At 49.2% G+C, this 286,880-nt stretch overlaps 2 protein-coding genes, 2 long non-coding RNA genes and 1 pseudogene across 17 annotated transcripts; 2 read left to right on the plus strand and 3 right to left on the minus strand.

The window, feature by feature from the left end:
- The first annotated feature begins 3,971 nt into the window (after nt 1-3,971).
- Nucleotides 3,972-125,712, plus strand: CBFB (core-binding factor subunit beta). 13 transcript variants are annotated; one of them, XM_075940406.1, is made up of 7 exons: nt 4,034-4,327; nt 4,459-4,545; nt 11,481-11,597; nt 46,952-47,068; nt 72,503-72,598; nt 118,453-118,654; nt 125,248-125,668. In XM_075940406.1, the coding sequence occupies exons 1-7, from the start codon at nt 4,250-4,252 to the stop codon at nt 125,583-125,585; spliced, it is 1,035 nt and encodes a 344-aa protein (XP_075796521.1). In that variant the 5' UTR covers nt 4,034-4,249; the 3' UTR covers nt 125,586-125,668. The 13 variants fall into 13 exon arrangements, with proteins under 13 accessions (XP_075796522.1, XP_075796521.1, XP_075796523.1 ...); XM_075940408.1 differs by having other exon boundaries at nt 4,043-4,327; nt 125,386-125,645; XM_075940409.1 differs by lacking the exon at nt 125,248-125,668 and adding an exon at nt 118,898-118,948 and having other exon boundaries at nt 4,055-4,327.
- Nucleotides 48,485-51,601, plus strand: LOC142831100 (uncharacterized). The gene is made up of 2 exons (XR_012906768.1): nt 48,485-50,219; nt 50,620-51,601. It is a non-coding gene; the product is annotated as an uncharacterized LOC142831100 (long non-coding RNA).
- Nucleotides 125,713-133,881: 8,169 nt separating the features above from the next.
- Nucleotides 133,882-142,055, minus strand: LOC142831101 (uncharacterized). Of its 2 annotated transcripts, none has more exons than XR_012906769.1 (2): nt 141,892-142,055; nt 133,882-136,034 (listed from the first exon to the last, which is right to left on the minus strand). It is a non-coding gene; the product is annotated as an uncharacterized LOC142831101 (long non-coding RNA). The 2 variants fall into 2 exon arrangements; XR_012906770.1 differs by lacking the exon at nt 141,892-142,055 and adding an exon at nt 141,015-141,161.
- Nucleotides 142,056-166,428: 24,373 nt separating this feature from the next.
- Nucleotides 166,429-169,946, minus strand: LOC142831189 (up-regulator of cell proliferation-like; annotated as a pseudogene).
- Nucleotides 169,947-170,008: 62 nt separating this feature from the next.
- Nucleotides 170,009-190,448, minus strand: LOC142831190 (maestro heat-like repeat family member 5). Its single transcript, XM_075940724.1, has 5 exons — nt 190,335-190,448; nt 189,657-189,800; nt 189,017-189,193; nt 186,762-186,792; nt 170,009-170,130 (listed from the first exon to the last, which is right to left on the minus strand). Exons 1-5 carry the CDS (start codon nt 190,446-190,448, stop codon nt 170,009-170,011), a joined length of 588 nt encoding a protein of 195 aa, XP_075796839.1.
- Nucleotides 190,449-286,880: the final 96,432 nt, after the last annotated feature.

The following is a 286,880-nucleotide window of genomic DNA, read 5'->3' on the forward strand; positions in this document are numbered from 1 at the left end:
GGTGCAATCCATTCCCTCATCCAGCTCATTAATAAAGATATTGAACAAAACCGGTCCTAGAACCGAACCTTGGGGCACTCTGCTAGAAACCGACCGCCATCCTGACATCGAGCCATTGATCACTACCCGCTGGGCCCGGTCTTCTATCCATCTTTCTATCCATCTTACCGTCCATTTATCCAATCCACAATTCCTTAACTTGCTGGCAAGAATATTGTGGGAGACCGTATCAAAAGCCTTGCTAAAGTCAAGGTATATCACATCCACTGACTTTCCCATGTCCACCGAGCCAGTTACCTCATCATAGAAGCTAATCAGATTGGTCAGGCACGACTTGCCCTTCGTGAATCCATGCTGACTATTCCTAATCACTTTCCTCTCATCCAAGTGCCTCAATATGGATTCCTTAAGGATCCCTTCCATGATTTTTCCAGGACCCGAGGTAAGACTGACCGGCCTATAGTTCCCTGGATCGTCCTTCTTCCCTTTTTTGAAGATGGGCACTACATTTGCCTTTTTCCAGTCATCCAGGATTTCTCCCAATCTCCACGACTTTTCAAAGATAATAGCCAAAGGCTCCTCAATGACATTTGCCAACTCCCTCAGTACCCTCGGACGCACTAAGTCCGGACCCATGGATTTATGTACGTTTAGCTTTTCTAAGTAGTTCCTAACCTGTTCTTTACCCACCACAGGCTGTCCATCTTCATCCCATCTTGCGTCACTTGGCACAGAAATCCAGGAGCCGACCTTGTCCGTGAATACAGAGGCAAAGAAAGCATTGAGTACTTCAGCTTTCCCCACATCATCTGTCAGTAGGTTACCTCCTTCATCCAGTAGGGGCCGCACACCCTCTCTGATCACCTTCTTCTTCCTAACATGCCTGTAGAAACCTTTCTTGTTATCCTTCACATCCTTAGGCAGTCACAATTCCATTTGCGCTTTCGCCTTCCTGATAACCCCCCGGCATTCTCGAGCTATACCTTTAAACTCTCCCTGGTCATTTCTCCAAGTTTCCACTCTTTGTGAGCTTCCTTTTTGTGCTTAAGTTCACCAAGGATTTCCCCTGTAAGCCAGTCCGGTCTCCTACCATGTTTGCCTCTCTTGCTACGCGTCGGGATGGTTTCTTTCTGTGCCTTCTGTGGCTTCTTTAAAATACTGCCAGCTGTCCTGGACTCCTTTCCCCTTCATGTTAACATCCCAGGGGATTCTGCCCATCAGATCTCGGAGGGAGTCAAAATCTGCTTTTTTGAAGTCCAAGGTGTGTATTTTACTACTCTCTTTTCTTCCTTTGGTCAGGACCCTGAAATCTACCATCTCATGATCACTGCTTCCCAGGTTGTCACCCACCTCCACTTCCCCTATTAGTTCCTCCCTGTTTGTGAGCAGAAGGTCAAGCTGTGCACGGCCTCTGGTCGGATCCTTCAGCACCTGTGTCAAGAAGTTATCCCCAACATTCTCCAAAAACTTCCTGGATTGCCTGTGTACTGCCGTATTGGTTTCCCAACAGATGTCAGGGTTATTAAAGTCCCCCACGAGAACCAGGGCCTGCGATCTGGAAGCTTCGCTCAGTTGTCCGAAGAAAGCCTCATCTACCTCATCCACCTGATTCGGTGGCCTGTAGCAAACACCAACCACAACATCAATGCTGTTGTTTGCTCCTTTAAACTTAACCCATAGACTCACAACAGGTTTTTCTCCCTCTTTATACTGGAGTTCAGAGCAATCGTAGTGCTCTCTTACAATATAGTGCAACTCCTCCTCCTTTTTTCCCCTGCCTGTTGTTCCTGAACAGTCTATACCCTTCCATGACAGCGCTCCAGTCATGCGAGTCATCCCACCAAGTCTCTGTTATCCCAATTAAATCATATTTCTTGGTCTGGGCCAGGGCCTCCAGTTCTTCCTGTTTGTTGCCCAGGCTTCTCGCATTAGTGTACAAACACTTCAAGTAACCAGTTGATCGTTCTATCTTCTCCATTCAAATCATGGGTCCTCCTTTCTTGCCCCTTCCTCTCTGAATTTCTTCCCGGTATCCGACTTTCCCACTCCCCTCAGGGTTTTGGTCACCGTCCCCCGACGAACCTAGTTTAAAGCCCTCCCGACTAGGTTTGCAAGCCTGCCCGCGAAGATGCTCCTTCCTCTCTTCGTTAGGTGGATCCTAACAATCCTTGCACCCGGAACAGAGTCCCATGGTCGAAGAAACCAAAGCCCTCTCTGCGACACCATCTGCGCAACCACGCATTTACGTCCTCAATTCAACGATCCCTGCCCAGTGCTTTCCCTTCAACAGGGAGGATGGAGGAGAATATCACTTGCGTTCCAAATTCTTGGATCCTTCTTCCTAGCACTACATAATCCGCAGTAACACGCTCAAGATCATTCTTGGCCGTATCATTAGTTCCCACGTGGAGAAGCAGGAAGGGGTTTGATCAGCTTGATAAGCCTCTCAGTGACATCCTGAATGCGAGATCCCAGTAAGCAGGACATCTCTCGAGATTCCAGGTCCGGACGGCAGAGGGATGGCTCAGTCCCTCTTAGGAGGGAGTCCCCGACCACCACCACCCATCGTTTCCTTTTGGGGGTGGTGGCCATGGAACCCCCATCCGTAGGGCTACACATCCCATGCCTTCCAGTAGATGGAGTTCCCTTCTGGTTTCTTCCTTGTGAGGTCCCTTCCAGACCTGTCAGCACTGCAGAGCCTGTGGAGAGAGCTTGAAAGCGATTGCTTACCTCTATTGCATCGGGGGATTCCCGTGCTGGCCTTTTTCCCCTTCTAGAAGTTACATGCTGCCAGTTCTCTTCTTGGTCACGTACTGCCCTCTCTGGCTCTTCTGCCTGCCGTGCTTGAAGGATTAAATGCTGCCTTCTATCAAGGAAGTCTTCATCGTCTCTGATCAAGCGTAGGGTCGACACTTGGGTCTCCAGTCCTCAAATTTTTTCTTCCAAAATGTCGACCAGCTTGCACTTGGTGCAGATGAAATCCGTTCTTTCTTCCGGGAGGAAGACAAACATGGCACATTCTGTGCCGGTAACAACAGGAGACCCATCACCAACCATTGCTGCTGTCCTGGAAAAGGGATTTAAAAAGAAAGGCAAGAGAACCTCCCACCCTTCCCAACTCCCTCTCAAAACTCCCTGTTAGCACTCACCTGTTCTCAAGCTCCTTGGTCACTTGCCCACTACCTTATAAAGCCCCTCCCCCTACCAAGGCTCAGCCAATCAGCAGAGGCTTCTAGAATTCAAACTTTAATTAGAAGCCCACAGTTTCCACCTGCCAATCACAGCACAAACTCCATCAAGGGGAGGGGGAGGGCAGAGGGGAGGTGGGGGGAAAAAAAGCCTCACTCCCAAACACAGGGGAAAATAAATAAATAGATAAACAAAAAAGAACACACAGCAACCCTCACTCACACCAAGGTGATAGCACAGTTAGTTTATTTGCTTTGGAGCCCTGGGAAGCATGTTTGTTTCCAAGCAGATCATTTTTAAGGCCACACTCAATGTAACAACCCCTCTTTTTGATTTGTTTTAATCTGTTGCTACAAGTCACCAAAGTTTCTTCAGCCCCCGGAGCAGGAAGAGCTCTGCCAGCAGTGCCAGTGCGGGTTTGCTTCCCTTGCCTGCAGCGTGTTTCCCTCCAACACAGCAGTTCCCAGAGAGCAGGGCGGGGGGCAGGGGAGTTACTGCCCCACCCCGCAGCGCTGCAGCGGGACCCTGAGGCAGGTGCGGTAGCGGAGCCAAGCGAGCGAGGGCTGAGCATCGGCAGCCCACTCCCGCCGAGCGCTGCCCAGCCCCGGGCTGTGGGGTCGCGGGGCGGAGCGACCCCTGCCGGGCTCGGGCCGCGCCTCGGGGTCGGAGGGGGAGCCGAGGGCGCCGTTTTGCTGGGGGGGGGGGGGCTGAGCCGGAAGCAGGCGAGACGGGCTGCACGCGGGAGGGGGATGACTCGGGCCGGCTGCTCGGGAGGGGCGCCGCTCGAGCCCCCGAGGAGCCGGCGCGTCGCGCATGCGCGGCAGCATCCGCCCGGAGTTGTGAATGGTGCGGCTGTTGGGCCGGAGTTTGCGAGAGCCCGAGAGGAAGTCGGGGCGCGCGGGAGAGGGGGGGGGGCGGCGGTTCACGGCGCGCGGCGGCAGCGCGAGCTCAGGCGGTTGCTGCACTGGGCGCGAGGCAGCGGCGCGGGGGGCGGACAAAGGGCGGCGGGACGAGGCGCGGCGCTGGTTCGCGACTCCTGGCAGCCGGCGGCGGCCGCACGATGCCGCGGGTCGTCCCGGACCAGCGGAGCAAGTTCGAGAACGAGGAGTTCTTCCGGAAGCTGAGCCGCGAGTGCGAGGTGAGCGAGCCCCGGCCCGGCCCGGAGGGCAGCGCCCGCCCGGCTGCCTGTGGCGCGACCTGCGCTCCCCTTATCGCGGCGGCCCCTCCCGCCTCTGATTTGCCTCTCGTCCCCCCCCCCCCCCCCCGCAGATCAAATACACCGGCTTCCGAGACCGGCCGCACGAGGAGCGGCAGGCCCGCTTCCAGAACGCCTGCCGGGACGGCCGCTCCGAGATCGTAAGTGCCCCCCCCCCGGAACCGTGCGCCCCGCCGCGTGTGGAACAGAAGCGCCGGGCGCTGAGCACTTGAGCGGGAGCGACTTCCTGACTGTGCGCCCCGCGCCGCCGCCTAGAGCGGGCCGGGTCAGCGGCTCCTGCTGGGCACCGCCGGCTCGTGTAGCCTGAGCGCCCCATTGCAAACCTTCCCGCGCCCCAGGCTCCCGCAGGGCGGCCGAACCCCGCGTGTCAGGACCGGCAGCCCTGCTTCCACCTCGCGGCGAGTAGAAAAGGGGAAACGGAAAGCCGAGCCGCCCGAGTTAAACCCCCCACCCGCTTCTTGAAAGAAATGAATGTGTCCTCCTGTCCGGCCGCTTAACTCGAGTGTGCAGTCGTCTTTTCAAAATGCTTTAGGAAAGGGAATCAAGTCATTGATTTAAAACTGATGGCTGGGTGGGAGGAGGGTTCAGAAATGTTTGGTAGAAAGACTATTAGTTTCAGTATGGAGAGTTCATTATACATAGTCTGTGACTTGTTCACAAAGTGTTCCTTTATTTAAAAATCCGTGCGTAATATAATGTAAGTACATCTAATGATGACTCAAACCATTATTCATTTAGTCCTCCCTCCCCAGCTTTGGGAGAGGGCCTTGCATTGGAATGTACAATGGCCGTGCTTCTAAAGTGTAGTGCTCAGTTGTGGAAAGCTTTAGTTATATATACTCTAGAAAACAAGGGGAGGATAATTTTTCATTAAAATTAATAGTCTCCATATGCCAATTTTTACATCCTTAATCTTTTCGAAAATGATTTTTTCTTTTGCATAGTAATAGCTAATATTGCTGTTATTAGAGTAATAAAAATGTATTTTGCGCATTTGGATTTTAAAAGTGTTATGTGAGAGAGTACTTTTTTATACCCTATAATATTATCTTTGCGTGTATGTTGGTGGTACTTTCATAACCACTGCGTATATTGATATTATATGCTACTTGTTTCAACTTTAAATTCCCTTGTCTAGAAAGTTGTGATTTATAGTTCAGAAAAATTTCATTTTAGTCTTATTTATAACTGGAACTTATAATTTAATAAATGTATTTACAAAGTAACCTTGTTACAATTAAATTTAAAATGGGGAAAAAGCCTTTTCAAGTTCTGATCCGAATTATGCACATTTCAAACTAAATTTTAAAAATTGAGATATTTGATTTTTTTCTTAGCAACAGTACTATTAGACCACTCTGAACTGTGAAGTAAAACAGAAGACTAATATGGATCCATGTAGTCAAAAAGTGACTAAAATTTATTTTCTGCATGATTTCTGTTTTGATGTTTTTCAAAAGAGTATGTATATTGTGGTGTATTTGTTAGTGATGTGGTTATTTGCAGAAGTGCCAGAGGGATAGCCGTGTTAGTCTGTTTTGCAAAAACAATGAAATGAATAACAAGAAGTCCTGTGGCACCTTATAAACTAACAGATTATTTGAGCGTAAGCTTTCCTAGGTGGAAACCACTTTGTCAGATGCATCCAGTCACACACTTCTGACAAAGTTTTCTTTTTTTTTTTTTTTAAATGAATCTGACAAAGTGGTTTTTACCCACAAAAGCTTATGCCCAAATAAATCGGTTAGTCAATAGGGTGCCACAGGACTCCTTGTTATTCGCACAGTTCCTTAAAACATGCATATCGAAAAGTCACCAGTTCTTTTTTTAAAACAATGAAAATGGTGGCATAATTTTTCTTTTCATTTAGGGTTTATTTCAAGTGGGAAGAGGTGTTTACCATTTTTTTTAGGGCATATATTTGGCTTAATAAAACCGTTTCGTATACTTACCATATACCTACATTACTACACAGTAAAACTAGCAAATTTTTTAATGCACAGAGTACGTAGTGGAATATAACTTTACACCAATTTTACTGTATTTTAATTTGTGAATAGGAGAGGGAAGTATTCTAATAGTATTTATAGGGGGGAAAAAGTAGATATTTTTCAAACCCCTGCATGGCAAATCTGGGTTTGTTTAAATTATCATGTCACTGAACGTGATTTTCTTTATTTTTAAAAAAAAGTGCGGTTGAAGAAATTATCAATGGAGAAAAACATACATTTTTACTAGCTTTTAAGGTTCCTGGATCAGTGGCAATGCACAGGATTCGTCTGTAACTGAATACTTAACTGAAAACTTCAGATCTAGGTTTATAATTAGTTACAACTATAATGCAGTTTGTGAACAATTCTTTTGTAAAATGGGAAATTACTGTCACTTTACCGTGTCATTTTTATGACTGCCTGCTCTCCCTGCCAGAACTCTGCCCCTTAAAATATCTGGTAATGCCTGTTGCACATAGTTTTTCTATCTACTCTAATAATAGGAAATGGCTTCGTATTTTCTTGACCTAAAACATCTGGTTTGCTCCAGTAAGTCTGATTGCTTGTTACATGTCCATTTAGAAAGAGAGGGTTTAGTATGATCAAAGTTTTAAAAACCAGCCAATTAATTCAGGGGAAAAAAAAGGTATGCAGATATTTTGCTATAGATAAAGGATTTATTCTCATTTCTACTTAAGGAGGTTTGTAACTTATGAGGACAGTGTCCAGAAGTAATATAAAAATGTGGTTGGGACATAAATGCATCATGCAAAAGTCACAATTCTTTAACTTCAGACCAAAATGATCATGTTATGAAATTTATTTTTAAAATTAAACAAGTCATTGGCTGAGATGTGTTAAATTATCAGATATATATTGGTTTTGGCATTTTGAGGCGAGAGAATGCCTATTGCCACAATCTTCCAAATAACTCCCCTTCTTCTTAATGTACATAAATACACAGTTAGCATGAATGGTTCTGAACAAGTTATTCTAGTCTATTAGGTAATGAAAAGCTCTTTGGAAAAGAAAAATAAATGTAACCTTTACAGTCTATTGATCCATAAAACTACTTTTGATCTTTAAAACCTCAAAAACTCTGTATTAAGCATATTTTCTGAGGAGATTGAAATAGTCTTGGTCTCTTGCTTATACATATTTTATAATTACCCATAAATCTTTTATGGTAAATCTTTTAACTTCAAATGGAAATTTTGTGTAAAGTGGAACACTGTGACAAAAGCCAAGAGCTAAAAGGGTCAGGGCCATACCCAACCTACAACTGCTGGCTGGCTGTCTGGCCTGAAGAAAATCAGTCTATAACTTTGGCATAAAAATGCTGATCTTGTGGCCTGATTCTCTTAGTTTGTGTGCATAATATTGGTTTAGTGGTCTCCAACCTTTTTACACCCAAGATCACTTTTTAAATGACAGACCAAGCCAAGATCTACCACCCCGCCCCTTCCTTGAAGCCCCGCCCTCTCTATTCTCCTCTTTTCCAGCACTTGCTATCCCCAATCCTTATACTGCTATTTAAAAAAAAAAATTCCCACCATTCCTCGCAGCTACTCACCTGTGCTGTTGCTCGGTGAGTAGCTGCTCCTCAAATGAGGAAATCTAATGTAAATATACTGCGCATGCGCGCAGTTCAGAGAGGGCTCAAAAGCTACTGTCAGAGCCTCTGAGATCTACCGATAGATCGCAATCTACTGGTGACCACGGGTTTAGATGTTAAATGGTCATCATGCTTCCACTCGCTGTGTCATTTGTGGCAGTCAGATTCATGGGAATGACATCCTGCCAAGAATGGAAGACAGGAATTACTTCTGTGGCTGACATTTGATCAGTGTAGGAATAATTTGAAAAGCCCTGGATTGACACCTTTCTCTCCTTTCTAGAGCTCAGTCAGAAATAGGGTTTATGGCAGTGATTCCCAACCTTTTTTATACTGTGGACCAGCAAACCTATTCACAAACTTTTGGCAGACCGGTACCATTTTATTTGGACATTTGCATGTTCATTGTATTTGCCAAAAGCCCCGGCCCCTAGAGCTGCAGCTAAAGCTGTCTGTTCACAGTGGTTCTGGGGGCCCTAGCCTCCAGAGCCCCCCAATGCCCAGCCCTGACCCCAGCATCAGCCACTGACCCCGGAGTCCCCTGGACCCAACTGTCCCAGTGCCAGCCTCCTACCCTCAAGAGTCCCCCAGTGCAAACCCCCCATCCCAAATGCCTCAGTGCCAGCTCCCCACCACAAGACCCCCCCCAGTGCCAGCCTCCTGTTTTCAGAGCCACACTGCAACCAACTTCCCTGAGCCTCCCCACTGCCAGTCCCCAATATTAGCCCCGCCCTCAGAGCCTCCCAGTGCCAGCTCCCCATGCCCAGAGACCTCAAGTACTAGCCCTGCCCCCAGTGCCTGCCCTGCCCTCCATGCCTACCCTGCACTGCCTCCCAGCCACCAGCTGAGCACTGCTGCTTGGATCACAGCTGCTCTAAGGCTGTCCTGCAGCAAACTGTTCTTCTATCTCTGGTAGGAAGCCCTGCTCCTGCCTAGCGCTGGTTGGCTGAGAGGCAGGGCAGGACATGCCTCTCCCGAAGCTGTGGTAGGAGGAGAGGCGCTAGACCGTGTACCCAAGCTGTGGTCCCCATGGCCTGGCAGCCAGTGGTTTGCCACCTGGCACTGATTGGGAACTGCTGGTTTATGGGACTGTAGGCTTCTTGCTAGCTCCCTACAAAACACTATTGATTATGGATGGTCAATACATCACTGATTTATTATATACATATCAACAGTAGCCAGACATGGTTTTCTGGTGATTATGAGAGTAGGAGGGGCATCCCACACTAGAGTTGGGGGGGGGGTGTGAGAGAGAGAGAGAGGGGAGGTTGGCGAAAAGAGCCATGTTTACATGATACATTAGATGGGCTATTGAATTTTGCACATGAACTATTGCTATATTATACTTGGTTTGGGAAAAAAATATAATGCTTCTATAAATTCACATGATAAATGTATCAGTATTTTTAGATGGTCTGTGGGCCAAGCTAAGCTTGCACGGTTCCAGCGGCCTTTGGGAGCTGGCGTGAATTCATATTTTCTCTTGTCTTTTCTATTATTTCTCCCCCACTACTTCAATCTTTTCCTGTGTAAGGATGCCTTCTCTTGGTGCCTCAGACTAGATTTTTCCCTCACATAGAGTTCTATTATAAAGCTAAGCTTCCATGGGTCTTCATAAACTTGTGTAACCTGGAAAGTTGCAAAATTCAGATGTCAGTCCTTTCAGTGTTTTGTATTAGTGTGTGCATGTTTTTAATAAAAGCATTGGTCTTTAAAGGCTGAAAGTGCTGAGAGTTTGGCAGTAAAGCTGCCTGACCATGTTTGATGTTAGTGCATTGTTGATTCAGAACAGTGTTTAAATCTAGGAAACTGTTTTTCAAAATACTGTGTTTATATATGAGCCAACTATACATTTGGAAAATAATGTATTGTAAAGAAACATCAGAGTTCTGATGATGATGGCTCTAGTTCTATTCTTATGGTTTACATGTTACCAGTAGGGATGTGAAAGTTTAACCAATTAACTAGTAAGCTTGAGCTTGCTAGTTCAAGTTAACTGGTGGTGTATGGAGCAGCTCTCCACCTATGTTTAACCAGTTAACCAATTAAACGGGGTTTTACATCCCTAACTTGACCTATTGATGGAGTACATCCTTAAGTAACACTTCTGTCTAGCATTTCATGACACGTTTATTCTATTCAAAATGTTTTTCTTTGTTGCATATTCTAAACAGAGAATACACTGCTGCAATATCACTTTTATACTAATGATTCCTGTGATCAATTTTAATGACTGTCTGTTTTGGCTTAATAGGAATGCTCAAAAACTGCCTATAGGAGAAAGTCATTAGGTGAAACCTAATCACAGGATATTAGTCTCTTCTGCCACAAAAATGTCAGAGCAAAGCAGATTTCATTTTCAAAAACAAGGAGTTCTGTGGCACGTTAAAGACTAACCGATATATTTGGGTATAAACTTTTGTGGGTCAAAATCACTTTGTCAGATACATGCTTATGCCCAAATATATCGGTTAGTCTTTAAGGTGCCATAGGACTCATTGTTTTTACAGATACCTACTAACATGGCTACCCCTCTGAGACTTCATTTTCAAAGTGGGAGATGTTGATCTTTTGACTCTGTTCTACTGTAGTGACTTACACAAAATGACACAGAGTGAACAATATCTTGAGTGATGGTTTATTATCACTAACTTGCTGAATTTGGAGTTGCTTAGAGGCAAAATTTATTTTAGACTCTCTCAGAAAATCATCTCTATAAAGTCAAATTATTTTGAGCTTTATTTTATGTACTTTTTATGAATAAAGTGTTTTCTGGATTAGTAGTCTTTTACATTTAATAGAATAATGGCAGTCAGTCCAGAAATTTGACTGCAAGTTACCTTATCTGATACTAAAATTATGTTTTGGTGTATGTGAGTAATCATGTATGCATTTCAATACTCTGTACCGTATCATAACTGAAATAGTGAATCAGAATTCTACTTCTAAATACCCACTGTAATTGCTGTGATATGTGTGAGTCTAAATTTCTTATGAAAATGAAACTTATTTTCAGTGGAAATTGGAGTTTTTTTATTCAAAATCAGTGCTCCCAGAAACAAGTCTTTGCAGCTCACTTCTTAAAATTCTTATAACTAGGGAAAAATTGCTTCTTTTTACAACATGCGAGCACTTTTTAGTAGGTTTTGGTAGTGAGTTGGTGGTATGAGATTTCCTGACAGAATTCTGAAATAATAGATTCTAATGTCAGCAAAAACTGATTTGAAAGAAAGTATTGATTCCATGTTGCATTTTATATCTGAAGCAGCCAATGGCAAATGTTGTCAAAATGGAATCAGATGTTTGTAACTTAATACTGAAGAAAAATGATGAGTGCATGTTTTTGACTCTTAAGTATTCTCTATGCTGCCTGGCTTAAGACATAAACTGATGTAAAAATAAATGACTTCCTGCATAATTTATGTAATGTCTTTCTCCCTGATCCTGTTTGTATTGATTTTTCTAAAAGGCTTTTGTGGCCACAGGAACCAATCTGTCTCTCCAGTTTTTTCCGGCCAGTTGGCAGGGGGAGCAGCGACAGACACCGACCCGGGAATATGTCGACTTTGAAAGAGAGGCAGGCAAGGTAAGATGGAAATTGTTGCAATGCAAAGATTGTGCCGCATCAGTGGACTTTTGATATAAACTGTTAGTAGTATGACATTCTTAATGTTCCACAGTTCAGTTATGAAAATACTAATGAAAATTAAGATGAAGTCTGCTAAATCCTAAGGATTGTGGAAAATCATTTAATTGTAATTTATTTTAAGACCTTTGCCCAAGGAATATTAAAAAGTGTATGTGGGATAATACTTGGCTCATTCCTTCTATTAACTTTTATTATGGATTGCGGGAGCCCACTTTGTCGTAGTTTCTAATATACAGTAGACACTCCTTTAGGGTTGCATTAAAATTACAAACATTAGCTAGTAAGTTATCTTTGTGACTAATGAAAATTTCTTGGAGTACATTCTGTTGGCAGAGCTCAATTTGGCAATTCATATGAAATATAGGAGTTATTGCTTTTGCTCTTCAACTAGATTTTTTTGTGCCTGACTTTCACCACAGCAAACTATAAAGAATAAATATTACTTTAAATGAATTGCTGGATTTGTCTGTTTTGCTGATCTGAAATAGTTGATTCATAGATTAAAATTCCTTACTGGCACAGTGGTACTTTATTAGGGTACGTCTAGACTACAGGGTTCTGTCGACGGAAGTTTTGTCGACAGATACTGTTGACAACACTTCTGTCGACATAGAGCGTCGAGACACATTCAGTTCTGTCGACAAAGCAAGCTGCTTTGTTGACAAAACCCTGTAGTCTAGACGCAACCCTACAGACAATAACACCTTCTGTCAACAGAACTCTGTCGACAGAAGGTGTTATGCCTCGTAAAATGAGGTTTACCAGCGTCGACAAAACTGCTGAGTTCTGTCGACGTTATGTCGACAGAACTCAGCGGTAGTGTAGACGCTGGTATAGTTTTGTCGACAAAAGTCCACTTTTGTCGACAAAACTCAGTATTCTAGACACACCCTTAGTGTTTAATTTATATATTTTATCATAGAAAATTTGCTTGAGAGGTCACTGTGATTAAACTTACTGAATTTGCTTTTAAATGTATGGTTAACAGTGTGAACCCCCCCCCCCTTATAAACACTGCTTAATGGATATCTTTCGCTGTACTATGTAGCTATATGGGCTTGATCCAAAGCCATTATAGTTAATGGGACTTTTCTGTTGACTCTGGGCTTTTGGTGAGACAATGTATACTGTTGTACTGCTTCTGTTCTCCCCCCTGGGCTGGATAACTTTTCTGTATTCTCTCTCTCTCTCTCTCTCTCTCTTCATATACACACACAAAAAAATTCCTGTGATATGACAGAGTGACATCATCACATTGCTCTACATCACGCCACCCTCCTCCTCCCTCAGCCATGTGGCCTCTGCTTTGTGCCTCTCTGTCCCTTCTTTCCTTTCCCATTTCTCCTAAAGCCTCAGTTCATTCCCCTCTGAATCCCTGCTCTTCCCTCCAGTTCCTGGCTTCTCAACATCCCTGCATCCTTTCAGCTTAGGGCATGCACCTCTCCTAGCAGCCATTGTAGAGTAGGTGGGTTTGGTGCTAGCGGCGCTTCCTGGCTCCCCAGTGGGACCCTGCATGGAGATTTTGGGGTGGGGGCAAAGGATATGGGGGCCCAGTCCTCAGCAGCAGCTGTAGCACCACCTCTCCAGCTCGTCCAGGGGTGGCGCCACTGTCTTTTTTTGTTCTGCCAAAGATGATGGAGAGTCATGATCTTATATAAGTTTTTTTAACTCGTTATACTTTTGGCCTTCATCCCCATCTGTGAGTTCAACAGGTTGACTGTACATCACATGAAGTACTTTTTTGTACTAAACCTGCATCCTGTTAATTTCAGTAGGTGATCCCTGATTCTTGTTATTTGTAGAGGTAAATAATAGTTCTTAATTCACTTTTTCCATGCCATTTGTAATATTGTAGATCTGTCATATCCAGCCCCATAGTCATCTTTTTCAAAGAACAATCCCAGTCTTTTTTTTTAATCTGTTCTCATAGGAAGGATGATCCATATCTTTAATCACATTTGTTGCTTTTCTCGCTCTCTTTTTCCATTTCTAAAAAAATCTGTTTTTGAGATAGGACTATCAGAACTGTGCACAGTATTTTGGCTATACCATTTTTGTAAGTGAAGAAAGGGCCTAAAACCCCTGACTTATGTCCTCGGCCTGCATTTACAATTGCTCAAGATGCTTATCGTAAATGAGGGTTCGTGTTACGATGCCCCCAACTTGCGACACTTCCCCAGGAACCGATCGCGTTGCAAGCCGGGGGCCGCCTATAGATGTATTATGGATGTAGATAGTGGCATTTATTGTCGTCTTATTCCTTTCCTAATGGTTCCAGACTTGAACTTTTTTTTGTCTGCCGCTGCTTATTGAATATATATTTTCTGAATACTATCCACAGTATCTTCAAGAGCTTTCATGAATGGGAACAGTTAATTTAGATCCCATTATTTTGTGTGTATTCTTGAGATTATGATTTCCCAGAACTTTGCATTTATCAACACTGAATTTCATTTGCTATTTTGTTTCCCAGTCACCCAGTTTAGCGAGATCCCTTGGGCTATGTCTAGTCTGCAAGCCTCTTTCGAAAAAGAGCGTCTAGACTGCAAGCAGTACTTTCGAAAAAGCAAGCCGCTTTTTCTAAAGAAAGCAGCGAGTGAGTCTGGATGCTCTCTTTCTAAAAAGCCCTGTTGGCATTCAAGAACGCCTTTTTTCGAAAGAGCATTTTCGAAAAAAGGCGTTCTTCCTCGTGAAATGAGGTTTACCGCCGTCGAAAGAAAAGCCCTGTTCTTTCGATTTAGTTTCGAAAGAATGCGGCTGCAGTCTAGACTCAGGTGAAATTTTTTTCGAAAAAAGGCTATTTTTTTCGAAAAAACCCTTGAGTCTGGACACAGCCTTTGTAATCCTTCACAGTCAGCTTTGGAGTTAACTCCATCTTGAATATTTTTTTACTGTCTGCAAACTTAACCCCCCAGATTTGCAGGAACTTAGCATACTACTGCAAAGCTAAATAGAATTAATTCTGTCACTGTATGCTACTTTGTACTTTTTACATTTTAGTTTATATTTAAACTCTCAAGAATATTTGGTTAAATGTAAGTCTCCTTCCATATTTTTCAATTTAAGGTCATTTTAGAAGTAGATGATCACCCAATAAAAAATGAATAGTAGTGTCATACTTTGTATAAATCATGAATCCATGGATGTGATTTAACATTATTATCAGTCACGTATGACATCAAGCTTGTAATATACGGAATTTTCTTTAAAGTGAAGCAGCTCCCAGAGTATGTTAAGAAAAGAAGCAGCCAGGATAAAAAGATGTGCATTATGGTACAGAAAGCACCTAATAGCATTATAGTTTTGCACTTTAGTTGTAGGCCACTTATTCTGTCTATAACTTTGTAACATGGTTTTATTAAGATTTTTATTCACATATTAGGGATGCACTGAGGGCGGAGGAGGCCTCCCGTTGGGCATATCCATGTGTGTGGGTGGGTTGCTGCAGTCCAGCCAGCTCTGCCACAAGATCCCAGTTAACCGGTTAAATGTAATGTTTAACTTGTTAACTATTTAAATGGGATTTTACATCCCTACCAGGTTTCAACTGTCTCTAAAATCAAAGACATATGATTTCTCTTTTTTATAAGCTATAACTCTTGAGGCAGTGGAATAATGTGTATTTGTTCATCACTGGAGTTGTGCCAGTGAGACATGTTTTTAATTACACGAATAAAAAATAGACTATTGAGGGAAGATGTCATTAATTATTATTCGAGGCATAACTCTGAAATCCTGAATGTAGATAAACGTCCAAATACTGGAATCTTTTTATTCTAAAATTCTTTACTGTTTCAGTGTATTTGGTTAACTAATATCCTAGAAATACTTTGTTTGTAAGTGCATTCCTGACATTTATAAACTGTTTTTGTCCTTAACCATGTAATTTTTTCTCCAGATGAACAGTTTTCTAAGGAAGCTTTAAAAAAATTTCCATAGAGTCCAGTTTGTCGTCTAGGACAATGAGTTAGCTTTCTATTCTTTGTCCATAGAATAAGTCTGATAGATGAGGCCTTGTGTGGATAAAAAATTCCTTAATAGTTACTGGGACTCGGGGGCAGATCTTGCAGACCAATAAGTGCAATTATAGTTATTTTCAGGGCTCGCCAAGTGGCGGCGAGTCCCGCTCTCTAGCTGCACTGTTTCGTGAGGTTCTGCGCATGTGCAGATCGCTCTGCGCCGGCTCTTCTGGCTCAATTATTTGTTCAGCCCTGGTTATTTTATACCTACAAGGATCTATACATTCTTGAAAATTTGCCACAGGATCCTAAAGCTCACAAAACAAAATCCCTCAACAATCTTCTAAAAATAAAAAGGTCTAAAGAAGTGTAGAAGTTGCATAGTGGATTAGACTTGTGACCTACGTAGTCCTGTCTGACAGTGGCTATCACAAGATTCTTCACAAGAAGGTTGAAGAAACCCAACAGTAGGCAGCTGTGGCCTACATGAGTGTAGTAGATTAGGGTTACCAGGGGTCCGGTATAGACCCAGATTGTCTAGTATTTTCGCCTCCTGTCCGGTTAAAAAAAAATTCAGAAAATACTGGACACCTAAAATGTTAAGTTGAAGCTGTCTCTGACTGTTGCATTGTTTTTGAGAACTGCAGCAGCAGCATGTCATAACAGTGTTGTCTGGATTGTGAGAGTATTTTCCTTTTAATTTTGAATTTGTTACTTTTTAATTTTGAGTGTCCCTTTTGTTTTTTATTATGAGAGAGAGAACAGAAGCTTCCTGATGTATTTTCTTCAGACCATTATTTTACATGCTGTAATCATAAATTTAAATTTCAACGTATCTTTTTTCATTCTCTCTTCATATGAGGCTTATTTTTGTGACACTTCTCTGAGCCTTTTCTAAATTTGCAACATTATTTGATGTACTGGCAACCAAATAACGCACATGATATTTCAGATAATTGATTTGTATAAAAACTTGATATTTTTCTTAATTTCAATCCTTATAAAGCTTAACATCTTTTTTTTTTTTTTATGACAGCTGCACACTGATGAGAGGTCCTCAACAAGCTATCCTCCTAGATAACAGTCTTTTCTTGAATTCACATAGTAAATTTAGATCCATTTAAAGTGTTTGAGTATCTTAAATCTCCTCTTCCATTTTCTATTAATATTGTCACTGTCATTCACCTAGATTAAGTTCCTCTGACCTTTGTCACTCTTCTGCAAATAATGTCACGCTTGAGATAATTAATAACTATATTAAACAGTGGATGGAATATGGATCATTGAGGCATTCTGCTGTAAACCTTCAGCCAAAATGTAAATTGACCACTTATTCCTATTTTGTTTTCTGTCTTACTCAATTTTTCATGAATGACAGTGCCTCTCAGAGCATGACTGTTTAGTTTCTTCAGCTTCTTTTGAGGGACTTTCTCATGGTTCTGCTGCAAGTATAAATACATGTTAACCAGTTCTCCTTTTTTACTACTTTATTGGCATATTAATCATTCTTATGTATGAGCAAGATAGACTTTTCTTTGCTGAAACCATGCTGGTTTGACTCAGTTGTGTCCTGATGTTCATTTTTTAATTATCCTTTCAACCAGTTTACTGATGTAAAGTTTGCTGGTCTCTAATTCCCCAGATCACTCCTCGAGCCATATAAATATAGATTTAAAATATATTTCTATCCTCCAATTCTTTGGTATAGTGGCCTTTTTAATGGGGCTTTATATTTCTGCTAGCATTTTAGCTGCTTCGTGCTTGAGCTTCTTCAGAAGTCTTGAAAGTATATCATCTGGACCTGGCAACTTATTTCTGTTACGTGATCAGTGTGTTTCAGCATCTCTCCTTCTGACACCTCAGTTTCTTATACCTAATCTTTATTGCCTAAAAAGGTTAGATCTGTGGTAGGTATTTCCCCAATATCCTTTGTGGTAAACTGATTCGACAAATGAGTTAGCTTCTCAGATATGTCCTTATGTTCCTTAACTGCTATGTAACATTTGGTAATCCAATTCTTTTTCAAGCTTCCTGCATATTTAAATAATTTATATTTAAATATTTTCTTGTTTGTTTTTATATCTTTTAGCTATTTGCTCTAAAATCTATTTTTTTCTTTCTAATTTCCCTCATATATTGCCTGCTGTAACTTACGCTTGTTGACTTCTCTAGGATTACAGTTCTTTCAAAATTTGGGCATTTTTGTTTGAATAACCTTTCAAGCATTGTTAGTTAGTGATGTTGATTTACAGCTTGTCTTCCTAGTTCTCTTTTTTGTTAAGTGCCTTCTGAGGTACTCTTAATGTTTCCTTAAGTAACTTCTATACCTCTAAGGGTTTTACTTTGTTTATTTTTTACCTCAGGATCTTTTTTACTTGACTCATTTTATTGAAATAATTTGTTTAAAGCTTGGTATCATAGTATCTTTTTTTTTTTTCAGCTTTCCTGGTATGTTGAACCTAAGTAAATTGTGATCACTATTACTTAATTCAAGAATTAACAATAGTAGAAAAACTAAGTAGAATAGCCTCCTATTTATGTGCTTTGGCTCTTGGAAGAGCTAATCACTTCCTCTGGGCATTGTCCTATTGTGTCTTTTTAACAGCTGGTATAAGGATAATTGAATCAGCTGATGGTGTACAATATTACTGTAATTTATGTTAAAATTGGCTGTTACATGGTATATATACCCATGGTGCATAAGTAGTGGTGTGTATGCTGCAAATATGTTTTGGGAGCAGACTTGACAAACAAGCCTGCTCTAGACAAAGGAATGTGGTTTTGGGTTAAGTTTTGTAAGCCATGGATAGACAGTGAAAGTACATTTACAAATAGTTTGACTTCTCTGTTTACTATAACAAATGATGGGAGGAACAGGATGGTAAGCGTGCTGGGGAATGGACCAGAGTTAGATATTCCTGAGGTCTTCCTGGCTGTTGAGGCAAAGACAGTGGACTTGGAAATATAAGGGAAGCAAAAAGATATTTTAATTATTCATCATTTAGGGCACAAAGGGGATGGCACACTCTCGTTCTCTGAATATTGGATCCTCTTGTTTGGAGATACTGGAAACTTAAGGTGAGAAACTACTTTGGGCAAAGACATGGTTAGCTGGAATTAAGTTTCAGGCAATAGAAAGTGTTGTTTTTGTAATCTTTCACCTTTATACTTTTTTCGTAGTATTACTTAATTCTCTTTTTAAATAAACATATTCCTGTTTTATTACAAAACCATCTTAGTGCAATAGCAAACCTACAGTTGGTGTGCACACTATCTCTGGAGGCAGCAGACATAGTAATTCTGTGTGTATCCAGTGAGAGTCACTGGATGATACAGAGAGGTATCTCTGGGAAACTCTGGATCTGGGGTTCAGTGAATGTTCTCTAAAATGTAAGTAAAAGAATATCAGAGTCGTTGAGTTTTTAGTAAGGCAGGCAGGCTTGTGTGAGAGGGAACTAATGCATAGTCTAAACACCAACCAGGCTTTCCTTTGTAGAAGCAGAGCAAGGTAACATAGTGGTTTACAGTTCTAGGTGCCCTGGTGAAAAAACAGAGATGATAAAGCCAGTGGGATTCACTGAGGACCATCGTGTGTCTCATCACAAGAGATCTTTAGGTCTGAAATGGCCATAACGTTGTCCCTGTTTTTGAATAGCACACAGAATATCTAATATGCCCTACTTACCGTATTTTCCGGCGTATAGGGCGACTGGGTGTATAAGACGACCCCCTATCTTTTTAATTAAAAGATAGGGTTTCATCTTATACCCCAGCGCCCCTCCGCCTCCTTTGCTCCCGGTGTCCCTGGTCTGCTGGAGATGGTCCCCAGCAGACCAGAGGCACCGGGAGCAAAGCCGCCAGGAGCACCTGGGCTGCCCCCGCCGGAGCCCCTCCGCGGCTTTGAAAGCCTCGGGGGAAGCCGGCGGCGGGGCATCCCAGGCGCGCATGGGCTGCCCCCCTGCCGGAGCCCCTCCGCGGCTTTGAAAGCCTCGGGGGAAGCCGGCGGGGGGGCATCCCAGGCGCGCATGGGCTGCCCCCCCGCCGGCTTCCCCCGAGGCTTTCAAAGCCGCGGAGGGGCTCCGGCGGGGGGGCAGCCCATGCGCGCCTGGGATGCCCCCCCGCCGGCTTCCCCCGAGGCTTTCAAAGCCGCGGAGGGGCTCCGGCGGGGGGGCAGCCCATGCGCGCCTGGGATGCCCCCCCGCCGGCTTCCCCCAAGGCTTTCAAAGCCGCGGAGGGGCTCCGGCGGCGGGGCATCCGGCGTACAAGACGACCCCCGATTTTTGGGGGATGTTTTTTAACATCAGAGGTCGTCTTGTACGCCGGAATATACGGTAGCTGGAAGTCCAGGGAGGAACTGCGATTAGGAATGGGCTTTCTAATTTCGGTAATTCAGATCTGTATGTCCATATTGTTTCTGTGCTTAGGGCACAATCCTGTTCATAAAAGATTTCTCTGACAGGATGATCTTATTGATCCACTGACCTAGAATTCAGGAAATTGAGGTTGAATTGTCAGCCCTGTAGACTTCCTATGTGAAATTTGGTCATGTCCATTTAGTTCAATGATACCTAATCTCTAGCATGAGAACCCAAGATATTATTTCAGAAAATCAAAGGCCCACAGTTAATTAGCACTAATTTTGTTCATTTTTTCTTACTCAGATTACCACTCTGTTCTCCAAGATATTTTAACCTGTATCAAGGTTGTGGAAAACAATTGGGGATTAGTAATTGGCTTACCCTTGGTTTTGTTGCTTCTTTTTCCCTATATTGGGCTGTTTTGGTTATCTGTGGTTCAGCTTAGCTATCATTTGATATTCAGTTCTCCCCCTCTTTGTGATGCGATTGTTGGGGTATGTCTACACTACCACCCTAGTTCGAACTAGGGTGGTAATGTAGGCAACCGGAGTTGCAAATGAAGCCTGGGATTTGAATTTCCTGGGCTTCATTTGCATCTCGCCGGGCGCCACCATTTTTAAATGTCCGCTAGTGCGGACTAGGTAGTTCGGGTTAGGCTTCCTATTCCGAACTACCATTACTCCTTGTTTCACGTGAAACGAGGAGTAACGGTAGTTCGGAATAGGAAGCCTAGTCCGAACTACCTAGTCCGTGCCGCGTGTAGCCGCACTAGCGGACATTTAAAAATGGCGGCGCCCGGCGAGATGCAAATGAAGCCCGGGAAATTCAAATCTCGGGCTTCATTTGCAACTCCGGTTGCCTACATTACCACCCTAGTTCGAACTAGGGTGGTAGTGTAGACATACCCTAGGTGAATAGGATTGTTGTTAGATATCGGAAGTAGTGATGGGACAGCAGTTTCTTTTTATAGCCCCTCAGGATCATGTTCATGTATAATGTACAGTTTCATCCCATCCCAAAGCTAAATGGCCATGGTAAAATTTCATTTTTACCAGTTGAAACTTTTTAGGTCAGTTTTATGGAGATTTGTTAAATCAAAGATAATTTTCCAGGTTGTAGTGATTTCATTTGAGTGAGCTTCAAATTCAACAGTTAAACTAATCCATTATCTAAGGTAAGACTTCGAATTTCCTAATTCTGGCCTCTAGCCTCCTAAAACTTGTCAAAGTCAGAATGAAAATAGAATAATTGCTAGGTTAACTTTTATAGTGGGGAGCCAGCTATATGGGTTGAGTGTTGCATGCATTGCTATACTTCCTGAAGTCCTTGCAGCATAAGTTTTGGTAAAAATCCAAACTCTTGTGATTCTCTTTTCTTTACTTTTTTGCCTCTGTTTATTAGGGAGAATTGTTGCAGTTGTGCAGTTTTACATTTTTTAAATACAAGAGAGATGTAAAAGCTTCATCTAATTAAAGATTGATTATTTTTGATCAGCCTCACTCAGCCTTGTAAACAGCCTCCCCTTGTGTGGCTAATGAGGGAGTAGGCCTGACCTACTTTAAAAGCCAGAGGCGGAGCGGTCAGGGGAGTTTGAGTGGGAGTTTGTAGGAGGGAGTCCTAATCTGGTTAGGAAGACCTGCAATGCCTGTGTCAGCTCTGCTTCAGTTGCTTCTGCCTCTGCCTGTAGCCAGACAGACCATTGGATGCCTCTACCCAGATCCTGATGTGGTTTTGCAGGGACTCTGCCTTGCAATTCCCACTTACAGAAATCCAGGCTGGAAGGACCATCCAATATGAAAGGTGCTTCCTGTTGGAATCTCTCAGGAAGTAGGTCAGAGAACTATAGGTGGAGGTGGCTAGGTTGAGGAGCATGAGTCCATGAGGAAATCCTTGAGAATATTCATGTGGAGACCGCTGAAGCTATCCCATTACAAAAGACTACTGACACACCACTGGTGGAGGAGGAGATGACTGCATCAGGGGGACACTGGCAGCTGGTTACTTCTGGCAGCAGGCAGTGTTCCACCCCTGCTCCCAACCCTCCCACCATAGTTTTGGAGAACCATTACACTGTTCTGAATACGGGAGGTAAGGAAGCATCCCCTAAAGCAGAAGAGAAACCTTGTACCCCCAAGGCTGGGAGATCTGCAGCCACCACTGGGAGGAGGAAATGTAGGGTAGGTGGTGATTGGAGACTCTCTTCTGAGGGGTTTGGAGGCACCTATCTGTGACCCTGAAATGTCATCTCGGGAGGTAGGCTGCTTGCCAGAGGCCCGTGTCTGACTACTCATCATGGCCGTCATATGTCTTGAAGGATGGTGGGATGCATTATTAAATTGGTTGCTTTTTGCAATGTTTTGTGTGGCTCAATAGACCAATGCGAGAAAGGCTTGTTCAGCTGCAGTAGGTACAGCTCCATGCTGTAGTAGTGTTAGTTGTTATAATCTGTTCTTTCCTCTTCATTCTTTTCTTGTTCTGGTTTTCTGCCAAAGTCTTGTCATAGTGCTTTTGTCCTTGGCGGAGGTGTTGACGCCAGGTATTTCTTTCCATTGCTAGGTTTTCCCAACTGTCAATGTCTATCTGAAACTTTACCAAAGCAGCTTTGCAGTAGTCCTTGAAACGGAGTTTAGGGTGTCCTTTTGGTCTTGTTCCCTCTGCCAGTTCTCCATACAAAATATTATTTGGGATGCGGTTATAGTCCATTCTCTTCATGTGACCCAGCCACTGTAGCTTTCTGTTACGCAGAATGGCTCCCATGCTTGACATTCCAGCTCTTCCTAATACTTTCTCATTCGGGACTTTATCTTGTCATTTGATGCTCAAAATTTTGCATAAGCAGCGGAGATGGAAAGAGCTAAGTTGTTTTGCTTGGCTTGCATAGGTGGTCCACGTTTCTGATCCATAGAGAAGAATGCTCAGCACACATGCCTGGTAGATAAGTATCTTTGTTCTAATTGTGAGTTTTGAGTTTGCCTGTGCACGTTTTGTTAGTCTGCTGAAAGTAGTAGCCGCCTTTCCAATATGAATGTTAGTTTTTGCATCTAATGACAAGTTGCTAGTTATGGTTGAAACTAAGTAGCAGAACTTCAGAACTACTTCCAGAGGGCTATTATTTAGCATAATTCATGGTGGAGTTATGCTACCTTGGGCAAGGACCACAGTTTTCTTAATGCTGATGGTAAGAGCAAATTGTTGACAGGTTCTTGATAGTTGGGCTATAAGATCCTGGTGTTGTTTCATTATGAGCTACAATAGCAGAGTCATCAGCGAAGAGCAGTGCTCTGATAAGTACTTTCTTTATCTTGCTTTTCGCCCATAGTCTAGCTAGATTGAAAAGTGATCCGTCAGATCTTGTATAGAGGTAGATGCTGTCATGTGAGTTCTTGAATGCACAGCTTAGGAGGACTGAGAAGAATATTCTAAATAGGGTTGGGGCAAGAACACAGCCCTGCTTTACTCCTGTGTTCACCTGAAAGCTGTCTGATGTATATCCATCAAACTGGATAGTAGCTCTCATACCCTCATGAAAAGCTATGATCAGCTACAATAGTTTTGGTGGGCAGCCTATTCTCTCAAGTAGAAGGTAAAGTCCTTGTCGACTAATAGTGTTAAACACCTTTGTGAGGTCCACAAAAGAGATATAAAGTGGCATATTTTGCTCACGGCATTTCTCCTGTAGGTGAAGGGAGAAGATCATGTTGATGGTCAATCTTCCTGAATGAAAACCACACTGTAACTCTGGAGATATGTGATATATGTGAAGCCTCTCCCTCCCTGGTATTTATCCCTCTAATATATTTTGAGAGAGCAATCATGTCTCCCCTCAGCCTTCTTTTCGTTAATGTAAACAAGCCAAGCTCCCTGAGTCTCCTTTCATAAGACAGGTTGTCCATTCCTCAAATCATTCCAGTGGCCCTTCTTTGTACCTGTTCCAGTTTGAATTCATCCATCTTAAACATGGGAGACCAGAACTGCACACAGTATTCCAGATGAGGTCTCACCAATGCCTTATATAACAGCACTAACATCTCCTTATTTCTACTGGAAATACTTGCTTATTGCATCCCAAGACCGCATTAGCCTTTTTCATGGTCATGTCACAACGGCGGCTCATAGTCATCCTGTGATCAACCAGGACTCCTTTCATATCTTGTGGTATTTCCCCGTTTGTCCAGCACTTCAGAAGGGTGTCATAAAGACGGGGAATGAGACAATCTTTGTTGTGCTTGAGTACTCAGCAGGAATGCAATCTGTGCCTGGCGCCTTTACGCTTGACAGTGCATCTATAGCATCTATCAGGCTTTGCAGGCTTGCAAACCTAGTGAGGAGGGCTTTAAACTAGGTTCGTTGGGGGACGATGATCAAAACCCTGAAGAGAATGGGGAAGTCGGATACCAGGAAGAAATGCATAGAGGAATGAGCAACAAAGGTGGACCCCGATTCAAATGCAGAGGGTAGGACGATCAACTGGTTATCTAAGGTGTTTGTACACCAATGTGAGAAGCTTGGGTAACAAACAGGAAGAATTGGAGGCCCTAGCCCTGTCCAAGAACTACGATTTGATTCGAATAACAGAGACTCGGTAGGATGACTCGCATGACTGGAGCACTGTCATGAAAGGGTATAAACTGTTCAGGAAGAACAGGCAGGGGAGAAAAGGAGGAAGCATTGCACTGTATGTAAGAGAGCACTATGATTGTTCAGAACTCCAGTATATAGAAGGAGAAAAGCCTGTTGAGAGTCTATGGGTCAAGTTTAGAGGTGTAAGCAACAGCAGTGATGATGTGGTTGGTGTCTGCTACAGGCCGCTCAATAAGGTGGATGAGGTAGCTGAGGCTTTCTTCAGACAACTGAAAGAACTTTCTGGATTGCAGGCTCTGGTTCTCATGGGGGACTTTAATCACTCTGACATCTGTTGGGAGACCAATAAGGCAGTATACAGACAAACTAGGAAGTTTTTGGAGAATGTTGGAGATAACTTCTTGGTACAAGTGCTGCAGGATCTGACCAGAGGCTGTGCGCAGCTTGACCTGCTGCTTACAAACAGGGAGGAGCTAATAGGAGAAGTAGAGGTGGGTGACAACCTGGGAAGCAGTGATCATGAGATGGTAGATTTCAGGATCCTGACCAAAGGAAGAATAGAGAGTAATACAATACACAACTTGAACTTCAGAAAAGTAGACTTCGACTCCCTCAGAGACCTGATGGGCAGAATCTCCTGGGATGCTATCATGAAGGGGAAAGGAGCCCAGGACAGCTGGCAGTATTTTAAAGAAGCCTTATTGAAGGCACAGAAAGAAACCATTCCAATCCGTAGTAAGAGAAGCAAATATGGTAGGAGACCAGATTGGCTCACTGGGGAAATCCTTGGTGAACTTAAGCACAAAGAGAGCTTACAAAAAGTGGAAACTTGGACAGATCACTAGGGAGGGGTATAAATGTATAGCTCAAGAATGTAGTGGAGTTATCAGGAAGGCGAAAGTGCAATTGGAATTGCAACTTGCAATGGATGTGAAGGATAACAAGAAAGGTTTCTACAGGCATGTTAACAAGAAGAAGATGATCAGAGAGGGTGTGGGACCCCTACTGAATGAGGGCGGTAACTTAGTGACAGATGATGTGGGAAAAGCTTTCTTTTCCTCTGTTTCCAGGGACAAGGTCAGCTCCCAGACTAATGTGCTAGTGATGTAATATGGGACGAAGGAGGACAGCTCTTGGTGGGGAAAGAACAGGTCCGGAACTAATTAGAAAAGCTAAACGAACATAAATCCATGGGTCCGGACTTAATACATCCGAGGGTACTACGGGAGTTGGCAAATGTTATTGAGGAGCCTTTGGCTGTTATCTTTGAAAAGTGGAGATCAGGAGAGATCCCGGATGATTTAGAAAAAGGCAAATGTAGTGTCCATATTTAAGAAAGGGAAGGATGACCCAGGGAACTATAGGCAGGTCAGTCTTACCTCAGTCCCTGGAAAAGTCATGAAGGGGATCCTCAAGGAATCCATTTTGAAGAACTTGGAAGGGGGAAGGTGATCTAGAATAGTCAGCATGGATTCATGAATGGCAAGTCGTGCCTGACCAATCTGATTAGCTTCTATGATGAGGTAACTGGCTTTGTGGTATGAGAAAGTCAGTGGATATGATATACCTTGACTTTAGCAAGGCTTTTGATACGGTCTCCAACAATATTATTGCCAGCAAGCTAAGGGAATGTGAATTGGATAAATGGACGGTAAGATGGATAGAAAGCTGGCTGGAAGGTCGGGCCCAGCGGGTAGTGATCAACAGCTCGATGTCAGGATAGTGGACGGTTTCTAGCGGAGTGCCCCAAGGTTCGGTTCTGGAACCAGTTTTGTTCAACATCTTTATTAATGATCTGGATGAGGGGATGGATTGTACCCTCAGTAAGTTTGCGGATGACACTAAGCGGGGGGGGGGGGGGGGGGGGGGAGGTAGATAGGTTGGAGGGCAGGGATAGAGTCCAGAGTGACTTAGACAAATTGGAGGATTGGGCCACAAGAAATTTGATGAAGTTCAACAAGGACAAGTGTAGAGTCCTGCACTTGGGACGGAAGAATCCCAAGCATTGTTACAGGCTGGGGACCAACTGGCTAAGTAGCAGTTGTGTAGAAGAGGACCTGGGGATTACAGTGGATGAGAAGCTGGGCATGAGTCAACAGTGTGCCCTTATAGCCAAGAAGGGTAATCGCATATTAGATTGCATTAAAAGGAGTATTGCCAGTCGATCCAGAGATATGATTATTCCTCTTTACTCCGCTCTGAAGAGGCCACATCTGGAGTATTGTGTCCAGTTCTGGTCCCCTCACTATAGAAAGGATGTTGATGCATTGGAGAGGGTCCAGCGGAGGGCAACCAAAATGACACATAAGGAGAGGCTGAGGGAGTTGGGTCTAGTTAGTCTGCAGAAGAGTGAGGGGGGGATTTGATAGCAGCCTTCAACTTCCAAAGAAGCTAGAGAAAGGCTGTTCACAGTAGTGATGGATGGCAGAACAAGGAACAATAGGACAAGGAACAGGTTGCAGTGGGAGAGGTCCAGTTTGGATATTAGGAAAAACTGTTTCACTAGGAGGGTGGTGAAGCACTGGAATGAGTTACCTAGGGAAGCAGTGGCGTCTCCATCTCTAGCAGTGTTTAAGTCTCGGCTTGACAAAGCCCTCGCTGGGTTGATTTAATTGGGATTGGTCCTGCCTTGGGCAGGGGGCTGGACTTGATGGCCTCCTAAGGTCTTTTTCAGCTCTATGGTTCTATCATTCTATGATTCTATGATCAGTTCCTGCTTGCTTGGCACGGCATCAAGTTCTTGAATTTGTTCCATAGTGGGAATGAAGTCTCCAGTTTCTGACATGTTTCGTTCCTCTGAATACCCCATGCTATTCATCCATGTAGGCACAAATGATACTGTAAGGTGTGACCTTGGGCAGAAGAAGAGTGACTACAGGGCTCTGGGAGTCCTCGTGAAGGAGGTTGGAGTGCAGGTGGTTTTTTTCTTCAGCCTTTCCTGTCAAAGGTAGGGGCCCAGGCAGAGACAGGTACTGTCTCATCTTGGAGGTGAACGCCTGGCTGCAAAGATGGTATCACCAGAAGGACTTTGGCTTCCTTGATCACTGGATGCTGTTCCAAGAAGGGCTGCTTAGCAGGGACGGGGTTCACCTTTCAAGGAAGGGAAAGAGAGTATTTGGATACTGTCTGGCTAACCTAATGAGGAGGGCTTTAAACTAGGTTTGATGGGGGCAGGTGACCAAAGCCCACAGGTAAGTGAAAAATATTGGAGACCTGAGAGATGGGTCAGAAATGGGAGGGAGCATGGGCTGTAATAGCAGGGATAAAAGAGGGACGAGGCAGAACTGGGGGGCAAAATCAAATCAGTATCTTACAAATGCAGGAAATAAGCAGGAAGAACTTAAAGTGCTAATAAATAAACACAACTATGACACAGTTGGTACCACAGAGACTTGGTGGGATAATACACATGATTGGAATATTGGTATAGAAGGGTACAGCTTGCTCAGGAAGGATAATCAGGGAAATAAGGGAGGTTGTGTTGCCTTATGTTAAAAATGTATAAACTTGGACTGAGGTTGAGATGTACATAGGAAACAGAGTTGTTCAGAGTCTCTGTGTTAGGCTAAAAGGGATAAAAAACAAGGGTGATGTCATGCTAGGGGTCTACTTCAGACCAACTACCCAGGAAGAAGAGGTGGATGAGGCTTTTTTTAAACTAACAAAATAATCCAAAACACACGATTTGATGGTGATGGGAGACGTCAACTATCCAGACATATGTTGGGAAACTAACATAGCAGGGCACAGATTGTCCAGTAAGTTCTTGGACTTCATTGGAGACAATTTTTTATTTCAGAAGGTTCAGATAGCTATTGGGGGGGAAGCTGTTCTAGATGTGATTTTAATAGGAAGGAACAGGTTGAAAAATTGAAAGTGGAAGGCAGCTTGGGAGAAAATGATCATGAAATCATAGAGTTTTATGATTCTAAGGAATGGTAGAAGGGAGAACAGCAAAATAGAGCCAATGGATTTCAGGAAGGCGGATTTTATTGAACTCGGGGCTGGTAAGAAAGGACCCATGAAAAGCCAAGACTAATTTGAAAAACAACTAAAGAGAGTGGGTAGTTTTTTCAAAAGGGACATTATTAAGAGCCCAGAAGCAAATTATTCCACTGCATAGGAAAGATGAAAAGTATGGCAAGAGACCACCTTGTTTTAACCAGCCAATCTTACATGATTTTAAAATAAAAAAGGAGTCGTATAAAAAGTGGAAACTAGGTCAAATTACGAAGGATGAATATAAGCAGATAACACAAGTATGCAAGGGAAAGAATAGAAAGGCACAAAAAGAGCTCAATCTAGCTAGAGGCATAAAAGGTAACAAGAAGACATTCTACAATATATTAGAAGCAAGAGGAAGACCAGGGAGAGGGTAGGCCCATTGCTCAGTGAAGAGGGAGAAACAATAACAGGAAACTTGGGGCTGGTCCTGCTTTGGTCAGGGGACTGGACTTGATGGCTTCCTGAGGTCTCTTCTAGCCCTAGGGTTCTATGAAATGGCAGAGGTGCTTAACGACTTTTGTTTTGTTTTTCACTAAGAAGTTTGATGATGTAGGAATGCCTAACATAGTGAATGCTAGTAGAAATGGCTTTAGAAGTTAACATAAAAAAAGAATGTTAAAAATTACTTAGAAAAATTTGTCTTCAAGTCACCAGGGCCTGATGAAATGCATCCTAGAAAACTCAAGAAGCTGATAGAGGACGTATCTGAGTTTTTAGCTGTTATCTTTGAAAAGTAATGGAAATAGGGAGAGATTCCAGAGGACTGGAAAAGGGCAACTATAGTGCCCATCTATAAAAAGGGAAATAAGAACAATCCAGGAAACTGCAGATCAGTCAGTTTAACTTCTGTTTCAGGGAAGATAATGGAGTAGGTAATCAGATGAATTCATCTCCAAACATCTGGAAGACAATAAGGTGATAGGTAACAGCCGTCATGGATTTGTAAAGAACAAATCACATCAAACTAATCTGATGTCATCCTATCAAAGAAAGCTAAGTCTTGTGGTTAGGGTAGATATTTTAGATGTGGTGCACCTAGACTTTAGTAAAACATTTGATACAGTCTCACATGACCTTCTTATCAAAGTAGGCAGATACAACCTAGATGGGGCTACTGTAAGGTGGCTGTGTAACTGGCTGGATAACCATTCTCAGAGCGTAGTTATTAGTGGTTCACAGTCATGTAGGAAGGGCATAATAAGTGAGGTTCTACAGGGGTCTGTTTTGGGGCAGTTCTGTTCAATATTTTCATCAGCGATTTAGATGATAGCATAGAGAGTACGCTTACTAAGTTTGTAGATGATACCATGATGGGAGGGGTTGCAAGTACTTTGGAGGATAGGATCATAATTCAAAATGATACGGACAAATTAGAGAAATAGTCTGAGGTAAATAGGATGAAGTTTAACAAGGACAAATGCAAAGTACTCCACGTAGGAAGGAACAATCTGTTTCACACATACAGAATGGGAAGTGACTGCAACAAGGAATCTAGGAGTCATGGTAGACCACAAGCTAAATATGAGTCACTGTTGCAAAAAAAAGCAAACATGATTCTGGGATGCATTAACAGGAGTGTTGTGAGCAAGACATAAGTCATTCTTTTGTTCTACTCTGCACTGATGAGGCTTCAGTTGCAGTATTGTGTCCCATTATGGGCACCACATTTCAAGAACTACATGGAGAAATTGGAGAAGGTCCAGAGAAGAGAATAGCAACAAAATGATTAAATGTCTAGAAAACATGACCTGTGAGGGAAGATTGAAATAATTGGACTTGTTTAGCTTAGAAAAGAGAAGACTGAGAGGGGACATGATAGCTTTTTTTTTTTTTTTTTTTTTTTTTTCAAAGTATCGAATGGGGTTTTACAAGGAGGAGGGAGAAAAATTGTTCTCCTTGGCTTCTAATGATAGGACAAGAAGCAATGGGCTTATATTGCAGCAAGGGATGTTTAGGTTGGACATTAGGAAAAACTTCCTGTCACGGTGTTTTAACACTGAAATAAATTGCCTAAGGGGACTGTGGAATCTCCATCACTGGAGATATTTAAGAACGGGTTGGGTAGACATCTATCAGGGATGAGCTAACGGTGCTGGGTCCTGTTGTGAGGTCAGGGGACTAGACTTGTTGATCTCTTGGTCTCTTCCAGTTCTAGTATTCTACTATTCTATGATTTAGTCTAGCTCTTTCTTCTGTTTAAAGAATAACCCCGCCTTTTAAAAAGGATTGTGCAAATCCACTTGCTACTAAAAATCTTGGTAACTTAAAATTATTTTTCTCTAAGTTATTGGAATGTATCTTGAGTGAGTTCATTATCCAGATTGAGTTTTGGAATACACCACTAGCATGGATAATTTATAGTTTGGGCCTTAAAATGGACTGATTTACCAGGTAGTCTTTAATTTGTACATGTTCATTTATTTTGGTTGGGATTTTTAAAGGTCCCTTAGAGATGTAGGCACCTAATTCCCAGTGACTGTCAGTAGAAACCGGAGAGCTAGCTGTTCAGCTGTTTGAAAAATGTTCCTTTTTATTTTCTTTGATGGTAAAAACTAATGACTGTTAGCAAGAGGCTGCTATTGATGTGGAAAGTAATATGATTATCTGTGATGAGGACATGGGTTTTAAAAGAAAGCACTCTAAGGCTTCATCTATGTTGGTAGCTATAGTGCTGTAGCACTTGGATATAGACATAGAGTACAGTGACAGAGAGGGGTTTTCACTTTAGTGTAGTTCTGGAATGGGCAACAGTTTTTGATGGGGGGATCACTACAAGAATTTTGTAAGTGTTCAAGGGCTACACTCTTGTATATAAATGGAAGCAATGCGAGGTCTGGGGTGGGGGTTGGGTGCAGAAGGGTAAAAGATTGGGGTGCCAGAGGCGATGGGGGATATGAGAGAGAGTTTGAATGAAGGAGGAGGGGTTGTGACCTGGAACAGGGGTTTGGGATATGGGGGTGGTACAGGGCTTGGGAGCGGGTATGGGTGTAGGAGAGGAATCTGATGTGGAGGAGGGGGTGCAGGGTCTGGGAGGAGATGTGATCTGGGTTAGAAGGTGAAGGAGGGTTTGCAGAGGGTTTGGGTTGTGACCTGGAGCAAGGAGTAGGGGTGGGGTGCCAGGTGTAAGGCTGTGGTTGGGAGGCACTTACCCTAGCCGGTTCCCAGCCACCACCCAACCAGGACCCTCAGGCAGGCTCCCTGCCTATAGTACCCTCCATACTCTGCTCAAAACTGCTGGTTTCTGGGGCCATATGTGTGTCTGTGTCATGCACACCTTCATCAGATGGGTTTTACCCATGAAAACTCAAAATTCTCTCTCTCTCTCTCTCTCTTTCTTTTTTGTTAGTCTCTAAGATGACACAGGATTACTAGTTTTTAAACCTACAGACTGATGTGGCTACCCCACTTTTTTTTCCTGAGAATGTAGAGGATGCAGGTGATTCACTGTATATCTTTCCTGGAAACAATTTGTTTCTTAATTTAAGTGCAAAAAGTTCCATGGAATGAGCAAAGAACAAGCTCATTCCAGAATGAGAAAAGAATGTTCTACTGTATAGTGGGATGGGGAAAACTCACAGGGAACTAATATTTTGAGTTGCTTAGATATAGAGAGCTATCTAAATAAATAACAGATTAAGTATTTAAGAGTAGGCTCGTATATTTTTAATAATTTGCATTCCAAAATTTTAGCAAAACTGCACTAATTTATTAGTAATTGGTAACTTTTTGAAAGTTTGTTATTCAGTTGTCTAGATGTTATTTTCTCCCTTACTAGTTGAGGAAAACTCAAATGAATGTCTGATTTTTCTAACTGAAATATTTAATTATGAAAGTCTATTTTTAGCCGAGCATCGAGAGCGAGACTGATATTTTGAAGGAAGAAGTAGAAAGAGCAGTGAAATGACTAAAGAACAATAAGAGCCCTAGAATCGATAAGATTGCAGGAGAGATAATCAAATATGGCGGAGAAAGTATGATTCAGGAAATACACAGATTATGTAATATAGAGTGGAAAGGGGGAAGGCAGGGACAAGATCTATGCTAATGACAATATACAAGAAAGAAAGTGCATTGGAGTGCAAGAACTACAGAACAATTGCCTTAACGAGTCATCTAGGCAAGGTGCTGATGATACTGATGGAGAGATTGAGATTGCAGGTAGAAGAACATCTAGCGGATGAGCAAGCGGGATTCAGGAAAGATAGAAGTACCATACAGCAGAAATTGGCATTAAGATTGATAGCAGAGAAAGCTTGGCAAAAGAACAAGAACATCTACAATTGCTTCGTTGATTTTCAGAAGGCATTTGAGAGTACAGATCAGGAAGTGACTTGGGCGGTGTTGGAGTCATACGGAGTGGATAGCAGACTGATACGGTTGTTGAAGGATATCCATGATAATGCAGAGGCAGCGGTGAAAATGTGCAGAGAGTTGGGAAGTTGGTTTAGAAAAAGCAGAGGTATGAGACAGGGAGACCCAATATTGCCGAGTATCTTCATCACGCACCTAGAGAAAGCGATGGACAAGATCAAGGAAGAGGTAGAAGGGATATCGGTGCACAGGATGAGAATTAACAACTTGAGGTTCGTGGATGATATAGCTATCATCGCGGAGGATGAAGAGAAGCTAGCAAGAATGGTGCAGGTGCTAAATGAAGAAGGGAAGCTGTATGGACTGATTATGAATATCAATAAAACGAAGTCAATGGTATTTGGAGATAAGGAAATAGGAAGGAAGATCAGTGTAGATGGGATCTAACTAGAGACCATAGAGAAGTTCACGTATTTGGGGAGCAACATGATGTATGATCTAGACTGTAAGAAGGAAATAGTAACTAGAATAGTGAAAGCAAGAGTGAGTTTGAAGCAAGAGCGAATTTGAAGGCGATGGATAAGATCTGGAAAAGTAAAGTGATTAGCTTAGGAATGAAGCTGAGCATCTTAAAAACGTGTGTATTTAGCAGCATGTTGTACGGATGTGAGACATAGGTGATTACGAAAGATTCAAAGCAAAGGATATTGGCATTCGAGAGGAGTTGTTATAGAAAGATCCTGAGAATAGGATGGATGCAGAAGGTCACCAATGAAGAATTATATAGGAAGATACAGCCAAAAGAGAACCTGCTGCAGAAGGTTCTACAATGGAAGTTACAGCTATTTGGGCATATCTGCAGAATGAATGATAAGCGAAAAGTTAAGACCCTGATATTTGGCATAATGGGCGGTCTGAATAGGAGAGGCAGTCCCCACGGACAATGGGTAGATAGTTTCTGTAGACTAGCTCAGCACCAAAGCCATTCTGCACTGGCCAGGGAAAGATGGAAGGAAATAGTGAGGGAGATATCGGACACCAGTGGGTGTTGAGCCCATGGTTGATGATGATGATGATCAGGGCTTGACAAGCCTCGGTGAGCCCCTCTCGCCAGCCGTGTGGTTTGGCGCGCTGTGCATGCGCAGACCGCACTGTGGCACCGTGCTGGCTTAAAATCTACTCACACCAGGCGCGTAGATTGACTAATTGTCAAGCCCTGATGATGATGATATTTTTAAAAACAGTACATAATTTATAGAAAATCTAGAATAATATCTACTAGACAGTCAAGAATGTAACTGCTAAGAGCTAATGTGCTGTAACGTTCATTCCATAAGTTTCTTCATGATTTCCTCAGTTTCCCAAAGCTAATGGCATACAGTAAGTATAAGCTTTGATTTTTTGAATTTGAACTCAATATTTCCAAAAATTATGCAACGTGATTTACAAAATTAATACTGTGTTTTGGATATAAGGTATAGGTTACATAATGCAAAGGGAAAAGTGGAAGAGTTCACTTTCTAGAATGATCATGAAGAATTAATGGCACTGACTGGAGAGGGTGTGCCGTGTAAGTGAATAGTTAATTACATAGTCACACTTAAATCGGCATTTGGATATTTGTGTGCTAGTCCAATGTGCCGTCTAATTTCTGTACCTTTTGGTTATTTTTATCACCATGATCTGTAAAATTGATAGCCAGAATTACCCTTTCCAGATGATAATTTAAAGTTTGACTACAAATCTTAATTAAAATTACCTGTTTTAATTAAAACTATTTTATAAAAGTAATAAACTATCCTTAGTGCTAAGATTACAAAATGCTCTGCATCTTACTAATTCACACTGTTTACAAATTTGATGGAGATTTATATCATCCGTTTGTAGTGAGTCATTGAGAACTTGATCTTAGTGTATTGTAACCATAAAAAACCAGTGTACAAGTAACACAGTAGTAATGGTATAAAAGTCTGCATGTTTTTCATTAATAATAACAGAACCTCAATATAGCATTTCCTTACTGGTGAAAACTAATTGGCACCAGTGTACCTGACCATTGTCCGTCAATATGGAGAGCTATAGGCCCAGCTGGCCACCCCCCTCTTCCTGGTATGGCCACTCCCTGTGGTCACTCTGTCCCCTGTACCCATTGCTGAGTATTAACTGTCCCTACTATCACTTCTTCCTTTCCATATTATGGAAAACAATTTAATTCCAGGCATATCCCATTTTCCTGGCATAAGCAAACCCTGACCTTACTTTAAGTTAGGATAAGAGGAAACTGTGTACCAAATCTTAGTTCTTGGACAAATGGACTGGTAGACAAACGGACACACACACAGAGTTGACAGTGTTCAGTAAATTAAATCATTGGAGCGACTACTATTTAAATAGTAATAGAGAGATAGCCGTGTTAGTCTGATCTTGCTAAAACAAAAGGAAAAACTATGGAGCACTTTAAAGACTTAAGATGGTTTAATAGGTGATGAGCTTTTGTGGACCAGACCCACTTCCTCAGATCATAGATACCAAAGGAATACAATGAAAAAAGTGAACATGTTGTTAAACTGACAAGTCGGATTTAGTACAGAAGGTGGGGTGAGGGGGAGGGAGAGAGGGAATAGCTATTTGAGTCAATGAATGGCTAATCAGGAGTGGTAAGTGGGAAGCTATCTTTGTAATGGTTAAGGTAATTAGCATCTTTGTTAAGGCCCATTCGTAAAGTGTCAAATTTGAGCATGAAAGAAAGTTCTGAAGTTCATGCCAGCGGGAGACAAAGGGCTGCTAACTTCCCATTACTTAAATAATCTTTCCCCAGGGTGGGAACCAGTGTTCCCTCTAAGATTTTCCATCCATGAGCAGGGTGAGTTTTGTCATGTGTACCAATATTGAGGTCATGTGCACTTGCTTGGATGTGCACAGTCTAGAGCCGGATCTGTCGAAAATAAACCTCATTTTTTGAGGAATACAGGATCTGTCGAAAAAGGGTTTATTTTCAACAGATCCATGTCTAGACTGCCGTTTTTCTAAAAAGCTCCGTTTTGGGGGGGGGGGGGAAACGGTGGCCATGTTTATGCTAATGTAGCATGGGATATTTAAATCCCTGCTTCATAAGCAATTTCGATGTGCCTAATCTACATCTCTCTGTTGACAGAGGTATAGCCTAGACACACCCTATGGTAGCAGCAGCCAGAGCCCCAGGCTCTTTAGAATCACTGAGTCTCAGGGACACTGCCCTCTTTGTGCCTCCCTTCTCCCCCACCCCTGTTGCTGGGCTTGGCAGGGCACTAGCTACTGGAATTGGCGGCAACACATTCATGCTGCTAAAAATCGGGTACTGCAGCTGCTGTTTGTTAGCTTTTTTGCTGACAAAATACTTTCACCCCCAACAAGCGGCATTTACCTTGTCGTCAGGAGAGTGCTCTCCTGGCATGACCTACTCCAGGGGGCGGGTTGGGAACATCCTACACTCGCAGCCAAGGAGGGAGCAAAGAAAGCTGATGGGGAGGCTGCCTTACTCAACTCCATCACTGCTGGTGAGTGCAGGAGGGCCAGACCCCTGTTGCTGGTGCCATTCTCCCCAGCCCTGCTAGAACCCCAGGCTGCCTATGTTGGGGAAAGGGGTGGGGTAGGGACTGGGAGAGTTAGGGGAGGATGGAGCCGGGGTGTGAGAAAGGCAGGGCCTGGGAGAGAGGCAGGGTTACGTTGCCCCTTCCCCAGGCTGGGGGGTGTCATGTGGCTGGTGGGCCCCCTGGATCCTCCCTCAACAGTTGTCTTTGTATGTAAATCTGTTTCAGATTATTGGTCGGCGTCCTCTAATAAGTGGTCCATAAAGGATATTAGCCTTTTTTTGCTGTTTGCTAATCTACCTTATTTTTTAGCAGACATGGTGGAAGACTGTGTTGCAGTGCTGAATGCTTAGGGTACACAGAAACAGGGTTGTCACGGGTGAACATGATAGAAATTGAGTTTTGCATTTTGTTTAAAAATATGAGCTGTAATTTCGATACTTAAGTTACAAAATTGAATAAACTATTTTAATATGTTGTTTTAATCTCCTCTTTCATTGTAAGATCCCAAGGATGGTTCTTCGAGTGCTTGCTCATGTCCATTCCAATTAGGTGTGTGCACGGATTCCGGAGCCTTTTTCCCTTAGCAGTACTCGTTGGGCCAGCCAGGGACCCCCCTGGAGTGGCGCCGGCATATTGGTGCATATATACCCCTGCTGGCCCCTCAGGTCCTTCTTACCGCCTGATCTTCCTTCCCTTAGTTTGTTTATAGTTAGTAATTAAGTGTTAATCTTTAGTAATTAGATAGTACCTGTAAATAGTCTAGATAAGAGGGGTAATTATCACCCGCAGACCTCTTCTTCCCCCCCCCCCTCCTTGCTGGGGAGGGTCTCTCTGGCCCACAAAGCTTTAAGCCTTGTGTGGCCTGTTTGAAACCTATGCCCTGCTGTGATCTGCACCTGTTGCCCTAAGTGTCTGGGTGAGTTGCACCGAACAGAAAGCTGTGCAATTTGCAAGGGATTTAAGCCAAGAACCAAGAGGGAAAGAGACTCTAGGCTTAAACTCCTGCTAATGGAGTCCGCCTCATTGGTGCGGAGTGCTCCGTCATCAGTGCGGGAAGCGCCGGCAGCACCCCTGAAACACCATGCGGGGCTGTCTAAGACCATGCGGCACCTGTCTCAATCTCCGGCATCCAGGAGACAGAAAGACGCCAGAGGCCGATCCCCAGATAGGCGAGGCCTTAAAGCAGTGGTCCCCAACCTTTTGAGGTTGTCAGGTGCCAGGGGGCGTGGCCGTTCGCCCGCCCGGCGCCAGGGGGCAGGGACACTTGCGTGCCCGGGGGTGCCCCCTCATAGCTGCGCGCCCGGGGCCGGCGCTCCCCCCGCAAGTGCCGCGCACCCGGGGCCGGTGCTCCCCCCACAAGCGCCGCACCATGTGTCCGGGGCCAGGCCAGCCCCGAGCACCTGGCGGGCGCATGCAAATGCCCCCGCGGGCGCCATGTTGGGGACCACGGCCTTAAAGTGTGCCAAAAGGAAGGGCACTCAGTCACAAAGGCGCACAGGGACACAACGGTGCCAGCCAGACGCAAGCACACCGCCATTCCAAATCCCACCCACCTCCCCTTCTTCAGAGAGCTTCAGCAAGAAGGAACTGAGGGGGTGAGGGGCCAGCAGGGGTATATCTGCACTGATATGCCGGTGCCACTCCAGGGGGCTCCCTGGCTGGCCCAACGGGTACTGCTAAGGGAAAAAGGCTCCGGAATCCGTGCAGGCAGCGCGTGCACACCTAATTGGAATGTCCATGAGCAACACATCTTGAAGAATTCCATCCAGCCACTGAACTGAGTATAGAATGTGTTGCCTTTTGGTCTTTTGTTGTGCTTATTCTGATAATATCAGAACTCCACAAACTAGAATACATTTCAGATCTTATAAGCAGAAAAAATGGCAAAATTTTGGGGAAGTTGTTTTAGCTTGAAAATAGACTCTCATTTAAGTTTTGATTTATGTTGCTTGCTAACAGCTACATTTCTCAGCTTAATTTTATTCATAAGCAGTAAAAATCATTTTGTAATAGGAAAGACGACTCTTGGGTCTTACTAGAATGACCAGGGGTGGGCAAGAGGCGGCTAGTGGGCTGGATCTGATACGCTAAGTTACTGGATACTTCTTGCAGCACCCTCATTACACAGAAGCTCATGCTGTTTTAAACAGCTGGCTGCTAATTGCACGGCATGCTGGGGAGGGACAGGAAAAATCATGTGCTGTCCCCACCCCCAACAAAATCCCTCAGCTCCCATTGGCCTATAGGAGCTGAGAAATTTTGCTGGAGGCAGGGGCAGAACAAAGCCTCCTTTCTCCCTCCCTCAGTGCTGGATCAGCTACGTGGAGTAGCCCACCCAGCAGACTCAGGTTCCTCCTGGGTTGCTGGCTGGCGCTTCCTGGGTAAGATTCTCCCAGCCACAACCTGCCTCTGGCACCCCTCCCCTCTTCTTTCCCCCCCAACTATCTGCCCGAGGTCACCACCCAAATCCTCTGTATCCCTTCTCCCCATCTCCTCCAGGTCACAACTCCCTCCTAGACCCTGCATCCCCTTCTACACCCCTCCCCCAGGCCAGAATCCTCTCCTGCACCCATACCCCCTCTTAGACTCTGGACCCTCAAGCCCCTGCTCTAGTTAATAACCCCTTCCTTGACCCAAACTTCCTCTCAGGCCCCACACTCCCGTCTTCTGTCCCAAGCTCCCTTCTGCACCCCACCTCATGCCCCCTCCATAGAAGTGTGGCCTATGACCACTTACCGAAATCTTGGAGTGGACCCCCACTAGATATTATTGCCCACTCCAGAGAATTGCTGTAGTCTTACTGTGAACCAGCAATTTCTGAATAAATGACTTTAGAGTGATAATATCAGATTTTAAAAGATGGCATGCTTTTGGATTTTGGTGCTAATTGCTCTGTGATAGTAACTTCTTAACAATTGTTGAGGTTTGGAAATTGAAAGGAAGCCTGCAGAGTTTTATCTAAAAAGAAGGAAACATGGTTTAACCATTTAGGCTATTATGGCAAACTGTTTTCCGTCTTCCAGATGGAGGGTAGAAAGAAGAGGAGCATTTACATTTTTCTCCAAAATTAAGGAAATTATATCAATATGCTTGACTAGATGTTTTGATGGGACAAATGTCTGTCTTTGCAGAGGGTGAATGAGTGACATAAATACATACAGCTTCCAATAAGAATTTTAAAAACAGTTTTTATTTTTATACCCATTACTTGAAAATTATCAGCATACTTATATGCAGCCCACAATATTAAAGGGAGAAGGTGGGTGAGGTAATATCTTTTCTTGGGCCAACTTCTCCTTATGTTTAGAACCTTTAGAATATATGCTAACTATCTCTTATGCCTTGTATATATAGTTGACACTGAGCACGTTTCTTAGACTAGAGGAAAAGCTCTGTGTAGCTTGAAAGCTTGTTTCTCTCAGCAAAAAAAGTTGGTCCCTACCTTGTGTTTCTAGCATATTTGTAGTTCATTCAAATAGTTCCTTCCCCCTTTCAAATAACAATTAGTTATTTTATTAAGTGTAATTAATGTATTTTATTATATTATTGAAATATTAATTTCACTCTTGAGTTGTGGTGTGTGCCTGCTGAAAGCAGTACAGCTTGATAGCTCATGACCAGCTCTGGTTACCAGATGAAACTTAAGGTGTTGATTTTGACTTGTCATACCTAAATGGTTTGCACCTTGGCTACTTGACTGGTGGTTTGCAGCTCCATGGCATCACAAGTACTCAGGTACTTTGCACCAACAGTTCCTAGAGTCACTGAAAGGGGGCTTTCACCAAGATGTTACCAGAATGGAGTGCTTGGCTCTGGAAGTTACTTCCTTTGTCAACACTGCACAGCTGTAACAATGCAGTTGTGTATCTAAAAGTCAGGCAGCGTAGCTTCTATTTGTCAGCTATTGCCATCAAACTACCACCTCCAGCGAGAGGTGTTCGTTCTGTCTAAAAAGTGCTCTCACTGACAGTATGGTGTCAACACACGCTGTCTACATTGGTAAGGTTTGGCGACAAAAGTGCTGTCAATGTGCAAAAGTGAAAAATGGTCAAACTGGTTTTTCTGCCTCCCATTGTCAACATTTCATGGCCATATAACTAGCTCCCCTGTTGACAGATAGAGCAAAGCAGTGTGGATAAGCATTCCAAAGTGCAGTATTGTGGGAAAGCAAAGCTGATCCCTGTACTACTTTAGATTCTCTGAGTTCTCCAACAGGATTCTCAGCTGCTGGGAGCACCATCATGAGTAGCTCTGTTAGCTCTCTATGGGTACGTCTAGACTACATGCCTGTCGCCAGAGGCATGTAGATTAGGCTACCAGACATAGTAAAATGAAGCAGCTATTTAAATAATCGCCGCTTCATTTAAATTTACATGGCTGCCGCGCTGAGCCGACAAACAGCTGATCAGCTGTTTGTCGGCTCAGCATGATAGTCTGGACACGCGGGTGTCGACATCAAAGGTATTTGTTGACCACCCAGGTAAACCTCATCCCAGGAGGCATACCTGGGTGGTCGACAAATATCTTTGATGTTGACACCCGCGCATCCAGACTGTTGCGCTGAGCCATGTAAATTTAAATGAAGCGGTGATTATTTAAATCGCCGCTTCATTTTACTATGTCTGGTAGCCTAATCTACATGCCTCTGGCGACAGAGGCATGTAGTCTAGACGTACCCTATGTTGAGGAATGTCAAAGGAACACAGCAGACTTTCCAGCCCTACCCCTGCAGCATCAGTCTCTCTGTTGCTGTGTTTCTAGCAGGGCAGAACTGGAGCATTCCAATGACTTTCTCTTTTTGTTTGTTTGCCAAACAGCGCAGCTCACTCTGCTGCCCTGCAGGCATGTATCCATCCCCTTTCTAGGCTCCTGGAAGCTGAGATCACAAAACAGTAAACATAGCCATCAGAGCAGGCATTAAGGCAGGGGTGGACAAAAAGCCACTCAATGGGCTGGATTTGGCTTGCCTAGGGCTTTGATCTGGTCCATGCGGCTGTTACTGGCCCCGTCCCCTAGGGGACGGCGTGAGCCCTGTAAATAGAAGCCGTCAAAAGAGCTTGTGCATCTCTGGCCCACAGGCAACACGCTAGCAGCACCAGAGCTGTGAGCCCTTTTAACTGTTTCTATTTTGGAAGCAGTAAAAACGGTTCACAGTTTCTGCCCAGCTGCTAGCGTGTTCCCTGGGAGCCGCATGTAACCCGCACACATAGGTGTGGTTCACTGTCCTATGTGGGCTGAGAGTCAGTTGTCTTTTAGCTTAAGTGGTAGAGGCTCCTACACTAAGCTCCAGAGGTCTCAGGTTCAAATCTGCCTGGTGGCAGTTACACATGCACAAGCCCTTTTAACTGTTTCTATTTAAAGGGCTCCTGCCTCCTGGGCAGCTGTGTTGCCTGACAGCCACCAGGCAGATGCAAGCCCTTTAAATAGAAGTAATTGAAAGAGCTCACAGCTCTTGGCCCCACACTATCCCTTTATGGCTACATGGCCTGGCCCCCCTCAGCCCAGTGGCACTGCAGCCCTGGACAGGTAGCGGCTACCTGCAGATGACACCCAAGCCCCAGGTTCGGGGAGGGGAGGCAAGCCCAGTTGGGAGGGCGGGGGGAATGCAGTTGCTCTGAGGGATTTGGGCTTGGGGATCAGAGCCCCTGGAGGCAGCTGAGACATGCGCAGTATGATGTGGCTCCTCCTGCTGCACTGACTTGGGGGGACACAAGTTGATGAAGAGACTGAAGAGGGTCAGCGTGGTGACAACCTGTGCACTAGACAGTGAGGAATAGTTCTCAAGACCCCATGTTTGTGAGGATGCTCATAACTTTACATGGAAGAGATGCAGGCTGTTGCAGTAACAGAAGGGATGCGGGTATGTTGCTGTGCAAGCAGGCGGGGTTGTGCGCTGAACAGAAGGCAGCTATGGAGGGTGGTATGAAGGTTGTGCCATGTTGAGTAGTTGCTATGCAGGTGCCCAGGGTTGGGGGCTGAGTGGGTGGTGGCCATGCTGTGAGTGGAAAGTTGCTTTATGCATTTGGGGAGAGGGTGCTGCAGTGAGTTGCTGCTGTGCAGGTGACCGGTATTTGGGGGCGGTAAGTTGCTCTGTGCAGTCGGGGAGAGGGTGATGCAATGAATAATTGCTGTCCAGGTATCTGTGGTTGGGGATTGAGTGGGCAGCGGCCATGCTGGATAGTAAGTTGCTGGGGAGGAAGGGGTTGTCAGCACACTGTGACCAGAGGCAGCATTTCTGTGAGGTGGCTAGCACTCCCTGGGTTTGCATCATGCCCAGACACAGCATCGATACACATGTGGATAGCAATAGAATTTTCCTGGGAAATGATGGTGATGTACTTATGAATTTTGTCATGCAGATTCCATGGCAGTGCTGCCATTTTCCAACGCCTGTGGTACAACACTTTCCTAAAACTGTCCTCAATGTGTGCTTCCGGAATCAAGGCAGCACACGGTTTGGTTGCATAAGGACTGGGCAGTCCCCCACTTGCCTCCAAAAGCTTGAGCCTGAGTTTGCTTGTTAATCTTCAGCAGGGATATGTCAGCAAGAGTGATTGCAGCCTATGGGCAAGTATAAGATTATCAAAAATAATTTCCTTTTACAACTGCTTCACAACTGGGGTCTGTACTTTCATGAGGAGTCATAGCTAACCCTTGTCGCCCCTACTTCTAAAACTCAGCATGTTCAGTGTCTGCAGAGATCTGTGTGTGCTGCCAGGATAATCCTCCCCCCTCCCCCCCGTCAAAAGGGGGGGTATGGATGTTAGTGAAATTTAACATTTTTTTTATCATAAGTAAAGTCACTCTATTATTAACAGTTATTTTTGCAGACTAGGACTTGTGTAATCAGTCATGTCCACCAGCAGACGGACTGCATCAACTGATGAGGTGTGGGAAGGACAAGGATGTGTGAGGATATGGTGTAGGAATTGTTGTCACTCAAGTCAGTACAAGAAAAAAAGAGCAACAGAGAGAGCAGAAATGAGCTAAGGCCAGGGAGGAGGGAGAGCAGAAATGAGCTACAGACAGGCAAGCCATCAATAAGACCATTGAGTGCATGCTACAGCTCATGAAGGGCCAGAATTATTTTATCTTGAGGCATATAATACAAATTAATAATTTTGACAAGAACCAAAGGCTTCCCATGTACCACATCCAGAACTTTTTCTAGCAACCATCTCTTACCTGCTACCCACATCACCACTCATGGCTGCAAAGGTACAATTCTTTATCCAGCAACCCTTCCTTTGCACCCACACTCTCACAATCTGCTTTAGGGGATAGCCGAGTTAGTCTGTTACAGGGGAAAAAACAATAAATGGAAGACAGGGTACTTCAAAGTGGCAACACCATGTGGAGCCTGGGGTCAGCTGGGGAGTCCCTAGCTGAGCCCGGGCTCTGTGTGGCATTTCTGCGGAACCCAGAGTCAGCTGGGCATTCCCCAGATGACCCCTGCTCTGTGCTGCATTTCCGAATCTGAGGAGTCATTCTCCTCTGCTAGTAGGTCCATAAGTAGGTATGCTGAAGTGTGTGATTTTTTTTTTTTTCCCTGCACACTGCTCACGACAAAGGCCAGAAGTCTGGGATCCATGTTTTGTTGCCATGGCTGCTCAAACTGGCTAAAAAGTAAGTCAGAAGCCAAGGGATGTCTGTCAAGAAAGGAGGTGGCTGATGAAACGTTTTTGGTGTTCCCAGCAAGCCTACAGCTACGTTGTACATTCTCACAGGGCTTAGTGAGCGAAGGTGATTAAAGACACTGTGGGATGCCTACTCTCAATCTTTACTCTTTCTGTTCATAAGGGAGCTACAGATGTGGCTATAAGTTGTTGACTGTGGGTGCCAGAAAAAAGTTGGGCGAGTTCTCAGTCTTGGTGACTCTTGCATGTTGACAGTACTTTTGTCACCAAAACTTGTAGATATATAGACGTAGCCTTAGAATAAGGTTTTGCAGAATAAACTGTTCTGGAATATTCATTTTCTTTCAAGTAGCTTTGCATATTTTCACCTGTGAGTACCATGTCACCTTGAGGCAGCTTACAGTAAAACCTTTCTCCAGCAATGTTGGCTAGAGCTATCCTATGCCGCCACTCCCCTCTGCATCACTCTACTAAGGACAAGGTTATGTAGGGTTGTTCCTTCTAACGGTGTGCCTGCATAGATATGGACTTCTTAGTCTCATCAGCCAGGGTATTTTCTTTTGAAGTAATTAGTGTTAGCTGTTAGTATACTGGTTAGTCAGTGATTCTTTTTCTGCTTCATGTTATGGTGGAATTAAGGAAAAAGAAGGAGTTTTGGTTTCAGAAGTGTGTTTTACTTAGCTGTCTTCCTGGTATCTAATGACCTCCTGCAGTGTCTTAAGTTCCTAGGAAAAGGTCATTCTCCTGTTTTTGCTGTTTGATCTCAGACCTTTACTGCTAGAGCCTGCCTTTGCTGCTGTTCTTACATTGCTTCTGATGTGTGCTTGATTCTTGCCCCTCTGAGTTCCTGCCCCTGCACTTTGCCTCCAGTCATCAGTGATCAGTCCTTGCACAAACTTTGACCTCTGACTTTGACCTTGATTCTGGCTTGGCCTCTGGCTGTGGTGCTTAGTAGTTGTCTCTAAGGATCTTAATGATTAATTTACTAATTGAGTAGTCGATAGGCACTTCCTCATTCCTCCTTCGAAATGTACAAGACCCCCCTACTAGGGCTCTTGTACATTTCAAAGGAGGAATTGGGGAACTCTGTATGCAGTCTGGGCCAGCGGGAAGTCCTGCTGACTCTGGGCTGCATGTGGGTGTGCCAGCTTTGAAATGTGCAAGAGTCCCCCGCTGACCCTGGGCTCCGTGCTGCACTGCCGCTTTGAAATGCCATGCAGAGCCCGGGATCAGCGGGGAGTCCCCAGCTGACCCCGGGTTACACATGGCATTTCCCCAGAATCCAGGGTCAGATGGGGACTCCCCAGCAGATCCTAGTTCCGCAGAAATGCCACAGTGGCAGCATTTCAAAGTGGCAGCACTGCTCATGTAGACTGTAGGTTCTTAGTGGCAGTTTCAGTTTCTCTTACGACTGAAGGTACCAGATGGTTCAGTAAAAATATTTTATACCCTATCATTTTTCAATTTACCTTTAACAAATATTAGAAAAATAACAGAGGCTTTTTCAGTATTCTGTAAATTTAAGATATTATTTCATGCCACACATACTCCTTGTGGTTTGGATAATGTAGTGGGTTCACTCGTTTTTAGGCACAGCTGACTCCCGCAGGGTGGTTTGTGGGGAAGTCACCGGCTGCTCTTGACACCGATGCGCCCCCTTTAGGTGAGGTGTTCTCTTCAGGTCACTGCCCTTGGTCTGCGCCCCCTTCCGGGGCAGAAGGGGAGGTCATTGTTCTTGCTTTGGTCCTCCCTACTGCCTGGGACTCCTAGTTCTTCCTGGGAATACCCAGCTCTCTCCTGGAACCCACAGTTCCGCTGCACCCTCTTGGCCTCAGTGGCCCACTGCCAGTCCTTCTCTAGCCCCTCCGAGCAGACTGCAATTTCTCTAGGCCCCCTCCTCCCTGGCCATGGGTGTGCCGCTGCTGCTCCGTTGCCTCCTGCAACCCTGCCTTGCAGTCCTATGGCCTGGGGCTTCCCTGGCTCGAACTCCCCCAGCCTACTACAGCTGCCTCCGTGCACGCTGTGGCTGCCTCCTTGCAGCCTGGCCTTTTTGGGCTGCCTCCATGCGAGCCCTGGGCCTCAGGCCAGGTAGCCTGGGTTTGTTAGGTCAAAGCCTCTCTCATTCTCCCAGGAGCTGCTCTTATAGCCCTCAGCTGGGCCCTCCTTATCTGCCTCAGCTGGGCTTCCCTCTCCCTCCAACTCCTAGCCCCTTAAAGGGCCAGTACAGGGCAACGCCCTGCCACAATAGTTAATGTATTACCTTAAGCTCTGACTTCATTTCTTTATCTTAGGCTTGAGAAGGAAGAGAAATTGGTATTTATTCTTTTTGTATGAAGAAAAATAAATGTATAGCACTAGCAAAATAAAAGTGTTTTGTCTAACACTTTAAAATAAATGCGTGTATCTTATATTGGTGACAGTATGCTCCGTCTGTCTAGATCTATCTGGTCTATCTATCTTATCTATATTTATTGACTCTAAAAACAAATAACGTATAAAACAAATGACTGTAAGAGGTGATCTGATAAGAAACACAAGTGATTTTAAGTATAAAAGTAACATAATGCTCACCAAACACTGGTGCATACTGGTTTATAAGTTGAAGAAATAAATTAATTCCAGTATGTATTAAATGAAAAATACACTATCCAGATTATTAAGTATAGTATTTTACAGACTTTTGATTAAAACATAATGGGGAAAAAACAGTTCAGGCGCATGTCATTTACGTCAGAAATGTTTTGTGTAATGCTGCATTAATTTGTATCAGAATAGTAGTTGTAGAAAGGTGTTTAAAAATAAATGCAGCAACTGTTTGAATATACAGACACTTTTGAACTCCGATGTATTTGTCTGACTATATTTCAGGTGTACTTAAAGGCACCCATGATTCTGAATGGTGTCTGTGTTATTTGGAAAGGCTGGATAGATCTGCAGAGACTGGATGGTATGGGCTGCCTGGAATTTGATGAAGAGAGAGCACAGGTAAAGCAGTCTTAATGCCTTGTTGGCTACCCATTTTCTTAATCTGTAATAAGTGTAACTACTTTTCTAACTAAATGCATTTTCTTCCAGAAGAGAGAGAATACATTCAGTTAGGGGGCTTCAGATTTAATCAGTCAAAATAATCACACACACTCATTGTGACTCTCTTCTGCTTTCAGCTGCGTGTAAAAATTTCACTCTGTGCAAATGTATTGACTTAAAAATCTGTAGGTGCAATTAAATTAATTTTTAAATGATATTGAACGGTATTTTGGGCATGGATCTTGGATCACTCATGCGTGCTCAGAGGCAAACAGCACAAGTTTGAGTACTGTAAAAATAAAAAATCGCCACTTTGCAGGAAAGGATTGGTAACTAGTAGTGACCCCAAATTCTGTTTATAACGTCTGAAAGTTTTCAATTCCTAATGCCTTACACCAAACATAAATGAAAAAGTGCCCATTTCAGTTGATTACTGTCTAAGATTTCCATTTGTTCCCTTGGAAAAAAAAATCTTTATAGTGGCTAACTCTGTTTTGTGTATATATGACATCATCTGAGAAATTTGGCAATGTTACTAGTGCAACATGAATAATTAAGCACACAAGAGTGCAGCAAGCATTTAAATGTTCGGTTCCATAAATTGTACATAAAAAATGTGATTGCATTACTGCAAGATTACTGATTAAAGACATCCAAGGACAGAAACACATGCCTGAAAAGCATGGATTCAGAAAGCTGATGTAGCAGTTTGTCACAGCAGTCCTGTTAATGCTACCGTGATGGCTACAGCGGACCAAGTCTGCTTTTGCTTTGAAAGAAAAAAAATCAAAGCTATACAATGATAAATAATATCTGTAAAGATCATTTAGCTCATTTACTATCAACCTGCATTTTTTAGAACTATTCAGTATTTATTTTTATAGTGTCAAAATCAGGGTGAATTTGATTTAAATCATGATTTAAATAACTCGTCACAAAGACTTGATTTAAGCATGGTTTTCTACATAAAAAATGTTTGGTTATAACCTTAATACATATTCTTCACATCAATTTATTTTGGAAATGCTTCAGATTAGTTTTACAGCTTTATCATAAAATGAATGGTTGTTTCATTATTTCATTTACAAAAAATAATTGAAGCAGATATTTTTGAAGACATTGGGAGGTGAACTGTCTCCAATTCAACATGTTAATTGAATTAATGCGATTCTTAATTGAATTCTTAATTGAATTAGTTAATATTTGGAGGATTTTTTTGCCATACAGGCAGTCCCCGGGTTACGTACAAGATAGGGACTGTAGGTTTGTTCTTAAGTTGAATCTGTATGTAAGTCGGAACTGGGGTCCAGATTCAGCCGCTGCTGAAACTGATCCGTTTCAACAGCAGCTGAATCTGGATGCCAGTTCTGACTTACATACAGATTCAACTTAAGAACCCCAGGCGTCCCCAAGTCAGCTGCTGCTGAAACTGATCAGCGGCTGATTCCAGGAAGCCGGGGGCAGAGCAACTCTGCCTCGGGCTTACTGTAGTCAGCTGCTGGTCAGTTTCAGCAGAGGCTGAATCTGGACGCCAGTTCCAACTTACATACAGATTCAACTTAAGAACAAACCTACAGTCCCTATCTTGTACGTAACCCGGGGACTGCCTGTAGTTGGCATTGCGGAGGGATGATTGCTGAATGCCCATGTTGTAGCCATCTCCTCTTCTTTGTTAGATAAGGTTTGATCCTGGTACTAAGTATTGAGAATATTTGCAAGAAAATGAGCTGGAGATAGTGCTTCTCACATTTGTTTTTTTAATGCTTGTAATTTAACTCTGTCATTGCATATTTCTCCTTTTTTAAGATCTCACACAGTCCTTTCCAGATTTCAACAGCATAAGCAATAAAACAGCTATTTCCCTGCATTTTGTTCAAGGCTACAAAAACAGGCTGTAGGGTACTCGTATTCTGTTCAGCATTTGTCTTATGCCAAGTGTTGAGAACTTTCGCTGTGATCGTGCCATCTATTTTTTCACTATTTTATTCATAAACTGTCATCAGATTAGGCCAGTTCTTGGTATGGTGCTCAAAACAGTCCACTACTGAGCTCCATCACGTGTTATGGGAGCATTCGCTTGGTTCCTCCCACTTTTTTTTGTTTCAGAGCAGCTGCTGCAAAGTGGTTGTTTTGGAAGTATTTTGCCATTTCAACAATATTAGCTTTTATTTTTGGAACACTGAAGTCTTTGACTAGGAGGTGCATCAAATGAACACTGCAAATGAGCACTGCAGCCATATGGTAGCTTGGGAGGCTCTTCTAAATTTCTTCTCATCTTGGATGCATTTGCAGAATTTTTTGTGATAAAGTTGCATACTTGACATTTGATTTTTTTTTTCCAATCTTCTATAGTTTTAACTACTACTTAAAAATATTCTGCTGTGTGTGCATTTCCTGATGTATCATTTGTTTCAGAATGGAAGACGTTTTGTTCTGTTGTAACACAAGCACATACAACAGGGTCATTATGAATGTTGCTTACCACATCAAGACTCAGATTAACAGTTTTACCCTCTAGACTTTTTGCACACTGCTCAATTTCTCTTTCATACACTTTATTCAGCAATATGCCTGTGACATCTGCTCTGTTGAATGGACTATATCCTTATGTTAACAACTGAGCCATTTTAATGAAGTGTGCATTCTCAATCATATGGAAAAATGTTTGTTGCATAAACAAAAAGGGCAATTTTTTCATCTATTTTTGTAATCTGCTGGTTCTTTTCTTTCTGCATGACTCAGGGTTGTGTGTTTTGTTTGTATGTTTGGGTTTTTCTTTTTTTCTTTTTTTGGCTACAGGTGAGATACTGTGGCTATGTGACATGCATGATGTGACTGAAAGCCTATCATTTGTAGATAACTGAAACTATAGAAAATGATGTTAGTCTTGAAGGTGGATTGTCTTCAGACTCCTGTATGTTGAGGATGTATTCTCCTAAACAAAATAACTCCAGTGCAGGTTTTAAATTATTACCATATTGCTCATTTAGTATTACTTATTGCATTTACTGACAGTACTACTTTAAAGGTGAAATTGCATGAGACCTCTTCAGAATTGATTGAACATGCTTTTAAAAAGAACAAGTGTTGACACTCTCTTTGAAAAACTGTTAGTGTGCTTGATTAGTCTGTTAGGGTATGTCTACACTACCCTCCTAGTTCGAACTAGGAGGGTAATGTAGGCATACCGCACTTGCAAATGAAGCCCGGGATTTGAATTTCCCAGGCTTCATTTGCATAAGCGGGGAGCCGCCATTTTTAAAACCCCGCTGGTTCGAGCCCCGTGCAGCGCGGCTACACGGGGCACGAACTAGGTAGTTCGAACTAGGAAGCCTAGTTTGAACTACCTAGTTCGTGCCCCGTGTAGCCGCGCTGCACGGGGCTCGAACCAGCGGGGTTTTAAAAATGGCGGCTCCCCGCTTATGCAAATGAAGCCTGGGAAATTCAAATCCCGGGCTTCATTTGCAAGTGCGGTATGCCTACATTACCCCGCTAGTTCGAACTAGGAGGGTAGTGTAGACATACCCTTATGGACACTGCCCCAGACTGTTATGTAAGGTGTTCCAATCTTCCCCCAAATACTGATGTGGTGATAGGCACAGAATCTACAATTAGGAGCATCAGTATTGGTACCATCACCCTTCAAATCTTAAACAAAAACTTAGAAACAGAGATGTAAGTATTTTTCTGTTCAGAACCATGTATTTGTTTCACTTCATAGCTATTTCATTTTGCTTTTTGTTCTTCATTTAAATTTCCAGGGAAAATTTCCATTGAAAATCACTAAATTCTTGATATTTTATATTCTCTTGGCACCATGACCAGACACTGTTAGAAACCAATTAACTTTGGGATTGTGAACATCTGAGCACATGACTCTGAGCTCTTGATGCTAGGTCCATGATTCTTTACCCTCTGCTGCTAGCGTTGATATGGGAAGCATTCTTTAACCCTTTATCAGTTTATTTTGTTCAGTTAATATAACTAATGCTGCCTGTGGTGAAAAGCTTCAGAGGGGTAGCCGTGTTAGTCTGTAACTGGAAAAACTTAAACAACGAATAGTTTAGTGGCACCTTAGAGACTAACAAAGAGTGTAGAATAGATGGTGGTATGAGCACAACCCACTTGTTCAGATGAATGCAGTCCAGTTTCAAATAAAGTAGCGGATCGTGGGGAGAGAAGGAAAAAGAATGGGGGGAAAAAAGGAAAAGAATAGTCAATTAGAGCAGTGTTTCTCAACCAGTGGTACGAGTACCTTTAGGGGTACTCAAGTGAAGTCTGGGGGTATGTCAACACAACTGAAATTTGGAGAAAACTGAATTTTTGTTTTAAGTTTTGCAGCGCTTTATGATTTTTGTTCTTTTTACACCCAAAAATTTGATGGCCCACCTGGCTGTGATTAAGTTGTTTAAACAAATGTGTTGCAATGGTAGAAAAAAATTGTGTGTCTGAAAACTGTAGATACTGGATGTACTTAACAGTTTTTTTTTTTTTTAAAAAGGGGTACAGTAATTCCTCATTTAACACGGTAGATATGTTTCAGAAAATGATTGTGTTAAGTGAAAACATGTTATGCAGGGTCAATTTTCCCATTGAAAATAATGGAAAAGGTGGGGGTTGCGTTTCAAGTGGTGGGGAATGGGGAAACCCAGCTGCCAGCCTGCAAGCTGGGTTGGAGGAGACTGAGAAAGGCATCCAGCGAAAGGGGAGCGGTACGGAGAGCAGCGAACCCTCCGCCGCTTTGAAGGGATGCATGGGAAGCCCCGCGCAGCTGCCGGTGACTGGCCAGATGGGGAAACCCAGCTGCCGGCCTGCAAGTGGGGGCGGAGGAGAGGGAGCAAGGCGTTCGGCGAGAAGGGGTTGCCAGGGAATGGCGCGGCAAACACTCTGCCGCTTTGCAGGGAGCCGGGGGAAGCCCCGCGCAGTCGCCGGCAACCGGCTGGCTGGGGAAACTGTGTTATTTCAGGGACGGTCGTGTTGTTCAAAAAACGTTCCCCCCCCCCCCAATCATTCTATCATGAAAATGTGTTAAGCAGGGACGTGTTAAGCGAGTAATTACTGTACTTTATCAAAAAAGGTTGACACACACTGAATTAGTGTCCATGCTACATGAAGCTGATAGAGAAGGTGCTAAGTGCTCTTAAGTACCCATTGTTTGGGTTTTTTGTCATTAGGATGAAGGGGTGTAAGCGACTAGTGATGTGACTTGTTGCTCCTCCGCTTGCTGCCTCTATCAGAGAGAGGCAGCAAAGGTGGGGAGCAGGAGCCGGTGCTGGGGAAAGCCAGGTTAAAAGAGCCCCGGCAGGGTTTTGCTACAGTTAAAAGGTGGAGGCGCCCTTATAGACTAATTGAATAGTTGATGGAAATCCCATCGACTATCTGATTAATTAATTAATCTAAATTTAACATTCCTATTAGGATGTGGAATGTAGCAAGCCATCCATCCAGTGTCTCTGTTCATACCTCCGTTGAAGGAAACAAACTTAATTTATAAGTTGAAACCAAAAATGAAGTTGAGTTCTTCGAGTGCTTGCTTATGTCCATTCCACTTAGGTGCGTGCGTGCGTGCCACGTGTACAAATGCCAGAACTTTTTTACCCTTGGCAGTTCCCGTTGGGACAGCTTGTGAGCCCTCTAGAGTGGCACCAGTAGGGCCACACATATATGGCCCTGCTGGCACCATTTCCCCCTCAGTTCCTTCTTACTGCCTGTGATGGTCGACCGGAACACTTGTCTTGCCTTGCAAGACTTCCCTTAGTACTTCAGTTAGCTTATCTAGTTTAAATAGTTGGTAATCCTCAGTTATGATTAGTTCTTTGTCGTAGATAGTTAGGAGTCATATTTCTCCTCCACCCCCAGGCATGCAGCGGCCTCAAGACTTCAAACCGTACCAGCGTTATTCCAAGCCTATGCCCCATGGGGACCCCCATAAAGAGTATTTAAAGTGCTTGGGTGAGGGGCACCTTATGGACTCCTGTAAAATTTGCAAGTCATTCAAGCCATAAACGAAGAGAGAATGCAGCTCTAGACTTAAACTTCTCTTGATGGTGTTGGCACTACAACCCCAGGCCCTGGAGCCGCCGTCAATACAGAGCACACCACGGTTGGTGTGGGAAGCCAGGCACCCGGATAGACATTCCACAGCCCGGGAGCACTAGTCGGCACCGCAGCACCGATCCCAGTTCCTGGTGCCACACGCACATAAGGGAGCACGTAGAGGCAGATTGCCCTCCAGAAGGGGAAGAGAGGAGTGACAGAAGGAAGGGCACCCCAACCCAGGAGGGGCTGTCAGAGAGAGAGCAGTCCCAAAACCCCGGACCTGTCTGGAGAAAGTCCGGCAGCTGCTGATGCCAGAGACATTCTTGGCAGTACAGGAACTCATTTAGTTCACGGCATTGCCAGGATCGGCACCACATGGTGCACAGGTCCAATTGAGCCGAGAGAGACAGGGCACCCTGATGGCCCCGGTGCCTCCTCGAGCACCATCTACCCCGGCACTCACTGGGAGAAATAACTGACCCGGCACCGACCATGTGGTTGGCACCGACTCTGGTGGTACAGGACCCTGTGCGTGTCAGACCACATGTGGTCCCGGCACCATGTCTGCCAGCACCGGAGAGTGAAACCATGCCCCCACTGGCACCACGTAGGTACTGAAGCAAACCATCTGCCATGGCCCAGCACACGCAGCAGAGGGGCCAAGAGTCGCCAATGGCACCACCATGGTCAGCATTTGATTACTCATCTGAATTGGAAGCGGAATCTCTATCTTCCAGAGCCCCCTCAAGACACTCTGGCAGGTCGCATAGGTCGAGATCTCGGTACCAATCCAGATCTTGGCACCAATCGAGCTCCTGGCACCAGTCAAGAGCACATAGCTCATTGGTGGTGCAGTCTTGGCAACCACCTCCTCAGTGGCCCTTCTGTACCTCATGGGCGTATGACCAGGCCCAGGGCCAGAACTCGATGAGGTCGAGGTCAGTCGTTGCATCATCATGCTCGGATCGCAGAACGGCCCTCTCTGCTACTCCACTCATCAGGGACCCAGGGTCAGAGAGCCAGGCCCCCCTCCCCCGGGTCGATTGGAACTTCGATTCACCACCAACAACCAATCGCACAAGACCAGACCATAACACAGCCCTCCCAAACTGCAGGAGACATGCCTCCGCAAGGACAGCCAATGCTGAGGGACCTGATGAAGCCCTAGCAGATCCGTCCCCAGCCATGCCATCTGTGGACATGCAGGCACACCAGGATATCCTTAAAAGGCTGGCCCAGAATCTAGGGGTACAGGCCAAGGAAGTTAGAGGAGGCGGATCCAGTGGTGGACATCATCACTGCAGATGGCGCCACCAAAACTGCCCTCCTCTTGAATAAAAGAGGCAAAAATCACCAAAACCCTCTGGCAGACCCCAGCATCCATATCACCTACCCAGAAGGGGGTTGAGACACAGAACTACGTCCCTCAAGCTGATCATGAGCACCTGTTTACTCACCCACCCCCGGGCTTGGCAGAAAAGCATGCACAACGGCTTGGATATCAAGCTGAGGATAGCCAACCAGCAGGTTATGCTCTTCAGATATGCCTACAACTCCTGAGTGGCCGTCAACAAGTTCAAAGCCCGACTACTGCAGGACTCCCAGCAGGAGTTCGCAGCTTTCATGGAGGAAGGAAGAGTCGTCTCCAGGTCAGCCCTTCAAACCACTCTAGACGCAGTGGACTCTGCAGCATGAGCTATGGCCACGGGCATAGACATGCGCTGAAGCTCTTGGCTCCAGGTTTTGGGTATTCTCTCGGAAGTGCAGATGACACTCCAACCCTTTGAAGGGTTGGGCCTCTTCTTGTAGCAGGCAGAAAGTAGGCTACATAGCCTAAAATATTCTAGGGCAACATTGAAATCTTTAGGGATTCATACCCTGGCCCTACAGCGTCGCCCACTGAACCCACAGGGACAGAGGGGATACAATCGGGGGCCAGATTCGACAGTAGGCGTAGGAATCAGGGTAATAACACTAGGAATCCCAGGAGGCGCTCCCGCTTGGGCTTGGACCAGAATCAGGGACACCCAAATAAGCCCCAGGGCCCGAGGTCGGGAATTTGAATGTACACCTGAGGACAGCACGCCTGTGCCAGCACCAGCCCCAGTACTAGATCGCCCCTTCTTGGACAGGCTATCCCCTTTCCACCATGCCTGGAGAGCCATCACTTTGGACTGCTGGGTCCTAGTTGTTGTGGCAAGGGGATATTCTATCCCATTCCTGTCTCTCCTTTCCTCCCATCCCTTTTCAGGAACCCCTCTCACGAGCACCTCCTTCGTCAGGAGGTCTCTTCGTGCCTGTCTATGGGGGCTGTGAAAAAGGTCCCATCTGGCCTCAGGGGAAAGGGGTTTTATTCCCACTACTTCCTTATCCTGAAGTCCAAAGGGTATGTGCGCCCCATCCTGGTCCTGAGAGGGCTAAACACTTATAAAAGAAAATCAAGGTTCAGAATGGTAACATTGGTCTCCATTATCCCATCACTCGATCTAAGGGACTGGTATGCTGCCCTTGACCTAAAGGACGCATACTTCCACATTTCCATCACTCCTCACCACAGAAGTTTCCTGCAATTTGTTGTGAGAAGAGACCATTATCAGTTTGCAGTGCTACTGTTTGAACTATCCACCACACCCAGGGTGTTCACCAAGTGCATGGTGGTGGTAGCAGCCTTTCTGAGGAAGAGGGGGCTTCACATTTACCCTTACCTTGACAATTGGCTCATTAGAGGCCATTCCTGGGAACAGGTACAACAGTTTATAGTGCTAGCCAGACAGAACTTTGTGCAGTTAGGCCTCTTGCTGAATGAGTCAAAGTTGACCCTCATACCTACCCAGGTCATAGAATTAATAGGTGCAAGACTAGATGCCACAACAAGGAGAGCATACCTCCCAGGCCTCAGGTTCGATTCCCTAAAGGAAATTATTCAACACCTTTGGGCTGCCCCTATGACCACAGTGAGGCAGTGCCTGAGACCGCTGGGCCACATGGCAGCATGCACGTACATGGTGCAATACACCAGGTTATGCCTCCAACCTGTGCAATCCTGGTTGGCGAAGGTCTACAGGCCAGCTTGTGACGATATAGACATGGTGGTCACCATCTCCCCTCTCCCCCCCCCCCTCCCAAAGTCCTATCAACACTGGACCGGTGGACAAGGGAGAGAGATGTGTGCAATAGAGCCCTGTTCACCCAGCCCCTCCCCATGCTACAGTTGGGGATGGATGCCTCTGATGCCAGCTGGGGATCCCACCTGGAGAAACTGGACACATGGTATGTGGTCTGAGGCAGAGAGAGCTGCATATCCATGTCAGGGAGCTGAAGGCGGTTTGGCTTGCTTACCAAACGTTCCTCCTCCTTTTGAGGGGCAACTGTGTTTCCGTACAGGCGGACAACACAGCAGCAATGTACTATATCAACAGACAGGGTGGTGCTCGCTCCTCTTCCCTCTGGCAGGAGGCGATAGCCCCTCTGGGAGCTATACATTGCTCACAGGATACACCTGCAGGCAACCTATCTTCCTGGGGCCTGCAATACCCTGGTGGATTGGCTCAGCAGAGCGTTCTCTGCTCATGAGTGATCTCTCAAGGGGGAGGTGATCAGCACCCTTTTTTGCAGGTGGGGAACTCCCCTCATAGATGTCTTCACTTTGAGATGCAACAGGAAGTGCCCCAGGTTTTGCTTGTACTGCAGGCGGGAACTGGGGTCAGTTGTGGATGCCTTAACAATTGGATAGCCGAAGGATCTCCTCTATGCTTTTCCCCCCTTCCCATTGATTCATGAGGTACTCTTAAGGGTCAGAAGATACAGAGCAACACTGATCCTCATTGCCCCAGCATGGCCAAGGCAACACTGATTCACCACCCTGCGGGACCTCTTGGTGAAAGACCCTATTCCCCTCCCCCCAGTCCCGGACTTGCTGGCACAGGACATCGGTCAGGGTCTCCTGTGTCATCCAAACCTGCAGTCACTCCACCTCACGGCCTGGCTACGAGGAGGGGAGCTCCTTTGCTCGAATCCGGTGAAGAGAGAAGATGGAGAGAAGGAAACCTTCCACTAGGGCGACCTATTGGGCCAAATGGAGGTTTTCAGATTGGGTCACTAAGGAAGGAAGGGACCCAGTATCAGCTCATCCAGATGATTCTGGACTATCTCCTTAACCTTAGTATCAGCTCATCCAGATGATTCTGGACTATCTCCTTAACCTTAGTATCAGCTCATCCAGATGATTCTGGACTATCTCCTTAACCTTAGACAACAGGGGTTATCTTCCTCATTGGTCAGAGTTCACCTGGCAGCCATTGCAGCCTTTCACCAAGGGGAGGGTGGGCGTTTGGTATTTGCCCACTCTATGATCAAGAGATTCCTGAAGAGGCTGGACAGACTTTACCCCCAGGTTAAGCAACCCATCCCCCAATGGGACTTGAACCTGGTGCTTTGGGGCCTCATAGGAGCCCCATTTGAGCCATTAGCTACTTGTTCTCTCTCTCATCTATCCTGGAAGGTCGCATTCCCGGTGGCCATCATCTTGGCTAGAAGTGTTTCGGAGCTATGTGCCCTCTTTTCGGAGCCGCCGAATATGGTGTTTTCAAAGGACAACGTGACCCTACATCCACACCCAGCCTTTCTGCCCACACCCAGCCTTTCTGCCCAAGGTGGTGTCCCTGTTCCACATATCCCAGGAAATTTTCCTGCCAGTGTTTTATCCCAAACCACATGCGGATAGGAAAGAACAAGCATTATATACACTAGATGTTAGGAGGCCACTCGCCTTTTATTTGGAAAGGATGAGACAATTCTGCAAATCTACTCAGCTCTTTGGGTCTATAGCAGAGAGGATGAAAGGTTGCCCTGTGTCAGCTCAATGTCTATTCTCTTGGATTACTGCCTGCATCAGGGCATGCTACGACCTGAAGGGGAAACCAGTGCCTCCTCTCATGGCCCATTCCACCAGGGCATTGGCATCTTCCATGACATTCTAGGCACAAGTGCCGATTCTAGACATTTGCAGGGCAGCCATGTGGTCATCAGTCCATACGTTCACTACCCACTATGCAATCAGGCAACAGGCTAGGCAGGATTGCAGCTGTGGGCGCAGCAATGCTGCAGTCTGTTTCTCTTTAGGCTTTCAACCCTGCCTCCGTGGAGTGGCTTGGGAATCACCTAAGTGAAATGGACATAAGCAAGCACTCGAAGAAGAAAAGACGGTTACTTACTTCTTAACTGTTGTTCTTTGAGATGTTGAGGATATAGGGAAGATTCCAAAATGTGAGCCATTCTTTTTAGGTGACAAATTTGTCCCAGATTGAGGTGTCCTTAGAGGAGGTTTTGGAACAAATTGATAACAGTAACAAGTCACTGGGAAAGAACTCAAATGCGAAATTGTGGAACTGTGAACTGTGGTTTGTAAACTATCCTTTAAGTCAGCTTCTGTACCTAATGCATGGCAGATAGCTAATGTGACGCCAATATTTAAAAAGAGCTCTAGAGGCGATCCTGGCAATTACAGACCGGTAAGTCTAACATCAGTACCAGGCAAATTAGTTGAAACTATAGTCAAGAATAAAATTGTCAGACACACGTAGATGAACATAATTTGTTGGGGGAAAGTCAACATGGTTTCTATAAAGGGAAATCATGCCTTACTAATCTATTAGAATTCTTTGACGGGGTCAATAAACATGTGGACAAGGGGGATCCAGTTGATATAGTATACTTAGATTTCCAGAAAGAACTTTGACAAGGTCCCTCACCACAGGCTCATAAGAAAAGTAAATTGTCATAGGATAAGACAGAAGGTCCTTTTGTGGATTGAGAACTGGTTAAAAGACAGGAAAACAAGGGTAGGAATAAATGGTAAGTTTTCAGAGTGGAGAGAGGTAACTAGTGGTGTTCCCCAAGGGTCTGTCCTGGAACCAGTCGTATTCCACTTACTTATAAATGATCTAGAGAGAGGGGTAAACAGTGAGGTTGCAAAATTTGCAGATGATACCAAACTGTTCAAGATAAGACCAAATCAGACTGTGAAGAGCTTCATAAAGATCTCACCAAAGTAATGGACATTGGAAAAAATAATCCCAGCTATACATACAGAAAGAGCATGGAGTCATTGTGGATAGTTCTCTGAAAACATCCACTCAGTGTGCAGAGGCAGTCAAAAAAAGCAAATAAAATGTTTGGAAACATTAAAAAAGGAATAGAGAATAAGACAGGGAATATCTTATTGCCTCTATATAAAACCATGGTACGCCCACATCATGAATACTGTGGAGGTTAGGTCCATCAATGGCTATTAGCCAGGATGGGTAGAAATGGTGTCCCTCGCTTCTATTTGTCTGGAAATGAATGAGAGGAGAGTGATCACGTAAGGATTACTTGTTGAGTTATCTCCCTCTGGGGCATCTGGTATTGGTCACTGTTGGCAGACAGGATGCTGGTCTGAATGGACCTTTGGTCTGACCCAGTATGTCCGTTCTTATGTACTTTTATTTATTTATTTCAAAATGTGTTATTTTTGGTATTGGACTGGTCTCTGTAGTTTATAATTTTTATTTCTCTCTTATGCTCAAATTTAATCGAGTAGTGCATTCTAAAATGCCTAGCCTGTCATGGCAGGAGTAATTAATCCTTATAGCAATTTTTTAAAAATATACTTTATATCTAGGCATATCTGCACATTACCTAGATATTAGTGCAGCAGCTCCGGGACCTGGGCATAAAGCTGTTGGGGGAGGGCTATTGGGTTAGAGCGGGGAGGGGAGGTGTCTGGCTCTGGAGAAGGGGAGGAGAGGGGAGGGGGGCTTCGCATGGCGTGCTGGCCGCTCAGTCCACGTGCCCCAGTGTCTGGAGGGAGACGCGTGTGGCTGTAGTGGAGGCTTCGCCTCTGGGACCCAAGAATTAGGTTAGAGTGGGACGGAGGGAGGGAGATTGGTATAGAGGGGGGCCGGTGTCTGGCTCGGGGGGGGGATTGGGTTAAGGGGGGGTGTGCCTGGCTCTGGGGAAGGGGAGGGGGATTGGGTTAGAGCGGGGGGGGGGGGGGGTGCCTGGGGGAAGGGAGGGGAAGAGCAGCCAGCGTGCTTTCTGAGACCCAGGATCCCCAGGTATTGGCCCCTGCCATCTCTGTCCCCTCTTCCTGGCCAGACCCTCCCATGAGTACCCTGTCCCAGCACCCTGTCCCCTGCCTCCACCAGCACAGTTGGGGTCACATTAGTGAGGCTCAGGGGGTTTTGGAGCAGTTGTTTTTTTGCATCTCAATTGTGTGGCTCCGATTGACTTTTCTGTGGGTCAGTCACCTCTGACTGAAAACAGGTTCCCCGCCCCTCTCATAAATAAAGATAAGGCTGAAACATTTTGTGTTTGACATAATATTTTATTTAAAAATGAAGCCTGGCCAACAAGCCCCCAGTTGGGGCCAAGCCCACATCTGGCCGCAGCATCATAACACCCCTGCACCATCACCACCCCTGACCCCAAACCTGAGCCTCTCGTACACTAGAACCCCCTGTCCTGAGCCTCTCACATCCCCAAACTCATGCACCCCCACATTCTCAGTCTTCTGCCACAACACTCCTGCACCATCCACACACTGCAAATCTGTGTCCTGAGCCCATCATACTCCTAGCCTCCCTGCCCTAAGCCCCTTACGTATCCCAGCCCAAATTCCTGCACCCTCACAGCCACAAGCCTGCGGCTTGCTCAGCACCCCAACCTTCCACCTGACCCCAACACTCTCCACCCTGGAGCCCCCTCCCTGAGGCAGCATCTTCTTCTCTACTTCCTCCTGCACCCAAATTCCCTCCCAGAGCTTGCACCTTCCCAGTGGTTTTTTTGTGAGCCACAATAGCAGTGAAGACGGTGTGAAGAGTCGGGGCAAAGCTGTTGAGCGCGGCCCCCCTCCCCCCCCACCAAAAAAAAAAAAAACACACACAAGGCATGCCCTGGGACGGATGTACCAACACCCTTTTTTCCCCCAGCATGGGGTGTGGTTTTTTTTGTTTGGTTGCGTTTTTTTTGCTCAACAACTTGGCCCCGGCTCTTCACGCTGTCTCCACTGCTATTGTGGCTCTTTGTCTGGAACAAGTTGGCCACCCGTGCACTAGATCCTGATCTACTTGTTGGTGGCTGCTGCACCAGGTCTGTTCCTTCTAGCTCAGGGGACAACAGCCTGTGGCTCACGAGCCAAATATGGATTGAGATGCAGCTAGAAATGGCTTTTCGAAGCTCGAGCCCCTGGTGCTGCAGTGGGCCGGGGCAAAACATCCTCCACTAGTGGGATCAGGCCTGTGGAGGTGGCAGTGAGCCTCCAGGCAGTCTTCCCTGCTTGCCCTGCCCCCGCACTCCACGCAGAAAAGCTGCTATAGAGCCATTTATTTTTCACTTGCTGTGAGCAGGGAAGGGCGGGGGAACAGTGCCTCATGGCTGCTCCCAGCAACAGCACAATCCCAGCCATTGGCTGGTTTTCGCTAATGGCATCTGCCTGTTTCAAGAACAGGCAGCGTGGGAACCACCAATCACCACTCTCCTCAGGCTCTTAGTCACCAAGCTTATGGCGAGGCAGGGCAGTTTTCCTTCCAGAGAGATGTGCTGAGCTGTAAGTTAACTTGCAATTGTCCCAGCCGCAGCCTGCCTTGGGCACCCCAGCCTGCCACTCCACACCCCTTTCCCCCACAAATATGAAACTCGCTGTCCCTCTCCTAAGCCCATACCCCTCCCAGATACTGTACCACAATCCCTGGGTCGCAGTCCAAACCAGAAACCTACTCCTACTGGAAGAGACCTCAGGTCATCAAGTCCAGCCCCCTGCCCTCGGCAGGACCAATCCCAACTAAATCAACCTGGCCAGGGCTTTGTCAAGCCAAGACTTAAACACCTCTAGGGTTGGAGACACCACTACTTCCCTAGGGAACCCATTCCAGTGCTTCACCACCCTCCTAGTGAAATAGTTTTTCCTAATAGCCAACCTGGACCTCTCCCACCACAACTTGAGACCATTGCTCCTTGTTCTGCCATCTGTCACTACTGAGAACAGCCTCTCTCCATCCTCTTTGGAACCTCCCTTCAGGAAGTTGAAGGCTGCTATCAAATCCCCCCCTCACTACAGACTAAACAGACCCAACTCCTTCAGCCTCTCCCCATAAGTCATATGCTCCAGCTCCCTAATCATTTTGGTTGCCCTCCGCTGGACCCTCTCCAATGTGTCCACGTCCTTTTTGTAGTGGGGGGGCCAGAACTGGACACACTACTCCAGATGTGGCCTTACCAGAGCCGAATAAAGGGGAATAATAACATCTCTGGATCTGCTGGCAATGCTCCTCTTAATGCAGCCTAATATGCCATTAGACTTCTTGGCTACGAGGGCACACTGTTGACTCATATCCAGCTTCTTATCCACTGTAACCCCCAAGTCTTTTTCTGCAGAACTACTACTTAAGTGGTTGGTCCCCAGCTTGTAACAATGCTTGGGATTCTTCCGTCCCAAGTGCAGGACTCTGCACTTGTCCTTGTTGCCCTCAAGCGTATCTACTTCTCCCCCTAGCTTAGTGTCATCTGCAAACTTGCTGAGGGTGCAATCCATCCCCTCATCAACGTCATTAATAAAGATATTGAACAAAACCGGTCCTAGAACCGAACCTTGGGGCACTCCACTAGAAACCGACCGCCATCCTGACATCGAACCATTGATCACTATCCGCTGGGCCCGGCCTTCTATCCATCTTTCTATCCATATTACTGTCCATTTACCCAATCCACATTCCCTTAACTTGCTGGCAAGAATATTGTGGGAGACCATATTAAAAGCCTTGCTAAAGTCAGGGTATATCACATCCACTGACTTTCCCACATCCACAGAGCCTCATCATAGAAGCTGATCAGATTGGTCAGGCACAACTTTCCTTTTGGGAATCCATGCTGACTATTCCTAATCACTTTCCTCTCTTCCAAGTGCCTCAAAATGGATTCCTTAAGGATCCCTTCCATGATTTTTCCAGGAACAGAAGTAAGCCTATAGTTCCCAGAATCGTCCTTTTTCGAAGATGGGCACTACATTTGCATTTTTCCAATCAAGGATCTCTCCCGATCTCCGTGAGTTTTCAAAGATAATGGCCAAAGGCCCTGCAATGACATTTGCCAACTCCCTCAGTACCATCCGATGCATTAAGTCCGGACCCATGTATTTGTGTACATTTAGGTTTTCTAAATAGTTCCTAACCTGTTATTTACCCACCAAGTGCTGTCCATTTTCATCCCATCTTCTGTCGCTTAGTGCATTAGTTCGGGAGCCCACCTTGTCCGTGAGTACAGAGGAAAAGAAGCGTTAAGTATAGGCAGTCCCCGGGTTACGTACAAGATAGGGACTGTAGGTTTGTTCTTAAGTTGAATTTGTATGTAAGTCGGAACTGGTACATATTGTAGGGGAAACTCTAGCCAAACATTTCTCCAGAGCTCAGTTTTATTCTCCCACACCTCACTTCCCTCAGTCCTTTATTCTCAAGCTGAGGTGTCTGCTGAGAAAAGCCGCTGCGCGTCTCCCTGGTCTGCTGGGGGGGGGGGGGCGCTAGCTTCGCGTCTCCCTGGTCTGCTGGGGGGAAGCAGCTAGTGCGGGGTTGCCTCACCCCGTTTGTAAGTAGGGATCTGATGTAAGTCGGATCCATGTAACCCTGGGGACTGCCTGTACTTCAGCTTTTCCTACATCATCTGTCACTAGGTTACCTCCTTCATCCAGAAGGGGCTGCACCCCCTCTCTGATCACCTTCTTCTTGTTAACATGCCTGTAGAAACTTTTCTTGTTATCCTTCACATCCTTAGCCAGTTGCAATTCCATTTGCGCTTTCGCCTTCCTGATAACCCCCCGGCATTCTCGAGCTATACATTTAAACCCCTCCCTGGTCTTTTGTCCTAGTTTTTTCACTTCTTGTAAGCTTCCTTTTTGTGCTTAAATTCACAAAGGATTTCCCCTGTAAGCCAATCCGGTCTCCTACCATGTTTGCCCCTCTTGCTACGCGTCAGGATGGTTTCTTTCTGTGCCTTCAGTAAGGCTTCTTTAAAATACTGCCAGCTGTCCTGGACTCCTTTCCCCTTCATGATAGCATCCCAGGGGATTCTGCCCATCAGATCTCTGAGGGAGTCAAAATCTGCCTTTTTGAAGACCAAGGTGTGTATTTTACTACTCTTTTCTCTTCCTTTGGTCAGGATCCTGAAATCTACCATCTCATGATCACTGCTTCCCAGGTTGTCACCCACCTCTACGTCTCCTATTAGTTCTTCCCTGTTTGTGAGCAGAAGGTCAAGCTGCGCATGGCCCCTGGTCAGATCCTTCAGCACTTGTACCAAGAAGTTATCCCCAACACTCTCCAAAAATGTCCTGGATTACTTGTGTACTGCCGTATTGGTTTCCCAGCAGATGTCAGGGTGATTAAAATCCCCCACGAGAACCAGGGCCTGTGATCCGGAAGCTTCTCTCAGTTGTCCAAAGAAAGCCTCATCTACCTCATCCATCTGACTCGGTGGCCTGTAGCAGACACCAACCACAACATCACTGCTGTTGTTTGCTCCTTTAAACTTAACCCAGAGACTCTCATCAGGTTTTTCTCCCTATTTATACTAGAGTTCAGAGTAGTCATAGTGCTCTCTTACATACAATGCAACTCTTCCTCCTTTTCTCCCCTGCCTGTTCTTCCTGAACAGCCCTTCCATGACAGCGCTCCAGTCATGCGAGTTACCCCACCAAGTCTCTGTTATCCCAATTAAATCATATTTCTTGGACTGGGGCAGGGCCTCCTGTTTGTTTCTCAGGCTTCTCGCATTAGTGTACAAACACCTCAGATAACTAGTTGATCGCCCTATCTTCTCCATTCATAGGGGAAGTAATTATTCCCCTTTATTGGGCTCTGGTGAAGCCACATCTGAAGTATTGTGTCCAGTTCTGGGCCCCCCTCTGTAGAAAGGACGTGGATGCATTGGAGAGGGTTCAGTGGATGGCAACCAAAATGATTAGGGGGCTGGAGCACATGACCCATGAGGAGAGACTGAGGGATTTGGGAGAGTAAGGGGATTTGATAGCAGCCTTCAATTTCCTGAAGGGAGATTCCAAAGAGGATGGAGAGAGGCTGTTCTCAGTAGTGATGGATGGCAGAACAAGGAGCAATGGTCTCAAGTTGCGGTGGGGGAGGTCTAGGTTGGATATTAGAAAAAATTAGTTCACTAGGAGGGTGGTGAAGTACTTTAATGGGTTTCTTAGGGTGATAGTGGAATTTCCATCCCTAGAGGTTTTTAAGTCTCAGCCTGACAAAGCCCTGGCTGGGTTGATTTAGTTGGGATTAGTCCTGCTTTGGGCAGGGGTCTGGAGTTGATGACCTCCTGAGGTCTCTGCCAGCTCTATGATTCTATGAACCTCAGTCCTCGCTGCCCTTCTCCCTTCGCTGCCTCCATTAGGCTGGAGTACCAGGGGAGTGAGGTATATCAGTTGGGGGCCATATCAGTGAGGGTTGGAGGCTTCTGGAGGAGTTGTTTCTTTGCCTTTCACTTGTGTGGTCCCCAGTTGATTTTTCTTTGGGACACTGGTCCCTAATCCAAAAAAGTTTCCTCTCCCCTGCTACAAATAAAGACAATGTTCAAGCCTTTTGTGTTGGACATAATATTTTACTTTATTTAAAAATGAAGCCTGGCCAACAAGCTCCCATTTGGGGCCCAGCCCCCCCATCTGACTGCAGATGGATAACACTTCTGCACACACAGCCACACAGCAGCCCTGAGTCCATTATACACCTGAGCCTCCTGCCCTGAGCCCCTTATACTAAGGATGTTAAGTATTGATTAATTTACTACAGGCAGTCCCCGGGTTACATGGATCCGACTTACATCGGATCCCTACTTACAAACGGGGTGAGGCAACCCCGCACCAGCTGCTTCCCCCCAGCAGACCAGGGAGACGCGAAGCTAGCGCCCCCCCAGCAGACCAGGGAGACGCGGAGCGGCTTTTCTCAGCAGACACCTCAGCTTGAGAATAAAGGACTGAGGGAAGTGAGGTATGGGAGAATAAAACTGAGCTCTGGAGAAATGTTTGGCTAGAGTTTCCCCTACAATATGTACCAGTTCCGACTTACATACAAATTCAACTTAAGAACAAACCTACAGTCCCTATCTTGTACGTAACCCGGGGACTGCCTGTAGTCAAGTAGTTGATGGAATTTCCATCGACTAGTCAAGAGGCACTTGCACTTTCGTCCTTTGAAATGTAGAAGAGGCCCAGCAGGGGCTCTTGCACATTTCGAAGTCGGAACTCCCTGTGCAGCCAGGACCAACAGTGGAACCCAGGATCAGCGGTGCGGTGCTGGCCCTTTGAAACGCTGCCACAGCATTTCAAAGCGGCAGCACCACACAGGGCTCAATGTTTGAAGTATCTCCCTTCTTCCCCCTCCCCCCTCGTCCTTGCTGCCTCTGTCTGATAGAGACAGCAAGAGAGGGAAGCGACTAGTTGACTAGTCCTTAACATACTTACCTCATACACCCCAATCCAAATTCCTGCATCCCCACGTTCCCATCCCCTGCCATAAGACTGACAGACAATCACCTGAATGCATGCATGAAGCTGTATTTGACCAGTTATGATGTAAACTTCAATGAATTGTGTGAAAAGATGCGGCAGCAGAAGTCCCATTAAATAAAGTCTGTGAGTACAATGTTTCATTTGTGCTATTGTTAATCATTGTCAGTTATCAGTATTGAGTTGTATTATTTTCAGTCATACAAATGGGCATTTTTATATGGCTCTTTGTTGATGTAATTTGGCTCTTTGGTTTGAAAAGGTTGCAGACCCCTGTTCTGGTTCTGATATTTGTTATTTAGATCTACCGTATATTCCGGCGTACAAGACGACCTCTGATGTTAAAAAACATCCCCCAAAAATCGGGGGTCGTCTTGTACGCCGGATGCCCCGCCGCCGGAGCCCCTCCGCGGCTTTGAAAGCCTCGGGGGAAGCCGGCGGGGGGGCATCCCAGGCGCGCATGGGCTGCGCCTCCGCCGGAGCCCCTCCGCGGCTTTGAAAGCCTCGGGGGAAGCCGGCGGGGGGGCATCCCAGGCGCGCATGGGCTGCCCCCCCGCCGGAGCCCCTCCGCGGCTTTGAAAGCCTTGGGGGGAAGCCGGCGGCGGGGCATCCCAGGCGCGCATGGGCTGCCCCCCCGCCGGAGCCCCTCCGCGGCTTTGAAAGCCTCGGGGGAAGCCGGCGGGGGGGCATCCCAGGCGCGCATGGGCTGCCCCCCCGCCGGAGCCCCTCCGCGGCTTTGAAAGCCTTGGGGGGAAGCCGGCGGCGGGGCATCCCAGGCGCGCATGGGCTGCCCCCCCGCCGGAGCCCCTCCGCGGCTTTGAAAGCCTCGGGGGAAGCCGGCGGGGGGGCATCCCAGGCGCGCATGGGCTGCCCCCCCGCCGGAGCCCCTCTGCGGCTTTGAAAGCCTCGGGGGAAGCCGGCGGGGGGGCATCCCAGGCGCGCATGGGCTGCCCCCCCGCCGGAGCCCCTCCGCGGCTTTGAAAGCCTCGGGGGAAGCCGGCGGGGGGGCATCCCAGGCGCGCATGGGCTGCCCCCCCGCCGGAGCCCCTCCGCGGCTTTGAAAGCCTCGGGGGAAGCCGGCGGGGGGGCATCCCAGGCGCGCATGGGCTGCCCCCCTGCCGGAGCCCCTCCGCGGCTTTGAAAGCCTTGGGGGGAAGCCGGCGGCGGGGCATCCCAGGCGCGCATGGGCTGCCCCCCCGCCGGAGCCCCTCCGCGGCTTTGAAAGCCTCGGGGGGAAGCCGGCGGCGGGGCATCCCAGGCGCGCATGGGCTGCCCCCCCGCCGGAGCCCCTCCGCGGCTTTGAAAGCCTCGGGGGAAGCCGGCGGGGGGGCATCCCAGGCGCGCATGGGCTGCCCCCCCGCCAGAGCCCCTCCGCGGCTTTGAAAGCCTCGGGGGGAAGCCGGCGGCGGGGCATCCCAGGCGCGCATGGGCTGCCCCCCCGCCGGAGCCCCTCCGCGGCTTTGAAAGCCTCGGGGGAAGCCGGCGGGGGGGCATCCCAGGCGCTCATGGGATGCCCCCCCGCCGGCTTCCCCCGAGGCTTTCAAAGCCGCGGAGGGGCTCCGGCGGGGGGGCAGCCCATGCGCGCCTGGGATGCTCCGCCGCCGGCTTCCCCCGAGGCTTTCAAAGCCGCGGAGGGGCTCCGGCGGGGGGGGGGCAGCCCAGGCGCTCCTGGCGGCTTTGCTCCCGGTGCCTCTGGTCTGCTGGGGACCATCTCCAGCAGACCAGGGACACCGGGAGCAAAGGAGGCGGAGGGGCGCTGGGGTATAAGATGAAACCCTATCTTTTAATTAAAAAGATAGGGGGTCGTCTTATACACCCAGTCGCCCTATACGCCGGAAAATACGGTAGATTATTTCACTTCAGTCTTGTTGTATCAAGTTGCTACAGTGCCTGCTAACACAGAACTGTGTTTATGCATGGCAGCCTTCTACTATTTCCTGCAATTTTCCTACACTTTTATGTTGAGCAAGCCTGCCCACGGGGCATAAAGGGGGCAGTTTCCCTGGAGCCTGGGGATTCAAAAGGGCCTGGGGCTCCTGGTTGCTGACACTGCTACTGTGGAAGCAACGGTGTCTGAAATCCCAGGCCTTTAAATCACCACCTGCCTGCTTTTGGTGACTCTCAGGGTGCCAAAGAGCAGGGGTAGCACAGCTCTGGGTGGTGCTGTGGGCTGGCTGCTCCAGTCCCACCCCTTCCACCCGAGGTCCTATCCCTTCTGGTAGTGTGGAGCCATGCCTCATCACCTTGCTCAGAGGCTTGGCAAGTCATTGTCTTCCCTTCCCCCAGATGTTGAGACACCTCAGAAATATTTTGCACACTTTTCTCATTAATGCTTTGTCTGTATTTTGTTACCTAGGTACGTTCTCTTTCTTGTAAAAACAAGGTGCTGATTAGATAATTTAGTATGTATTTTTATTGTACATTTCTCCAGACTGAAGCTGTAACCTTTTTTTAAGCTGTCACTCCAAATCTATTGACTCTAAAAGCTCTCCATGAATGTTCCTTAAATTTGCTTCATAATGGGCTGCAATAGCCTGAATGCAGAATTTTAGTAAAATGACAACCTCACACTTTTCCCCCCAGGCATTGGTGAGCCAGCCTTTCAGCCATCAGCATACATGGCTAGTCTGGATATCAGCAGATTGGGTCTCTTGCTATTTTGAAATATTAATTTGTGTTTTATTCTGGGTTTGTTGGTTTGTTAATATTCTGTTTGAAGCTATAAGTTAGAGTAGCTATACTGATTCATGTTCCAGTTTGTTTATTGAACAAAATCCTTCCACAGCTTAAAAGATTTAAGATAACTTTTGTGGTCACTTGTCACCGTTTTGAGACCTTGAGTTCCAATCTGAAACAAAGTTCGTGCCTGAGAAGATGGAATAATTGTTTAATTATTTTTGTTCCCATGGAGCCTTCCAGAACTGCCATTGCATAACTGCTTAGCATGGTTGTGTTTTCCAGACATGATTAAAAAGACTTGTATATACATTTCCAGTTACCAGATTGTTATTAAAGATACTCTCCGGGGCGGGGGGGGGGGGGGGGAGATTTCTGTTCATCGGTACGCATATATGAATAAACATATGCATAGCTGTATTTTTTTTAAACGTATGTTTCCGCTTGGTTTTGCTTGACTTAAAATTCTGCTTTAATTATTTAAAAATCAATTTTCATTAAAATTGGTAAAGAAGTGGATGGATTGCCTAAATTAAAAAAATAAAAGGTTTTAGTTCACTAATCAGCTAGGCCACCTTTTTTGGTTCTGTCCTCAATTTGAACTTTATTTTCTCTTCCACTGTCCCATCATTAGGGATGTAAGAGACTAGTTTACTATCTGATAAGCTTCTGACTATCCGATAAGCTTTTCGGATACTAGACTAGTGATGCGACTAGTCGTTCCCCTCCCTTCCCCCTGTCCCTGCTTCTTCTATCCGAGAGAGGCAGCAAGTGGGGGGAGCTGGTGTATGGGGGGGAGCCGGCTTAAAAGCCGGTTACCCCAAGCACCATCTCCGCAGGGGGCAGGGGAAGTAGAGGCAAAGAAGAAATGGCATGAGCAGGGACTGAAGCAGTTTCCACTTGCACCGCTTCTGCTGCGATTCTGCTTTTGAAATATAGAAGAGCCCTAGCTATTGTACATTTCAAAAGCATGAATCCCAGCGGGAGTCCCTGTTGGCCCCATGTTCCATGAGAGGCTTCTGCTTTTGAAATGTACAAGAGCCCCGCTGGAGTTCCCTGCTGGCCATGCACTCCTGTCTGCTTTTGAAATATACAAGAGTCCCAACACAGGGAGCAAAGGGAGTTAGTGGACCTCAGTCTTTGAAATGTACTAATGGGGCTCTTGTACGTTTCAAAAAGAAGCAGCCTTATAGACTGCAAATCCCATCAACTGTTTGATTAGTTAATCTAATTTTAACATCCCTACCACCGTAATTGATATTATAACAACATAAAAATCGCGAGGAGACAAATTTGTCATTTAAGAATAGAAGTTACTGGCAAAATATCTTTATTCATGGCAGCAGTAATCATTGCCCTTAGGTAAGTTCCCAAAAAGATATATCTATGAAGATACTTTAATTGACAGATGTTTGTATTAAACTGTGTTAGGCCACAGGAGACGCTCCTTTTTTGCATCATTTCACAAAGTAGCTTTAGGGTGTAGGATAATGCCTCAGGCAAGAAAAGCAAATTGACATTCTCTTAGACTAGAGACATGTTAAGTTAATGCACTTAATCCCTTGGCATATAATAACTGAGTTAAGTTTTTGGGAGTGGAACATTTTTGTCCTTTATAAATCAAAGTTAACATTTCTGTTTTTTAAGGAGAGACCCACTTAAAATAACACATGTGACTTAACAAAGTTAATGGTAGGGGAAAAAATGTTTCTTTGTTCACCTGTATGGTCAACTCATTTCTTGATGATCCTTAGAAGCATCAGTGCAAAAAACAGGAAATCCCCTTTTCATTTTTGATTAGTCAGTTTAGAAGAATTGATGCTAAACATATAGCTTTGAGTAAAGTGTATGTGCAGGTTTATTATTGTGGCACTATTGGCTTACACAACATAAACTTAAATTCAAAATGTTATCATTTTTAATAGAAATATTAAATAGCTTTTGTAAAAACGATCATTTTTTTAAAAAAAAGGGGCGAGGAGTCCTGTGGCACCTTATAGACTAACTGAAGTGTAGGAGCAAAAGCTTTCGTGGGCAAAGACCCACTTCATCAGTTGCATCTGACGAAGTGGGTCTTTGTCCACGAAAGCTTATGCTCCTACACTTCAGTTAGTCTATAAGGTGCCACAGGACTCCTCGCTGCTTTTGCAGATTCAGACTAACACGGCTACCCCTCTGATCATTTGTTTGTTTTAGGATGGACTGAAATCTGGTTGGGCTTTTTAATTTTGCTTTCAAAATAAGTTCACTGATACCAATTGGGTAGATATTTGAGTACACAAGAAATTGGGGAGTGAATGTTTTCTAGCACTTTACACTTTTTTATACAGTTTTGTACCTCAAATGATAAACTAAGGGATGTGAATATTTATTTTATGTCAGGTGTTGCTATAAATGCGAAGTGATGAAGAATTTGTTAACCTTTTAAGTTATAAAGCTTCAGGGGGTAGCCGAGTTAGTCTGTACAGGATAAACTTAAACAACAACAAATAGTCTGGTAGCACTTTAAAGACTAACAAAGCATGTAGATGGGATCAGGAGCTTTCGTGGGCACAGCCCACGCCATTTAAAGAAGTGGGCTGTGTCCACAAAAGCTCCTGATATCATCTATATGTTTTGATAGTCTTTAAAGTGCTGCCAGACTATTTGTTGTTTTTTAAGTTTATCCTTTTAAGTTATGTTTGCTTTAGAGCATATATTTGAATGTAAAGAACCTAATGATCTCCTATGTAATTATTAATTTGTTTTTTCATGATCAAGTGTGAAAAATATTGCTTCTAATGTAAGCTTCCTTTAACTTTTTGGTTTAAGAAACTTAAATTCCATCTTGAAACAATATTTTCAATTCTTTATAAAGCAGTTCTACTCTGGAAAGAGACTTTTAAAAGTGACATTGCATAGCTCCAGGTTTGTCTGCATGATTTCATATCCCATTTGCTCAATTTACGTGCGAATGGTTATCTTGTCTAATTGCTATACCTGTGCATTCATTCTTTAGTCTTAAAGTCAAACTTTATCCTTTCTGGCTTCTGTGTCATTGTTAGTAATAAATTCTAGAGTTCAGATTTTCTCCCCTTCTCCTTTTGGTCAACCTTATTTTCCTTAAACAATCATTTGTATATCTTCTGGTTTGATAGCAGGAGGATGCATTGGCACAGCAAGCCTTTGAAGAAGCACGGAGAAGAACTCGTGAATTTGAGGACAGAGATAGGTCTCATCGGGAGGAAATGGAGGTGAGGGTTTCACAGCTGCTGTCAGTAACTGGTTAGTACTTTACCAAAAATCTAGATTGTTTCCTATAACTTGTCTGTATGTACAATAATGCCTGTCTTACTATTTTCTAAATAGAAAAATAAAAGCATGCTTTTATCTCCTATTTAGATTGTTAAAAGTTTAAGACACATTATTTGCGTAAAATAAGTTGTTACCCTTTTCTCTGTAGGTGGCCCCAATTTCTGATTGCAGACTCATGACCTAGAACTGTGTTTCTTAAACTATATGCCGTGGAACACTAGTGTTCCATGAACAACTCCCAGGTGTGCCGCAATCTCTTCTTTGTTTTTGTCTTTTTTTGGCTGACTCTTTTGAAGAAAATGGTCATAACTGTTCCACATAAAACAGTTGTTTGGTGTTCCATGGTCTCAAAAAGTTTAAGAAACACTGACAAAGAGGCTGACATTTCATGAGAAAAAAAAAAATGCTGGAAGCTCTGAAGAGGGCTTTTTAGCAGTTGTAATGTGGGTCTGCCACCTTCTGCCTTTTCCACAGACACTGAGGAGGCCTGGAGACCTCTGGTGGCTATTCCTGTTGCCAGCAGTCCCATTGGTAGCAACACCAATGAACTGATTCAGACCCTGATAACACTCCTCTCTCCTTCTCCCCGCACTGACCTGGCTCAGAGAGAGAACTGCTGATGAGGATAAGGGAAATGTAGGGGATTTAGAAAAAGTTGATGCAGACAAGGAAAGGAATAAGAAGGGAACAATGTGGAGACAGTTTATTTGAATTGCTTTACCATAAAAGATTTTTACATTGTACATTTACCTGTAACTGTCCATTCAGTTCCAGGTAATTGGCATCATGGCTAGTCCTCTCTGGCTTCAGTGGATTTCTTTCCTGGTATCACTTAATGCCATCCCATCTCCTCCTGAGTTCACAATCATGCAGAGCTCTGTTTCATTGCTAAGTTTAAAGGGAAAATCTGGGAGGTGAGCTCAAGAAGAGTGGCTTGTTCAAAAAGTAAGTCAAGATAGGGAATAGACCTTAGGAGACTGGTGAAATCAGTAAAGCTCAGAGAGGAAAGTGTATGGAAGCAGAACTGTACTGGGCTGGTCTTTTAAAGAAAGGCTGGTTAGAAAGGCCTCAAGGCAATTTACTTGGTTAATTGGGGAAGAGTGCCTTTGCTTCCTTTACTTCTAGGAACTTCTAGCACTGCCACAATGTTGCCAACTCTAAATGTTTAAAAATCAACCATCAGCCCTCTCCTTCCCCTCAAAAATAATACAGGCTGAAGTAATGAGATTTAAAATAAAATAAACATTGGAAACTTTTTGTTTGCCTTCAGATGCTGGAGTCTTCAGGGTCCACAATTTCAATTTTTTCTCTGAAACTATAAGGGTCTAGGAAGTTACTGTTTTTAATGAAAACTGAGATTCTACTGTTAAGTTTGTACAGCATTTGTGAAGTCTGAGTTTACAGGAGTACCCAAGAGTATAATTTGGCCTACAAAACCTCTTATTCCTTGAGTTTTTACAGAGCTGGGAAAAGACACATCTTAGAAATGACATCTTGTAAACTGAACACATTTAATCTAGTTGTTGAATTAGAATAAAAATGAGCCCCCACCAATAGCAGTATTGGTCTCTTTTGAAAGTAACCTATTCTTTTGATTAAAGATTTCCAAATTTTTAATATTTAACTTTTCTGTTTAGCACAGCAAAATCAGCAAATCTTGGAACCACTCAACTTTTAACATCTCATCAGTTAGTTCCCCTGTGGATTGTAACAACGTCTGTATAAAATTATTTCAGACTGCAGTACAATAATTGAAATAGCTTTAATAGAGACCAGATTCAAGTCTTGTAATACTTCATCCATCCCTACCCAAAAGAGAGGCGCCAGTTATTTGGAAATATTCATCCAGAGCTTGGCAACATATGAAAGTGATCACCAATTTTGTTCTTTATTTATATTGCTTTCTTTCTTAGCTAGCGGTCTCCTAATTCTTAAAGTCTCTATGAAGGTTATTTTTGAAATGTAACAGACAGGTAGATCATTGCATCCAAGGGTACTGAGGAAGGATACATTTTAATGCATCTAAGAGTACTGAGGGAGTTGGCAAATGTCATTGAAGAACCTTTGGCCACTATCTTTGAAAACTCATGGAGAACAGTTTCCCACAATATTTTGCCAGCAAGTTAAGAAAGTATGGATTGGATAAATGGACTGTGAGGTGGATAAAAAGCTGGTTAGATTTTTGGGTGATCAATGGCTCGATGTCAGGTTGGCGGTTAGTTTCAAGTGGCCGTTTTTGTTCAACATTTTTATTAGTGCCCTGGATGAGGGGATGGATTGCACCCTCAGCAAGTTTGCAAATGACACTAAACTAGGGGGAGAGGTAGATATGCTGGAGGATAGGGATAGGGTCTAGAGTGACTTAGACAGATTAGAGGATTGGGCCAAAAGAAATCTGATGAGGTTCAACAAAGACAAGTGTAGAATCCTTCACTTAGGATGGAAGAATCCCAAACTTTGTTATAGGCTGAGGACCGACTGGCTAAGTTGCAGTTCTGCAAAAAAGGACCTGGGGATTACAGTGGATGAGAAGCTGGATATGAGTCAACAATTTGCCCTTGTAGCCAAGAAGGCGAATTAACTATTAGGTTGCATTAGGAGGAGCATTGCCAGCAGATCTAGAGAAACAATTATTCCCCTTTATTTGGCTCTGGTGAGGCCACATCTGGAGTATTGTGTCCCGTTCTGAACCCCCTGGTATAAAAAGGATGTGGACTCATTGGAGAGGGTCCAGCAGAGAGCAACCAAAATGATTAGGGGGCTGGAGGAGCACATGACCTATGAGGAGAGGCTGAGGGATTTGGCCTTATTTAGTCTGCACAAGAGGAGTGATGGGGGATTTGGTAGCAGCCTTCAACTTCCTGAAGGGAGGTTCCAAAGAGGATGGAGGGAGGTTGTTCTCAGTAGTGATGGATGGCAGAACAAGGAGCAGTGGTCTCAGGTTACAGTGAGGGAGGTCTAGGTTGGATATTAGGAAAATCTATTTCACTAGAAGGGTGGTGAAGTACTGGAATGGGTTACTTATGGAGGTGGTGGAATCTCCATCCCTAGAGGTTTTTAAGTCTCTGCTTGACAAAGCCCTGGCTGGGTTGATTTAGTTGGGATTGGTCCTGCTTTGGGCAGGAGGCTGGACTTGATGACCTCCTGAGGTCTCTTCAAGCCCTATGATTGCCAGTGAACGATCCCTATACAAGGTATTTGCAACTATTTTTTGTTATAAATAGTATATTTTTAAGGACAATAAGGTTAGGCACAATGGTACTTCTAGAAACAAACTACAGAGTTTGCACTGGCTGCACCATAATGAAACTTGATAGGATAATCAAATAGTAGAAAATAGCAATAGTTAAAAGAACAACACTTTAAAAAAAATCTGTTTACACACGGATGACATAAAAGGTTTTTAGAGAATACATACAAATAATCTCAAATATTGTCTGTAACATCGTTCAGTGTTTTCCTGTCATGGTATGTTTTTAATATGGATGACCCAGGGATCAGGGCTAGGACTGGTAAGAGCTGGAAGCAAGGTGAATAGGAAGGGGCCAAAATTTGTGGATGATAATTATTTCAGATATTAGAGAGCAGACAATTGTGGTTGGACAAAGAAGCAATTAATTAAATGTAATCTTTGTTGGTGTCTTGGAGATGGTACGGGGCTCTCAGCTGCAAAGTTTTAGCGCTGCTCCTGCTGTCCCTCTCCCTGTGGAGTCTACTTCTGCATCAGAGAGTTGATGGGTTGAAGGGCTCTAGCTCCTGACAAAATTAGGGTATAGTTCCAGAGTAGCTTTTCTTTGTGTGGACGTAATGCAGTTTATTTCAGTAGAAATTTCAGTTTATAGTGGACACAGTTTTTTAAAAGTTTGGGTTGTACACATTCTATGATGAAAGCTCAAATATTAAATTTTTCATTTTCTTGAGATTGAGTTGTCCATAGCTTTCTGACTACACTTCATGCAGAGCTGAGGTGGGGAGGGATAGCTCAGTGGTTTGAGCATTGGCCTGCTAAACCCAGGGTTGTGCGCTCAGTCCTTGAGGAGGCCATTTAGGGAAGCTGGGGCAAATCTGCCAGGGATGGTATTTGGTCCTGCCATGAGGGCAGGGACTGGACTCAATGACTTCTCAAGGTCTCTTCCAGTTCTGTGAGAAGGGTATATCTCTGTATATTATTATTAATTATGTGGTTTAAATTTCTTGTTTGTGTTCATGTTGCATGTTATTGGAGTTCTCTCTCCGTAGAAACACTGCAAGTAAAGAAGCAAAGAGATTTGCTCTTCCCTGAAATAGTCTGGCCTAGCAGTTGATCTGTGCACTGCCCTATATTGAATATATGCACATTTTAAAATCTAGGATACACACAGCCAGTAATAAATTCGTTTCCAAAATACCCCTCTGTTGATGTCCCCACAACATTTTTCTCTAACTGCTCATTCTCACAACATTTTTCTCCATTTTACTTATGCTGTATTTCCCAAATAAATTATCTTTATAGTTCCAAGTTCCCCATTTAGGGAAACTCACTACTTGACATTTTCCTAATTCTTCCCTCACCCTGAAAAAAAAATCCCAGAAATTTTGAAGGAAATCTTTCTACATCTGCAAAATAAGATCTTGGCTCTGGATCCCGTCCATAAAGGTTCCAGGGGTGTATTCAGGCTGCCCAGGAAGAGGCCACATGCTGTCCCCCAAAGAGCTCTAGATCATCAGCAGGCAAAGAGATATTAGTTTTCATTTGTGATTTGGATTGTGTGAATTCCTGATCTGTACTATTGCCTAGAACAACAATGATAGCTGTTTGTTTAAAAGGTAGCACAGAACTGCAGCTTTTTGGCATCTTATTCTGAAAATTTAACTGAACCAATATTGTATTTTCTGTAATGAAATATCAGTTTGGGGAGTAATGTAACTTTTAAGAAAAGTTTTTAAATATAAAATAGTTAAGATTTTATATTGATGTGAAAGTGTTTTAGGATATAGTCTGAAACATTTTATTTTGTTGTGTTTAAAGACTAGTTTAGATGTTATAAATATATAATTAGTATTGATCTCCTTCAGTCAGTATTTCTCTGTTCCTCAGCCCCCTTCTAATCTTCATTGACTGAAAGAAGATGCTTATATTACAGTATTTCCTGATTTGCAAAATTGATTTTCTCTCTACTACGTACAGCATTGATTGTGTTCAGAACGTAAGTTGTTGGGTATTTTTAATGCATGTACTTTGTAGCACATGCAGGCAAATATTAGCTGTTTTAACCTCTTGTGGAACATAGACAAATATTTCAGTAATTTTGTCATGCTCATTGTGACTGATTGGATCACAGAAATCCCCTGGAGATTGTCTCCTGGTGTGCTGATCAAGCCACTGATGCCCACCTTCCTGCTCTGTGCGGCTCCCCACCACTCTGTCTTGCTGAGCCAGACCACTGGTCTGCCCCAGACAAGTCACACAGTTGTGGTTACCACCCACCAGCAAGGCAACACAGATCCCAGAGAGGACCAAAGCCCCAAATAAATCCGTCTTATCCTGTATAAAAGTTTTACACAGAGAAAGCTCATAAGATGAGCCCCATTATCACTGAAAGAGAGAAAGATGCATAGTGTTACGCTCTCTCCAGGCAACAGTTATTTATACTGGGGTTGATAATAAACAAAGTTTTTTTTCTTAAGTATAAAAAGTAGGATTTCAGTGATTGCAAGTGAAAACAGACAGATCAAAGTTACTACATTAAAATAAACAAAACCTATTAGCTAATTCTAATCCACTAAGAAACATGTTGCATGCAAAATCTTACCCTAAACAGTTTCTCTGGCCTGGGTCTACAGTTTTTTTCAGAGTTCTTTGTTGTCAGGTTTCTTCATATATATCCTCTTGGGTGGGTGAGGCAGTTTCAAAGGCCATTTGAAGATAAGACTGTTTGTTTTCCATTCCTTAAATAGACTGTTTGGGGCAGGGAGAGAGACACCCTATGTTCAGTCTCCCCATCTGGATGGAAAAATACAAGATTCAAGATGGATTCTAGTGCCAGGTGGCATAGTCACACATCTTTTTAGGACAAATAAGACCATTCACAGGCTGTTGGTTGAGTACTGAGCCAGTATGTTGCTAATGTATCCCTAATGGCCCTCATTAGCGCATTCAGAATTAAAACTAGATTCACACTTTATATTTCTAACTTCACATACAAGAATGATGCATGTACAAAAATAGGATATACAGATTCAGCAGATTATAACTTTAAAATTGTTATGTTACAATGATGAATTTTGATATGTTACAATGATGCATCTTCATGAGCTAATTTTCATAAAGCATGGGAGCATGACAATCATGATCTCGATTTTCAAAAGTTACGTTTGGTTTGAAATTGGCTAATTATAGTAAAATAGTAAAAAGTCAGTTACATCATGTGATGGATTTCCTTAGGTTTCAAAGACCCAGTTTGTCGTTTGGACTAGACACATTACTGATATATAGTAAGTTGCTATATGATTGAAGCTTCAGAATGAGCTTGGCATATATCCAAAAGGAAAATCACTTGTTGCAGGAAACAGAATTGAATCTTGATGTGTTTAATGGAATCTTGATGGAGGTTTAAATCTTTGTCAAGAAAACTGCTGAATTTTATATTCCCACGTATTATTTGAAAAACTTGTCAGCACATGATTGCATTTGCACCTAACTTCCATTCATTGTTCAGGTTTTTGTTGTTGGTAGTGCAGCTTCATTTTTCATTTATTGTTTAGCATTTGACTTGATGTCAAAGAATAGAGCCTATCTAATCTGTTTATCCCAGTAGTCTGTTGCTGCCAAAATACAATTGATCACATTACAGTTTTCCTTCCGTTTTGTGACCCTTTCTTGAGTCATCCTCTGATTTTAGCTTTTCTGGTCTCTCCTCTCCTCATCTCTCCAGGGGAAATTTATGCTTTAAATATGGAGACAGTTGAGGAATATTATATGATCTAATGAATGTAACAAATAAAAATGTGTACATTATTTCAATTCCCTTATTTATTCTTGGATCTGGACTTCCAACACTCTTGTAATCTGAAGAAGTGGGCTGTGCCCACGAAAGCTCATGATACCGTCTACGTATTTTGTTAGTCTTTAAGGTGCTACTAGACTATTTGTTGTTTGTTTAAGTTTTTCCTGTGACAGTCTAATTTGGCTACAGTTCTGAAGCTTTTGAACATGCAAGGCACTGAATTCAGCCATATGGAGTGGAAATCCATTAACTACACAAAGAAACTCGCACAGATCCAAACAGACATCATCTTCCTTTCCAAGTGCAAACAGATGAACATCATACTTAAGGGACTGAGGGTGAAAAACCCACTGCAATCTACGTATCCCACAGACTACAGCCAGAGATTATACCACACTCTTGCAAAGAAACTCAGGAACCACCTTATCAGCATTCTATACAACAAACAGTAGATAATCAAGGAGGAGCTCTCAACATTAGAAACTGTTATAAAAAAACCAAGTTTCCACACACACTTCATCTTTTCCAGAGTTTACTAAAATTCAACAAACCACCTACAAGAATCACTTAATCTCCCTTCAGAAGGAAAAGGACTATAAACTATCCAAACTGCTACATGCCTCAGGATCTCTCATTCCAGATACTTTCAACTCACCTAGCAAAGCTTTCAACCTATCCTACCACTCTAAGCCCAGCAGAGGAATCTGTCTTGTGGACTCTCCTTTTGCCCCACCACCCTATGAATATGATTCAGTTCTGTGGAGATCTGGAAGCCTATTTTCGCTGCCTGCACGAATATTTCCAACACCTTGATGTCCAACACACTGACCTTGCTGCTCCCCCCCTCCGATCCCACAAGAGGAAGGCTTCTATATGGACCCCTACTAACAGTCATAATGAGCAGGGCTCGACAAACTATACAATAGATTTCAGCTGCGCGCCCTGTTCGTTCGCGGTGCGCACATGTGCAATACGGCTCTTGCGCAGGCTCAGTACGGGGCTGGCGAGCGGTTTTTGCCGCCGTTTGTCAAGCCCTGGTTATGAGTCTTGATTTCTACATTGACTGCTTCCGCAAAAGTGCTTGAACTGACATTGTCAGCAAATAATAACACATAACCTCAGTTATGCAGAGCGCAATGCTATATACAGCCTCAAAAACAATTCTAACATCATAATCAAGGGGGCACTGTAGTCATGAACAGAACAGATTATGAACAGGAGCCAACCAGACAACTCACCAATACCAGATTCTCCTATGATCTCACTAAAGAATACCAAAAAAACCTGAAACAACTGCCCATGAAGCTCCCTGATGTTTCTCAGGACCAAATTTACACTAACCCTCCCCCCCCCCCCCCCCCCCCCCCCCCGATCCCTGACGAGGAGTTTTCTGTCTGCTGCCCAAGATACACAAACCTGAAAATCCCGGATGACCCATCATCTCAAGCATTGGCACACTTACAACAGGATTATCTGGCTATATTGACTCTCTCCTCCGACCCTACGCTACCAGCACTCCTAGCAACACCACTGTTTTCCTGAGGAAATTACAAAACATCAATAATCTATCTGAAAATACCATCCTGTCCACCATGGACATAGAAGCCCTTTACACCAACATTCCACATGAAGACGGATCACAGGCTATCAGGAGCACCATCCCCAATGACAGCACTGCACACCTGATTAAAGAGCTCTGTGACTTTGTCCTCACCCATAACTGTGGGTTTCGATTCTGAGACAATTTGTATCTTCAAGTTAGTGGCACAGCCCTGGGCACCTGCATGGCACTACAATATGTCTACATCATTATGGCTGACCTTGAAAATTTCCTCAGCTCTCACCCTCTAACACCATTACTCTATTTACGCTACATCAATGACATCTTCATCATATGGACCCACGGGAAAGAGACCCTTGAATTTTATAAGGATTTCTACAACTTCCACCCCACCATCAACCTCAGCCTGAATCAGTCACACAAGAAGTCCATTTCCTTGACACTACAGTACAATTAAATGATGGACAAATTTCCACCACCCTATACCGGAAACTTACCGACCGCTACACTTACCTGCATACCTCCAACTTCCATCCCAGACACATTTCTCAATACAGCCAAGCCGTAAGATAAAACCAGTTTGCTCCAAACTTACAGACAGACAAACACCTACAGGATCTAGATAGAGCCCACTCTTAAAACTGAAATACTTACCTGGAGAAGTGAAAAAACAGATTGACAGAGCCAAAAAAGTACCCAAACATGAACTACTTCAAGACAGGCCCAAAAGAGGAGAAAACAAAATTCCACAACGTAAAACCCTCCAACGCATTATCAACAATCTGCAACCTATCCTGGAAAATGACCCCTTGCTCTCAGGCCAATTCTCGCTTACAGACAATTCCCTAACCTCAAACACATTAACCACGCAACACACCTCCACCGTAATCATCTAGGAACCGACCTCTGCAATCAGCTCCAAAGCCAACTCTGCCCACACATCTACACAAGTGATTTTATCACCAGACCCAACCACGTCATCTGCCAGATCGGGGAGAGGCTCATTTAACTACACATCCATTAATGTGATCTATGCCAGCAATGCCCCACTGCAATGGATATTGGCCAAACTGGAGAGTCTCTACGAGAGAGAATTAATGGATACAAATCAGATACCCAAAAAGGCAACACACAAAAACTTGTTGGAGAACACTTTAATCTTCCTGGACGCTCATTAATGGATCTCCAAGTCGTCATTTTGTTTTAGACCAACTCCACAAGCCAGATATATAGAGAAGGGTTGGAACTTAACTTCATTCACAAATTTAATTCTTATGCAAATGGTATGAACTGGGATATCGATGGCTCACACATTATCTTCTACATCTTAATGACTTAACCAACCAACCAAACAATGAAGGTGCTAATGGTTCTTGATGTCTGTGTAGAATCTGGTGTTGGTCATCTTCCTTTCCAAGTGCAAACTCATGGTTCTTATCAGCCTCTTGGAATTATTTAGTCTTTAAGGTGCTACACCACCAGTGTTTCCCAATTTTATTTGGCCGAGGAACCCTTTTCAGCTATTCAGAATTTCAAGGAACCCCGAGGTTTGTCAAGCAAAAAAAAGGGGGAGGGCGGGGGTCCACCAATTAATGAAAATCACATTCCTTCCCCAAGACCCACTCCCATCCCCATCTCCCTTCTCTGAGGCCTCATCTGCTCTGTTCCCCTCCTCTCCATCACTTCCTATACCCAGTCCTTATACCTGTCTCAACCTAGTGAGAGTGAGGTGTGGGGTGGGAATGAGGGATTTGGGTGTTGGAAGGGGTGAGAAGTACAAGCTCTGGGAGGGAATTTGGATGCAGGAGAAGGGGCTGTTGACTCAGGGAGGGGGCTCTAGGCTGGGGAGTGTTGGGTTCAGGTGGAAGGTTGGGGTGCTGAGCAAGCCAGGGCTTGTGGCTGTGAGGGTGCAGGAGTTTGGGCTGGATATGTGAGGAACTCAGGGCAAGGAGTTTGTGAGTATGATGGGCTCAGGACACAGATCTGTGATGTGTGGATGGTGGAGGAGTGTTGTGGCAGAAGACTGAGGATGTGGGGATGTAAGAGGCTCAGGACAGGGGGTTCCAGTGTATGATAGGCTCAGATTTGGGGTCAGGTGGTGCAGGAGTGTTATGATGCTGCAGTGAAATGGGGGTTTGGTCCCAATTGGGGGCTTGTTGGCCTGGCTTTATTTTTAAATAAAATATTATGTCAAACTCAAAAGCTTTAGCATTGTCTTTATATATGAGAGGGGTGAGGAACCTGTTTTGAGTCAAAGGTCACTGACCCACAGAAAAGTCAGTTGGGGCCACACAAGTGAGATTCAAAAAACCAAAAAAAAGCTCCTCCCAAAACCCCCAACCCTTACTAATGTGGTCCCAAATGTGCTGGTGGGGGTAGGGGACAGAGTGCTAGTGGGTGCTGGGGCTGGAGAGAGGGTGCTGCTGGGTGGAAGGATGCTGGCTCAGGTGGCAGGGTGCTGGGTCAGGTAGGTGGCAGGGTGCTGGGGTCAGGGACATGGTCCTGCTGGGCACTAGGGTGACTGGCAGGGTTCTGGGACAAGGAACAAGGTGCTGCTGGGTGCTAGCATGGATGGCAGGGTGCTGGGGCTAGGGCCAGGGCCAGGGTGGTGCTGAGTCCTGGGGTGTGAGGCAAGGTGCTGGGGCCAGGCAGTGCTAGGGTGGATGGCAGGACTGCCAAGGAGCGGGATAGGGATGGGGTGCTGGATCTGGGAGGGAGCTGGGGGGCGGAAGGGGACAAGGTCTGGGTGGTAGGTAGGGTGCAGAAGCAGCCTGGATGTAGGGTGTCTGGCTATGAGGGAGGGTGCGAGGAGGGGACTTGGATAGGAGTTGGACCTCCCTGATCTGGCACCCTCTAGACCTGACTGGTCCCAGATGAGGAATTTTTTGAGCGGGGAGGTCATTTCAGGGCTCCTGGTTTTCTCCCCCCCGCCCCCCCCCCGTCCCCTTAGGCTGCTTTGTACCTCTATTCCCTGCAACCGAACTAAGCTGCCCACCCCTGCTGGTTCCCTGCACTTCCCCCAAAACCATCCTTCACAATCCAAGGGAGTGCAGCACCAGTTCATTGCAGCCCCTCACAGCCCAGCTGAGCTGCCCTTCTGTTCTGTATGCCCTCCCCCATCCACCTCAGCCCAGCTGAGCCCTGCACTGGTTCCCTGCATGCCTCCCGCACAGCACAGCTGAGACCCGTTTCCCTGCACCTCCTCCAAGCCCCACAAAACTGCTAAGCCAAGAGTAGATTCCCTGTCCCTCCCTCCTCTTGAGTCTAGCCTCTGAGCTCCACACACACACACAAACACCCCCACCCCACCCCACAGCCCAGCCCAGCCAGCTCCCCAGACCTCCCCACTCTGGAACCCAGCTGAGCTCAATTTCCCTGCACCTTCCACCAAACTATGTAGACATGCTGAGCCGGTGCTGATTTCATGCCCCCTGCCTTCCTCCCTCCACTTGGCTGTGTCTACACTGGCACGATCTTGCGCAAAAATTTGCTGCCTGTCTACACTGGCCGTGTGTTCTTGCGCAAGCACACTAACGTTCTCATGTATGAAATCAGGGCTTCTTCCGCAAGAACTACGATGCTCCCACTCAGGAATAAGCCCTTTTGAGCAACTATTCTTCCACAAGAGGCCAGTGTAGACAGGCAACATGAATTTCTTGAGCAAGAAAGCCCTATGGCTAAAATGGCCATCGGCACTTTCTTGGGCAAGAGAGTGTCCACACTGCCATAGATGCTCTTGTGCAAAAGCACAGCTCGCACATGGAAGAGTGGATGTGTTCTTGTGCAAGAACGTCTTGCGCAAGTGTTCTTGTGCAAGAAACAACCAGTGTAGACATAGCCCAAGAGTTTCCTCACATGAGCAAAATGAATTTTGTGTTGTGCACCAGTACTGAGTTCATGTGGATTGTTTGGATGTGCCACCCAAGATGTTGTTAAATATTTTTAAACCTCTACCTTTTCCCTCTGCTGCCATGTCAGCTCCCCTGGTGCCTGCTGCCCCCCAGCTCCTCACCCTCCTCTGCTGTCCTGACTCCTGCTCTTCTCACTGTCCTCAGCCCTCCTGCAATCTGCCTCCCTCCACCAGCCCTTCACTCCCCCCTGTGCCCACTCCTCCAGTAGCCCCACTCTGATCATGTGAGCTACCCCTCCTCATCCCCTCTCCTAACACCTCCCTCTACAAACCTGCCCTGCTTGGCTCCTCTGATGGTGGTCCCTCCATTGCAGGTGTCTGCCCTTCTGCTTCACCCCCAGAATCCCCTGGAACCTGCACCTTCTCTTACCCCTGCACCCTCCTGGTGCCTCCCCCTTCCCTCACTTCCCCTGCCCCCTTTGCTCCATTTTTCCCTGATGCCCACCCCTCACCACCCTCTGCCCCCATTCCCTTCATGCCCCTGTGCCCTTTCACATGACTTGCTCCACCCCTTCTTTCAAGCCTTCTCCCAGCACCACCCCTCACCCCTCTAGCCCCCAATGCCCTTACCCTCTCCCCTCCCAGCATCACCCTGTCCCCCTCCCACTGACACCTCTCCCCTCCTGCACTTTCCCTCATTGTCTGCGCTTGGCCCCCTGCCATTTGTCTCTCCTCCACCCCTGTCCCTTTGGTGCCTTCCCCTTCCCCTCCGCACAAGCACCTTCCTCGCCCAGTCCTTCTCCTTTCCCTCTGCACAAGCCCCTTCACTTCCCTTTCCTTCCCCCTCCCTCTCCCGTACCTTCTGCCTTCCACTTTGTGGGGCCGGAGTCTGTGCTCTGTCTCCGGACTCCGAACCTGCAACTCAGCCATGCGGGGCAACACAGCGCCCAGCAAGTTTAAAATCCGGGGCTGTGACATTGTCAAGTCCTGGCGTCTCTCCACCCACTGGTTTGAGCGTGCTGCGCAGGGCAGCAGCAGCCAGCGAGGGAGAGCTCAGGGAAGGTTGCGCACAGCAGGAACGGATCTGGGGACGGGGGAGAGACGCTCTGGGGCCGGGCTGGGAAGACGCGCACGCGTGGGGGGGAGGGAGTGGGGGTCGGGACCCGCTCCAGCTCCAAATATTGCGGGAGCATGGGCACCACAAGCCCACGCAACTCGCCGCCCACATTTCTGCTGGCTAGCCGTGTCTCTCTCTCCCTTTTTCAGAGGGGGTGGGCTCCTCACGGAACCCCTTGTTTTGATCCGTGGAATCGCAGGGTTCCGCAGAGCACCAATTGGGAAACACTGTACTAGACTATTTGTTGTTTTTTAAGCTTTTCCTGTTACTTACTAACTCGGGTATCCCTCTGCAGCTTATCTACTCGAGGTCTCTTTTTTTTTTTCTTCCTTCCCTCCACTTTTTTCCCTCCCTCCCCGCCTTTCCTTATTTATTCTTGGATCTGGACTTTCAACACTCCTGTCATCTGAAGAAGTGGGTTGTGCCCATGAAAACTCATGATAAACTCATGATACCATCTACATGTTTTGTTAGTCTTTAAGGGTATGTCTATACTACCACCCTAGTTCGAACTAGGGTGGTTAATGTAGTCATACGAACTTGCAAATGAAGCCCGGGATTTGAATTTTCCGGGCTTCATTTGCATGTTGCCGGGCGCCGCCATTTTTAAATGTCCGCTAGTGCGGACTCCGTGCCCGCGGCTACACGCGGCACGAACTAGATAGTTCGGACTAGGCTTCCTATTCCAAACTATCTGTACGCCTCGTTATTTTTCCTGATGTGCATTACTTTACACTTATCCACATTAAATTTCGTTTGCCATTTTGTTGCTCAATCACTCAGTTTGGTGAGATCTTCTTGGAGTCCCTCTCAGTCTGCTTCTGTCTTGACCATCCTAAACAGTTTTGTATCCTCTGCAAACTTTACTACCTCACTGCTTACCCCTTTCTCCAGATCATTTATGAATAAGTTGAAAAGGATTGGTCCCAGGACTGATCCCAGGATCAGGCCCAGTATTTAATTATTCTATGATTGGGAACTTTGATGTGCATAGTTGCAACATTCACACTATAGAAACTCTTGTATATTTACAAATATAGGTTAGTAATAGTTAGCACAGTCACAAACACCCCAATTTCATAAGATAGGTAGGGAGTGTACTTCCATATTTTCATGTCATATACTTACATCATTCCTTCTAGAGAACAATGTTAGGTGTTAGCCCATCATTTTTTCTCAGCACCGTCATCACCAGAGGCCATCATTCTGGCCCTTTCAATGTCTACATCATCTTCTCCTACCTCCCCTAGGCTGGGATGCCACTTTTATAATGTTAAGCTGACATTGATATGTTTGGTGCACATTCAGTAGGGATGTTTCTATTATTGAAGTGTCCTTTTTCTATAGGTCAATGAATTGTTGTTCTCTACTTATTATATAAATCAATTTGTTATCATGGGCTTTTTGTGGTAATCTATCACATGCTATGTCCAACCCGATTACACAGCTCGGCCTGAACTGGTGATTTCAGGATTTTTTTTATATATATAATGTTGCATATGCTGAGTCTGAAGGTATTTTTCCTACCACCTTCCTATTTGGGTGAAAGGTCCAAGACATAAATTCCCTTTTTCAGTCCAGGGGAGCTATAAATAAGCTATGACCATGTCTGTGTGAGACCCATGTCTCAACCACAGAAATTTGCTAACCTTTGCTTCCGCTGATCTTGCAAAGGGCCTGTTACAGTGTTTAGCAGATTTCTTGCATTACAGCCTTAACTATTACCTCTATACTAAATCTACCCATTAATATATTAATAAATTAATCTGAATCAGCACAATTGTATTATTAGCATGATAGGCAAGCAACTTGCTAGGCTACACGGAGATGATGGTTTTGGAGTAATTTTTAAAAATCCTCTCTGTTGGGGGCCAAAGGTGGGAGAAACACCATCACCCAAACTCAATCATGGAAGTGACCAGGTGAAGACTTATGGAAGGCTTATGGAAGACTACCTAGCATCAGAGGGACCTGAAATGCCAAGACAGAGAGCTAAAGTCAGTCTTGATCCGGAACCCCAGGTAAGGTGAGGCGCCTGTCAATGGAAGCCCAGGAGCTTGAGGCACCCTGTCAACCCCCAGGAGCATGGGAGAAGATGAATTAGACAGCAACTAGTAAGCCTACCAATGGACTGGGGGAAGAATATGAGACCAGTAGAACTTGAGGAGGGGATGCTGGTAGAACCAGAAGTGACAAAGTGAGGCAAATGCTGTTTGTGGGCAAGAGGGACATTTCCGTAAGGATGGCCTGTACATGGATTTGTAGCTATGGAAAAGTGCTGACAGCTGTTCATAGGACCCGGGGTTGAGGCCCCACCAAGCTCTTAGTAAGCCTGAAGGTGGAGGGGACCCTACTAACCACCCTTGTTGACTCAGGATGCAGCCATATGCTAGTGTGAGCTGACCTGGTGGAATTCTCTGAGCCTGCCGGAGCACCTGTCCACAGGGATGTGCAATCATACCTGATCCTGTGGGTGTGACTGTCAGACGAACATGAAGAAGGGGTCTGTCAGGTTGGTCTTGCCCCCTGGTTGGCCTACCTTGTGATTTTAGGGCAGGACTGGTGGCGGTTCCGCCAGTTTGTGAATGACTTGAGTCAGAAAGAGGTCAGGGAGCACCCAAGAAGGTGGAGGTTGATGGCCCAGTGCAGCAATGGGACCCTGAAGGAAGGTCCTACATCAGCCCCTGGAACTTCCCTCCAGCAGGCCAATAAAGGATACTGAGATCATTTGGCTAGATACCAGTGGTGACTTCCTTTGAGACCAGCAAGAAGATCCAACGCTGAGTTGGGTCTGGGAAACAAATAGTGGAGCCAGAGACAGATGGGGCCACTGAACAAATAGTGGGGCCAGAGACAGATGGGGCCCCATGGGCCGCGCTTCGAGGTATGCGATGATCGTCTGTACTGAGTGGTAAAAGGCCACCTCTCCACCTCCCCAGACTCTTGGAAAGAATGTGGCAACTGCTGGTCCCAACAAAATATAGACCGGATGTATTGTGCTTAGCCCATGTAACCCCTTGGTCTGGACACCTAGGTCGAGAGAAGACCTTACACTGGGTGGCCCAGATGTATATACTGCGAGGTTTGGGATTTTTGCAAGTCCTGTCCAGAGTGTCAATGAACCAGCCCAAAGGGAGTGCCAAAGGCCCCCTTGATAGCACTGCTGGTGGTGGGGATTCTGTTTGAACAGATTGGCCTTGATTTGGTAGAGCCCTTAGAGAAGGCTAGTTCAGGGTGCCAGTATATCCTTATGGTGGACTCAGCGAGATCGCACCATTCCTCCGCCGCTTCTCGTTCAGCTAGTGACATCGGCTCCGAACCCAGAGGCAGGTTCTCATTGCAACATTCTAGCCCGGCTCACAGACCTCCATCCTGGCAAATGCCTGCAGTTCAATATGCGTAACCTCCCCCTCCGCATCCGTGGTATCCACACCAGTATGCCTATCCACCCCCGCCATATGCCACCCAATGGCAACCGTGGAACTCACATCCAAAGAGGTCTCACCATAGACCCTTTTCTACCGCTTCCAGGCTACCTCCGGCCTCTCCTCCTGCCACCACATCGGCCACTGAGCCGAATTCTCCAGCTCCTTCAGGCGGCCATGACTCCCTTTCTGAGGGCGAGACCAGATCTCCGCTACACAATTCCTCCTCCTCTCCAGACGAAGCGGTCACCACCGATGCCCCACCGTCGGGAGATGATACAAAAAAGTTTCAAGAGTGGTTTAAAAGAGTTGCCGTAGCGCAGGAAAAAGATCTTCAAGAGGTGCAGGTCAAACAATATCGACTCTTTCGCACGCTTCAACCTCCAACTGCTTCCAGAATTGCCATCCCTATGGATGAGGCCATTATGGACCCAGCTGACAATATTTGGCAGACCCCAGCATCCATCCCTACAACAAATAAGAGAGCAGAGCGCAAATACTTCATCGCTCCAAAGGATATGGACTTTCTTTTCACCCACCCACCCCATAACTCCCTAGTAGTGGATTCTGTACGTCACAAGGGTAAACAACCTAACCTAAGAACAACCCCACAAGACAGGGACCACAAAAAGGTGGACATTATGGGCTGAAAGGTTTATTCTTCGTCCACGTTGCTCCTTAGGGCGGCCAATTACACTGCTATGCTCGCAGACTATGATAATGCCAATTACTCAAAGCTCCAGGACTTCCTCCTACATCTTCCGGAGCATAAACGGCCAACCCTGCTTAGTATTATGCAGGAAGGCCTCATCATTTCCCGCACAGCTTTGCAGTCCGCTATGGACATGGCAGACACCGCGGCTCAAATCACGGCCTCGGCGATAGTGCTCCACCAAATGTCATGGCTACAAGCCTCCGGCGTACCTAGGGACCGCCAACAAAAGGTCGAGGATTTACCCTTCGATCGGACCAACCTATTTGCAACCAAGACCGATGAGGTGTTGCATTCTATGAAGGACTCCCGTACAACCCTTAGGATCCTAGGAATGTATACTCCTCCATTTAGAAGGACCAGATACCAGCCTTACCAACGACCGAGAGAACCGTTCTGCCAACAACCCAAATATGATTTCCACAAATAGAGGTTTGAAGGTTTGAAGGCCTGGTCGAGAGCCAGGAAGCCAATCCGCCGACCCTCCCAACTGCTACCCTTCAGTTCCACCACCCCCTCCGAGCGTTTTTCTACCAATGGTCCCTCATTACCTCGGACAAGTGGGTTTTGAACCTAGTCCAATCGGGCTACGTCATCCCCTTTACCTCTACCCCGCCCAACCACCCTCCTACCCCATTCCTTTTCAGGGACCCCTCTCACGAAGCTGTACTCCTGCAGGAGGTTTCATACCTCATTCAACTGGGCGCAGTAGAACACATACCAATACAATTCCGAGGCCGGGGATTCTACTCAACGTACTTCCTGACCCAGAAGAAGACAGGAGGTTGGCGCCCCCATCTTAGACCTCAGGCGCCTCAACAAATACATTGCATACCACCTTTTCAAGATGGTTACCCTCTCAACTATCAACTGCACTCAACCAACACGATTGGCTTTCGGCTCTCGACCTTCAGGACGCATATTTCCATATTACAATTCATCCTGCTCACAGACGCTTCCTCCGATTTACAGTGGGTACCCAACACTACCAATACAGGGTGCTCCCATTTGGCCTCTCTACAGCCCCCAGGGTATTTTCCAAAACCCTATCGGTAGTAATGGCCTTTCTTCGACGCCAAGGCATCATAATATTCCCATACCTGGATGATTGCCTCATAAAAGCTGCATCTTTCAATGAAACGAAGGCCATGACAGATACCACAGTAGCCCTTTTACTCAGTCTCGGGTTTCACGTAAATTACGCAAAATCCACTTTACGCCCAACACAAAGACTGGAGTTCATAGGCGCCCTCCTCGATACAATCGCAGCAAGAGCCACTCTTCCCGAACACAGGTTTGCGATAATACACGACCTTGTCCGAGCAACGCAAGCGGTACCTACTGTCACGGTCTGCCACTGCCTCAAAATCCTCAGACACATGGCCTCCACGACTTACATCGTCAGTTTGGCCAGACTCCACATGAGACCTCTTCAGTCCTGGCTCGCTACAGTGTACAGACCCTTCAGGGGCCAAATCTCCAAGTACATCGCTATCCCACCACGCATTATTAATTCCATGCTCTGGTGGACAATTCCTCAAAACATGCTACACCGCGTCCCCTTTCAACATCCAACTTACACTCTCACGCTTATAACAGACGCCTCACTCATGGGATGGGGAGCCCATTTGGGAAGCATCACAGCCCAAGGCAAATGGTCATTTGTGGAGCAAACACTCCACATCAACCTCCTCGAGTTACGGGCAGTCAGATATGCATGCCAATACTTCATTCACCACATAGTCCACAAGACCATCACCATTATGATGGACAATACCACCTGCATGTACTACATCAACCGTCAGGGTGGCGCCTGTTCCCCTTCCCTATGCTCAGAAGCCGCTAAATTCTGGACCTGGTGCCTCTCACATGGGGTCACCCCTTCCGCTGTATATCTTCCTGGAATACTCAACGTCACAGCAGACGCCCTAAGTCACATGTTCATCGACCAGCACGAGTGGGAGATCGACAGACACGCCCTCTCCGATCTTCCTTCACTGGGGCCAACCGGAAGTCGACCTCTTCGCCACAAAGAATAATCGAAAGTGCCACCTCTACTGCTCCAGGGGAGCCCTGGGCAGAAGTTCCCTCGGAGACGCCTTTTCCATCGCATGGGACGTCTCCCTCCTCTACTCCTTCCCCCTCTCCCACTCCTACACAGAGTCCTGGACAAGATCAGATCGAGCCAGGCACGGGTGATTCTGGTGGCACCTGCTTGGCCCAGACGAACATGGTACCCTTACCTCCTCAAGATGATGGTAACAGACCCGTATCCCTTCCCTCCACATCGCAACCTCCTCTCACAAAACCACGGTCAGATCCTTCACCCGGACATCCCCAAGCTGAAGCTCCACGCCTGGTTCCTTCATGGCTCCAAGATGCCGAAACGGCCTGTTCAGAACAAGTGAGACACATACTAATTAATAGTCGGAGACGCTCCACCAGGAAAACCTACCGGTACAAGTGGACGCGTTTCTCTCAATGGTACGCTCAAACCCATGCAAGCCCACCACATTTTGCTCCTATACATACCTTATTGGACTACTTACTCTCTCTAAAACACTCCGGCCTAGCACTCAGTACTATCAAGGTCCATGCTGCAGCCATAGCGGCTTTTCACCGTTCTCTACGAGGCACTTCTTTTCTCCCTGACCAAGCGTTTCTTCAAAGGCCTGCAGAACACCTTCCCTCCGGTTCGGCCACCAGTCCCCATTTGGGACCTGAACCATGTCCTTAAGAGTCTCACAAAACCCCCGTTTGAACCAATAGTGACCTGCTCTTTGTCTCATCTGTCCATGAAAGTGGCTTTTCTCGTCGCCATTACCTCCAGTAGTAGGGTGAGTGAGCTTGCAGCCTTAATGGCTGACCCTCCATACACCGTATTTTTACAGGACAGGGTGGTACTCCGACCCCACCCTAAGTTCCTACCTAAAGTACCCTCTCCCTTCCATGTGAATGAACCCATCCACTTACCTGCCCTCTTTCCGAAACCGCACACGGAACCGATCCAGACCGTGTGGCACACTCTCGACGTCCGACGAGCATTGGCGTTTTACATAGATCACACAAGACCTTGGCGAGCCTCGCCTAGACTTTTCATCTCATATGCTGAAAGATCTAAGGGACAAGCAGTCTCATCTCAGAGAATCTCTAAATGGATTACATCCTGTATTAAAACCTCTTATACCTTACATAACAAAGACTTACCTGGACTTATCACAGCTCATTCCACTAGAGCGGTAGCTTCCACGACCGCTTTTCTTCGTAATGTTCCATTGCAGGACATTTGCAACGCTGCTACCTGGTCATCTGACCACTCGTTTGCGCAACACTATGCTCTCTCCACCTCGATAGCATCTTCTATGGCGGTTGGACAAGCGGTGCTATCCACAGTTACTACCACACGGCTCCAAACCCACCTCCGCGAGCCGACAACTGCTGTGTAGTCACCTAGAGTGGAGCACCCACGGGGACCACTCGAAGAAGAAGAAAGAGTTACTCACCTTGTGCAGTAATGGTTGTTCTTCGAGGTGTGTCCCCGTGGGTACTCCACTACCCTCCCTCCTTCCCCTGCTTGGAGCCTGATACTCTGGCGGGTAGAGAAGGAACAGAGGAGCCGCGCGCGAAGGCGCTCTTCAGTCCCAACGACACTAGAGGGCGCCATGGCACCTGCGCGCCGCGGCAGAAACAGCTAGAAAAAGTCTCCGGTCGCCGGCGCGAGGACGCACCAGCACCTAGAGTGGAGCACCCACGGGGACACACCTTGAAGAACAACCATTACTGCACAAGGTGAGTAACTCTTTCACTAGGAGAGTGGTGAAGCACTGGAATGGGTTACCTAGGGAAGTAGTGGTGTCTCCATCCCTAGAGATTTTTAAGTCTCAGCTTGACAAAGCCCTGGCTGGGTTGATTTAGTTGGGATTGGTCCTGCCTAGAGCAGGGGGCTGGACTTGATGGCCTTCTGAGGTCTTTTCCAGCTCTATGATACTAGAGCATCATAGAGCTGGAAAAGCATTTTTGCAGACTTCTATTATCTCTTTAGTTCCATTTTTGTACTAATTTTTGAGTGGGAGAGGAGATTGTGAGGTAGGATGGGCTTCATTGTCACCATTGTGTGTCTCACATTCAGTTCTGCTTTATTGTCTGACCAAGACAATGCTATCACTGGTTTTCTGAACAGTTGGTTTCATTGAGGCATGGATGAAAAAGATCAGCAGAAGCTTGAGTCAGACATGAAGGAAGTAATGCTGGGGAATAGGGGATGAATATTTACAGAAAACAGCAGGATTGATATCTGCACCGCCAACTAAAATAATGTTTCAATCATTTTAAATGAGGTGCCCAATGTTTTGGGCACCGAGAGACTGCATAAAGTTCTCTCCTCGGACACAAACGTAGTCATGCCTTTGTTACCTCCACATTGTGTTTTGCAGCATGCTGTCTGTAGGGCTGCATTTGAAGATATCTAGATATTTCATTTTTTGACAGAATGCTGCCATTTGTCTACTTGATGCAAGTCTACTGTAGCTTGTGCTCTGTAGACTTCCCTGTGTTCTAGTTGCCTTTTAAGAACGGTGCAGTGTTGTATTTGATCTATGAAGCCTTGGATGGTTGGAATCTGTACTGTATTTAGTAGCCTCTCTGCTACATCTGATCTTTGCTATCTGTTGTAATAAATTATTAACAGTCTTTAGATTTGAATAGCAGGAATTTGTGATACAGCATTTTCAGTGTAGGGTCATCTATTCCAAACACTCTTCCTCTGCTGGGCCATCAAAACCAGAGTCACATCTTCAAAGAATTGTGTGAATTCTTGCTCTTACTCGGGTTTTTGCATAATAGTGGGTCATTAAGTAGCAGGTTTGGGTGATATGTTTGTATTTAACAGTTTGCAGTGTAAATTTAGTATCATGGAATTATTTGTGGTCATAAAGTAATAATTAATACATTTATTTAAAAAAATCAACTGATATTTGCAAACCATACCTTTGACTTGAACACACATTTATTAATGCAGGCAAGAAGACAGCAAGACCCTAGTCCTGGATCTAACCTAGGAAGCGGTGATGACCTCAAACTGCGCTAATCAGCAGCAGCAGCAGACATGCCATGAGTCTGCACATATGCATTGCTTATACTTTGCAAAAGATGAAATAGAAGACCAGAAACTGTGATAACTGGGTTACTATGGTCTATTTCCTGACCTGCGGCAGTCACAACCAGCATGAACTGCCATGGTTTGCACTATGTTACAATATCTGCATTTCTTATTGTAAGCATGTAGCCAGTGGCAATTTGAGATTGTTTTTTCTATGCAAGCTTATTTTTGTTGGCGCTATTTTTAGTGAAATGGAAACTTAAGCAGCTATAAACCATTTTTTTCAACTGTAATAAAAAACTGTCACTTAAAAATAGGTTAAGACTTTGCAAATTACAATTTTTTTTGTCTTTGGTAAATTGCTGGAAGCCAAGGCTTTCCAAGATTAATTTTTTTATGTGGGCTTTTGGAAGTTTTGGTTGTTGTCATTGTGCTCCTGCTCTATTTTAGATATGCATTTTTGTCTTTTACAATTTTCTTTATTTTCTAAATTTGCAAGACTTTTTTAGATTAACCTTTTTGCATTATTTACAAGCTGACCCCAGAGTTGTAACAGAGTTGTCAATCAATTTTCTAGCATGAATGTTCACTATTAAAGTTGCAATATCCTTTTAACTTCTAGCAATTCATTGGCTCCTTTTTTTAAAAATGTTTTAAAAATATTTTTTATGTCAGTGCATCCTGCCCCAGGATCAAATCTAGGTTCTGTTGTGTAGTAAATATAGTACCTATTGAGACTCCTAGGAAGTTGCAGGCTGGCTTCTACTTTATTCAGGGATTTTTTTAAAAAATAGTTCTGAAAAAGGATAATGCAACTTCATAATTGGATTTAACAGCATGTTAAACATGATTTTTAATACATTATCACCATTGCAGCTGATCACCTTTGTCCCCAGTTTGAGATCTCTGCTTTAAATGTATTTTATATCTTATGCTTTTTGTAAATTTATGCTGAATGATGAAAGGAGAGATTTGGAGTTGCGTGTAGAATCTCTCATGCTGTCCATATGATAATTTCTTTTACTAAACTTCTACATATAAAGCTAATTTACAGTATACATGACATTTTCCAACAGGGATAAATTTGTATGAGCAATTTTTGTAAACAGGCTTATTCTCGATTTTCCATCAACATTCACTACTTTAAACAACTGGAAACAGTAGTGTCATTTGACATTCTTTGAAGCTGATGCTTTCTGTATAGCTCAATTAAATGTTGTCATTTGAAATATTTAATATTAAAATGCTAAAGCTAGATCATTTCTGTTAAGGAAAAGTTATGGCTAACTGAAATTATGTATAATTAGGATCATTAAATATTTATTATATGATACCCTTTCTGATGGCAAAACATTTGAATTTAAATTATATGAGGTTTTGCAAACTATAAACAAATAATGGGAATGGAACTCCTTGTATGTTAATACCATGAATATTTAACAGTTCACTAATACTGTTGTCTGTAACTGCTGGGACAACATCATCATCACAGAAATACAGGCAGTCCCCGGGTTACGTACAAGATAGGGACTGTAGGTTTGTTCTTACGCTGAATTTGTATGTAAGTCGGAACTGGTACATATTGTAGGGGAAACTCTAGCCAAACATTTCTCCAGAGCTCAGTTTTATTCCCCCACACCTCACTTCCCTCAGTCCTTTATTCTCAAGCTGAGGTGTCTGCTGAGAAAAGCCACTCCGCGTCTCCCTGGTCTGCTGGGGGGAAGCAGCTAGTGCGGGGTTGCCTCACCCCGTTTGAAAGTAGGGATCCGATGTAAGTTGGATCCATGTAACCCAGGGACTGCCTGTACTTTGATATTGATACACTTAAATCTGGCTAATCTGAAAGATAAGGTTTCATATTTTGTGACTTGTGTGGGTTTTTGTTTTTTGTTTTTTTTCTCCCTCTCCTTGAAAAAATTCTTTTCTAAAAAAAACCAAACACCTTCTGTAATGTGATATTTAAGGTACCCATCATTCTGGGATCCTCTCTGCATCTTCTGTATTTTTGATGGAATGGTATGAAGATTTATTTTACATAGTTTTCCTAATTGTTTCAGATCATGGTTCCAAACCAGATGTACATGAGAAGTTATGCTATCGAATATAAATTACTCTTTGTGTAAATACTGAACTTTCCCTGTCATTTAGCATTGTGCTGCTTACTATATCTTAATGCTGGCATTAAGATCAGAAACCCTTACCCTCTGCTGCTTAGTGCAGACTTTTTAAAGTACGTTTTAAGTTATTGATGCAATTTGATATTTTTCATAATTTCTATTTAAACACAAGTTGCATCATCCTTTCTTGAACCAGTCTCCTTTAAGAGTTGCCTTAAGGTAAGGATTGCTTTTGCTACCTTTTGTGTTGTATGTTTATCTTTCATAATAAACTTCTGTGTAGTAAAAACAAATGGCTGTAAGCTTTATTTCTGACCTTTTAGTGATCAATGCGAGCAGGTTTTGTTTTCAAATAGCTATCATTTTTTATTTTCAAACTTACTGTCACATTTTAAAAGAAACAGTGACATCCAGTGGTCATTTAAACTATTCCTAAAATTCCCCTTTTAGTATTGATATTCCAAAAATATTAAAGTTTGCCAAAATACAATAATAGTAAGGGGATTCTGTCGAGATTGGTAGACTTACTTTCTTGAAAGGGTATTTCTGCATGTTGTTTGACAGCTAGATTAATTCTAACCATATATACACCTTCAGATAATGGCAAATACATGTTCTAAAAAACATTACTTTTACTATCCTGGCAAAAAGCTCTGCTCACACAGATCATTTGCATGCATATTTTTGTATGGGTCATAAATCTATACTGCTAATTTCAATGGCTTTTAAAAAATACCTTGCAAAACAATCTGTTCTAAAAAGTAGTACAGTGCCGTAGGAGAATCTGGAAGTTGAAAGGCCAGGCAGAGAGAGATTTTACAGCCTGGTGCATTGACCGTTCAGCTGTGAGATGAAAGCTCTAAGTTCCTGTTCCAGCTCCAGTGATTTGCTATTCCCAAATGTTCAAAAATCATGAGACTATATACAAATATAAGATTTGGTGTTTGTTTTTATTTGCCTTCTTTTTGAGCCTTTAGAATACATTGAGGGTCACATTTTGAAGCTTTGTCTATAGTCATGAGGGCTAGAAACTTACTTTTTCCTTAAGAATGAAGGCTGAAAACACTGCATATCCACTTGACTCTAAGATCTGGGGCTTTAAGGAAAACCAGTATCATGAGACTTCTGACAAAATTATGAGAGCTGGCAACACTGTAGAACAGCTTTAGTGGGGGACTCTGAGAGAGTCCATAAGAATATCCCATCACTTGGTGATCAGGGCACTTGCTTAGGATGCAGGAGACCCGGCTTCAAATCCCTCCCCACATCAGGTAGAGGGGGGAATTGAGCCCTGTGTCCTCCCACATTACAGGTGAATTTTCTAACCACTGGGTGAAAGCTTATAGTGGGACATCCTCCTCATGTTGGCTATTTTGTGAATCTACCCGTTTAAAAATAATGTTTTGGCTTGAACAATTTTTTTCAGAACTTTCGCAACCCATTCAACCAGAACCACACACCTTTTTTAACTGCCAGTGAACCCAAAAAAACATTATTTGCTTAATTTTAGCAAGGATACACAGTGTTGTTCATATGTAAAGCTGTTAAATTCCTGCTTTGTGATCATCTCAGTGCATCCTCAACTATGAAGTGCACTTTGGTACAATTAGCCTACAGTTTGGATGTTGTACTGTACATAGATGACCCACTGGCAAGTTATCTGCAGGATGAGATAAGGGATTTATCTGCAGGATATTAAGGGAATGTGAATTGGATAAATGAACTGTAAGATTGATAGAAAGCTGGCTACACCAGGGTTTCCCAAACTTTTTATTTGGGTTGGAACCTGGTTTTTTTTCAGTACAGTTTTTTGCAGCCCAAAAATATAAACGCATATTAAAAAAAATGAAAAATGAATAAATTTTCACTATTTCACACAGCTGCATCCTCCACCGAGCCCGGGCCGGAGTTGGGGGACCCAGCGCCACACTGGCACTCCAAGAGGCAGGAGTAGGAACAGATTGGGGGTAGGGTATCTGGCTAGGAGGGAGGTTCCAAGGAGGGGACTTGGGTAGGTGTTGGACCTCCCTGGTCTGGCACCCTCTAGACCTGACTGGTCCCAGAAGAGGGATTTTTTTAGACCAGGGGAGGTCATTTTAGGGCTCCTGTTTTCCCCCCCTCCCTAGGCGTCTTTGCACTTCCCTCCCCTGCAACCCAACTGAGCTGCCCACCCCTGCTGGTTCCCTGCACCTCCCCCAAAACCATCCCCCACAATCCAAGGGAGTGCAGCATCAGTTCCCTGCAGCCCCTCACAGCCTAGCTGAGCTGCCCTTCTGTTCCCTATGCCTTCCCTCAACCACCTCACCCCAGCTGAGCCCTGCACTGGTTCCCTGCATTCCTCCCCCACAGCACAGCTAAGCACCATTTCCCTGCACCTCCCCCCAAGCCCGGCAGAACTGCTGAGCCCAGCTCTGATTTCCTGCCCCTCCCTCCCCTTGAGTGTAACCCTGGTTCCCCGGCACCTCCCTCCTCCTGCAACCAAAATGAGCCCTGGGCTCCACACCTCCTCCCCTCAGCCCAGCACCCCGTATCTCCGCACTCCCGCAGCCCAGCTCAGCCCAGCACCCCACACCTCTTCACTCTCCCAGCCCAGCTGAGCTCTGTTTCCCTGCACCTCTCCCCCAAACTGTGCAGACATGCTGAGCCCAGTGCTGATTCCCTGCCCCTCCCTCCCTCCCCTTGAGTCCAGCGCCAGATTCCCGGCACCCCCCTCCTCCTGCAGCCCAGGTGAGACCTGCGCCCCACACCTCTTCCCCCCATCCCCCGCAGTCCAGCCCAGCGCCCCTGCCCTCCCCCTGCTCCCCCCTCGCTAAGCCTCTGCTGGGAGCCCGGAACACCCAGCTGCATCCTCAGCTCAGCCCGGCCCAGGGCTTGGGGGAACCAGCGCTGCACAGGCACTCCGGGGGCCTGGAACACCCCGGCAGCCATGCTGATGCCCGGTTCTTTTTTCCTGTGGACCAGTACCGGGCCGCAGCCTATAGTTTGGGAAGCGCTGGTCTATCCTATTTTTATGTGCAGGCAATGTATTTAATTTAACTCGTGAGTTTTACTGCTTTTATTACTGTAAATTATTTGCAGCCTAAATGTAAAATCCAAGAAAATGAGTGTTGGGAAATGTCATGTCATTGTAATTAATGAAGTATCACTAACTTTTCCACAGTTGTTAATCTCATCTCTTATTGTGGATCTTAGTCCTTTATATTGGTTCTCCATTTGACCAATGACTATTTGAGATGTACTTGTGAGGTATAAATAAGTCACTGCACAGCTTGAAACTACTTGGGCTAACCTTTTAAAAACATTTTTGAAACTAATATAACAGATTTCCATAACCTCCCCCTCACACATTTCCAAGTCAGAAAAGTTAACTGTCAGCTACCACAGAGCCTTCAATGGAAATCTTGGAGCAGATAGACATGCTTTTAAATCCCTTTCTGATCAGCATCAAAATGACAAATCCAAACATTTGCGTGTTAGAAACGGGGAAAAGGAAATTTCAATGACAAAGGTGAGAATATTCTTGTTGGAACCTGATCCAAAGTCCACTAAAGTCAATGTCAGTCTTTTGATCAGGTCCTGTCTGAGTTCTGGGTATGAGTCCAGAGCTACATATAGCCTGCAAGCTTCTTTTGGAAAGAGAGCATCCACACACAAAAGGCCCAATGAAAAGCAATTTGAAATTTTGAAATAGAGCATCCACACTGATTGGATGCTGTCCTGCATGTAAGGCCACCCGGAACCACTTCAGGCAGCGCATTAGGTCAGCAGTTGCTTCCGGGTGCTGCTGCCTAAGGCTTAGATGCGTGCTTAAAGGGACCGTTTCACAGCTTCTGCTGCGTGCTCACCTCTCTCTCCAAGGGACAGCAAAGCATTTGGCCTCGTGCCATGGCTTATGAAGCCCTGGTTGCCCTGCTTCGGGACACAACAGTATGCCCTGGCATGGAGCCGGAGCTGCCTCTGGGCATGCGATGGCCCCACACTGCTGTGCTGCAGTTCCTGCAGCAGTTTGTGCAGGCTGCTTTCACAGTCCTGCAAGAGCTCAACTCTGAGCTCATCATTGAGACCCTCTGCCTGTGTGCGGGAGCAAGGCTCTTGCTACTGCACTGCACAGTGGAGAGAAGGCTCTAGAGGCTGGACACCGGTTCTGACTGGTGGAACTGGCTGGTTATGGAATGGTGGGACAGCCAATAGTGGCTCCATAACTTCCGCGTGAGGAAGGCCACCTTCACGGAGCTGTGTGCCTGGCTCACTCCTGCCCTCCAAATGATATGACATCCAGATGCGACCAGCCATCCCCTTGGAGAAGCGGGTCGCCATTGCTGTCTGAACTTTCGCCACCCCAGACAGCTACCAGTCTGTGGGTAACTAGTTTGGCATGGGAAAGTCCACCATCAGGGCCTTCCTCCTGGAGGTAAGGCACTCTCGGGCTGTAGTCACTGGAGGGATGGGGGGCGGAATACTGGAAAGGGGGACCCTAGGGAAAGGAGAGGTTGGGGGTTGGGGCGGGAAGCCCCATTCCAGGGAGGGTTCTGCAGTCCCTCCCTCACACAGCCCTGCAGAGTGTGGCCTCATTGGGAATGGCTCCTATGGTGTTTGTGGGGGGGTAAAAGGAGGGCAGGGACCACCCAAGGGCTCAGATATCCTCTTTCAGTCTCTGTTTTGTGTGTTACTTTGTCTCCTGCAGGTGGTAAGGGCCATCAACTCCATCCTGCTGCACAGGGTCATCTGGCTGGGAGACCTGGGACCCCATGGAAGCTGGATTTGCTGCCCTGGGCTTCCACAACTGTGGGGGAGCCATAGATGGAACCCACATCCCCTCTGGGCCCCAGAACAGTGAGCCATCAAGTACATCAATAGGAAGGGCTGTTTTTCAATGGTCCTGTAGGCCCTGGTCGACCACCGCTGATAATCTACAGACATTTTTGTTGGGTGGTCAGGGAAGGGTGCACGATACCTGCATTTTCAGAAACTTCAGCCTATACCAGAAGCTGGAGGATGGTATATTCTCTTAGCATGACTTCAAGGTCAGGGATGTGCAGATGCCTCTGTGCATTGTGGGGGATGTGGCCTACCCCCTCGTGCCATGGCTTATGAAGCCCTATACCAGCCATCTGGACCCGAGCACGGACCATTTAAATGCCCGCCTGGGCACGGCCCACATCCTGGCTGAATGCGCCTTCAGGCTCTTGAATGCAATGTTCAGGTGCCTCCTGATCCATCTGGATGTGGGGGAGCATAACATCCCCCACGTGGTCTTGGCCTGTTGTGTTCTCCACAGTATTGTGGAGAGCAGGGGGGGAGGCCTTCTTTCTGGGATGGGGGGTAGAGGCCAGCTGGGAGAGACAGGCCTTGGAGCAGCTGCAATCTGCCAGGCCCATCAAGTGGGGGTGTGCATCTGGGAGGTCTCGAGGGAGAGTTTATCTGAAGGACCCCAATAACTCTCCCCACTAGGGGCCTGCCTTGCCCCTCTCTGCCTTTCCCACAACAACCCCCTCTTCCCTGTACAGTCAATAAAACAACAGTTGTGTGTTCAAAAACAGATTCATTGTATTTCTTTTATGAAAGAAACTGGGGAGGAGAGGGGCTGAAAACCTGGATTGGAGGAAGCAGGAGGGGGGCTCAGAGCTGGGGCTAAGAGTGGCGTGTGGTGCAGCTGGAAATTCCACCATGTGTCGGGATCATGGAGACCTTGGTGGGTGGGGGCAGGGACAACAGGGGGCTAGGCAGGAGAGGGGGTTGGAGTGGGGGCAGGCACGGTCAGTCATCCATACAGAGACTGTCCCTAAGGCTTTGCCAGAGGACGGTGATGTCCTAGGAGCAAGGCCATGTAGGACCTGGACGCAAGCCCTGCCTCAAAGGGCCCCTGAGGTGCTGAGAGGACTATGGTTTCTGCCCCTCCTCCTCATCCCACAGACAAGCAGGCAAGAGAAGCATCCAGCCACACAGGTATCCCATGGGTGGGAGGGGTCTGGAGCAGCCCGGCCTTCCATTGGGGCTGCGCACACACCTGCGCCTGGCAGTCCTGACCCTGGGAACAGGTAGTGCCTCCAGTGGGCAGGCATGCCTATGTGCCATGTGCGGCACTCCTCAGTCTGTGTGTGCATTTGTGCGTCCTTGTCCCCAGCCTCCTTTCAGCAGTGGCTGGTGGTGGGAGGGCATCCCCCTGCTGGGGGTCAGATGTGTGTGTGGCCTCCACAGAGCCTGTGAACAAGAGCCTGGGGGTGCTCTGGGGCTGCCTCCTGGGGCTGTGTGGCGTAGACTGGCACTGCACGTGTATCCACATGCACAGACTGCAGCACGAGGGCCAGGCCAAGTGATGATCACACCCGAGACCCTCAGCCCCTGCCTCCCCCGCCCTGTGTGAGTGAACCTAAGAACACTCCCCAGATGATCCCTCCCCGGCAGACATCCAGGCCCTTGGGTACCGGCTCCAGACGGAGGGTGACAGTGCTGGCTGTCTCTTCCTCCTCCTCCTCCTCCAGCTGGTCATCATTCTCCTCCTTGTAGTGTGGGACCCCCGAGCAGGCAACAACAGGCATTTCCAGCCCCGAGTCCACGACCAAGGGTGTGGAAGGGGTTGCCTCGGCCCCCGGGATGTGGTGGAGCTTATTGAAGTAGGGGCGGAAGTGGCGTTCTTCCCCGGAGCGAGAACTGCGCTCCCTGGCCCTGGTGTAGCCTTGGCAGAGCTCCTTCACCTTGCTCTGCACCTGCTCAAGGTTCCTTGGGCAGTGGTCACTAGTAGCCAGAGCCTCGGCCATCTGGCCGTAGATGTCAGTGTTCCTTCATCTGGAGTGGAGACCCTGGAGGGTCTCCTCTTCACCCCAGGCCTCCAGGAGGTCCAGGATCTCCACCCCAGACCAGGACTACGCTTATATTTTTGTGCCCCTGGCAGGCTCCCTGGGAGGGCCAGCGGGCTATCCGGGAGCTTGAGACTTGGCCATTGATGGTGAGGAGTGTGGCAGTGTGAGCCACGTGGTGAGGTGCAGCTCCCGGGGCCGGCTTCCTACCACAAGCCTTGTCCAGGGTGCCTGCAGTTTTAAGAACTACCAGGAGACAGGACCTATAGAGTTGTGTTGAGTGTGGATGGAGTGGCCAGCAGTGCACCTGTGTTATTTCTTGAAGGCCTTTTTTTCAACAGAACTCCCTCTTCTGCATCCACACATGCCTTTTTCAGAAAAGGCATTATTCCTTGTAGAAAGAGGTTTACCGCCGTCGGAAAAACCACTCTGTTTTTTCAACTTTTTATCGAAAACACAGTTGCAGTGGGGACGCAAGTATTGTTTTGCCCTTATTCCGGAAAAACGCTGCAGTGTAGACATACCCCAGGAGAATAACACTTTTAGTGAGCTGAGTAGCATGAGATAATGTCTTGGTTGTTGGAGGCATTTGGCTTCTAATTTCCTGCTTCAGTACACACTTGTGGCATGCGGCTGATGCTGATATTTTTAGTAACTGTCTTCATATTTTAATAATGTGCTTGGTCTCCTTTGCTGCCAGTGGAAACCAAATGCTGCTTTTTCATTCTGTGCTCAGGGAGATCTCAGATGAAAATAGTGAGCTAATGGTTTGTATATGGCAATTAGCTGGAGAGAGGTGAAATGGACTCAAAGGGCATTCTGCCCATCTGCTTAAGCATATAGGTGCAGGGAAAAGCTTTCTTGCAGACTTATTACAGGAAATGAGACTATGTCCATGTGGTATCTACAGATAAAAATCCCAGCATGTGTCAAGTGATGACTTTCAAAGAAAAGAAATGAGGGAGTTGTTTCTTATCTAATATTTCTTCCCCCTTGTATTTGTGAGGAAATTATTTCAGTTCAACCAATATCCTGTGTGCAGTCATCACAGCCATCATGCTGGAAGTGATTTCAATAGATGTGTGCAAGAGCAGACAGTGAAACTTTGGCTTCCTCCACACTGATTCCTCATCCTCCTTCCCAGCCAGCCTTACACTGACACCTTACTGGTCCTGTATTCTGTAGGAGAGCTGTTGAAAGCAAGGCAATTACAGGTGTTTTATCTTTATTCTAACTCCCCATAGTTCAGGGTCATTTCATTAGTATTCTCCCTTGATAGGTAAGCAATGGAACCCACTCCCAGGCTTGTGGCCTCTAGAGATAGTGTCTCTCCTAGGTAGAGTCAGTCACCTTTCCCCTTACTGCCTGGGATAATTCCCTGGCTGCACTGTGATTTTTCCCAGCAAAAGATAGACTTCTCAAAATAGGCCTGCTTCATGTCCTTCCTCAGAGATGGTACATAGTATGATTGCCATAGCTGTACATGGCCACATAACTATCTAAGCAAAATGGTCTATTCTTAAGTAGAAAGCATGACATAGAAAATATATTACAAATAGTAAAAGAATCTAAACATGCTTACCAAAGATCATTGGTCACATTGAGAAGGGCTGTGGGTGATGATTTGGCCTTCCAACTTTCTCTGAGGTATAAACCCTCTTAGACCATAAGTCCTGACTGTTTACTAGGTTGGTTTAAACCCCATCTGTTTATCAAAAAAACATTTTCTTTGTGTCTTGATCCCTGGAGAATGGAGTTTGAACTTGTATAGTCAGACCTTTCCAGGTGGTGGTGTTTCTCTAGATGTTACAAATTGTGTGAATTTGCCTAATTACCCCCTGCTGATCCTTTATTTACTCTTCCAGTGGAAATACACACAGCTCCTGAATAACACACAGAACATTGAGTTCTAATGCAATGGCCTCCAAAAATATTAAACTCAGTAAGGTTTGTCCAGACTCATAGGATTCTGTCCATCTGTCACAACTGGTCAAAGAGAAAGATACTCAAGCTATTGAAAAATGCAGTTATATGCAAATCTGTTGGTGATACAAACTGTCGTTAGTTACATTTGAGATGATAAAACATAGTCTACTGTATTTGTGTAATACCAACAATTTGTTTTAAGGGTGGAATGGTGGATAGTTTACAGAACATACTGTCCATATTGGGTCAACCACTAGTCCATCATTCTAATCTAGCCCAATAGTCTATCCTGATGCTGGCTAATAAAGTTGCCTCAGAGAATGAACAGAACAAAATGATTTTGAACGATCCATTTCCTTACTATCCCATTGCAGCTTTTAGCAGTTAGTGTTTTTGGCAACCGTAGTGTGGGGTTGCATCTCGGGCAATCTTGACCAATAGCAATTGATGGACCTAGCCTCCATTAGTTTATCTAATATACAGTTATACTTTTAGCCTTCACAAAATCCCCTGGCAAGGAGTGCCACAGGGTGTCTGTGCACTGTGTAAAGAAGTAGTTCCTCATGTTTGTTTTAAACTAGTGCCCATTAATTTCATTAGATGATTGCTGGTTCCTGTGTTAGGTGCAAGAGTAAATAATAGGGCTGTCAAATAATGCACGTTAACACCTGCGATTAACGCAGGGCAGAATTAATGCATTAAAAAATTAACATGTTAATCACAGGTGTTTTGCATAGAGCCCAGGACCAGCTGTGCAGCACAGCCCCTTTGAAACACCACTGCAGCGTTTCAAAGGGGCAGCGCAACACGGAGTCCAGGGTCCGCTGGAGTCCTCAGCTGATCCTGGGCTCCGTGCAGTGCTGCCCCTTTTGAAAAGCTATGGTAGCATTTCAAAGGGGGCAGCACTGTGCAGAGCCTGGGATCAGCTGTGCGGCGCTGCCCCTTTGAAACACTGCCACTGCGTTTCAAAGAGGCAGTACTGCGGGGCGTCCAGGATCAGCTATGCTGCACTGCCCTTTTGAAACATCGCCGCGGCATTTCAAGGGGCAGCGCAACGCAGAGCCCAAGATCAGCTGAAACCCCCAGCTGACTCCGGGCGCCATGCAGAGCTGCCCCTTTGAAACGCTATCGGAGCAACGCGGAGTCTGGTGTCAGCTGATTTGCACTACAATACTTCAGTGAGGTGAACTGAAGAGTTTTCTTTTTTACAGTGTAAATGTTTTGTAATAAAAAATAAAGTGAGCACGTTTCAAAGGGGCAGCGCTTTGTACTCTGTGTTGTAATTGAAATCAATATATTTGAAGATGTAGAAAACATACAAAAATATTTAAATAGTATTTTATTAACAGCACGATTAATCGAGATTAATTTTTTAATTGCTTGACATCCCTAGTAAATAATACTTCCTTATTTACTTTCTCCATGCCGCATTATAGATATCTATCAAACCCATCTCCCCTTTACTCATTTCTGTTCTAAACTGGATGGTCCTAGCCAGTGTTCCCTTGGATATTTTACATTCTTGAGTGGGTTGAACTTTCTTTGGGTGACAGAATTTTCCAATATTGAGGTTGTGTGTGGACATGCACCACCAGTACAATAAAAAAACCTAGATATAAATATATATTTTAACCAGTTTGTATATATGGAAGAAGAAGAAAATATTTAAACAAGGGATCGTTAGCAAGGAGCAATCACATAAAAAGAAAATTAACACTAACCTTGGAGTACATGCATTATCATCCTTTCTAACAATGTAAGCTAGTGAGCCCACCAAAATGGGGCAAACTGAAAACCGTTATATAAATAAATCAAAGACATGGCCAGTAAGTAAAAGCATAAAAAACATGCACCAGATATCTACAAAACTTAAAAAAAAAAAAAAAAAAAAAAAAAAAAATGGTGAAATTTCTATGTAAACATCTATGTAAACTTTCAGAGGCGTAGCAGTGTTAGTATGTAACTTTAAAGAAATGTTAGTCTCTACCTTTAAAAACAAGTAGTCTTGTGGCACCTTAGAAGGTAACAAACATTGTTTGAAATGTAATCATGCAAATGGCATGAGCTAGGCCTTTTGCTCCAGTCTTCATTCAGTAAAGCCTGAATCCTTATCTACAAAAGCAGCCTAAATGCTTTACAATACAAAAACACCAAAACAAATGAAGTCAGATCCTGCATTATGATTTGCTAATGCACTCCCTCAGACCTCCTTACTTTTATGCTCAGGATCTGTCTCCCTCCAACCTACATTTTAGCCCAGGTTTTCTAGCATCTCTGGGCAAAAGCTACCTCTTAAACTCATCATGCCAAAATCAAGCTCTTTATCATTCCCTCCTGATACTAGGTGAAAAATACTTGGATCTAGAGCTGCAGAGGATTTGCTGTTATAAGTGTAAGAGTGGAAAGTAGGGTGCTACATTAGTCTTTCACGCCCTCACCCCGCCATCATATTTTTCCTGGCATATTTCAGATCATGTAATTGTGTCACCAGTCAATTGGTAATTAATGCCAACTCCTCACTCTAGACTCAAGAAGAAAAGAATCATAGAACCATAGAGCTGGAAGAGACCTCAGGAGGTCATCAAATCCAGCCCCCTGCTCTAGGCAGGACCAATCCCAACTAAATCAACCCAGCCAGGGCTTTGTCAAGCCGAGACTTAAAAACCTCTAGAGATGGAGACTCCACTACTTCCCTAGGGAACCCATTCCAGTGCTACACCATCCTCCCAGTGAAATAGTTTTTCCTAATATCCAACCTGGACCTCTCCCACCACAACTTGAGACCATTGCTCCTTGTTCTGCCATCCGTCACTACTGTGAACAGCCTTTCTCCAGCCTCTTTGGAACCTCCCTTCAGGAAGTTGAAGGCTGCTATCAAATCCACCCCCCCTCCCCTACTCTTCTGCAGACTAAACAAACCGAAATCCCTCTGTCTCTCCTCACAGGTCATGCGCTCCAGCCCCCTTATCATTTTGGTTGCCATCTGCTGGACGCTCTCCAATGCGTCCACATCCTGTCTATAGTGGGGGCACCAGAACTGGACACAATACTCCGGAGGTGGCCTCACTGGAGCCAAATAGAGGAAAAATTACTTCTTTGGATCTGCTGGCAATGTTCCTCCTAATGCACCCTAATATGCCATAGAAACAGGGAGTGGTAGAAAAATTAGTTCAAAAAGTGAAGATCTTCATCTTCAACTGATGATATAGGAAGTATTTAGTCTGAAAAGATGACTTACCTAAGATGTGGGGGGAAAAGAGGAGGGAGAGGGGGCTTGAAGTTTACATCTTTCCTTACATGGAAAAACTAACCAGCTTCTATATACGTATATATGGATGGAGCCATCGTTCGAAGAATCTCATCTTCTATAGGTGAGCGACGAAACCAATCCTCAATCAGCAAATCTGATTAGAGATTTCACATAGAGACCAGCTGGGTATTTTGTCTTCGGTTTCTCTATGGGATGCTTGATTGTTTCAGCCTCAGGATAACCCCCACGGGTTGATCTCAGTGATTTTTTTACTAATATGTCAATTGAAGTAAACCCACATTCTTTTGTCTAGGACAGGCCTGCGTATCACCTTTACCTAGCTAGGCTGTCTGGTCTTAAACATGTTCTAGTGACATCATGCAATTATATGAATAACTTGTAGGGTACTAGCTTCACAAGTCCTATTTTTGTACAAATATTGCTGAAGTGTGTAGTGTGTGAATTTGGGTGAGGGGGGACTAGGGTCACATGAGTATAATGTGCAGTGATCTTCCAGGTACTGCCTTGAAAGTCAGGATACATGGGATTATTTTATGGCTCTGCAACTGACCTGATGACCTGGACCACTTTGTATCCCTTTATGCCTCAGTTTCCCTCCCACATTTGTCTGTCTGCTCAGACTGTAACCTCTTTAGGCTGGGATTGTGCAGCCCGAAATAACTAACCTTTGTAGCCCAGATCTATGAGGGAAGTTTCACATTTCAGTTCATAGAACAAAATGCTGTTTTTCCAGAAATGGAGCAAAAATCCCCCCTCTCTTCCCACTAAAAATAAAATGATTTGCATCAAAATATAACTCTTCTCCTCTATGCTACCTAGGGATGTGAGCAACTAGTCGAGTATACGATAAGCATAAGTTTATCAGATAGTTGACTGGTCCCTGGACTAGTCGCTTTTCTCCCCGGTTAAAAGCCAGTTCCCCCAACATACTCTCTGTGGGGGACAGGGGAGGCAGAGAGGTAGCAAGAACCAAGTGCGGGCCCGGAATCAGCTGATTCCCGGCTCATGCCCAGTCTCAGACACTGTGCCTGTCGGCTCTTAATACATTTAAAAGGCAGGGCCACAGCAGGTGTAGCTCCTGGGGATGGCTCCCCACTTATCGACTAGTTGATGGAAATTCCATTGACTTGTCAATTAGTTGATCAAATTTAACATCCCTGGTGACACCCGGTGGCAGTGACAATGCTACTGCAAAAGATAGGCAGACTTAAAAACAGAGCAGCTTGAATTCTCTTTCCTGTCCAATGCAGAGTACAGCTTCTTCCCTTTTAAGGCAACTACATCCTACATCCTTGGTCATCCGTCAGCTTCCAGTATAATTTAAGTTGCTTTACAGGCCTTCTTGAGACTTGGGTAAATCCAGACCTGTCAGTCTCCCTCCACTCATCACTGAAGTAGTCACTGTTGTCTCTCCTTATGTCTGATCACTGGGGAGCTGGCAGTATAGCATCTATTCTGGCTCCTGTATGTCTCTGGAATTTCCTTCCTCTGGCTGCTCCATGAGGCTCTGTTGCCTCTTAACAATTATTTTTCCCTATGTAGCATTTTCTTAATGGCAGGGTTTCCAATCAGATGTGCTTTGTGGATTGGCAAGTTGCGTATGACTTAGGGCAGAATGTGTTTAATGATTTTGTGTGTGTGTGTGTTGTTTATTTAACTTTAATTATGCTAGCGGCAGAGAAATGGGAGCCTAAAAAAAATCTTTGCAATACAGTATCTTGTTATCCATCAACTGGCATATTACTTTGTCCACTGCACAGATTTTGACTCAAGGAGCTCAATCTCTTAAAAGTTTAACAAAGAAGGTAATGGATAACTTCACCACAGTTTATAAGCACTTACCTTAGAAATAAAGATTTGCTAAGAGAGGGCTCCTCGGATTAGCAAAGCTGTAACAAGATCCAATGCCTGGAAAATGAAATTAGACGAATTCAGGCAAGAAATAAGGTGTACATTTTTAACAGTGAGATAAATTAACCCCTGGAACAATTTGGCAAGAATCATAATGAATGCTTCATCTCAATTTTGAAATCAAGACTGGATATTTTTTCTGAAAGATCTATTCTAGGAATTATGGGAAAATTCTCTGCTGTGCATTATATGGCGTGTCAGACTACATGAACACAATTGTCCCTTCTGGCCTTAGAATCTATGCACCTGTGATTCATGCAGAGTATCCTGCTAGTGCAATGGCAGAAACCAAGGAAACATTTTCATACTAACTCTTTCTTTTGGGTTTTTCAACCTTTCTGCATGAAATTTCCTCCAAGCTCTGATTCTTCTACCTCAGGTCAGACATGATTTGTTTTCGTTGACAGTTTCCTAAGATTCTACTTTGCATTCCTAAATATGCCATTATTGGTATACGCCTCCCTAACTGAACTGTTTGACAGCATATTCCCACATACAGGGGTGGATATACGGCAGGGCGAGCGGGGCAGCCGCCCCGGACCCTGCGCTTCAAAAAGCCCCGCGCATGCCCCGTGGCAAAGGGGGGCCCCGCAAGATTATGCTGCCCTGGGCCCCGCAAAACGGTCATCTGCCCCTGCCCACATAGAATAGATATCGTCTTTTTAGTTCTGCTTTTGGTTATGTTTCGCAAAAGCATGTTTTGTACGACCACAAGGATGCACTATCAGTTGGATTGTGAAACATTTGACTCACTTCCTTAAGCAGTTTCAATTTAGAGTGATGCTTTTTTCACAGAGGACTCAGAAAATTCATCAACTCTGCAAATGTTGCCTTATGATTAGCAATGGAGCCTAGAATCCAGTCCAGGGTGGTTAACTTGATAACACTTGGTAGAGCTGTTGTTCTTTTCACCTCATCCAAAGTCTAGGCAAACCTCTGGGGCAAACCACGATCTTTATCAGCCATGCTCTATTGAGTCAAGGTACAGTGCAAAGGTGAAGGAGGGGACCCAGGCCCACCCACTACTCTGTGTCTCAACCCAGGGACCCTCAGGCGGCCTGACTGACAGAGGCAGTTGTGTGGAGTGGGGGAAGGCTGATCCCCAAGAACCAGTGTGCATGAGGAGCTGGATTTTAACCGTTAACTGAAGGGGGCTAGAGTGGACAGGGGGCTGCTCCAGTCCTGTGGGGCCCAACCACAGACAGAGGCTGCTCTGGTCCAAGATTAGTGAGTATGCCACATGAGTGGCCCTCCTTTGACTCAGTGGGCCGCATGATTACCAGTGCTGGGCAACAGGCGTGGCCTGAGGTCGGCTGCAGCAGCTGGCATCCCAGGCGGGTGGTGCAATTGGCCCTCCCCTCTCCCCCCCTGCACAGCCATCAATGGTCGTGACGTCATCATCGGGCGCCCGGGCCAGCAGCACTCTAGGCAACTGCCTAATTTGCCTAGGCTCACGGGCCAGCCCTGCTGGGCAACTTGTGGCCTTTGGCCCACTGGGGTTCCAACTGTCTGCCCTTTTCCCCCACGCCGCTGGGTAGCCAGACACAAACCCCATCTTGGTTTCCGCCCCCCCCAGAGAGCAAGAGAAAGGCATTCAAAGCCATTTTTCCTAATTGACCACTTGAGCCCAGTAAGAAGCCTACGTGACCCAAGGGGTATAAAGAGGGGTTTAGTTGCCCACCCCATTTGAGCTCCAATCATCTACACCTGCCTGCAGGTATTGATTGTCTCCCGAGGTCTGTGGGACGCCCAACCTCACCCTGCTTCTTCCCGAGGGATTGAGAGAAAGACACTGGCCACGTCAAGTCTGGAACGCAGGGGTGAGAATATACCTGCTAGGTGTCTATTTGCATGCATTTAATAAGAGCTCAGAGAACCAAAAGGGTTTCATGGTACCTGTACGTGACTTATTAGTGTAATTTCTGTCCTGTCCTTTGTTGTGACTGTGTTATCTGTAACACAGCAGTAGCATTTAACAGCTAAGTTTACCCTGTAACAATAAATTAGTAACTGTTTAAGCTGTGACCTGACTCCTTCAGTTGCTGTAACAGAACCAAGCACAATTTAAAAGAACTTCAGCCGGTCATAAGGGACTCACTGCCCTGACCGTCGGCTGACACGCTGGGACGCTGGAGTCCTGCACTTCCTCCTCCTCTGCTGATTTACACATTTTAACTGTGCTTCTTCCCTCCCTCCCACATCTTGAACAGCTGATTTGTGGCATTTTAATCTCCGTGAGGGAAGGGGAGGAGTAGGGACGGATCACAAATCAGTGGATTCAGGGTGCTATGAAAGTGCACAGGAAGTGTGAGGGGAGGGGGCAGGAGGGGGTACACAGGCCACAGCTGGAACTCCAGGTTGCCCACCACTGTTCTAGAGGCAGCCAGTCTTACGCTGTTCCTACGGCGTGGCAGATAAATTCCTGCAGATTTGCAGGACCTTTTACCAATGAAAGAGCCTTACACAGTAATATCCTTCTTCTCTATGAACAATTACCACATAAGCCAAATACACATGCTAAGCATGCAATGCTCCACTCAGGCAGTCCTGATCAGGCAGGCAAACTTTCCTGTTGGGCAGACACAGTCACTTGTAGATATCAGACTTTTATAATGTAATAATGTCTTGTGTAATGTAGCTTAATGATAGAATAAATAGATATAGTGTAATGGTTAATGTAAGAATAAATGTTAAGTAACTATAACTGCCGGCCACCCTTCTTGGTTTGCAGCGAGGAATGGTCTTTTAGGCTGTTGGTAAATATGCGTGCTACATTATTAATAAATGTGGTGTTTTGCCTTATCACCCTGAAAAAGATCCCATGTAATTCTTTCAAGTAAAACACACTCTTGTCTGGATTATGGTTGCTACACATCAGGCCATGCAAAAATTCTTGGCAGATCTTATCTTAGGCTGAGTCTTGCAGGTGAGTAGTTCTTCTACTATGACTTTGGATCCTCCATTTATATACTCCCAAAACAGCTAGGGCCACACCAAGGCCAAGTTCTGTGTCTCTCATGGGGTGACATTTTGCTCAGTCTAATTCAGTGTTTTGGACCCATAGGCCACAATTTGTAATTTCCCTGTGCTTTGCTTCTGTACCAGCACTTCTCCCAGTGCTACATCCCTGCTAGCCAATTGCAGGAAGAATGGCTCTTCCACCTCTCAATATGCTAGGGCTAGGGCCTGGTCCAACTCCTTTTTCTGGGTCAGCAAGGCTTTGGTTGCTCAGGCCTCCACTCCCATTGTTGCCTTTTCCCATACAGTGGGCAACTTTTGCCAGCAAACATTTCAATACAATCTTTCCAGAAGTTCAGAGTTCCCAAAACAGCTCTTAGGAATGCCATATCAGTAGGGGGCAGGAAGTTTTCCAATCAGTTCCACCCATTGTGCATCTGTGGTTCATCCCTCTTTTCCCAATATGACCCCTAAACACTTTTATCCCTTGCTGTACCATTGGGTCTTGCTTCTTGGAACCTTGAAAGTATCTTGGATGATCTGTAACATTCTGTTATCCTATCAACTTTCTCCTCCTTGTCTGCATGTACCAATATATCACCACATAGGATATTACTCTCTTGCCTTCAGATGTCAATTTTTCCCATATCTTAAACCCATGAGAGTGACAAATTGCAGGGGTGATATGAAAACCTGGGGGACTCTTGTGAAACAGAACTATTGTCCCTTGTTAGTGAACCCAACTTTGTACCAAGACTCAAGGTGCAAGGGAATGGCAGAAGTGGCATTTGCTACATCTATTACTGTGAACTACTGTGCACCTGCTGCTACTGCAGCAACTACTACTTGGTAATTGAAGTAGGGGATTTAGGTAGGGTTGGTCCTGCTTTGGGCAGGGGCTGGACTTGATGACTCCTGAGGTTTCTTCCAGCCCTAGGATTCTACTTGGCCACTGTTCCAGTAGTGCCTGGGGTTACTGCATTTAATGCTCTAAAATTCACTGTCCTTCCCCAGGTTTCCCCATTCCCCTTCAGTACAGGCCAAAGTGGGGCATTATTAATACTAACATTTGCACAATAACACCCTGTTCTTAACAAAATGTCAGTGGTAGATTTTAGTCCTTCTGCCTCCTGGGGACACCTGTATTGAGGCTTTTGAATTAAAACCTCAGCGTCAATTTTATCACATTCCAATTTTTTTTAGCCCATCCTTCAAAAAATGTATCCACCATGCTTGCCTTCCTGCTGATAGCTGCACACCTATAGCTAGTATTAATGGAGGGGAGAATATTTCTGCTGGCTCTTCAGTATTTGCCCAAAGGAACCCATTGGCTAAAAGCTTCGTCTCTTCTCAATAATGTGTTTCAGAACACAGTATTTTACCCTTGACTCCCCAGGAAGGAGAGGGGGTTGTGACTGGGGCAGGAGATCAGAGTGCAGGAGGGGGTGCATGGTCTGGGAGAGGGTGGATGCATGAGAGGAGTCTGACCTGGAGGAGGGGTTGCAGGTTCTGGAAGGGGTTGTGACCTGCAGCTGGGGATTGGGTTGTAAGCTAGAGCAGGAGAGGACAGGGGATTTGGGTGTAGGGCCTGGGAGGGAGTAGGGGTGTATGAGTGAGGGTGCAGAGGGTTTGGGTTGTGACCTGGGGAAGTAGTGCGGGGGTGGGAGGTGGGGGAAGGTAGGGGTGGAGTACCAGGTGCAGGTTCTAGTTGGGAGGTGCTTACCTGAAGCAGCTCCCAGCCAGCAGCCCAGCAGGTCCCTCAGACAGGCTCCCTGCCTTCCATGCCCCTGCACACCACTCACCTCACCTGGCTTGCAGGGTCCATGCACTGTCTGTGCACTGCACACCTGGTTATGCGCTACTGGGACCACAAGCAAGGCCCAGGTCTCAGAACTGCAAGACTGTACTGGGGGTGGGACAGTGTATGAAGCCCCTCCTCCAAGGGCAAATGGCACACAGAGAACATAACAAGAGCGGCCACACTGGGTCAGACCAAAGGTCCATCTAGCCCAGTATCCTGTCTTCTGACGGTGGCCAGTGCCAGGTGCTCCAAAGGGAGTAAATAAAACAAGTAATCATCAAGTGATCCCTCTCTTGTCATCCATATCCAGCCTCTGATGAACAGAGGCTAGGGATACCATTCCTACCCATCCTGGCTAATAAGTATGGATGGATCTAACCTCCTCGAATTTATCTACAGTAGTTCTTTTTAGAAGCCTGTTAAAGTCCTGGTCTTCACAACATCCTCTGGCAAGGAGTTCCACAGGTTCACTGTGTCCTGAGTGAAGAAAAACTTCCTTTTTGTTTGTTTTAAACCTGCTACCTATTAATTTCATTTGGTGACCCCTAGTTCTTCTTCGAGTAGTGTCCCTGTGGGTGCTCCACTGAAAGGTGTCGGGCTCATCCCAGCGCTGCAGTCCGGAGATTTTTCTGTAGGGCTGTGTCTAGACTGGCATGATTTTGCGGAAATACTTTTAACAGAAAAGTTTTTCCATTAAAAGTATTTCCGCAAACGCGCGTCTAGATTGTCATGGATGCTTTTGCGCAAAAAGTGCTTTTGTGCAAAAGCATGTGTGGCCAGTCTAGATGAGATTTTGCATTAGAAAGCCCCGATCGCCATTTTAGCCATCGGGGCTTTTTTGCGCAAAATAGTTCTTCCCTGTCTACACTGGCCCTCTTGCGCAAGTATTCTTGCCCGCACGATGCATCTGGTCCCTCTGCACCGGGCAACATCACGGCACCAGGGGTTTCACCTGTATACCCGTCACCGATATCCCCAGTGCCTAGATCGCTTCCATAGACCAGAGTGTATCGGAGGTTGGACTAGTCTTTTCTGTGCCAGCTAGTCCACCCCCTCCTCCACCACTGAGGTCATTCTTGTCCACCAAGATGCAAAGGAAGGCTCGACATATATGTACTCCTTCTCCCATTCCTGACAGGCCGGTGTTCTCACCTGAGCAGTCACCGTCCCCACGTCATCATACAGGCAGGCATGATCACAATCAGTACAGGTCACCATCTCGCCACCATCCCCATGGAGATCACGTACACCTCCCCGGTACTACTGTTCATACCGATCCAGATCTCTGTCTCATTATACAGTCCATTCGGGATCGGACGTGTCTCCATCACGATCACACTACTCACGATACGAAAGCGTCACTTCCTATTCTCCTTGGCGCTTTCCGCATCACCACGGTAGTCGCTACACTCACTCCTACCAACACCGTACGCATTCCCGTAGTGTGGCTCACTTGCCATCAATTTCACCAGAATGTCCTTGTTCTCGATCGCCACATCTTCCTACCCAGGCCTCACCAACACCCATGGGAGACGCTCCCTCAACTTCCACCCATAATGAGAGTGAAACGGGCATTCGAAATAAAGCCCTATTTCGAACTACCTGTTATTCCTCCTGCAATGAGGTTTAACAGGTAGTTTGAAATAAGGCTTTTTTTGAATGCCCATTTCACTGCCACATGTAGACACGGGCAGTTATTCCAGGCTTGTAAATTTCAAAAATGGTGCCCAGCCGGGAAGATGCAAATCAAGCGCAGGATATTTAAATCCCGGGCTTGATTTGCAATTCCGAATGCCTCCATTTGCAGCACTATTCCAAAATAGGCTGCAAGTGTAGACATACCCTAAGAAACAAATCCTTGCCTGGCAGACCGAAAGCTCGTTCGGCCAGAAACGCGGCTACTTCTATGGCATTTCGTAAGGATGTGCCCCTTTGCGACATATGCCGGGCTGCTACGTGGTCCTCTGCATCAACCTTCGCCAGGCACTACGTCCTTCAATGTGTCCTGGCTACAGATGTGGCAGTAGCGCACACAGTGCTCTCCATGGTGCAAAGACCTTGATGCTGAAGCACAGGATGAATTCTGGGTCACTGCTCACACTCACCTTTCAGTGGAGCATCTACGGGGACACTACTTGAAGAAGAAGAAAGAGTTACTCAACTGTGTAGTAACATCTGTTCTTTGAGATGTGTGTCCCCGTAGGTGCTCCACGACCTGCTCTCGTCCCTGCTTTGGAACTATTGTCCTTCTGTATTTTTTCAGCTGTTCCGGCTAGGAGGAACTGGCGGGACGGACCGTGTGTCACAGAAAGGGTGCAAATGGCGCAACACGGCTTCTGCGCATGAGCGGTCCTCCAGGGGCTACTGCTACAGAAAAATCTCTGGAGTGGCGCTGGGACGAGCCCAACATCTTTCAGTGGAGCACCCAGAGGGACACATCTCGAAGAACAGATGTTACTACATAGGTGAGTAACTCTTTCTTCTTATGTGATGGGAACAAGTAAATAGCTTTTCCTTATTCACTTTCTCCACACCTCTCATGACTGTATAGTCCTCTATCATATTCCCCCTTAATCTCTTTTCTAAAATGAAAAGTCCTACTCTTTTTAATCTCTCTCCGAGAGCCATTCCAAACTTATAATCATTTTTATTGCCCTTTTCTGAACCTTTTCCAATGCCAGTGTTTTTTTGTTTTTGTTTTTGTTTAGATCTGTACACGGTATTCAGGATGTGGGCACACCCTGGATTAATATAGAGAGGTGATAAGATATTCTCTGCCTTTTTCTCTATCCCTTTTTTAATTATTCCTAATGTTTTGTTTGCTTTTTTGACTGCTGCTGCTGCACATTGAGTAGTATGCAGGGAGCACAGCAGGTAGAAGCACCTGCCCAAAGCTCCTGCTGGGCCATAGGACAGTGGAGAGCTGGATCCAGCAGTTTGGCAGGCTGAATCTGGCTTGTGAGCCCCCTGTGAAAGAGCCACCAAGGGGAAAAAAGGGCTTTATTCCTCTTATGTCAATCTCACCTGCAACATGCAGGTAAATCAGAATGGCAGAGGAATAAATGTCTACACAAGGGATAAAGCCATGGAAATTCAACTCCCGCCCCAGGGTCTCCAAGCAGATCTAGCCACATATTTGAACTGATTTGTGAGTCTGCAGGATTGGAAGTCAATGACCAGATCCTAGTTCTCTTGGGCGGATGTGGGAGAAGGGAAAGGCACACTGACCCTTCTCCCCACCAGTGCTGTTGCACAGTGAGTCAGTAGAATCCCCTTCCCCCTACTTGCACTCCCTGAATACAAGGGGAGGCTATCAGGGTCACCTGTGGTGGCGAGATCCTGCCACCCCTCTTCCAGGACTGGCGGTGCAGGGAAAGGGGTGATAAGCTCTGTTTCAGGCTCCACTGGTGGCTACTCCTACATGTACTCACATAGCGACACTCTTGCCTGCTTGTTGTCTCTAGCAGCAAAACGCGAGCAGCACTTCTTCAGCACTAGTGGCTTGAGAAGCCACAACCGGTGCCGCTGTGTTTGCCTTCTTGGCTGGAGCTCCTTCTCCCACTCTTGGACCCTTTTGTTGAGCTATAAATGGTTGAGTTTGTGTCTCAGGCAGTTCGTTGCTAGATTAGCTCATTGGTTGTCATGACACATCCAGATGACTGTAAGGGTATGTCCACACTACACAGCTTTTAGCGGTAAGGCCCTGTTGTTTTTGCTGACATAATACTTCTGCCCCCAACAAATGGGTTTTGCTTTGTGGGTAGCAGCCCTCTCCTGCTGCAGCAGAACTTTGCAGATCATGGGGGGGTGGAGGAGGTTAGCACCCGGGAATGATAAAAGTTTTGTTAAGCAAGTGCAGTTTGGGTAATATCCCCACTTTACACATTGTTCTAGCACATGTGGAAACAGGGTCGTACAGCATGCCTGCTCTGTGAAGCACCCTGCTGACCTGTGGCACTACAGGCACTCAGTACCTCAGTTTCCCTACTCTCAGGACTCTTGAGAACTCCACATAATCCACCCGGATGTAAGATGAAAAAACCTGTCAGGGTTCTACTTTATTAAATCTAAAAGAATCTTGAATTACAGTCTGTCCATGGGGCCCAAGCCTGCACAGTCCTCCTTGCACCTGCAGTTCTCAATCCTGTGACCACATCTCTTTTAGGGTGGGTTCTCTTTCTGAGCACCCCATGCAACTCGAGGCCTCGTTTATAGTAGGAGTTCAGGTCAAATTTTGGCACATAAAATTGATTTTTCTAAACAATGAGTCCATACTATCAAGGCCATTCTGTCAATTTTAAGAGTAGCTGATGTCAATTTGGGGCATTCCTGCTTTTTACAAGGAGTAACACACATTTCAACCTTGCATGGCAGTCCCAGCATGGAGAAAGTCAATGCTCTTTGCCTCTGGGAGGCATCCTATAGTAGCCTGCTGTCACTGCTCTGGCCAGAACTTGCAGCTGTACTGCTTTCCAACAAGAAAAGCCCAAGGAAAGTTTGAATTTCCTTTCTCATGTGGCCAGCCTTAGGAGCACATCTCAGAGCAGGTAGCACACCTGAGCAGCACACGTGGCCATGAGTTCAAGTCTCATAAGCTCCAGTTCCCAGGGGCGCAAAAGAGTCCCAGCATGGAGTGTGCAGGAGATCTTGGACCTCATCAAGGTGTGGGGAGAGGAATCTATTCTCTCAGAGCTCCAAAACAGCAAAAGAAATGCCACTATGTATGCGAACATAGCCATGTTCCTGGTGGAGAGAGAATACTCCAGGGACTCCAAACAGTGCCATGTTAAAATAAAGGAGCTGAGACAGTCCTTTCACAAAACAAGGTAGGCAACAGCCGGTGGAACGAGGTGTACCGGTAGTTCGAATTAGAAAGCCTAATTCGAACTAACTACTCCGTGCCGCGTGTAGCCGCACGGCACGGGGTTCGCACTAGCCGGCTTTTAAAAATGGCGGCGCCGGCTTTATGCTAATGAAGCCCGGGAAATTCAAATCCCAGGCTTTATTAGCAAGTTCGGTATGCATACATTACCCCCCTAGTTCGAACTAGGGGGGTAGTGTAGACATACCCTTAGTTACAGATAGACACATACACACGCACAAACTTTTTCAAATATATAGAACATAAGAACGGCCATACTGGTCAGACCATCTAGCTCAGTATCCTGTCTTCTGACAGTGGCCAATGCCAGATGCCCCAGAGGTAGCGAACAGAACAGGTAATCACATGATCCCTCTCCTGTCATCCATTTCCAACCTCTGACAAACAGAGGCTAGGGACACCATTCCTACCCCCTGGCTAATAGCCATTGATGGACCTAAACTCCCTGAATTTGACTAGTTCTTTTTTGAATCCTGTTAAAGTCCTGGTCTTCACAACATCCTCTGGCAAGGAGTTCCACAGGTTGACTGTACACTGCACAAAGAAAAACTTCCTTTTGTTTGTTTTAAACCTGCTACCTATTAATTTCATTTGTGACCCCTAGTTCTTATGTTATGGGAACAAGTAAATAATTTTTCTTTATTCACTTTTTCCACACCAGTCATGATTGTATAGACCTCTATCATATCCCCCTTAGTCTCCTCTTTTTTTAGTTGAAAAGTCCCAGTCTTTTAAACTCTCTTCACATGGGACCTGTTCCAAACCCCTAATCATTTTTGTTGCCCTTTTCTGAACATTTTCCAATGCCATGCATAATAATAGATATCACCAATTTGAGGTGTCTACCCTGATGTAGGCACTCACATTTGTAAGCTGTTCCAGACAATATTACACACCCTACACTCTATTGTAATAATCTTTGTGCAAAATATGCCTTGTGAAGTATATGAAAAATTAATAACTCACTGATCAATAATATAGTGAAATGTGTTTACTTAACCTTATGGTCAAATTATGCAATCCAATGATAAAGGCAAATGTTCAAATTCACGTAGTCCTAATTAGGTGAAGCAGGCCTATCTTAAAGGGTTGGGTGTTTATCTCTATTTGAATACAAGCTGTAAAAAGAGTCCTCTGACAGCAAGAAGAGGAAAAAAGAAGACAAAGAAAAGTTGCATTTCATCATGAACAGATAAAAAGAAATAACATGAGATATCCACCTCCTACCCTGTTTCCTTGCTCTCAGCTGGAAAGAGCTTTAACTAGGTATCTGAGGAAACTATTTTTCAGAGCGTGAATTAACTATAAAAGAAAAGGGCAAAAATCCCACAGGCATCTCTCCCTGTCCATCTCTCTTGCACCAAATAATACCAAACAAAATCAGCTCTTTGACTTTGGGAAGGATCATGTCTTTCTGATTGATCGGAGCCTATGGTAAGAACCTTACCTTGCTTGAACCAAGCCTAGTTTTAGTCTCAGAAACCATTTGATCTTTATTGCTCTTATAACCATTTTTAACTTTAATTCACTTAACAGCTAAACTTATAAACTTGATTTATTCTTTAATCAAAACTAATCCAGTGTTGTAGTTCAATTGAGCTGTGTGGTAACTATTTAAAGGGACACCAAACCTAAAATATCTGAACTGTCCAAAAGAAGGTAGAACACACAATTCTGGGCGGAAAATTAGGGACTTGGAAGTGTGTTATGATCACTCTTCAAATAGTAACCAAGGCTGCTGGAAGCTAGAGTGTGGCTTGTGTTTGCTGAGAGGCTGTTAGAGTCAGAGCTGTGGCTATAAAGCAGACAGGGCGTGACCTGCATAAGGGCAAGCCATTTGTGAGAGGCACAGGTGGGAGCTACAGCAGTACAGCATTGTGAGGCACCTCAGGTTGCAGGGCAGAGACAATGCAGTGCCTTCACTGGTCAGGATTTCACATTAGGAGGGTCATAGAGTTAACAATGTACATGCTGGATTTGGAGTTCTCCCATGTGCCACCATTTTTATGCTGGAATGTCTCTGCAAGAAATTCACCCTTGTGCAGAGGGCCAGCATAAAGTCTATACACCTCTTGAGTCTCAGTTAAGCTTTCAAAATAAGGAGAGTTGAGTAGGAGTTGAAGTAACCAGTGCATATGCCTTGCACTCTGGCACTCTGCACTGGAGCAAATTTGTGCATTGACCTTCTGCTAGTGGAAACCACCATAGTAGCTATAGAGAATAAAGAGCTGCATGCTCATTTGCTAGAACATGGGTTCCCAAACCAGGAGGGCGTGCCCCCCCCTGGAGGGGCATGAAGAAATTCCAGGGGGGGTGCGAGGCCACATACACCCCTGTCAATCCCACCCCAAGTTTTGCTGCTATTTTTGTTGGGGGGGGGCATGAGGGTTTCTCAAAAATCAGAAAAGGAGCATGATGCCAAAAAGTCTGGGAACTACTGTGCTAGAAGGAACATCTCATTATACAAGTAACAAATCTCTAAGGGTGCGTCTATCCTGGCTCCCTAGTTCAAACTAGGGATGCAAATGTAGGCAACTGAAATTGCTAATGAAGCTGGGATTTAAATATCCCCCACTTCATTAGCATGATCTCGCCGGCACGTTACTCCGCTCAACAGCTGATTTGAACCAGGAAGTGCGCGCTGGGACACGTTAGTTTGAAATCAAACCTCTTGGTTCGAACTAACGTTACTCCTCAAAAAATGATCCCACGCCAGCGAGATCATGCTAATGAAGCGGGGGAAATTTAAATCCCCACTTCATTAGCAATTCCGATCACCTCCATTTGCATCCCTAGCTCAAACTAGGGAGCAAGTGTAGACATACCCTAAGTGGGTTTGTGTGGAGAAATCCGGAAAGAATTGCATTATTTTCATGGCATATCTCATCTCTGAGTGTGAGCCATACCAAGTTCCAGCATATTTTATTTCCTGGCTATTAAGAGGAAACCTTATGCATCTTTTCTGTCTCTGCTTCTAGCTATCTACCGTTGTACCCACACATCCTATTCAATGTCCACAGAACAGGTTGTATCTAAACCCACATGGAATATGTATTATTTCTAAAGTAAACTTTCTTTCAATAAAGAGAAACTTGTACATCTGTTTCTAATGAAACATACATATTTAGATCTAACTCTGCATGACTCATAGCTTTAAATATATCTAGAGGGTCCAAGTTCTGTGAAATTCCTATAATTGTAATGGCCATGAATGGAGAAACATTACAGAGGAAATCAGCAGAGTAGTAAGCATTTTGGAGGAACTGCTATTTTGTGGTTAAAGCCACACCCAGAGGTATTTTATTGCTTTATTATTTACTGCTTAGAAATTTTTCTTCTTCAAATCCAGTCCTTGTGTCTGGCCTCAAGCCACAAAGTCCAAGCTCACGCTCAGGGTGGGATGTTGGATCTAAAGAATTTTATAAGCAGATGTTGATGCTACTGCTCCTGGAGCAGTCAGATTCTGTTTTCCTGAGCCTGTTGATGGGGGTGAGGATGGATTCCATTTAATCAGAAACAGATTGAGAGGGAAGTTGACAGAACCGCTACTGTTCCTCTGCAGCCTGCTTGATTTAGTCCTTTAACACAATCAAACATTTTTGTTCATAAGGGCAAAAGACATAAAAATATCTTTGAATGAGACCCAGATGCCTCTTCTCTGCCCTCCTGATAGATGTTAAGTGTCCTGTGGCTTTATAATTAAACCTCTGGGTTGGTCTTGTGCTGTAGCACTGGGCTTGAGCTCATGAGATTGAGATTCAGTTCCAAATGGAGGGACCCTGCACACATAGCTGGGCAAAATCAGGATAAGAACTATCCCTTTGCATGTCTTGGAGCATCTGCTTTTCTGACCGTGTATCTGGAGAGTACCTAGCGTACTGCGGGCTGGTCTGAACTGGGTGTTTTTAGAAAATGAATGATAGGATTTGAATTGTATGGCAGTAAGCATGGTATAACATTTATCAGGATGGATAGCTTTACAGAGCTTTGCTTAGCTCTGTAAAGAAATGGACATCTAGGGCATTGCCTCCGTGTTCTGCCCTGGCAAAGATTGGTTAAATTCAGAACATATTTGGGAAAATTTTCAGTGAGGGAATATTTGCAATTAAATCATTTAATTGATGGCCAACACTGTCTCCAGCCAACAGGTTTCCTCTTATTTCTCTTCATTTTCAGCTGCTGTTCTCTCCTACAATGCATATGGCCTGCTGCAGATGATTAAAGGCTTTGGCCCTGTAGCGAGCTTTGGGAATGTTACTTGTAGAAAACACAGCAGTACTGACATGCATGTTGCTGATTTACATTTGCTCCCAGATGTTTTGATATTGCTGGAGCCATCGGCCTGTGGGAACGTCTGCAGTCTTTTTTGTATCAATTTCAATTCCATGGAATGCAGCTGTACATTTGCTTTGAAAGCTCTTCTAAACGTGACCAGTACAAAAGGCTTTCTTGAGAGGAGATGGGAGAGCAGAGAAAACTCAGCTGTCAAGCAAGTTCCTTATTTAAACACATAAGAAGCTCCCTTGGGAATCTTTGGATGCACATGCCTTAGCTTTATTTCTTAAATCCCCTAGGGCCAGATTCTGATGTGAGTGATTGTCACGTTACTGGATTTTGAGGGGAGCAGCCAGATCACTGTTGCACCTATGGGGGGGGGGTTGGCCCCAAAAATGGTATAAAAGGGGGCCATATGAGGTGTTGAATAGAAGCTCACTGTCTGCTAATCCTGTTTACGCTAGTCATGTGATTGTATAATGTCTGTGTGTGTAGTTAGGAGTCTGTAATCTGTGTAGATACTGAATATTTCTCTGCATGTGATTGAGCAGTGGACAGAGCCCGGCCTATGGACATGCTAATCAGCCAGGCCCTGTGGGACAATGGCACTCAATGGACCAAGGACACACCTAAAGAATGAGGGTGACTCATACCTAAGGGCTAACAGCAGGGGACACAGGAATAAGCCGTGGGCCAGGTGACCTGCTGTAGCCAAGAAGAGACCAGGAAGGAGGGATAAATAGGCCATGTGGGGGACTCCATCTTGGTCTTCAGCTCAGCACTTCATCCCAGAGGCAGCAATGCAGGGATTGAAGAGCCGGAAAGACCTGTGGACCCATCCTGATCCTAGGATGTGCAACAAGGACTCTTAAGCCAGCAGCTGTAACATCTCTGCTAGAGCCTGCATCGAGAACTGGGAGATTCGGTGCATGTAATGTATGATTCTTTAGCAACCTCACTCTCATGCTTTTCTTTCTTGTGGTAATAAACCTTTAGAGGATATATTCTAAAGGATTGGCTCAGCGTGATTTGTGGGTAAGGTCCAGAGGGTAAATAGACCAGGGATCTGTGGCTAGTTTCTTGGAACCGGACAGAACTTGTTTGGGGTAGGTGGGATTGGGTGCTAAGACCCCCCCACCTGTGTATGAGGCCCGGGGGAAGCGTCACAAGTTTGGGGCATCATAACTCAAACCCTCATTTACGATAGGTGCTGTGCACCTATCGTAAATGTGGGCCAAGGATGTAAGTTGGGGTTTTTTGGCCCCTTCCGCACTTACAACCATTTTTGTAAGTGTGGGGGGTCGGAACTCGGGAGGTTGCAAGTCGGGCGCCCCTGTAGAAAAGAAGTCCTGCATCCTGTCTTGAAGAGTTCCTGATGCAGTTTACTGGAACTCAAACTTACCCTCACTCTGGATTCTGTTCCTTAGCTTTGGGGTTACAGTGCCGTAATGCCTCTCTTCCTCTATTGGCTTCTCTCCCAGTCTTCCTGGCACAATACAGGCTAGTCTCCCACTTGTCCCACTTACATCAGAGCTTGTGTTCAGCTCCAGATAAGGGAGGCCTGTACTTAGCTGATTAGATGCCATTCTCAGTTAAACTAATCTTAATCCAGTCATGTTAATAATAGCACCGTGGATTTACACTATTGCCGCCAAAACCCAATTCAGCAAAGTGCTTAAGCACATGCCCATCAGTTCATATTTAATAAAGAAACAAAGTTTGTGCTTTCCTTCACTCATGCTTAAGCATAGAATTTGGTACTTTAAGTTAAAGCCTGAAACTAGAATTTAACTCAAGATCTTTTTCACCTGTACTTGAAGTAATCCAAATGACTACTCAACTCAGTGGCTGAATTTTCAGTATCAAGAGCCTAATCATGCAAAATGCAGAGTGCCTTCCACACTAGTTGAAGTCAGTGAGCCCTGTGCGTGCTCTCTACCTCTCAGGATTGGGCCATCCAGGTGGTTTTCTCAGGCATGCCATTTGCAGGAATCTCAGGCTCATATATGGAGTACTATGAACCTAGGTGCACATAACAAAATTTATTCTGCATGTTAATGGCAAAAAATAGAGGGAACATTGATAACAGTGCCTTTGACACAAAGCTAGGATGGCTGCAGACTAGCAAGGGTTTTTTGGTTTTTGTTTGGGTTTTTTTACAGTTCTAGGGCCCAAATCTGGGACACTATATCAGATTGTTGCAAACTAGAAATGACATAGAATTTACAAGCAAGAATTTGTCCTGAATTGGACTTGACTCCTCTCACAGCAAAGCAATGAGCTTTCATGGGCACAATCCACTAAGTGGGTCATGTCCACAAAAGCTCATGATACCATCTATGTTTTTTGTTAGTCTCTGTCATGATTCTGAGGGTTAGCCATCAGCCTGGGGATTGAGGGGTTAACTACACCTAGCCAGGTGGAGCGACCAGTAGGAATGTAGGTGGGACTTTCAAACTGGGACAAAGGAATTTGGGTTTTTTCCTTTCTCCCTTTTGTCTCTCTGGGTGTGTTCTCTACAGCTACAGAGAGGGACAGGCATGTCTCTCTCTCTCCAAGACACCATTCTTCATTTTCTGTAAGTAGGGTAAAGTTTAGGTAGTTTCGTTAGGCTTTATTGTTTTAAGGGTTGGGTATGGGATCTGATGTCTGACACTGTTTAAAAGATGTTTTGGCTTTTCTTTGTAACTAAGTTCTAGGCCCATGGGGTTTCTCCATGGGTATATTTTGTTACCTTCCCATCTAGTCATTGCTTGTTGTAATAATAAAAGTTCTTTCTTTTCTTTTTATTAACTTGGCATTGGTTAATTGTGTGCCCTGATTTTTATTTTAGGGGTGAGATTTCCCAAATGATCTTTCCCCTGATTTCTTTATCAACATTTGGGTGGTGGCAGCGGAAGTTTTATTCCCAAGATCTAGGTTTTTAAGATTTTGGGGGACGTTTTATACCAAAGCCTGGTAGATAAGGCTTTGGGGTACACTTGCTGGCCCCCACTTCTGCATTTATCATGCCAGAGTGGGGAAGGAGCCATGACAGTCTCTACGATGCTACAGGATTACTTCTTGTTTTTTAAGTTTTTCTTGTTACAGACTAACACAGCTACCCCTCTGAAATGAAGCAATGTTAATTCCAGTATGTGTCTGAATATAACTGTACTGGTCTCTGCCTGGAGGGAGGCCACACTGCCATATTACACTGTCTGATGACCAGTTATGAGGCCTATAGAACCCTGTCACAGTATAGGAGCTGTGGCCCATAGCCCAGGTCAACCATAGTCCTAGCCTCCAGGTCTCCAACTCAGGGTGAAGCTATTGAATGTCCAGGGACACAGATCAATGTGCTGACAACACTGCAGTCCACAGGCTCAGCCCTGGCTCAAAGCAGGTGTCATGAATAGGAGCTGCTAAGTAGAGTCTGACACCTGGAGAATGAGGAAAGGGTTAAGCAAATCTGGAGATGCACCGGAGGGAGGGGCTTCGGGCATTCAGCCAATGAAATGAAGATAGGAATTTCAAACCGAGGGGTTTTTTCTCTCCTCCTTTGTTTTTAGACCAGAGCAGTTTTTCCCCAAGTAACAGGAGAGATGGACTCTCCCAGGAATGAACTCCTTGAAATGTGTAAGTAGGGAAAAGTTTAGATAGTCCATCAGGTTTTATTATTTTCCTTGTTTGGGGGTTTGGAAATCATGTCTGAGCTGGTTAATTGTTTTTCTCTTTTGTAACTAAGGTTTTCAGGGATTCTCCCTGAGTCTATTTCACTCCATGACTTTTAACACCCAGTCATTTACTATGCTTGCAACAATAGCCTTGTTTTGATGATAAAAGTTTCTTTTTGTTTTGATTAACTGGTATTGGTTGATTTTTGTGTCCTTAAACCTACATGCCTAAGATACCCCATTGGGAGGAACAGAGCCCCACTGTTGTTCTTCGGGTGATGTCCCTCTGGATGCTCCACTGTTGGTGATGGATTGCCCAGAATCGCAAATTGGATCGTTGCATCTTGGCACTTGGGATCATTGGGATCTATATAGGCAGTGCTCATAAACTCACCCCATACCAGCAAAAAGATGCTTGCCTCCATCCCGATCCCTTCCTCCACCTGAAGATTCAGAGGAGGAGGAGGGACAGATAGGTGATGGGGATCCAGACCCTCATACACGGGATACTTCTCCCACAGATAACTTGTCATCCCTGCCAGATGATGCGCTCATACCATCTGACACATGCCCAACGGATGATCTTAAACAATTCCAGGAGTTATTCAAGAATGGCAACAAGTCAGCAGGTTCCACTTCAAGAAGTGTAGGAAAAGCAGCACCATTTGCTGAAGAATCTGCACCCCACGTTGCAGGGGAAAAATGCATTGCCCGTAGATGAGGCAATTATGGAGACATCTGATGGGCTGTGGCAAACCCCCGCATCTATTCAACCTACGTGCAAAAGGGCGGACAGAAAATACTTTGTTCTCCCCCAAAGGCACTGAATTTTTATTCACACACCCGCCATGTTGAGTTGGCTTAGCACAGATTTAAACTGCCCCAATATAAAATGGCTAACCAAGACAGGGACCACAAGAATTTAGATCTTTTTGATAGAAAAGTCTACTTTTCCTCCACACTTCAGCTTAGAATAGCAAATTACACTGCCCTCGTGGGAAATCAGGATTTTGATAATTATTCAAAACTGGGAGAGCTCATGGAACAGCTCCCCAAATCAAAGAAGCCTATCATGAGGGTCCATGAGGGCCACACTATTGCACATACTGCACTACAAACAACTCTAGTCGTGGCCAATACTGACACAGCAGTTGTGATGCAAAGGGCATCCTTGTTACAAGCTTCAGGTGTTCCTCATGAGCTCGAGTCTAAGGTGGAGGACCTCCCATTTGACAAGCAAAAGTTATTTGCATCCAACAAGGATGAGGTCCTTCATAGTAGCAAAGACTCAAGAACCACGCTGTGTACATGGGGCATGTATACACCTTATCAGCACAATCGCTGTACTCCATATAACTATAACATATATGGCCAATATAATTGGCCCCCTAAAAGAACTTACGAGGATACTCGATCTCGACAGCATCCTCAGAGGAGGCATTCCAACCAGCATCACCCCACTACCACTCAGGCCTCAAAACAGCAGGTTTAAGAGTATGGTTGAGAGTCTACACAACCTCCCCCATGATCCAATGCCAACACAGCAGTGCAATCTTTTTACCCCCCCGTTTTTGCCCCTTCCTACCACACTGGGAGTCCATAACATCGGACCGCTGGGTATTGGAGATAATCTGTAGGGGATACGCTATCCCCTTTACTTCTACCCCCCCTTCCTACCCCATCCGGCTTCAGGGAACCCTCTCACGAGAGCCTGTTAAGGCAGGAAGTAGATTGTCTCCTGCTGCTCGGAGCCATAGAAAGGGTACCCAACAAACTCCATGGAAGGTCTACTTCAAGTATTTCCTTACATAGAAAAGAACAGGGGGTTGAAGAGCAATTCTCAATCTCCACAAACTGAACAAATTTCTCAGGAAGCAGTGCTTCAAAATGGTCATGCTAACCACAATTATTCTGGCATTGGATCAAGGGGACTGGTTTGCAGCCCTTGACCTACAGGACACATACTTTCACATTACCATTCACCCAGCTCATCGCTGTTACCTTCATTTTGCACTGGGAGCAGACCACTATCAATATAAGGTTCTGCCTTTCGGCTTCTCCTCAGCTCCCCGAGTGTTTTCAAAGGTCCTAGCCATAGCCACTGCATACGTATGACAGCTACACATAGTCATCTTCCTATACCTAGACAACTGCTTGATAAAAGGGAGGTCAAGAGATGAGAATCTCCATGGTTAACAAGACCAAAACCCTCCTCACTCATCTTGGTCTTCTAATAAATGCACAAAAGTCAAAGCTAGAGCCAACCCAAGACAGAGCTCATCAGTACTCGACTCGACTCAGTCTTGGCCAGCACTTATTTACCTCAACAGCGATTCACAGACATCCAAGATTTCATCTCGGTCATATCCATTGTCCCTTCCACCATAATACTTACCTGCCTTAATCTGATGGGCCATATGGCTGCAACTATATACATTGTCCATTATGCACGCTTGTGTTTCTGATGCTTTCAATTATGGATAGCATCCATCTACAATCCCTCATGTCACTCATTGCACAAGAGGGTTACTGTACCAACAGATGTCCTCACATCCCTACACTGGTGGACATCAGTGGACAATCTCTTGGCAGGCATCCCCTTCCACCAACCCCAGCCCACAGTGCAAATCACAACATACGCATCCCTGCTGGGTTGGGGAACCCATCTTCAAGACCAGGTACTCCAGGGCAAGTAGTCTTCATCCAAGATGTCCCTGCACATCAATCTGTTAGAACTCAGGGCAGTGAGAAATGCCTGCACACACTTTGCACCCTAATTTGCCAATTGTACAGTTTGCGTCCTCATGGAAAATATCTCCACAATGTTTTACATAAACAGATAAAGCAGTGCTTGTGTATGCTTATAAGAAGCACACGGGATCTTTTTCAGGGGAGAAGGCAATACACTGTTTATTAAGAAGACTGCAGAGAAGCCGTTAGCATATGCTTTAAAAAGACAAACACATACACACATGCAGTCCTACAGATGTTGCATAGTTACCAATCTGTCATGGTTCAAGTCAGTCATACTGACCAGACAAGGTTGACTGAGTGAAGAGTAGGGGTCTTTCAATCACAATTCGAGGCTCCTCTGAGGCTTGGATTCATAGAATCATAGAACTGGAAGAGACCTCAGAAGGTCATCAAGTCCAGCCCCCTGCTCTAGGCAGGACCAATTGCAACTAAATCAACCTGGCCAGGGCTTTGTCCAGCTGAGACTTAAACACCTCTAGGGATGGAGACTCCACTACTTCCCTAGGTAACCCATTCCAGTGCTTCACCACCCTCCTAGTGAAAGAGTTTTTCCTAATATCCAACCTGGACCTCTCCCACCACAACTTGAGACCATTGCTCCTTGTTTTGCCATCTGTCACTACTGAGAACAGCCTCTCTCCATCCTCTTTGGAACCTTCCTTCAGGAAGTTCAAGGCTGCTATCAAATCCCCCCTCACTCTTCACTTCTGCAGACTAAACAGACCCAAGTCCCTCAGCCTCTCCTCATAAGTCATATGCTCCAGCCCCCTAATCATTTTGGTTGCCCTCCGCTGGACCCTCTCCAATGTGTCCACATTCTTTTTGTAGTGGGGGGCCCAGAACTGGACACAATACTCCAGATGTGGCCTCACCAAAGCCGAATAAAGGGGAATGATGACATCTCTGGATCTGCTGGCAATGCTCCTCTTAATGCAACCAAATATGCCATTAGCCTTCTTGGCTACAAGGGCACACTGTTAACTCATATCTAGCTTCTCATCCACTGTAACCCCCAGGTCCTTTTCTGCAGAACTACTTCTTAACCGGTTGGTCCCCAGCTTGTAACTATGCTTGGGATTCTTCCGTCCCAAGTGCAGGACTCTACACTTGTCCTTGTTGAACCTCATCAGATTTCTTGTGGCCCAATCCTCCAATTTGTCTAAGTCATTCTGTATCCTATCTCTGCCCTTAAGCGTATCTACCTTTCCCCCCAGCTTAGTGTCATCCGCAAACTTGCTGAGGGTGCAATCCATCCCCTCATCCAGCTCATTAATAAAGATATTGAACAAAACCGGTCCTAGAACCGAACCTTGGGGCACTCCGCTAGAAACTGACCGCCATCCTGACATCGAGCCATTGATCACTACCCGCTGGGCCCGGCCTTCTATCCATCTTTCTATCCATCTTACCGTCCATTTATCCAATCCACAATCCCTTAACTTGCTGGCAAGAATATTGTGGGAGACCGTATCAAAAGCCTTGCTAAATTCAAGGTATATAACATCCACTGACTTCCCCATGTCCACCGAGCCAGTTACCTCATCATAGAAGCTAATCAGATTGGTCAGGCACGACTTGCCCTTCGTGAATCCATGCTGACTATTCCTAATCACTTTCCTCTCATCCAAGTGCCTCAATATGGATTCCTTAAGGATCCCTTCCATGATTTTTCCAGGAACCGAGGTAAGACTGACCGGCCTCTAGTTCCCTGGATCATCCTTCTTCCCTTTTTTGAAGATGGGCACTACATTTGCCTTTTTCCAGTCATCCCGGATTTCTCCCGATCTCCACGACTTTTCAAAAATAATAGCCAAAGGCTCCACAATGACATTTGCCAACTCCCTCATTACCCTCAGATGCACTAAGTCTGGACCCATGGATTTATGTACGTTTAGCTTTTCTAAATAGTCCCTAACCTGTTCTTTACCCACCACGGGCTGTCCATCTTCATCCCATCTTGCGTCACTTGGCGCAGAAGTCCAGGAGCCGACCTTGTCCGTGAATACAGAGGCAAAGAAAGCATTGAGTACTTCAGCTTTCCCCACATCATCTGTCACTAGGTTACCTCCTTCATCCATTAGGGGCCGCACACCCTCTCTGATGTCGAAGCAAACGCCTCACTCAGTTTACGCGGCTAAACAGACATTTTTATTGGCCAATAAAAGCAAAGTGAGCCAAACGTGGTCTCAGCAAAGCCGGGTCCAGTAAGGCTACCTAATACAATCAATCCTAGTATCTTTATACCCTTAACCAAACAGTCTGACGTCAGGGCATCCAATTACAGAAATAATCAATTAGACTAGGAAAAACAAAGCCTTATCAACATGATGGCGGACAGGTATGAGGGAGTACCTCTCCTCTCTGAACCAGCCCAATTAACACATTCCAATAGCACATCTGTCTTGGCCTGGCGCATGGGTTGATAGAAAGTTCACTCTGGCCTACGTGCAAAGACAAAAAGCTGAAATGGTTTCTGTTATACAAGATGGCTTCTAGCTAAACATAAACTAACTTCATCAACTCCCCCCTTTTAGCCTTTTAAAGGCTAACCATGAAACCATTTTACATCTCCATTTTCATCAAAGCCTTTATATACATTTCTTGTTCCTCTCTCTGCTCATCATATTTTAACATCATTACTTCCACATTCTCTTTAGTAAGGGTCTGTCCCTTGTTTTCTAGAATACAAGAAATACAGCATTTGATTAACAAGAAACAAAAATAAGCACAAAAGAATATAGCCAATACTAAAACTACACCTTGCAAAATCCAAGTTCCAACATGTCCAAACCAGCCTCTTAACCAATCCCAGAGGGTCCAGTCTTCCCCCTGCCTTAAGCGTTCCACAGCTTTTTCAATCTCTGAGGCATCTTCCTCCACTTCTTTGCTGGTGTCGGTGATATACACACAGCATTCCTTTCCTACTAAGGCACAAACCCCGCCCTTACTAGCTAGGACATAGTCTAGGGCCATCCGGTTCTGGAGAACCATTTGTCTCACTTCTCCTAGTTCCATATTCATGGCACGGAGAGCTTTGGTTGTGGCATTAGCTACTTTCTCGAAAGCTACTTCCAGCCTCCGAATTTCTCTTACTGCATAGGCCACACCCAATCCTGGGAACGCAATTCCCCAAAACCGCTGTGTTTCTGTTATCTCTCGGTAATTTCGGATTCTACTCCCAGGGAGATGGTTAGTGATTCGAATGGCTGGGAAGGCTGCTCCAATGTAGCAGGTTCCACTCCAGCCCTTGGGCAGTGTTTTGTATGCTCGGCGACCATATATAAAGTAATGGCCAACCTTTGCTGTTAAGGTCCTTTGGCATTGGGGCTTCATCATCCATTGCAAATAGTACCCATCGATTCCAAAGTCATAAGGGCCTTTGTTATTTTCCCAGGTGTTATTTCTGTTCCATACTCCATTCAGGACAATGTTTACCTCACACCTGCTTTTCCCCACTTGGGCTCCTGTACTATTACATGTCCAGCAGTATTCTCCAACTGGTGTCAGAGCTAGGCAGATGTACCCTGGGCTAGTAAACCCTTTATCCTGCCAGGTATCATTTGGCTTTAGCTCATTAAACAATGGGCCATTCATTTGAGTGTTGTTCAGTGGAACTGGAATCATTGGGATGCCTCCTTCTGAATGTACAGGACTGTGAGCACATATCCAGCAACCTGTGGAATTAAATTCTTGGGAAATTTGGTTCATTAAAAGCATAAACACATTTGAACCATATAGGTTATAACTACTAGGTATTAAAAACAAAACTAAGCATAAGCTCAACATGAATTGTTTGTCCAGCCTCATGCTGGCTGTTCTTCAGGACTTCGTAGTTTGCTTCACCTATCGCTGGCAGGTCCTTCTGGGCCGCAGCTGGTACCTTGGCCTCGGTCTTTCAGGATCGTCTGCTCCAGGGCTTGGATTGCCGGTACCAAGCCTGCGCTGATCCTCGTCTACTTCTGGACCTGGATTTCTGGTACCAGGCCTGCGCTGATCCTCGTCTGCTTCTGGACCTGGGTCTCCGGTACCAGGTCTGTGGTGCTCCTTGTTGGGGCCGACTTCTGTAGGGGCCAGGACGGGTTTGCAGTGGGATGCGTGAATCCAGGTGGGCAATCCTTCGCACTTTACAGCAGTATGGGTGGTCAGAAGGACTTGGTAGGGACCCTTCCACCTGGGTTCCAGGGCAGTCTTTCGCTGGTGAACTTTCACGCAAACCCAGTCTCCTGGTTGTAGTTTATGGCACGGCTCAGTCAGGGCCTCTTGGAAGGCGTCCTTAACCTGTGAATGATAGGACTGTACACACCTCATAAGTTCCTGACAATACTTGACTATGCTTCCTTTAATGAGTATGGCATCAGCCAAGTTAATGTCTGGGCTGCTTAACAGTCTCATAGGTCGGCCACATGCAATCTCATGTGGGCTGAGTCCAGTTTTCCGATTAGGAGTGGCTCTCATGCTCATTAGGGTAACCGGGAGTGCTTCTACCCATGTTAAACCAGAGTCCTCACATATCTTAGCAAGTTTGTTCTTTAAAATCCCGTTACGTCTCTCTACTGCTCCTGCGCTCTCCGGGTGTCGCGGGCAGTGCAGTGCTTGTCTGATAGAGTAGTACTTTGTCAGCTTTTGAACAATTTGTCCAGTAAAGTGGGTACCTCTATCACTGGAGATCACCAGGGGTATTCCCCATGATGGGATGTAATGATTTAGAAGTTTCTTAGCTACTGTGATGGCATCCGCTTTCCTGCGGGGATAAGCTTCTACCCATCCCGAAAACAAACAAACAATAACCAGCACATATTCAAAGGATTGACATTTAGGCAATTGAATAAAGTCCATTTGTAAATTCAGAAATGGTCCTAAAGGCGGAGGTCTGGTTGCCGGAACTGTCTTTACAGGTTTACCCACGTTGTGGGCTTGGCAGACAGGGCAAGCCAGACAGTAATCTTTTGCTGCTTGGGAGAATTTGGGAGCAAACCAATTTTGCTTTAGGATTGCCACCATCCCCCCTTTGCCAACGTGCGACAATCCATGGAGCACGGAGGCAAGGTGAGGTAGCAAGAGCACTGGGGCAACAATGCGGCCGTCAGAGCTGCGCCACAAATGGTCTGGGTGCAAGGTGCACCCTGCCAGTCTCCACTCCTGCTTTTCTGATTCTGGGGCTTGGTCCTGCAGGAGGGCCAGTTCTGACAGAGATGGCAAAGGAGCTGGCGGTGGTGGGAAAGAAGGGTACAATGCTTCAGCCCGAGGAGGACATAGGGCGGCTGCCTTAGCAGCCCGATCGGCCATGTCATTTCCTAATGCAACTTCATTAGAGGAAGAGGAATGAGCTACACACTTAACAATAGCAAGAGCTGAAGGTAAAAGTACTGCATCAAGTAAAGCGGCTACATAAGGCCCATTCTTTATAGAGTGGCCAGAGGAAGTAAGGAAACCTCGCTGCTTCCAGAGCGTACCAAAATCATGAACTATGCCAAAAGCATACCGGGAGTCAGTGTAGATAGTAGCAGACGCTCCTGCGGCAATGTGACAAGCCCTTGTTAGAGCTATTAATTCTGCCACCTGTGCGGAAGAAACAGCAGGTAGAGGAGCAGATTCTATGACATCTCAGACAGTACAAACTGCATAGCCTGCTACTAAAACTCTACTAGAATTATAAAAGCAAGAACCGTCTGTATACAGTATAAAATCAGGGTTATCGAAAGGCATTTCAAACAGGTCTGGTCTTGGAGAGGTGACGGCTTGCACAACTTGCAAACAGTCATGAGGCTCCCCTTCATGGGGTGCAGGGAGCAGTGTAGCGGGATTTAAAGAGTCACAGCGAATTACAGAGACATTGGGAGAAGCAAAGAGAAGCCGTTCATATTTAACAAGACGGGCATTAGAAAGGTGCTGGGTTTTTCCTTTTAAAAGTAATGCTGACACTGAATGAGGAACAGCCAGTGTTAATGGAGATTGTAAAACCAAAGGTTCTGCTTGCTCTAGAATCCGTGCTGCCGCCGCAATTGCACGGAGGCACGGTGGAAATGAGGCCGCAACGGGGTCAAGATAGGTGCTGTAATAAGCAAGAGGGCGGTATTTATCACCATGTTTCTGCACTAGTACACCTAAAGCACATCCTTCTTTTTCATGACAGAACAAAGTGAAATGACGGGAGTAATCGGGCAAGCCCAGAGCTGGAGCAGAAGCTAGTGTTTGTTTCAGAGACGAGAAAGCAGTGTCTTGCTGAGATCTCCACGGTATAGGGGAAGGGGTTGCATTACGGGTGAGCTCTTGGAGCGGTTTGGCTAGCTGAGAAAAGTTAGGAATCCATTGTCTGCAGTAGCCAGCCATACCGAGGAAAGAGCGGACTTGGGAGGGGGTAGTGGGTTTAGGGGCAGAAAGGATTGCCTGGATTCTATCAGCAGAGAGGTGACGGCTCCCTGCCGAGAGGTCATGGCCCAAATACCGAACTGTGGGCTTGCAGAGCTGAAGTTTTTGTTTAGACACTTTATGACCCTTATTAGCTAAAGCAGTGAGAAGTACAACAGAATCTAATCTGCAGGCCTCAAGGGAAGCGCTACAAAGAAGCAAATCGTCTACATATTGAATAAGAGTAGAACCAGAAGGGAATGTAATGTCAGAGAGATCCTGCCGTAGAATTTGTGAAAAGTAGGTGGGAGAATCTCTAAACCCTTGTGGCAGAACGGTTTAACAGTATTGCTGTCCTTTATAAGTAAAAGCAGTAAGATATTGGCAATCAGGGTGGAGGGGAACACTGAAAAAGGCGGAGGAGAGATCAACGACAGTAAAATGGGTGGAATCAGGTGGGATAGAGGAGAGAATAGTGGTCGGGTTAGGCACAACAGGAAATTGAGAGATGACAATAGCGTTAATAGCTCGAAGGTCCTGGACGAAACGATAGGTGTCCCTTCCTGGTTTCTTTATAGGCAGTATAGGAGTATTACACTCACTTGTACAGCGAACAAGAACACTTTGTGCCAAGAGATCAGAAATAACAAGCTGAATTCCTGCCTCAGCTGCAGGATTCAGTGGGTATTGGGTAATACGGGGCAGACACTTAGTTTTGTCAACAGAAATGTAAACGGGATCTACTGATATCCTGCCCACTTCGTTTGGGGTGGTGGCCACAAACAGTTGGGGACCTGGGACAAAAGATCAGCATCCGAAACAGGAATTAAGGGAAATAGTTCAGTGTCAGGACCCTGCAGCAGGTCCTTTACTTCCTGTCGGGTCTGTGCAGGCACTTCAAGATAAACCCCATCAGGAGTACAGAAAATAGTGCAACGTAATCTACACAATAAATCTCTTCCTAATAAATTCACAGGGGAAGTAGGACTTAGGAGAAAGGAATGATGCTCAGAAATAGGTCCTAGGACAAGAGACACGGGTTTAGAAACAGGGTGAGGCATGACTTGATTAGAAATACCAACTGCATTAACAACCTGGTTAGAAATAGGAATAGAGAAAGAAGACGCTTGGAGAGTGGACCTGCTAGCACCTGTGTCCACTAAAACCTGGGTGTTTTGTCCAGCAACTTGGCAAGTGAGGGTGCCATCAGAATTCAGGGGAATAAGCGGAGATAAAAGGGTGAAGTTGCAATCCTCCTCTGGGCACCCCTATTGACTCTTAGCCGTTGCTAAAGTAAACTGACCCTGCGGGGGTCTGAAAGCTACAGGCTCTGGCTGCATGGGGTGGTTTGGGCACTGGCTTTTCCAGTGTCCTGGCTGTTTGCAATAGTGACAAGTGTTTGCATTTATCCTGGGGTTGCCACGGCCGGCAGAATTTCCAGACCAGGGTGAGCCCCGTGACTGTCGTTCTATGGGACGCCCCCGACCCCTGCCTGTTTTAGTAGGCAATGATTGCAGAACCATAAGCTTAGGTTCTTTGTCCTGCTTAGCCTTTATACACTGTCTGCAGTGGTTTGCCACTGTCAGAAGCTCCTCTAAGGGTTTAGTTTCCCAGCCAATGGTTATCTGTTTTAACAGGGTCTGGATAGCTGGATCCAGTCCAGTAACAAAAGCGGCACCCAGCGCTTGCTTGGCAGTGTCAGCTGGGTTTTCAATGCCAGAGTGCCTTTCAAACACTTTAGTAAGCCTTTCTAAATAGGCACCTGGTGATTCATTTTCTTCCTGTTTGCAGGTGCTAATTTTAGCCCAATTCGGAAGTTTGGGAAAGACTTGAAGGATACTATCAAGCAGTCCATTTCTAGCTCGGGTGAGAGCCTCTTTATTAGCTGCTAAATCTGGGTCTCCTGAAATAGGTCCAGGTGGCCAGCCTGCCTTCTTTAAAATCTTTTTACGCTTATCATCAGGCAGAATCACCCTCAAAAGCAGATCAAGGTCTTGCCAGTTAGGATCATAAGACCGTATTACTAGTGCCAGTTCTGCTTTAAATTTTACCGGGTCCTCTTCTACTGAGGGAAAATCTTTGGCCATGGCGTGTAATTCGGTTTTGGTCCAGGGTTGGTAAACCCGCATACGCCCTCCTTGTGGGTTTGGGACTTCCCGTAAAGGATAAGCAGCGACGGGGCTATTATTCCCCGACTCAATACGTGCCACTGATCGTTGTCCCTTAGGAGTTGCTGGCTGGAGGAGAATAGTGCTTCCCCCAGAAATCTTATATGTAATCGGGAACACCCCTGTTCCTTGTTTTTCCTTCTCAGTCACAGCCTGGCTTCCTGAAACTACTTGGGGCTCGGGAGCTGAAAGTGGGTCTGGTACTGGCGGGGGATTCCACGCGGGGCACAGGACATCATTCATGTCATCCTGTGAATCGGGGTTTGGGAGACAAGGATACAATTGCCCAACAGGTGGTGCACTAGGCTTAGTTATCACTGCTTTTGATTGAGTGCTAGCCTCTTTCAGCAGTTTAATCTGTGTTTGCAGTTTTTCCTGAGTATCTTTAAAGCTTCTTAATTGAGATTCTTTCTGCCTTTTAAAAGTTTCTTCATACCATGGTAGATAGGCAGACCATTGCAGATCGGGAGTTTTCGCTCCACGACCCTCAAGAGCCTCCCTTAAATGTAAAATTTTAGTTACATCAAAAGTCCCTTTCAATGGGAATTACAATTTTGGGTCATTTTGAGTATACAAATTCCACTTATCCAGAAACTTGCAAGTATTTTTCCCATAGTGGGTATACATAAAGAAAGCCGGACTGTCCTTAGAAGGCACTGGAATTCCTGTAGACTGACCTACCCCCATTTTCTGCGCGCACGCTTAATTCTGTAAGACACCGAACCAAAGTCCGCCTGCTTACACCATATTCTGCAAGTCACCGAATCAGAATCCGCCTGCTCGCTCTGCGAGTCACCGAATCAGGATCCGCCTGCTCACTCTGCGAGTCACCGAATCAGAATTCGCCTGCTTGCTCTGCAAGTCACCGAAACAGGATTCGCCTGCTTGCTCTGCGAGTCACTGAATCAGGATCCGCCTGCTCGCTCTGCGAGTCACCAAATCAGGATCCGCCTGCTTGCTCTGCGAGTCACCGAATCAGGATCCGCCTGCTTGCTCTGTAAGTCACCGAAACAGGATTCGCCTGCTTGCTCTGCGAGTCACTGAATCAGGATTCGCCTGCTCGCTCTGCGAGTCACTGAATCAGGATTCGCCTGCTCGCTCTGCGAGTCACCGAATCAAGAATTCACCTCCTCGCACTGGTCCCCTCCCTTTTTGTTGCGAAGCACTGGACTCAAGGTCCACCTGCCTCGCAGGGGTTTCCGGCACCTGCCCCAGCCCAGCAGAACACCACGTCCTGGCGCCTGGAGACAGCCTGGCGGAATGGGGCACTATGGCCTGGGGTTAGCCTCAGAGGTCAGTACTACGCCCACAAATAAGAGAGAGAGACAACAAAGCTTCCCCACAGTTCCGTGTGCCGAGAGAGAGTAATGGCACCACACCAGCTTTTAGCGTCCGAACACAGAGGGTCCAGCGCGTGGCTGCCTCACTAGAGACACCGGTGTGCCCTTTTGGAACTGTGACACATAAGACAGGCCTAATAGACAAAGACAGACACAGACAGACAAAAATGTTAGCCGCTCCACAAAATTGAATTCCGTAGCTCCCCTTACCCCGATGGCTGACCGTCACTCCAAATCCCAAGCCCTCACTAGGAGATTTCGTAACAGGTATCTCCTTACCTTCTATTGAGCGCTCTGAGAGGTTTGGAAGTGGAGTGCCGGTCCGTCCATACGGGCAAGTGGCGCGTTAGGAATCTCGGTGGAACCTCCAAATTGTCGAAGCAAACGCCTCACTCAGTTTACGCGGCTAAACAGACAGTTTTATTGGCCAATAAAAGCAAAGTGAGCCAAACGTAGTCTCAGCAAAGCCGGGTCCAGTAAGGCTACCTAATACAATCAATCCTAGTATCTTTATACCCTTAACCAAACAGTCTGACGTCAAGGCATCCAATTACAGAAATAATCAATTAGACTAGGAAAAACAAAGCCTTATCAACATGATGGCGGACAGGTACGAGGGAGTACCTCTCCTCTTTGAACCAGCCCAATTAACACATTCCAATAGCACATCTGTCTTGGCCTGGCGCATGGGGTGATAGAAAGTTCACTCTGGCCTACGTGCAAAGACAAAAAGCTGAAATGGTTTCTGTTATACAAGATGGCTTCTAGCTAAACATAAACTAACTTCATCACTGATCACCTTCTTCTTGTTAACATGCCTGTAGAAACCTTTCTTGTTATCCTTCATATCCTTAGCCAGTCACAATTCCATTTGCGCTTTCACCTTCCTGATAACCCCCCGGCATTCTCGAGCTATACCTTTAAACTCCTCCCTGGTCATTTGTCCAAGTTTCCACTCTTTGTAAGCTTCCTTTTTGTGATTAAGTTCACCAAGGATTTCCCCTGTAAGCCAGTCCGGTCTCCTACCATGTTTGCCTCTCTTGCTACGCGTCGGGATGTTTTTTTTTCTGTGCCTTCGATAAGGCTTCTTTAAAATACTGCCAGCTGTCCTGGACTCCTTTCCCCTTCATGTTAACATCCCAGGGGATTCTGCCCATCAGATCTCTGAGGGAGTCAAAATCTGCTTTTTTGAAGTCCAAGGTGTGTATTTTACTATTCTCTTTTCTTCCTTTCGTCAGGATCCTGAAATCTACCATCTCATGATCACTGCTTCCCAGGTTGTCACCCAGCTCCACTTCCCCTATTAGTTCCTCCCTGTTTGATTGCAGGACTAACCCCCGGAGTCCCATGGTAAGAGCTTCCCTTCTTATCCATGATAGTTCCCATTGGAGTCTATGGGTTTTGCAGTGTCATGCTGCAGTAATCAACCCTTAGGAGGTGTTAATTTGTATTCCTTTGATGGTGATTGTTTTTCACACTTGGTGGGGTCTTCCCCTGTCTCCAGGGTTCATCAATGCTGCAAATTTAATTCAGCCTCAAGACACCATTGATGTTTCAAAGTTTCCACTTCTTGATCACCTGGTCATCTGTGATGGCTTTCACTCACACACCCCCTCCATTCACACCAAACAATTGTATAGAGTTTCAAACAAGATTAATAGTTACAAAGGTTACAACTTAATTTGCAATACTTAACAGGGAGCAAGGCCTTGCAGTGAACATTATCTAATCATAAGAGATACAGACAGAGGATATGTCTACACTACAGCGTTATTTCAAATATCTTATTTCAAAATAGTTAATTTGAAATAAGTTATTTCGAAATAATGCGTCTACACGCAAAATGCATTTCAAAATAGCGTTTTGCTATTTTAAAATAGCACGTCCACACTGAGTGGATGCTGACTCGCATTTAAGGCCTGCTGGAACCAGGTCCGGCAGGGCATCAGGTGAGGAGTTATTTTGTGTGGCTGCTGTCTGAGGCTATCTGAGGTATGTCCTTAAAGGGACCCCCTCTGGACAGCCGGTTCTCAGGTGTCCCTGCTTGCTTGCCTACCTCGATGAGGGACAGCAAAGCATTTTGTCTCTGCATCCTCTGGGTGCCTTCACTTGGGACACCACAGCACTCTACAACATGGAGCCAGAGCTACCCTTGGGCACTCTGGTGCTTCTCGTGGACACGTTGCTACGAGCCTGGCTGCACTTTCTGTAGGCTGCCATCCGGGAGGTACATCAGAGGGCTGTCAGTATCCAGGAGGCCCTGCAGGAGAGCTTCCACCTGGAGGAGCACTAAGAGCCTCCCAGGTCTGCCCCACTGGGGGCTTGTGCCTCATTCCTCCCTCACATCCTTCCACTTACCCCTCCCTAGCCCCCCTTCCTTATGTCAGATAAAATACATGTATTTTTATGAACACAAACTCTCCTTATTTATCAAAACTGGGGGTGGGGAGGAATGAAACTCTGGTGAGATTGGGGAAAGGAGGCGGGAGAGGGGAGAAGAGAGAATGGGAGAGGGGAGGAGGAAACCTGGGAGGAGGGAGGTGGAAGGGGGAGGGAAAGTTCAGGATTGGGAGTCTCACCGGACCAACTTGATCTTCATGCAAACTTGCTCCTGGGTTCTCATGTGGTCTTTGGTGGCCAGTCTGTCAGCTATCCTGCCATAGATGGCCACATTCCTCCATCTAGTGTGGAGATCATGGACCTTGGGGGCATTCCCCCCAAACCTGAATAAGGTCCATGATCTCCACCCTGGACCAGGAAGGCACCCACCTTCTCTGGGCCCTGGAAGGCTCCTGGGAGCTGGCAGACTGCTCCTGGGGAGTGGTGTGGAGGGCTGGCTGCCAGTGGCTTGCTGGCTCATGTTTTGGGGCCACTGGGTCAGGGGCAGTGACTGCTGGCTCTGGGTTGGCAGGCTTGGAGCTGAGTCAACCCCTTTAAGGGCTCCGGGGAGCGGGGAGGGAGAGCAGTGTTCTTGATTGAGGCTGGAGTGGCCACCAGGGCACCCTGGGAAGGCTGGAGGCTCCCTATTTCGATATAAGTGTCTACACAGCACTTATTTTGAAATGGCTATTTCGAATTTGGCATTATTCCTCGTGGAATGAGGTTTACCAAATTCAAGATAAGCCCTCTGCTATTTCAAATTAATTTCCAAATAGTGGTTTGACTGTGTAGATGCTAGTACAGTTATTTTGAAATAACGCCTGTTATTTGAAAATAACTTTGCTGTGTAGACATACCCAGAGAGATAGAAGCTATAGAACTTATAAGCAAGTCATTACATCAAATCATTATGTATCATACTTATAATCTTATAATCAATATCAAAATATGCATTGTTGCTACACTTGCTCCCATTCCCTGCGCACAGAGGCCATCCTGTTGTGTCTGCAGCCAGGTTACGTTCCTAGCATCATACCTATCTGGAGTCACCGACAGCACTGTGGACTTTCTGAGCTGCAATTTTTCTGAAGACCACAAATGAGAACTGCATCCTGAGGTCATGAACCTGATCTTCTCTCGATGGGGTTGACCAGTAGACCTTTTTGCCTCTCCCTATAACACCAAGGCTATGTCTAGACTGGCCACTTTTTCCGGAAAAGCTGGCGCTTTTCCGGAAAAACTTGCTAGCTGTCTACACGGGCCGCTTGAATTTCCGCAAAAGCACTGACAATCTCATGTAAGATTGTCAGTGCTTTTGCAGAAATACTATGCTGCTCCCGTTCAGGCAAAAGTCTTTTTCCGAAAAACTTTTGTGCAAAAGGGCCAGTGTAGACAGCAGAGATTTGTTTTCCGCAAAAAAGCCCCGATCATGAAAATGGCGATTGGGGCTTTTTTGCGGAAAAGCACGTCTAGATTGGCTACGGACGCTTTTCCACAAAAAGTGCTTTTGTGGAAAAGCATCCTGCCAATCTAGATGCACTTTTCTGAAAATGCTTTTAACAGAAAACTTTTCCGTTAAAAGCATTTCCGGAAAATCATGCCAGTGTAGACGTAGCCTAAATGTCCCTTATTCTTCTCCAGAGTGGGACTCAGCAAGGCCTCACTCAGGGATGCATTCCTGATCCAATGGAGGGCCCTCTACACTATGCTTCCCCCCACCATATCACTCATTCCCAGAGTACTCCACAAGATCCGTTCAGAAGGGGCTCAAGTCATTCTGATAGCTCCATCCTGGTCACACCAAACATGGTTTCCATTCCTGCACAGGCTGTTGACTCAATCTCCATGCCCATTACCACGTCCATGTACCCTTCTCTCCCACAATCGTGGGATAATGCTGCATTCTCAGCTGCATGCCCTTCACCTCCATGCATGGTTCCTATCTGGTTTAGGGAACTAGAGGCCTGATACTTTCAACAGGTGAAGGATATTCTCCTGCCCAGTAGGAGACCCTCCACTTGAAAAGCTTACCTGCAAAAATGGACTCATTTCTCACTGGTGTCAAAGAGCGATGAGGGACCCTTGTATATCCCCACTGAATGTCATCCGCAACACACCTCGGTGGTTGGCTTCTCCAATTTTGCTCACCCAGTCACAAAAAGATTCCTTAAGGGTCTCCAGAACATATACCCACCCTGCAGACCTCCACCCCCAACATGGGACTTAAACCTTCTTTTGGACTGTTTGACTGGGCCTCCGTTGGAGCCCCTGGCCACAGTTGCGCTTCCCTTCCTATACATAAAGGCCTGCTTTCTATTGGCCATTACCTCCGTGAGGAGGGTTGGGGAGCTAGGGGCCCTTATGGTGGTTCCCCCCATACTATTTTTGCAAAAGACAGGGTTATGTTAAGTCTCATCCAGTATTCATCCCAAAAGTATGTACGGCATTCCGTGGCAATGAACCCATCATATTACCTCCCTTCTTTCCAAAGCCACATGCTTCACAAAGGGATGCCATGATGCACACCCTGGTATTCAATGGGCATTGGCCTTCTTTTTAGATAGAACCAGGCCCTTTCATAAATCTCAGACACTTTTTATTTCCATTGCCGAGTAATCGTGAGGCACACCTATCTCATCTCAGCAAATCTCAGAGTGGATATTGACATGCATATTCAGATGCCATTCCATGACTAACAGGCCCTTACAGCATCCACTACGGGCACATTCCACTCGAGTTACAACCTCCTTCACAGCCTTCTTGAACAATGTCTCTCTACGTGACATTTATAGAGCTGCAACATGGTCCTCAGACCACACTTTTGTGCAACACTATGCAATCCTACCACAACTAGCATCTGACTCAGCGGTGGCCTCTGCAGTCTTGTTGACCATCACCAAATAACAACTTAAGACTCCCTCCTTGAATACTGCTCTATAGTCACCAATAGTGGAGCATCCACGGGGACATCACTGAAAGAAGAAAGGAGAGTTACTCACTTCATCCAGTTAAGAACTGTTCTTTGAGATGTATGTCCTCCACCTCTCTCCCTTTCTCCCCTCTACATGGAGTCATCGGCTGTGTCTACATTGGCACCCTTTTCCGGAAAAGGGATGCTAATGAGACCAGTCGGAATTGCAAATGCCCCGGGGATTTAAATTTTCCCCGTGGCATTTGCATGAACATGGCTGTCACTTTTTTCTGGCTCAGGGCTTTGCCGGAGAAAAGCGCCAGTGTAGACGGGATCTTTCGGAAAATAAACCCTTTCCCGGAGGATCCCTTATTCCTACTTAAAATCAGGAATAAGGGATCTTCCAGAAAAGGGCTTATGTTCCGCAAGATCCCTGTCTAGACTGAAGCTTTTCTCCAGCAAAGCCCCGAGCTGGAAAAAAGCGGCAGACATGTTCATGCAAATGCCGCGGGGAAAATTTAAATCCCCGGGGCATTTGCAATTCCGACTGGTCTCATTAGCATCCCTTTTCCGGAAAAGGGTGCCAATGTAGACACAGCCATAGAGTATGTCTACATTGCATTCCTCCTTTGAGAGAAGAATGCAAATGCAGACAAATGAAATTGCAAATGAAGCACAGATTTGAATTTCCCACGCTTCATTTGCATAATGGTGGCCGGTCACTTTTCTGAAATAGCATATTTTGAGGAGAAAAAAAAGGGGTTATTTAAAAAAGAAATCCTTCCTTCAAAATAACCCTTAACCCTCATTTTTTTAGGAGGAAGGGTTATTTCGGAGGAAGGGTTTCTTTTCAAAATAACCCCATTTTTGTTCTCGAAATATGCTATTTTGGAAAAACGGCCGGCCACCATTATGCAAATGAAGCGTAGGAAATTCAAATCTGTGCTTCATTTGCAATTTCATTTGTCTGCATTTGCATTCTTCTCTCAAAGGAGGAATGCAATGTAGACATACCCTTAGTTACTCAGATATAGAGGAGGAACTGAAGGTGAAGGGCCAGGGCCAGGCGCTCAGGAGGCAGCAGCAGGAGACGCCTCTTGTGCATGTGTGGCTTGACAGTGGGGGAAACTGCTTTGCAATGCTCAATTTGCAAAGCATGTCCTGACTGGGTGAGCATCACCTGTGTTAATAGAGTGAAATACCCATTCAGTCCATCCTGGGGTGGCTGTGAGCATTGGAGTGAACCTGGTGCACAGTTCCATGATCTGCCATCACTGCTCATGGCCAAGGCTCTTCTACTCCACCCTTGCCTTTCCCTTCATAGTAGGTTCCCTTGGGCCACTCCACATTCTTCTCCTGGGCAGTAAACTGAAGAACCTTGAATTCTTGGGAATATAAGGGCTTCACAGAGTTAACGTGATATACATTTGGCTTACGGTCAGAATTAGGAAATGATATGAGGTAATTAAGCTCAGGCCCACAACCTAGCCTACTACAATGGAAAAGGACTCAATGCTACCAAATGGCTCCTTCAGCCAAGGCGGTTATAGAAACGGCGATTAAAGACGGGTTAGAAACGGGTGTAATTCGTCCTTCGGAGAGTGCATGGGCTTCTCCAGTGGTCCTGGTTCCCTAAATGGATGGTGAAATGTGCTTTTGAGTGGATTACCTTAAGCTGAATGCCGAAACTTGCCCAGACAATGATCCAATGCCACGCACAGATGAGCTATTGGAGAAACTGGGGCGTGTCCAGTTTCTCTCCACCCTAGCCTTAACCAAAGGTACTGGCAGATATCTGTGACGGGGTGGATCAGCTCCACACTGTGAAGGCTGAGCCTACTCAGGTCCACCTGGCTGAAGAAGAGCTGCCCCCACAAGCCTGCTGAGCATGCTTAGACTGTAGCCCAGGTATAAAAGCCTGGAGGGAGGCTCAGTCTGGGCTGACTGCCAGAGGGGAAGGGCCTCAGAGAGGATCTCCTGATCAGTACCAGCCAGCCGATCAGAGGGAAGACAGCAGAGACCTGAGAGCCAGTTGGGACGTCTCCCCTGCAATCTACAAGGGAGAAGCAGCCCCCAGGGAAGTAGTGGACCCTGTGAGCACGTGGGACACTATCCCGCCAGATCAGGTAGGAAGTGGCCCAGGGAGGGAGCAGGAGCCACCTCTCCCAGGCTGTGTCCAGACTCAGGGTTTTTTTTTCGAAAAAAACTTCACCTGCGTCTAGACTGCAGCCGCATTCTTTAGAAATTAAATCGAAAGAACGCGGCTTTTCTTTTGACGGCGGTAAACCTCATTTCATGAGGAAGAATGCCTTTTTTCAAAAGTGCTCTTTCGAAAAAAGGCGTTCTTGAATGCCAACAGGGCTTTTTAGAAAGAGAGCATCCAGACTCACTCGCTGCTTTCTTTAGAAAAAGCGGCTTGCTTTTTCGAAAGTACTGCTTGCAGTCTAGACGCTCTTTTTCGAAAGAGGCTTTTTTGAAAGTATCTTTCGAAAAAGCCTCTATCGAAAGAGGCTTGCAGTCTAGACATAGCCCCACCCTGGGAGCCTTTTCGTGTTTCAGATGAATCCCCCACCAAGAGAGTGGTGAGTCCTCCTGACACTCATGGGAGCCCTGGGCCGGGACCTGGTGGAGTAGGGTGAGCCCAGGTCCCCCTATCAGGGGAGCAGCCCCGACCCGTGACTTGCCATCACAGGCCAGCGGACCCTGCCTTAAAGGGCCAGCTATCACACATGCAGGGCTGTATGAGTTTAATGTTCTCCCTTTCAGGCTGTGCAATGCACATGTAACCTTCCAAGGGCTTGTGGATAATCTACTAGCCGTATTTAGGGAAGTTGCTGTGGCCTATGTGGACGATGTGGCTGTATTCTCTGATTCATGGGTAGAACACCTAGAATACCTCCAATCTCTCTTCTACTGCATAAGGGAGTCTGGGCTAACAGTTAACTCCAAAAAATGTCAAATTGTCCTAATTAGGGAGACTTACCTTGGACGCCTTGTTTCGATAATACCAGTTTCTTCCGTGGGCCTACCTGGCTCAGCCTCTGCTCCTCGGGGTCTGTCGGCATGGTGCTGGCAGAGTCTCCATTGGATTCAGGTCAAGCACCAGTCCAGGTGGTACAGCCCAATCTCCTAGGCCTGGGCCATCCAGGCCAGTCTTTGGGGCCTGGTAATGATCATGGCAGCTCTGGCCAGTCTTCACAGCCCTGGTGGCCCAACCCAGTCTTCCCTCCTAGGGCAGGCCAGCCGTGCTTTCCTCCTTAGGAGCTTGGGCAGAGCGTCTGGCTTGCTCTGCCGCTGAGCTCCAACTGAGCTCTCAGCCCCTATTCTTATACTTCCCGCCCCACCTTTCTGCTGCCTGTGAGTGGGGCTGGCAGGGGCGGATATAGGGCAGGGCGAACGGGGCGGCCGCCCTGGGCCCTGCGCTTCAGAAAGCCCCGCGCATGCGCCGTGGCAAAGGGGGGGGGGCCCACGGAAATATGCTGCCCGGGCCCCGCAAAACCGTCATCTGCCCCTGGGAGCTGGGGTGCTCTGGCATGGCCCACCGGGGGTCTTAGGGACTGTTTCTCTTCTGGGTCAGCGGGAGGCTCATTACAATAATGTTTAGCCATAGCTTAGAGATGTGACAATGGGTAACACAGATCCAAAATGACACACATGCCAGAAGAAGAAACCATGGATGAGTAAGAGGGTGGGATAGCTAACTCTTCAGTATTCATTACTACAGTGGTCCCCAACCTTTAGAGGCTGCCGGGCGCCAGGGGGCGTAGCCGTCCGCCTGCCGGGCGCCAGAGGGCGGGGACACATGCACGCCCGGGGGCGGCCCCCCCCATAGCCGCGTGCTCGGGGGTGGGTCCCCCCGCAAGTGCTGCGCTCCCAGAGCAGGCGCTCCTTCCAAGCGCCACGCGCCAAGGGCCGGCGCCCCCTCCAAATGCCGCGTGCCCGGGGCCGGCTCCCCCCCGAAGCGCCGCGCGCCCAGGGCTGGCGCTCCCCCCCAAGCGCCGCGCGCCCAGGGCTGGCGCTCCCCCCCAAGCGCCACGTGCCCGGGGCCGGCTCCCCCCCAAGCGCCGCGTGCCCAGGGCTGGCGCTCCCCCCCAAGCGCCACGTGTCCGGGGCCGGTGCCCCACCCCAAGCGCCACATGCCCGGGGCGTGAGCGGCCAATTCGCGGCGCTCCCGAGGCCAGCGCTTACCATGCGCCCGGGCCAGCTCCGGCACCACGCATGCACCACATGCCCGGGGCCAGGCCAGCCCCGAGCACTTGGCGGGCGCACACAAATGGCCCCGCGGGCGCCGTGTTGGGGACCACTGCGTTACTAGATTGTTTTTCTTTATTTAAATCATTGCTCTGTGGTGGGGCTGGGGATGAGGGGGTCAGCCTGCAAACTGCCCCGAGAGTGAGGACAATCCCAGTGCCTCTCCATGGCCATTACAGCTGCAGTGGGTGCAGCCAGGGGAGGGATGCATGTTCCCCTGCTAGGAGACAAACAAAGAGACATATACTGACAAACTCTCTGAACTATATAGTAGATAGCTGTCCTTTACCTCACCCCTGGCCCGGTCCCCATCTCTGGCCCCTTGCTGCCCCTTGAGTCATTCTACAGTATAACTGCCCCTCCTATCAGACTTTTTTGCTTTCCATTTTATGAGAAACAATTGAATTTCAAGCCCAACCAAACCCTGACCTCACTTAAAGTTATGATAAGATGACGTTGCACACACTTTCAAGTAGGAATAAGAGATCCTCCAGAAAAGGCTTTATTTTCTGGAGAATCACGTCTAGACTGGTGCTTTTCTCCGGCTTATCTCCAAGCCGGAAAAAAGCGGCAGCCATGTTAATGCAAAGGCCGCGGGGGATATTTAAATCCCCCGCGGATTTACCTATTCCAAAGTCTACATTAGCATCCCTTTTCCGGAAAGGGGTGCCAATGTAGACACAGCCCACATGTGGTGGTTCTAGGTCTTACTGTTTAGGAGGAGTTCCTGAACAGACTCACAGACAGACAGATACACAAACTCTCTCAAATGTATAGCAGATATTGTATGGAATCTGATCTTTGAGAATCAGTAGGCTCAATGTGAATAACCACCAGTGGGACAGCACTTGATTGAGAGTGGATGGGGGCAGGAGGCAAAAGGAAATACCGAGCTACAACAGAAAGCTCAGAAGGCACAGTGAGTTAGTGTATGGAGTACTGGGTTTTCGATCAGTAGAACCGGGCTCTAATCCAGTTTAAGGCCTTGCTTGAAGAGGATTCTTCTTCCTTATCCCTAAGGAGAAGGTCAGCAGATGGGCTGTAGAGTGATTGCCTAGATGTAGCACTCGGGTCCATAATATTTTTCTTTTCACATCTCCCAAGCTGCAGAGAATTCCATTGTAAGTCTCACCTGCTCCGTTGTCTTTCTGCTTACTGCTGGCCACATATCCCTGCAGAGTCTACATGATTTTTCTCTTTGGAAAAACTAATGCAGATGTGGGGAAGGTGCTATTAAAATTTCCGATGGCAGAGAGTGAGATCACAGAGAACAGGAAATATTCATCAAAGGAGGGATCTCTGTTCTTCATTAGATAATTTAATCTAAATCTTTCCCACATGCATGCTAGCACCTCTATGCATGCACATACACACATCCATACAGGCTCCCAGCACAGCCAAACACACGTATTCCATGCAACCACTTTCACCCCTGCATAGCCAAACACAAATGTAACCTCCCACTCCAGGCCCGTACGCTGGGGTGTGTGTGCAAAGGCACCCCCTCCCCACAAGTTACCACTGGGATGGCGCATTGCTCCAGCTTCCCTCCTCTGTGCTCTGGCTGGCAAGGGAAAGGCTGGGGGTGATTGAGGAGTGCTTAGTTCGAACTAGGTAATCTTCATTTTACGAGGATTAAGCCTAGTTCGAACTAGCTAGTTCGAATTAAGGGCTGTGTAGACCCTTAATTCGAATTAGTGGGAGGCTAAGGCTTCCCAGGTTTCCCTGGTGGCCACTCTGGCCAACACCAGGGAAACTCTATTGCCCCCCTCCCGGCCCTGGAGCCCTTAAAGGGCCACGGGCTGGCTACACACGTTGTGCCAGTTGCAAGGCTGCAAGCACCCGTGCCTGCACAGCCTGCACCTGCCACAGGATGAGCCAGCCATCCGAGGGCTCCCAGCCCTCCACTGCTCCCCAGGACCAGCCTGGCGGCTCCCAGGAGCCTGCCCGGGGGCGCAAAAGGCGGGCGCCCGCCAGGTCAAGTGCGGAGATCGTGGACCTCATCGAGGTTTGGGGGGAAGCCTCCAATGTCCACGATCTCTGCACTAGCCACAGGAACGCGGCCGTCTACAGACGCATGGCTGCCAGCCTGGCCGCCAGGGGCCACCAGTGCAGCCAGGAGCAGGTGCGCTGGAAAATTAAGGACTTGCGGCAGTCCTACTCCCGGGCCTGCCAGCCAGGGGCCGACCCGGAGACCTGCCCCCACTTCCATGCCCTGGACCGCATCCTGGGGCCTCATGCCGTCCCTGCCCCCCGGGACGTGATTGACCCCGGGGCAGAGGGACCGCTCCTGGACACAGAGGAGGAGGAAGAGGGCTCTGAGAGCCAGGAGCCTGCTGCCAGCCTGCCCAGGACCCGGGACCCCTGAGGCACCCCACAGAGCCGCTCGCCTGCGTCGTCTGAGGCCGGGGAGGCGTCCACCTGTGAGTACCTTCGTGTTCCCCTTATGTGTATGGGGGGCTGGAGCGAGAGGGAGCCCCGGGACCGTGTGCCTGGGCCTTGCCCACCACGGAGCAGCAGCTGGGGATCCTGCAGGGGCCCTGGCCTTGCAGAGGGGAGCTGGGTTTCACACACCTGGGCCCCTGGGGAAATTGACCGCTGGTCTTCTTGCACCACAGCCGCAGCACCTGGGACTGCAGGGCACACCACCCCGCCTGCAGCAGCCGCCCGCGCCCGGGCAAGCAGGACAGCCAGGAACCAGGAAGACTACCAGAGGTGGCACCTCCGGTTCCTGGATCGACAGCTCCGTCTCCAGGACCACTGGGTCCAGGAGGACCTCAGGCTGCGCCGGAGGAGTCTGGAGGACCTGGAGGAGCAGGGCCGTGCCCTGCGAGGCCACCTCCAGAGCCTGCTGGACCGCTTCCCATTTCCTCCTCCCCCTGCTCTCCCTCTTGCTCCCCCTCTTGCTCCCCCTGCTCCCCCCGCTCCCGCTCCTGCTTCCGCTCCTGCTTCCTCCACACCCCCTGTCCCTCCTGCCCCCCCCCACAACCATTTCCCACTGACGCCCCCGGACCCACAGTGTGGTGAGACGGGAGAGGCAGCCGGACTCCCACCCCTGAGCTTTCCTTTCCCTTCCTCCCTTCCCTCCCCTTCCCTTCCAGCTCCCTCGTCCCAGGTTTCCCCCTCCCTTCTCCCACCTTCATTCCTCCCTCCCCCACCCCAGTTCTCTGAAATAAACAGACGTTTTTGTTTGAAAAACAGGTGTCTTTATTGTACAGTAGATAGGGAGGGGAAAGGGGAAGGGGGGGGGTAGGGTGGAAGAAGGCCCCGGTGGGGCATGCAGGGAGAGGTCAGTCCTCCTCCTCCTCCACCTGGAAGCTCTCCCGCAGGGCTTCCCGGATCCGGATGGCCCCCCGCTGGGCTTCCCGGACGGCGGCGGTGCGGGGCTGACCGTAGTGTCCAGCCATGCGGTCAGCCTCAGCCATCCAGGCTGGCAAGAAATCCTCCCCCTTCCGCTCACACAAATTGTGGAGCACACAACATGCCGCCACCACGGGAGGGATGTTGTGCTCGGCCAGGTCCAGACGGGTGAGGAGGCATCGAAAGCGGGCTTTCAGTCGCCCGAAGGCCCCCTCCACCACGATGCGGGCCCTGCTCAGCCTGTTATTGAAGGCCTGGCGGGAGGGATTGAGGTGCCCCGTGTAGGGCTTCATGAGCCACGGCTGCAGTGGGTAGGCGGCATCCCCCACCAGGCAGACGGGCATGTCCACGTCCCCGACCCTGATGTGGCGGTCGGGGAAGAAGGTCCCGTCCTGCAGCCGCTGGCACACGGAGGAGTTGCGGTACACCCGGGCGTCGTGTGCTTTGCCTGGTGTTCCGGGGCACGGATGGAGATGTGCGTCCCGTCGATGGCCCCCCCGCAGTTGGGGAAGCCGAGGGCGCCGAATCCCTGGATGACGGCGTCCGGGTCGGCGAGGCGGACCACCCTGCGGAGCAGCACCTGGTTGATGGCCTTGACCACCTGCGGAGAGAGACACAGCAAAGCGTCAATCAGTGGGGCGCCCGGGTGGCTGGGAGCATGCGTGCTCTGGCAGTGCCCCGCGCCCCACTCCCAGAAGCAACCCCCCTGGCGGCGTGTAGTACAGCCGGGACAGCCCGACCCCTCCGGTGCAGGGCGCTTTCGCCTCCTCCTGCCCCCCCTTTGTCCCTGGGGTGGCCCATCCCCTCCTCGCAGCCTCCCTCCCCCCCGGCTCGGTGGCTGACGAGCGCCATACCTGCATGAGCACCGCTCCGACGGTGGATCTCCCCACGCCAAACTGGTTCCCGACGGATCGGTAGCTGTCCGGCGTGGAGAGCTTCCAGAAGGCGATGGCCACCCGCTTCTGGAGGGGGATGGCGGGTCTCATGCGAGTGTCCCTTCTTTGCAGGGCAGGGGCGAGCCACTCGCAGAGCTCCAGGAAGGTGTCCCTCCTCATCCTGAAGTTCTGGGTCCACTGTCGGTCCTCCCAGCGCTCCAGGACGATGCGGTCCCACCAGTCGGTGCTGGTGTCCAGACGCCAGACGTGGTGGGGCACGCTGGTGCCGGGGCGCCGCCGCGGCTTCTCCACAGCCCCCAGGGCGGCCAGGCGGAGAGGCAGGGGGCTGACGTTCACCAGGTGGTGCCAGGCAGCCTCGAGCCATTGCTGGCAGGCTTGCAGCAGCAAGTCCAGAACGTGCACCAGAAGGTGCAGGGCGAGCCGTGGCTCCATGTTGCCACCTGCGGCGGTCCCCCCCGAAGGGAAGCACCGACACAGACGGGCACAGAGACCGACGCTTTGCTGTCCCTCGGCGAGGTTGGCAAGCAAGCAGGAAAAGCTGAGAACCGGCTGTCCAGGGGGGGTCCCTTTAAGCACGAGCCTCAGATAGCCTCAGACAGCAGCCACACAAAGCAACTACTGACCTGATGCCCTGCCAGAACCGGTTTCAGCTGCCCTTAAATGCCCCCCTGCGTCCAATCAGTGTGGATGCGCTAGTTCGAATTAGCAAAACGCTAATTCGAACTAGTTTTTAGTTCTAGACGTGCTAGTTCGAATTAGCTTAGTTCGAATTAACTAATTCGAACTAAGTTAGTTCGAATTAGCGCTGTAGTTTAGACGTACCCCCCCTTCTTCCCCTTGCTTCCCCCTTCCAGCTCCCTCCTCCCAGTTTTCTCCCTCCCCCTCCTACCCTCTCTCCTGTCCTCTCCCGCCTCCTTTCCCCCGTCTCCCCACAGTTTCATTCCTCCTCCCCAGTTTTGCTCAATAAAGAGAGTTGTTATTTTTGAAAATACGTGTCTTTTATTTGACATCAGGAACGGGGCGCTAGGGAAGGGTATGTGGAAGGACGAGAGGGGGGAATGGGGCACAAGCCCGCAGTGGGGCAGACCGGGGAGACTGTTAGCACTCCTCAGGGTGGACGCTCTCCCGCAGGGCCCCCTGGATCCTGGCAGCCCCTCGATGGTCTTCCCGGATGGCAGCCTGCAGACAGTGCAGCCAGGCTGCTGTCAACATGTCCGCGAGATGCAGCAGAGTCCCCGGGGGCAGGTCTGGTTCCATGTTGCAGAGTGCCGTGGTGTCCGGAGTGAGGTCAGGCAGAGCACGCGGAGACACAAATGCTTTGCTGTCCCTCAGCGAGGTAGACCAGCAAGCCGAGAAACCTGAGAACTGTCTGTCCAAGATGGGGGGTCGGGTCCCTTTAAGCACAGACCTCGGCTAACCTGAGGTAGCAGCCCCACACACTAAGTCCGACCCTGATGCCCTGCTGGCACTGGTTCCAGCCAGCCTTACCTTCGATTCAGGGTCCACTCAGTGTGGATGTGCTATTTCGAATTAGAAAAATGCCAATTCGAGTTAGTTTTTGTGTCTAGATGTGTTATTTCGAATTACCTTAATTCGCATTAACTAATTGAATTAAGTTAATTCGAAATAACGCTGTAGTGTAGACATACCCTGAGGGAGATGGAAACCCTGACGCTGTGTAGGAACACTGGAAGAATTGGAACGGCAGAAAAGAAAAGGTTCGTCATGATGACTAGCAGCAACTAACTTCCCCATCATCAGCTAGAAGCTGTGATTAGTGGTCTTCTAAATAGAGCAAAGAAAAGAAGGAATTTTGTGTGTCAAAACCAAAAGTTTAATTTTGTTTCACAAATCACAACAACAACAGACTCTCGATGCACTTTTTGCCCATAGAAAGATGCTCATGTTTTTTTTCACATGTGTAAAGCCAAGAGACATAATCTTTAATTTCAAGCATAAACTGTAACAACTATTTCTTTTCACGTGTTAATAGGAATGATAACAGAATTTGTTTGGTATGTCACGAAAAAGGTTAATTTTGAGTTATGTCTCAAAGGAAGAGAAACTTCTAAGATACCAAATGGCTACTGAAAATTTTGCAATAGTTATTTTCTTTGGTTTTGATTTCATATTCAACAAACATTTAAATTCAAGCACCTTGTCAATTTTCCCTTGCTGTAGGATTCTTTCTTCCATAATATTTTAAATATGTCTAAGATATTTGTTAGTAACCTGTGGGTGCCACACATCCGAACAAGTGCCCATGACCTCAATATTGACCTTAAACCCCACAGCCGGTGAGGGGCCAAGGTCAAGTGAGTAACTCTTTGTTCCCATCAAACCAAGTAAAAGAAATAAAAGATTGTTAAGTAGCAGGTCTGAAGCACCGGAAGGACGGATTATCAGATGAAAATCCATGTAATTCCTGTCAAGCATTTCAAAATCTGGACCTCATTAGGATGGGGAAAAGAACCAGTGACCATTCAATGAGAAGTTTGACACGCTATCATTGAATCAGAAGTTAGGTTACCAAAAAATTGTGACCTAGTGCAGGGGACTGGAGTGCAGGGCTTTGGGATGTGACCTGGGTAGGAGGGGATTGTGATCTGGGGCAGGAGATTGGGAGGGGGGATGGATGCAAAGGGGGACAGGGAGTTTGGGTATGTTGAGAGGAAGGGGCAGAGCGTTCGGGCAGGAAAGGGCTGTGGTGCCAGAAGCAGGCTGTGGCCAAGAGACTAGCGTGCCTACCTGGCCACTGTTCCATGAATAACTGAGCCAGGAGCGGGGGGGGAGGTTATTATTAGCTGCATGATATTCCAACAAGCAGTTTGCATTGGCTAGTTTCTGCCAGAAACTGGCAAATGGGAATATGCTGAGGGCGGGGAGGCTCCTAAAACATCCCCCCTCCCCTCCGTGTTTCTGCCTGGTTCGCGTGGTTAACTGGGGAGCCTGGCTGGGGCTCCCTGCTGCCTCCGTGGGCCAGATCCAGTGCACAGGCCGTATTTTGCCCAGGACTGTCTTAGCAGAAACACTGGTCACCATCTATTTTCTATGCTTCTTAGCGGGGCCTGCTCTTAAACCCCACAGCTTTGTGCTCAGAACGTTGGGACTCTGGCTACAGACAGGGGCCCAGTTGAGAATGAGTAACCCTCTGCTCCCATCAAAGCCAGTAAGAGAAATAAAAGCTTGTTAAGTAGCAGCTTTGAAGCACCGGAAGGACGGATTATCAGCTGAACAGACATTTCATTCCTGTCAAGTGTTTCAAAATCTGGAACCTATTAGCATGGGGGAAGGAACCAGAGAACATGCAATGAAGAGCTTTACACACTACTTAGAACATCAAATCAGAACGTAGGTCACCAAAAAAATTATAAAGAAATCACAGCCAAGACTCATGACAAAATGAGGTAGCAGTTTATTTAAATCCGTTTCCTGGAATGGAACCTCACTGGTTATTTACAGAGATATTTTATAGTCTGGAGGGGGTAGAGAAGAATTTGCATGGAGTTTTGCATTTCTGAGAGAACTACCCACATGAGAGCCTGGCCCTGGCAGTAGAGCGGTATCATTTTCAATAGAATTCAAATGGCACTTTGTTATTTCAAGTCTGCACATTCTGAGCTGGATGTTGTCCGAACACACGGATATTGGACAATCATTACTTGAGACCAAACATTTCTCTGCCCACCCTGAAGGCCGGGGATGCATTAGGGGCACCTCCAAGAGTAATAAGCGTCATGGAGACATAAACCCAAATTCTACTCAAGTTTTGTGATGTTCCCTTTAGGTAAGAAACATGGAAATTCGCCCCCACGAGTCAGCAGTGAGAGAAAATCATCCCCATCTGCCTCAGGAGCGCGGGAAAGGCTGAAGCAGGAGGAGAGGGGAAGATGCTCTGAGTCAAATCAAAACGGAGTGTTGGGAAGCGCCTGTTGCAGCCCCAGCCCCCACCCGTCCCTAGGCCGAGGAGGCACCAATCTCTGAGGTGGGCTGGGAAAGGCTCCGGGAATTACCTTCTGTACAGACTCATCCTCTCTCCAGCGCCTGCGGGGACAGCGGCTGCCTGAGGTTCTTGACAGAGGCTCCAACAAATTCCTGCAGTCTAGGCATAGCCTGAGGGAGCCCAGGACAGCCAAACCCTGCAACACAGCCAAAGTTCAGCAGCTCCAGCAACTCAGGGGACATTCCCTGTCAGATCTCGGGCACAATTTACAATCCCACTACAGCTCAGCTAACAGGCAAACATAGAAGCCGGTGTCCTCACAGAGCTGGGAGTCATGGGATATGTCTTTACTTCATTCCTCTTTTGAGAAAGGAATGCAAATGTAGACACCCAAAATTGCCATGTAGTGGGGATTTAAATATCCCGTGCAACATTTGCATAATCGCGTCCGGCTGCTATTTTGAAATACCTTATTTAGAAATTAAAAAATGCTGTTTAGACGCTGTTATTTCGAGAGAAAACCCTTCTTTCGAAATAACCCTTACTCCTTAAGAGTTATTTTGAAAGAAGAGTTTTCTCTCCAAATAACCGCTTCTAAACAGAGGAACTAAAGTATTTTAAAATAGCTTCTGGATGCGATTATGCAAATGAAGCATGGGATATTTAAATCTGTAGGGTAAAAATTTCTAAGGCAGGCTATGATATTCTGTTAAGAACTCTTATTCTAAATTTCCAGTCTGAAGCTGACACCCAAACATGGTATCCCTCGTAAAATGAGGTATACAGGATCTTTTGAAAAACGCTTTCTTTTTCGAAAGATCTCCCGCTAGACTGCTGCTTTTTTCAAAGCTCCGCGTTGAAAAAAAGCGGCAGCCATTTTTATGCTAATGAAGTGTCTGATATTTAAATTATGTTTAAATAGCAATTTCATTAGCAATTTCAAAGTGTCTAATCTGCATCCCTTTTTCGAAAAAGGGATGCAGTGTAGACCCAGCCTATGTAATCTTTAGATTATTGCTCTTATTTTGCCGCAATATTAGCATCTATCTAGGGGGTCTGGAATCTCCCCCCCCCATCACTTTGATCTGCCCATTGAGCATCCTATATAATTAGTTGTAACCCAGGGTATGTCTACACTACAGCGCTAATTCGAACTAACGCATCCAGACTAAAAAACTAGTTCGAATTAGCGTTTTGCTAATTTGAACTAGCATGTCCACACAGAGTGGACCCTGAACCGGGGTTAAGGATGGCCGGAAGCAGTGCCAGCAGGGCATCAGATGAGGACTTAGAGCGTGGAGCTGCTGTCTCAGGCTAGCCGAGGGCTGTGTTTAAAGGGACCTGACTCCCACCCTGGACAGACAATTCTCAGGGGTACCCCGCTTGCAAAGCAGTCCTGGCTTGGATTGCCCGGAGTACCCACACTGGACACATCACACCACTCGGCCATCAGACCGGCTGCACTTGCCGCAGGCTGCCATCTAGGGAGTGGGGGCAATTGGGAGGCTGCAGGAGAACTTCCACCCCCAGAAGCCCGCAGAGCCAGCCCAGTCCTCCCCATCGGGGGCTCGTACCCCATTCCTCCCTTACCTCCTTCCACTTACCCTTCCCTAGCTCCCCTTCCTGATGTACAAAATAAAGGATACGTGTTCAAAAATAGAATCTCTCTTTATTGAACAAAACTGGGGGAGACTGGGAAAAGGAGGTGGGAGAGGGGAAGAAAGAGGGTGGGAGAGGGGAGGGCAACTACAATGATGAGGGGTTTGGAACAGGTCCCATATGAAGAGAGGCTAAAGAGACTGGGACTTTTCAGCTTAGAAAAGAGAAGATGGAGGGGGGATATGATAGAGGTCTATAAAAGCATGAGTGGGGTGGAGAGGGTGCATCAAGAAAAGTTCTTCATTAGTTCCCATAATAGAAGGACTAGAGGACACCAAAGGTGTAGGTGGTAGCAGGCTTCAAACTAGTAACAGAAAGTTGTTCTTCACAAAGCAAAGAGTCAACCTGTGGAACTCCTTGCTGCAGGAGGCTGTGAAGGCTACAACTAGAACAGAGTTTAAAGAGAAGTGAGATCAAGTCATGGAGGTTGGGTCCATGGAGTGCTATTAGCCAGGGGGTAGGAGTGGTGTCCCTGCCCAAAGTTTGTGGAAGGCTGGAGAGGGATGGCACGAGACAAATGGCTTGGTCACTGTCTTCAGTCCATCCCCTCCAGGGTCCCTAGGGTTGGCCGCTGTCGGCAGACAGGCTACTGGGCTAGATGGACCTTTGGTCTGACCCAGGACGGCCATTGTAAGCTCAGGGCTCAGGGTCGGGGGTCTCAGTGGACCACCTTGATTTTCATGCACACCTGCTCCTGGGTGGCCAGGCTGGCAGGTCTCCTGCCCTAGACGGCCACTTTCCTGTGCCTAGTGTGGAGGCCGTGGACGAGGTCCACGAGGTCTGCACTAGACCAGGCGGGTGCCTGCCTCTTGCGGTCCCAGGCAAGCTCCTGGGAGCCACCAGCCTGGTCCTGGGAAGAGGGGGAGGGCTGGGGGGCATCGGGTGGCTGGCTCGAGCCGTGCCAGGTGCAGGGTCTGCTGGCTGGGTGCTGGCAGGCTTGAACCTGGCACGGGCATTGTAGCCAGCCCGTGCCCCTTTAAGGGCTCCACGGCCGGGAGGGGGGCAGTAGAGTTTCCCTGGGCAGTAGAGTTTCCCAGAGTGGCCACCAGGGAAAGCTGGGGAGGGCCAGCCTCCCACTAGTTCGAATTAAGGGGCTACACACCCCTTAATTCGAACTAGTAAGTTCCAACTAGGCTTAGTCCTCGTAGAATGAGGTTTACCTAGTTTGAACTAAGCGCTCCGCTAGTTCAAATTAAGTTCGAACTAGCGGAGCGCTTGTGTAGCGCCTATTAAAGTTAATTCAAACTAACGTCCGTGAGTTCGAATTAACTTTGTAGTGTAGACATACCCCTATTGTTTGGCAGTGTTCACTGAGCGTAGCAAGCGGCATGGCACTCTGCCAGCACTGTGTGTGTAATAAACTCTCCTGCTTGCTTCATATACGGCGTCTAGATTCTGTTCCTTCAAAATCCCCACTACATTTGCCGTTTCGGGTGTCTACATTTGCGTTCCTCTCTTGAAAGAGGGATGAAGTGTAGACATCTCCATAGCATCCCCTAGGCTGTGCAGTGGCTCCCTGGTGTAACATGTAAAAACCACCCCCTTACAAATGGAGTTTGGACAACACCCTCAGCCTTTCACTCTCTGTATCACCTTGCCAGGCAAAGCAAGGTCCCCCAGCACAACTGGCAGAGTTAAGCATCACATCACCATGGAATGCTTGTGTGTCAGGAAATCTCAGAAATCATGTTAGACTAGCCTAGGGCCCGGCATGCCTCACCTCTCTTCTCCTGCCCTTCCTCAGCAGGGGACAGAAAAGTCGCTGTTCTTCAAGCTGGAATTGAACCAGCCACCTAAGGATAACTTGCTGAATGGCCGCTACAGTCCTCTGGTCTGCCAGCTGAGCTAGCAATGGACAGCTGTTGGCATTGCCTCTGCCGCTTTGCCCTTAATAATGGTGGAGGGAGTTAGGACGAGGCAGCAGAATCTGATAGTCCTGGATTGGTACCCAGAATGGTGGGTTCTGGGTCTTGCAGTATTGTGAGATACTTGCCCCTCCCCTCGAAAGGGGGCACCCAGATTATGGCATGGCCGAGTCATGGAGAAGACATTTTGTCACTTGTGTGGCGTGAAGGGGTCTCCCGATCGGCCAGGCACCAGCAGAAAAGGACATCTCAGCCGAGCAAGTAATTCCTGAAGCAGGTGGCTCCGCCTTGGGGAGTGAACAGCATTGTAGGGCCTGAGCCCTTTCTGGCCAGTCTCCAGTAAGCAAGACCCAGCTGCTCTCAGTCCGCTGGGGGATTTGGTACTTGCTGGGGACGTGCGCCAGCAAGTGACACAGGTTCCTGGAGGCACTTTGCAGCTCCCACCAAGCTGCCTGGTGGGATCTCTACATTTCTAGCCTCCTTGTGTCTCCTTTCTGCACCAGTGAGGTAAAGAAAATGTCCCTGCCAGACACAACTGACCCCCCAGGAGCAGGGGGGAGGGGCTGAGCTCAGGCAGCCCCTTGGGGGCTAGAGCAGAGGAATTTGTGATGGGGCCAGGGATGAGGGGAGAGAGGAGCTTGGTAGCAGGGACCAGCTGGGTAGAGGAGAATCTGGGGGAGTCAATGGGCTGAGGAGAGCTGGGGGGGCGCTAACAGTGGGGGTGTCTGGTAGGGTTGGCAACTGTCTAATCACACAAACCCAAACAGCCTGGCCCCACGTGGGCAAAGGGGGTGGTGTACAGGAGGGGTCTGAGGTGCAGGAGGGATTTGGGGCTTGGGCAGACACACGGGAGCAAGCCTGGGTGTGGGGAGGCTCAAGGCTGGGTTTGGGGCACATGAAGGAGTGGGGGGGGCAGCAAGGAGTGTGGAAGGGAGTTTGCCTGTGTGGGGAAGCTGAGTGCCAGGGACTGGAGTGCAGGAGGGGTTTGAGGGGTGGGAGGGAGCGTGGGTAAAAATATGGAAGACAGGAGAGATTCCAGAAGACTTTGAAAGGGCAAATCCAGACCCATCCATAAAAAGGGAAATAAGAACAATTCAGGAAACTACAGAGCAGTCAATTTAACTTCTATGCCAGGGAAGATAATGGAGAAAGTAATTGGGGGATTCATCTGCAAACATCTGGCAGAATAGGTAACAGCTAGCATGGATTTGTAAAGAACAAATCCTGTCAGACCAACACTGAGCATTGTTGCGCAATAAGATATGCAAATGAGGCGCAGGGATGAATATCACCGTGCCTCATTTGCATACCCAATGAGCCGCCATTTTGCAGAAAGGTCTTTTCTACAAGAAAGTGCTGTCTACACGGCTCCTTCTTGTGCAAAAAAACCCCTCTTGCAAAGAGATATTTTTTCTGAAAATAAGCAGTGTAACGGCTCTGCGCAAGAGGGTTTTTTTGCACAGGAAGGAGCAGTGTAGACAGCTCCTTCTTGCACAAAAGCCTCTTGCGCAAAAAGTGGCCGCTCATTAGGCATGCAAATGAAGCTCAGCAATATTCCACGCTTAGCCTCATTTGCATATGTCTTGCGCAAAACCAGTGCAGTGTAGACATAGCCATACAGAACGGGAAGTGACTGTCTAGGAAGGAGTACTGCTGAAAGGGATCTAGGAAGGAGCACTGCTGAAAGGGATCTAGGGGTCATAGTGAACCACAAGTTAAACATGAGTCAACTATGTGACACTGCTGCCAAAAAAGCAAACATGATTCTGGGATGCATTACTACGGGGTGGATAATAATTTTTTGCTGTGGGCCTGTGAAGGGGCATTTGCCCTGCACTTGCCCTTTAAGGGCAAAACCCCAGCCTTGAGCAAGGGCTGCGAGCAAAGCCCCAGCTGAGGCAGTTCTAGCTAACCAGGGCCCAGCTGGTGGCCATATATAGGAGGACTCCAGGAGGCACAGGGAGAACTGAGTGGTGGTGTGGAGAGAGAGTAGTAGGGGCCTGACAGCCAGGGTAGCAGGTGGTTTTCTGGAGGTAGGGCAGATCTGGGGAAGCGGTGGCCAAGCAAGGCCCCAGGCTGCAGAGCCTGAAGCAAGGCCTTAGGCTACTTGTGTGGTAGTGAGGCAGCCATGCTAGGCAGGGGCAGCAGGTCCATGCTGCTTTGCCAGCGCTGAGTGGCCATTCCAGACTGTAGCTTGCCCCTCAGGGCTAGATGAAGACTGGCAGTGGGTCACTGAGGCAAGGTGGGTGCAGGGGACCTAGGTGAAGGGATTTGGGTGCCCCGGGAAAGGGATAACCGTGAAGTGCAAGCAGGATAAACACCAACTTCTGCAAGGGGGCTCAGACACTGGAGTGGGCCCTGCTGGAGGGCAGTGTCCTGGGGACAGTGCCAGGAACAAAGAGAAACATGGGGAGGACCCAGCTAGAGGGAAGTGTCCGGAGAGCCAAGCAAGCTAATTCCCAAGACTGGAGGCGACATGGTGACGAGTCTGCCCTGTGTCAGGCCACTTCAGAACTGTTTGAAGCTCTCTTTCTAGATCTCCTGGAATAGCTTTTCCCAAAATAAGCTTGCAGTGCGGCTGTACCCTAAGAAAGAAGAGGATTTCTATCATGCAGAGCCGGCTGGCCCTTTAACACTAGACCGCAGTGTTAGTGAGTGGGGACAGGCAGGGTTTACTTTCATTTAGGAACAAGCTTTCAGACGTTGGTGACTCTTATATGGCATCTTGTAGAGATGAGGCTGTTCACAATAGGGTGGTGGTCTATTGGGGGACCAGTAACTTTTGCAGGGGGGCACTTTACAAATTTTGGGATGGGGTCATGGCTGGCTCCACCTCATGAAGGGCTGGGGCTTTGGGCAGAATGGGCAGGGCTGGAGACTTGTCTCTCCCCAGAGTTGTCTGGGGCCAGAGGCTTTGAATGAAAACACAGCAAAGGGCTCATGGCCTTACTGCTACTGCAGTGCCTGGCAGCTGCCCACGTTTTCTGCGGCTATTTAAAGGCATCGCAGCTCTGACTCCTGCTGGTTTAGCACTATAGCCGTGAGCCACAAGCCTTTTAAAAAGGATCCTGCTGCCTGAGCCACTGCCTGGAAACTCGGGGGCAGAGGCAGCAGGATATAAACAGAAAGCAGCCAGATGCAGTCCACAGGCCAGATTGAAGTGTTAGGTGGGCTACATGTGGCCCCTGGACGTATCCTTCATGTTTGTAGGAACCAACGTTTCTGCCCTGCCCCAACACACTTCTTACCAAATTAATAATAATCCTAACAACTTACCCTTTCTAAACGTCTTCCAATCAGAGTATTTCTGAGCACGTTATGAACATTCTTGAATTAGGCAGCATAATCTGCTGAGAGGTGGGTCAGATTCTCGATCCCCTCTTTTACACGACAAACTGAAGCATACGGAGGTTAAGAGAAATTACCCAACTAACACAGCAGTTCAGTGGCAGAGCTGGAAATGGAACCCAGAAATCTTCTTCCCAGCACGTCTGATCCACTATCCCACATGCTCATCTCAGAACTAGGAACAGAACCCACCTGTCCTAGTCTTTAGCCACCAAGACCATCTATTTCCTGATGGAAATGGGGGAGAGAATGAGGTACTGCTCTCTGCTCTGTGCCAGCAGCACCTTCTTTCAGCTTCTTTTAGAATCCTGGTTCTTTTCAGTAGGTTTCTTTCTACACTGGAACCCTGAGCTGCTACAAGTTACTGTCTAGATGGCAAGTTCCACCAGTCACTCTGAAGAGCTTTGTCGTCAGGAACAGGGGAATGAGGGAAAGGAGATGATGGCATGAGCCAAATGGAGCAGAGGTGAGGAGACAGACTGTAGGTGAAGGGTGGAGTCAGGACAGAGGAAGCGGAGAGGGAGCATTACAAGTGCAGCATTAATGGCATGGGATTTGCTAACTTCTGATCATGGTGCACTGTCCCAATTATAACTGGGCCAGAAATGCAGCTAATCTTCTATCCGGAATGAGACTGTCCCAGCTCTTCTAATAAAGTGCATTTTGTTGGGCTATTGTGTTCGCTACCCTGAGATACTAGTTGTCTGGGTGAGGGTATTGATACTTGAATGAGTTGAGCTGCCCTGTTCTTGGAGTGACTTAGATGGTTATTGGCTGTCACCACTGCTCTGGTGAAATGCGACTGGGTTTAGCACTCCAGAAACCTCAAATTCTCTCGTATCACAAAATAGATTTTTATTCTGATGTTCTGAATGGTGTTAATAGATGAAATTACATGTGTGTGTGAAGTTGGGTTTTTCAAATCTGTTTTGAAATCCAGTGACTTCATCCGATCATACTAGCACCTGCTTAGCACATTAAAACTAGCAATTAAAACCAAATCCCTGATCCTGTACGGAAGGGCAGTTTTTGAGACTTTGGCTGCAGAACTGTAGTGGCTGCATATTTCATTCCCTATTTATTCAAGTGCAATCTCCACACCCAAGAATGCCCACGTGAAGCACTGTGGGCCCCTCTTCTATAGGCTAAAAGGGGCAAAGAGTAGATGAAAATGGTTCATTTTTGCCCATCCAGTGACTTCATCCGATCATATCGGTATCTCATTTAGGAGTATATCTGTGTGTTTATTTCATAGCAAATGTTTCCTGTATCCTCTCCAAAGCATGTGCTTTGACTTCTTCCTCAGGATCTTCCAAATCCTCAGCCTGTTGGTACTAATCTAATCTGTGCCTTTGTATTCAAGCTGTGACAAACTTCACATAGTTGAAGTTATCATGTTCAAACAGCTTCTTCTGCACAGTGAACTGAAGAAAAAGTCCAGCTGGCACATTCAATAGACTGTCCACTGCTGAGTCATTCACTATTTATAGCCCGAGTTTTTTGCTAACATAAGCCATTAAGGCAAGCTGGAGACACTGATCACTGAAGTCCTTGGCTCTGTGTTGTTGGGCATCTTTTTTCAAATAATGGCTCTTAAATATAGAGAAATACTGAAGTATCAGTTGTTCCAGCCACTGATGAGGATCATTTTCTTTGGGGAAAATCATCATGCATCTTCGGAAATGTGCGAGCGGCTTCCCCCAAAATGTGAAGCTTCAGATCAACTTCAGAGCAAACTGGAGTCTGAAGTGTTTTCAATTCCTCCTATTGAAGTTTCTCATTGAACATATGTAATAATTTCCTGCAAAATGTTCATCAGTCTACCTTGAAATAGACCCTCTTCAATGTAACTATTACATTTGGCCATCAGCGTTTCCGCAGTTTTTTCTGTTTTCTGTAACCGTTTTTGGGTTTTTTTGTAAACCAATGTTTCACTGGTTGGTCAATCAAAAGTCTAAATGTTTGGTTCTCATGTTGACAGAGTTAATTCTAGAATTCCTCAAGCTTTTTGCTGCTCGTCTCTTCTGACTGAACTCCCTTTGTTATCCAAGTCTTTTTGCAGATAGAACTCAATTTTTTCATGAATTTCATGGTTCTATAAAAAAGGGGCACCAATTCTGAAATTTTCTTTCCAAATTTTTTCAAATTGCATATCCAATTCATGGTTTTCCAGTTTACTTTCTTTTCTCCAGCCTTCTTCGAAAAACATGTCCACTGTCCTTCCAATTACTTCCATGTTGTCATCTTGAATATTGGCTATATTGCGGTGGCGACCCTCTTTAATGTGAGTGGCTTCCTTACATTTCTTAAATGAGTGAGCAACTTTCCAGTTTTTTCTTCAGGCTCTTTGCACTTCTGATACAACAATATTTGGAAAGTGGGGCAGCAAATCTGAATCTGGTAGAATAGTACAGGGAAAATTGTAAGAGCTCCCGAATTTTCTGTTCTCCCCACAGTAGTCTCTGTTGCATTTCAGATTGTTAGCTGTTATTCATCAGGAGAGAGAGATTCTTAATTGCAGTCCGGCAACACTTGTACCAACTGTGTTTTTTCCAGATCATCCTCCATGATATCAGAAAAGTTTATTTTCTCATTTAGATTTTTCATCTTTGCTGCAGTTTTGATGACTTAATCCAGTAGCTCCTGGAGGCGTTTCCTGTGTCTCCTGTTTTGTTCACATGCAGAAACATCACTGACATTCTGATGCGCAAATTAGCAGTGGGATTTATGCCCCGCTCTTTGCTTTCTGAGAAATCCATGGAGCACAGCTTTCAAAATCTTTCATTTCAGTGGCATTCTCCATGACCATGTTAACAATGGTTCTGTTGTTCAGTCCAGTCACCAGGATAGCCAACTCGTTGTCATGTTGATAACTCTCTTCCACCTTGGCCTGTTCAGGGGCTTTCATACTTTGTGTCCATCACCAGGATGAAATCACAGCCCTGTTCCTTTTCTAAGATTGCTCTAGCTCGAAGGAGCAACATGAAGGCTCCCTGCGTACCTCAGCCACTACTCACTGCAAACTGCTGCTGGAATGTGGCGTTCAGGAAGGTGGATTTCCCAGTGCTCTGCACTCCCAGCATCATCGCAACCAGCATTTTGGTCCTTCCCCTCAGCTTGGCCCAGAGTTCAGAATGTCGGTCACCCATTGCAGTGGGAGGTTGCAGACATGTCCGTTCATCAGGTGAACAGGAAGCTCTTTTAGCATGAGGTCAATTGCGATGCCTGAGAGGTGGGTGAGTTGCCTTCCACTTTTTAGGGTATTGCAGCCTTTAACCATGGGGTGCACAGCCTCCTGGGACTTCCCCAACTTTCACATGGAATCTCAACCTGTAAAGAAATGGCAGAACTAATCTGAGAGACTTGCATTTCTCTTTGTATTCAGCCTGTAGGTTCAGAACAATTCCTTCTGTCAGTGTGATCCAGCTGAAATTTGATCCATTTCAGAAAATAGTGTTTCTCTAATGGAAGTAGATGTTGTACAGCATTTGAGTCTAGTCAAACCATTAATAAGATCACATTTATTCTGTCTGTGTAATTGCAAAATCTTATCTTTCAGCTGAGATTTATATTTCTCAGCAGGGATATCTTCCCTGACCTCTCATTCGACACAGTTCTTTTCCCACATTAGCCAGGATTTTCCATAAATCCCTGAAGAGCTTTAGCATTTCTTTCTCTGAGGCAATTTTTTTAATGCAGTTGCTTGCCATCTGACATTCCATGCTGTCATCATCTATTTGGATGCCTTGTTCACTCACTGGAAATAAAACTTCCTGCATCAGAATCAACAGTGTTTCCTCTTGGGGTCCTCCTCTGTTTTATCCAAGAGATCATATTCCTCCTCTATGAAACTGGATTGGGAGACTGATTCATCCAAGATAATTTCTAAGTCTTTTGGAAGAATTTCTATTAATTTCTTTTGCAGATGATAATCTCTGAGGGTTTTTCGCCAGCTGATTTTTTTTTCTAATTCATGAGTCCTAGGACAGAAAAGATGAGACTAAGGTAAGGAACAAGAAACAGGGTATATGAAGCAGCCACACTTAGCGCTAATGTTTTTAGTTGTGTAGCATAATTAGAAATATAGTAATTTGCACAGTAATCTGCAAATTAAACCATCTGAGATAGAGAATAAATATATTGTATTTATTCTCTGCTGATTGAAAAGTGCTATTTTCATTGACGTTTTCCTCCTCTTGAAGTTTGAAAACAAATGTTAACTTTTGAAATGTGTTACTTTGAAATCATGGGGAAATACAATTTACTTCTTTACTTTTCTCCCTCTTTTGTTGAGTGCTAATGTAGAAATAGTAAAGTAGAATAAAGCAAAACTAACAGATTCATGGAAAAACTTAAAATGCTAAAAATCTTTTGCTGTTCTCCTTCCACCACAGTGCAACATGTTCATTTTAACCTGCTATTTTGAACAGAATATTTCTGTGCTAGCTGCTCTACCTAGTGTTTGGGTCTTGCATTACAGCATCAAAACTGTTTTAAATTTAAAAGCCAATGATCCACAGGATATCTATTTTGTAGAGAATCCCCAAGTTAAAGAGCTTTCAGTTAATTTTTGGATATTATACAGCACTGAGCATATACTCTGTTGGAAACATGTAACTATGTTTTATATCATGAAGTGATCCTGTATGCATTAGACTAACATTCTGTAATAAACTACAGAGGTCACAAAAAGAAACAGAAGATAGCGAGAGAGGCTCTTGCAGAACTGTGTTGCGATTATGGTTACTGCTAGAGGTACAAAGGGATGCAGAGGAAGTCAGAGGTTTGAAACACATAGGTGATGACTCTGAAAGAGCTCTCCTGGCACCTGGCCTTTTCAGGTTCTGTCTGGGGATGGGTATACATCGGATGTAGATCTGTGTACAATTGAGAAGTCAGCTGGAGCCTTGAGCGTACTATATGCTGGAGTCTGGAAAGGGGAGATTAGTGGAGAGCCCTGTAATTGTCCATCTCCTTCAGCCTCTACATCTAGATGGGAATCTCAATGATGGGGTCTCAAGGAGGCCATAGAGGGGGCATCAGTATCCTGAGGGACAGGAGATTGTGGCCAGCATGGGACTCAGACCAGCCGTTGTTGAGGAAGCTGCAAAAGTGTAGACAAGAGGCAGACGGCAATAGAGGCTTGTTCCTATGCCTGGCTGAACCCGGGATGTTTCATACAACTTGTAAGCAAGTGAAAAACAGGGTTTGCATGGAGAGGTTTGCCCAGCTGTAATGTTGATTCTGATGAGAGCCTAGTAAATATTTGACATAGGGTTACTGGAGCCAAACAAAGTGTGACTGACTTGTACAGGAAGCGAAATGGAATCAAAGTCACTTTTGAATCACTATGGGTCAATTCTTTTCCCTAAGGCACAGGTCTAGCAAATGCACTGTGGTAGCATGGTAAAACTAAAGGAAAAATATAATAGCACTTTAAAGACTAACAAGATAGTTGTTAGGTGGTGAGCTTTCCTAGGCCAGACCCACTTCGCCAAATCCTATTCTGAAAGAGAATTGGCGTGACCATATATAACAACGGAATACAATGAAGAGGGTGAGCACATTATAAACTAACAAATCAGATTGTAGAACAAAAGGTGGGGCGGGGGAGAGGGAAGGAGGAAATAGCTTATTTTAAGTCAGTGAGTGGCTAATCAGCAGTTACTAGGACTATCAATAGTTGGGGAAGCTGTCTTTGTAATGTGTAGGTAACTAGCATCTTTCTTAAGGCCCATTTGTAACCTGTCAAATTTAAGCATGAATGAAAGTTCTGAAGTTTCTCTCTGTAATCTAGTGTTAAAGTCTTTCTGAAGTAAGATGCATGTTGTCAGGTCTCTAAGGGAATGCCCAGGTAGACTGAAATGTAGACGAATAGGATTTTCTCTTGGAAGATGTCAGATTTGTGGGCATTGATTCTTTGGCAAAGTGACTGAGCAGTCTGTCAATATACATTGCAGAGGGACACTGCTGACACATGATGGCATAAGTCACATTGCTGGATGAACAGGAATATGAGTCCTTGATCGTATAACTGACATAGTTAGGTCCAGTGATGGTGTCCCCAGAGTAGATATGTGGACAAATCTGGCAATGGGGTTTGTCACAAGGGAAAGTTCCAGAGTTAGTATTGATGTGCTGTGCCATGTGGTTGTTAGTAAGTATCTTCCTGAGGTTAGGTGGTTGTCTATTAGAGAGTATAGGTCTGTCACCCAGGGCCTCTCAGAGTGTAGTATCCTGTTCCAGAGTAGGGTGTAGGTGGCTGATGTGTTGGAGTTTAACTAGCTTTTCTTGGGCCTATCTTGAAGTAGATGGTTTCTGCAAGTTTGTCTGGCCCTTTCAATTTGTTTCTATTCCACCGGTGAGTAATTGAGTTTTACGAATGCTTGGTAGAGATCTTAAAGTTTTTGGTCTGTCAGTGGGGTTGGAGCAGATGTGATAGTACCTAAGGGCTTGACTATAGACAATGGATGGAATGGTGTGTGCTGGATGGAAGGTGGAGGCGTGTAGGTAAGTGTAGCAGTCAGTGGGTTTTCTGGAGAGTGGTATTGATTTTGCTATCAGTTATTTGTACCCAGAGACCCCAGAGTAGCTGCACCCCCTTGTCCAATGTGGCAGATTTCTGGTGCTCAGCATCCACCACCTCTATCCTTGCCCATGGAGCACCAATACATAGCAAGTGGGGACAAACGCCGCCATTGGAATGATTTTACCACATCTGCTCCCCATCCAGCACAGTATCGCATGACCTGCTTATCAATAAACTAGGGAAATACAACCTAGATGGGGCAACTACCAAAAAGATGAAATACAACGTAAGTGGGTGCAAAACTTGCTGGATAACTGTTCTCAGAAAGTAATTACTAATGGTTCACTTGTCATACTGGTAGGGCATAATAAGTGGGGTTCTTCAGGGGTCTGTTTTGGGACCAATTCTGTTCAATATCTTCATCATCAATTTAGATAATGGCATAGAGAGTACGCTTATTATGTTTACACATTATACCAAGCTGGGAGGGGTTGCAAGTGCTTTGGATGACAGAATCAGAATTCAAAATGATCTGGATAAACTAGAGAACTGGTCTGATGTAAACCGGATGAAGTTTGATAAGGACAAATGCAAAGTGCTCCACTTTGAAAGGAACACTCAGTTTCATACATACAGAATGGGAAGCGACTGTGTAGGAAGGAGCACTGGAGAAAGGGATCATATAAGAGGTCCATGTAAGAGCAACAAAAATGACTGTCTGTGTCTAAACTACATCCTTTTTCTCAAAAAAGGAATGTAAATTAGACACTTCGAAATTGCAAATGAAGGCGGGATTTAAATTTACCGGGGTTCATGTGGGAAGTGTGACGGCGCGTTGGGGGTCCCCCGTCTCCTGCACCCCGAAATGGCACAAACAGACTGCACCAGCCGGTGGAATAGAGGAAGTTTATTGCCTCTCCAGGTTACAGCACAGCACAGATGTAATCTGGTCACAGAGCTGGGCTAGGCTGCCTCAGGCCCCCTTGAGATGTGGGAGACTGGGCCCCTAAACTCCAGCCCCTTTCCCTAGGCTGTCTCCTCCATGCTTCCAGCCCGCAACTAACTAACTCTCCTCCAGCCCTGCCCCCCAGCCAGGGCAGCATTCCACCTCCCTTTGTTCCTCTCCATGGAGGGTGTCTGGCCATACTGGTTTGCATAGTGACTCATCCTGTTTTGCTGGGTCGTGGTACCCACGGCAGCCAGTGGGGGTTACCCCAGAGCCAGCAGCATAGAAACCAGCCAGGTACCCCCACTACGTCACAGAAGACTGAAAGAATTGGTCTTGTTTACTTTAGAAAAGTATAGACTGAGAGGGGACATGAGAGCAGTTTTCAAGTTTCTAAAAGGGTGTTACCAGGAGGAGCAGGTAGAAAGACTGTTCTCCTGGGCCTCTGAGGATAGGACAAGAAGCAATGGACTTAAATTCCAGCAGGGGAGGTTTAGATTGGACATAAGGAAAAACTTCCTACCTGTCAGGGTGGTTAAACACTAGAATAAATTGCTGAGGGAGGTTGTGGAGTCTCCATCACTGGAGATACTGAAGAGCAGGTTGGACAGACGCCTGCCAGGGATGATCTAGACAGTGCTTGGTCCTGCCGTGAGTGCAGGGGAGGGACTTGATCTCCTGAGTCACTTCCAGTCCTAGTGTTCAATGACTCTAATCATTGCCTGCAACAGAGTTAGTTATCACAGCAGCACTCTCGGGCAGACTCTTTTTAATACAAGCTGTATATATCCCATGGACTACAGGATTTTTAATTAAGAGCAGAATACGTGATATTACATGACTCCCCAGCCCTTCTGCACCTTTTAACAGTCATGTGTTAATGAAGGCAAAGAGCATCAACCACCACAGGAGCAAACCCTAAGAAGAAATGCTGCCCCACGGTCAAAGGAGAATGGCTGAATGAAAGAGTTGAAGCAGAATCTCAACAATCTCAAGGCCAGATCTGTGTACAGAGGGGGGACATATTCCAGTACAGTGCTGATGTGGGCTTGACCTGCTAAATTTGGACTCAGACTAGAATATGCAGCCACTTCTCCGCAGGCCACAAGTGGGACGGGGGAAGCCCTTGGACAACATGAAGAGGATTCATCAAGCAAAAGTCGTGAATCTGCTGCACATATTCTTAGGAGCAGGAATTCTCCTCCCCTGGGATGTGAGTTGTGAAGGATGCTCTTAGAAACACAAAAAAGAAACAGAAGAGGCTGGAACTGAAGGACAGAAAACATTTAAAGCCAGAAAAAATAAAAATTCTCACAGATAACTTTCTGCTTCCCGTACAAATGAACAGCTCCCGAACAGAAACGCGCAAAATATAAATGACCACATGGGAAAGCACCAGTATGTATAAGCTGGCATAGAAAAACTCTGCTTTTGTGGTTTTGGAGTCAATCATCAGTGTTGTCTGTGCAGAAATCAAGTCAGCTATTCGCCTGTCATCCTACAATACACTTATTACTGATGAGAGCACAGGTATTTCTGTCACCAACTTGCTTTTCATTGACTTCAAGTTGAGAGCTGCAGCATGTGCAGGGCAGAAGACTGTGTTTGGTGGAACGATTCAGTTATCTGCTTGGAATGCACAAGCTGTTACAGCTGCTCTCAAAGCCTTTGACACCCTGAATAAGCGGGATCTGATGAAAACAGCGATGTTCACTTCAGATGGTGCTTCAGTCGTGCTGGGGGAAAAACAATGGTGTTGCCAGACAACTCAAGCAGAGCATCCCACATTTAACAGCACAACACTGCCTGGCCCATGGAGAAGACCTGGGTTTAGCTGATGTGTGGAACCAAGTGCCAGTGCTGAAGACAGGAGAGACCCTTTTGAAGACCGTTTATAGAATCTTTTGCAGTTCCTCAGTCCGAAAAGGACAATTTGAGGAAATAGCAAATGTCACAGAAAATGAGACTGTATCATTGAAACCTCTCACTGAAGTGAGGTAGCCACCTAGACATTTTGCTGGAAGTGCTTTGCTGTGTGATTAGGAGCCCCTTCTTAACTATTTGGAACAGGAAATCTCAAAAAATAATGACCCAATAGCAAAGTGCTGCCTGGCTAAGTTCCATGACACTAATTGCCACGTCACTGCAGCTGTATTAAATGAGGTCTCACGTGAATTAGCAGAACTGACTAAATGCTCCCAGAAAGGTTCTTTGACAACGTGTGAGGCTGTGCAGTTAGCAAGGGCCCAGAGCCGCAGGCTGAGAGGACAGGATCTTGCAGAAACAGTGTGAAAAATCAAATCAAATCAACCACAACCGATGACCAGTTCAGCAGTGAACCTATTCTACGTTTCATCTCCCTGCTGTGTGAGCCTCTGAGTAAGAGGTTTCCAGAGAATGAACTAAATGAATGGGCAGCTTTTTTCTTTGCCTCACTTCCCCCACATGAAATCAGGGATGATTTTGGCACTGAAAACATTAGCAAGCTACTTGACAAACACAGAAACATTTCAGTACGCAGTCAAATGAAGTCCTGTTCAGCTTGCGAACAGGAACAGCAAACAGGGAGTTTGGAGAGGGAGTTCTCCAGGTAAAAGAGGAGTAAAAGCCGGACCCTTGTGGTAAGTGGCTGTCTGGAGTGTGTGTTTGTGTGGGGGGGAGTTATTTGCTGTGTGCTGAGCTTGTGTTTGTCTGTTTGTTTGTTTGAAGGAGCTTCTAAAAGGTTTGAAACCTAGAAGCCTCTGTTAATTGGCTGAGCCTCAGTCAGGGGGAGGGGCTACCAGAGCTATATATGCCTGTGACTCAGCGCCCAGGGAGCTTGCGAACAGGAACAGCTAACAGGGAGTTTAGAGGGGGAGGTTAGAGGGCACTAGTGACTTCTGACCTTCTTTAAAACATAACTTGTATAATAATCTATATTCCAGAGGTTTAAAAAGAATCCCAGTTTATACTTAAATTTATTCATTAGAAAAATGGAGACAGAAGCCCAGCAGCGGAGTGGGGGCTATCCTGTTTATTGCGTCGAGTGTAACATGTATAATTACCTGCCCTGTGGGCGGGTGGCGTATGTGTGCACCCGTTGCAAGGAGCGCCTGACCCTCAGAGACCGACTTCGTGCTTTGGAGGCCAGGGTGCCTGAACTGGAGGAGCTAAGGGAGGCAGAGAGCTATGTTGATGAGACTTTCCAGGACACAGTAGTACTGTCCCACCTCCAGTCTGAGAGCCCCAGTGCTCTTAAGGAGGATGAAAGTCTCAAGGGAACAGAGCATTCAATGGGAGCAGAGGGAAACCATCCCGTAGTTGGGACCCTCCTCCCAGAGGATGTTGCAGTTTCCTCTCGCACTGGAACAGGCAGAGGAGGCAGAGTGAAGGCAAATGTGCCTGTCGATAGCAGGGCAGGTGCTGAGGAGGCTGCGTGGGCCGGAAGTGTCCCACACTTTGCAGTGGATGCCAATGGAGTGTTAAATGGGAGGGAGGGAGATGCTCTGTTACCACCTCAGCCCCCGAGTTCCCTTCCCCTCCTCCTGACAGGGCAGAGCGGGGTAAGGAACCAGATGGCTACAGTGATGGAGCCAGCTCCCTGCCGGGCACAAGGCTTCCCCTGCTTCCTGAGAGAAGATGCCCAGGCCCAGCCCCTGAGGAGCCAGCCCCTCCCCCTTCCCTTCCCAGGTGCAGAGGTGACAGCTCTCTGGAGACTTCCAGCAAGCTCCTAATTTCTGTGGGTCACCCCTCCCCCCCCCACTTCCCGCCAGCTCCACTAGAGGGGCAGAATAAGGCTTTGGGGATCATCCCTGCGTCATGATCTCTGGCTGCTCCTTATTGAGTGGGGGTGTGTCTACACTTGTCCCCTAGTTCAGACGGGGGAGGCAAATGAAGCATACCCAAGTTGCTAATGAAGCGCGAGATTTAACTGTCACTCCTCGTGCAATGAGGAGTAACGGTTAAATGGAGGGAAGGGTTTTAAATCGGACTACAGTGCCTACACACGGTGAGTTAAATTGGGCGACTGGCATTTTAAAATGGCGACCGGCTGCAAATATGCTAATCAAGCACGGGATATTTAAATCCCACACTTCATTAGCAACTTCGGTATGCTTCATTTGCCTCTCTACTCCGAACTAGGGTGCAAATGTAGACATCCCCTGAGAGAAGTAGAAACAGCAGCAGCAGAAGACAGAAAACAGCAGCAGCCACAGAAGAAGCAGAAGCACAAACAGAAGAAGGAGAAGCAGAAAAACAAATAGGAGCAGCCACAGAAGGAACCATAGAAGCAGATGAAGCAGCAGAAACAGCAGCACTGCAGAAGAAGCAACAGCAGCAGCAGAAGGAGCAGCAGAAGAAGGAACAGAAAAAGAAGTAGCAGCAGCAGAAAGAGTAGCAACAGGAAACAAACACCAGATGGAGAAGAAGAAGTAGCACAATAGTAGCAACAGCAGAAGTATCCACAGAAAAAGAAGGAGCAGCAGCAGCCAGAGAAGAAGCAGCAGCTGCAGAAGCAGTAGAAGAAACAGAGAAGAAAAGAGGCAGCAGCAGCAGAAGAAGAAAAGAGCAGCAGGAACAGCAGAAGCAGAGGCAGGAATACGAGAAGCTGAAGAAGCAGCAGCCGAAGAAAGAGGAAATAGCAGCAGCAGCAGGGCTGTGTCCTGATTTTAAGAGGAATAAGGGACCTTTCGGAAAAGGCTTTTTTCCCAAAAGATCCCTGTCTAGACTGGCACTTTTTTCCGGCAAAGCCCCGAGCCGGAAAAAAGCAGCAGCCATGTTCATGCAAATGGAGCGGGGAAAATTTAAATCCCCGCTGCATTTGCAATTCCGACTTGTCTCATCTGCATCCCTTTCCGGAAAAGGGGTGCAGTGTAGACACAGCCCAGAAGAAGAAGAAAAGCAGCAGCAGAAGAGGCAACAGCAGAGTAAGTAGCAGCCACAGAGGAAGAAGGAGCAAAAGCAGAAGAAGAATCAGCAAAAGAAACAACAGAAGAAAAAGTAGCCAAAGAAGCAGCAGCACAAACAGAAGAAGAAACATGAAAACAAGCAGGGGCAGGAGAAGGAGCAGCAACAGAAGAAGCGGCAGCAGCAGAAATAGTCGAGCAGTGCTCACCGAGCAGTGGATCGGGGTCTAATGACAGATCTCAGAGCCTCTGGCCGATGATCCTGGCTGGTTTGTCCAGGAAGCTCTCAAGGGCTAACGCTTCAGTTGCTCCTCTCCCCATTTTCATGCTGCTCCTGCCTTCTGCATTGAAGCTGCCCCCTTGGTATCCTCCTGCTTGCTGTGCAGGGTGTGGGAAGGAGAAGGGGGGGGGCTCTGATGTCAGGGTGTTCCTCCCTCCCTCTACTCTTATGCCCTATCTCCACACAGAGAGCAGGGGATGGAGGGAGCTCGGCAATGCACAAATCTCTGTCACTCTCAGTGTGTGTGTCTCTGTCATTCTCACAAACACACATTGTCCAGTCTGACCTGGCTTTACCTCAGAAGTTCACACACAGGGTCTCCCTAGCAGGGGCAGACTCTGAGGGGTTTCCCTCGCAGGGATTTCCCGCCTGAGACGGGATAAAAGGCCGATAGCTGGACAGTTTGGGGATGTCCGTCCCAGAGGCAGGGTGCGCGGGGTTTTCCTCACAGGACATCAGACTCCGGATCAAGACAACTGCAGCCTTACGGGAGACTCCACTGAAGACCATCGCCAGCCACCCTGAGAACTACTTACCATCGGCAGGGAAGAGGACTCGGAGGGCTCTTCTCAGGGCTCCTCTCAAAGCTCTCGGTGAGCTGCGAGATTTGAGCTCCTGAGCGACAGTCTGGGAACTTTCAAGAAGGCTGCTATAAACTTTGGTTATTACACTGACCATGCCAATTGGACTCAGCCGAAATTTTCCTTTTCCTTGTGATTTTTGGGAATTGATTACTGTACTGTTTGCATCTGACAAAGTGGGTCTTTGCCCACGAAAGCTTATGCTCCTACATTTCAGTTAGTCTATAAAGTGCCACAGGACTCCTCGTCGCTTGTACTGTTTATTGGTTGTCGTTAACCATTTTTTAATATCCGCTGAATCCCCTATTTTGTAAATTTACCCTTCATAAATTGGTCATATGTTCGATTCACCTTAATTGGCCCTTTGATGAATAAAAACGCGCCACCAGATGATAGTATCATAGAATACAAGGACTGGGAGGGACCTCGAGAGGTCAGTGAGTCCAGTCCCCTGCCCTCATGGCAGGACCAAATACTGTCTAAACCATCCCTGATAGACATTTATCTAACCTACTCTTAAATATTCCCAGAGATGGGGATTCCACAACCTCCCTGGGCAATTTATTCCAGTGTTTAACCACTCTGATAGCTAGGAACTTTTTCCTAATGTCCAACTAAAAGCTGCCTTGCTGCAGTTTAAGCCCATTGCTTCTTGTTCTATCCTCAGAGGCAAAGATGAACAAGTTTTCTCTCTCCTCCTTATGACACCCTTTTCGATACCTGAAAACGGCTATCCTGTCCCCCCCACAATCTTCTCTTTTCTAAACTAAACAGACCCAATTCTTTCAGCCTTCCCTCATAGCTCATGTTCTCTAGACCTTTAATTATTCTTGTTGCTCTTCTCAAGACCCTCTCCAATTTCTCCACATCTTTCTTGAAATGTGATGCCCAGAACTGGACACAATCTCCAACCCTTAGATAGCTATTTGGGAGGCTCTGACAGTGTAACCGTCCACTCTCCCCTCACCTGGCTGCACCAGAGGAAAGGGGCCAATGCCAAACTGCTGAGCTCTACGACATGGAGGCGGGCCCATGGGAAGGTGTCATGAACAGGAGGAGTGCTGACCAGCACCCGCTGATTAAAGGGTTAATTCAGGTACCTAGCAAAGGTGTCAGCCAGGGGGCCAGGAGAACCAATCGAGACAGAGGGTTGAAATGTGAATTGGATTTAGGTTCCCTGCCTGCTCTCTTTGGCTACGTCCATACCGCAACCTTTCTTCACAAAAGCTTGTGCAAATGAAGCACAGAATAGACTATCACCACGCTTCATTTGCATAATTAATTAGCAACAGTTTTTGCACGAGAGGCTTTTACACAAAAAGGAGCTGTGTAGATGTGAAAACCCCCCCTCTTGCGGAAGAGCCATTCTTCCCGAAAAAATGAGCATTGTGCCAGAGGGTTTTTTCTGTTTTAATTCGGTTTCCTCAGTTGCTCTGTAACATCAAGGAAACAAGTACTCTTTATCACGTTTCTCTCCTGTTTTGTACCAAAAATCACTTCTTGTAAGGTGAGGATTTGATTCCTGTGTCCTGGAAGGTCTGTCTGTGGATCTGCGAGAGGCAGCCGTGGTGGGCGGGGCTGAGAGAGGCAGATGTAGTAAGCTGAGGGTCAGTGATATGGAGTCAGCAGGCCTAAGGCCTGCAACACGGAAACAGCAACAGGCCTGCAATCTAGTGAGCAAGACTTTGGTTTAGTAACACAGGAGCCAAGAAAGAAGCCCTATTGATAATTGTGTGATTGTGTAAGTTAGGTTGAGCATGGAAGGACACAGGGAGGCACTGGGTACAGACTGAGAGCCAAAGGGGAGTAATGGAACATCTGAATAAGAAATGTCTTGGTACGAAAACTCCCTAAAAACTAATGCACAGACCGACCTAGATTCAGGACCGGGTCAAAATTGACAGCATGAAGGATAGTAAGTGAGCCCCCCTTCCATACAGTGAGGGTGGTAACTAGGCAACAGAGGGTGGTAACCTGGTACGTAAGAAATGATGTAAGTTGTTTGTACCTGTCTATAAAAGGACACCGCAGAGGGTGCTCTCCGGCCGACCTTGGGGGGGGAGCACTAGGTGCCGCCTAAACTTACAGAGTGCGCAGTATCTTAACTTTGACTAAGTGCTGTTAATATCTGATATATGGTAATAGGCCTGCCCGGTGTTGGTACCGTGTCAACGCGGGCCATAGTGCCCAGTGGTGTCACATTGTACTGATCTGTGTTACCAACTGGTAGAGCTTCGCATTTGACAATAAACCTGCTCGACTGATTTCAAACCTTGCCTGCGTCTGTCGTTTCTGGGGCCTCTCAGAGATCTCTTGTGTTGACCCAAGTGCACGGGGTCTAACACGCTAGATAAAGGGAGTACCGACTGTTACGCACGCAGCCGAGAGTTTATTATCACCGACGGAGTAGAGGTCCTGTCAGGAGCGCGCCAGGACGACCCTGACCAGACGACGCTGACACTGACAGTCCAGACCACCGAAGGTACCGAGGTACAAAACACCGAGATACGACAGCAGACATGGCAGGCTGGGAGGGCTTGGGCCGGCGAAGCCCCAGGCCGTAAGGCCTGAAGGCAGGGTTGCAGAGGTAGCAGGTCTGCACCCTTTGCCAGGTAGGAGTGGCCAGGAGGGACTGCAGTCTGCCCAGAAACAGGGGTTAGAGAGAGGGACAGGCAGCGGCCAGCTGAGGTCTGGAGAGTGCAAGGGAACTGGGTGTTCCTGGGGGGAGCTGGGTGCTCTCCAGTCCCCACGGCCCAGGGTGGAAGGATTCAGGAACGTCTGTGAAGTGCCAAGGGGATCATGAGCTGGGAGATGTCACCCCCCACACACACATGGTCAGCTGTCTGGCCCAGGACGCCTGGGTTCTTGTGTGGCTCAGGCCGGGAGGGAGCTGTCCAGGGGCTGCAGGAGGGAGCTGCCTGTCCTATGGCCAGAGGCTGCGTTGCCCACGCTCACGGCTGCTCACGGCTTGTTGCAGGATACAGCTGCTGAGAGGTTCCTGAGGAGACAGGCCGGGCGGGACCCCAGGCAGAGAGCTGCCCCCCCCCCCCACTGGGGCAGAAGCGTCCCCACGTCGCGCAGGAGCTGCTGTGCCTGGCATTGCTGGGCCTCTGCCCTGCTGAGACAATAGCTTCTGCAGATACAGTCAGCAATGCCTATTAATCCGTTTCTGCCTAACGCGGGATTTGTGTTTAACACAACACAGCACAAGGCAGCAATAAGACAAACCCCACAAGACAAACAAACATCAAACACAATCTTTGTCGCGACAGGAATTCACAGCAACGCAGGGTCTACAGCAGAGATACATTTATTAGTCCCGGAGTTCAGATAATTCCCCCGCGCCGCATATCCTCCATCCCCGGCCGCGCCCCCGAGGCTGCCCCGAGCCAGAACAAGTACCGCTGCCCCTGCCCTGTGCCCCCTGCCGCACCTAACAAAGGTCATTCCGCACCTGAGAGAGAACGTGGCCCCGTAGCGCCGCCCCGAGAGTGGGTTTGACCGATGGGCCGGATCCTAACTGGCTCCCACCCTAACCCCTTTGCGGCGGCGTGCGTGGGAGTCAGCCCTGTCTAAGCGGAGCGCGCCGTGACTGCGGGTCTGTCCCCAGTGACTGGTGTAACGCAGCCAGGCTGGGAGTTGTCCCTCCGACGGGGGGCAGAGTGTCCCATTGGGAAGTGGGTCACGGGACCCCTCTGAGGACTCCTCTCCCGCCCTCCACCAGTCACTGTGGCCCCTGCCCGTAGGACCAGCGAGGGAGGGGACTGCACCACATGGGGGAAGTGCCACGGTCTGGGGCCCTGCCCGCAAGAGGGTCCTGTGACCCCTCCAAGGAGTCTCTCCACCGTCCCCTCCCTACCAGTGAGGGTCACCCCCTCCCCCACGCCAGCTCGGAAGGGAAACGTGCACCAGTCAGAGGGGCAGCCCGAAGGACCAGGCGCTGAGTTCTGGAAAGACGTCCAGGGAGCGAGACGGGCTCTTCCTCACACTGTTGCGCTGGGGCGTCCAGGGCGATGGTGCCGGCCGGCTGCTCAGCTCCAGAGATGGAGGCTTCTGGCCTAGGCTGTCGGGCACTGGCTGCTCTGACTGGTGCACGTTTCCCTTCTGAGCTGGCCTGAGGCGGGGAGGAGGGGGTGACACTCACTGGTAGGGAGGGGACGGTGGAGAGACTCCTTGGAGGGGTCACAGGACCCTCTTGCGGGCAGGGCCCCAGACCGCGGCACCTCCCCCATGTGGTGCAGTCCCCTCCCTCGCTGGTCCTACGGGCAGGGGCCACAGTGACTGGTGGAGGGCAGGAGAGGAGTCCTCAGAGGGGTCCCCTGACCCACTTTGAGATGGGTCCCTGCCCCGCCCCCGTCACCAATCGGTGAAATCCATTCCCGAGGCAGATCCACGGGGATAAAACCACAAGAGGGTCCAAGACCCCTCCAAGAATTCCCCACGTGGCCTTCTGAGATGGGGGAGGGGTGAAACCCGCCCCAGTTGGCAGAGGGCTCTGTGGGGTTTCTTGGAGGGTCAGAGGAGTCTCTTGTGGCCGGGGCACCTGACCACAGCACTTCTGTGCTTGGGCACGTCCCCTCTCTCCAGGGCCTCTACCCGCCTGGCAGAGAGCAGTGGGAGGCATGGGCAGCGGGCGAACAGCTGACGAGGGAAGGCAAACCTCAGCCCCGCCCCTTCTTCCTAAGGCTCCACCCCCCAAGCCCACCAGCCTACTGCCCCTGCCCTGCCCTGCCCTGCCCTCTCCTCTCCTCCCCACACTGGTGGCTGCCCAGCCCCAGATTTCTACCCTCCCACACCAGCCCCCAGGCTGCCCGGTGCCCTGGCATCCCCGCAAACCCCAGAGCAGCCGGGCAGCCTCAGCTTCCCACCCCAGTCCCAGAATGCTGGGCAGCCCCAGCCCCTCCCCCACCGTGGACCCCAGAACGTGCAACCCCAACCCCTCCCCCACCGCGCACCCCAGAACGCGCAACCCCAACCCCTCCCCCACCGCGGACCCCAGAACGCGCGCAGTCCCAGTGCCCCCCAGGAGAGTGGTCCCACGCTGGTGTTTGTGGGAAGGCAGACGGACGACGAGAGAGACCCACCCAGATGGGCAGAGGCCGGTGGGAAGGGCCCGGAGATGGGTGGGTCTGATGGTGACTCACAAGCCATGTCCTGGGGTGTCGGGCAGGACAAATGTTGGGGAACAAGCAAAAGTCCACGACAGCTGCAAGTCTCTGGGCCAGGAGCGGATCCTCGGTTCTTGTGGACGCGCCGCAGGGCCGGGGAGGGGCTTGGCGTCCTCTGGCCTGTGGGTTGAACGGCTCCTGGTCCCGGTCGCGGCTGGTTCCCCGTCACGTGCAGCTCTGCCCCTTCCGGATCCTTGTGGTGTCCCAGCTGCTTGGTCTCCCGGCCAGGCCGGGGAGCGGTGGGCTCAGCCGGTGTCTGTCAGAGGAGACAGGGCAGGAGCACAGATGAGAAGGACACAATTGTCAAGGGGGAGAATCTGGACCAGGGCAGGTTCCCCTTCCTCCCCCTTTGCCATTTCCCTGAGAGCCGGCATCCCTGAGAGAGCCCAGCCCCTCCCCCGGCCGCTGCTCCCCTGGGGCTGGCGATGGCCGAAGGGAGTCCTGGAGAATCCCCGTCTCTCCGTGCGTTGCTGACGGAGGGGATCCCATGGAGAAGCTGTGGCTGGGGGGCTGGGCCATTGCGCATGGAGCCCAAAGGCGGGGGGGGTCGTTTGGGGCAGGGCCATGGTAGGAACAATTTCCCTCTGCTCCACGCGAGAGGCCCCCAGTGACTCCAGGACGCCGCGTCGCTCCTGCCACCCCTCACGGCCCCTCTCGCCCCACGGAACCTGCTTCCCTGCTCCAAAGAGCTGCTCCCGTCTGTGGTACCTACCGTGGCAGGAGGAAGAGTCCTTCTGTGTCGGTGCCGCTCCCAAGTCGTAAGAAGCGCCCAACACGCGGCTCGCAATCTTCTGCAGCCATTGCCGATGTTCGTTCAGGATGAGCCACGTGTCCCTGTCCGATTTTAAAGGCTGTTGCTGAAAAGCTGAAACAAAGAGGAAACAGGTTGGAAACCCCACAGAGCTGCTGTAACTGAGGCCTGGAAAACCTCTGCTTCCCAATGGCCTTTGCCCCGGGAACACGACAACAACCGTGACTCTGCCATTCAGGCGCCGATCCGCAGAAAGGGTTTAGGCTCCTCACTTCTACTGAACCCTTTGTGCATTTGTGCCGCCTTCAGTGCTCCAGAGGTGGCAGGGAAAGGAGTTCCCAGGGGGCCTGGCAGGATACCGTAGGAGCTAAGAATCAATCTCTGGGTGAAGGTCCTTGGGGAGGAGACAATGCAAACTTTTCTGACACAGGGTAAGAATCCTTCTCCTCCTACTAATGCCTCCTCATAGTGAGGGTCCTTTTCCATTCTGGCCAGCTGTCCTTGAGTGCCTTTCTGTTCTTACCCCCATTTCACAGATGGGGAAGGTGAGGCACAGAGTTGCTCCTGGTGGCTCAAAGCTCCCGACTCCCATTCTTATGTCCTACCAGCAAGACCACTCTTCTCCCTTCAGCACTGTCCTCAGACCCAGAGGGACACTGTGACATCTGTGTTCAGGCCTCATACTGCCCACAGATGCCCAAACGCCCAGAGGAATTTCCTTACCTTCACACAGGCGGGTGACACCAGCTGCAGTCACTCTTTTCGACAACAGGTCACAGTAATGGTGGATGGTTTCTCCTACACAGACAAGGAATAGAATGGAGCTCACACTGTTTCAGTGTCATCCCTGCAAATTACTAAAGAGTCAGCCATTCCCGTAAGACAGCCCTTGGGAAATTCAAGACAGTCCTTCAGTGTGATGCAAAACACAATGAAGAAAGCATCCGACCCCAGGAATCACTGAAAGGCCGATTGGGGAAGGAGATTGAACTCAAAGGGGAGGTGCACACGGTTAAGCCTGCGATTAATCGCCATTGAATTTTTTAATCGTTCCCATATTTCTTCAAACAAGAGTGCAATCTGAGCAGTAAAACAGAGAACTTTGGAATTCAAAGGGACCTTGAGACGCCATCAGGTTTGGCCCCCTGCCCTGCAGCAGGACCAAGCACCATCCCTGACAGATTTGCCCCAGATTCCTAAACGGTCCCCTCAAAGACTGACTCATAACCCTGGGTTCAGTAAGACAATGCTCGAAGCACTGAGCTCTCCCTCCCCCGTAATGTTCATGGAGAGCTCGGAGCAGCATTTCACGCCGTCTCAGAGGGCACACCGGGTGCAATTCTTTTAGACAACTTGACTTCTAGTCATTTAGGAAAGAGCACGTGATACTCCTTACCTGGGCAAGCTGCAGACCGAGCAGCAGTACGCTAGGGACGGGAGGAACGAAATCACACACCCAAACACAATAGCACTGATATTTTATTCAACTAACTCGTCTATGTTCCATCCCTGTTTCACAGCTGCAGTTGCAGCAGGCGCCTGAGGTGCTGGCTGATGCTTGTCCTGAAACCCCTTTTTGTTCATGTCCAGATTTTATTAACTCTAACAGCCCTGGAACAGCTCCCGGGGGCTGCTTTGCTTACCGATGAAGAGGGCTGCAGAATGTCTGATGGACGCCTGGGAGCTTTCCAGATACTCTAAGGCCTGGAACAGGAATCTGGGGAAGTTCCTCTTGTAATTCTTCATCTAGGAGCAGAGCAGGAGACATGCTCAGACCAGACAAAGTGATCAACCTACAGCTGACAGGCCAGGGTCGCTGAAGCACAGAGGGAAGCCAGGGCAAGAGCCAGTAGGAGCCCAGATGTCCGGAGTCGGGCCCTTGGGGAAGAGCATTTCCAAGCTGGGCACAGGCAGAGGGGCAGGAGCCCACGGGCAGGTGGCAGGGGCAGCGCTAAGTTCGGGAGATGGGGGCAGTGGAAAGGGTGGGATTGGAAAACAACTGAGGAAAGGCCGAGCCCCTCTGGGGGGGCTGCCTCTGCTCCCTGCGTGACGAGCGGGGGAGAATCCCCCTGGGCACTCGGGGTGGGGTAGAAAGGTCTCCCTGAGCTCCCCGGTCACCGCTCCCCGGTCCCACAGAATTCACCTACCAGGCACTTCCCGACGCTGGGCAAGAGCCGCGAGGAGCCATCCCAGGCCAGGCTGCAGAAGAGACTCTTGAGATGGGCCCAGCCGAGGAACACGGCGCAGCGGAAGAGCGTCGCTTTGCAGCTCTGCAGCACGAGGGGAGAGCGAGAGGGGCCTCGCTGAGAGAGGGAGCGTCTGGGGCGCGTCCCCTCCTCCCTGCCCCTTGGTCTCCTGCTCTCCCTGCTTGGGGAGTGTCCTGCCCCTTCTTCTGCAGGGGACGCTGCTCGGGGGGGGGGGAGGCTGAGCATTGGCTGGCGAGAGCCAGACGGGATCTCCACAGCTCGGCCCTTCTTCGCAGAGACGGCAGCGCCGGGGCTCCGGGATCCCAGAGAGTCAGAGCCAAGGGGCCCCCCTCAGGCCTCCCTGCACGTCCCCAATGGCCCTGGCTGGGCAGGGGCTCTGGAGAGGGGTGGGGCCCGAGGGACTCTGGCGCTTTGCTCTCCGGGACATACCGAGGGGGCACTTACCAGGATCACTCTCTGCTCCTCGTCTGCCAGGTGGAGCAGCAGCGGGAGCAGGCAGCGGGTGAGTTCCTGCCGCACGCGGGGTCTGTCCGGGCCCTTCACCCCGCCCAGCATGGTGCCCAGCAGTGAGATGGCGGCTGAGCGGACATTGCCCCTCTCCTGGTAAGGACACGCGGGGCGGGGAAGCCCGTGAGAGCCAGGCCGTGTCCCAGGGTCAGGGGCCTGACGGCCGCAAATCGCACACGGCTCCAGCACCCCGACCGGGACCCGCCCTGGCCCGCGGAAGCCGCAACCACCAGGCAGCCCCACAGACACTGTGCGCTGGCCAGGGCTGAGACCCAGAGGTCCATGGTGCAATGTGTGTGGAGAGCTTCCTGCACCCAGCCCCCCAGCCGCCTGGAGTCCAGAGAGGGGCCAATCTCTCCATGTTCTTCTCCCCCGTCCGCCCGGCCTAGAGAGACCCAGCCCACCCCTGTGCAGTGCCAGGCAGGGGAGCCACTGAGCATGGGGGGGGTGAAGGGTGGAAAGGGGCAAGTTACGAGGAATCTCCATCCTCACCTCATTGCTGCTGCACTTCCCGGGTCCCTCCCCCCCCGTCCCTCTTCCCCATCCCTCCCCTCCCATCCCATCGCCCCTTCCCTGCTTCCTTCCCCAGCAAGGCCTGAGGGGGCTGAGGGAAGGCCCAGGTCCCCGGCCACAGAGGCTGCTCTGGCCTCCCCTCCCGGGGCACTGGGACCTGAGGCTCCCGCCTGCCTCCTTGGGGCTCGGGGAGGGGCTGGGCACAGGAGGGGGGGAGGGGAGGCTGCAGCAGGGCTGGGAGCTTGGCGCCCCCATTTCCCAGAAGGGCTCTGCCAGGGAGGGGGCTGAGTAGGAGACTCCCCACCCTTGGCAGAGGCCCCCTTGGGTGCTGTGTGGCTGGCCTGGGGGGCGGGGAGGGGCTGGGCAGGGTCATACCAGGACATCAGGGGAGGGGGAATGTGCTTCTCCGGGGTCCCGGCCTTACGTGGTCAATGAGCGGGCGCAGGCCGACTGCCATGTCCTGGGAGATGGAGCCAAGCCCCTCCCCGGCGAGCAGGTAGCTGGCGTCTGCCGCGTCCTTCAGGGCCTCCAGGACAGTCCATGCGTTCCTGGCGCAGAACATGGCGATGGTCCCTGGCAGCTGGGCCCGTAACAACTGCCCCTGCAGGAAGGCAGAAGGCAGCTCACGCCTGGCCTGGGACAGAGCCTGGGCAGGGGCTGGACCATCCCCCCATCGGCCAGCCCCCAGCGGGGGAGAAAGTCGTTCTCCTGCCGCTCTGGCAGGTGCCTTGCACCCCTGGCCCTTGAGCAGAGTCGCCCTGTCGCCTGCCTGGAGCTGCTCCAGGCCCCGCCCCCCGAGCTCTGACCCCGCCCCCCGACTCGTCTGCCCTTGCCGAGCTTGGGCTTGTTGTCAGCCGACACTCTCCCCCCATTGCCCTGAGCGACGCCCTGAGTCTCCTTCCCCTCCCCCACTGCCTCCACCGACCATGCTCTGCCCGCACCAGGGAGCAGGGACACCTCACGCCTGGCTTGCTCAGTAACGGCATAGAACAGGGGTTGCAACAGTGATGTGTCTGTTATCTCCCAGTGCAGCAACGTCTCACCTGGGCAAGCCTGCCCCTCACCTTCTCTGGCTGGAAGATGATACTGCCCAGGCCCTGCAGACAGAGCCTCCGTATCTCCGGATTGGGATCTTTGGTCCATTCCATCAGCTGTTCCTGGAGCTCCGATCTGGTGACTGTGGTGAGGATGGAAGGACTCCGGAGAAACTGGAAAGAGAAAATCAACATCAGCTGCAGGAGCAGAAATCTGCCTCTCGGTCTGTTCGTGCGCCAGCATCTTTGCCAGCTGGTCACTTCCTGCCACACAGAATCTCTGGGGGTAAGGAGCCAGCGGCTGGTGTTTGAGATGGTCCATTCCCAGAGGGGCGACTAATGCACAAGCCCCTAATGAAGCCCAGGGAAAGGGGAATCTCTGGGCATCGCAACGTGTCCTGGAGCGAGCCGTGGCAGAAGAAAATGAAACCCCAGGCAAAGGAGAGGAGAGAGGCCCGGCCTCAGGGCGCTGGAGAAACATCTTCTCTTGTCACATGGTCCCACGGAGGCACATCCAGCCAGGAGCAATCTCACCCTGCCCCCCACCACTCTGCCCGGCCCCACTAGGATCCACATGGGCAGAGGAGCCGGCTGGCTGTGGCGTTGCCGAGCTGCTGGCGATGGGCCCCGGTGCCTGCCTGCCTGCCTGGGACGGGACTGAGCTGCTCTGCACAAACCCACATGTGCCTGGCGGCTGCGGAATCTCACCTCGGTGCAGAAAGTCAGGGCGATATTTCTCTGGGGCTGCTCCTCCTGACTCTGCATGACGGCGATGGCTTCTCTGAGCACCGCAGGGAGCTGTGGGGTCTGGTGCTCCACCATGGCCCTGGAACAGGACAGAGAAAATGCCCGGAGTTACCAAGGGGAGAGAGCGTCGCTCTCCCATGGCAGGGCTGAGAGGGCCGGCGGGGGCAGAGGAGGGTCTCCCACTGAGCTCCCATTGCCCAGACTCTACCTTGCGATCAAGCCCACCCCTTGGGAGAAGCGCTGGCGGGAGGCCATCATGTCCCAGCCCTGCTGCAACTGGATACTGGCAAATTCCTTCCAGTATCTGGGCATGGAGAAAAGGGTCTTCACGGCCTCCAGGGAGGTGCTAGAGGCAATAAAAAGTCCGGGTGTCAGAACTCGACCCCAGCCCCACGCAGCGCAAACCGCACAAGGCCTGGGACACCCGGCGTGGTCAGCAGCAGCCGGCCTCCCCCGAGATGGACCCAGCACCGTGTGAGGGCACGGCCCTGCCCAACGGGCCCTGGCCATGCCACAGACTCATCGAGTTTCTAGCCAGGTGGTTCCCTGGTTGTCCCCGTGGAATCAGCGTCACGGGCCCCTCCTCGTCCTGCCTGCCTGTGACACGGCCCCCCCGCCGGTCTTGTGCACTCTGTGTGTGCTCTGGCCACGCTGTCCTGGGGTGGGGTCTTGTGGGACAGAGGCCCAGCGGGCTCAACAGGCACGGAGAAAAGCCCTGACCCCTCGGCCGGGAGCACATGGGGACGTGCCGACGTGGCCCCTGGCCTGTGGTCGGAGTCAGAGGAGCAAGTGTGGCTCACACGCACACGGGCGCCCAGCACCGCTCCCTCCACACAGACCTGCCCAGAACTGCCCCTGGGCTGTAGGGACACGCACAGCAGAGGGCCAGGCACGTCCCACAGGGGCTGAGCAGAACAAATCTGTTCTTCCCCTTCCTTTCCGCCGTTACCTCAAGGGGCTGAGGCGGCTGGATCCCTCCGCGCTGGATGTCTTCTGGCCCCTCCAAGTCCCTGGCAGGCACAGGTCCAGCACGTACTGCACCTGCCTGACGCAGACGAGGAGGAGCTGGGGAAACATTTCCAGGATGGCTTCTCGGTATCCCCAGAGGAAAAGGATCTCGTACAGCGTGTCCATTGCCTGGAGACAGGACACAGAAATGTCACTGAGCTGTCCCCACCTGCCCATCCGCTCCCATGGCTTTGGCTGTCATCCTGCTTCCATTTTCCATTTCCTTGCGGCTTATGAGGAAGGAGGGTGAGATCCTCTGGGGGGAAGGGAGATGTGATGGCCCCTGAACCGTCTCCTGTTCCTAGAATGGACGCAGATGGGAACCTCCTGGAAAGGGCGGAAGAGTCCGGGTGACGTTATTTCCCGTTCTCTGTCTTCATGGCCTAGCCCCGCCCGTCAGCTTGCCAGACGTGACCGGGGGGGCATCACTGCCCCTCTGCCGCCTGAGTAACTCCAGCGCCACAAGCAGCAGGGAGCCGGGGCGATGCCGGGAGGTCGAAGCGGTGTCGGTGCAGACCCCACGTTGCTCCCGGCGACTGGCTTTCCATCACATCCCGGGTTTCAGGTCCTCGTTTTCGCTCCCCCGTCGTACTGGGCTGCTTGTGCGCTCTGGGCTAATGCTCATGAGGAAGGTCCTTGCTGATCTGAAACCGGGATCCCTGGGTCCGTCTCTGGGGTTGACCATCTGTCTGGCTCGTGCCTGTCACTTGCTCCCAGGCCTTCCGAAGGTTGGATCGCTCCTTTGCTCTTCCACGAAATCCCCCCAAGATCCCAAACTACTTGACCTGGGTCAATGGGAACTTCTGTCAGGTCAGTTCCGATTCTCGTGACCCAGTTGTAGGGACCCAGGCCGTGCTGCTTGTGTCACTCTCACGGATGCTCCGGCTTCGGGTCTGGCTTCCCTGGCTCCTCTGCCACCATGTAGTCCTCAGTTAGGGAGACAGTTTGGCTACGTCTAGACTACATCCCTTTTTCGTAAAAGGGATGTAAATTAGACGTATCGCAATTGCTAATGAAGTGGGGATTTAACTCTCCCCCGTTTCATTAGCATAAAAATGGCTGCCGCTTTTTTTCGGCACGGAGCTTTTTCGGAAAAAAGCGCCAGTCTAGACGCTGATCTTGTGGAAAATAAAGCCTTTTCCGAAAGATCCCTTATCCCTCTATGACAGAGGACTCCTTGGGGTGCTTCCCAGAGTGCTGGCAAAGCCACTGACACTTTCCTCTTGGCTCTATGGGGTTTCTCACCACCCCGTCCTCTGGACCAGATCTCCTGGTCTCGCCCAGCCAGGGCACAGGAGCCCTCCCTCCCATCCACCCAAGAGCAATACAGACACTGAATCCCTGCGGGTCTGAGGAGAGTGCAGTTTCAGGCACAGCTTCTGGGAACCCAACCCCCAAATAAATTGTTCCCGTGAGCCCCCTTTAACAGTGAAAGGAGGATGGACACACTAAGAGGGGTTGAAGCCCCCTTCCCCCCCACAGATGCAGCATCCTCCCTGTAGTGGTGAGTTCCCTACGGGACAGCTCCAGTGTCACTTACAGCCAGAGACACGCTGCGGCTCCTCTCCTCCCGGTGGCTCTTCCGGAGCGCGTCCAGCAGCTGCTGCAGCACCTGCCGGGGGAGCTGTGGTTCTTCCCCCACGGCCTTCCACAGCTCCCTGGCACCTCTGCAAGGTCAGAAACCAAAATCAGAGCCTCCCTGCTTGGCCTCCTCCTGCCTCCCCAGGGAGAGGCTGGGAAGGGGGCGGGAAAGGGGCTCTCAAAAGAGACCCTGGGGGGCAGGGAAGCTGAGGCAGGAGAGTTCCTTCCACAAGCTCTGCATTTATTCCCTTCCCTTAGCAGCCGTCCCCTCAGGAGCTGGGCCTGGGCATCTTCTCTTAGGAGGCCGGGGCAGCCCTGTGCCCAGCAGGGAGCTGGATCCATCCCTGTCTCCGGCCAGGCCCTTCCTGTGCTCTGCCCTGGCAGGAGTGGGGAAGGGAAATCAGGGACTGAGGTGGTAACAGCCTCTCCCTACCTGTCCCATGGCAGCGCGTGGGCCACACAGGCGGGAACCACGTCCCGGGGGTGGGCGCGAGCCAGCAGGGCGATGGTCCCCAGCGCGGCTCCTCTGGCTCTGGGATCCCCGACGTCGCGCAGCCAGCTGAAAATCTTTCCCACGACGTATCCAATCTGGAGGGAGCCACACAGCTGAGGGGGGATTGATCGAGAGCGGCCTCCTGCCAGGCCGCCCCCCCGGCAGACGGCGCTGGGGGAAGGGCGGGAGCGTCACCGCCGTGGGGCCGAGGGAGAAAAGGCCCCGTTGAGAGGCCTGTCGGGAACGTGACCCCTGAGTCTTTTCCCCAAGAGACCTGCCTGGCGAAGGGCCCAGGGCTCTGCCTGGCTGAGGATTCCCAGCAGAGCCAACTGCAGCAACGCGGCCGCACGCCCCACGAGGCAGGTTGGTTCTAGGGGCCCTGGACAAGGCCTTCTCCTGGGGTCATTTGCTGACCCTGCCGCTGCCCCCAGCGCAGCCTTGGGAAGTCAACAAGCCGCTCTGGGCTCCAGTTCCCGGGTGTCTCGCGGGTCCAATTCCTGCCTCCCCGGCGGGCGATGGGGCTTAATTGAGCAGAGGAGCAACTGATGCTCAGAGCCTCCTAGAAAGGGGCTGAGCCGACCTGCCCCTCACCCTGACCCTGTGCCCCAGGGCCGGTTTCCTCAGAGCCAGTTCTCCCAGCCCCTGTCTCCACACGGCCTGCCCCTCGCCGGGCGTCTCTTACTCGCTCCATGCGGGCGCTGTGCTGGGACACGGTGGCTCTCGGCGCCTCCTCTGCCGCCTGAAAGCTCTCCAGGGCGGGGGCCGTCAGAGCCTTCAAGGCTTCCAGCAGCAGGGCTGTGGGCTGGGCTGAGGCAGGCGGCTCCCCGAGTGTCTGCAATGAACAGGGACAGAGCCTGTTGGGACTGAGCATTTCCACTGGGCAGCTGCCCTGGGACACTCGCTCCCTGGGGGCTGGCAGGGCCTAGTGAGCACAGAGGAGCCACCTGAGACCTTTTGTGGAGCAGCCTCACCCGGTGCCGAGGCTTCTCCCATCTCTCAGCCCTTCCCTGGTCCCCTCTGCCTGAGGAGAGATGGGAGCCTCTCAGCGGGGCAGGGACCCCAAGGGCGACCCCACTTCCTCCATTCCCTGCATCCCCCTCCATAGAGCCCCTTGTCCTAGGCAGGTTTCTGCCCTAAGTGACCGGGGATTTGTGGCTGGTTCTTTGGGACCGGAAAGACCCATTCGGGGTAGGTGGGATTGGGTTCTAGATCCCCTCACCTGTGTGTTAGGCCCAGGGCTGATTGGGGCACAGAGGGAACTGTGGTGTCTGAGGGGTTTTGCGCGGTCTGACTGGTTTGTGACCTGTTTGGGAAGGTCTCTGGTCTGGGGCTGTAAAGTGTCCTTGTGTTGAGCAATTCACCCTGAGCCAACACCCTTAGCAGTGCACAGACCTGGCCTGGTCCGTCACAGTGGTATAGTCGGCAGGATCCTCAGATCTTGGTCAATTAAGCTTTGGATCAGACCCTCAAGCGGTTCTAAATTTTTATTTATTTTTATTTTTGGGTGTAGAGAGTTTGATTGGTTAAAGAGCAGCTGCAATGAGTCAGCAACTACATGAGAGTCTTGACCGAGAGGCTCTAGAAGATTTGTGATTGGAGACAATCACTGAATTCAGAGAGAAAGCTTTTAAGCCGGAACTGAGGTCTTTGCTAATACGAAATGACCAGCAGGGAAGGGAGCAGTGCCCACCCGGTGCCAGGGATGCTGTTGCAGATGAAATTAGAAAGCAGCAGGCACTGAAGGAATCGAGCTGGAACATGGGAAGGCCCTTGCCGACGTGCGTCGAAAGGCGAGGGAGGCGGATGCTGTGCCCAGACACGGCCCGGTCCATCACAGGCCGTACTGGGTCAGACCAAAGGTCCATCTAGCCTAGTGTCCTGTCTGCCAACAGTGGCCAGCACCAGGTGCCCCAGAGAGGGTGGACCAAAGATAATGATCAAGCGATTTGTCTCCTGCCATCCCTCTCCAGCCTCTGACAAATAGAGGCCAGGGACACCAATTCTATCCCCTGGCTAATAGCCTTTTATGGACCTAACCTCCATGAAATTATCTAGCTTCTCTTTAAACTCTGTTATAGTCCTAGCCTTCACAGCCTCCTCTGGCAAGGAGTTCCACAGGTTGACTTCGTGCTGTGTGAAGAACTTTCTTTTATTAGTTTTAAACCTGCTACCCATTAATTTCATTTGGTGTCCTCTAGTTCTTCTATTATGGGAACTAATTTGCTCTTGTTCTGAGAAGTTCGCCCTCAGCCAACGCTCTCAGTGGTGACCAGACCCGGCCCGGTCCTCCATTTTTGTCTTCATTCCTGTCTTCACTCTGGCAAATCCACGATGAAGGATCTCGGCCACAAACTGAAGCCTGAAGTGGCCCCAGAGTCGTCGGCAGGGAGACTCGCTCCTTCAGTCTCAACTACTTCCTGTCCTGCCCGTGATTCCTGCCAGTTCGGTGGTAGCGCCACACGCTGCCGGGTGGGGAAGGCAGAGGGCGCTTCAGAAATACATCCAGCCTAGGAGAGGACGTATTCCTGAAACTTGCCCTAAGACAGCCGTTCATTTCATCTCCTACACGCCAGCACAAAGAGCTTTGCAGTCGGTGAATATAATTTGAGTCCTTTAACAATATTAGGCTCAACCTTTTTTTATTTCTTTTATTAATAAACCTTCATATTTTCAATTCTATGGGATGGGCACTGCAAGCTCTTTTCGGTAAGCTCTGAGGTTTCAATTGACCTGGGCGGGTGAAAGGCTCTTAAGGATCAGAGGAACCTGATGGGATTTGTTTTCATAACCTCTCACCTGTATGTAGTAACAAAAGGGCCTGACCGTGGAGGCCTAGTGTGAGGCCTAAGGCCTGAGCAACCGTCAATGCTTTGCTAACATAAAGCAAAGCTAAGCAGTGAGCAAAAGGCAGGTCCTGCAGACAGAAGCTTGGGAAGGACAGGGCTGCCGATATTGCAGAGGTCCGAGGCACAGGCCATGCACGCAAACATTCCGGGAGGATGGTAACAGAACATTTCCCTGCAGAAACAGCTCGGTCCCAGCACACTCCCCGTAGACAAGGGACTTACCGACCCAGGTTCAGCTCAGTGTCGGGATGACAGCACTATGGATAGGGATGTTTGGATCAAACCACCAGGTACAAGGTAATTGGTTGTGTCTAGTAGGTTCGTCTGGAGGTGTCAACCTAATACCTTTAAGGGTGGCAGCCTGGTACATAAAGAAGTGACGTGAGGGCTACTAACTGTGAGGGCGTCGCATTTGACAATAAACCTGCTGGTCTGATTGCAAACCTTGCCTGCATCTGTCGTTTCTGGGGGCTCGTGGAGATCTTCTGTGTTGACCCAAGTGACGGGGTCTACCGCTCTAGATTAGTGGTTCCCAAACTTTTCAGCATCACGCCCTCTTTTTGATGTTTGAGAAACCCTCATGCGTCCCCCCAATAGCAGAAAAACTTATGGGGGCAGAGGTTGATGGGGGGCTGGGTCACCTCGTGCCCCCCCTGGAATATCTTCACCCCCCCTAGGAGGGCATGCCCCCGCAGTTTGGGAACTCACGTCTAGATGACGGGAGCAGAGGCACCCACACACGCAGCCAAAAGTTTGTCATCACCGATGGAGAAGGGGACCTGTCAGGAGCGCCCCGGGACAACCCTGACCAGACGACACTGAATGCTGGCAGTACGAGCCCTGGCAGATACGACGCTGCAGAAGGGGCGGTGCGGCTGCTGGCCCAGAGGGCAGGAGTGTCTAAGGGGGTTGCTTGCAGGGCTTCTTGCTAGCCAGGGTGGGGAACAGAAGTGCCGTTTGGGGCTGGTTTGGATCCTTGCAGTGGAGAACCCCCCGTTCTGGGCTCTCAGTAGCCCTGTCTCTGAGCAAAGTGCCCTGACTGGCCCCTCGGTGCGGTGCCCCCAGAAATCCCCCGTGTTACAAGGCTTTATTCAGGGGAGCTGGTCACAAGGGTGAGTGTTTCCTTTCGGTCCCTGGGCCGGAGGGGGGCAGGTCATTCTCCTCTGAGAGACACCGGCTCCGGGAGATAGTCACACGCCCCGCAGGGGACGCTTTCCACTGGCTCAGCCACAAGCCTCATTTGTAAGTGTTTCCTGTTACAGACTGGCTCGGCTATCCCTTTGAGACTTATCTACCCAGTGTCCTCTTCCCCCCTACCCCTCAATTTTTTTCCTCCGCTCCGTCCCTTATTTGTTCTTGGCTCTGGACTTCCCACACGCTGGTCATCTGAACAAGTGGGCTGTGCCCCGAAAGCCCATGATCCCATCTACGTGGTTTGTGAGTCTATAACGTGCTACCGGACTCTGTTGTTTTTTAAGTTTTTACCATAGTCGTGTGGGAGCTGCTCCTTTCTAAAGGGATGGGCTGGGGGGCTGGTTCCTCCTCTTCGCTCTGGTCTGCCTGGTTCCTCGTCGTCTCGGAGAGCTCCGTCTGCATCCCTGGAGCAGAAGGAAACACTGGTTTGAATGTGGTATCCCTGGGCGACAGGGAAGGGAACTGGGCCCAGAGCCCTGACGTGACTTGCCCAGGGTCACACACAAGGTGCTTGCAGGGCTGAGCAGAGAGCGCCGCTCTCATGACTCTGAGCTGGGTGCTCTCCCCACTGGGCTTCCTCTAACCTAGGGGCAGCGTCTCTCCCATGGCGTGTTCTGCTCTCCCCGGTCTCGCCCCCTTCCTGGCAGTGACGGGAACAGGCCTCATTTCGCCTGTGAGCCCCCAGGAAGTGATGGCCCAGCCCAGCCCAGTTCCCAGCTGTGAGCTGCTGAGACTGTGGGATGGGGTGACCCTCTGGCTCCTTTGTAATGGTTTTGTTCATTATCTAAGCTCAGTTGCTGGTGTCCACACTCAATACCCAGCACCCCCAGGCTGAAGCCTCGATCCCCAGCACGGGCTGAAGTCCCAAGGCCTGGGAACCCCTCGGGGCTCAAAGCAGAGGTTGAGGGGCTGAAGCCAAACGGGAGCTGGGATTGGCAGGGCTGGATCCCGAATCCCCAGTGCTCACCGTGCAGCAGAAGCCGCCTGAGCCCCTGGGCAGACCTGGGGATGGTGCCCCCGAACGTCAGTGGAAGTGCAGGGCAGTCGCAGGGACAGACCCACACTCCTCTCTCCCTGCCCCTGGCAGTTTGGAGCCGGGAAGCCAGAGCCGGGCAGGGCAGGGCGGCTTCTCCTCTGTCTGGTGCCCTGGTGCAGGCAGCCTGGCTGTTCCCTCCTCTCCAGCAGCTGCTGCTGGTGCAGGGGTTGGAGCTGCCCCTCAGCTCCCATGCAAGGTTCCCTGGAAGTCGCGTCCCTGCGCGGGCGCGAATCCCTTTTCTGCTCTCTGAGCCCCTCACGATCCAACCTGCAGCCCCTGACAAGTGCCGCATGGGGTGGCAAGAGAAGCACATGTCCCCCAAGCACCCTGGGCAGGGAGGCCAAGGGCCCGAGCTGGGGATGCCGCTGCCAGTGAGTGTGGGGGGCCATGGCCCTGCTGCCAGCCCCGGACCCTGCCCCACTAGTTCCCCAGGCCCCATCGGATGGAGAAAGCGGTGGGGCAAGGGCAGGGCAAGGTCAAGGAGGAGGTGGGGTCTGGGGCAGAGGGCGGTTCTGTCCCTTTTACAGGCTGGGGGAAAGGTCACGTGGCTGGTGGCCCCCATGTCACCCTCACTGGTCAACCCTGATTACGCCTGTACCTGAGGGGACCCCCTTAGCCAGGCCCCCATGACCCCCTTTCTCCCGCTGGGCCTGGCAGTTTTTACAGCACACGGGGTGGGGGGAGGGGGAAGAACCCGCATCATTTTTATTAATTTCCTTCAACTTGCTTGAATTTGAGCGATTTTACCAGGTGTCCCGCACTCCCCACAGGGCAATTGGTTCTCAAAGGTTTTGACCCTGGACCCATCCCCCTCAACGCACAACTTTCCCTGGATCACCAGCCACCCCCCAGGGGAACAAAATGCCTTCGCTTCGCTCTAAAAACCTTAAATACTCAATTATTCATATTAAACGACTGGAGCTATAATATGGGGGGGAGGGGTGGGGGGAGTATAACCGGTAAGAAAGGAGACTTTATTAATGAAAATCAACATAATTAACCAAATCAGGAGCTTTAACTTTATCATGTTAGTTCACCAAACATCAATTTATATAACTAAAATATTAATTTATGTCCAAAACAAGTGGCTTCAATATTCTCTTTATTTATGGCAGGGGTGGGGAAACTTCTCTGGATTGGGGGCCATTGATCCCCAGAAAAATCAGTCGGGGACCAGAAAAAAGTGAGAGGGAAAAAACCTCCAAACAACAAAAGCAATAAAACATCCCCCACTGCTGTGGCCACCACTGCAACACTTCACTGCTCTGCCGCTCCAGCCCCAAGGGGAGCAGGGGAGAGAAGAGAGGAGCAAGAGTCAAGGCTTCCCATGGGGCAGATTAACTCTTTTGACCGGGGATAGTAGATTTTGTGCTCCCTAGGCTTTGGGTGAGGCCAAAATGAGGGGTTCAGTGAGTGGGAGGTGGCTGCCAGGGCATGGGATGAGGACAGTGGTGCAGGCGGGCGTGCGTGGGAGGTAGAGTGCTGGAGCGGGCTGGGAGTTTGGGTGAGGTCTGACCAGGCGAGAGGGTGCAGGAGACAGCTGGGAGGGAGGGTGTGCAAGGGGGCCAGCCCCTCTCTGCCAGAGCATCAGGCACTCGCTGGATTCCAGCGTCTGAGGAGCCCATGGCTGCCCCATGAGAAGCCCTAACGCTCCAGGCTTGTAGAGTGACTGGTGGGAGTGTCCCTCACATGCTCCCCAGTCACCGGGCGGGTTGTAGACTCACCTGTGAGATCTTCCTGGCTGTTGTCTGGGCTCTCCTGCAGCTTCTCCTCCTCTCGCTCTTCCTGGTCCTCCACTGAGTTCTTCGTCTTCCTGGTCTTCTTCAGGGAGAAGTGTGTCCATCTTGTGGGCGAGGAAGCTGTCGTCTCCTCCTCAGCCTCTGCCAGGGAGCTGCCACACTGGCCACAGACACAGAGTTTTTTCAGGCCAGATAGGAGCTTCCAGGAGTCTCTGGTTTTCTTGGGCTCCTCTGGCAAGGCCTGCTCCTCCTGGCTGAGGCCGGAGCATGCCTCGGCTGCTGCAGGTTGGACCACCACCCTGAGCACCTGGCTGTGTCTGTGCTCCCTTGAGGTGAGTCTTCGCAAGAGGCAACGCAGCCTGGAAGAAAAAGAAGGAGCCAGTGGGGTTTTTTTGTCCTTCCGGAAAGGCAGGGAAATATTCTGCCCAGGAGTCACACATAAGAGCGGTCTCCTGAACCCATCCGCTCCTGTAAGAGCCAGAACTCGTCCATAGAACCCAGCCAAAGGTGAAGACACATGGGGCCGGGAGTGACACAGGGATTCTTGTGGGGAATTTCTAGGGCCTGTGTTGTGCAGGAGGTGAAACTCGGGGAGCAGGGCTGTGCCTTCCGGCCTTACAGCCTGGGACTCTAGGAGCTGATGACCCTAAAGTTGTCTTGAAGTGCTGGTGAGAAGGTTGCTGTTCATACGATAGGAGGGGCTTTGAGGCCTAGAGACACAGAAGCTGCATGTGGCTGATCCTAAAAGGAGAGAGGGACAGACACACAGTGGGTTGACCACCAAGCGGAGCCTCCCAGAACGCCCTGCGCTCGGATCGCCTGGCCAGTGGACCTGCTTGGGAGCCAACTTGGGAAGATCAAACAACATGAACTGCCTTCTGCTCTCCTTATCATCCTGCCGGGGACTGCCAGTGTGGTTGAGTGTGTGAGTGAGATTCCCCTCCCGCCCCAGTTTTAACTGAATAAACAAACCCTTTACACTGCTGTGTGGTGATCCCCTCTCCTTAGTGTTTCAAGCAGTTGCAATCCACAACCTCTTGCAACACTACCCCATGCTACTCCTCCATGTGGGCACTAATGATCCTGCAAGGTGTGACCCTGAGTGGACCAAGAGTGACTACAGGGCTCTGGGAGCCCGGGTGGAGAAGTTTGGAGAGCCGGTGGTGTTCTCTTCATTCCTTCCTGTCAAAGGTCTGGGCCCAGGCAGAGGCAGGTGCATCTGGAGGGGTGAAGATGGTGTTGCCAGGAGGACTTTGGCTTCCTTGACCACAGGATGCTGTTCCAAGAAGAAGGACTGCTAAGCAGGTGCATGTAGTTACAATACCAGATGTTACTGTGCTGAGTGTGGACAAAGTCACTATTGCACATATTCCAGAACAGATAAGGTGCACTGTAAATGTTTCTGTCGCACCTTCAGGCAAATCACATCCTATTCAGCTATGTTGGACACTGGTTCAGCAGTATTTATGCTACCTGATTCCATCTATTTGCATTACTTTAAAGATGTGCCTCTTACTGAACCCAAACTTCACTTGGTGTGCTATTTGAAAAATCAAATTCCAGTGCATGGCTGCCCGTCACAACCGTGACTTTTGGTGATTGCTGTGGAAATGCAGAGCTCTACATTGTCCACAAAGGCATTCCTATCCTTGGCAGAGATTTATTGGCTGCTTTAAACCTCAGGGTAGTTAATGGATCTTTCTCAGCAAAGCACTCTTGCAGTACACACACCAGTTTCAGCTGGGTCCCAAGACCAGGTTGGGGAGAAACTTGGCTGTGCTTATGGGTTTGTGCATAAAGTTAAAATGCGACAGAGTATGATGCCTGTACGACAGAAGGTACGGTGCTTACCATTTTCAGTCAGGGAAGCCGTTTCAGAGGAACTTAAAAAGCTTGTTCAAAAAGACATTATTGAAGAGATTGACTCCTCGGAATGGATTTCACCGATAGTAGTGACACAGAAGAAGGATGGAGGCATTCGCCTTTGTGTGGACTTCAGGGAGCCAAATAAAGCTATTGTGATTGACATTGAATACCTCACCTTGAAGAAGTATTTGCAGAACTCCATGGAGAATTGCAGAACTCCAAAAGATATTTTCTACTTTTGATTTGCAGAGCGCGTACCACCAGGTTATGTTGCATGAAGATAGCAGAGACCTCACAGCATTTATTAAACATGAGGGACTATTTCGTTTTAAACAGGTTCCATACGGTCTTGCATCTGCCCCAAGGGCCTTCCAAAAATGATGTAATTGATTCTGAAGAATCAACATGGAGTTCAGTGCTATGTGGATGATATTATCGTGTTTGGCAATACTTCTGAGGAGCATGACAATAATCTGCAATCTGTACTAAACTGCATCAGCACAGCAGGCCTCAAGCTCAATATGTCTAAATGCAAATTTAGACAAACAGAACTCTCCTTTCTGGGGCATACAATTTCACCGGCTGGACTAAAACCTGATCCAGATCACATCCTAGCAATTTCAAATTCTCCTCCTCCTACTGATTTGCAAACCTTACGTTCCTTCTTGGGTGCAACCTCCTGGTATGCAAAATTCATTCCCAATTATGCTTCTGTCATTGAACCGCTACAAGAATTACTATGGAGAAGTTCAACCTTGGTGTGAACAACTTGATTGTACATAGTCCAGTACTTGCACTATTCAGTCCTGCGTTGCCCACAATTGTGACTACTGATGCTTCTGATTATGGACTTGGGGCTGTCCTCACACAACTTCATGAGGACAACACAGAGGACTGTTGCATTTGCTTCAAGGACACTGAGTGATGCTGAGAGAAAATATTCTACAGTTGAAAAAGAAGCACTTGCCTGTGTATGGGCTAGTGAAAAATGGAGAACTTACTTGTGGGGCCGCACGTTCAAGTTGTGCACAGACCACAGCCCTTTGACAACATTGCTAACCACAAAAGGACTGGGAAGAGCAGGGTCGGCAAGACTACTCTCTTTCAATTATGAACTGGAATATAAGCCTGGAAACCAAAATGTGGGAGCTTATTGCCTTTCTTGCCTGCCTTTGTCTTTACCAGATGACTCACCGGAGGATGAGGATGAAGCAGTTGCGCTTATTACAAGCACTCTTACTGCAGTTACAAGAGAGCAATTCCAAGCTGCTTGTTCAGCATGTCCAATTCAACAAAAGCTACAGGAATTTCTGACAAAGAAATGGCCCAGTAACCCTAAAAGCCTTGACCCAGTTTTGCTGCCTTATTTTAGAATTCGGGATGAACATTCTTTGCTTGATGGCTGTGTGCTACGAGGTACACACTGGCTACTTGTGCCAGAAGAATTACAGCCAAAACTCATACACCTGGCACACGATACTCATCAAGGTATTGTCAGAACGAAAAACCGACTACGAGATCTGTATTGGTGGCCAGGGATGGACTCCCAAACTGAAGCAATCATAAAATCCTCTGTCACTTGCCAAATGCATGATAAGACAGCAGTGACATGTACCCCACCGTTACAGCCTGTTCCTCTTCCTGATTCTGCATGGGGAAAAGTTGTGATTGACATCGTATGACCCTTTGAAACTTCTCTCATTGACTGTCATTATGCCATCACTTTAATAGACTATTTCAGTAAATGGCCTGAGGTAGCGTTTACATCGCAAGTTTCTTCTGCTACAGTAATTAAGTTCCTCTCTACAGTTTTTAGCAGGGAAGGTAACCCCAAAGAACTCGTTTCAGATAACGGTAGTCAATTTATTTCCATGGAATTTGAAACTTTTCTAGCAGAGAGAAACATTTTACATAGAAGATCATTCCTGTATTACCCTCAAGCCAATGAGGAAATCAAAAGGTTTAACAGAAGTTTGAAAGAGAGTTTGCAAACAGCTAAACTGGAAGGGCGCTTGTGGGTAACCTTCACTACTGATTTCTTGCAAGCTTACAGGGCCACACGACGTGCCACAATGCAAAGATCACCTGCAGAGTTACTGCATGGAAAACAGATGAATACTAAATTGAACATTGCTGAATTATTAAAGGCAAGGCCTGATGCACCAAATGAGGATGCTATAAGAAAAACAGTTGAACAGAAGCAAGCAAAGTATAAGGCTTTCACAGACAAACGACGGGGTGCTAAGGAACCGAAGTTTGAGCGGAACCAGATAGAAAGATCACCTGGGTATACTAACGAGGATCAATTTTCTCTCTGCCAGTGAGGATATGTCTACACTACAAAGTTAATTCGAACTAATGGCCGTTAGTTCGAATTAACTTTCATAGCATCTATACATACAAACTGCTTAATTCGAACTTGGTAAACCTCATTCTATGGGGAATAATGCCTAATTCGAAATAGCTCAGGGTATGTCTACACTACAAAGTTAGTTCGAACTAACGGACGTTAGTTCGAACTAACTTTAATAGGTGCTACACTAGCGCTCCGCTAGTTCGAATTTGAATCGAACTAGCGGAGCGCTTAGTTCGAACTAGGTAAACCTCATTTTACGAGGACTAACGCCTAGTTCGAACTAGCTAGTTCGAACTAAGGGCTGTGTAGCCCTTTAGTTCGAACTAGTGGGAGGCTAGCCCTCCCCAGGTTTCCCTGGTGGCCACTCAGGCCAACACCAGGGAAACTCTATGCCCCCCTCCCGGCCTCGGACCCCTTAAAGGGGCACGGGCTGGCTACGGTGCCCGTGCCAGGTGCAAGCCTGCCAGCACCCAGCTAGCAGACCCTGCACCTGGCACGGCACAGAGCCACCCACCCGATGTCCCCCAGCCCACCCCCTCTTGCCGGGACAAGGCTGGCGGCTCCTGGGAGCTTGCCCTGGACCGCAAGAGGCGGGCACCTTCCTGGGCTAGTGCGGACATCGTGGACCTCGTCCACGATCTCCGCACTAGGCACAGGAAAGTGGCCGTCTAGGGCAGGAGAGCTGCCAGTCTGGCCACCCAGGAGCAGGTGTGCATGAAAATCAAGGGGGTCCACTGAGACCCCCGACACTGAGCCCTGAGCTTACAATGGCCGTCCTGGGTCAGACCAAAGGTCCATCTAGCCCAGTAGCCTGTCTGCCGACAGCGGCCAACCCTAGGGACCCTGGAGGGGATGGACCGAAGACAGTGACCAAGCCATTTGTCTCGTGCCATCCCTCTCCAGCCTTCCACAAACTTTGGGCAGGGACACCACTCCTACCCCCTGGCTAATACCACTCCATGGACCCACCTCCAAGACATGATCTCACTTCCCTTTCAACTCTGTTCTAGTTCTAGCCTTCACAGCGTCCTGCAGCAAGGAGTTCTGCAGGTTAACTATTTGCTTTGTGAAGAACAACTTTCTCTTACTAGTTTCAAGCCTGCTACCCATTCCTTTCCTTTGGTGTCCTCTAGTCCTTCTTTATGGGAACTCAGGAAGAACTTTTCTGAATGCACCCTCTCCACCCAACCCCTGCTTTTAGAGACCTCTATCCTGTCCCCCCTCCCTCTCCTCTTTTCTAAGCTGAACAGTCCCAGTCTCTGTAGCCTTTCTTCATCTGGGACCTGTTCCCAACCCCTGATCGTGTTAGTTGCCCTCCCTTGTCCCAGCCTTTCTCTTCCCCTCTCCCACCTCCTTTTCCCAGTCTCCCCCAGTTTTGTTCAATAAAGACAGAGTCAATGTTGGAAGAAACGGTATCTTTATTTTGTACATCAATAAGAAGGGGGGCTAGGGAGGGGTAAGTGGAAGGAGGTGAGGGAGGAATGGGGTACGAGCCCCCGATGGAGAGGACTGAGCTGGCTCTGCGGGCTTCTGGGGGTGGAAGCTCTCCTGCAGCCCCCCAATTGCCCCCTCTCCCCAGATGGCAGCCTGCGGCAAGTGCAGCCGGGCTGATGGCCGAGTGGTGTGATGTGCCCAGTGTGGGTACTCCGGGCACTCCAAGCCAGAACTTCTTTGCAAGCGGGGCACCCCTTAGAACTGTCTGTCCGGGGTGGGGGTTGGGACCCTTTAAGCGCAGCCCTCGGCTAGCCTGAGACAGCATCTCCACGCTCTAAGTCCTCCTCTGATGCCCTGCCGGCACTGCTTCCGGCCATCCTTAAGCCCTGTTCAGAGTCCACTCAATGTGGACTTGCTAGTTCGAATTAGCAAAACGCTAATTCGAACTAGTTTTTAGTTCTAGACGCGTTAGTTCGAATTAGCTTAGTTCGAATTAACTAATTCGAACTAAGTTAGTTCGAACTAGCGCTGTAGTGTAGACGTACCCTAACTCAAAATAAGTGCTGTGTAGACACTTATTTTGAATTACAGGGCCTCCAGCCCTTCCCAGTTCCCCCTGGTGGCCACTCTGGGCCAAACCAGGAAAACTCCTCTCCTCTCCCCCGGCCCCGGGGCCCTTAAAGAGGTAGACTCTTGCCAGATGGCACTTACCAGAGCCAGGCCTGCCAGCAGTCTCTGCCCCTGACCCAGTGGCCCCAGGATGAGCCAGGCAGCCAGTGCCAGCCAGCTCTCCCAGGCCCAGTCCCCCAGCACCCAGGGGCCAGCCAGGGGCCGTAGACGGTGTGCGCCCTCCTGGCCTAGTGCAGAGGTCATGGACCTCATTGAGGTTTGGGGCAGGCCCCCAACGTCCATGATCTCTGCACTAGGCAGAGGAACGCGGCCATCTATGGCCACATAGCGGCCACCCTGGCCCGAAAGGGACACAGGCGCACCCAGGAGCAGGTGCGCCTGAAAGTCAAAGAGCTGCAGCAGGGTACGCCAGGGCCACCAGGGCGGCGCCGCAGCAGGGGCTGCCACCTGCCCCTATTTCCCCACCCTCGACCGACTCGTGGGGGGCGGGGCAGTCCACGCCAGCCCAGGAGGCAGCGAGCCGGGGCTGGAGGGCCCTGACCCGGGCACACCGGAGGGGCCACCACCAGCTGTTCCGGCACCGCAGTCGGCAGGGTCGTCCAGGGAGGCCGTACCACGTAAGTGCTAGCACTGTCCCCTGCCCGGGGGGGACGGCAGGCGGGGGGGAGACCAGGGACGGCGCATGTGGGCCATGCCCCCCACGGATCACACAGCCACCTGTGCACGTGCAAGCACGCGCCATGCCACCCTTGGGCAGGTGGCTCCAGCTGCATGACACCCAGGGGCCATGGCCCAATAGGCACATGCGTGTGTGAAGAGACCTGACACGCTCCCAACCCCGGGGTGGGACCCAGCAGGACGCTCTCCCTTCACACGCCCCCTCTGCACAGAAGCAGGGGACATCTCCCCCCCACCCCGGCCACACTATACACGGCACAGGGGCCTGGGTGCCGTCTTGGGGCAGCTCCCAGTCCTGGGGAGAGCCAGACATCCTGACCATGGCCTCTGTGCAAGCCCAGCGGCTCTGACGGTGCAGGGCACGGTCACATCATCCACTGTGTCCCCAGGGAGAACTGACCACTTCTTTTCTTTCTCTACAGCTGCACCAGCTGCTCATACCACTCCGCCCGGGACATGCTCCCGCACCTGCAGCCTGCTCTGGGCCACCACCACATGGCAGGAGTACAGGGACCAGCACCTGGGGGCCCTGCGAGCCCTGCACCGCACCGTCCAGGCCTGGATGCTGAAGGACCTGGAGCTCCACCGGGAGCAGCTTGCAGAGGACCGAGCGAGGAACTGTCACCTGCAGGTCCTGCTGCAGAGCATGGTGCCCCGTGCCGGTCCTGCGCCTGCTGCCCCCCAACTACTGTCCCTCCTCCCACTCCTGCCCCCCTCCCACCTGTTCCTCCTCAACCTCTACACCCTCCTCCTCAATATCCACACCCCCCACCTCAACCTCTGCACCCTCCTCCCCATCACCCCGGAGATGCCGAGGCCCCCTCCCTCGCCATGCTGGGAGGCGGTTGGCCCAGTGAGACCCCCACCCCTGATCCCTGAGCTTCCCCTCCCCCTTCTTCCCCTTGCTTCCCCCTTCCAGTTCCCTCCTCCCAGTTTTCTCCCTCCCCTCTCCCACCCTCTCTCCTGTCCTCTCCCGCCTCCTTTCCCCAGTCTCCCCACAGTTTCATTCCCCCTCCTCAGTTTTGTTCAATAAAGAGAGTTGTTATTTTTGAAAATACGTGTCTTTTATTTGACATCAGGAAGGGCGGGCTAGGGAAGGTTAAGTGGAAGGACGAGAGGGGGGAATGTGCACAAGCCCCCGGTGGGGCAGACCGGGGAGACTGTTAGCACTCCTCAGGGTGGACGCTCTCCCGCAGGGCCCCCTGGATCCTGACAGCCCCTCGATGGTCTTCCCGGATGGCAGCCTGCAGACAGTGCAGCCAGGCTGCTGTCAACGTGTCCGCGAGACGCAGCAGAGTCCCCGGGGGCAGGTCTGGTTCCATGTTGCAGAGTGCCGTGGTGTCCCGAGTGAGGGCAAGCAGAGCACTCCGAGACACAAATGCTTTGCTGTCCCTCAGCGAGGTAGACCAGCAAGCAGAGAAACCTGAGAACTGGCTGTCCAAGATGGGGGGTCGGGTCCCTTTAAGCACAGCCCTCGGCTAACCTGAGGCAGCAGCCCCACACACTAAGTCCGACCCTGATGCCCTGCTGGCACTGGTTCCATCCAGCCTTACCTTCGATTCAGGGTCCACTCAATGTGGACATGCTATTTCAAATTAGAAAAATTCCAATTCGAATTAGTTTTTGTGTCTAGATGCGTTATTTTGAATTACCTTAATTCTCATGAACTAATTGAATTAAGTTAATTCGAAATAACGCTGTAGTGTAGACATACCCTGAGGGAGATGGAAACCCTGACGCTGTGTAGCAACACTGGAAGAATTGGAACGGCAGAAAAGAAAAGGTTCATCATGATGACTAGCAGCAACTAACTTCCCATCATCAGCTAGAAGCTGTGATTAGTGGTCTTCTAAATAGAGCAAAGAAAAGAAGGAATTTTCTGTGTCAAAACCAAAAGTTTAATTTTATGTTTCACAAGTCACAACAACAACATTCTCTCGATGCACTTTTTGCCCATAGAAAGATGCTCAGGTTTTTTTTCACATGTGTAAAGCCAAGAGACTTAATCTTTAATTTCAAGCATAAAGTGTAACAACTATTTCTTTTCACGTGTTAATAGGAATGATAACAGAATTTGTTTGGTATGTCACGAAAAAGGTTAATTTTGAGTTATGTCTCAAAGGAAGAGAAACTTCTAAGATACCAAATGGTTACTGAACATTTTGCAATATTTATTTTCTTTGGTTTTAATTTCATATTCAACAAACATTTAAATTCAGGCACCTTGTCAATTTTCCCTTCCTGTAGTATTCTTTCTTCCGTAATATTTTAAATATATCTAAGATATTTGTTAGTAACCTGTGGGTGCCACACATCTGAACAAGTGCCCATGACCTCAATATTGACCTCAAACCCCACAGCCAGCGAGGGGCCAAGGTCAAAGTGAGTAACTCTTTGTTCCCATCAAACCAAGTAAAAGAAATAAAAGCTTGTTAAGTAGCAGGTTTGAAGCACCGGAAGGACGGATTATCAGATGAAAATCCATGTAATTCCTGTCAAGCATTTCAAAATCTGGACCTCATTAGCATGGGGAAAAGAACCAGTGACCATTCAATGAGAAGTTTGACACGCTATCATTGAATCAGTAGTTAGGTTACCAAAAAATTGTGACCTAGGGCAGGGGACTGGAGTGCAGGGCTTTGGGATGTGACCTGGGTAGGAGGGGATTGTGATCTGGGGAAGGAGATTGGGAGGGGGGATGGATGCAAAGGGGGACAGGCAGTTTGGGTATGTTGAGAGGAAGGGGCAAAGAGTTGGGGCAGGAAAGGGCTGTGGTGCCAGAAGCAGGCTGTGGCCAAGAGACTAGCCTGCCTACCTGGCCATGTGCTTCATGGATAACTGAGCCGGGGGGTGGGGGGGTCGGGTATTATTAGCTGCATGATATTCCAACAAGCACTTTGCATTGGCTAGTTTCTGCCAGAAACTGGCAAATGGGAATATGCTGAGGGCGGGGAGGCTCCTAAAACATCCCCCCTCCTCTCTGTGTTTCTGCCTGGTTCACGTGGCTAACTGGGGAGCCTGGCTGGGGCTCCCTGCTGCCTCCGTGGGCCAGACCCAGTGCACAGGCCGTATTTTGCCCAGGACTGTCTTAGCAGAAACACTGGTCACCATCTATTTTCTATGCTTCGTAGCGGGGCCTGCTCTTAAACCCCACAGCTTTGTGCTCAGAACGTTGGGACTCTGGCTACAGACAGGGGCCCAGTTGAGAATGAGTAACCCTCTGCTCCCATCAAAGCCAGTGTCACGTTGCTGAATTGGAGGGAAGCAGCCAGATCGCTGGTGCACCCCTAGGTGGGGGTGTTGGCCCCAGAAATTGGTGTGGGGGGAGCCATGTGGGGTGTTGAGTGGGAGATTATTGTTTGTTGATCTTATGTACACTATTTATGTGAGTGTATAATGTCTGTGTGTGTAGGTAGGAATCTGTAATCTGTGTGGAAGCTGAATATTTCTGTGAATGTGGTTAAGCATGGCTATGGACAGGCTGAGTAGCAAAGCCCTGTGGAACAATGACTCTCAATAGACTATGGACACACCCAAAGAATGGGATTTGTCACCTGAGGGCAGCCAGCAGGAAACATAGAGATTGGCCTCTGACCAGGTGACTTGCTGCATACAAGAAGAGGCCAGGAAGGAGGTATAAAGAGGCCATGTGGTCGATGCCATTTTGGTTTTCAGCTCAGCACTTCATCCCAGAGGCAGCACTGCAGGGATTGAAGAGCCCGGAAGACCTGTGAACCCATCCTGATCTCAGGATGTGCAATAAGAACTTTTAAACCAGCAGCTGCAACACCTCTGCTAGAGCCTGCATCGAGAACTGGGAGATTCGGTGCATGTAACGTACTGTACTTTAATAACCTTACTCTCAGGCTTTTCTTTCTTGTGTTAATAAACCTTTAGTTTTAGATTCTAAAGGATTGGCCCAGCGTGATTTGTGGGTAAGGTCCAGAGGGTAAATTGACCAGGGATCTGTGGCTGGTTTCTTGGAACCGGACAGGACTTGTTCGGGGTAGGTGGGATTGGGTGCTAGGACCCCCCACCTGTGTATAGGCCCGGGGCCACCTGGGGCACGGATATTGCTGGGGTGTCGGAGGGGTTTTGCTCGGGAGGCTTCAGGCAGGCAGCTGAAGCGCTCGGTGAGACTGGTTCGTGGCCTGTGTGGAGAGGTCGCCAGTCGGGGGCTGTAAAGAACCCCGGATTTGAGCAATTCGCCCTAAGCGGACGCCCTTAGCTGTGCCCAGACAGGCCCGGTCCGTCACAGCCAGTAAGAGAAATAAAAGCTTGTTAAGTAGCAGCTTTGAAGCACCGGAAGGACGGATTATCAGCTGAACAGACATTTCATTCCTGTCAAGTATTTCAAAATCTGGAACCTATTAGCATGGGGGAAAGAACCAGTGAACATTCAATGAAGAGCTTTACACACTACTTAGAACATCAAATCAGAACGTAGGTCACCAAAAAAAATGATAAAGAAATCACAGCCAAGACTCATGACAAAATGAGGTAGCAGTTTATTTCAATCCGTTTCCTAGAATGGAACCTCACTGGTTATTTACAGAGATATCTTATAGTCTGGAGGGGGTAGAGAGGAATTTCTATGGAGTTTTGCATTTCTGAGAGAACTACCCACATGAGAGCCTGGCCCTGGCAGTAGAGCGGTATCATTTTCACTAGAATTCAAATGGCACTTTATTTCAAGTCTGCACATTCTGAGCTGGATGTTGTCCGAACACACGGATATTGGACAATCATTACTTGAGACCAAACATTTCTCTGCCCACCCTGAAGGCCGGGGATGCATTAGGGGCACCTCCAAGAGGAATAAGCGTCATGGAGACATAAACCCAAATTCTACTCAAGTTTTGTGATGTTCCCTTTAGGTAAGAAACATGGAAATTCGCCCCCACGAGTCAGCAGTGAGAGAAAATCATCCCCATCTGCCTCAGGAGCGCGGGAAAGGCTGAAGCAGGAGGAGAGGGGAAGATGCTCTGAGTCAAATCAAAACGGAGTGTTGGGAAGCGCCTGTTGCAGCCCCAGCCCCCACCCGTCCCTAGGCCGAGGAGGCACCAATCTCTGAGGTGGGCCGGGAAAGGCTCCGGGAATTACCTTCTGTACAGACTCATCCTCTCTCCAGCGCCCGCGGGGACAGCGGCTGCCTGAGGCTCTTGACAGAGGCTCAGTTCTCGTCTCTCGGATCCTTGGGCGCCGGCCGTTGCCAGCCAGTTGGACTGGAGGCAGGACAAGAACGCTGCAGCCACAGTCTTTGTTGCTGTCACACATGACATCACAATACACTCAGGCCTCCATCCAGAGACCAGCCCCCCCGCCCAGGTAACTCTTCTCCCATCCCACAGCCAGGCCCGGGGCAGCGCGGACACCCACAGCTGGCTTGTACTGGAAAGCTACTGGGAAGGAAGGCAGGAGGCAGAACCTTCCCTTGGCCTAGTCCTGCCCCCTCCCCTCCATGCACGGTGGGTCCCACTGAGGGACAACAGAAATTCCCAGGGGTGGGGGCTGTGACTGTTTGGAGCTGGCTGCGGTGGGCTCAGGGCGCTCTGCTTTTCGGGGAGCAGCCTCACGCAGACAAAAGCTGCCTTTCTTCTCTCGCTCTGCCTGAGCAGGGGAGGAAAAAGACACTCTCCTTCGAGCAGGAGTTGAACCAGACACCCAGGGGTAACTTGCTGAGCCGCTCCTACAGTCCACCACTCTGCAGCTGAGCTACTGTTATTGTGTTTACTGCTTTGCCCTTAATAATGGTGGAGGGAGTTAGGACGAGGCAGCAAAATCTGATAGCCCTGGGGTGGGACCCAGAATGGTGGGTTCTGGGTCTTGCAGTATTGTGAGATATGTGCCCCTCCCCTCGAAAGGGGGCACCCAGTGTGTGGCATGGCTGAGTCATAAAGAAGACCCTGCAGCACCTGTAGAGTGGGGGCGGGGATCTCCTGACAGACAAGGCACCCTCAGAAGAGGGCATGTGAGCTCTGCAAACTAATTCCTGGGGCAACCAGCAGGTGGCGCTGCCCTGGGGAGTGAACCCCATTGCAGGGCCTAAGCCCTTTCTGACCAACCTCCACTAAGCAAGACCCAGCTGCTCTGTCAGTTCGTGGGGGGATCTGGTACTTGCTGGAGACGTGTGTCAGCGGCAATGCAGTACAAAGGTGACTGGGGCACTTTGCAGCTCCCACCGCTCCCTGACCGTCCTTTCCCTTGCGGCAGACAGGGAAGGCTCCGAACAAGACGAGGCCGAGGAGCAGTAATTCTCCCTGCCGTGTGAAACCTGCTCTCCTGCCTCTTGGTGCTGGGCCCCAGGGCAGGGTACAGGGAGTCACCGTCCATCATCCTGTGCCAGGGAGGTTGAGAGGGCTCCGTGCCCATTTGCACAAGGCCACAGGCAGCGGCACAGACCAGTGCCCAATGGAAATGGGGCTGGAGTGGCTGCCTGTTCAGGTGGGACTGTGGAAGCCCCAGTCTCTTACCCCGGGGCAAATGGACCCAGCAGTGTTTAACCTCCCACAGAGACCCCCAGCCAGGCACAGGGTGGGGGGGCTCCACTCACGGGCTGGAATGAGGAGCAGCAATCAGGCAGTGCCAAGCACCCGGAGCTCAACTGGAGACAGGGGCCAGATCCCAGCTGGGTCAATGGGCCCCGGGTCCATGGGTGGCCATGGGGTGGGCCAAATCCCCACAAGCAGGAAGGCTGCTGGACCCGCCGGCCATGGGGCGGAGAGGGGAGGTTGGGAGGATGCTGATCCTGTGCAGTTTGCAGCCTGCGTGAATGTGGGGGGGCATTTAGCAGAGACCGACGCGCCCCGTCCAGCCCAACACACGGTGCTCGGCTGGGTGCCAGTGGCTCACCCACCCGCTGGCTCACCCCCAGCGCCAGCCAGCGCCGGGTTCCAAGCGCACCGCCCAGCGCACGCCCAGCAGAGAGCGGCTGTCGCTCTTGGGCGCCGCCCGGCCCCCAGGCTCTGTCTGGCCAGAAGGTTCCATTCAGGCTCCGGGGTGGAGCCAGCGAAGCCCAACCTGAAACTTTCCCCTGCTGGGAGGGACGGAGCCGCCCGAGTCGCCTCTGGAGCTTGGTCTGCACCTGTCAGGCCCTAGCCCAGGCAAAGCCCAGCTGCAGCTCGCCAGCTAAAGCAGGAACAGGATGTTACTCTGGAAGGCAGCTGCCAACAGGCCACATGGAGCCGGGCCTGGCCACCACAAGGATGCTGAGCCTGATCTAAGCTCCACCGCTCCACAGCCGGACAGAGCCACCGGGACCAGGACGGGTGCTGGGTGCAGTGTGATGCGAAGGGGCTCTCCAGCATAGCGCTGGTCGGCACCCCACAGCTCAACAAGATGTGAGGTCAGCGTGGGGCCCCCAGTGCCAGGGCTTTGGCTGAGGTTACGTTCCTGTCTGCAGCACAGCTACCAACTGGATCAGAGGGCAAACTGCATGACAAGTGTGTCCTCATTTCCCTCTTCCTGCTGGCTCCCAAATGCTGCCCACCCCTCGGACGTGTCTTTGGCCCCCAGAGTGTGTGATGCCTGGCACAGGGCGGTGGGTGTCCAGCGGGCACTGAAGCTACCTCTAGACTGCAGGAATTTGTTGGAGAGGCAATGCTGCTGAAAGGGATCTAGGAAGGAGTACTGCTGAAAGGGATCTAGGGGTCATAGCGAACCACAAGTTAAACATGAGTCAACTATGTGACACTGCTGCAAAAAAGCAAACATGATTCTGGGATGCATTAATACGGGGTGGATAATATTTTTTTGCTGTGGGCCTGTGACGGGGCATTTGCCCTGCACTTGCCCTTTAAGGGCAAAACCCCAGCCTTGAGCAAGGGCTGCGAGCAAAGCCCCAGCTGAGGCAGTTCTAGCTAACCAGGGCCCAGCTGGTGGCCATATAAAGGAGGACTCCAGGTGGCAGAGGGAGAACTGAGTGGTGGTGTGGAGAGAGAGTAGTAGGGGCCTGACTGCCAGGGAAGCAGGTGGCTTCCTGGAGGTAGGGCAGATCTGGGGAAGTGGTGGCCAAGCAAGGCCCCAGGCTGCAGTGCCTGAAGCAAGGCCTTAGGCTACTTGTGAGGTAGTGAGGCAGCCATGCTAGGCAGGGGCAGCAGGTCCACACTGCTTTGCCAGCGCTGAGTGGCCATTCCAGACTGTAGTTTGCCCCTCAGGGCTAGATGCAGACTGGCAGTGGGTCACTGAGGCAAGGTGGGTGCAGGGGACCTGGGTGAAGGGATTGGGGTGCCCTGGGAAGGGAGAACCCTGAAGTGCAAGCAGGATAAACACCAACCTCTGGAAGGGGGCTCAGACACTGGAGTGGGCCCTGCTGGAGGGCAGTGTCCTGGGGTGGATGCCAGGAACAATGAGAAACATGGGGAGCCCCCAGCTAGAGGGAAGTGTCCGGAGAGCCAAGCAAGCTAATTCCCAAGACTGGAGGCATCATGGCGATGAGTCTGCCCTGTGTCAGGCCACTTCAGAACTGTTTGAAGCTCTCTTTCTAGATCTTCTGGAATAGCTTTTCCCAAAATAAGCTTGCAGTGCGGCTGTACCCTAAGAAAGAAGAGGATTTCTATCCTGCAGAGCCGGCTGGCCCTTTAACACTAGACCGCAGTGTTAGTGAGTGGGGACAGGCAGGGTTTACTTTCATTTAGGAACAAGCTTTCAGACGTTGGTGACTCTTATATGGCATCTTGTAGAGATGAGGCTGTTCACAATAGGGTGGTGGTCTATTGGGGGGACCAGTAATTTTTGCAGGGGGGCACTTTACAAATTTTGGGACGGGGTCGTGGCTGGCTCCACCTCATGAAGGGCTGGGGCTTTGGGCAGAATGGGCAGGGCTGGAGACTTGTCTCTCCCCAGAGTTGTCTGGGGCCAGAGGCTTTGAATGAAAACACAGCAAAGGGCTCATGGCCTTACTGCTACTGCAGTGCCTGGCAGCTGCCCACGATTTCTGCGGCTATTTAAAGGCATCGCAGCTCTGACTCCTGCTGGTTTAGCACTATAGCCGTGAGCCACAAGCCTTTTAAAAAGGATCCTGCTTCCTGAGCCACTGCCTGGAAACTCGGGGGCAGAGGCAGCAGGATATAAACAGAAAGTAGCCAGATGCAGTCCACAGGCCAGATTGAAATGTTAGGTGGACTACATCTGGCCCCTGGACGTACCCTTCATGTTTGTAGGAACCAGCGTTTCTGCCCTGCCCCAACACACTTCTTACCAAATTAATAATAATCCTAACAACTTACCCTTTCTAAACGTCTTCCAATCAGAGTATTTCTGAGCACGTTATGAACATTCTTGAATTAGGCAGCATAATCTGCTGAGAGGTGGGTCAGATTCTCGATCCCCTCTTTTACACGACAAACTGAAGCATACGGAGGTTAAGAGAAATTACCCAACTAACACAGCAGTTCAGTGGCAGAGCTGGAAATGGAACCCAGAAATCTTCTTCCCAGAACGTCTGTTCCACTATCCCACATGCTCATCTCAGAACCAGGAACAGAACCCACCTGTCCTAGTCTTTAGCCACCAAGACCATCCATTTCCTGATGGATATGGGGGAGAGAATGAGGTACTGCTCTCTGCTCTGTTCCAGCAGCACCTTCTTTCAGCTTCTTTTAGAATCCTGGTTCTTTTCAGTAGGTTTCTTTCTGCACTGGAACCCTGAGCTGCTACAAGTTACTGTCTAGATGGCAAGTTCCACTCGTCACTCTGAAGAGCTTTGTCGTCAGGAACAGGGGAATGAGGGAAAGGAGATGATGGCATGAGCCAAATGGAGCAGAGGTGAGGAGACAGACTGTAGGTGAAGGGTGGAGTCAGGACAGAGGAAGGGGAGAGGGAGCATTACAAGTGCACCATTAATGGCATGGGATTTGCTAACTTCTGATCATGGTGCACTGTCCCAATTATAACTGGGCCAGAAATGCAGCTAATCTTCTATCCGGAATGAGACTGTCCCAGCTCTTCTAATAAAGTGCATTTTGTTGGGCTATTGTGTACGCTACCCTGAGATACTAGTTGTCTGAGTGAGGGTATTGATACTTGAATGAGTTGAGCTGCCCTGTTCTTGCAGTGAATTAGATGGGTATTGGCTGTCACCACTGCTCTGGTGAAATGCGACTTGGTTTAGCACTCCAGAAACCTCAAATTCTCTCGTATCACAAAATAGATTTTTATTCTGATGTTCTGAATGGTGTTAATAGATGAAATTACATGTGTGTGTGAAGTTGGGTTTTTCAAATCTGTTTTGAAATCCAGTGACTTCATCCGATCATACTAGCACCTGCTTAGCACATTAAAAATAGCAATTAAAACCAAATCCCTGATCCTGTACGGAAGGGCAGTTTTTGAGACTTTGGCTGCAGAACTGTAGTGGCTGCATATTTCATTCCCTATTTATTCAAGTGCAATCTCCACACCCAAGAATTCCCACGTGAAGCACTGTGGGCCCCTCTTCTATAGGTAAAAAGGGGCAAAGAGTAGATGAAAATGGTTCATTTTTGCCCATCCAGTGACTTCATCCCATCATATCGGTATCTCATTTAGGAGTATATCTGTGTGTTTATTTCATAGCAAATGTTTCCTGTATCCTCTCCAAAGCATGTGCTTTGACTTCTTCCTCAGGATCTTCCAAATCCTCAGCCTGTTGGTACTAATCTAATCTGTGCCTTTGTATTCAAGCTTTGACAAACTTCACATAGTTGAAGTTCTCATGTTCAAACAGCTTCTTCTGCACAGTGAACAGAAGAAAAAGTCCAGCTGGCACATTCAATAGACTGTCCACTGCTGAGTCATTCGCTATTTCTAGCCCGAGTTTTTTGCTAACATAAGCCATTAAGGCAAGCTGGAGACACTGATCGCTGAAGTCCTTGGCTCTATGTTGTTGGGCATCTTTTTTCAAATAATGGCTCTTAAATATAGAGAAATATTGAAGCATCAGTTGTTCCAGCCATTGCTGAGGATCATTTTCTTTGGGGAAAATCATCATGCATCTTCAGAAATGTGTGAGCGGCTTCCCGCAAAATGTGAAGCTTCAGATCAACTTCAGAGCAAACTGGAGTCTGAAGTGTTTTCAATTCCTCCTATTGAAGTTTCTCATTGAACATATGTAACAATTTCCTGCAAAATGTTCATCAGTCTACCTTGAAATAGACCCTGTTCAATGTAACTATTACATTTGGCCATCAGCGTTTCCGCAGTTTTTTCTGTTTTCTCTAACCGTTTTTGGGTTTTTTTGTAAACCAATGTTTCACTGGTTGGTCAATCAAAAGTCTAAATGTTTGGTTCTCATGTTGACAGAGTTAATTCTAGAATTCCTCAAGCTTTTTGCTGCTCGTATCTTCTGACTGAACTCCCTTTGTTATCCAAGTCTTTTTGCAGATAGAACTCAATTTTTTCATCAATTCCATGGTTCTATAAAAAAGGGGCACCAATTCTGAAATTTTCTTTCCAAAGTTTTTCAAATTGCATATCCAATTCATGGTTTTCCAGTTTACTTTCTTTTCTCCAGCCTTCTTCGAAAAACATGTCCACTGTCCTTCCAATTACTTCCATGTTGTCATTTTGAATATTGGCTATATTGCGGTGGCGACCCTCTTTAATGTGAGTGGCTTCCTTACATTTCTTAAATGAGTGAGCAACTTTCCAGTTTTTTCTTCAGGCTCTTTGCACTTCTGATACAACAATATTTGGAAAGTGGGGCAGCAAATCTGAATCTGGTAGAATAGTACAGGGAAAATTGTAAGAGCTCCAGAATTTTCTGTTCTCCCCACAGTAGTCTCTGTTGCATTTCAGATTGTTAGCTGTTATTCATCAGGAGAGAGAGATTCTTAATTGCAGTCCGGCAACACTTGTACCAACTGTGTTTTTTCCAGATCATTCTCCATGATATCAGAAAAGTTTATTTTCTCATTTAGATTTTTCATCTTTGCTGCAGTTTTGATGACTTAATCCAGTAGCTCCTGGAGGCGTTTCCTGTGTCTCCTGTTTTGTTCACATGCAGAAACATCACTGACGTTCTGATGCGCAAATTAGCAGTGGGATTTATGCCCCGTGTGACATAGTGGGGGTACTTGCTGGGCTGTGGTGACCCCTGCTGTCTGGAGCAAGACCCAGCAGGGAAAACCTCACTATGCAAAGGTAGTGCCAAACTTGTTGAACCAGTGGCCAGACACCCCCCATGGAGAGGAACAAAGGAAGGTGGAATGCTGCCCTGACTGGGGGGCAGGGCTGGAAGGGAATTTAGTTAGTTCTGTCTGAGAGCATGGAGGAGAGCCTAGGGGAAGGGGCTGGAGTTTTGGGGCCCAGTCTCCCCCATCTCAAGGGGGCCTGAGGCATCCTAGCCCAGCTCTGTGACCAGATTCCATCTGTGCTGTGCTGTATCCTTGAGAGGCAATAAACTTCCTCTATTCCACCGGCTGGTGCAGTCTGTTTGTGCCATTTCGGGGTGCAGGAGACGGGGGACCCCCAACGCGCCATCACACTGGTGTCAGAAGTGGGATCCACTGCACCCCGTGGATGAAGCTCCCAGCGACAAGGCGCAGTAGAAGCAAGAGCCCTGGAGCCAGGCGTGCTGGAGACAGAGCGAAGCGGTTCCTGGGGATCGTGGGGCGCTGCAGCACTAGACTGGTGAGTCTGCACCGAGGGGCCCAGCGGGCAGATGGCCTATGCCCGACTCTTGAAGGCAGAGCTGGTGGAGCTGTGCAGAGAGAGGGGCTTGCCTGTGCAGAAAGCAACCAAGGCCCAGCTGATTGCTCAGCTAGAAGAGAACGACCAGCCACAGGGCCAGGATCTTGTCCCCAGGGGAAGCAGCCAGACCCCCCCTGAGAGTGTGTCAGGCTCAGAGAGGGGGAGGAGTGCTGGAACTCACCGGAGAGATGAGACAGCTTCCCCCAGGAGGCCTGCAAGCTGCAGCCCATCTAGGGCAGGGGCCAGCCAAGCAGAGCTGCGGCGGCTGGAGATCCAGCTGCAGATCAAGGAATTGGAAGTAGAGGACCGAGAGAGGGACCGCCAGGACCGAGAAAGGGATCGCCAAGATCGAGAGAGGCAGCGGCAGCATGAGCTGGCCATGGCAGAGCGGAGAACCGGCGGGGCACCGGCTGCGCCAAGTGCGGATGGGCCCCAGGGTCCCAGGACTGCCAGATGCTTGGAGAGGCCCGTGGTGGCCCAATTGAAGGACATGGGTGACATAGATGGGTTCCTCAGTGCCTTTGAGAGGGCCTGTGGACTGCAACGGGTCCCCCCAGCTGACTGGCTGCAGGAGCTCATCCCCGCACTGAGCCAGGAGGCGGCCGGAGTGCTCAGTCAGCTGGAGGACCTACAGCCAGGGGATTACAACCGAGTCAAGGAGGCCCTGCTGCACAAGTTTGGGCTGACCCCCGAGATGTACAGGAAGAAGTTCCGGGGGGTACAGAAAGGGCCACGGGAGACCTATGTGGACCTGGCCTCCTGCCTGGCGCAATACTGCCGCAAGTGGGTGTCTGGAGTCGGAGCCCAGACTGCAGAGGAGCTGCTCAAGCTGGTCATGATGGAGCAGTTCTATGAAGTGTGCCCACCCAAACTGAGGCTGTGGCTCAAGGACCGGAGACCAGAGAACCCCCAGGAGGCCGGGAGGCTGGCGGATGAGTTCACGGAGAGCCGGTCCGGGGGTGAACGGGAGTCCCGGAGAGAAGGAGAATCGCGCAGAGACCAGTTCCCGGCGGAGCAACGGAGAGAGACACCTCCGAGGCGAGCCCCAGGGACCAGGACCAGTCATGGATACCCCAGAGAACCAGCCAGGGCCTGGACAGAGACAGCCCAAAGCCTAACTTGCCATCGCTGTGGGCAAAAAGGCCACAAGAGGGCTCAGTGCACCAGGTCCCAGGACCGGGGACTTTCCAGGGTTAACTGGCTGGGGCGGGAGGAAGGGCAGGCTGCCCCAGAGGCAGGGGCTGGCAGGCAAACCTCAGCTCAGAGAGAGGGGAAGGATGCTCAGTGCACCTCCCCTGGGAGGTCTGATTCTCAGGAGGCGGATTTCTCCGTGTACCGGGTGGGGGCAGGACGGCCCCTGCGGAGCGAGTGCCTCATACCCCTGGAGGTGGATGGTAGGAAGGTGACGGGCTTCTGGGACACGGGGGCAGAGGTGACGCTGGCCCGATCCGATATAGTGGCCCCAGAGCGGATACTACCCCACATGCAGCTGACCCTGAAGGGCATAGACGGGTCCCCGTTTAAGGTGCCTGTAGCCAGGGTGCATCTGAAATGGGGGGCGAAGGAAGGCCTCAAGGAAGTGGGGGTGCACCCGCACTTGCCCACCGAGGTGCTGATGGGGAATGACCTAGAGGAGTGGCCCCATGAATCCCAGCGGGCTCTAGTCACTACCCTGAGCCAGAGCCAGCGGGGGGCTGACAACCTGGGTCCAGGGAAGGACTCCTGGCAGCGTCCTCAGGGTCCCATCCCAGTGGACACGGGGTCCAGCCAGGCTGGGACTCCGGACCTAGGCAAAGGTGGGGAACAGGTCCCGATCCCTGCCTCAGCAGCTGAATTCCAGGCTGAGGTGCAGGCAGACCCCTCCTTGCAGAGGCTGAGGGACCAGGCTGGCCTCCGTGCAGCTCGGCCCCGGGGGAGAGGTGGCCAGGAGAGATTCCTGCGGGGGCGTGGACTCCTGTTCCGTGAATGGCTTCCCCCCAGGAAGGCGAGGGCATGGGGGGTCCAGCGGCAGCTGGTCGTCCCCCGAAAGTATCGCCTCAAGCTGCTGTATTTGGCCCACGATATCCCCGTTGGGGGCCACCGGGGGATCCGGAGCACCCGGCTGAAGCTGCTCCAGCACTTCTATTGGCTGGGAATCTTTACAGCCGTGCAGCGGTACTGCCGGTCCTGTGACTCCTGCCAGAGGGGCGGGAAGGCCCAAGACAGGAGGAAAGCGGCTTGGGGGTCTCTACCCCAGATAGACCCTCTGGGCTTGCTGAGAGAGTTATGGGAGGAGAAGACCTCCCTGGATGGAGCTTCGGGGGTGGAAGCCGCCCTGGCTGTCCAGAGAAGGCTCACTGGGCTCATGGCCCCGGCCCGAGAGACCCTGGCCAGAGATCAAGGCCAGCGGAAGGGTGGGTGTGACCCCCGAGGACAGGCCTGCGCCAGTCGCCCTGGAGCGGGGCGGCGAGTGGACAGAGGGAAGCCAGCTCATGTGGGGCCTTGCCACGGCCAGCCTGAGTCAAGGGGAGCACCCATGTCCCCAGGGCGGGTTCCCACGCAGAGGACCCGAACTTCCCTAGGTCACGAGCGGAGTGACCCTGCTCAGTTCGCTCTCGGAGGAGGGAGAACTGTGACGTAGTGGGGGTACTTGCTGGGTTGTGGTGACCCCTGCTGTCTGGAGCAAGACCCAGCAGGGAAAACCTCACTATGCAAAGGTAATGCCAAACTTGTTGAACCAGTGGCCAGACACCCCCCATGGAGAGGAACAAAGGAAGGTGGAATGCTGCCCTGACTGGGGGGCAGGGCTGGAAGGGAATTTAGTTAGTTCTGTCGGAGAGCATGGAGGAGAGCCTAGGGGAAGGGGCTGGAGTTTAGGGGCCCAGTCTCCCCCATCTCAAGGGGGCCTGAGGCATCCTAGCCCAGCTCTGTGACCAGATTCCATCTGTGCTGTGCTGTATCCTGGAGAGGCAATAAACTTCCTCTATTCCACCGGCTGGTGCAGTCTGTTTGTGCCATTTCGGGGTGCAGGAGACGGGGGACCCCCAACGCGCCGTCACACCTGTGTTGTGAAGGAGGTGAAACTCGGGGAGCAGGGCTGTCCCTTCTCGCCTTACAGCCTGGGACTGTGGGAGCCGATGACCCTAAAGTTGGCTTAAAGTGCTAATGAGAAGGTTGCTGTTCATATGATAGGAGAGGCTTTGTCTGAGGTCTGTTTGTTTGTTTATAAAAAGGGGATTTTCTACAGAAATGCTGTTATAGAAGTGGCTGAAGTTCATCCTACATTTTCTCTTAAAGCTAAGTGTAGACTACAGGATTCTTGCACAAGAAGCTTTTCATCTGCAAAAACTTCTTAAACAAGAGAGCATCCACACTGCAAAAGCGCATCAAAAAAGGGATGCACTTTTGCGAAAGAGAGCGTCCAGACTGCCTGGATGCTTTCTTGAAGTGAGCAGTGATTACTATGGCTAGAATGGCCACCAGGGCACCTGTGCTTTTTCCTCTTCTCTTTTCTTGTGCAAAAAATCCCTTTTGCCCGTCCACATACACCTTTTTGCGAAAAACTGTTTTGCAAAAAGGAATTATTCCTCGTAGACTGAGGAATACCAACACCGGGAAAACCCCTCTGTTCTTTGGTTTTACTTGCGCAAAAAAGCACTTGAGATGTGGACGGCTGATTTTGAGCAAAAACTCTGTAGTGTAGACCTAGCCTGCACTCGCCATCCTACTGGTGGCAAGGAAGCTGCTGGTGGTGCTGGGTTTGGTGGGGGAGTGGGTGCTGATCTGGGCAGCTCTCTGCTGTCCCCAGGGCTGATGTTTGGGCCAGGATCACATGGTGGCTGCCAAGCTGCTCCTGAGTCAGGGCCACATGGGTTAACTGGGTTAACATTATTACCCTGTAAACTGTGTATGACAAAGTGCCAGAAGAAACTTGCCTATCTAACTGGAATGAGTTTGGATTCTAGCTGTGATGGACTGGACTACAGCAGATGAAATCCAGGTAGTTCACCATCTTTTAGAAGCTACAACAGCAGACAGCAATTACTCAGTGAAACCAGATGTATTGTAGGTTTTCTTGAGCAGTTCTGACTCTCACTGGGCCTCAGAGACTGATCATTTTGGAATCAGTTTTGCTTTGTGAAATCTTCCTCAGTGATTGGAGACTCCTTTCTGAGGGGGACGAAGGCACCCATCTGTCACCCTGACAAGTCATCTCGGGAGGTGCGGCCTGCCAGGGGCCCGTATCTGAGACATTACAGAGGCATTGTCAAGGAATATCCACCCCTCTGACTACTACCCCATGCTACTCATCCATGTGGGCACTAATGATACTGCAAGGTGTGACCTTGAGCAGACCAAGAGTGACTACAGGGCTCTGGGAGTATGGGTGAAGGAGTTTGGAGAGCCGGTGGTGTTCTGTTCAGTCCTTCCTGTTAAAGGTCGGGGCCCAGGCAGAGAGAGGTGCATCATGGAGGGGAATGCCTGGCTGCAAAGATGGTGTTGTCAGGAGGGCTTTGGCTTCCTTGACCACAGGGTGCTGTTCCAAGAAGAAGGACTGCTAAGCAGGGATGGGGTTCACCTTTGGAGGAAGGGGAAGAGAGTATTTGGGCACAGACTGGTTAAACTAGTGAAAAGGGCCTTAAACTAGGTTTGACGGTGGCAGGTGACCAAAGCTCATAGGCAAGTGAAGAACATGGAGACCTGGAAGAGGGGTCGGAAATGGGAGGGACCATGGGCTGCAATAGCAGAGGTAAAGGAGGGACAAAGCAGAACTGGGGACAAAATCAAATCTGTATCTTAGATGCCTGTGTACAAATGCAAGGAGGGCGGGGAATAGGCAGGAAGAACTTGAAGTGCTAGTAAATAAACACAACTATGACACAGTCGGTATCACAGAGACTTGGTGGGATAATACACGTGATTGGAATATTGATAGAGAAGGGTACAGCTTGCTCTGGAATGATAGGATCAAGAATGCAGGGGAGCAGTCAGGAATTCAAAAGCACAACTGGTTTGCAGCTAGCAAGGGATGTGACGGGTAAGAAAGGTTCCTCCAGGCATGTTAGCATTAAGAGGGTTATCAGAGAGGGTGTGGGGCCCTTACTGAATGAGGGAGGTAAACTAGTGACAGATGATGTGGAGAAAGCTGAAGTACTCAATGCTTATTTTGCCTCTGTCTTCACAAACAAATTCAGCTCCCAGACTACTGCACTAGGCAATGCAGTATGGGAAGGAGGTGGGCATTTGATACGGTATCGCATGACCTGCTTATCAATAAACTAGGGAAATACAACCTAGATGGGGCAACTACCAAAAAGATGAAATACAATGTAAGTGGGTGCAAAACTGGCTGGAAAACTGTTCTCAGAAAGTAATTACTAATGGTTCACTTGTCATACTGGAAGGGCATAACAAGTGGGGTTCTTCCGGGGTCTGTTTTGGGACCAATTCTGTTCAATATCTTCATCATCAATTTAGATAATGGCATAGAGAGTACGCGTATTATGTTTGCACATTATACCAAGCTGGGAGGGGTTGCAAGTGCTTTGGATGACAGAATCAGAATTCAGAATGATCTGGATAACCTAGAGAACTGGTCTGAGGTAAACAGGATGAAGTTTGATAAGGACAAATGCAAAGTGCTCCACTTTGAAAGGAACACTCAGTTTCATACATACAGAATGGGAAGCGACTGTCTAGGAAGGAGCACTGCAGAAAGGGATCTAGGGGGTCATACTGGATCAGAAGCTAAACAGTGTGATGCTGATGGGGAAGAAAAGCAAACATGATTCTGGAATGCATTAACAGGAGTGTAGTGAGCAGGAGACCAGAAGTCATTCTTCTACTCTGCACGGCACTGATCAGGCCTCAATTGGAGTATTGTGTCTAATTCTGGGCACCACATTTCAAGAAAGATGCAGACAAATTGAAGAAGGTCCATAGAAGAGCAACAAAAATGACTAAGGCTGTGTCTAAACCATATCCTTTTTCTCAAAAAAGGGATGTAAATTAGACAATTCGAAATTGCAGATGAAGGCGGGATTTAAATTTCCCGTGGTTCATTTACATTCCTTTTTCGAGAAAAGGGATGTATTCTAGACACAGACCAAATGTCTAGAAAACATGATTCATGTGGGAAGACTGAAAGAATTGGTCTTGTTTACTTTAGAAAAGAATAGACTGAGGGGGGACATGATAGCGGTTTTCAAGTATCTAAAAGGGTGTTACCAGGAGGAGTAAGTTGAAAGACTGTTCTCCTGGGCCTCTGAGGATAGGACAAGAAGCAATGGACTTGAATTCCAGCAGGGGAGGTTTAGATTGGACATAAGGAAAAACTTCCTACCTGTCAGGGTGGTTAAACACTAGAATAAATTGCTGAGGGAGGTTGTGGAGTCTCCATCACTGGAGATACTGAAGAGCAGGTTGGAGAGACGCCTGCCAGGGATGATCTAGACAGTGCTTGGTCCTGCCGTGAGTGCAGGGGAGGGACTTGATCTCCTGAGTCACTTCCAGTCCTAGTGTTCAATGACTCTAATCATTGCCTGCAACAGAGTTAGTTATCACAGCAGCACTCTCGGGCAGACTTTTTTTAATACAAGCTGTACATATCTCATGGACTACAGGATTTTTAATTAAGAGCAGAATACGTGATATTACATGACCCCCAGCCCTTCTGCACCTTTTAACAGTCATGTGTTAATGAAGGCAAAGAGCATCAACCAACACTGGAGCAAACCCTAAGAAGAAATGCTGCCCCACGGTCAAAGGAGAATGGCTGAATGAAAGAGTTGAAGCAGAATCTCAACAATCTCAAGGCCAGATCTGTGTACAGAGGGGGGACATATTCCAGTACAGTGCTGATGTGGGCTTGACCTGCTAAATTTGGACTCAGACTAGAATATGCAGCCACTTCTCCGCAGGCCACAAGTGGGAAGGGGGAAGCCCTTGGACAACATGAAGAGGATTCATCAAGCAAAAGTCGTGAGTCTGCTGCACATATTCTTAGGAGCAGGAATTCTCCTCCCCTGGGATGTGAGTTGTGAAGGATGCTCTTAGAAACACAAAAAAGAAACAGAAGAGGCTGGAACTGAAGGACAGAAAACATTTAAAGCCAGAAAAAATAAAAATTCTCACAGATAACTTTCTGCTTCCCGTACAAATGAACAGCTCCCGAATAGAAATGCGCAAAATATAAATGAGCACATGGGAAAGCACCAGTATGTACAAGCTGGCATAGAAAAACTCTGCTTTTGCGGTTTTGGAGTCAATCATCAGTGTTGTCTGTGCAGAAATCAAGTCAGCTATTAGCCTGTCTTCCTACCATACACTTATTACTGATGAGAACACAGGTATTTCTGTCACCAACTTGCTTGTCATTGACTTCAAGTTGAGAGCTGCAGCATGTGCAGGGCAGAAGACTGTGTTTGGTGGAACGATTCAGTTATCTGCTTGGAATGCACAAGCTGTTACAGCTGCTCTCAAAGCCTTTGACACCCTGAATAAGCGGGATCTGATGAAAACAGCGATGTTCACTTCAGATGGTGCTTTAGTCGTGCTGGGGGAAAAACAATGGTGTTGCCAGACAACTCAAGCAGAGCATCCCACATTTAACAGCACAACACTGCCTGGCCCATGGAGAAGACCTGGGTTTAGCTGATGTGTGGAACCAAGTGCCAGTGCTGAAGACAGGAGAGACCCTTTTGAAGACGGTTTATAGAATCTTTTGCAGATCCTCAGTCCGAAGAGGACAATTTGAGGAAATAGCAAATGTCACAGACAATGAGACTGTATCATTGAAACCTCCAACTGAAGTGAGGTGGCCACCTAGACATTTTGCTGGAAGTGCTTTGCTGTGTAATTAGGAGCCCCTTCTTAAGTATTTGGAACAGGAAATCTTAAAAAATAATGATCCAATAGCAAAGTGCTGCCTGACTAAGTTCCATGACACTAATTGCCACGTCACTGCAGCTGTATTAAATGAGGTCTCACGTGAATTAGCAGAACTGTCTAAATGCTCCCAGAAAGGTTCTTTGACAACGCGTAAGGCTGTGTAGTTAGCAAGGGCCCAGAGCCGCAGGATGAGAGGGCAGGATCTTGAAGAAACAGTGTGAAAAATCAAATCAAATCAACCACAACTGATGACCAGTTCAGCAGTGAACCTATTCTACGTTTCATCTCCCTGCTCTGTGAGCCTCTGAGTAAGAGGTTTCCAGAGAATGAACTAAATGAATGGGCAGCTTTTTTCTTTGCCTCACTTCCCCCACATGAAATCAAGGATGATTTTGGCACTGAAAACATTAGCAAGCTACTTGACAAACACAGAAACATTTCAGTACGCAGTCAAGTGAAGTCCTGTTCAGCTTGCGACCAGGAACAGCTAACAGGGAGTTTGGAGAGGGAGTTCTCCAGGTAAAAGAGGAGTAAAAGTGGGACCCTTGTGGTAAGTGGCTGTCTGGAGTGTGTGTGTGTGTGGGGGGGGAGTTATTTGCTGTGTGCTGAGCTTGTGTTTGTCTGTCTGTTTCGTTTGTTTGTTTGTTTGTTTGTTTGTTTGTTTGAAGGAGCTTCTAAAAGGTTTGAAACCTAGAAGCCTCTGTTAATTGGCTGAGCCTCAGTCAGGAGGAGGGGCTACCGGAGCTATATAAGCCTGTGACTCAGCGCCCAGGGAGCTTGTGAACAGGAACAGCTAACAGGGAGTTTAGAGGGGAGGTTAGAGGGCACTAGTGACTTCTGACCTTCTTTAAAACATAACTTGTATATTCCAGAGGTTTAAAAAGAATCCCAGTTTATACTTAAACTTATTCATTAAAAAAATGGAGACACAAGCCCAGCAGCAGAGTGGGGGCTATCCAGTTTATTGCATCGAGTGTAACATGTATAATTATGTGTGGCTTATGTGTGCACCCATTGCAAGGAGCTCCTGACCCTCAGAGACCGAGTTCGTGCTTTGGAGGCCAGGGTGCCTGAACTGGAGGAGCTAAGGGAGGCAGAGAGCTATGCTGATGAGACTTTCCGGGACACAGTAGTACTGTCCCACCTCCAGTCTGAGAGCCCCAGTGCTCTTAAGGAGGATGAAAGTCTCAAGGGAACAGAGCATTCAATGGGAGCAGAGGGAAACCATCCCGTAGTTGGGACCCTCCTCCCAGAGGATGTTGCGGTTTCCTCTCGCACTGGAACAGGCAGAGGAGGCAGAGGGAAGGCAAATGTGCCTGTCGATAGCAGGGCAGGTGCTGAGGAGGCTGCGTGGGCCGGAAGTGTCCCACACTTTTCTGTGGATGCCAATGGAGTGTTAAATGGGAGGGAGGGAGATGCTCTGTTACCACCTCAGCCCCCGAGTTCCCTTCCCCTCCTCCTGTCAGGGCAGAGCGGGGTAAGGGCCCAGCTGGCTACAGTGATGGAGCCAGCTCCCTGCCGGGCACAAGGCTTCCCCTGCTTCCTGAGAGAAGATGCCCAGGCCCAGCCCCTGAGGAGCCAGCCCCTCCCCCTTCCCTTCCCAGGTGCAGAGGTGACAGCTCTCTGGAGACTTCCAGCAGGCTCCTAATTTCTGTGGGTCACCCCTCCCCCCCACTTCCCGCCTGCTCCACTAGAGGGGCAGAATAAGGCTTTGGGGATCATCCCTGCGTCATGATCTCTGGCTGCTCCTTATTGAGTGGGGGTGTGTCTACACTTGTCCCCTAGTTCGGACGAGGGAGGCAAATGAAGCATACCCAAGTTGCTAATGAAGCGCGAGATTTAACTGTTACTCCTCCTGCAATGAGGAGTAACAGTGAAATCGAGGGAAGGGTTTTAAATCGAACTACTGTGTCTACACACGGTGAGTTAAATCGGGCGACTGGCATTTTAAAATGGTGACCGGCTGCAAATATGCTAATCAAGCACGGGATATTTAAATCCCACACTTCATTAGCAACTTCGGTATGCTTCATTTGCCTCCCTACTCCGAACTAGGGGGCAAATGTAGACATCCCCTGAGAGAAGTAGAAACAGCAGCAGCAGAAGAAGAAAGAAAACAGAAGCAGCCACAGAAGAAGCAGAAGCACAAACAGAAGAAGGAGAAGCAGAAAAACAAATAGGAGCAGCCACAGAAGGAACCATAGAAGCAGATGAAGCAGCAGAAACAGCAGCACTGCAGAAGAAGCAACAGCAGCAGCAGAAGGAGCAGCAAAAGAAGGAACAGAAAAAGAAGTAGCAGCAGCAGAAAGAGTAGCAACAGGAAACAAACACCAGATGGAGAAGAAGAAGTAGCACAATAGCAGCAACAGCAGAAGTATCCACAGAAAAAGAAGGAGCAGCAGCAGCCAGAGAAGCAGCAGCAGCTGCAGAAGCAGTAGAGGAAACATAGAAGAAAAGAGGCAGTGGCATCAGAAGAAGAAGAAAAGAGCAGCAGGAACAGCGGAAGCAGAGGCAGGAATAGGAGAAGCTGAAGAAGCAGCAGCAGAAGAAAGAGGAATTAGCAGCAGCAGCAGGTCTGTGTCCTGATTTTAAGAGGACTAAGGGACCTTTCGGAAAAGGCTTTTTTCCCCAAAAGATCCCTGTCTAGACTGGCCCCTTTTTCCGGCAGAGCCCCGAGCCAGAAAAAAGCGGCAGCCATGTTCATGCAAATGGAGCGGGGAAAATTTAAATCCCCGCTGCATTTGCAATTCCGACTTGTCTCATCTGCATCCCTTTCCGGAAAAGGGGTGCAGTGTAGACACAGCCCAGAAGAAAAAGAAAAGCAGCAGCAGAAGAGGCAACAGCAGAGTAAGTAGCAGCCACAGAGGAAGAAGGAGCAAAAGCAGAAGAATCAGCAAAAGAAACAACAGAAGAAAAAGTAGCCAAAGAAGCAGCAGCACAAACAGAAGAAGAAACATGAAAACAAGCAGGGGCAGGAGAAGGAGCAGCAACAGAAGAAGCGGCAGCAGCAGAAATAGTCGAGCAGTGCTCACCGAGCAGTGGATCGGGGTCTAATGACAGATCTCAGAGCCTCTGGCCGATGATCCTGGCTGGTTTGTCCAGGAAGCTCTCAAGGGCTAACGCTTCAGTTGCTCCTCTCCCCATTTTCATGCTGCTCCTGCCTTCTGCATTGAAGCTGCCCCCTTGGTATCCTCCTGCTTGCTGTGCAGGGTGTGGGAAGGAGAAGGGGGGGGCTCTGATGTCAGGGTGTTCCTCCCTCCCTCTACTCTTATGCCCTATCTCCACACAGAGAGCAGGGGATGGAGGGAGCTCGGCAATGCACAAATCTCTGTCACTCTGTGTGTGTGTCTCTGTCATTCTCACAAACACACACTGTCCAGTCTGACCTGGCTTTACCTCAGAAGTTCACACACAGGGTCTCCCTAGCAGGGGCAGACTCTGAGGGGTTTCCCTCGCAGGGATTTCCCGCCTGAGACGGGATAAAAGGCCGATAGCTGGACAGTTTGGGGATGACCGTCCCAGAGGCAGGGTGCGCGGGGTTTTCCTCACAGGACATCAGACTCCGGATCAAGACAACTGCAGCCTTACGGGAGACTCCACTGAAGACCATCGCCAGCCACCCTGAGAACTACTTACCATCGGCAGGGAAGAGGACTCGGAGGGCTCTTCTCAGGGCTCCTCTCAAAGCTCTCGGTGAGCTGCGAGATTTGAGCTCCTGAGCGACAGTCTGGGAACTTTCAAGAAGGCTGCTATAAACTTTGGTTATTACACTGACCATGCCAATTGGACTCAGCCGAAATTTTCCTTTTCCTTGTGATTTTTGGGAATTGATTACTGTACTGTTTATTGGTTGTCGTTAACCACTTTTTAATATCCGCTGAATCCCCTATTTTGTAAATTACCCTTCATAAATTGGTCATATGTTCGATTCACCTTAATTGGCCTTTTGATGAATAATAACGCGCCACCAGATGATAGAATCATAGAATACTAGGACTGGGAGGGACCTCGAGAGGTCATTGAGTCCAGTCCCCTGCCCTCATGGCAGGACCAAATACTGTCTAAACCATCCCTGATAGACATTTATCTAACCTACTCTTAAATATTCCCAGCGATGGGGATTCCACCACCTCCCTGGGCAATTTATTCCAGTGTTTAACCACTCTGATAGCTAGGAACTTTTTCCTAATGTCCAACTAAAAGCTGCCTTGCTGCAGTTTAAGCCCATTGCTTCTTGTTCTATCCTCAGAGGCAAAGATGAACAAGTTTTCTCTCTCCTCCTTATAACACCCTTTTAGATACCTGAAAACGACTATCCTGTCCCCCCCCTTCCCCCCAGTCTTCTCTTTTCTAAATTAAACAAACCCAATTCTTTCAGCCTTCCCTCATAGCTCATGTTCTCTAGACCTTTAACTATTCTTGTTGCTCTTCTCAAGACCCTCTCCAATTTCTCCACATCTTTCTTGAAATGTGATGCCCAGAACTGGACTCAATACGCCAACCGGGGGCTAACCAGCGCAGAGTAGAGCGGAAGAATGACTTCTCGTGTCTTCCTCACAACACATCCCAGAATCATGTTTGCTTTTCTTGCAACAGCATCACACTGCTGACTCATATTCAGCATATTGTCCACTATAACCCCTAGATCCCTTTCTGCCGTACTCCTTCCTAGACAGTCACTGGCTGTCACAGGAGTCGAACAAAGGGGTTAGTATTGTTAGGGGACCCCACAGCAGCTTCATCGCTTCTCCCACCTAACGCTGATGAAAGAGAGGATGGGCAAGGAAAGGGCATGGAGTGAGCAGGGGGAGGCCTGGAAGAAGGGGGTAGAACAGGGCCAGGGCCTCAAAGAAGGAGCAGGAAGGAAGCGGGGCAAGAGCATTTGGGTTTGAGGTAGATCTTACATTGCACTTAAACTGAAAAAGTGATCTTGTGATTCAAAAGATTGGAGACCACGGCAGTAGAAGAAGCAGCAGAAGAAAGGAGGCAGGAACAGCAAAAGAATCAGCAGTTTGAAGCAGAAGGAGAAACAGAAAAACAAATAGGAGCAGCAGTAGCAGAAGAAGCAGAAACAGCAGACGAAAAAGCAGCAGCAGTTTAAAGCAGCAGACGAAGAAACAGTAGAAGAAGCAGAAAAAAATCGAGACAGGAGAAGAAGCTGCAACAGAAGAGGTAGCGGCAGCAGCAGAAGGAGCAGAAAAGGAAGCAGCAGCAGCAGAACAAACACCTTAGGAGGTGGGCGGGCAGAGAGCCTGGCTGAGTTCTGGCTTATGTGGGGTCCAGGAGCTCAGACCGCTCTCCCGGACAGGAGCTGCTGCCACCCTGCACGGCTGCCTCTAGATCAGGGCCAGCAGCGCGGGCCAACAGTGTGGTCCCGGATGATGCTGGTTTGTAAACTGGCTCTCCTTGAAGACCAGTTCCCACCTGGTACCCCGTGATTCAGAGGCATCAGCGCAGAGTGGCAGGGGGCTCCTCGGGAGGGGGGCCAGAGCGCACTGGCTGCTGCTCCCCACCCCCGGGACTGTAGAATAGTCGAGTAACTGGTAAGAATTCACGAGGTTAATCGACTATTCAAATATCGGATATTTAACCTCCCCACCCTGAACGGGGCCTTCTCCCCGGCCGCGTGACAGTCGCGCTGTAGAGCCTGGCAGCTCCCCGGACAGAGCCATGTAGGAAGGGCCCAAGCACGTGGTCTGGACCGAGCAGTGCGGAAGGGCTCTCTGTGCTGACCGGGGCTACTCATCCCTGGCCCGGTGCAGGTGGATGCGGACGTCAGCGAACCCTTCCTGCTGTTCACTGACGCCTCAGACACCGGGCGGGGTGGTGCTGTTGCAAACTGACTGTACGGGGAGAGGCGCCCCGCTGTGAACTTCGTCAGGACTTTGCTGCCCCGGGAGCTGCACTGTGCGGCCGTAGAGAAGCACTGCCTGGCCCGGGTGTGGGCCCTTAGATAGCTAATTGGGCGGCTCTGACAGTGTAACCGACCACTCTCCCCTCACCTGGCTGCACCAGAGGAAAGGGGCCAATGCCAAACTGCTGAGCTCTACGACATGGAGGCGGGCCCATGGGAAGGAGTCATGAACAGGAGGAGTGCTGACCAGCACCCGCTGATTAAAGGGTTAATTCAGGTACCTAGCAAAGGTGTCAGCCAGGGGACCAGGAGAACCAATCGAGACAGAGGGTTGAAATGTGAATTGGATTTAGGTTCCCTGCCTGCTCTCTTTGGCTACGTCCATACCGCAACCTTTTTCCGCAAAAGCTTGTGCAAATGAAGCGCAGAGTAGACTATCGCCACGCTTCATTTGCATAATTAATTAGCAACAGTTTTTGCACGAGAGGCTTTTACACAAAAAGGAGCTGTGTAGATGTGAAAACCCCCCTCTTGCGCAGGAGCCATTCTTCCCGAAAAAATGAGCATTGTGCCAGAGGGTTTTTTCTGTTTTAATTCGGTTTCCTCAGTTGCTCTGTAACATCAAGGAAACAAGTACTCTTTATCACGTTTCTCTCCTGTTTTGTACCAAAAATCACTTCTTGTAAGGTGAGGATTTGATTCCTGTGTCCTGGAAGGTCTGTCTGTGGATCTGCGAGAGGCAGCCGTGGTGGGCGGGGCTGTGAGAGGCAGATGTAGTAAGCTGAGGGTCAGTGATATGGAGTCAGCAGGCCTAAGGCCTGCAACACGGAAACAGCAACAGGCCTGCAATCTAGTGAGCAAGACTTTGGTTCAGTAACACAGGAGCCAAGAAAGAAGCCCTATTGATAACTGTGGGATTGTGTAAGTTAGGTCGAGCATTGAAGGACACAGGGAGGCACTGGGTACAGACTGTGAGCCAAAGGGGAGTAATGGAACATCTTAATAAGAAATGTCTTGGTACAAAAACTCCCTAAAAACTAATGCACAGACCGACCTAGGTTCAGGACCGGGTCAAAATTGACAGCATGAAGGATAGTAAGTGAGCCCCCCTTCCATACAGTGAGGGGTGGTAACTAGGCAACAGAGGGTGGTAACCTGGTACGTAAAGAAATGATGTAAGTTGTTTGTACCTGTCTATAAAAGGACACCGCAGAGGGTGCTCTCCGGCCGACCTTGGGGGGGGGTGCACTAGGCGCCTGAACGGCAGGTGTCATTGCCTAAACTTACAGAGTGCGCAGTAACTTAACTTTGACTAAGTGCTGTTAATATCTGATATATGGCAATAGGCCTGCCCGGTGTTGGTACCGTGTCAACGCGGGCCATAGTGCCCAGTGGTGTCACATTGTACTGATCTGTGTTACCAACTGGTAGAGCTTCGCATTTGACAATAAACCTGCTCGACTGATTTCAAACCTTGCCTGCATCTGTCGTTTCGGGGCCTCTCAGAGATCTCCTGTGTTGACCCAAGTGCACGGGGTCTAACACGCTAGATAAAGGGAGTACCGACTGTTACGCACGCAGCCGAGAGTTTATCATCACCGACGGAGTAGAGGTCCTGTCAGGAGCGCGCCAGGACGACGCTGACACTGACAGTCCAGACCACCGAAGGTACCGAGGTACAAAACACCGAGGTAGGACAGCAGACATGGCAGGCTGGGAGGGCTTGGGCCGGGGAAGCCCCAGGCCGTAAGGCCTGAAGGCAGGGTTGCAGAGGTAGCAGGTCCGCACCCTTTGCCAGGGAGGAGTGGCCAGGAGGGACTGCAGTCTGCCCACAAACGGGCTAGAGTGAGGGACTGGCAGCGGCCAGGTGAGGCCTGGAGAGTGCAAGGGAACTGGGTGTTCCTGGGGGGAGCTGGGTGCTCTCCAGTCCCCACGGCCCAGGGTGGGAGGCTTCAGGAACGTCTGTGAAGTGCTGGGGGATCATGAGCTGGGAGATGTCACCCCCCCACACACACATGGTCAGCTGTCTGGCCCAGGACGCCTGGATTCTGTGTGGCTTAGGCCGGGAGGGAGTTGGCCAGGGGCTGCAGGAGGGAGCTGCCTGTCCTATGGCCAGAGGCTGCGTTGCCCACGCTCACCGCTGCTCACGGCTTGTTGCAGGATACAGCTGCTGAGAGGTTCCTGAGGAGACAGGCCGGGCGGGTCCCCAGGCAGAGAGCTGCCCCCCCCCCCCACCTCCCTGGGGCAGAAGCGTCCCCACGTCGCGCAGGAGCTGCTGTGCCTGGCATTGCTGGGCCTCTGCCCTGCTGCGACAATAGCTTCTGCAGATACAGTCAGCAATGCCTATTAATCCGTTTCTGCCTAACGCGGGATTTGTGTTTAACACAACACAGCACAAGGCAGCAATAAGACAAACCCCACAAGACAAACAAACATCAAACACAATCTTTGTCGCGACAGAGGAATTCACAGCAACGCAGGGTCTACAGCAGAGATACATTTATTAGTCCAGGAGTTCAGATAATTCCCCCGCGCCGCATATCCTCCATCCCCGGCCGCGCCCCCGAGGCTGCCCCCAGCCAGAACAAGTACCGCTGCCCCTGCCCTGTGCCCCCTGCCGCACCTAACAAAGGTCATTCTGCACCTGAGAGGGAACGTGGCCCCGTAGTGCCGCCCCGAGAGTGGGTTTGACCGATGGGCCGGATCCTAACTGGCTCCCACCCTAACCCCTTTGCGGCGTCGTGCGTGGGAGTCAGCCCTGTCTAAGCGGAGCGCGCCGTGACTGCGGGTCTATCCCCAGTGACTGGTGTAACGCAGCCAGGCTGGGAGTTGTCCATCCGACGGGGGGCAGAGTGTCCCATTGGGAAGTGGGTCAGGGGACCCCTCTGAGGACTCCTCTCCTGCCCTCCACCAGTCACTGTGGCCCCTGCCCGTAGGTCCAGCGAGGGAGGGGACTGCACCACATGGGGGAAGTGCCACGGTCTGGGGCCCTGCCTGCAAAAGGGTCCTGTGACCCCTCCAAGGAGTCTCTCCACCGTCCCCTCCCTACCAGTGAGTGTCACCCCCTCCTCCACGCCAGCTCGGAAGGGAAACGTGCACCAGTCAGAGGGGCAGCCCGAAGGGCCAGGCGCTGAGTTCTGGAAAGACGTCCAGGGAGCGAGACGGGCTCTTCCTCGCACTGTTGCGATGGGGCGTCCAGGGCGATGGTGCCGGCCGGCTGCTCAGCTCCAGAGATGGAGGCTTGTGGCCTAGGCTGTCGGGCACTGGCTGCTCTGACTGGTGCACGTTTCCCTTCTGAGCTGGCCTGAGGCGGGGGGGAGGGGGTGACTCTCACTGGTAGGGAGGGGACGGTGGAGAGACTCCTTGGAGGGGTCACAGGACCCTCTTGCAGGCAGGGCCCCAGACCGTGGCACTTCCCCCATGTGGTGCAGTCCCCTCCCTCGCTGGTCCTACGGGCAGGGGCCACAGTGACTGGTGGAGGGCGGGAGAGGAGTCCTCAGAGGGGTCCCCTGACCCACTTCCAGATGGGTCCCTGCCCCGCACCCGTCACCAATCGGTGAAATCCATTCCCGAGGCAGATCCACGGGGATAAAACCACAAGAGGGTCCAAGACCCCTCCAAGAATTCCCCACATGGCCTTCTGAGATGGGGGAGGGGTGAAACCCGCCCCAGTTGGCAGAGGGCTCTGTGGGGTTTCTTGGAGGGTCAGAGGAGTCTCTTGTGGCCGGGGCACCTGACCACAGCACTTCTGTGCTTGGGCACGTCCCCTCTCTCCAGGGCCTCTACCCGACTGGCAGAGAGCAGTGGGAGGCATGGGCAGCGGGCGAACGGCTGACGAGGGAAGGCAAACCTCAGCCCCGCCCCTTCTTCCTAAGGCTCCGCCCCCCCAACCCCCAGGCTACTGCCCCTGCCCTGCCCTCTCCTCCCCACACTGGTGGCTGCCCAGCCCCAGATTTCTACCCTCCCACACCAGCCCTCAGGCTGCCCGGTGCCCTGGCATCCCCGCAAGCCCCAGAGCAGCCGGGCAGCCTCAGCTTCCCACCCCAGTCCCAGAATGCTGGGCAGCCCCAGCCCCTCCCCCACCGCGGACCCCAGAACGCGCAACCCCAACCCCTCCCCACCGCGGACCCCAGAACGCGCAACCCCAACCCCTCCCCCACCGCGGACCCCAGAACGCGCAACCCCAACCCCTCCCCCACCGCGTACCCCAGAACGCGCAACCCCAACCCCTCCCCCACCGCCGACCCCAGAACGCGAGCAGTGCCAGTGTCCCCCAGGAGAGTGGTCCCACGCTGGTCTTTGTGGGAAGGCAGACGGACGACGAGAGAGACCCACCCAGATGGGCAGAGGCCGGTGGGAAGGGCCCGGAGATGGGTGGGTCTGATGGTGACTCACAAGCCATGTCCTGGGGTGTCGGGCAGGACAAATGTTGGGGAACAAGCAAAAGTCCACGACCGCTGCAAGTCTCTGGGCCAGGAGCGGATCCTCGGTTCTTGTGGACGCGCCGCAGGGCCGGGGAGGGGCTTGGCGTCCTCTGGCCTGTGGGTTGAACGGCTCCTGGTCCCGGTCGCGGCTGGTTCCCCGTCACGTGCAGCTCTGCCCCTTCCGGATCCTTGTGGTGTCCCAGCTGCTTGGTCTCCCGGCCAGGCCGGGGAGCGGTGGGCTCAGCCGGTGTCTGTCAGAGGAGACAGGGCAGGAGCACAGATGAGAAGGACACAATTGTCAAGGGGGAGAATCTGGACCAGGGCAGGTTCCCCTTCCTCCCCCTTTGCCATTTCCCTGAGAGCCGGCATCCCTGAGAGAGCCCAGCCCCTCCCCCGGCCGCTGCTCCCCTGGGGCTGGCGATGGCCGAAGGGAGTCCTGGAGAATCCCCCTCTCTCCGCGCGCTGCTGACGGAGGGGATCCCATGGAGAAGTTGTGGCTGGGGGGCTGGGCCATCGCGCATGGAGCCCAAAGGCGGGGGGGGGGTCGTTTGGGGTAGGGCCGTGGTAGGAACAATTTCCCTCAGCTCCAGCCCCCACGCGAGTGGCCCCCGGTGACTCCAGGACGCCGCGTCGCTCCTGCCACCCCTCACGGCCCCTCTCGCCCCACGGAACCTGCCTCCCTGCTCCAAAGAGCTGCTCCCGTCTGTGGTACCTACCGTGGCAGGAGGAAGAGTCCTTCTGTGTCGGTGCCGCTCCCAAGTCGTAAGAAGCACCCAACACGCGGCTCGCAAGCTTCTGCAGCCATTGCCGATGTTCGTTCAGGATGAGCCACGTGTCCCTGTCCGATTTTAAAGGCTGTTGCTGAAAAGCTGAAACAAAGAGGAAACAGGTTGGAAACCCCACAGAGCTGCTGTAACTGAGGCCTGGAAAACCTCTGCTTCCCAATGGCCTTTGCCCCGGGAACACGACAACAACCGTGACTCTGCCATTCAGGCGCCGATCCGCAGAAAGGGTTTAGGCTCCTCACTTCTACTGAACCCTTTGTGCATTTGTGCCGCCTTCAGTGCTCCAGAGGTGGCAGGGAAAGGAGTTCCCAGGGGGCCTGGCAGGATACCGTAGGAGCTAAGAATCAATCTCTGGGTGAAGGTCCTTGGGGAGGAGACAATGCAAACTTTTCTGACACAGGGTAAGAATCCTTCTCCTCCTACTAATGCCTCGTCATAGTGAGGGTCCTTTTCCATTCTGGCCAGCTGTCCTTGAGAGCCTTTCTGTTCTTACCCCCATTTCACGGATGGGGAAGGTGAGGCACAGAGGTGCTCCTGGTGGCTCAAAGCTCCCGACTCCCATTCTTATGTCCTACCAGCAAGACCACTCTTCTCCCTTCAGCACTGTCCTCAGACCCAGAGGGACACTGTGACATCTGTGTTCAGGCCTCATACTGCCCACAGATGCCCAAACGCCCAGAGGTATTTCCTTACCTTCACACAGGCGGGTGACACCAGCTGCAGTCACTCTTTTTGACAACACGTCACAGTAATGGTGGATGGTTTCTCCTACACAGACAAGGAATAGAATGGAGCTCACACTGTTTCAGTGTCATCCCTGCAAATTACTAAAGAGTCAGCCATTCCCGTAAGACAGCCCTTGGGAAATTCAAGACAGTCCTTCAGTGTGATGCAAAACACAATGGAGAAAGCATCCGACCCCAGGAATCACTGAAAGGCCGAGTGGCGAAGGAGATTGAACTCAAAGGGGAGGTGCACACGGTTAAGCCTGCGATTAATCGCCATTGAATTTTTTAATCGTTCCCATATTTCTTCAAACAAGAGTGCAAATCTGAGCAGTAAAACAGAGAACTTTGGAATTCAAAGGGATCTTGAGACGCCATCAGGTCCGGCCCCCTGCCCGCGCAGCAGGACCAAGCACCATCCCTGACAGATTTGCCCCAGATTCCTAAACGGTCCCCTCAAAGACTGACTCATAACCCTGGGTTCAGTAAGACAATGCTCGAAGCACTGAGCTCTCCCTCCCCCGTAATGTTCATTGAGAGCTCGGAGCAGCATTTCACGCCGTCTCAGAGGGCACACCGGGTGCAATTCTTTTAGACAACTTGACTTCTAGTCATTTAGGAAAGAGCACGTGATACTCCTTACCTGGGCAAGCTGCAGACCGAGCAGCAGTACGCCAGGGACGGGAGGAACGAAATCACACACCCAAACACAACAGCACTGATATTTTATTCAACTAACTCGTCTATGTTCCCTCCATGTTTCACAGCTGCAGTTGCAGCAGGCGCCTGAGGTGCTGGCTGATGCTTGTCCTGAAACCCCTTTTTGTTCGTGTGCAGATTTTATTAACTCTAACAGCCCTGGAACAGCTCCCGGGGGCTGCTTTGCTTACCGATGAAGAGGGCTGCAGAATGTCTGATGGACGCCTGGGAGCTTTCCAGATACTCTAAGGCCTGGAACAGGAACCTGGGGAAGTTTCTCTTGTAATTCTTCATCTAGGAGCAGAGCAGGAGACATGCTCAGAGCAGACAAAGTGATCGACCTACAGCTGACAGGCCAGGGTCGCTGAAGCACAGAGGGAAGCCAGGGCAAGAGCCAGTAGGAGCCCAGATGTCTGGAGTCGGGCCCTTGGGGAAGAGCATTTCCAAGCTGGGCACAGGCAGAGGGGCAGGAGCCCACGGGCAGAAGGCAGGAGAGATGGGGGCAGTGGAAAGGGTGGGATTGGAAAACAACTGAGGAAATGCCGAGCCCCTCTGGGGGGGCTGCCTCTGCTCCCTGCGTGACGAGCGGGGGAGAATCCCCCTGGGCACTCGCGGTGGGGGTAGAAAGGTCTCCCTGAGCTCCCCGGTCACCGCTCCCTGGGCCCACAGAATTCACCTACCAGGCACTTCCCGACGCCGGGCAAGAGCCGCGAGGAGCCATCCCAGGCCAGGCTGCAGAAGAGACTCTTGAGATGGGCCCAGCCGAGGAACACGGCGCAGCGGAAAAGCGTCGCTTTGCAGCTCTGCAGCACGAGGGAAGAGCGAGAGGGGCCTTGCTGAGAGAGGGAGCGTCTGGGGCGCGTCCCCTCCTCCCTGTCCCTCGGGCTCCTGCTCTCCCTGCCTGGGAAGCCTCCTGCCCCTTGTTCTGCAGGGGACGCTGCTCGGGGGGGTGCTGAGCATTGGCTGGCGAGAGCCAGACGGGATCTCCACAGCTCGGCCCTTCTGCGCAGAGACGGCAGCGCCGGGGCTCCGGGATGCCAGAGAGTCAGAGCCAAGGGGCCCCCTCAGGCCTCCCTGCACGTCCCCAATGGCCCTGGCTGGGCAGGGGCTCTGGAGCGGGGTGGGGCCCGGGGGACTCTGGCGCTTTGCTCTCCAGGACATACCGAGGGGGCACTTACCAGGATCACTCTCTGCTCCTCGTCTGCCAGGTGGAGCAGCAGCGGGAGCAGGCAGCGGGTGAGTTCCTGCCGCACGCGGGGTCTGTCCGGGCCCTTCACCCCGCCCAGCATGGTGCCCAGCAGTGAGATGGCGGCTGAGCGGACATTGCCCCTCTCCTGGTAAGGACACGCGGGGCGGGGAAGCCCGTGAGAGCCAGGCCGTGTCCCAGGGTCAGGGGCCTGACGGCCGCAAATCGCACACGGCTCCAGCACCCCGACCGGGACCCGCCCTGGCCCGCGGAAGCCGCAACCACCAGGCAGCCCCACAGACGCTGTGCGCTGGCCAGGGCTGAGACCCAGAGGTCCATGGTGCAATGTGTGTGGAGAGCTTCCTGCACCCAGCCCCCCAGCCGCCTGGAGTCCAGAGAGGGGCCAATCTCTCCATGTTCTTCTCCCCCGTCCGCCGGGCCTGGAGAGACCCAGCCCACCCCTGTGCAGTGCCAGGCAGGGGAGCCACTGAGCATGGGGGGGGTGACGGGTGGAAAGGGGCAAGTTACGAGGAATCTCCATCCTCACCTCATTCCTGCTGCACTTCCCGGGTCCCTCCGTCCCGTCCCTCTTCCCCATCCCTCCCCTCCCCTCCCATTGCCCCTTCCCTGCTTCCTTCCCCAGCAAGGCCTGAGGGGGCTGAGGGAAGGCCCAGGTCCCTGGCGACAGAGGCTGCTCTGGCCTCCCCTCCCGGGGCACTGGGACCTGAGGCTCCCGCCTGCCTCCTTGGGGCTCGGGGAGGGGCTGGGCACAGGAGGGTGGGAGGGGAGGCTGCAGCAGGGCTGGGAGCTTGGCGCCCCCATTTCCCAGAAGGGCTCTGCCAGGGAGGGGGCTGAGTAGGAGACTCCCCACCCTTGGCAGGGGCCCCCTTGGGTGCTGTGTGGCTGGCCTGGGGGGCGGGGAGGGGCTGGGCAGGGTCATAGCAGGACATCAGGGGAGGGGGAATGTGCTTCTCCGGGGTCCCGGCCTTACGTGGTCAATGAGCGGGCGCAGGCCGACTGCCATGTCCTGGGAGATGGAGCCAAGCCCCTCCCCGGCGAGCAGGTAGCTGGCGTCTGCCGCGTCCTTCAGGGCCTCCAGGACAGTCCATGCGTTCCTGGCGCAGAACATGGCGATGGTCCCTGGCAGCTGGGCCCGTAACATCTGCCCCTGCAGGAAGGCAGAAGGCAGCTCACGCCTGGCCTGGGACAGAGCCTGGGCAGGGGCTGGACCATCCCCCCATCGGCCAGCCCCCAGCGGGGGAGAAAGTCGTTCTCCTGCCGCTCTGGCAGGTGCTTTGCACCTCTGGCCCCGCCCCCCGAGCTCTGACCCCGCCCCCCGACTCGTCTGCCCTTGCCGAGCTTGTGCTTGTTGTCAGCCGACACTCTCCCCCCATTGCCCTGAGCGACGCCCTGAGTCTCCTTCCCCTCCCCCACTGCCTCCCACCGACCATGCTCTGCCCTCACCAGGGAGCAGGGACACCTCACGCCTGGCTTGCTCAGTAACGGCATAGAACAGGGGTTGCAACAGTGATGTGTCTGTTATCTCCCAGTGCAGCAACGTCTCACCTGGGCAAGCCTGCCCCTCACCTTCTCTGGCTGGAAGATGATACTGCCCAGGCCCTGCAGACAGAGCCTCCGTATCTCCGGATTGGGATCTTTGGTCCATTCCATCAGCTGTTCCTGGAGCTCCGATCTGGTGACTGTGGTGAGGATGGAAGGACTCCGGAGAAACTGGAAAGAGAAAATCAACATCAGCTGCAGGAGCAGAAATCTGCCTCTCGGTCTGTTCGTGCGCCAGCATCTTTGCCAGCTGGTCACTTCCTGCCACACAAAATCTCTGGGGGTAAGGAGCCAGCGGCTGGTGTTTGAGATGGTCCATTCCCAGAGGGGCGACTAATGCACAAGCCCCTAATGAAGCCCAGGGAAAGGGGAATCTCTGGGCATCGCAACGTGTCCTGGAGCGAGCCGTGGCAGAAGAAAATGAAACCCCAGGCAAAGGAGAGGAGAGAGGCCCGGCCTCAGGGCGCTGGAGAAACATCTTCTCTTGTCACATGGTCCCACGGAGGCACATCCAGCCAGGAGCAATCTCACCCTGCCCCCCACCACTCTGCCCGGCCCCACTAGGATCCACGTGGGCAGAGGAGCCGGCTGGCTGTGGCGTTGCCGAGCTGCTGGCGATGGGCCCCGGTGCCTGCCTGCCTGCCTGGGACGGGACTGAGCTGCTCTGCACAAACCCACATGTGCCTGGCGGCTGCGGAATCTCACCTCGGTGCAGAAAGTCAGGGCGATATTTCTCTGGGGCTGCTCCTCCTGACTCTGCATGACGGCGATGGCTTCTCTGAGCACCGCAGGGAGCTGTGGGGTCTGGTGCTCCACCATGGCCCTGGAACAGGACAGAGAAAATGCCCGGAGTTACCAAGGGGAGAGAGCGTCGCTCTCCCATGGCAGGGCTGAGAGGGCCGGCGGGGGCAGAGGAGGGTCTCCCACTGAGCTCCCATTGCCCAGACTCTACCTTGCGATCAAGCCCACCCCTTGGGAGAAGCGCTGGCGGGAGGCCATCATGTCCCAGCCCTGCTGCAACTGGATACTGGCAAATTCCTTCCAGTATCTGGGCATGGAGAAAAGGGTCTTCACGGCCTCCAGGGAGGTGCTAGAGGCAATAAAAAGTCCGGGTGTCAGAACTCGACCCCAGCCCCACGCAGCGCAAACCGCACAAGGCCTGGGACACCCGGCGTGGTCAGCAGCAGCCGGCCTCCCCCGAGATGGACCCAGCACCGTGTGAGGGCACGGCCCTGCCCAACGGGCCCTGGCCATGCCACAGACTCATCGAGTTTCTAGCCAGGTGGTTCCCTGGTTGTCCCCGTGGAATCAGCGTCACGGGCCCCTCCTCGTCCTGCCTGCCTGTGACACGGCCCCCCCGCCGGTCTTGTGCACTCTGTGTGTGCTCTGGCCACGCTGTCCTGGGGTGGGGTCTTGTGGGACAGAGGCCCAGCGGGCTCAACAGGCACGGAGAAAAGCCCTGACCCCTCGGCCGGGAGCACATGGGGACGTGCCGACGTGGCCCCTGGCCTGTGGTCGGAGTCAGAGGAGCAAGTGTGGCTCACACGCACACGGGCGCCCAGCACCGCTCCCTCCACACAGACCTGCCCAGAACTGCCCCTGGGCTGTAGGGACACGCACAGCAGAGGGCCAGGCAGGTCCCACAGGGGCTGAGCAGAACAAATCTGTTCTTCCCCTTCCTTTCCGCCGTTACCTCAAGGGGCTGAGGCGGCTGGATCCCTCCGGGCTGGATGTCTTCTGGGCCCTCCAAGTCCCTGGCAGGCACAGGTCCAGCACGTACTGCACCTGCCTGACGCAGACGAGGAGGAGCTGGGGAAACATTTCCAGGATGGCTTCTCGGTATCCCCAGAGGAAAAGGATCTCGTACAGCGTGTCCATTGCCTGGAGACAGGAGACAGAAATGTCACTGAGCTGTCCCCACCTGCCCATCCGCTCCCATGGCTTTGGCTGTCATCCTGCTTCCATTTTCCATTTCCTTGCGGCTTATGAGGAAGGAGGGTGAGATCCTCTGGGGGGAAGGGAGATGTGATGGCCCCTGAACTGTCTCCTGTTCCTAGAATTGACGCAGATGGGAACCTCCTGGAAAGGGCGGAAGAGTCCGGGTGACGTTATTTCCCGTTCTCTGTCGTCATGGCCTAGCTCCGCCCTTCAGCTTGCCAGATGTGACCGGGGGGGCATCACTGCCCCTCTGCCCCCTGAGTAACTCCAGCGCCACAAGCAGCAGGGAGCCGGGGCGATGCCGGGAGGTCGAAGCGGTGTCGGTGCAGACCCCACGTTGCTCCCGGCGACTGGCTTTCCATCACATCCCGGGTTTCAGGTCCTCGTTTTCGCTCCCCCGTCGTACTGGGCTGCTTGTGCGTCTGGGCTAATGCTCATGAGGAAGGTCCTTGCTGATCTGAAACCGGGATCCCTGGGTCCGGCTCTGGGGTTGACCATCTGTCTGGCTCGTGCCTGTCACTTGCTCCCAGGGCTTCCGAAGGTTGGATCGCTCCTTTGCTCTTCCACGAAATCCCCCCAAGATCCCAAACTACTTGACCTGGGTCAATGGGAACTTCTGTCGGGTCAGTTCCGATCCTCGTGACCCAGTTGTAGGGACCCCGGCCGTGCTGCTTGTGTCACTCTCTCGGATGCTCCGGCTTCGGGTCTGGCTTCCCTGGCTCCTCTGCCACCATGTAGTCCTCAGTTAGGGAGACAGTTTGGCTACGTCTAGACTACATCCCTTTTTCGTAAAAGGGATGTAAATTAGACGTATCGCAATTGCTAATGAAGTGGGGATTTAACTCTCCCCCGTTTCATTAGCATAAAAATGGCTGCCGCTTTTTTTCCGCACGGAGCTTTGTCGGAAAAAAGCGCCAGTCTAGACGCTGATCTTGTGGAAAATAAAGCCTTTTCCGAAAGATCCCTTATCCCTCTATGACAGAGGACTCCTTGGGGTGCTTCCCAGAGTGCTGGCAAAGCCACTGACACTTTCCTCTTGGCTCTATGGGGTTTCTCACCACCCCGTCCTCTGGGCCAGATCTCCCGGTCTCGCCCAGCCAGGGCACAGGAGCCCTCCCTCCCATCCACCCAAGAGCAATACAGACACTGAATCCCTGCGGGTCTGAGGAGAGTGCAGTTTCAGGCACAGCTCCTGGGAAGCCAACCCCCAAATAAATTGTTCCCGTGAGCCCCCTTTAACAGTGAAAGGAGGATGGACACACTGATTGCTCCCCAGGTCACAATTGTTCACACGACGCTTGCTAGTAATTAAAAGTGAGTTTATTAAGTACACGCCGTGGGATTTAAGTGGTTGCAGGTGAGAAAGGGCAGAGCAAAGTGAATTGCAAATAACGAGAAGCACATCGGTCGTTCTCACACACTCGAGCTTCTTAAAAACTCACCCTCCAACTGTTCTTATTTCAGAAAAACTTGGGTATTTTTCTTTATTTTTCGTTTCGGTTTGAATTGCTCTGTGTGAATCTCTGCTTCCCCTCTGAAAACTGTTCCTAGAGATTTTCTCTGTGTTTTCATTTGTTTTCCTTACTTGCTCTGTCACAGCGCGCAACCAAGTCTGTGTTAGCCAGTGTAGCTTTTCTTTGGTAAAAAAAATCACTTTTTTCAGGTCAATATTTGCTTCTTGTGTCCTGGAAGGTCAGCAGCTCTGTCTGTGTCTCTGTCAGTTAGTAAATCTTTGACCCTGGGGAGTTCTGGAAGCAGAGCCTGTAGAGACAACTTTTTCTTTCCGGCCTCCAAATTCTGCACTCCGAGTGGGGATCAGCCCCTGACACGGAGTGTCCCATCTCTGCACTAGAGCTGCAGAGGTGCAGCCTGGCTACCTGGCTGAGACAGTCCTACCCCACAGGCCTGCTGGGCAGGCGCCAGCTGGAGGTGGCTAGAAAGGCCGGTGGCGAGCTCAGTCAGGGCTGACGGGCGGGGACGGAGGTGCTGCTGGGGCTCCTGACGAGCAGCGCAGGGGCACCCAGACGCCATCGCCAGTCAGCAGGGAACCGCAGCAGATGCCCCAGTTTGGAGGAAAGAGACGGCGCAGACAACAAGAGAGGAGCTGGCAGAAAGCAGCTCAGGCGGGGAGTTGAACCCCAGGTGCTCGGCGAGTTTCTACTTGATTCCCCCAGAGCTAGTGGTGCCCCCTCCAATGCTGACAGGGCGCTGGACTGGGACCCGGTGGAGAGGGCGCCCTGGGTCCCCTACCCCTCCGCACCAATCCCACTAGGAGTTATTGCCTCCGGCTGCTAGGCCGCACTGCCCTGTGTGAAGGGAGCTGCAGTGCTGACTTGGAGCATCGTGGTGCATGCGGGGTTGACCACGAAGTGAGGGGCCTCAGAGGCCGGACACCCCCTCCGGAGGGGAGCAGGGGGGCTCTCCCCGTGACACGGCTGTGTGCCCAGTGTGCAGTGGGGCCGTGGCCTGACACTAAGAGGGGTTGAAGCCCCCTTCCCCCCCACAGATGCAGCATCCTCCCTGTAGTGGTGAGTTCCCTGCGGGACAGCTCCAGTGTCACTTACAGCCAGAGACACACTGCGGCTCCTCTCCTCCCGGTGGCTCTTCCGGAGCGCGTCCAGCAGCTGCTGCAGCACCTGCCGGGGGAGCTGTGGTTCTTCCCCCACGGCCTTCCACAGCTCCCTGGCACCTCTGCAAGGTCAGAAACCAAAATCAGAGCCTCCCTGCTTGGCCCCCTCCTGCCTCCCCAGGGAGAGGCTGGGAAGGGGGCGGGAAAGGGGCTCTCAAAAGAGACCCTGGGGGGCAGGGAAGCTGAGGCAGGAGAGTTCCTTCCACAAGCTCTGCATTTATTCCCTTCCCTTAGCAGCCGTCCCCTCGGGAGCTGGGCCTGGGCATCTTCTCTTAGGAGGCCGGGGCAGCCCTGTGCCCAGCAGGGAGCTGGATCCATCCCTGTCTCCGGCCAGGCCCTTCCTGCGCTCTGCCCTGGCAGGAGGGGGGAAGGGAAATCAGGGACTGAGGTGGTAACAGCCTCTCCCTACCTGTCCCATGGCAGCGCGTGGGCCACGCAGGCGGGAACCACGTCCCGGGGGTGGGCGCGAGCCAGCAGGGCGATGGTCCCCAGCGCGGCTCCTCTGGCTCTGGGATCCCCGACGTCGCGCAGCCAGCTGAAAATCTTTCCCACGACGTATCCAATCTGGAGGGAGCCACACAGCTGAGGGGGGATTGATCGAGAGTGACTCCTGCCAGGCCGCCCCCCCCCCCCCGGCAGACGGCGCTGGGGGAAGGGCAGGAGCGTCACCGGCGTGGGGCCAAGGGAGAAAAGGCCCCGTTGAGAGGCCTGTCGGGAACGTATCCCCTGAGTCTTTTCCCCAAGAGACCTGCCTGGCGAAGGGCCCAGGGCTCTGCCTGGCTGAGAATTCCCAGCAGAGCCAACTGCAGCAACGCGGCCGCACGCCCCACGAGGCAGGTTGGTTCTAGGGGCCCTGGACAAGGCCTTCTCCTGGGGTCATTTGCTGACCCTGCCGCTGCCCCCAGCGCAGCCTTGGGAAGTCAAAAGCCGCTCTGGGCTCCAGTTCCCGGGTGTCTCGCGGGTCCAATTCCTGCCTCCCCGGCGGGCGATGGGGCTTAATTGAGCAGGGGAGCGACTGATGCTCAGAGCCTCCTAGAAAGGGGCTGAGCCGACCTGCCCCGCACCCTGACCCTGTGCCCCAGGGCCGGTTTCCTCAGAGCCAGTTCTCCCAGCCCCTCTCTCCACACGCCCTGCCCCTCGCCGGGCGTCTCTTACTCGCTCCATGCGGGCGCTGTGCTGGGACACGGTGGCTCTCGGCGCCTCCTCTGCCGCCTGAAAGCTCTCCAGGGCGGGGGCCGTCAGAGCCTTCAAGGCTTCCAGCAGCAGGGCTGTGGGCTGGGCTGAGGCAGGCGGCTCCCCGAGGGTCTGCAATGAACAGGGACAGAGCCTGTTGGGACTGAGCATTTCCACTGGGCAGCTGCCCTGGGACACTCGCTCCCTGGGGACTGGCAGGGCCTAGTGAGCACGGAGGAGCCACCTGAGACCTTTTGTGGAGCAGCCTCACCCGGTGCCGAGGGTTCTCCCATCTCTCAGCCCTTCCCTGGTCCCCTCTGCCTGAGGAGAGATGGGATCCTCTCAGCCGGGGCAGGGACCCCAAGGGCCACCCCACTTCCTCCATTCCCTGCATCCCCCTCCATAGAGCCCCTTGTCCTAGGCAGGTTTCTCCCCTAAGTGACCGGGGATTTGTGGCTGGTTCTTTGGGACTGGAAAGACCCGTTCGGGGTAGGTGGGATTGGGTTCTAGATCCCCTCACCTGTGTGTTAGGCCCAGGGCTGATTGGGGCACAGAGGGAACTGTTGTGTCTGAGGGGTTTTGCGCGGTCTGACTGGTTTGTGACCTGTTTGGGAAGGTCTCTGGTCTGGGGCTGTAAAACATCCTTGTGTTGAGCAATTCACCCTGAGCCAACACCCTTAGCAGTGCACAGACCTGGCCCGGTCCGTCACAGTGGGATAGTCGGCAGGATCCTCAGAGTTTGGTCAATTAAGCTTTGGATCAGACCCTCAAGCGGTTCTAAATTTTATTTTTGGGTGTAGAGAGTTTGATTGGTTAAAGAGCAGCTGCAATGAGTCAGCAACTACATGAGAGTCTTGACCGAAAGGCTCTAGAAGATTTGTGATTGGAGCCAATCACTGAATTCAGAGAGAAAGCTTTTAAGCCGGAACTGAGGTCTTTGCTAATACGAAATGACCAGCAGGGAAGGGAGCAGTGCCCACCCGGTGCCAGGGATGCTGTTGCAGATGAAATTAGAAAGCAGCGGGCATTGAAGGAATCGAGCTGGAACATGGGAAGGCCCTTGCCGACGTGCGTCGAAAGGCGAGGGAGGCGGATGCCGAAGTGGAGCGAAAGGTGAAGGAGGCAGATGCTGAGAGGGAGCGAAAGGTGAAGGAGGCCAGGGCTCGCTGACAGGACATGGCATTCCATCCTCACTAGGCCCTGCCTCGCCCAGCGCCTAGCAGAGCCTATGGGGCCAAGGGGGAGATGCAGAGGCAGATTCAGGAGGCTGTGGAGAGCATGCTGGCCATGGGCATCCCCTATTGTGATGGTGCCTAAAAAGGACAGGACCACGAGGCTCTGCATGGACTAGAGGAAGCTGAATGCTGTCACGCAGCCTGACCCCTTCCCCACACTCAGAATAGAGGATCTGTTGGACACGCTGGGGGGAGGGGACTGTGTTTCTAAGTACTCTGGTCCTGACTAGGGGGTACTGGCAGAGTCCCCTAGATGCTGATGCATGGGACAAATCTTCGCTCATAGTGGAGTCGGGCCTGTGTGAGTTCAAGGTGCTGCCCTTTGGCATGCGGAATTCCAGGGCCACCTTCCTGGGGCTGATCACGGAGGTCCTGCAGAGCCCATTCCAGCACTTATTTTGATGACCTGGCCATCTTTAGTAACTCCTGGCGGGATCACCTCAGTCACACAGGGGCGGTGCTGCGGCGGCTTGGGGAAGCCAACCCGAATGTCAAGGTGTCCAAATGCAGGATGGGGGCTGCCGAAGTGACTGTCTAGGGCACAGGGTGGGCAGTGAGTTGGTGCGCCCTGAACCCCTGAGGGTGGAGGCCATTAAGAACTGGCCTATCCCCCAAATGAAAACGCAGCTCCAGTCATTTGTGAGCCTGGCCAGCTACTACAGGAGGTTTGTGAGAGGGGTCAGAGACGTCATAGCTCCGATCACAGACCTCACAAAGCAGGAGAGGCCGGACCTTGTGGTGTGGTCGGAGGCCCGTGAACAGGGGTTCCAAAGCATAAAGAATGTCTTGGCCAAGGAACCTGTGCTGGCCAGCCCGGATTTCAACATCCGACATTGGGCTGGGGGCGGTGCTGATGCAGGATGGGGTAGGTGACAAAAGGCACCTCGTGATCTTCCTCAGCAAAATGCTGTGCCCCCCGGAGAAGCATTATGCTACAATTGAGAAGGACTGTTATGCCACCGTGTGGGCTGTCAAGCAGCTCAAACCCTGGACAACAGGGGGTTCACTGTTCTGAGCAGCCATGCCTCGCTGGCTTGCCTGCAGAAGGCCAACGGCACCAACTCCAGGTTGCTCCACTGGAGTCTGGTCCTTCAGGAGTACGACACAGACATAGCTAGTCTGTCAGGATTTCTTGTTTTCCTTGTTTGGGGATATGGAAATAATGTCTGAGCTTCTTAGTGCTTTTTCCTCACACTTTTCTAACTAAGTCTTCAGACCAAGGACTTTCCCTGAGTACCTGTGTCAAATGGTGGCTCTTTCCAGCTAGCCAAATTACTATACTTGCAACTGTAGCTTTGTTTTCACAGTAAGAGTTTGTTCTGTTTTCTAATTAACCGGTATTGGTTTATTTTTGTGACCTGGAAGGTCTGTCTCTGTGGACCTGCAGGCCTCTGACTGAGGGGTCAGCCACCAGAGACTGCAGCTTGAATTTCTCTTTTCTTTTTTCAAGCTTCTTTGAGGGAAAAGAGCTTGGGGTACCCCTGGTTGGTTTCAAGTGTCCACCCCTGTTTGTGGGTTCAAAGCACTTGATGTGAGCAGTGGATTCCCCAAAATCTGGGTATTAGGATTGGGGCGGGAAGTTTTTGTACCAGCGCTTGTAGAGGCAAGGTTTTGGAGTGCTATTTGTCACATTACTGAGTTGGAGGGAAGCAGCCAGATCGCTGCTGGACCCCTAGGTGGGGGTGTTGGCCCCAGAAATCTGTATGAAAGGGAGCCATGTGGGGTATTGAATGGGAGCTTGTTGTTTTCTGATCCTGTGTACACTGTTTATGTGAGTATATAATGTCTGTGTGTGTAGATCTGTAATCTGTGTGGAAACTGAAGATTTCCCTGCATGTGGTTAAGCATTGGGCAGGGCTGAGCCTGTGGAGCCTGTGGACATGCTAATGACCTGTGGAACAATGGTTCTCAATGGGCCCAAGACACACCCAAAGAATGGGGGCTGTCCTGAGAGCAGCCAGCAGGGAACACAGAGAGGCTGAGGACCAGGTGACCTGCTACATACTAGAAGAGGCCAGGAAGGAGTATAAAGAGGCCATGTGGTCGATGCCATTTTGTTCTCAGCTCAGCACTTCATCCCAGAGGCAGCACTGCAGGGATTGAAGAGCCCGGAAGACCTGTGAACCCATCCTGATCGTAGGATGTGCAATAAGGACTTTTAAACCAGCAGCTGCAACACCTCTGCTAGAGCCTGCATCGAGAACTGGGAGATTCGGTGCATATAATGTACTGTACTTTAATAACCTTACTCTCAGGCTTTTCTTTCCTGTAATAATAAACCTTTAGATATAGATTCTAAAGGATTGGCCCAGCGTGATTTGTGGGTAAGGTCCAGAGGGTAAATTGACCAGGGATCTGTGGCTGGTTTCTTGGAACCGGACAGAACTTGTTCGGGGTAGGTGGGATTGGGTGCTAGGACCCCCCACCTGTGTATAGGCCCGGGGCCATCAGGGGCACGGATATTGCTGGGGTGTCGGAGGGGTTTTGCTCGGGAGGCTTCAGGCAGGTTGCAGAAGCGCTCTGTGAGACTGGTGTGTGTCCTGTTTGGAGAGGTCGCCAGTCAGGGGGACTGTAAGGAGCCCCGGATTTGAGCAATTCGCCCTGAGCGGATGCCCTCAGCTGTGCCCAGACACGGCCTGGTCTGTCACACTATTGCAGGCCCCCAACTTCTGCATTCATCCTGCCGGAGTGGGGAACAGCCTTGACAGGGTTGCTAGTCAAGTGAGTAGCAGCACTTCACTGACCTCAGGTAGTGCCAATCACAGCTGATGAGCTTTGCTGTGAATGTTCAGCATGCAAGCCGTGGCTGCTGCCTAAAAAGAACTGAGTCAGGCCTGGAGCGGTGACTTGCTCATGGGACAGACTCCATTTTGGGACAGACTTTCACAGGAGAACAATGGGATTCCCACCCCATGGGCAGGGGGATAAAGGGGCTCTGAGGGTTCCTCCATTTTCGTCTTCATTCCTGTCTTCACTCTGGCAAATCCACTATGAAGGATCTCGGCCACAAACTGAAGCCTGAAGTGGCCCCAGAGTCGTCGGCAGGGAGACTCGCTCCTTCAGTCTCAACTACTTCCTGTCCTGCCCGTGATTCCTGCCAGTTCGGTGGTAGCACCACACGCAGTCGGGTGGGGAAGGCAGAGGGCGCTTCAGAAATACATCCAGCCTAGGAGAGGACGTATTCCTGAAACTTGCCCTAAGACAGCCGTTCATTTCATCTCCTACACGCCGGCACAAAGAGCTTTGCAGTCGGTGAATGTAATTTGAGTCCTTTAATAATATTAGGCTCAACCTTTTTTTTCTTTCTTTTATTAATAAACCTTCCTATTTTCAATTCTATGGGATGGGCACTGCAAGCTCTTTTTGGTAAGCTCTGAGGTTTCAATTGACCTGGGCGGGTGACTGGCTATTAAGGATCAGAGGAACCTGTTTGGATTTGATGGGATTTGTTTTCATAACCTCTCACCTGTATGTAGTAACAAAAGGGCCTGACCGTGGAGGCCTAGTGTGAGGCCTAAGACCTGAGCAACCGTCAATGCTTTGCTAACATAAAGCAAAGCTAAGCAGTGAGCAGAAGGCAGGTCCTGCAGACAGAAGCTTGGGAAGGACAGGGCTGCCGACATTGCAGAGGTCCGAGGCACAGGCCATGCCCGCAAACATTCCGGGAGGATGGTAACAGAACATTTCCCTGCAGAAACAGCTCGGTCCCAGCACACTCCCCGTAGACAAGGGACTTACCGACCCAGGTTCAGCTCAGGGTCGGGATGACAGCGCTATGGATAGGGATGTTTGGATCAAACCACCAGCTACAAGGTAATTGGTTGTGTCTAGTAGGTTCGTCTGGAGGTGTCAACCTAATACCTTTAAGGGTGGCAGCCTGGTACATAAAGAAGTGACGTGAGGGCTACTAACTGTGAGGGCGTCGCATTTGACAATAAACCTGCTGGTCTGATTGCAAACCTTGCCTGCATCTGTCGTTTCTGGGGGCTCGTGGAGATCTCCTGTGTTGACCCAAGTGCACGGGGTCTAACGCTCTAGATTAGTGGTTCCCAAACTTTTCAGCATCACGCCCTCTTTTTGATTTTTGAGAAACCCTCATGCGTCCCCCCAATAGCAGAAAAACTTACGGGGGCAGAGGTTGATGGAGGGCTGGGTCGCCTCGTGCCCCCCCTGGAATGTCTTCACCCCCCCCTAGGAGGGCATGCCCCCGCAGTTTGGGGCGGTGCGGGTGGTGGCCCAGAGGGCAGGAGTGTCTAAGGGGGTTGCTTGCAGGGCTTCTTGCTAGCCAGGGTGGGGAACAGAAGTGCCGTTTGGGGCTGGTTTGGATCCTTGCAATGGAGAACCACCCCCCGTTCTGGGCTGTCAGTAGCCCTGTCTCTGAGCAAAGTGCCCTGACTGGCCCCTCGGTGCGGTGCCCCCAGAAATCCCCCGTGTTACAAGGCTTTATTCAGGGGAGCTGGTCACAAGGGTGAGTGTTTCCTTTCGGTCCCTGGGCCGGAGGGGGGCAGGTCATTCTCCTCTGAGAGACACCGGCTGGGGAGATAGTCACACGCCCCGCAGGGGACGCTTTCCACTGGCTCAGCCACAAGCCTCATTTGTAAGTGTTTCCTGTTCCAGACTGGCTCGGCTATCCCTTTGAGACTTATCTACCCAGTGTCCTCTTCCTCCCTACCCCTCAAGTTTTTTCCCTCCGCTCCGTCCCTTATTTGTTCTTGGTTCTGGACTTCCCACACGCTGGTCATCTGAACAAGTGGGCTGTGCCCCGAAAGCCCATGATCCCATCTACGTGGTTTGTGAGTCTATAACATGCTACCGGACTCTGTTGTTTTTTAAGTTTTTACCATAGTCATGTGGGAGCTGCTCCTTTCTAATGGGATGGGCTGGGGGGCTGGTTCCTCCTCTTCGCTCTGCTCTGCCTGGCTCCTCGTCGTCTCGGAGAGCTCCGTCTGCATCCCTGGAGCAGAAGGAAACACTGGTTTGAATGTGGTATCCCTGGGCGACAGGGAAGGGAACTGGGCCCAGAGCCCTGACGTGACTTGCCCAGGGTCACACACAAGGTGCTTGCAGGGCTGAGCAGAGAGCGCCGCTCTCATGACTCTGAGCTGGGTGCTCTCCCCACTGGGCTTCCTCTAACCTAGGGGCAGCGTCTCTCCCATGGCGTGTTCTGCTCTCCCGGCCCTCGCCCCCTTCCTGGCAGTGACGGGAACAGGCCTCATTTCGCCTGTGAGCCCCCAGGAAGTGATGGCCCAGCCCAGCCCAGTTCCCAGCTGTGAGCTGCTGAGACTGTGGGATGGGGTGACCCTCTGGCTCCTTTGTAATGGTTTTGTTCATTATCTAAGCTCAGTTGCTGGTGTCCACACTCAATACCCAGCATCCCCAGGCTGAAGCCTCGATCCCCAGCACGGGCTGAAGTCCCAAGGCCTGGGAACCCCTCGGGGCTCAAAGCAGAGGTTGAGGGGCTGAAGCCAAACGGGAGCTGGGATTGGCAGGGCTGGATCCCGAATCCCCAGTGCTCACCGTGCAGCAGAAGCCGCCTGAGCCCCTGGGCAGACCTGGGGATGGTGCCCCGAACGTCAGTGGAAGTGCAGGGCAGTCGCAGGGACAGACCCACCCTCCTCTCTCCCTGCCCCTGGCAGTTTGGAGCCGGGAAGCCAGAGCCGGGCAGAGCAGGGCGGCTTCTCCTCTGTCTGGTGCCATGGTGCAGGCAGCCTGGCTGTTCCCTCCTCTCCAGCAGCTGCTGCTGGTGCAGGGGTTGGAGCTGCCCCTCAGCTCCCATGCAAGGTTCCCTGGAAGTCGCGTCCCTGCGCGGGCGCGAATCCCTTTTCTGCTCTCTGAGCCCCTCACGATCCAACCTGCAGCCCCTGACAAGTGCCGCATGGGGTGGCAAGAGAAGCACATGTCCCCCAAGCACCATGGGCAGGGAGGCCAAGGGCCTCAGCTGGGGATGCCGCTGCCAGTGAGTGTGGGGGGCCATGGCCCTGCTGCCAGCCCCGGACCCTGCCCCACTAGTTCCCCAGGCCCCATCGGATGGAGAAAGCGGTGGGGCAAGGGCAGGGCAAGGTCACGGAGGAGGTGGGGCCTGGGGCAGAGGGCGGTTCTGTCCCTTTTACAGGCTGGGGGAAAGGTCACGTGGCAGGTGGCCCCCGTGTCACCCTCACTGGTCAACCCTGATTACGCCTGTACCTGAGGGGACCCCCTTAGCCAGGCCCCCATGACCCCCTTTCTCCCGCTGGGCCTGGCAGTTTTTACAGCGCACGGGGTGGGGAGGAGGGGGAAGAACCCGCATCATTTTTATTAATTTCCTTCAACTCGCTTGAATTTGAGCGATTTTACCAGGTGTCCCGCACTCCCCACAGGGCAATTGGTTCTCAAAGGTTTTGACCCTGGACCCATCCCCCTCAACGCACAACTTTCCCTGGATCACCAGCCACCCCCCAGGGGAACAAAATGCCTTCGCTTCGCTCTAAAAACCTTAACTACTCAATTATTCATATTAAACGACTGGAGCTATAATATGGGGAGGAAGGTTGGGGGGTGTATAACCGGTAAGAAAGGAGACTTTATTAATGAAAATCAAAATAATTAACCAAATCAGGAGCTTTAACTCTATCATGTTAGTTCACCAAACATCAATTTACAGGCAGTCCCCGGGTTACGTACAAGATAGGGACTGTAGGTGTGTTCTTAAGTTGAATCTGTATGTAAGTCGGAACTGGCGTCCAGATTCAGCTGCTGCTGAAACTGACCGCCAGTTCTGACTTACATACAGAATCAGCTTAAGAACCCCAAGCGTCCCCAAGTCAGCTGCTGCTGAAACTGATCAGCAGCTGATTCCAGGAAGCCCGGGGCAGAGCAACTCTGCCTCGGGCTTCCTGTAGTCAGCGATGGTCAGTTAGCTCCTCGGCACTACTGGACCAACCCAGCAGCACCCCATCTGCTCTGCCCCAGGCGTCCTGATTCAGCCGCTGCTGAAACTGACCGGCAGCGGCTGAATCAGGACCAGAGCATCTAGGGTGCTCCTGGGTTGGACCAGTAGCGCCCAGAGCGGCACTGCGGGACCAACCGGCAGCACCCCAGCTGCTCTGCCACAGGCGTCCGGAGAGCCACGGCAGACCAGGGAGACGCAGAGAAAGCCACGGGGAAGCCGGCAGTGGAGAAAGCCCCAGAGTACACGGGCGGCAGGTCCCGCAGTCCGTGTACTCTGGGGCAGCCCCGTTCGTATTTGCGGATCCGACGTAAGTCGGATCCGCGTAAGTAGGGGACTGCCTGTATATAACTAAAATATTAATTTATGTCCAAAACAAGTGGCTTCAATATTCTCTTCATTTATGGCAGGGGTGGGGAAACTTTTCTGGGTTGGGGGCCATTGATCCCCAGAAAAATCAGTCGGGGTCCAGAAAAAAGTGAGAGGGAAAAACCCTCCAAACAACAAAAGCAATAAAACATCCCCCACTGCTGTGGCCACCACTGCAACACTTCACTCCTCTGCCGCTCCAGCCCCAAGGGGAGCAGGGGAGAGAAGAGAGGAGCAAGAGTCAAGGCTTCCCATGGGGCAGATTAACTCTTTTGACCGGGGATAGTAGATTTTGTGCTCCCTAGGCTTTGGGGGAGGCCAAAATGAGGGGTTCAGTGAGTGGGAGGTGGCTGCCAGGGCATGGGATGAGGACAGTGGTGCAGGCGGGCGGGCGTGGGAGGTAGAGTGCTGGAGCGGGCTGGTAGTTTGGGTGAGGTCTGAGCAGGCGAGAGGGTGCAGGAGACAGCTGGGAGGGAGGGTGTGCAAGGGGGCCAGCCCCTCTCTGCCAGAGCATCAGGCACTCGCTGGATTCCAGCGTCTGAGGAGCCCATGGCTGCCCCATGAGAAGCCCTAACGCTCCAGGCCTGTAGAGTGACTGGTGGGAGTGTCCCTCACATGCTCCCCAGTCACCGGGCGGGTTGTAGACTCACCTGTGAGATCTTCCTGGCTGTTGTCTGGGCTCTCCTGCAGCTTCTCCTCCTCTCGCTCTTCCTGGTCCTCCACTGAGTTCTTCGTCTTCCTGGTCTTCTTCAGGGAGAAGTGTGTCCATCTTGTGGGCGAGGAAGCTGTTGTCTCCTCCTCAGCCTCTGCCAGGGAGCTGCCACACTGGCCACAGACACAGAGTTTTTTCAGGCCAGATAGGAGCTTCCAGGAGCCTCTGGTTTTCTTGGGCTCCTCTGGCAAGGCCTGCTCCTCCTGGCTGAGGCCGGAGCATGCCTCGGCTGCTGCAGGTTGGACCACCACCCTGAGCACCTGGCTGTGTCTGTGCTCCCTTGAGGTGAGTCTTCGCAAGAGGCAACGCAGCCTGGAAGAAAAAGAAGGAGCCAATGGGTTTTTCTGTCCTTCCGGAAAGGCAGGGAAATAGTCTGCCCAGGAGTCACACATAAGAGCGGTCTCCTGAACCCATCCGCTCCTGTAAGAGCCACAACTCGTCCATAGAACCCAGCCAAAGGTGAAGACACATGGGGCCGGCAGTGACACAGGGATTCTTGTGGGGAATTTCTAGGGCCTGTGTTGTGCAGGAGGTGAAACTCGGGGAGCAGGGCTGTGCCTTCCGGCCTTACAGCCTGGGACTCTAGGAGCTGATGACCCTAAAGTTGTCTTGAAGTGCTGGTGAGACGGTTGCTGTTCATATGATAGGAGGGGCTTTGTCTGAGGTCTGTCTATCTGTTTGTTTGTTTGCTTGTTTGTTTGTTTGTTTGTTTATAAAAAGGGGATTTTCTACTGAAATGCTGTTATAGAAGTGGCTGAAGTTCATCCTACATTTACTCTTAAGCTTTGTCTAGACTACAGGCTTCTTGCGTAAGAAGCTTTTTGTGGAAGAGATTGTCTGCAAAAACTTCTTGCACAAGAGAGCATTGCTTTTTCACTACTCTTTTGGAGTATGTCTACACTAGCCACCCTAGTTCGAACCAGGGTGGCTAATGTCGTCATTCGAACTTGCAAATGAAGCCCGGGATTTAAATATCCCAGGCTTGATTTACATGTTCCCGGGCGCCGCCATATTTAAATGCCCGGTAGTTCAAACTACCTGCCCGGGACCGCAAGAGGCGGGCACCCACCTGGGCTAGTGCAGACATCGTGGACCTCGTCCATGATCTCTGCACTAAGCACAGGAAAGTGGCCGGCTTGGGCAGGAGAGCTGCCAGCCTGGCCACCCAGGAGCAGGTGTGCATGAAAATCAAGGGGGTCCACTGAGACCCCCGACCCTGAGCCCTGAGCTTACAATGGCTGTCCTGGGTCAGACCAAAGGTCCATTTAGCCCAGTAGCCTGTCTGCTGACAGCGGCCAACCCTAGGGACCTTGGAGGGGATGGACCGAAGACAGTGACCAAGCCATTTGTCTCGTGCCATCCCTCTCCAGCCTTCCACAAACCTTGGGCAGGGACACCACTCCTACCCCCTGGCTAATAGCACTCCATGGACCCAACCTCCATGACTTGATCTCACGTTCCTTTAAACTCTGTTCTAGTTGTAGCCTTCACAGCCTCCTGCAGCAAGGAGTTCCACAGGTTGACTCTTTGCTTTGTGAAGAAAAACTTTCTCTTACTAGTTTGAAGCCTGCTACCCATTCCTTTCCTTCGGTGTCCTCTAGTCCTTCTATTATGGGAACTAATGAAGAACTTTTCTGTATGCACCCTCTCCACCCAACTCCTACTTTTAGAGACCTCTATCCTGTCCCCCCTCCGTCTCCTCTTTTCTAAGCTGAAAAGTCCCAGTCTCTTTAGCTTCTCTTCATATGGGACCTGTTCCAAACCTCTGATCATTTTAGTTGCCCTCCCCTCTCCCAGCCTCTCTCTTCCCCTCTCCCACCTCCTTTTCCCAGTCTCCCCCAGTTTTGTTCAATAAAGACAGATTCCATTTTTGAACACAATTGTCCTTTATTTTGTACATCAAGAAGAGGGGCTAGGGAAAGGTATGTGGAAGGAGGTGAGGGAGGAATGGGGCACGAGCCCCCGATGGGGAGGACTGGGCTGGCTCTGCAGGCTTCTGGGGGTGGAAGCTCTCCTGCAGCCCCCCAATTGCCCCCTCTCCTCAGATGGCAGCCTGCGGCAAGTGCAGCCGGTCTGATAGCCAAGTGGTGTGATGTGCCCAGTGTGGGCACTCCGGGCACTCCAAGCCAGGACTGGTTTGCAAGCAGGGTACCCTGAGAACTGTCTGTCTGGGGTGGGGGTCGGGTCCCTTTAAGCGCAGCCCTCGGCTAGCCTGAGACAGCATCTCCACGCTCTAAGTCCTCCTCTGGTGCCCTGCCGGCACTGCTTCCGGCCATCCTTAAGCCCGGTTCAGGGTCCACTTAATGTGGACATGCTAGTTCGAATTAGCAAAATGCTAATTCGAACTAATTTTTAGTTCTAGACACGTTAGTTCGAATTAGCGCTGTAGTGTAGACGTACCCACAGTGGGTTGACCACGAAGTGCAGCCTCCCAGAACGCCCTGCGCTCGGATCGCCTGGCCAGTGGACCTGTTTGGGAGCCAACTTGGGAATATCAAACAACATGAACTGCCTTCTGCTCGCCTTATCATCCTGCCTTATCATTCCCCTCCCTCCCCACTTTTAACTGAACAAACAAACCCTTTACACGGCTGTGTGGTGATCCCCTCTCCTTAGTGTTTCAAGCAGTTGCAATCCACAACCTCTTGCAACACTACCCCATGCTACTCCTCCATGTGGGCACTAATGATCCTGCAAGGTGTGACCCTGAGTGGACCAAGAGTGACTACAGGGCTCTGGGAGCCCGGGTGGAGGAGTTTGGAGAGCCGGTGGTGTTCTCTTCATTCCTTCCTGTCAAAGGTCGGGGCCCAGGCAGAGGCAGGTGCATCTGGAGGGGTGAAGATGGTGTTGCCAGGAGGACTTTGGCTTCCTTGAGCACAGGATGCTGTTCCAAGAAGAAGGACTGCTAAGCAGGGACGGGTTCACCTTTGGAGGCAGGGGAAGAGAGTATTTGGGCACAGACTAGCTAGCCTAGTGAGAAGGGCTTTAAACTAGGTTTGACGGGGGCAGGTGACCAAAGCCCATAGGTAAGTGAAAAACATGGAGACCTGGGAGATGGGTCGGAAATGGGAGGGAGCATGGGCTGCAATAGCAGAGGTAAAGGAGGCACAAGGGCAGAACTGGGGACAAAATCAAATCTGTATCTTAGATGCCTGTGTACAAATGCAAGGAACAGGGGAATAGGCAGGAAGAACTTGAAGTGCTAGTAAATAAACACAACTATGACACAGTCGGTATCGCAGAGATTTGGTGGGATAACACACATGATTGGAATAGTGATAGAGATGTAGCCGTGTTAGTCTGGTGTAGCTGAAACAAAATACAGGACTATGCAGCGCTTTAAAGACTAACAAGATGGTTTATTAGGTGATGAGCTTTCGTGGGCCAGACCCACTTCCTCAGATCAAGTAGTGGAAGAAAATAGTCACAGCCATATATACCAAAGGATACAATTTAAAAAAATGAACACATATCAAAAGGACAAATCAAATTTCAGAACAGAAGGGGGATGCGGGGGGGGGAGGGGAAGGAAGGTAAATGTCTGTGAGCTAATGGTATTAGAGGTGATAATTGGGGAAGCTATCTTTGTAATGGGTAAGGTAGTTGGAGTCTTTGTTCAGCCCCGCAAATCTGCACTTGAAAGGGAATCCTCTGAACTGTCATTCATGCTAAAATTCGACACTCTCCGCGGGGGTGACCATTTTGCTAAGGTCTGCCACAGTAGCCAGTCCAATCATCAGGTGCATGTAGTTACAATACCAGATGTTACTGTGCTTAGTGTGGACAAAGTCACTATTGCACATATTCCAGAGCAGATAAGGTGCACTGTAAATGTTTCTGTCGCACCTTCAGGCAAATCACATCCTATTCAGCTATGTTGGACACTGGTTCAGCAGTATTTATGCTACCTGATTCCATCTATTTGCATTACTTTAAAGATGTGCCTCTTACTGAACCCAAACTTCACTTGGTGTGCTACTTGAAAAATCAAATTCCAGTGCATGGCTGCCGGTCACAACCGTGACTTCTGGTGATTGCTGTGTAAATGCAGAGCTCTACACAGACAGTCGCCTTTGTGTGGACTTCAGGGAGCCAAATAAAGCTATTGTGATTGACATTGAATACCTCACCTTGAAGAAGTATTTGCAGAACTCCCTGGAGCAAAGATGTTTTCTACTTTTGATTTGCACAGCGCGTACCACCAGGTTATGTTGCATGAAGATAGCAGAGACCTCAGAGCATTTATTAAACATGAGGGACTATTTCGTTTTAAACAGGTTCCATACGGTCTTGCATCTGCCCCAAGAGTCTTCCAAAAATGATGTAATTGATTCTGAAGAATCAACATGGAGTTAAGTGCTATCTGGATGATAGTATCGTGTTTGGCAATACTTCTGAGGAGCATGACAATAATCTGCAATCCGTACTAAACTGCATCAGCACAGCAGGCCTCAAGCTCAATATGTCTAAATGCAAATTTAGACAAACAGAACTCTCCTTTCTGGGGCATACAATTTCACCGGCTGGACTAAAACCTGATCCAGATCATATCCTAGCAATTTCAAATGCTCCTCCTCCAACTGATTTGCAAACCTTACGTTCCTTCTTGGGTGCAACCTCCTGGTATGCAAAATTCATTCCCAATTATGCTTCTGTCATTGAACCGCTACAAGAATTACTATGGAGAAGTTCAACCTTGGTGTTGACAACTTGATTGTACATAGTCCAGTACTTGCACTATTCAGTCCTGCGTTGCCCACAATTGTGACTACTGATGCTTCTGATTATGGACTTGGGGCTGTCCTCACACAACTTCATGAGGACAACACAGAGGACTGTTGCATTTGCTTCAAGGACACTGAGTGATGCTGAGAGAAAATATTCTACAGTTGAAAAAGAAGCACTTGCCTGTGTCTAGGCTACTGAAAAATGGAGAACTTACTTGTGGGGCCGCACGTTCAAGTTGTGCACAGACCACAGCCCTTTGACAACATTGCTAACCACAAAAGGACTGGGAGGAGCAGAGTCGGCAAGACTACTCTCTTTCAATGATGAACTGGAATATAAGCCTGGAAACCAAAATGTGGGAGCTTATTGCCTTTCTTGCCTGCCTTTGTCTTTACAGATGGTCCACCGGAGGATGAGGATGAAGCAGTTGCGCTTATTACAAGCACTCTTACTGCAGTTACAAGAGAGCAATTCCAAGCTGCTTGTTCAGCATGTCCAATTCAACAAAAGCTACAGGAATTTCTGACAAAGAAATGGCCCAGTAACCCTAAAAGCCTTGACCCAGTTTTGCTGCCTTATTTTAGAATTCGGGATGAACTTTCTTTGCTTGATGGCTGTGTGCTATGAGGTACACACGGGCTACTTGTGCCAGAAGAATTACAGCCAAAACTCATACACCTGGCACACGATACTCATCAAGGTATTGTCAGAACGAAAAACCAACTAAGAGATCTGTATTGGTGGCCAGGGATGGACTCCCAAACTGAAGCAACCGTAAAATCCTCTGTCACTTGCCAAATGCATGATAAGACAGCAGTGACATGTACCCCACCATTGCAGCCTGTTCCTCTTCCTGATTCTGCATGGGGAAAAGTTGCGATTGACATCGTATGACCCTTTGAAACTGCTCTAATTGACTGTCATTATGCCATCACTTTAATAGACTATTTCAGTAAATGGCCTGAGGTAGCGTTTACATTGCAAGTTTCTTCTGCTACAGTAATTAAGTTCCTCTCTACAGTTTTTAGCAGGGAAGGTAACCCCAAAGAACTGGTTTCAGATAACGGTAGTCAATTTATTTCCATGGAATTTGAAACTTTTCTAGCAGAGAGAAACATTTTACATAGAAGATCGTCCCTGTATTACCTTCAAACCAATGAGGTAATCAAAAGGTTTAACAGAAGTTTGAAAGAGAGTTTGCAAACAGCTAAACTGGAAGGGTGCTCATGGGTAACCTTCACTACTGATTTCTTGCAAGCTTACAGGGCCACACGACGTGCCACAACGCAAAGTCACCTGCAGAGTTACTGCATGGAAAACAGATGAATACTAAATTGAACATTGCTGAATTATTAAAGGCAAGGCCTGATGCACCAAATGAGGATGCTATGAGAAAAAGAATTGAACAGAAGCAAGCAAAGTATAAGGCTTTCACAGACAAAAGACGGGGTGCTAAGGAACCGAAGTTTGAGTGGAACCAGATAGAAAGATCACCTGGGTATGCTAACGAGGATCAATTTTCTCTCTGCCAGTGAGGATATGTCTACACTACAAAGTTAATTCGAACTAATGGCCGTTAGTTCGAATTAACTTTCATAGCATCTATACATACAAACTGCTTAATTCGAACTTGGTAAACCTCATTCTATGGGGAATAATGCCTAATTCGAAATAGCTAACTCAAAATAAGTGCTGTGTAGACACTTATTTTGAATTACAGGGCCTCCAGCCCTTTCCAGTCCCCCCTGGTGGCCACTCTGGGCCAAGCCAGGAAAACTCCTCTCCTCTGCCCCGGCCCCGGGGCCCTTAAAGAGGTAGACTCTTGCCAGATGGCACTTACCGGAGCCAGGCCTGCCAGCAGTCTCTGCCCCTGACCCAGTGGCCCCAGGATGAGCCAGGCAGCCAGTGCCAGCCAGCTCTCCCAGGCCCAGTCCCCCAGCACCCAGGGGCCAGCCAGGGGCCGTAGACGGTGTGCGCCCTCCTGGACTAGTGCAGAGGTCATGGACCTCATTGAGGTTTGGGGCAGGCCCCCAACGTCCATGATCTCTGCACTAGGCAGAGGAACGCGGCCATCTATGGCCACATAGCGGCCACCCTGGCCGGAAAGGGACACAGGCGCACCCAGGAGCAGGTGCGCCTGAAAGTCAAAGAGCTGCAGCAGGGTACGCTAGGGCCACCAGGGGCGGCGCCGCAGCAGGGGCTGCCACCTGCCCCTATTTCCCCACCCTCGACCGACTCGTGGGGGGCGGGGCAGTCCACGCCAGCCCAGGAGGCAGCGAGCCGGGACTGGAGGGCCCTGACCCGGGCACACCGGAGGGGCCACCACCAGCTGTTCCGGCACCGCAGTCGGCAGGGTCGTCCAGGGAGGCCATACCACGTAAGTGCTAGCACTGTCCCCTGCCCGGGGGGGACGGCAGGCGGGGGGGAGACCAGGGACGGCGCATGTGGGCCATGCCTCCCACGGATCACACAGCCACCTGTGCACGTGCAAGCACGCGCCATGCCACCCTTGGGCAGGTGGCTCCAGCTGCATGACACCCAAGGGCCATGGCCCAATAGGCACATGCGTGTGTGAAGAGACCTGACACGCTCCCAACCCCGGGGTGGGACCCAGCAGGACGCTCTCCCTTCACACGCCCCCTCTACACAGAAGCAGGGGACATCTCCCCCCCACCCCGGCCACACTATACACGGCACAGGGGCCTGGGTGCCGTCTTGGGGCAGCTCCCAGTCCCGGGGAGAGCCAGACATCCTGACCATGGCCTCTGTGCAAGCCCAGCGGCTCTGACGGTGCAGGGCACGGTCACATCATCCACTGTGTCCCCAGGGAGAACTGACCACTTCTTTTCTTTCTCTGCAGCTGCACCAGCTGCTCATACCACTCCGCCCGGGACATGCTCCCGCACCTGCAGCCTGCTCTGGGCCACCATCACACGGCAGGAGTACTGGGACCAGCACCTGGGGGCCCTGCGAGCCCTGCACTGCACCGTCCAGGCCTGGATGCTGAAGGACCTGAAGCTCCACCGGGAACAACTTGCAGAGGACCGAGCGAGGAACTGTCACCTGCAGGTCCTGCTGCAGAGCATGGTGCCCCGTGCCGGTCCTGCGCCTGCTGCACCCCAACTACTGTCCCTTCTCCCACTCCTGCCCCCCTCCCACCTGTTCCTCCTCAACCTCTACACCCTCCTCCTCAATATCCACACCCCGCACCTCAACCTCTGCACCCTCCTCCCCATCACCCCGGGGATGCCGAGGCCCCCTCCCTCGCCATGCTGGGAGGCGGTTGGCCCAGTGAGACCCCCACCCCTGATCCCTGAGCTTCCCCTCCCCCTTCTTCCCCTTGCTTCCCCCTTCCAGTTCCCTCCTCCCAGTTTTCTCCCTCCCCTCTCTCCTGTCCTCTCCCGCCTCCTTTCCCCCGTCTCCCCACAATTTCATTCCCCCTCCTCAGTTTTGTTCAATAAAGAGAGTTGTTATTTTTGAAAATACGTGTCTTTTATTTGACATCAGGAAGGGGGGGCTAGGGAAGGGTAAGTGGAAGGACGAGAGGGGGGAATGTGCACAAGCCCCCGGTGGGGCAGACCGGGGAGACTGTTAGCGCTCCTCAGGGTGGAAGCTCTCCCGCAGGGCCCCCTGGATCCTGACAGCCCCTCGATGGTCTTCCCGGATGGCAGTCTGCAGACAGTGCAGCCAGGCTGCTGTCAACGTGTCCGCGAGACGCAGCAGAGTCCCCGGGGGCAGGTCTGGTTCCATGTTGCAGAGTGCCGTGGTGTCCCGAGTGAGGGCAGGCAGAGCACTCCGAGACACAAATGCTTTGCTGTCCCTCAGCGAGGTAGACCAGCAAGCAGAGAAACCTGAGAACTGTCTGTCCAAGATGGGGGGTCGGGTCCCTTTAAGCACAGCCCTCGGCTAACCTGAGGCAGCAGCCCCACACACTAAGTCCGACCCTGATGCCCTGCTGGCACTGGTTCCAGCCAGCCTTACCTTCGATTCAGGATCCACTCAATGTGGACGTGCTATTTCAAATTAGAAAAATTCCAATTCGAATTAGTTTTTGTGTCTAGATGCGTTATTTCGAATTACCTTAATTCTCATGAACTAATTGAATTAAGTTAATTCGAAATAACGCTGTAGTGTAGACATACCCTGAGGGAGATGGAAACCCTGACGCTGTGTAGCAACACTGGAAGAATTGGAACGGCAGAAAAGAAAAGGTTCATCATGATGACTAGCAGCAACTAACTTCCCATCATCAGCTAGAAGCTGTGATTAGTGGTCTTCTAAATAGAGCAAAGAAAAGAAGGAATTTTCTGTGTCAAAACCAAAAGTTTAATTTTATGTTTCACAAGTCACAACAACAACAGACTCTCGATGCACTTTTTGCCCATAGAAAGATGCTCATGTTTTTTTTTACATGTGTAAAGCCAAGAGACATAATCTTTAATTTCAAGCATAAACTGTAACAACTATTTCTTTTCACGTGTTAATAGGAATGATAACAGAATTTGTTTGGTATGTCACGAAAAAGGTTAATTTTGAGTTATGTCTCAAAGGAAGAGAAACTTCTAAGATACCAAATGGTTACTGAACATTTTGCAATATTTATTTTCTTTGGTTTTAATTTCATATTCAACAAACATTTAAATTCAGGCACCTTGTCAATTTTCCCTTCCTGTAGTATTCTTTCTTCCGTAATATTTTAAATATATCTAAGATATTTGTTAGTAACCTGTGGGTGCCACACATCTGAACAAGTGCCCATGACCTCAATATTGACCTCAAACCCCACAGCCAGCGAGGGGCCAAGGTCAAAGTGAGTAATTCTTTGTTCCCATCAAACCAAGTAAAAGAAATAAAAGATTGTTAAGTAGCAGGTTTGAAGCACCGGAAGGACGGATTATCAGATGAAAATCCATGTAATTCCTGTCAAGCATTTCAAAATCTGGACCTCATTAGGATGGGGGAAAGAACCAGTGACCATTCAATGAGAAGTTTGACACGCTATCATTGAATCAGAAATTAGGTTACCAAAAAATTGTGACCTAGGGCAGGGGACTGGAGTGCAGGGCTTTGGGATGTGACCTGGGTAGGAGGGGATTGTGATCTGGGGAAGGAGATTGGGAGGGGGGTGGATGCAAAGGGGGACAGGGAGTTTGGGTATGTTGAGAGGAAGGGGCAAAGAGTTGGGGCAGGAAAGGGCTGTGGTGCCAGAAGCAGGCTGTGGCCAAGAGACTAGCCTGCCTACCTGGCCATGTGCTTCATGGATAACTGAGCCGGGGGGTGGGGGGGTGGGGTATTATTAGCTGCATGATATTCCAACAAGCACTTTGCATTGGCTAGTTTCTGCCAGAAACTGGCAAATGGGAATATGCTGAGGGCGGGGAGGCTCCTAAAACATCCCCCCTCCCCTCTGTGTTTCTGCCTGGTTCACGTGGCTAACTGGGGAGCCTGGCTGGGGCTCCCTGCTGCCTCTGTGGGCCAGATCCAGTGCACAGGCCGTATTTTGCCCAGGACTGTCTTAGCAGAAACACTGGTCACCATCTATTTTCTATGCTTCTTAGTGGGGCCTGCTCTTAAACCCCACAGCTTTGTGCTCAGAACGTTGGGACTCTGGCTACAGACAGGGGCCCAGTTGAGAATGAGTAACCCTCTGCTCCCATCAAAGCCAGTGTCACGTTGCTGAATTGGAGGGAAGCAGCCAGATCGCTGGTGCACCCCTAGGTGGGGGTGTTGGCCCCAGAAATTGGTGTGGGGGGAGCCATGTGGGGTGTTGAGTGGGAGATTGTTGTTTGTTGATCTTACGTACGCTATTTATGTGAGTGTTTAATGTCTATGTGTGTAGGTAGGAATCTGTAATCTGTGTGGAAGCTGAATATTTCTGTGAATGTGGTTAAGCATAGCTATGGACAGGCTGAGTAGCAAAGCCCTGTGGAACAATGACTCTCAATAGGCTATGGACACACCCAAAGAATGGGATTTGTCACCTGAGGGCAGCCAGCAGGAAACATAGAGATTGGCCTCTGACCAGGTGACTTGCTGCATACAAGAAGAGGCCAGGAAGGAGTATAAAGAGGCCATGTGGTCGATGCCATTTTGGTTCTCAGCTCAGCACTTCATCCCAGAGGCAGCACTGCAGGGATTGAAGAGCCCGGAAGACCTGTGAACCCATCCTGATCTCAGGATGTGCAATAAGAACTTTTAAACCAGCAGCTGCAACACCTCTGCTAGAGCCTGCATTGAGAACTGGGAGATTCGGTGCATGTAACGTACTGTACTTTAATAACCTTACTCTCAGGCTTTTCTTTCTTGTGTTAATAAACCTTTAGTTTTAGATTCTAAAGGATTGGCCCAGCGTGATTTGTGGGTAAGGTCCAGAGGGTAAATTGACCAGGGATCTGTGGCTGGTTTCTTGGAACCGGACAGGACTTGTTCGGGGTAGGTGGGATTGGGTGCTAGGACCCCCCTCCTGTGTATAGGCCCGGGGCCATCTGGGGCACGGATATTGCTGGGGTGTCGGAGGGGTTTTGCTCGGGAGGCTTCAGGCAGGCAGCTGAAGCGCTCGGTGAGACTGGTTCGTGGCCTGTGTGGAGAGGTCGCCAGTCGGGGGCTGTAAGGAACCCCGGATTTGAGCAATTCGCCCTAAGCGGACGCCCTTAGCTGTGCCCAGACATGGCCCGGTCCGTCACAGCCAGTAAGAGAAATAAAAGCTTGTTAAGTAGCAGCTTTGAAGCACCGGAAGGACGGATTATCAGATAAACAGACATTTCATTCCTGTCAAGTATTTCAAAACCTGGAACCTATTAGCATGGGGGAAAGAACCAGTGAACATTCAATGAAGAGCTTTACACACTACTTAGAACATCAAATCAGAACGTAGGTCACCAAAAAAAATGATAAAGAAATCACAGCCAAGACTCATGACAAAATGAGGTAGCAGTTTATTTAAATCCGTTTCCTAGAATGGAACCTCACTGGTTATTTACAGAGATATTTTATAGTCTGGAGGGGGTAGAGAGGAATTTGTATGGAGTTTTGCATTTCTGAGAGAACTACCCACATGAGAGCCTGGCCGTGGCAGTAGAGCGGTATCATTTTCACTAGAATTCAAATGGCACTTTGTTATTTCAAGTCTGCACATTCTGAGCTGGATGTTGTCCGAACTCACGGATATTGGACAATCATTACTTGAGACCAAACATTTCTCTGCCCACCCTGAAGGCCGGGGATGCATTAGGGGCACCTCCAAGAGGAATAAGCGTCATGGAGACATAAACCCAAATTCTACTCAAGTTTTGTGATGTTCCCTTTAGGTAAGAAACATGGAAATTTGCCCCCACGAGTCAGCAGTGAGAGAAAATCATCCCCATCTGCCTCAGGAGCGCGGGAAAGGCTGAGGCAGGAGGAGAGGGGAAGATGCTCTGAGTCAAATCAAAACGGAGTGTTGGGAAGCGCCTGTTGCAGCCCCAGCCCCCACCCGTCCCTAGGCCGAGGAGGCACCAATCTCTGCGGTGGGCTGGGAAAGGCTCCGGGAATTACCTTCTGTACAGACTCATCCTCTCTCCAGCGCCCGCGGGGACAGCGGCTGCCTGAGGTTCTTGACAGAGGCTCAGTTCTCGTCTCTCGGATCCTTGGGCGCCGGCCGTTGCCAGCCAGTTGGACTGGAGGCAGGACAAGAACGCTGCAGCCACAGTCTTTGTTGCTGTCACACATGACATCACAATACACTCAGGCCTCCATCCAGAGACCAGCCCCCCCGCCCAGGTAACTCTTCTCCCATCCCACAGCCAGGCCCGGGGCAGCGCGGACACCCACAGCTGGCTTGTACTGGAAAGCTATTGGGAAGGAAGGCAGGAGGCAGAACCTTCCCTTGGCCTAGCCCTGCCCCCTCCCCTCCATGCACGGTGGGTCCCACTGAGGGACAACAGAAATTCCCAGGGGTGGGGGCTGTGACTGTTGAGGAGCTGGCTGCGGTGGGCTCAGGGCGCTCTGCTTTTCGGGGAGCAGCCTCACGCAGACAAAAGCTGCCTTTCTTCTCTCGCTCTGCCTGAGCAGGGGAGGAAAAAGACACTCTCCTTCGAGCAGGAGTTGAACCAGACACCCAGGGGTAACTTGCTGAGCCGCTCCTACAGTCCACCACTCTGCAGCTGAGCTACTGTTATTGTGTTTACTGCTTTGCCCTTAATAATGGTGGAGGGAGTTAGGACGAGGCAGCAAAATCTGATAGCCCTGGGGTGGGACCCAGAATGGTGGGTTCTGGGTCTTGCAGTATTGTGAGATATGTGCCCCTCCCCTCGAAAGGGGGCACCCAGTGTGTGGCATGGCTGAGTCATAAAGAAGACCCTGCAGCACCTGTAGAGTGGGGGCGGGGATCTCCTGACAGACAAGGAACCCTCAGAAGAGGGCATCTGAGCTCTGCAAACTAATTCCTGGGGCAACCAGCAGGTGGCACTGCCGTGGGGAGTGAACCCCATTGCAGGGCCTAAGCCCTTTCTGACCAACCTCCACTAAGCAAGACCCAGCAGCTCTGTCAGTTCGTGGGGGGATCTGGTACTTGCTGGAGACGTGTGTCAGCGGCAATGCAGTACAAAGGTGACTGGGGCACTTTGCAGCTCCCACCACTCCCTGACCGTCCTTTCCCTTGCGGCAGACAGGGAAGGCTCCGAACAAGACGAGGCCGAGGAGCAGTAATTCTCCCTGCCGTGTGAAACCTGCTCTCCTGCCTCTTGGTGCTGGGCCCCAGGGCAGGGTACAGGGAGTCACCGTCCATCATCCTGTGCCAGGGAGGTTGAGAGGGCTCCGTGCCCATTTGCACAAGGCCACAGGCAGCGGCACAGACCAGTGGCCCATGGAAATGGGGCTGGAGTGGCTGCCTGCTCAGGTGGGACTGTGGAAGCCCCAGTCTCTTACCCCGGGGCAAATGGACCCAGCAGTGTTTAACCTTCCACACAGACCCCCAGCCAGGCACAGGGTGGGGGGGCTCCACTCACGGGCTGGAATGAGGAGCAGCAATCAGGCAGTGCCAAAAGAAGTTTAAGGGGGAAAAAAGAAGATTAAGGGGGGACATGATAGCGGTTTTCAAATATCTAAAAGGGTGTCACAAGGAGGAAGGAGAAAATTTGTTCCTCTTGGTTTCTGACGACAGGACAAGGAGTAATGGGCTTAAAGTGCAGCAGGGGAGGTTTAGATTGGACATTAGGAAAAAATTCCTAACTGTCAGGGTGGTCAAATATTGGAATAAATTGCCAAGGGAGGTGGTGGAATCTCCCTCTCTGGAGATATTTAAGAACAGGTTAGATAGACATCTGTCAGGGATGGTGTAGGTGGAGCTTGGTCCTGCCTTGAGGGCGGGGGGCTGGACTCGATGACCTCTTGAGATCCCTTCCAGTCCTATTATTCTATGATTCTATGATAAGCACCCGGAGCTCAACTGGAGACAGGGGGCCAGATCCCAGCTGGGTCAATGGGTCCCGGGTCCATGGGTGGCCATGGGGTGGGCCAAATCCCCACAAGCAGGAAGGCTGCTGGACCCGCCGGCCATGGGGCGGAGAGGGGAGGTTGGGAGGATGCTGATCCTGCGCAGTTTGCAGCCTGCGTGAATGTGGGGGGGCATTTAGCAGAGACCGACGCGCCCCGTCCAGCCCAACACACGGTGCTCGGCTGGGTGCCAGTGGCTCACCCACCCGCTGGCTCACCCCCAGCGCCAGCCAGCGCCGGGTTCCAAGCGCACCGCCCAGCGCACGCCCCCCAGAGAGCGGCTGTCGCTCTCGGGCGCTGCCCGGCCCCCAGGCTCTGTCTGGCCAGAAGGTTCCATTCAGGCTCCGGGGCGGAGCCAGCGAAGCCCAACCTGAAACTTTCCCCTGCTGGGAGGGACGGAGCCGCCCGAGTCGCCTCTGGAGCTTGGTTTGCACCTGTCAGGCCCTAGCCCAGGCAAAGCCCAGCTGCAGCTCCGCCAGCTAAAGCAGGAACAGGATGTTACTCTGGAAGGCAGCTGCCAACAGGCCACATGGAGCCGGGCCTGGCCACCACAAGGATGCTGAGCCTGATCTAAGCTCCACCGCTCCACAGCCGGACAGAGCCACCGGGACCAGGACGGGTGCTGGGTGCAGTGTGATGCGAAGGGGCTCTCCAGCATAGCGCTGGTCGGCACCCCACAGCTCAACAACACGTGAGGTCAGCGTGGGGCCCCCAGTGCCAGGGCTGTGGCTGAGGTTACGTTCCTGTCTGCAGCACAGCTACCAACTGGATCAGAGGGCAAACTGCATGACAAGTGTGTCCTCATTTCCCTCTTCCTGCTGGCTCCCAAATGCTGCCCACCCCTCGGACGTGTCTTTGGCCCCCAGAGTGTGTGATGCCTGGCACAGGGCGGTGGGTGTCCAGCGGGCACTGAAGCTACTTTTAGACTGCAGGAATTTGTTGGAGAGGCAATGCTGCTGAAAGGGATCTAGGAAGGAGCACTGCTGAAAGGGATCTAGGGGTCATAGTGAACCACAAGTTAAACATGAGTCAACTATGTGACACTGCTACAAAAAAGCAAACATGATTCTGGGATGCATTAATACGGGGTGGATGATATTTTTTTGCTGTGGGCCTGTGACGGGGCATTTGCCCTGCACTTGCCCTTTAAGGGCAAAACCCCAGCCTTGAGCAAGGGCTGCGAGCAAAGCCCCAGCTGAGGCAGTTCTAGCTAACCAGGGCCCAGCTGGTGGCCATATAAAGGAGGACTCCAGGTGGCAGAGGGAGAACTGAGTGGTGGTGTGGAGAGAGAGTAGTAGGGGCCTGACTGCCAGGGAAGCAGGTGGCTTCCTGGAGGTAGGGCAGATCTGGGGAAGCGGTGGCCAAGCAAGGCCCCAGGCTGCAGAGCCTGAAGCAAGGCCTTAGGCTACTTGTGAGGCAGTCATGCTAGGCAGGGGCAGCAGGTCCACACTGCTTTGCCAGCGCTGAGTGGCCATTCCAGACTGTAGTTTGCCCCTCAGGGCTAGATGCAGACTGGCAGTGGGTCACTGAGGCAAGGTGGGTGCAGGGGACCTGGGTGAAGGGATTGGGGTGCCCTGGGAAGGGAGAACCCTGAAGTGCAAGCAGGATAAACACCAACCTCTGGAAGGGGGCTCAGACACTGGAGTGGGCCCTGCTGGAGGGAAGTGTCCTGGGGAGGATGCCAGGAACAAAGAGAAACATGGGGAGCCCCCAGCTAGAGGGAAGTGTCCGGAGAGCCAAGCAAGCTAATTCCCAAGACTGGAGGCATCATGGCGATGAGTCTGCCCTGTGTCAGGCCACTTCAGAACTGTTTGAAGCTCTCTTTCTAGATCTTCTGGAATAGCTTTTCCCAAAATAAGCTTGCAGTGCGGCTGTACCCTAAGAAAGAAGAGGATTTCTATCATGCAGAGCCGGCTGGCCCTTTAACACTAGACCGCAGTGTTAGTGAGTGGGGACAGGCAGGGTTTACTTTCATTTAGGAACAAGCTTTCAGATGTTGGTGACTCTTATATGGCATCTTGTAGAGATGAGGCTGTTCACAATAGGGTGGTGGTCTATTGGGGGGACCAGTAACTTTTGCAGGGGGGCACTTTACAAATTTTGGGATGGGGTCATGGCTGGCTCCACCTCATGAAGGGCTGGGGCTTTGGGCAGAATGGGCAGGGCTGGAGACTTGTCTCTCCCCAGAGTTGTCTGGGGCCAGAGGCTTTGAATGAAAACACAGCAAAGGGCTCATGGCCTTACTGCTACTGCAGTGCCTGGCAGCTGCCCACGTTTTCTGCAGCTATTTAAAGGCATCGCAGCTCTGACTCCTGCTGGTTTAGCACTATAGCCATGAGCCACAAGCCTTTTAAAAGGATCCTGCTGCCTGAGCCACTGCCTGGAAACTCGGGGGCAGAGGCAGCAGGATATAAATAGAAAGCAGCCAGATGCAGTCCACAGGCCGGATTGAAGTGTTAGGTGGGCTACATCTGGCCCCTGGACGTACCCTTCGTGTTTGTAGGAACCAACGTTTCTGCCCTGCCCCAACACACTTCTTACCAAATTAATAATAATCCTAACAACTTACCCTTTCTAAACGTCTTCCAATCAGAGTATTTCTGAGCACGTTATGAACATTCTTGAATTAGGCAGCATAATCTGCTGAGAGGTGGGTCAGATTCTCGATCCCCTCTTTTACACGACAAACTGAAGCATATGGAGGTTAAGAGAAATTACCCAACTAACACAGCAGTTCAGTGGCAGAGCTGGAAATGAAACCCAGAAATCTTCTTCCCAGCACGTCTGTTCCACTATCCCACATGCTCATCTCAGAACCAGGAACAGAACCCACCTGTCCTAGTCTTTAGCTACCAAGACCATCCATTTCCTGATGGATATGGGGGAGAGAATGAGGTACTGCTCTCTGCTCTGTTCCAGCAGCGCCTTTTTTCAGCTTCTTTTAGAATCCTGGTTCTTTTCAGTAGGTTTCTTTCTGCACTGGAACCCTGAGCTGCTACAAGTTACTGTCTAGATGGCAAGTTCCACTCGTCACTCTGAAGAGCTTTGTCGTCAGGAACAGGGGAATGAGGGAAAGGAGATGATGGCATGAGCCAAATGGAGCAGAGGTGAGGAGACAGACTGTAGGTGAAGGGTGGAGTCAGGGCAGAGGAAGGGGAGAGGGAGCATTACAAGTGCACCATTAATGGCATGGGATTTGCTAACTTCTGATCATGGTGCACTGTCCCAATTATAACTGGGCCAGAAATGCAGTTAATCTTCTATCCGGAATGAGACTGTCCCAGCTCTTCTAATAAAGTGCATTTTGTTGGGCTATTGTGTTCGCTACCCTGAGATACTAGTTGTCTGGGTGAGGGTATTGATACTTGAATGAGTTGAGCTGCCCTGTTCTTGGAGTGAATTAGATGGGTATTGGCTGTCACCACTGCTCTGGTGAAATGCGACTGGTTCTAGCACTCCAGAAACCTCAAATTCTCTCGTATCACAAAATAGATTTTTATTCTGATGTTCTGAATGGTGTTAATAGATGAAATTACATGTGTGTGTGTGAAGTTTGGTTTTTTAAATCTGTTTTGAAATCCAGTGACTTCATCCGATCATACTAGCACCTGCTTAGCACATTAAAAATAGCAATTAAAACCAAATCCCTGATCCTGTACGAAAGGGCAGTTTTTGAGACTTTGGCTGCAGAACTGTAGTGGCTGCATATTTCATTCCCTATTTATTCAAGTGCAATCTCCACACCCAAGCATGCCCACGTGAAGCACTGTGGGCCCCTCTTCTATAGGCTAAAAGGGGCAAAGAGTAGATGAAAATGGTTCATTTTTGCCCATCCAGTGACTTCATCCCATCATATCGGTATCTCATTTAGGAGTATATCTGTGTGTTTATTTCATAGCAAATGTTTCCTGTATCCTCTCCAAAGCATGTGCTTTGACTTCTTCCTCAGGATCTTCCAAATCCTCAGCCTGTTGGTACCAATCTAATCTGTGCCTTTGTATTCAAGCTTTGACAAACTTCACATAGTTGAAGTTCTCATGTTCAAACAGCTTCTTCTGCACAGTGAACTGAAGGAAAAGTCCAGCTGGCACATTCAATAGACTGTCCACTGCTGAGTCATTCGCTATTTCTAGCCCGAGTTTTTTGCTAACATAATCCATTAAGGCAAGCTGGAGACACTGATCACTGAAGTCCTTGGCTCTATGTTGTTGGGCATCTTTTTTCAAATAATGGCTCTTAAATATAGAGAAATATTGAAGTATCAGTTGTTCCAGCCATTGCTGAGGATCATTTTCTTTGGGGAAAATCATCATGCATCTTCGGAAATGTGTGAGCGGCTTCCCGCAAAATGTGAAGCTTCAGATCAACTTCAGAGCAAACTGGAGTCTGAAGTGTTTTCAATTCCTCCTATTGAAGTTTCTCATTGAACATATGTAACAATTTCCTGCAAAATGTTCATCAGTCTACCTTGAAATAGACCCTCTTCAATGTAACTATTACATGTGGCCATCAGCGTTTCAGCAGTTTTTTCTGTTTTCTGTAACCGTTTTTGGTTTTTTTTGTAAACCAATGTTTCACTGGTTGGTCAATCAAAAGTCTAAATGTTTGGTTCTCATGTTGACAGAGTTAATTCTAGATTTCCTCAGGCTTTTTGCTGCTCGTATCTTCTGACTGAACTCCCTTTGTTATCCAAGTCTTTTTGCAGATAGAACTCATTTTTTTCATGAATTTCATGGTTCTATAAAAAAGGGGCACCAATTCTGAAATTTTCTTTTCAAATTTTTTCAAATTGCATATCCAATTCATGGTTTTCCAGTTTACTTTCTTTTCTCCAGCCTTCTTCGAAAAACATGTCCACTGTCCTTCCAATTGCTTTCATGTTGTCATCTTGAATATTGGCTATATTGCGGTGGCGACCCTCTTTAATGTGAGCGGCTTCCTTACATTTCTTAAATGAGTGAGCAACTTTCCAGTTTTTTCTTCAGCTCTTTGCACTTCTGATACAACAATATTTGGAAAGTGGGGCAGCAAATCTGAATCTGGTAGAATAGTACAGGGAAAATTGTAAGAGCTCCCGAATTTTCTGTTCTCCACACAGTAGTCTCTGTTGCATTTCAGATTCTTAGCTTCTATTCATCAGGAGAGAGAGATTCTTAATTGCAGTCCGGCAACACTTGTACCAACTGTGTTTTTTCCAGATCATCCTCCATGATATCAGAAAAGTTTATTTTCTCATTTAGATTTTTCATCTTTGCTGCAGTTTTGATGACTTAATCCAGTAGCTCCTGGAGGCGTTTCCTGTGTCTCGTGTTTTGTTCACATGCAGAAACATCACTGACGTTCTGATGCGCAAATTAGCAGTGGGTTTTATGCCCCGCTCTTTGCTTTCTGAGAAATCCATGGAGCACAGCTTTCAAAATCTTTCATTTCAGTGGCATTCTCCATGACCATGTTAACAATGGTTCTGTTGTTCAGTCCAGTCACCAGAATAGCCAACTCGTTGTCATGTTGATAACTCTCTTCCACCTTGGCCTGTTCAGGGGCTTTCATACTTTGTGTCCATCACCAGGATGAAATCACAGCCCTGTTCCTTTTCTAAGATTGCTCTAGCTTGAAGGAGCAACATGAAGGCTCCCTGCGTACCTCAGCCGCTACTCACTGCAAACTGCCGCTGGAATGTGGCATTCAGGAAGGTGGATTTCCCAGTGCTCTGCACTCCCAGCATCATCACAACCAGCATTTTGGTCCTTCCCCTCAGCTTGGCCCAGAGTTCAGAATGTCGGTCACCCATTGCAGTGGGAGGTTGCAGACATGTCCGTTCATCAGGTGAACAGGAAGCTCTTTTAGCATGAGGTCAATTGCGATGCCTGAGAGGTGGGTGAGTTGCCTTCCACTTTTTAGGGTATTGCAGCCTTTAACCATGGGGTGCACAGCCTCCTGGGACTTCCCCAACTTTCACATGGAATGCTCAACCTGTAAAGAAGTGGCAGAACTAATCTGAGAGACTTGCATTTCTCTTTGTATTCAGCCTGTAGGTTCAGAACAATTCCTTCTATCAGTGTGATCCAGCTGAAATTTGATCCATTTCAGGAAATAGTGTTTCTCTAATGCAAGTAGATGTTGTACAACCTTTGAGTCTAGTCAAATCATTAATAAGATCACATTTATTCTGTCTGTGTAATTGCAAAATCTTATCTTTCAGCTGAGATTTATATTTCTCAGCAGGGATATCTTCCCTGACCTCTCATTCAACACAGTTCTTTTCCCACATTAGCCAGGATTTTCCATAAATCCCTGAAAAGCTTTAGCATTTCTTTCTCTGAGGCAATTTCTTTAATGCAGTTGCTTGCAATCTGACATTCCATGCTGTCATCATCTATTTGGATGCCTTGTTCACGCACTGGAAATAAAACTTCCTGTATCAGAATCAACAGTGTTTCCTCTTGGGGGAGGTCCTCTGTTTTATCCAAGAAATCGTATTCCTCTTCTGTGAAAATGGATTGGGAGACTCATTCAACCAAGATAATTTCTAGGTCTTTTGGAAGAATTTCTATTAATTTCTTTTTCAGATGATAATCTCTGAGGGTTTTTTACCAGCTGATTTTTTTTTTCTAATTCATGAGTCCTAGGACAAAAAAAGATTACACTAATGTAAGGAACAAGAAACAGGGTATAAGAAGCAGCCACACTTAGCGCTAATGTTTTTAGTTGTGTAGCATAATTAGAAATTTAGTAATTTGCACAGTAATCTGCAAATTAAACAATCTGAGATAGAGAATAAATATATTGTATTTATTCTCAGCTGATTGAAAAATGCCATTTTCATTGAAGTTTTCCACCTCTTGAAGTGTGAAAAGAAATGTTAATTTTTGAAACGTGTTACTTTGAAATCATGGGGAAGTACAATTTACTTCTTTACTTTTTCCCACTTTTGTTGAGTGCTAATTTAACAATAGTAAAGTAGAATAAAGCAAAACTAACAGATTCGTGGAAAAATTTAAAATGCTAAAAATCTTTTGCTGTTCTCCTTCCACCACAGTGCAACATGTTCATTTCAACCTGCTATTTTGAACAGAATATTTCTGTGCTAGCTGCTCTACCTCGTGTTTGGGGCTTGCATTACAGCATCAAAACTGTTTTAAATTTCAAAGCCAATGATCCACAGGATATCTATTTTGTAGAGAATCCCCAAGTTAAAGAGCTTTCAGTTTATTTTTGGATATTATACAGCACTGAGCATATACTCTGTTGGAAACAAGTAACTTTATTTTATATCATGAAATGATTCTGTATGCATTAGACTAACATTCTGTAATAAACTACAGAGGTTACAAAAAGAAACAGAAGATAGCGAGAGAGGCTCTTGCAGAACTGTGTTGCGATTATGGTTACTGCTAGAGGTACAAAGGGATGCAGAGGAAGTCAGAGGTTTGAAACACACAGGTGATGACTCTGAAATAGCTCTCCTGGCACCTGGCCTTTTCAGGTTCTGTCAGGGGATGGGTATAAATGGATGTAGATCTGTGTACAATTGAGAAGTCAGCTGGAGCCTTGAGCGTACTATATGCTGGAGTCTGGAAAGGGGAGATTAGTGGAGAGCCCTGTAATTGTCCATCTCCTTCAGCCTCTACATCTAGATGGGAATCTCAATGATGGGGTCTCAAGGAGGCCATAGAGGGGGCATCAGTATCCTGAGGGACAGGAGATTGTGGCCAGCATGGGACTCAGACCAGCCGTTGTTGAGGAAGCTGCAAAAGTGTAGACAAGAGGCAGACGGCAATAGAGGCTTGTTCCTATGCCTGGCTGAACCGGGGGTGTTTCATACAACTTGTAAGCAAGTGAAAAACAAGGTTTGCATGGAGAGGTTTGCCCAGCTGTAATGTTGATTCTGATGAGAGCCTAGTAAATATTTGACATAGGGTTACTGGAGCCAAACAAAGTGTGACTAACTTGTACAGGAAGCGAAATGGAATCAAAGTCACTTTTGAATCACTATGGGTCAATTCTTTTCCCTAAGGCACAGGTCTAGCAAATGCACTGTGGTAGCATGGTAAAACAAAAGGAAAAATATATAGCACTTTAAAGACTAACAAGATAGTTGTTAGGTGGTGAGCTTTCTTGGGCCAGACCCACTTCTCCAAATCCTATTCTGAAAGAGAATTGGCGTGACCATATATAACAAAGGAATACAATAAAGAGGGTGAGCACATTATAAACTAACAAATCAGATTGTAGAACAAAAGGTGGGGAGGGGGAGAGGGAAGGAGGAAATAGCTTATTTTAAGTCAGTGAGTGGCTAATCAGCAGTTACTAGGACTATCAATAGTTGGGGAAGCTGTCTTTGTAATGTGTAGGTAACTAACATCTTTATTAAGGCCCATTTGTAACCTGTCAAATTTAAGCATGAATGAAAGTTCTGAAGTTTCTCTCTGTAATCTAGTGTTAAAGTCTTTCTGAAGTAAGATGCATGTTGTCAGGTCTCTAAGGGAATGCCCAGGTAGACTGAAATGTAGACTAATAGGATTTTCTCTTGGAAGATGTCAGATTTGTGGGCATTTTTCTTTGGCAAAGTGACTGAGCAGTCTGTCAATATACATTGCAGAGGGACACTGCTGACACATGATGGCATAAGTCACATTGCTGGATGAACAGGAATATGAGTCCTTAATCGTATAACTGACATAGTTAGGTCCAGTGATGGTGTCACCAGAGTAGATATGTGGACAAAGTTGGCAATGGGGTTTGTCACAAGGGAAAGTTCCAGAGTTAGTATTGATGTGCTGTGCCTTGTGGTTGTTAGTAAGTATCTTCCTGAGGTTAGGTGGTTGTCTATTAGAGAGTATAGGTCTGTCACCCAGGGCCTCTCGGAGTGTAGTATCCTGTTCCAGTGTAGGTTGTAGGTGCTTGATGTGTTGGAGTTTAACTAGCTTTTCTTGGGCCTATCTTGAAGTAGATGGTTTCTGCAAGTTTGTCTGGCCCTTTCAATTTGTTTCTATTCCACCGGTGAGTAATTGAGTTTTACGAATGCTTGGTAGAGATCTTAAAGTTTTTGGTCTGTCAGTGGGGTTGGAGCAGATGTGATTGTATCTAAGGGCTTGACTATAGACAATGGATGGAATGGTGTGTGCTGGATGGAAGGTGGAGGCGTGTAGGTAAGTGTAGCAGTCAGTGGGTTTTCTGGAGAGTGGTATTGATTTTGCTATCAGTTATTTGTACCCAGAGACCCCAGAGTAGCTGCACCCCCTTGTCCAATGTGGCAGATCTCTGGTGCTCAGCATCCACCACCTCTATCCTTGCCCATGGAGCACCAATACATAGCAAGTGGGGACAAACGCCGCCGTTGGAATGATTTTACCACATCTTCTCCCCATCCAGCACAACGGAACTACACCTGCTCAGAGTGGCGGACCTTCTCTGGCGCTCTCTGTTCAGAGGATTTGGCTATATAAGAATTTATGCATGGATGGGGCTATATAATTGGTGCTGACAGAGCATGTGGATTTTTAGGTTCAAAGCCTGCTCATTGACACCCTTGTGAATCCAGGGTCACGTCTCCTGTATAACCAGGGATTTACTGTGGTGTGACTGATCAGAATCTGATCTTAAAAACACTGACGTGAGGAGTATCCGTGTGGTGGGGGAGGCGGATTTACACAGGGGTGACTGAAACCAGAATTCCAGCCTACTACTGAGATCTTGTCAGTTTCTAATCTCAGCTCCTTATAACTTTTCATAGACATTACGCTTTGATATTCTTGGTGGAGCGGATCCCTCCGCTTCCTTCTCATTTGCCCTTGCTGCCAATAGGTCACTGGCTGGTGCTGACTGCAGCATGTTTCTCAGGCTCCCCGGTCTGATTTTTTCATTTTGGGCTTGTGGGAATAATCGCTCTGGTTCTGGAAAGCAAAGGGTTACATTCCAGACTGACAGTTTATGAATCTTAAAGATCCTTAATATATCCTCAAACACCTACCCAATGCCTATAGTCCATGACCTCTTTAAGCTCCCGCGCTGGAAACTATCTTGTCCAATGGCCTGGAAGGAGGGAACACTAGCAGGATGAGAACAGGACATGAGACGTGCTAGTCACAGTAGGTTTATTGAGACCAGAAAAGAAGAGATTCCCAAGCATGTCCCAGTCAGACACTCCACTGTTCAGCGTAGGTGTTTGCTAGCCCACAGTGTGCGTAGATGTGTTCTGTTGGGCTTCTGGGCTCTCCACTCCATTTCCTTTCTCTCTGCATGCAGCAGTGTCTGGGCTCTTGGCTCTGTTCCCTTTCCCTGAAGATGTGTTGTGCTCTGGCGTATCTAATACTGCAGCTTCTTTCCCTTTCTAATTTGTAAGCTCCTAGCTAGTAAAACTAGCTTGTGGGCGAGGAAGCTGTTGTCTCCTCATCAGCCTCTGCCATGAAGCTGCCACACTGGCTACAGACAGAGTCTTCTTATGCCCGATAGGAGCTTTCAAGAGCCTCTGGTTTTCTTGGGCTCCTCTGGCAAGGCCTGCTCCTGCTGGCTGAGGCCGGAGCATGCCTCGGCTGCTGCAGGTTGGACCACCACCCTGAGCACCTGGCTGTGTCTGTGCTCACTTGAGGTGAGTCTTCGCAAGAAGAAATGCAGCCTAGAATAAAAAGAAGGAGCCAATGGGTTTTTCTGTCCTTCCGGAAAGGCCGGGGAATAGTCTGCCCAGGATTCACACACAAGAGCGGTCTCTTGAAATCATCCGCTCCTGTAAGAGCCAGAGCTTGTCCATAGAACCCAGGCAAAGGTGAAGACACATGGGGACGGGAGTGACACAGGAACTGTTGTGAGGAATATCTCAGGCCTGTGTTGCGCAGGAGGTGAAACTCGGGGAGCAGGGCCGTTCCTTCTGGCCTTACAGCCTGGGACTGTGGGAGCCGATGACCCTAAAGTTGGCTTAAAGTGCTAATGAGAAGGTTGCTGTTCATATGATAGGAAAGGCTTTGTCTGAGGTCTGTTTGTTTGTTTATAAAAAGGGGATTTTCTACAGAAATGCTGTTATAGAAGTGGCTGAAGTTCATCCTACATTTTCTCTTAAAGCTAAGTGTAGACTACAGGCTTCTTGCACAAGAAGCTTTTCATCTGCAAAAACTTCTTAAACAAGAGAGCATCCACACTGCAAAAGCGCATAAAAAAAGGGATGCACTTTTGCGAAAGAGAGCGTCCAGACTGCCTGGATGCTTTCTTGAAGTGAGCAGTGATTACTATGGCTAGAATGGCCACCAGGGCACCTGTGCTTTTTCCTCTTCCCTTTTCTTGTGCAAAAAACCCCTTTTGCCCGTCCACATACACCTTTTTGCTAAAAACTGTTTTGCAAAAAGGAATTATTCCTCGTAGACTGAGGAATACCTACACCGGGAAAACCCCTCTGTTCTTTGGTTTGTTTGCGCAAAAAAGTACTTGAGATGTGGACGGCCGTTTTTGAGCAAAAACTCTGTAGTGTAGACCTAGCCTGCACTCGCCATCCTACCGGTGGCAAGGAAGCTGCTGGTGGTGCTGGGTTTGGTGGGGGAGTGGGTGCTGATCTGGGCAGCTCTCTGCTGTTCCCAGGGCTGATGTTGGGGCCAGGATCACATGGTGGCTGCCAAGCTGCTCCTGAGTCAGGGCCACATGGGTTAACTGGGTTAACATTATTACCCTGTAAACTGTGTATGACAAAGAGCCAGAAGAAACTTGCCTATCTAACTGGAATTAGTTTGGATTCTAGCTGTGATGGACTGGGCTACAGCGGATGAAATCCAGGTTGTTCACCATCTTTTAGAAGCTATGGCAGCAGACAGCAATTATTCAGTGAAACCAGATGTTTGTTAGCTTTTTCTTGAGGAGTTCTGACTCACTGTGCCTCAGAGACTGATCATTTTGGAATCAGTTTTGCTTTGTGAAATCTTCCTCAGTGGTTGGAGACGCCTTTCTGAGGGGGATGGAGGCACCCATCTGTCACCCTGACAAGTCATCTCGGGAGGTGCGGCCTGCCAGGGGCCCGTATCTGAGACATTACAGAGGCATTGTCAAGGAATATCCACCCCTCTGACTACTACCCCATGCTACTCATCCATGTGGGCACTAATGATATTGCAAGGTGTGACCTTGAGCAGACCAAGAGTGACTACAGGGCTCGGAGTATGGGTGAAGGAGTTTGGAGAGCCGGTGGTGTTCTGTTCAGTCCTTCCTGTTAAAGGTCGGGGCCCAGGCAGAGAGAGGTGCATCATGGAGGGGACTGCCTGGCTGCGAAGATGGTGTTGCCAGGAGGGCTTTGGCTTCTTTGACCACAGGATGCTGTTCCAAGAAGAAGGACTGCTAAGCAGGGATGGGGTTCACCTTTGGAGGAAGGGGAAGAGAGTATTTGGGCACAGACTGGCTAAACTAGTGAAAAGGGCCTTCAACTAGGTTTGACGGTGGCAGGTGACCAAAGCTCATAGGCAAGTGAAGAACATGGAGACCTGGGAGATGGGTCGCAAATGGGAGGGAGCATGGGCTGCAATAGCAGAGGTAAAGGAGGGACAAAGCAGAACTGGGGACAAAATCAAATCTGTATCTTAGATGCCTGTGTACAAATGCAAGGAGGGCGGGGAATAGGCAGGAAGAACTTGAAGTGCTAGTAAATAAACACAACTGTAACACAGTCGGTATCACAGAGAATTGGTGGGATAATACACGTGATTGGAATATTGATAGAGAAGGGTACAGCTTGCTCTGGAATGATAGGATCAAGAATGCAGGGGAGCAGTCAGGAATTCAAGAGCACAACTGGTTTGCAGCTAGCAAGGGATGTGTCCGGTAAGAAAGGTTCCTCCGGGCATGTTAGCATTAAGAGGGTTATCAGAGAGGGTGTGGGGCCCTTACTGAATGAGGGAGGTAAACTAGTGACAGATGATGTGGAGAAAGCTGAAGTACTCAATGCTTATTTTGCCTCTGTCTTCACAAACAAATTCAGCTCCCAGACTACTGCACTAGGCAATGCAGTATGGGAAGGAGGTGGGCATTTGATACGGTATCGCATGACCTGCTTATCAATAAACTAGGGAAATACAACCTAGATGGGGCAACTACCAAAAAGATGAAATACAACGTAAGTGGGTGCAAAACTGGCTGGATAACTGTTCTCAGAAAGTAATTACTAATGGTTCACTTGTCATACTGGAAGGGCATAACAAGTGGGGTTCTTCAGGGGTCTGTTTTGGGACCAATTCTGTTCAATATCTTCATCATCAATTTAGATAATGGCATAGAGAGTACGCGTATTATGTTTGCACATTATACCAAGCTGGGAGGGGTTGCAAGTGCTTTGGATGACAGAATCAGAATTCAGAATGATCTGGATAAACGAGAACTGGTCTGAGGTAAACAGGATGAAGTTTGATAAGGGCAAATGCAAAGTGCTCCACTTTGAAAGGAACACTCAGTTTCATACATACAGAATGGGAAGCGACTGTGTAGGAAGGAGCACTGCAGAAAGGGATCTAGGGGGTCATACTGGATCAGAAGCTAAACAGTGTGATGCTGATGGGGAAGAAAAGCAAACATGATTCTGGAATGCATTAACAGGAGTGTTGTGAGCAGGAGACCAGAAGTCATTCTTCTACTCTGCACGGCACTGATCAGGCCTCAATTGGAATATTGTGTCTAATTCTGGGCACCACATTTCAAGAAAGATGCAGAGAAATTGAAGAAGGTCCATAGAAGAGCAACAAAAATGACTAAGGCTGTGTCTAAACTACATCCTTTTTCTCGAAAAAGGGATGTAAATTAGACACTTCGAAATTGCAAATGAAGGCGGGATTTAAATTTCCCGTGGTTCATCTACATTCCTTTTTCGAGAAAAGGGATGTATTCTAGACACAGACCAAATGTCTAGAAAACATGATTCATGTGGGAAGACTGAAAGAATTGGTCTTGTTTACTTTAGAAAAGAATAGACTGAGAGGGGACATGATAGCGGTTTTCAAGTATCTAAAAGGGTGTTACCAGGAGGAGTAAGTTGAAAGACTGTTCTCCTGGGCCTCTGAGGATAGGACAAGAAGCAATGGACTTAAATTCCAGCAGGGGAGGTTTAGATTGGACATAAGGAAAAACTTCCTACCTGTCTGGGTGGTTAAACACTGGAATAAATTGCTGAGGGAGGTTGTGGAGTCTCCATCACTGGAGATACTGAAGAGCAGGTTGGAGAGACGCCTGCCAGGGATGATCTAGACAGTGCTTGGTCATGCCATGAGTGCAGGGCAGGGACTTGATCTCCTGAGTCACTTCCAGTCCTAGTGTTCAATGACTCTAATCATTGCCTGCAACAGAGTTAGTTATCACAGCAGCACTCTCGGGCAGACTCTTTTTAATACAAGCTGTACATATCTCATGGACTACAGGATTTTTAATTAAGAGCAGAATATGTGATATTACATGACCCCCAGCCCTTCTGCACCTTTTAACAGTCATGTGTTAATGAAGGCTAAGAGCATCAACCAACACAGGAGCAAACCCTAAGAAGAAATGCTGCCCCACGGTCAAAGGAGAATGGCTGAATGAAAGAGTTGAAGCAGAATCTCAACAATTTCAAGGCCAGATCTGTGTACAGAGCGGGGACATATTCCAGTACAGTGCTGATGTGGGCTTGACCTGCTAAATTTGGACTCAGACTAGAATATGCAGCCATTTCTCCGCAGGCCACAAGTGGGAAGGGGGA

Source organism: Pelodiscus sinensis, chromosome 12 (assembly GCF_049634645.1).
Source record: "Pelodiscus sinensis isolate JC-2024 chromosome 12, ASM4963464v1, whole genome shotgun sequence".
NCBI classification, from domain to species: domain Eukaryota; kingdom Metazoa; phylum Chordata; order Testudines; family Trionychidae; genus Pelodiscus; species Pelodiscus sinensis.

Bases quoted from the DNA above. Each gene is read 5' to 3' on its own strand.
- CBFB (XM_075940406.1), top strand. From the start codon at position 4,250: ATGCCGCGGGTCGTCCCGGACCAGCGGAGCAAGTTCGAGAACGAGGAG. The intron at 47,069-72,502 runs GTAAAGCAGTCT...CTGGTTTGATAG, and splicing joins TTGATGAAGAGAGAGCACAG to CAGGAGGATGCATTGGCACA. The intron at 118,655-125,247 runs GTGAGTAACTCT...CTTCATTTTCAG, and splicing joins GAACAGATGTTACTACATAG to CTGCTGTTCTCTCCTACAAT.
- LOC142831190 (XM_075940724.1), bottom strand. From the start codon at position 190,448: ATGGTGGAGCACCAGACCCCACAGCTCCCTGCGGTGCTCAGAGAAGCC. The intron at 186,793-189,016 runs GTAAGGCCGGGA...TCCCGTCCCTAG, and splicing joins TGCGCCCGCTCATTGACCAC to CGTACTGCTGCTCGGTCTGC. The intron at 170,131-186,761 runs GTAAGGAGTATC...AGAAATTAATAG, and splicing joins TCGGTCTGCAGCTTGCCCAG to AAATTCTTCCAAAAGACTTA.